General features: G+C 33.3%; 3 protein-coding genes and 1 long non-coding RNA gene across 5 annotated transcripts in view; 1 reads left to right on the forward strand and 3 right to left on the reverse strand.

Moving 5' to 3' along the window:
- LOC114329286 (protein CTLA-2-alpha-like) overlaps nt 1-197 on the forward strand; it is a 2410-nt gene extending 2213 nt beyond the window's left edge. The window contains exon 2 of the mRNA XM_028278331.2: nt 1-197. This exon is cut by the window's left edge and continues 43 nt beyond it. Coding sequence (XP_028134132.1) covers nt 1-155 — 155 coding nt within the window. The 3' untranslated portion in view covers nt 156-197.
- Nucleotides 198-20246: 20049 nt separating this feature from the next.
- On the reverse strand, nt 20247-27345 carry LOC114329287 (crustapain-like). The gene is made up of 2 exons (XM_028278332.2): nt 27191-27345; nt 20247-20509 (listed from the first exon to the last, which is right to left on the reverse strand). The coding sequence occupies exons 1-2, from the start codon at nt 27281-27283 to the stop codon at nt 20294-20296; spliced, it is 309 nt and encodes a 102-aa protein (XP_028134133.1). The 5' UTR covers nt 27284-27345; the 3' UTR covers nt 20247-20293.
- A 10440-nt stretch (nt 27346-37785) lies between these two features.
- On the reverse strand, nt 37786-43146 carry LOC126892082 (uncharacterized). The gene is made up of 2 exons (XR_007700670.1): nt 42977-43146; nt 37786-42823 (listed from the first exon to the last, which is right to left on the reverse strand). It is a non-coding gene; the product is annotated as an uncharacterized LOC126892082 (long non-coding RNA).
- Nucleotides 43147-48349: 5203 nt separating this feature from the next.
- Nucleotides 48350-191760, reverse strand: LOC114329289 (soluble guanylate cyclase 88E). 2 transcript variants are annotated; one of them, XM_050661510.1, is made up of 15 exons: nt 191529-191760; nt 137243-137298; nt 116103-116281; nt 97329-97610; nt 85619-85824; nt 79920-80043; nt 78717-78858; nt 75216-75342; nt 70869-71073; nt 69680-69826; nt 69001-69133; nt 62841-63068; nt 55033-55248; nt 52929-53119; nt 48350-48812 (listed from the first exon to the last, which is right to left on the reverse strand). In XM_050661510.1, the coding sequence occupies exons 3-15, from the start codon at nt 116268-116270 to the stop codon at nt 48399-48401; spliced, it is 2583 nt and encodes an 860-aa protein (XP_050517467.1). In that variant the 5' UTR covers nt 116271-116281; nt 137243-137298; nt 191529-191760; the 3' UTR covers nt 48350-48398. The 2 variants fall into 2 exon arrangements, with proteins under 2 accessions (XP_050517467.1, XP_050517466.1); XM_050661509.1 differs by lacking the exon at nt 137243-137298.
- Nucleotides 191761-261546: the final 69786 nt, after the last annotated feature.

Genomic DNA, 261546 nt, shown 5'->3' on the forward strand with positions numbered 1-261546 from the left:
GATTCAAGATCTTTACGGAGACTGTAGAAAAAATCAAGACTCACAACAAACTCTACCATTCAGGAAAATCTACTTACGAATTGGGACTGACCGACTTTAGTGACAAGACTCCTGAAGAATTATCAAAACACCATGGTCTCTATGTCAGAATTTAAATTATAGTTACTTATATACAAATATACTTATACAAAATCTTAGCATGTGTATTTTACTTTGAGTTAAGAGGAAGATGGCTAATATGTCATCTTCATCATCATCATCATCATCAACGTCAGCATCATCATCATCATCATCATCATCATCATCATCATCATCATCATCATCATCATCATTATCATCATCAACAACATCGTCATCATCATCATTATCATCATCATCGTTTCCTCTACTGGTTTTTATATTCGCGGAGGTTTTCTTCTCGGGTATAGGTTTGGGTATCATTACCAGTATGATGGGTAGATGCGGCTGTCGTATGATAGTTGGGAGTATTAATTATTACACAGGAACAGGTTAGGAGCAGAAACTCCAATGTATCGCCTTTTACGATAAACAGGAGAAGCTGTGGAGGTATTCTACTTGAGCGGCCCCCCTCCACACGGGGAAATTTCTTGAAGTGCCTAGTCCTCCAAAAACTTTGGTGACCAGTGTCATAATCTTGACTTTGTCCGCAGCGGACCCAGGGCGGCGTTTAGGTCAAATGACGCCCTAGGTAATTCTCTAGTAGCCGCCCTTCAAACATGTACCATTTTTGTAAAAAAAATGCAAGCAGAATTTTTTATTTAAATAAGAATGTTAGATTCTTCAAATAATGTTTGGAAATGTGTTAAAAATATTCTTTATATTACATCAGGCATAATATTACATATTACTATTATAAGTATGTTTGAGCGTTTTGACCTGTGCCCAATGCATGCGTTTTAACGCATGATACGTAGAAATTGCCTATCTGTAGGCGCGCCTACTCGTTCGATTTTAAATGAGAGTTGCATTGAAAAACATTAATCAAGCACTATGTGTTTATAGCTTTGTTTAACAATAAAAAAATTAATTTTTAGCAATGCAAATAATTAAAGCCGGTATAATTTGACATGAACTTTCAAATGCGGTAAGCAGAATTGCTATTTTATTTTTTAATCAAAAGTTATTCGGGTTCAAAAATTGCAATTTTTTGATATCTTGAAAGTTCAACCGCGTTTACCTCGAAAACTATGCATCCTACGAAAAAACTTTTAACACCATATTTTGCTTAGAATGACCCAAAAAATAGAAAAAAGGTTTGTTTTGCTAAGAATCGCTGTTATGTAATTCCTCAAGTTCTTTGTTTATAACAATCTTGTCGACATCCGGATCAACTGTTAACTAAAAAATTCGTGTTCTACGGGACAAAATACATAAAAAAACTTAAGTAAGTCCATCTGAATAAAGTAGGCCGTTGTAGGATGAAAACCTACATGTTTCCTGACTGGAGTTCGCGTCCGTTTTTTAATTATTAACAATTTAGTGCAATCAAAGCAGTAGCTACCCCTTCACTTACCATGTCAAGTCACCATTTGAACTACATTTTTAAAAATTCGAGTAAAATATCACCTTTTCGAATATGCAAAAAGATGTTTTCTACGGACAATATTTTTAAAGTTATCCTAATGTTTATAAACTAGGATTTTTTACTATATTAGATAATTTTTTATCTTTTATTAATACATTTTGATAGTATCACTTTTGTACTTTCATTTGGCATACGCAGAATTGTCCTATCTTCATTATTTCCTGTCATTTGTTATTGCAAATCAAAGATCTCTGGGATAAACAAATAGAATAAATTTTAAACTAATTAATGGAGCTGTCTCAAATTTTGAGGGTTTATTATGTACCCCAATATCCAACTTTGAGTGAAACACTACAGGTCTAAGTTAGTTTTATTAAACGTTATTAATAAATAACGATTTTCAGTTATTTTGCAATTTACGAAGCAACAAATTAACTTTTTGACTTTCAAAAATCGTAATTTGGAAGGTTTTTCAATGTTCTAAAAAAATAAATTTTGTAATTTTATGTCAACTATTTAGCCTTTTAATTGAGTGCAAAAAATGGAAAAAATCGCGTTGATTGCACTAAATTGTTAATAATTAAAAAACGGACGCGAACTCTAGGCAGGAAACATGTAGGTTTTCATCCTATAGGTCAACAGTAAACAATAACTAAAAAAGTATTCAGCTACCTCGATATTTCAGTATCCCGAACATGGTATTTCTTGCTTATTTCCCTCGGGTATATCTGTGCGACGACACGAACCTTATCTACTTGTAATAATACAGTTTGAAAATTCCAACTCTAACTCGATGTCCTACTGTAGACAAATCAAATCTTTAGTTTCTGCAAAATGTGCAATATTGAAGTGTTTAATGGCCCACCGCCTTTGCCCAGCTGCCGGCGGCCTAATAATCACTAAATTTATAACTTCCGTGCTTTTTGAATGAATAGTGTTAAGATTTCAGAATGCTATGTTTGTTTTATTTTTGTTATGAATGCAATTTGTTTTATTCTATTTAGAAATGAATGCCCACGTCTATTTCATTGATGGATGAACATACATACTTGTTATTCGATTTTAATTTTTATATACAAATGTTTTTTTGTACAGTATTTTTGATGCCCTTTCACAATTTGCCACCCTAGGCAACCGCCTATATTGCCTAATGGATAAATCAGCCCTGAGCGGATCTAAAGGTGTCGTGGTGCCGACTCCACACCACTTGTAGAAGTTCTCGAGCCAGGATGTTCTTCATCGTCCAGGACCACGTTCCAATTTTATTTTTCCCTGAATAATTAGATGTAGTAATTCATATTTAGGATCTCCCATCACGTGGCCAAAGTTCTCCAATTTTCTCCTTTTTTATGGTGTTCAGAATCTCTGTCTTTGTTAAGATGCTGCAAAACTGCTAAAATTTAAGAAAAGAATATACTTAGGCTCCTGTATAATTTTGATGACTGTCAGTTTGTATTTATCTTAGTAAATCTAGTAAAAATGTGGTGTTTTCAAACTTTCCAATGCAAATTAAATATCATGATCTCTGCCTTATCAACACTATTTGGTCTTGGCATTCAGCCTTAGTTTCGTGATTTTTTCTCAAATTTTTTATTTTTAAGGTTATTATATAATTTTCTATTTGTTTGATGTATCTCAGCTTCGGTTTTCCTCGTGTTCTTTTCCTTACTGGCACTTGTTTGCTTATTTTCTTTCCACATGTCCCATCCAACGCAGCCGTAATATTTTAATGAATGTTTAAAGTTGTATCTTCTTCACCAAATTTCGAAGCACTGTGAACGGCTCGTATTCTTAGAAATGAAAATGTCGTTGGTGCCAATATTCGAACTAGTTTGGCTTATGAATCCAGTATCTTGCCGCTAAGCTACGGTCGTTCACATTCAGTGATGATGGTCCAATAGGACTGAAAACGTCCTGAATTCATAAATCCATTTTGGATATTTAAAAAGAATTAATAAAATTTTATACCATTTTACATTAGAAGTGTTTATCATTGCAAGTTTTTATAACTATGGTAACTACTAGGATTCCCCTTCTAAATTTTTTGGAATAAAAGTAAGTACTCTCGCAATATAGGTTTGCGTCAGATTCTCGACAATATAACTATCTAATTCATGGAAATATTCTAATGATTTTTATAAAGTGAAAAAGTGAAAAACACTGACTTAACGTTAGATAAACAATTTTTGATGTTTATGTTCGCTGAAGCAAATATTCTTAGAAATTTAAACATAATAATTATTAAACAAGGCACATTACTAAAATAAATGCCACTGACAGCTAAGGCCATGCATTTTATTCGACGATTACTTCAATTGTTTCTGGTAGTTTTATTTTGTTAATTCTTTAACTAGAAATAGTTAATGTTTACACATTATGTAAATATGAATAGATATGAATATACCAGGGGTTGCAAGCTCATTGATAGTCCGAACCATTTTTCAAAATTTGAAATTTTTGAAAAAAGTGGAAAAAAAAGTATCGAAAATTTTTTTTTAAACTTAAAACTCATTTAATCATTCTTTAAAAGAGACCTCACTGAAGCAGATGTATGTAAGTAAGTATGTTAAGAAACCATGGCAGGATATGGTAAATTGCAAGCTGAATGTGCTCTGTAAAGTCTTCTTCCTCTGCTTCTTTAGAAGCAAATCCACTAATGGATGTTAGCGATCACATTTTCCATTAACTCTCTATTTCTTGCAATATGTTCCAGATATTGTATGTCGTTAATTTCTGTCCATTGTCTTGTGTTTCGGAGTCGAGACATTTTCTTGCTTTCCATTCCTCTGTTACCTTCAATTTTACCCTCGGTTATAAGTTGAATGAACTCGTATTTTTCAATTCACATGATGTGACCCATATACGCCGTTTTCCTTTTTTTGATGGTTTCGAAAAGTTGGCGTTCTTGGTTAATTTTTTTAAGGACATTCTACATTTGTGACTTTCACCGTCCATAGTATCTTTAGTAGGTATACGGCTATAAAGCCACATTTCGAAAGCTTCTAATCTGTTTATACTTATCCCTCGTTTTGAGTGTCCAGCGCTCTAGGATCTAGGCCATATGGCCCATATGGCAGCCCCGACCGTACGTAGCACTTAGTAAACCTTAGTCTCAGTTGAAGATCGAACTCTGAACAGGTCAGTATTGTACCCTCGGAGATCGGTGGAAAAAATTTACACCCAAAATAACAAAATTCAGTTTGGCAACATTGTGTGAATGTTGATAGTCTTCTTCTTTACGTGCCATCTCCGCGACGAAGGTTGGAAATCATCATTGCTGTTCTTACTTTTGACACTACAGCCCGAAAGAGTTCAGTTGAGCTGCATCCAAACCATTCTCTGAGATTTCTCAGCCAGGATATTTTTCTCCTACGTATGCTGCGCCTTCCTTGAATCTTTCCCTGCATAATTAATTTTAGGAGTTCATATCTGTCACCACGTGTTATATGACCCAAGTATTGAAGTTTTCTTATTTTGATGGAATCCAGTATCTCCCTGCTGTTCTGTATTCTCCTTAGTACTTCCTCATTGGTTATTCTGTCTGTCCAGGACATTCTCAGCATTCTTAGATACGTCCACATCTCAAATGCTTCAAATCTATTGAGGCATTGTTTATTGAGAGTCCATGTTTCCACACCATACAAAAGAACAGAAATTACATAACATTTTAGTACTCGCTTTCTAAGATTTAGGCTGAGGTCTCTACTACATAATATTTGTTTCATATTAGTGAATGCACTTCTAGCCTTTTCTATTCTAATTCGGATTTCTTTGGTATAATCGTTTGTTTCACTAATGTTGGTCCCTAAATAGTTATAATTCTGAACTCGTTCTATCGTCTTATTATTTACCTGTAGATTGATGTTTCTAATATTTTTCTTTGATATAACCATGAATTTCGTTTTCTTTATGTTTAGTGACAGACCAAATTCTTCACTCGTTGCAACAACCTTATCTAAAATTATTTGTGGATCTGTAATAGTTTCTGCTATTAGTATTGTGTCATCGACGTATCTAATTTCACATATGGGTAGGCCATTTATTTTTATGCCTGCTACTTCATCTTCTAATGCTTTTTTAAATATATCTTCTGAGTATGCATTAAACAGTGATGGCGACAAGACACGGCCCTGTCTAACGCCTCTTTTGATTTTTATTTTATTGGTGTTTAAATTATTTATTCTTATGAAAGCTTCTTGTTCATAATACAGATTATTTATATTATTCTTATATACCGTGTGTCGATGTTCTTTGTTCTTAGTAGTTTTATTAACGGATTATGTTTCACCGTATCGAATGCCTTGTTATAATCTAGGAAGCAGACATAGATGTCCTGGTTTACATCTAAACATCTCTCTATTAGCACATTTATTGCAAATAATGCTTCTCTGGTTCCTTGAGCATTTCTAAATCCGAATTGAGTTTATCCAATGTCTTGTTCTAACTTTTTGTATATTCTACGATGAATAATCAATCTTTAGAAATACTTTGAGTATGTGGCACATTAGACTGATGGTACGGTGTTCGCAACATTGTCTGGCGTTTCTCTTTTTCGGTATAGTCACGAATGTTGATAGAAGCCATTCTTTAGGTAATATACCTATTCTGTATATAATTCGACAATTAAGTACATGTATATTGCAGTCGGCTATAAGTTGCAATATTTCTGTCGGTATTTCGTCCGGTCCTACAGCTTTCCCAGTTTTCAGTTCTTTAATGGTGTGTTTTACTTCACTTTCTGTTATTTCTGGTCCAGTCTCTTCAACGAAATATTCGTTATCTATTGTGTCTCGGTTGTCGTTAAACAGCTGTTCTATATAGTTTGTCCATACCATCAATTTGTTTTCTGTATCCATTACTATATCCCCCTTCTTATCAACTAATATATTTTGTTTGTATTTTTGTTTTCTAGTTAATTCTTATATTTTCCTGTGTACATTAAAGCTGTCATGTTTATGTTGTAGCGTTTCTATTGCATCACATTTTTCTTTTAACCAAATGTTTATGTTGATAGTAACATATCCCTATTAAGATAAACAGAACTGTAATTTAGTCCAGACAATTAATATATTGTTGTGCCAACAAAAATGAAATTTTTCAAACCAAATATTGTTTCACATATGATGTGCAAAATAATTTTAAATTGGTTTCTGTTAACGAGCTTGCTTTTTTTGTCATTAAAGTAGAAAAAACTTTAAAATTTATTCTTTATAATCATTATCGTCCAGTTCTCGTCTTATTATTTTCACTGTATTTACTAATATCCGTCGACTAATTTACAATGAGTAATGCGATGATAAAACATTTTATCGTTAGCGGCTTCTGGAGTGTCTGAGACATATCTAATTTCATTGATAAAATGCACAGTCCCACCGATTTCCACTTAAACCATACCTTCCTGAATTTTACGGAAGCTTGTCGAGCTTGTTCAATGTGACATTTTACTTCCCTGTCCAATGCCCAGTGTTCAAAAATTCACTTTCCCAGGTATTTAAATTTGCTTAATCTTTCAATGGACTTAGTATTCAGTGTTATGGTGGGGTTTTCAAGTGCAATTAAGTTTCTGGAGATGATCATGAATTTGGTATTTTTGGTATTATTAATCTCGGTGTACAGTCACGAAGAAGCAAATATATTCTTCACATGAAATTAATTTGTTAAAAAACATTCCAAATTTGTCAAAAACACACCATTAAGATATCAAGGTTTCTCTTATATTTACTTTTCTTAGTTTAAAATATTTGCTTTTCATTAATTTTGGCCTTGGATTATTAAATGAAAATATTTCCAGTTCCTCCGTTGAAATGTTTTTAATTAGATATAGGTATTTGCTTGAGTAGAAAAATATCTACCTCATTTACATTATACATATTGTTAGAATTTTTAAAACATTATGGTAGGGGAGCCCAAGCGGGAAGGGACGGTAGAAACCTTATACCATGTAAATGTACCCCTACCATATATGGACTCTTAATACATGAGCATTCGTTGGGGGCAGTTCGTAAAAAAATCTATCCTTATACAGATTTAGAGAAGATAAGTTAAGCACATGAAGAACAGCGTATATTTAAAAAATCTGACGATTTGGGCGGGGCGCAAGGAAATGGGCGAGTTAACGCAAAAAAGCTAATATATCGCGAAATAAACATCAAATCGAAAACTGGAAAATACGTGTTCAATATTTTTCAAAAACCTAGCGAATGATACCATACATGATACCCTACTAAAAGGGATGGGGGGTAACTTTAAAATTTTAAATGGGAATCTCGCGATATTTCGCGAAAATGAACATCCGATCAAAAAACTGAAAAATACGTTTTCAATATTTTTCAAAAATCTATCGAATGCAACCAAACACGACCACCACGGAGGTGGGGTGGGGGGTTACTTTAAAATCTTAAATAGGAACCCCCATTTTTTCGAATTATGAATAGATGGCGCTATCATCGGAAAAACGATTTTTGGAAATGGAAAATTAAATTAAAAAATGAAAAATGGAAAATCGTCACTGAAATGGAAAACTTAACTTGACTTACTTGGTTTTAGGACCTAATCTTCACAAGCCAATAGGTCCCATGACGCTTTAATAATTGCACAGTTAGCATCCAAGGCTCACCTACTATATTATATATTATAGACTATAGACAATTAATATAACTATATTATACATAATTAATTACTGAATATGAAACAATGCAATATTAAAATTATAATAATTGTTTACTTCTTTAGCTATTAAAACAATTACTGCTTGCCAAAAGTAATTAATTTTATTAATATTTACATTTAAGATTTGCAATAAACATTGATTATTTTCAGATAAAGTGTAAATTAATGACTCAGTAAAAACTTTTTTATTTACAAGTTATAAGTACATTTTAATATAAATAAGCTTACCTAACCTAATAATGCAGTTTATATAACAGCATTACATGCTTTAGTTGCCATTGGCTTCGATTATCTTTGGTGGTTTCTTCCATTTATCCCCTTCTACGCTTGTTCTCTCCAATCCCCTTCTCTTCCCATTTTTTCTATGTCAATTCGAACGGCATCAAATTGCTTCTCTTCTTTTTTCTCTTGCTCTTCTGCTTGCAGATCTTTTGTGATGTTTTTTCATTTGGTATTCGTTAAATATGTCCCAACCATTAAACTCTCTCTGTAGAGTGAAATGGTTGATGGATGAAATCATAAAGAAAGTTAAAAAAGAAGAGGGTATAGAATGGAAGAAAAGGAAGTAAAGATATATGCTACGCCGACGACGCCATAATAACAGCCGAAAATGAAGATGACCTACAAAGATTACCTAATTAAAGAATTCGAATACAAGGCGCTCATATACAGTATGATCTCAACAGAGAAAAGTAAATCGATTAGTGATATCAGCGGAACCGAGACGATGTACACTAGTCGCAAATAACAAAATGCAAACAAGTGATGGAAACGGAATACTTGGGAATAAAACCGTCAAGCTACGGAAAAGTGGAAGAAGAAGTACAAAAACAAGTGAGCCTGGCGAACGCAGCAGTATGTCTCAACAACACATTCTGGAGAAACAAATACCTCACAACGGAAACGCAAGCGAGATATAAATTAACAACAAGACCGATATTGACGTACACAGCGGAAACAAGAGCAGATACGGCGAAAGCACAAAGACTGCTGGAAACAGCAAAAATGAAAGTCTTCCGAAAAATAAGAAATAATACTCTAAAAGACAGAGTAAGAAGTGAGGAAATAAGAACGCGATGTGGTATAGAAGAAATAAACATGTGGGGGACCGTTCAAGTATTACGTAACGCAGGTTGGGGGGGGGGGTCAATAATCTTCAAAAACTGCGTTACGTAATAGTTATACGCCCAGTACAGTGCGTTACGTAGGGGGGAGGGGGGTCAGAAATCTTCAAAAATCGAGTTATGTAATACTTGAACGCTTCCTGGATTAATAGAAGAAAAATAGAATGGAATAAACACGTAGAATGAATGACAGAAAACAGAATAGTACGAATATCAAGAGGCAAATCGCCAAATGGAAGAAGATCATTGGGACGACCAAGGAAAATATGGTCAGACAAGTTGAGGCTAAAAACCGAAGTAAAACGAACCCGTGTTGAGCTGCCCCCCCCCACTTGCAAAAATCAAAAAACAAATAGCAGTGATTTATGAGCTATTTATGAGCTCTCATATTCCGCAAACTAAAAATTTTGAGCTCGTTCCATTGAGCAGGAATTTGATACTTTAGTGGGGGGCTGAATCAGCCCCCCCACTACTTAAAAATAGGAATATTGAATCGGTTTTTGCGGCAGAATTACGAGCTATTTATGAGCTCTTGAAATTATATAGTTTCGATTTTTGAGCTCATACCCTTCACCCCCAAACAACCCTTTAATTGATTTTACTTAAGAGAAAAATGCTGAGAATACTATGCAATACTTTTTAAGTTATTAAAGATCAAAGATTTTAATTATTTGTGAAAAAAATGCATGTTATGAAGCAGTTTTTCGTATATCACTGAAAAACTGTAAGTTTTTACAAAAAAGTTAATAGTCGTTTAATTCGTATAGCTTATATTCTAAGAATAAACTCTTAAATCACGCGCCGTTCGATTATAGAGCTACAACCCCTTCGCAAGAAAACCATCCCATATTCCCGGCTTAAGAGAGAGTTGTACTTAAAATAATTTAAATTGATTATTTGGCGACTACATATCGTTTAATAATTTATGAGCTTGCAAAATATACGCATCTCAATTATTGAATTGCCATTTTCTTTCTATAGTGCAGTCACTGAAAGTAAAAATCAACTATGACCTTCGATTTCGTTAAATCTCCATTCATTTTCACGAATTAACAATAACAACTTGGGGTTTTAACCTGGGGTATATGTCACCCCTTCTCGGGGGGGGGGGAATTACTTTATTAAAAATAACCCCACAAATCGAGAGAGGGACAAATTGTAAGCAAAATTTGTTATATAATGTGATTAAAATAAATCAATACTTTTTGAGTTATTAAAGATCAAATATTTTAATTTTTGTTAAAGAAAATGCATGCTTTAAAGCAATTTTTCATAAATAACTCAAAAACTGTTAGTTTTTTACAAAAAAGTGTTTATCACTAAAATTGAAGCTAATAAAAAATTTAATAAATTGCTTACTTGAAAAACCCTTTAATGTTAATTTAAAATAAGTTATTGGTAATTAAATGTATATTTTTTTCTGCGACTGTTCAAATCTAAGGATTCAAGCTTAAATAACGGGAAAGAGATGCATTTTATAACTTAGGTACTAAATACTTGTCAAAGTACTTAGAAATACCTATCAAAAATGAGCTCCAGAAAAAGTTGATAGCATCAAAATCCGCTCACCAATTTTCGTGAAAATGAATTGAGATTTACCGAAATCGAAAATCATAGTTGATTTTTACCTTCAGTGACTGCACTATAGAAAGAAAATGGCAATTCAATAATTGAGATGCGTATATTTTGCGAGCTCATAAATTATTAAACGATCTCTAGTCGCCAAATAATTAATTTAAATTATTTTAAGTACAACTCTCTCTTAAGCCAGGAATATGGGATGGCTTTCTTGCGAAGGGGTTGTAGCTTAATAATCGAAAGGCGAGTGATTTAAGAGTTTATTCTTAGATAAGCTATACGAATAAAACTACTATTAACTTTTTTGTAAAAACTTACAGTTTTTCAGTGATTTACGAAAAACCGCTTCAAAACATGCTTTTTTTTCACGAATAATTAAAATTTTTGATCTTTAATAACTTAAAAAGTATTGACTTATTTTAATAACTTTTTATAAATTTTGCTTATAATTTGTTCTTTTATAGATTTGTGCAATTATTTTTTATAAAATAATTTTCACCCCTCAGGATAAAGGCGCAAGGTGGTACCATGTCACCTTTGTTTCTTGAGGTATCCTCTAACCACTGACCAATTTTCGTTAAAATCGATGAAGGTTCACCGAAATTGAAGGTAATCGTTGATATTTACTTTCAGTGACTGCACTATACAAAATAAATTGCAATTTACTGATTTAAATGCTCGTAATTTGGTAGCTTATAAATTATTAAATTATATGTAGTCGCCAAATAATTAATTTAATGCATTTTAAGTACAACTTTCTCTTAAGCAGGGAAGATAGGGTGGTTTTCTTGCGAAGGGGTTGTAGCTGAATAATCGAAATGCACGTGGTTTAATAGTTTATTCTTAGAGTATATACGCTATAGGAATTATATCCGCAATACGATATATTTTAAGTTTTCTCAGCATTTTTCTCTTAAGTTAAATCAATTAAAGGGTTGTTTGGGGGTGAAGGGGATGAGCTCAAAAATCGAAACTATATAATTTCAAGAGCTCATAAATAGCTCGTAATTCTGCCGCAAAAACCGATTCAATATTCCTATTTTTAAGTAGTGGGGGGGCTGACTCAGCCCCCCCACTAAAGTATTAAATTCCTGCTCAGTGGAACGAGCTCAAAATTTTTAGTTTGCGGAATATGAAAGCTCATAAATCAGGGCTATTTGTTTTTTAATTTTTGCAAGTGGGGGGGGGGCAGCTCAACACGGGTGTAAAACAAGCATTGAGCCTATTTATAAAGTAGGAAGAAGAAGAAGAATATTTTTATAGTAACTCTGGCTATCTTTTACTGCAGTATTCTCCTCATACTTTTATTATTTCTGCTGGCACTCCGCTTCCTCCACCGCTTTTATTACCTCTTTCTCTGTCGGTTCTGGTGTTTGTTATTGTTCTGTTTCTTGTGCTGGTTGTTGTATTTCGGTTCCTGTTATCGTTTAATAATTCGTCGAAATACTCTGCCCATCTGTTTAATTTTCAACGAAAACTTTTCGTTTATAAATTTGCAAAAGTCTGTGTGTTATTGCGTTGCCGCTCCTGCAATACTTAGAGCAGATGTATCGATGGATTCTTATGTAGTTTTTTCTTCTGAATCCAAATCTGAAAACGGCATTTCGATATCTCTAACCGTCTTCGAGATAATCGACCTCAAAATCTAAAATGTGACGTCACAATCCGGTTATTTCCTACCACGCACTAAACGTCAGCTCAAATGGTTGATTAGGAAGTAGGCTACTTTTTTATTCTGAATTTGTTAAGCAAAGCAAATGTTATTATTTACATTTGAGTTTGACACTTCGTGAATGTCAAACTAAATTTTAAATTATTTAGCTATTAATAAAATATAAATGACATTTTATTGTGAATTTAATTATTATATAAAATAATATGTGTAATAAATGTATAAAAATACAATTTGAGTATATTTTGAAAGCAATAATACATATTATACTATATTAATAATGAATCAGTAGAAACGATTATATTTAAATTTGGTAAATTATAGGTTTGTTCCAACATGAACTTTTGGACGGCCCAAAAACCGTCACGAAACTGCTTGTACCGTTTGTTGTGCGCATGTTCGTAATTGTATCGCCCAGTTATCGTCCCATGACGGTAATCATATATTTGTCATTTTTGTTGGTGACAGCTTGTGTGCTTTTAGTCGATCAAAGGCTCAAAAAATTTAAAGAATTAAATCCTAGTGCTCAAGTCAGTCCAACCAGCACATTATGCATTTGCCCGATTACTGAAATGATCATCACGAAACCGTCACCGAAAGATCACAATTCTTGTTGGAACAGTGGGAAGGACGATCCGATGACGATCATATTTTTGTTGGAACGGATTTTCTTTACTGCGCAGGATCGTTACCGTTTCCTGACGGTTCTCGGTCGTGATAACTCCACTCGACCAGAGCACGACCACACAACTCGAAAGACAAGTACGCAAATACGGTTGCGGGAAGGGTGGCGCAAAGCCGTGGAATTTACGAGACTCGCTTGGTCTGTAGATCCAAGTAAAGTTCATCAGTAAAAAGTATCTTTATCATGTATGTATTATTTATTTTACAATATTGGAAAATTGTTATTTAAAATGTGGTTTGGAATAAAAAAGTATGTTCTCATATATGAAATTACATCCTTCTAATGGAAAAAAATATTTGACGAATTTTCTCAAATTATAGATACCAACATCATTTTCATTTATAACTTATAACTCTTGTATTTTTAATTTGACGAAGAAAAGTTATTCTTCATAAAAATCTCTTCTTGGTATAAGATTTATTATGCAACCATCATTAATAATTAAGGTATGTAAAAAAATATGAATTTCGAGTAAAGTATTTTATAGTTCACAACATTTAAATTAGAATGATATACTTGCACATTAAAACATAATTTTTAATTCTAAACAGCTTTTCGTAATAGCAATTTTCTATATTATTAATTTAAATACGTATAAAAACAAAGTTTTCGTTATGATAATGCTCGCATTTTCAGCTTGTTTTATCTTGTCCCCTAATAACATGCTATTAGTTTGATTAAGAAAAGTCCTCAGGAAAATATTTGGAGGAAAGCTATGTACTGGAATGTGAATAAAGAGAACAAATATGGAATTAGAGAAGATGTATGGAAAAACGAATATCGTAGGGATCATAAAATCACAAAGACTAAGATGGTTGGAAGATATCCAAACGATGTTAAACACGAGATTACCTAAAACAAATTTTAACGGGAGGAAAAAAAGGAAAGAAGAAGAAAGTTAGGCCGAAAACAGGTGGAAGAAGGATGTTGGGAAAGACATAGAAGAACTTAAAATCCCCAGTTGAAAAAATAAAGCAGCAAACAAGAAAGAATGAAAAATAATACTAAGCTTAGCCATGGGTATTTTAGGCTTATATAGGCCTAAATATGAAATAAAAAATCACTTTTACCAAATAAAAAACAGCATTATTAAAAGAAAAAATATTTGACCAATATATAACTATTCTTAGAATACTGAGTTATTTAAAGAACATTTAAGGTGATAATTTTTTTGTTTACGTATTACTTCAACTTCACAAAATACGATAACCTACCACTTTCCAATCAGTTTTTATTGGTACAAATATCATATACTAAGAACTTAAATAAGTAAAATTTTTTCTATTTTAAAAATTTTTCAATATTATAAATTATCAGTATACAGGTTATTTTGTTAATAATATGTGTAAATATTTTTACTCCATAATTTGATGTTAAAATATGACGAAATAATCTAAATAAATTAGACAAAGTGTGACTCCTTATATAATATCAATTTTGATAAAGATTTTAATACCCACTGACATCTCTTTCTATATTTGCATTTTGTATCTTGGATCTTAGGATTTATTCGGTCATGACGGCTCAGTTGGATGAGGCGCAGTCGATCGACAAGTTTAGTGAATTTGCGATCGAGTTTCGAGCCTCAGCCAGGTCATATGAAATTAATAAAAGGCCAACGTCGTAGTATAAAATTCAATAGAATCTACTACTTGGTCTGGAATAAACTGCTGTCTGCTCGGCAAGGGATAAGGGCTTGCGGTTTGGTCATACTCCTTCATAGATCCTTACCGTAGGACGTTAACGCCTAATAACGGTGTATATATATATCTTAGGATTTAGAAAACTGATGAACCACGAAGTAAAAAACTTTTTGAAAAGACAATACATCGTCAAATTTATCAAGAGACATAGACTCAGACGGATAGAACATAATATCGCAAGAAGAAATCCAGAAGCAGTTAACAAGAAAATCACCAAATGGAGCAGTATCAGACAGACCACTAGGAGAACCAAAACCAGATGGGAGAACCAGAAGTTGACGACCTTAAGAAGATCGAGCACGGAACATGAAGAAGATTTGAGGTTCACTGTACAACAATCAGATTAAGAACTATGTAAGAAATATTAAAAAATGTTAATTACAAAGTGTAGGTACCTATCTCTTATTTATTTAAATTGTTACATTATTAAATTATTTAATAAAAAACTAGTGGTATTAACTTAAGGAAATTATTGAAAAAATTAACAGCGGATTAAATGAATGCAAAAATAAAACCTAATTCTGCAAAATCGACACATGATAAATTTAACTCAAGTTGTAGATATGAGTTCTCTTATTCAATGCATTAAGATGTTTAAATATATAACACATTTCCAAAAATTGACGTTTAGAATAGTTACCTTCGTTGCAAAGAACCTTAACTTCATAAAAGCCCACCTTATCTTTAGAACTAATTAAATGTTGAGCGAGGGCGCAAGAATCTTCTTCTTGTAGTGGCAATCTTTACTTTGCACACTGCTGCTCTAAAAATATTTGTAGTTGTTGTTTTGTGCAGAAAAAGATTAGTTGCACAAGAATACTTTGGCAAATTATGTCACTCTGGTGGGAGGTTAGTCTACCTTTAAATGAGCGCCCAATCTGACCTATATAACACGAGTTACATTTAGCACAAGGTATATGATATATACAACATTCACTTGTTCCAAAGGGTACAAGGGTGGTTTCTAGAGAACACATTTCTAACTGTTTTAGCATTTTTTTATAGCAATTTTAACAGGTATATATACAGATATATCATCATCATCATTTTCTTTGCCTTATCCCTATGCGGGGTCGGCTTCCCTAATTGCATTTCTCCACACAATTCTATCTTGGGTCATATCAATGTTAATCCCCTTTACCAACATGTCCTGCCTTATCGTCTCCCCCAGGTCTTCTTTGGTCTTCCTCTCCTACTCCTTCCAGGAATCTGCACTTCAGCTATTCTTCATATTGAGTGATTAACGTCTCGACGTTGAACATGACCAAACCATCTTAACCTATGCTCTCTCATTTTGACATCAATTGGTGCCGCACCTAGATTTCCCCTAATATACTCATTTCTAATTTTATCCTTCTTTGTCACTACACTCGTCCATCTAAGCATTCTCATTTCAGCTACATGCATTCGTTGTTCCTCTTTCTTTTTCACTGCCCAACATTCAGTTCCGTGAATCATAGCCGGTCTTATGGCTGTTTTATAGAATTTTCCCTTCAGCTTCATTGGAATTTTTCTGTTACACAACACACCACTCGCTTCTTTCCACTTCATCCATCCAGCCCTAATTCTACTGCATACATCTCTATCTATTTCTCCATTACTCCGTAATACCGATCCTAGGTACTTAAAACTATTGCTTTTCACAATCATTTCACCATCCAAAGATACCATTTTATTTGTAGTAACTCCATCTTTAAATGAACATTCCAAATACTCTGTTTTTGTCCTACTAAGTTTTAAACCTTTTTCCTCCAGAGCTTGTCTCCACTGTTCCAGTTTTTGTTCTAAGTCTCTTTCACTATTTTCTATTAACACTACATCATCAGCATACATTAGGCACCATGGAATACTACCCTGTAGTTTCGCTGTTATCTGGTTCAAAACTAATGAGAATAAATAAGGACTAAGTACCAGGCCTTGGTGCAATCCTACTTTCACCTGAAATTTATCAGTCTCTCCCACACCTGTCCTAACACTAGTCGTTACTCCTTCATACATATCTCTCACAATCTTTACATATTCGCCAGGGACTCCTTTCTTATTGAGAGCTCACCACAGAATCTCTCGAGGAACTCTATCATATGCTTTCTCAAGATCAATGAATACCATATGAGCGTTGATCTCTTTATTCCTGTATTTTTCCATCAGTTGCCTTACAATGAAAATTGCATCTGTTGTTGATCTGCCCTGCATAAAGCCAAATTGATTATCGGATATTTCGGTTTCTTCACGTATCCGTCTATCAATAACTCTCTCCCATATTTTCATGGTGTGGCTAAGTAGTTTTATAGCCCTGTAGTTTGTGCATTGTTGTATGTCTCCCTTGTTTTTGTAGACAGGTACTAATATACTGCTTCTCCATTCGTCTGGCATTTGTCCAACTTCCATAATTCTGTTAAATAGACCTGCTAGCCAACTTATTCCTGTCTCTCCCAATGCTCTCCATACTTCCCCAGGAATATCCCCAGGTATATATACAGTATATTTTAACAGGTTTATACAGTTTAATCACTTTTTCAGTAACTTGAGAAAAATATGGTAAAGAAGAATAATGGGTAGTTGGTGTCCCATGGGCAGTGGTTTGCAGAACTGTACTGTTGATTGTATTATTTGAAATGGGTCACGATTATTGTAGAAATATAACTGAAGCATAGCACTTTCCCAGGTAAACCGCCGCGATACCCGCCAGGTAAATCGCTACGTACCTTGTCAGGCACCTTGCCGTGCACATCGCCACAAATTGCATACTTGCCATGGTAGAACAAGTCGCATCGCATCGAGCATTGCGGTAATGTGCCTGGCAAGGTGCTTGGAGAGGTGTCTGGTGAGCATCGCGGCGATGTGCCTGGCGAGGTGCGAAGCTTTAGTATATTTCTACCCTTAGGTAGAAATATAGTAAAGGTGCCTACTCTTAGGTCCAAGTGACAGGATCAATTGAACATCTTCAAGCGGTATTGAACCGAATGGTGACGTTCTACGCGATATATGGACTCAAACTCAACGCATGGAAAACAAAGTTTATGGTTATTCGTAAACAGCCAGCCGTAAATAATAATATCTATAACGTAATAATTAGTAATGGCTCAATTGAACGCGTAAGTTATCTTGTATATCTGGGTACTCATATTAATGAAAGCTGGAACCCTAGTACAGAAATAAAAAGTAGAATTGCCAAAGAAAGAACAAGTTTTATGAAATTTAAGAAAATCCTGTGAAGTCATGATCTCAGTTTGAAACTTCGTATAAGAATGGTTCGATGTTATATACTCCTAGTACTACTTTACGAGGTTGAAGCATGGACCCTGACATAATCGCTTTTAAGAAACCTAGAAGCATTTGAGATGTGGGTCTACCGCCATATTCTGAAGATCAGTTGGGTAGAAAGAGTCACAAACGAAAGGGTTTTGCATCGTTTGGATAAAAGTTTTGAAGTAGTGAACACGGTTAAAAGGCGTAAATTGAAATACTTTGGTCATATAATGCGTCACCCAGAAAAATATGACATACTTTACCTTGTCATGCAAGGTAAAATAATGGGAAAAAGAAGTGTGGGGCCACCGTACAACTTCTTGGCTTAAAAACCTACGCCAATGGTTTGGGAAAACTAGCACTGAACTATGTCGTGCGACTGTAAATAAGACAATGATTACACACCCCAACAAAAAAAAATTTGTCTTGCTGCTGAAAAAAATCAACTGATTTTGGTTAATCTGTGCTGATTCCAAAAATACAAACCTTTTCTTTGTATCAGCTCTAGTTTTCGAGATATAACATACTTATCCAATTCTTAAATATTCTTACATAACTGTATATTCCACCACTATAATTGCAATATGTTTATAAACAAACTTAACAAATTCTAAGCCAAATGCATACTAATGACGTCTAATTAAAGTGTACTTAATTGAAGTGTATCAGAATATACACCAGATCAATGGCGTCTTTTTATTGACAGTTACAAACGAAGTTTAAAGTGTATCCTTCTACAAACTGCCAACAAATATGGAAGTATATCAATTAGGCATTCTACAAAAATGAAATAAGACTATAAAACAATACCGCTGGTGCTAAAATCATAAGTATTGCCAACATCAGTGGGTGATCTGTGTTGATTTTAAGATGGTGAACTTTCCCCTGGGACAACAAGGTGACTATAAAAAATCCTTGTTTCCTGTGTCTTTGGGATAGCAGGGCTAAGGACTAACACTGGAGTAGAAGAAAATGGTGTTCTAGAGATACTATAGTTCAAGTAGAAGCTAACGTAGTTAACAAAGCATTGGTCGACCAAGAGAAGATAATATTACCTCCGTTACATATTAAACTAGGGATGATGAAACAATTTGTAAAGGCTTTAGACCAGAATAGTCCTTGTTTTGAATACTTGTCCAGCAAATTCCCTGCACTTAGTAAAGAAAAATTAAAAGCCGGAATATTTGATGGGCCTCATATATCAGATACGACAACTTATGAATCGATGACTGAAATTGAATGTAATGCAAGTGCTCTTTTGGGAAAGTTGTGAAAATTTTTCTTGGAAACAATAAATCAGAAAATTACCGGGATAAAGTGGAAGAAATACTTAACAATATTAACAAACACAGTTGTCATATGGGTATTAAAATTCTTTACCTCCACAGCCACGTAGACCGTTTCCCAGAAAATCTTGGTGACCTTACTGAGGAACAAGGAGAACGCTTCCACCAAGATATCAAAACCATGGAAGAGAGGTATCAGGGGAGATGGGACACTCACATGATGGCAAATTACTGCTGGAGTCTTCAAAAGGACCGTACTTTTAAAGCCTTTACAAAAAAATCATATAAAAGGAAGTTTTTGGGTGATGCCAAATAACAGATTTGTGCTGCAATGCTGGTTGGTTAGATGAAAAGTTCAGTTTTTTTGGCAGATATATGTGATGATTTTTGTAAGTATATTGTTGTACAATAAATATCTTACTTTTTATTTGTGTTTCGTTTATTTGATGGGTAGCAGTACTACATTACTACATATATTATGTAGGTAGTGCTGTGTTAAATTACCTTATAGGTATGTTAGAAATGTGGTCTGTCGTATTTTCTGAAAACGATCTGATGGAGCAAATCTGGTGGAATTTATGGATTCAGCAGACCCAAATTACCTAGAAATAGTAAAAAAATTTCCGGCAGCAAACTGTGTGTTTGCCAGTGATTATTAATATGCTCGGCAAGCGGTCTCGGCACCTTAAGAAGAAGAAGACTCTTAGGTAAATCATTTAAATAAGAACCATAACTACGAGAGAAAAGTTATTTATTTAGAGAATTTCCATATTTTTACATTCTATTTAAATTTTATGATGGGTGGTGGTAACAAGCCGGTATGTCGTCTCTTTTCTTCATCGGTCATATCAGAAAACTGGTTAATACCCGCGTACCAAGTATCTTCCCCTTTTTCATATTTTTCGTTTTGTTCCTTGACTCTGTTTAAACTATTGATGAATATCTGTTTACGTAATTTTTCTTCAAGATCCGATGAATAATTTTTGTTGAATTTTATCTAAAAAGATTAAAAATTATGGATAAATATTTTAAACCTAGATGTATTACAAGGTGAAGGTGTTAAAATCATTGGTGAAATCATTAATAACCTCAGATACGCAGATGACACCGCCATAATGTCAGAGAGTCTGGAAGACATTCAAACCCTGTAAACAACGAATGTATTGCAAGGGGCTTAACAATAAACACAAAGAAAACAAAATGGATGGTGGTCGGAAAAATTCATACCGAAGACTCAGTACTAAAATTAGATAACAAAATCCTGGAAGGGTGGAACACTATATATCTGGGTAACTGGATTGACTGCAGGGTTGAAAGTGATGAGGAAATTTCGGCCAGAATAGAACTTGCACGAAAAAGCTTTATTAGCTAGCGCTCTGTATTGTGCAGTAGAAGTCTGACATTGACCACACGTCTAAGAGTATTGAAGTGCTACGTCTGGTCCCTTTTGTTCAATGGATGTGAAACTTGGACAACAAAAATGAAGAACCTTAACAAATTGGAAGCGTTCGCGTTATGGTGTTAATGTCGCATGCTCAGAATATCGTGGATAGCACACATATCCAACGAACGTGTGCTGGAGACCATGCACAAAGAGCGAGAATTTATCAACGCTCAGAATCAAGGGTCAATACTTCGGTCATATAATGAGAGGACCTAAATATCGCTTACTCCGGTTAATCATTCAGGGCAAAATCGAAAGAAGACGCTGGGTTGGAAGAACACAACTGTCCTGGCTGCGTAATATTTGACAATGGACAGGTCTAACGGTCGAGGAATTGTTTTATATAGCTGCCGACCGAGCAACATTTTATCAGCTTGTTAATATTACGATAGTCAGCGCTTGAAAACAAGCACAACACACAAAGATTACGAACGCTAAAGAGGTCTTAACACAAGTAAAAAATATAAAAGTTTTGAAATTACGAAGTACCTAAATTCAAGTTCAGACCTCCTTCTATGAGCTCCCTATATGAACTTTTGGCGTGTTTTATTCTGAAACTTTGTTTTTTATTTGTACTGAAATTAGTGAACGGTAGTGATGTTGAACAAGTAACTATTCGTTACAAAGTACTCGTTACTTACGAATACCGAAAGTAACGATTACTATAGAGAGAGGCAAATCATTACTTTGATTACTCTGATTACTTCGTTACTTCGTACCAATCGTATCAGAGCTAGTAATGACTATTGTACCTTCTTTGATTACTTTGATTAATCTGATTACTTCGTTACTTCGTACCAATCGTATCAAAGCGAGTAACGACTATTGTATCTACTTTGATTACTATGATTACTTCATACTTCGTGAAGGTCGTTATTATATCGGAATACCTATACAAAATACCTACCTACTAAGAAATACGATTCTCGATATGATTACTGGTACTCAAATGCAAAAGTAACAAAAGTAATCATAGTAATCAAATAATTTTTATCCCTTAAACAGATCGGCGAAGGTCGTTGTTCTATCGGAATACCTATACAAAATAGCTACCTACTGAGAAATACGATTCTTGATATGATTACCGGTACTCAAATACAAAAGTAACAAAAGTAATCATAGTAATCAAAGTAACGAATACTGTTAATGATTACTTTATACAAAATACCTACCTACTGAGAAATGCGATTCTCGATATGATTACCGGTACTCAAATATAAAAGTAATCATAGTAAACAAAGTAACGGATGCTGTAAATGATTACTTTATACAAAAGTAACGATTTGTAACGAATACTCGAAAGTAACTATAATCAACTAACATAACTAGTGGACGGGCGATAGGGCTGAATTAACAACTAATAAATAATAAAATATTGAATGGGTTGCATATGTGAGTCCATATTAAATGTAGTAATGAAACACAGACTTACTCACAATCATTTAATTATACTTTGACGACCGGTTTCGATCTCTACATTATACAGATCATCTTCAGGTCGGCGTTACAAGTAGTTAAATGCTACAATAAAGAAAACCAGAGTTAGAACATTATCTGGTTGCACAAGTGTTAACAGAAAGCCAAATTCGAAAAAAATTTTTTGCAATAAAGGTTTTCAACTGTTGACATTTCAGAATATTGATACCTACAAATGCACACCTATGAGTTAAAATGCTCATAAGCATATATGAGCAAATGGGTGCATATAGTTTGTGAGTATGTGTTGAAATTTAAATTATTAACAATTAAAAACAAATTAAACCATTAAGCAAACTTAAATATGCATCCAAACTCAAAATAGTAATAACAAATAGATAGTAATATTGTTCAAACCTACTTACATGCCGTTACAAGGGATACGTTGCCACTTAGTTGTTATCGTATTAATTCGTCCAACTTATGCTGATTGGTTTGCTGGTAGGGTTATACGGCAAACAGACATGTTACGCAGGTCAAAACAAAGTAAATTTTTGAATTCTTTTCTAAATTCAAAAATTTACTTTACTTTGTTTTGACCTGCGTAACATGTCTGTTTGCCGTATAAACCAGCAAACCAATCAGCATAAGTTGGACGAATTAATATGATAACAACTAAGTGGCAACGCATCCCTTGTAACGGCATGTAAGTAGGTTTGAACAATATTACTATCTATTTGTTATTACTATTTTGAGTTTGGATGCATATTTAAGTTTGCTTAATGGTTTAATTTGTTTTTAATTGTTAATAATTTAAATTTCAACACATACTCACAAACTACATGCACCCATTTGCTCATATATGCTTATGAGCATTTTAACTCATAGGTGTGCATTTGTAGGTATCAATATTCTGAAATGTCAACAGTTGAAAACCTTTATTGCAAAAATTTTTTTTCGAATTTGGCTTTCTGTTAACACTTGTGCAACCAGATAATGTTCTAACTCTGGTTTTCTTTATTGTAGCATTTAACTACTTGTAACGCCGACCTGAAGATGATCTGTATAATGTAGAGATCGAAACCGGTCGTCAAAGTATAATTAAATGATTGTGAGTAAGTCTGTGTTTCATTACTACATTTAATAAATAATAGTTCAAAATGAAATAAGCCCAAATTCCTTATCCGAATCTGATAAAATAGGCTTTGAAGTTGAATTTAAGTATGGTAGGGGAGCCCAAGCGGGGATTTTTGCAGTTACTCGAGCGCGTCAGATTAGCATATGGGAGAAACCTGGTACCCTGCAGATGTACCTCTACCATATATTGGCTCTTAACACAGGGGAGTTCGTTAAGGGGGGCCCGAAAAAAAAAATCTATCCTTAAAAAAACTCGAAATTGTCAGATTAAGATAAGGTAAGTTAAGTACATGCAAAAGAGTGTATATTTCAAAAATCTGACGATTTGAGCCGGGCGTAAGGAAATGGGTGAGTCCCAAAATTTCACAAGAAAAAAGCGAATATTTCGCGAAATGAATGACAGATCGAAAAACTAAAAAATATGTGCACAATATTTTTTAAAAATCTATCGAATGATACCAAACACGACTTCCCACGGAGAGGGGTGGGGGGTAAATTTAATATTTTAAATACAAATCCAGCTATATTTCGCGAAATGAACATCAGATCGAAAAACTGTAAAATACACTTATTCAATATTTTTGAAAAATATATCGAATGGTACCAAACACGACCCCCATGGATGTGGGGTGGGGGGTTACTTTAAAATCTTAAATAGGAGCCCTCATTTTTTATTGCAGATTTGGATTCCTTACGTAAAAATAAGTAACTTTTATTCGAAACATTTTTTCGAATTATGGATAGATGGCGTTATAATCGGAAAAAACGATTGTTGGAAATGGAAAATTAAATTAAAAAATGGCAAGCGCCCACTAAAATGGAAAACTTTACTTAACTTTTTTTGGTTTTAGGACCTACTCTTCACAACCCAATAGGTCCCCAAAGCGCTCGAATGACTGCACATTTAGCATACTTTGCTCCCCTACCAGTAGGTATGTACTTGATTATTTTAAAAATCATATTTTTTACTTGTGTTTTGAGCCTTGAAAATTGTAATTTTTCATTTTTTTTTCAGTTTTAAATTATTTATGACTCGAAAACGATCAACTCTAGATAAAAATGACAAACGACCTTTTTTGTTCCCAATAGTCCTTCTTCTTGTGGTGCTTTCTCCTTTAGTGGAGGTTAGCGACGACACTGACAAATCTGCCTCTGTCCAATGAGGCTCTAAACAAAGATGTTAAATCAAGGGCGGTCCAGTCTCTGACATTTCGAAGTCATGAAATCTTTTTTCAGAACATTTTTCTATAAAGCCAGAGTTCAAAGGCTTCTAACTTAAACAAACTGGAACATGAAGTAAAAACCACTTCTATGTAAAATGTATATTTACTAAAAATTTTTAGAATCCCAATGGATTCAATAAAATGAGTTCATCAGAACGTTTTCAAACCTATCGGTCCATCATCAGTGAATTTGAATACTTGCAAAATAGCCCCAGAACCAAACAATGGTTGTGATTATAAATAGATCTAGGGAGAGATAGAACCCAGGGAACTACCCCTTTTTAGCTTCTAACTTGTTCATCAGTGTTATGTTGAGTGTCAGCGCCTCCATTCCATAAAAAATATTGACCACAAATAGCAATGCAGAAAACGACATCTAAGGCTGATATTAATGCTACTGTTACAAAATAAGCTTTTCATTGTGATAAACCCTTGTAGGGCTACCTCTAGGGTTGAAAATGTAGGGACTAAATTAAGATAATGAAATTCGAACCAATATCGATGAAAATAAAAGCCATCGTTGTAAGAATAAACGTCATATCGATGCCCCTGGACGATTATTCTTCATTTAATCCTTATTTTGAATATTTAAAAATCATTATTTTGCTCTTCTTTATCTTATATGGTCGCCTAAGTGCACATTCAGAGGAGCTGCTTTAAGAATATCAAAGTGATCTTAGGCCTGGTCGATCAACAACAGACCAGATCTTTGTGCTAAGGGAAATACTGGAAAAAACCAATGAATTCAATATCGATACATATACATACCATCTTTTCGTAGATTTTAAATCGGCCTATGATAGTGTCCTAAGAAATAAATTGTATGAAGCCATGGATGAATTCCACACCCCTGATAAACTGATAAGATTGGTTAAGGCTACAATGCGTAAAGTCGTTTGCAAAGTCGAAATAGAGGGCGAAAAATCACAGGCGTTTGAAACAAATGCTGGGCTGCGACAGGGAGATGCGCTGGCGTGTCTCCTCTTCAACATAGCTCTGGAAAAGGCAGTCAGAGATGCACGAATAGACAACAGAGGAAATATTTTTAATAAATCATCCCAAATTTTGGCATATGCAGATGACGTGGACCTAGTTGCCCACACAACACGCAAACTAGAAGAAATGTATACCACCTTCTCAAATGCCTCAAAAATATGGGCCTGAAAGTAAACGAGGAGATATCTAAGATGTTGGCATCAACACCCAACAATAGAGCCAGAAACATCGGTCACCAATTCACTGTTGATAACTCTACCTTTGAAGTGGTTCACAAATTCACATACTTAGGCCTGATCACCAAGGAGAACGTCATGACGGAAGAAATCAAGCGAAGGATAATCCTAGCGAACAAATGCTATTTTGGACTGAGTAGACATATAAAAAGCAGAAACTTGCCAAAAAACAAAAATAATCATATACAAAACCCTTATATAACCAGTGTTGACATATGGATCGGAGACATGGACCATCACCAAAGCAGATATTTGAACCTTCTGCACCTTCAATCTTTAGCACCTTCTGCTTATATTTGAACGAAGGATCCTGAGAGGAATATTCGGTGGCATCTGTGAAAATGGTATTTGGAGGAGGAGGTACAACTATGAGGTATACCACAGATATAAACATATATTTGGTGGTAAAGACGTAGTATATCTTATAAGAATAGGAAGACTAAGATGGGCAGGACATCTAGCAAGATCACAGCATAACAACCCTCCTAGAAGAATCCTTCACAACCTGTGGGAAGTAGAAATATTGGTAGGCCAAAACTTAGATGGAAGGATGGTGTAGATGAGGATGGGAGAAAAATAGGCGCAGCAAACTGGCAACGGTTGGTAATGGATAGGACTGACTGGCGTAATAGACTTGGGAAGGTCGAGGCTCTTTCATAGGGCTGTAGCACCATTGATGATGATGATGATGATTTTGTTCTTCTGAAGAATTTTGCTTTTTACAGTTGCTTCATTTTTCTTCCGGACCGGTGATTTGTCCTCAAACAACTACTTGGGACTTTTCTATAATGCTTAGGGTTCTAAGTTTTGTAGTGGGGAGAAAGGTCAAAAATAGTTTAATAATAGCATAGGACTGTTAAGATCATAATAAATTGTATGAATAAAAAAATATATAGATAGAAAAGTAAGCCTAACGTTTTGTTTTTATTGTATACCTATGAGCGTTCTAGAATCTGGTCAAGTTTGGAGCGCTGTAAAACTTAGATAAATAAATAAAATTAAACAACTTTACATTGGAAATTGTTCGTTGAAGAACCCTCTACAAAATTATTGCTGTAATGTCATTTTATTGTAAAATGAACTGAAAAAAGTTATAACCTCTAAAAGGAAACTGGTTACAAAATTTTCACCTATTTTTGTTTATAACTTTTTTGTTGGTCACTTGATAATAAAAAGTAATAGAAATAATTTTAAATTAAAAATATTAATTAAAAATCTCAGCTCACCTTAAAATTCTCAAACTCTTCATCGTCTGACAAATATGTAAAATGAGCAATAGCAACAGCAACTAATCCCAAAAAGAATAAATTTTTAAACATATTATTTTTTGTTGAACTACGAATTGTTTCAACAGTAATACAAATTGATTTACAATGGACCACATATTTATACATAAAATCATTAAATTCAATTATAGTCCACAGTACATCGTCCTTTTTTGAAAGTGATTACAAAAGTCTTAAAAATGGTTTTAACTGCTTCGTTTGAGCAAGTCTACCACTTTCTGAAAAATTTTAGAGTGCAGGTTATACGCGTTTCCGCACACCCCAGACCTAAACCTGTAGCTTTAGCGCGGTTAAGTTGTGTTATTGCAAAACTATCATTTTTAATTTTAATGAAAAAATTATGCGTTAAAATAAAATACATTATTTTTGTCGGACAAAAAAGATGGTGCGATCATCGAGTCCGACACCCGCAAGATGTCAATCTAGTGCGGCACAGTTTTGTTATTACAAAACTTTGAATTTTCAATTGAAAGTACATAATTATAATTAAATATTGTCGATCACTTGTCCGACAAATTTACAGCCTCGCTTTTTCAGTCCGACAACGTAAATATGTTAATTATGGCAGGATATGTTTTGCGATTACAAAAGTCATGATTTTAATTTTTTTAAAGTTCAAATAATACATGTTTATTAAAAAAGTAATTGTCCGACAAAAAAATACGCAAACTTCGCAAACTACTTTGCAAACTACGCAAAAAGAAAAAACATTTTATGGAGAAGGGTAAGAAAAAATCCAACTGAAGAAAATATACGTACACATAAACAATTTTCCAATGGACTGACAAAGGAGTCGAGATTGTGGAGAAGTAATTATGAAAACAGAGTTAGCTTCAGAGGTCCCAAATCTTTTTACAAATATGTTAGATCAAAATTCTGTACAAAACTGGTATACCGTTATTATAGCCACTTTACACGATGCAAGTAATTGCGAAATTTATTGAACAAGTTCTTGCAGCAAGAACTTCTGCAATAAGTTGCAACTAGCTTTCTGCAATAGGGCTTTTCATTCACAGTCGTTTGTTTCGAGCTTATGTCATGTGTCACATAATATTAATATATCTACGTCATACGTTATTGATATAACCAATGATACACACCAAAGACGTATGACGTAGATATATTAATATTATGTGACACATGACAGAAGCTCGAAACAAATGACAATCGATGAAAAGCCCTATAAAGTGATTACACTGTGCAAGTAATTGCATAAACTGACATGAAATGGACACAAACTTTGACATACCATAAATTTTAGGTTATGTTGTTTTAAATGTAATTAAATTAAAAATGTAATTTTTTATTAGGTATGTATAACAAAATCAATTAATACCTAATGCAAGTATACCTATAATACATTATTCATTTACAAAAGGAAACAAGTTGTTAAATACAAAAGAAATAAAAATAGAATATAGTTTCGTTAATACCTATGTTGCATAATTAAAGTTATCCGCCAGAATAATGTTATCTGTGAAGCGTGAAATTGGTAAAAAGTTCCTCTAGTTTTGTCAAAAATTGTTTAGTTTGGAATTTAGGATGACAGAATGTCAAAACAAACAGTGTAGCCTTAAAAGTTACTAAAAGTATAACCAAATTGCAGAAAAAATTGCATGAAAAATAGGACATGTTCTATTTAGCTGCAACTTCTTGCAGCAAGAAATTGCTGCAAGAAGTTGCAGCTTTTCTGTACAATTCGCGTATGATACGATGCAATTTCTATTGCTGCAAGAAATTGTGCAATTAATTGCGCAATTAGTTGCATCGTGTAAAGTGGCTATTAGAAAAATCTAATGGCGAAATATGTTTAAAAAAAGAGGTTTGTGAATTATTTGCTGAAAAATTTTCCAGTGATTTTACAGTTGACACGGAGGCTGCGATTTGTTTGGTCAAATGGTTTGACTCAGCCATGTTGTCTTTTTAATTTATAAAAGAACTTAGATTTGATTTATTCATTTTAAGGGGTTGTTATACCCGATATCTGTGGCTTTTGCCCAGTATCCATGTATTTTATTGTGTCGTTTAGCAATTGCTCTTCTATGGAGGTTTTATAAAAGGACGAAGCTCTGATGATGGCACGTTATGTGTTGAAAGTACTTAGCTGATAATAAAACAGTCTTTTCCAATTGAAAATTAAGCGACTTATAATCAAAAAAATGTCGGTACCTGCTTTTCTCTCCAAAAAAAATCAGTGAAAACAACCCCCTAACTACCTTCCTAATACAAAATTGGTCTTCATCTTTCTGTAGTTCCTTTTATATTTATATTATCTATGCGTTTGACCTATTTAAAATGCCTAATTTTGAAAAAAAAAAAATTATATCTCACTGTGTACTGATTTTCAGCCTTAGTAAATGGATTTAATTACCTTCGTAGGAAAGCAACTTTGATACCCTCTCAGTAATGAGAGCCCTCAAAAACGATTTTGTAGAATTTTTAAAGAGCTATAAGACTGTGTAAGTTAAATTCCGTTAGATGCCTTAGTTTTTAATTGGGGCGGGTTTAAAGGCTCGAATAAGGGGGTGTTTGCTGGTAAATAGAGGTTTAAACAGCTATATCTGGCTAACTATTCACTGTAATAAAAATCTATGCACAGGGTAATTTTAGTCATTAAAATAGCTACAATTTAGTAATTTATAATTTTTTTCATATTTTCAGTATTTTCGGAGATATTTTGAAGTAAAAGGTGAAAAATACCAAATTGCAAAAAAACAATTTTTCTCTAAACTCCAATTTTTCCAAAATTAGGCATTTTAAATAGGTCAAAGTCCTTGAGTGTATTGATAATATAAATGTAATAGAACTACAGAAAGGTCAAGACCAATTTTGAATTAGGAAGGTAGTTAGGGGGTTGTTTTCTCTGATTTTTTCGTAGAGAAAAGCAGGTCCCGATATTTTTTTAATTAAGTCGCTTAATTTTCATGCTAGAAACTTTTTATTATTATTTTTTGAAAGGTCTTATTGTATACTTAAAATAAAATTATTTAAGTTTTCCTCGAAAAATGCAAATTTTTCCTATTATTTGGCTTTGAATATTTCAAATTATGCATTTGACGAAAAAAGCTAACCTTTAACATGCCGTATCTCGGTTTGTATTGGTCTTAAAGATATTACAGGAAAAGATTTTGGTTTGTGATACTAAAATGCTAAAAGATACAATTTCGATATCTACAGTATGATAGCGGCATGGTATATAAAATGATCCTTGGACTATTCCCTATCTTCTGTAAAAATTTCAAGTAAATCCATGCTGGACGAAAAAATTGCGAGCCAAAATGCTTTATTTTCTCAATCGATTATTGGGGCCGACCGACCGGCTGTGTCCCGTCAAACAGCTGACCGACTATAATAATTTTTATTTATATTTAATTTAGAATGTGTGTACTGATTTCAGCCTTAGTAAATGGAAATGTAGTATGTTTCTCTACACAATCACAGTAATCAACTGGGAAAAATCTAGCTTTAGTAAATTCAAAGAGATTTTTCAGCGCTGCCTCTTGGTCTATTTCAGCCACTCTGTGGATCCAGAGAGTAGCGCTGCAGAGTGGTCCGTCTGGTTTGGCCCTAATATTTTGATTAAAATTAAAAACGATAGTTTTGCAATAACAAAACCTAACCGCGCTAGAGCTACAGGTTTAGGCGCGGGGGTGCGGAAACTCATCCAACCTGCAATCTAAAAATTTTCAGAGAGTGACTCGCTCAAACGAAGCACTTTAAACCATTTTTAAGACTCTTGGCATTATTTTCAAAAATGGACGATGTACTGTGGACTATTACAATCAATTAAATTAATTGATGTCATAACGCCCACACCATCAATACAGTAACATAATTAAAACAAAAAAATTATTGGAACATAATTTTTATGTTTCGTATAAATTTTATTTTCATTCCATTATAAAGTTAACGATTCATTACCGATGATTAGTTAATCATCGATAACATTGTTCAATTGTTTCGAGTTTCCAACTATAATTTTACAGATTAGGCTGTAAATATTGATTATAAAATCATATTTTCAGCCTTCTCATATAATTCAACACCATTTGTCATTCAGTATACCTACAGTACCTACCTTCTTGAACTGCAAAGATCTCCTTAACAATCTGGCAAAAGACAATTTTCTTCTTTACATGCCATCTCCGCGACGAAGGTTGGCAATTATCATTGCTATTCTAACTTTTGACACTACAGCCCGAAATAGTTCAGTTGAGCTGCATACAAACCATTCACTTAAGTTTCTCCGCCAGGACACGTTCCTTCTACCCATGCTTTCCTATGCTATACCTTCCTTGAATCTTTCCCTGTGTTATTAATTTTTGGAATTAATATTTGTCACCACGTGTTATATGACCCAGATATTGTAGTTTTCTAATTTTGATGGAATCCAGTATCTCCCTGCTGTTTTCTATTCTTCATTGGTTATTCTGTAACCAGAAGAGATCCTAAAACTACTAAGAAGAAAACTGTTATCCTTCGTTGATGGCCAAGTTAAAGAAACTTTCCTGATTTTAGAAGAAGGAAAAGACATCACCTTATTTTTCTAGCATTCCCTCTACAAGAGCGTCATACTTTGCTGGCGTATAACCATCTTTTATCCATTTCTTTTACGAGTTCCAGTCTCCTGCCATTTGCTTTACCTTAAAATCCTCCAGAAGTATCACGAATGCATAGAAAATCACCCCAATGCATTGGCTCAACCCCTAATGAGACGTCTCGTCCAGTGAAGATTAAGAAGGTATCTTCCATGTGATCTGTCTGTCAGATTTTCGAACCTTTGTACTATTCTGTAGTGTAGTAGGCTAGAGGCAGGCACCCCCAAAATGACCAGGTACTGACCACGAAGAGGCGAATGGCCAATTTTAGACATACTGTATGTTTTTGACGGTGCTGAAGACGAAAATGAGATTTATTTTGAATTTCATGTGGGGGAACATTGTCAAAATCGCAATTTACAATAAAAATATAAAAAAATAAAATCACGGTTTTTTGCGTTTACCTCGCTACAACTCTGTTCCATTTTAATATTTTCTGAATTTTTTACAGTGTATAGTTCTAACATTTCTGAAGACAACGGTACCTGTTCCAAGCTTTAATTCTTATTCTGATAAAGGTTATGAATTTTTCAAAGGAAAAGGTGCGGATTTTTGCATTGCAAAATTTAATCGCAAAAGTTGAGTAACGAAGTTTAAAATTTAGCCTTTTAATCACGTTTATGTTAAAACAGAGAGTACAAAGAAGTTTTTTTGGAAAATTTTAGATCAAAATGTTTTATAAAAAAAAAATAGTGCAACTTTTATTATCGACATTAGAAATCCCCAATACATATAACGGTTATTTTTCGAGATACTGACCATGGGTGGTGAATGGCTAATTTTGGTCTTAGATTATGTTTTTGACGGTGCTGAAAACGAAAATGAAATTTATTTTAACTGTTAGGTGGGGGAATATTGTCAAAATCGCAATTTTACCCTAAAAATAAAAAAAGTAAAATCACGTTTTTTTGCGTTTAACTCAGTTCAACTCTGGTCCATTTTAACATTTTTTTCTAGAGTTTGTACACTATATGTTGCTCACTTTTTGAAGACAATGGTCACGGTTCTTTCTTAGACATTACTACGGTTGCCTAAATCGACTAACCAATGAACATTAAGGGTGAGATTACGTCACGAGAGTTTACTGTCATTTGAATCGTAATAGGATTTTTTTCGAATTCTGAGAAAACCAAGTATTTTAGAAAAATTTAAACGCAGAATGCAAGATTACATTATTACCGAGGGCGGAAAGCCCCTTAGAATAAACAAGCAGATTCTATTGAATGAAATATTTGAAATTAAATATCACACTTCTCTTTTATTTTCAGCCCTGTAACTTATTAAAATAAACATTATAGAAGTTTTCAGGGACTTTCAGCCCTCGGTAATAATGTAGTCTTTCATTCTGAGTTTAAATTTTTCAAAAATATTTATTAGTTTTCTCAGGATTCGAAAAAAATGAATACAATTAAAACACATTAAGAATTTTGACATGCGTCAAAACTTTGCATTAACTCAATGTAAAATTCTGAACTGTTGAATTCCAGCTTCCCTAATAATTATTGTACATCAAAAGACATTAGAAACTATTTGTAGAGGATTGAAATCTGTATTGGAAATAACTGTTAAAATTGGTCTACGTAATTAAACATATTTCAAAATTTTGTAAAAATGTAATATATTTTAGTTTTCAGCCCAAACTTAGGCCACACACAATGCAATAATGTTCACATTTTTGAACTGTCAATATTTTTATTTTATCATCTATTGTTTAAAAACAATACAGTTGATGAGATACCCTCAGTTGCGGAGAAAGCATTAATAATAAAGATTCTTTTATTCAGTCAATGGTGTGAGCACTGTCAGTTAAATAGTAGTAACGTGTGGCCTTACTTACACGCATACCTATTGTGGCAAATGTATCATATTTTTCAAAATTTTGGAATGCATTTAAATCGTAGAACAATTTTAACTTTTGGTTTTAATACAGATTTTAATTCTCTACAAGTATTCTCTCATGACTTTTGATGTAAAATAATTAGGGAAGCAGGAATTCAACAATTCAGAATTTTACATTGAATTTCCTATGGCCCTTTTTACGTTTCACCACCCGGTATAAGGTAAAATGTGTACTATTTGTCTAATTATTTCATAACACAAATAATACAAATATATACACAGTAACACACATTCAATGATCGAAAATCATTTAAAAATATGGGAATGTAAACTCTTGTGACGTAAAGTCAAAAATATAAGTCTCCCCACCACCGTCAGACAAGACAACCGTAATAAGGTCTAATAACCGTGGACAATGGTATCTGTTTTAAGCTTCTGACAATAGTATCTGTCAGTCAAATTGCGACTTTTGACAATGTTCTCCCACCCAAAAATTGAAAATAAACTTGATTTTAGTTTTCAGCACCATCAAAAACATAAAGTAAGATATATAAGCCATTCACCACCAATGATCAGTCTCTCGAAAAATTAGCGTTATTTTGGGGATTTATAACGTCGATATTAAAAGTTGCATCATTTGTTTTCTATAAAATATTTTGATCCAGAACTTTCCAAAAAACTTCTTTGTACTCATGTTTTAAAAAGAGTTCAATTTAAAATATATATTTTAAATTTTGTCAGTCAAATTTTGCGATTAAACTTTGCAATTCACGAATCTGCACCTTGCATTTTAAAAGATTCATAACTTCTACTAGAATAAGACTAAAAGCTTAACGTAGAAACCATTGTCTTCAAAAAAGTGAGCGATATATATTGTACAAACTTTAGAAAAAAAATAGTAAAACGGACCAGAGTTGTAGCGAGCTAAACGCAAAAAATGTGATTTCATTTTTTTTTTATTTTTAGGGTACAATTGTAATTTTGACAATATTCTCCCACATAAAATTTAAAACAAATTTCATTTTTGTTTTCATCACGGTCAAAAACATAATCTAAGACTAAAATTAGCCTTTCACCACCCTTGGTCAGTATCTCGAAAAATGAGCGTTATATTGGGGATTTCTAATATCGACATTAATAGTTGCACCATTTTTTTCCATAAAACATTTTGATCTAAAACTTACCAGAAAACTTCTTTGTACTCTCTATTTTAACATAAAGGTGATTAAGAAGCTAAATTTTAAACTTCGTCACACAACTTTTGCGATTAAACTTTGCAATGCACAAATCCGCACCTTTTCCTTTGAAAAATTCATAACCTTTATCAGAATAAGAATTAAAGCTTGAAACAGGTACTGTTGTCTTCAAAAATGTTTGAGCTATATACTGTAAAAATTTCAGAAACAAATATTAAAATCGAACAGAGTTGTAGCGAGGTAAACGCAAAAAACATGATTTTTTTTATTTTGGGGTAAAATTGCGATTTTGACAATGTTCCCCCACATGAAATTCAAAATAAACCTCATTTTCGTTTTCAGTACCATCAAAAACATACAGTGTGACTAAAATTGGCCATTCACCTCTCCGTGGTCAGTATCTCGAGAAAAAAGCGTTTTTTTGGGTGTGTTCCGCTCGTCTATACGCTGTGAGCTCGTACGTAGAGGGGATATTTACAAATTCGCGAGCGCCAGTAGTGACAAGTTTGTAAACCTTTACTGGAAATTTGATTTTTGACGTTCTGCATTAAGAGCTGCATATTATCACGGCATATTATAGCTTTTAAATGTCTCACGAAAGTTGTTGTAATAAAGAGTGTCGAAATACTGGTTACAATAGTAACTGTGTATTCTACAACTTTCCTGTCGCTAAGCATAAGGTGATTCAACGACAAAAATGGATTGATGTAATTAGAAAAAAGTAAGTAAACACAATTTTAATTTTAAAACGGTAGAAAAATTTGAGCTAAAGGATCAGTTAGCACACTCTCGAATTTTGACGGTTTCAATTTTACAATCCAATCCTGAAACAAAATTTGAATGCGTGAATATAACGACCAATGACAGCAAACGTAGGATGCCGTTAACTGTCATTCATAAGTTAATATTTAAGAAGTATTATACTATATTATATTAAATTATTATACTTTTTGGCAGAATAAATTTTTTCCAATATTAGTTGTCAACATAAACGTCAAAACGATAAGCAAAATCACAAAAAATAATCATAATGAATAATAAATTCTGTACTTACTGCTATTAATTATCGATTACAATCCAATTACTTCTTTACGTTGTAAATATTACACGATAAGATTTAAATAATAAGTTTGAAACAACTATTATATATTTGCTTTCCTACTGTCCTCTTTAAAATTCCGCCCGAAATAGGAACACTAGTCAACCGTTAGATGGCGATAGCAGCCATACCAGTGAAACTCACAGAGTATAGGCAACACTTTTTTCTTTCCAGAAAATTTCCGGTAAAAGTTATACTAGTAATCCTGTAGGTAGGTGGCGATACCAGCGAAGCTCGGAGCGGATAGAGGAGCGGCTAAAGATACAGTGCGGCTCCCTAATTTGCGCATGCGTGTCCTCAACTCCAACGTTGCCGTTTCAGAGATAGTTTGAAGGACAAATTTGTCAAATTACGTTGAGAACAAGAAACGCATCTAACTTCACTTGTATTTTGTATATTTGTCATTGTCACAGCGTCACAGCTTTGGATTTGGTTGTTTGTTGGATATTTTTTATATTTTGGATCTAAGTTGTATGTGTATGTCCTGTTTTATTCATTAAAAAGGACTCCTAAATAAAAGTTTATTCTCAGATACAGATGATTCATGATTTGACCCAAATAAATATGAAAAAAGGACATTTATTGAAGCTATATAATTTGAAACTGTTAATTACAAGAATCACATAGACATTCTTTATAATTAATTTAGACATTTTTGTGTGCAAATAAATGTTTTTAGTAGGTATAGATATATAATATGTAATTTCAATCAATCTGAATGCACAAATATCATGCTTGAGAAATTGTGGAAAAGTTTAGGATTTGTTAAAATTCTGGATTCGAAAGTACAGTTCAATTCAATAGATGTAACATAATATAGGTACCTATGGTATTAACAATATAAACAGGTTAATACAATAAAACAAAGGTTTTTGTAATTTTAATCCTTTATTATATTAGATATAGGGCCCGTACTTTATGTCCCGGTTAAACCGCCATTAGCTAACCGGGTTTAATCAGGACAGAAATATATGCATAGCATAGACATATACACAATTATACTTATTATTATGATTAGGAGTGCGAAAATGGAAAACGAAGGTGAGGGATAGGAAGCTGACTCTGGAACAGGTCACAAGACTTACCATGGGTTGTGGAGCCAATGATGATGATATTATGATTATACATGATATTACAATGCAAGAGGCCCAATGAGGTACTTTTCTTTCTCGATTAGCTAACCGAGGTTTAACCGGGACATGAAGTACCGGCCCATAATCTATAAAGTTTTCAACCAAAAGTATGTATTACACTTTCATTTTCGTGTCATCAGCATTTGTTTATTTAAACACACTGTCAAAAAAATTAATAAAAAAAACACCATAATGCTAATTTTTCTATTATTATTTTTGTCCTTTAAAATACAGTAGAGCGTTGATTATCTGAACGTCGATCAACCGAACGACTGGTTATCCGAACTCCCGACTCCTGTGCCCTGCACTCGAGTACTGAGCAAGCGTTAGTAATTAACGCTTAAAATATCTTCAATTTTGTATCCAAAAATATGTTGTTGCAAAGACTGCACTTTTTTGTTTAATTGCTATTCGTCATTATCAAGGTATAAACAAATATAATTATATAAATATGGTTTTCATTCACTTGTGGATAAATATGTATGACAATCTCAATATAGTTGGATTATCCGAACAAATCGGTTTTCCGAACGCCCATGTCCCCCAATTAGTTCGGATAATCGACGCTCTACTGTAACTTCTTTGTTCATACATTTGCTAGTTGTCCTTTTAACAGAATTAGATATAAAATAAATATTAAAGGATACCTACTCAAAATCAAACGCCAATATCATGTATCTATTTATAAATTTATTAATAAACTGCTAATAATAATAAAATACTTAAATCAGTCACCAATATAATATACCTATTTATTTATAAATTTATTAACAAACTGCAGTCCAATAAAAATAAAATTATCAACATTATACTACATTACAATGATCTTTCCATCATGTTCGAAGCATATTATACTACCAACATTCGTCGGAATATATTCTTTTTAGTATGTGTGTAGTAGAAGCATAGCATATACTATAAAAACATTCTAAATTTCATGTTTTTTGCATATACTTCAAAGAATATCCTCGGACCAAATACCCTAATAGCACAAGGACGTCCAATGGACGTCCTTCACGGACTTTAGGGACGTCCATTGGACGTCCGTTTTCGTCCGAGGAACGTCCTTTATACGTCCTATTTTGGTCCAAATGTCGCGCTACCGAACGTCCATTGGACGTCCATCTAAGGTCCGAGGGGACGTATATTGGACCTTAATCGGACGTAATTTGGACCTTGATCGGACGTCCTAGGGGACGTAAATTGGACCTTAATCGGACGTAAATTGGACCTTAATCGGACATAAATTGGACCTTAATCGGACGTAAATTGGACCTTAATCGGACATAAATTGGACCTTAATCGGACGTAAATTGGACCTTAATCGGACGTAAATTGGACCTTAATAGGACGTAAATTGGACCTTAATGGGACGTAAATGGGACCTTAATCGGACGTAAATTGGACCTTAACCGGACGTAAATTGGACTTTAATAGGACGTAAATTGGACCTTAATCGGACGTAAATGGGACCTTAATCGGACGTAAATTGGACCTTAATCGGACGTAAATTGGACCTTAATCGGACGTAAATTGGACCTTAATAGGACGTAAATTGGACCTTAATAGGACGTAAATTGGACCTTAATTGGACGTAAATGGGACCTTAATCGGACGTAAATTGGACCTTAATCGGAAGTAAATTGGACCTTAACCGGACGTTCTAGGGGACGTGAATTGGACTTTAACAGGACGTCCAATTTTGGTCCAAATGCCACGTTGCCAAACGCCCAATGGAGGTCCACTTAACATCCGAAGGGACGTTCGGTGGACGTCAATTGGGCCTTCATAGGACGTCCCAGTTTGGTCCAATGTCTTGCTGCCGAACATCCATCTAATGTCGTGGGAAATAAAAAATATATTTTTTAAGGAACTTATATTACATCTTATATTAAATTACAATTATTGGATATTACATTATTTACATTAAATTACAATACACTTCTCCAAGAAATTAACGCACCACCTTAAATATGGGGTATTTTTGATGTCTCGTATTTCCTAAACCTGTTGTTTCATCTAAGTGATTTTTTTATAATATTATAGCCTAGGCTATAGGTTACCTCCTTAAGCTTGTCATGCACAGGGAGCTATGCTGTAATATATGTACATTATATCATATCGCTCTCTATAGTAATGAGTGAGCCTGCAGACAGAAAACAAATGGTTCCATATGTGCAGGCTCACTCATTACTATAGAGTGCGATGTGATATAATATATATTACAGTATAGCTCCCCGTGCATGACAAGCATAAGGAGGTACTTAACCTATAGCCTAGGGCCTAGGCTAGAATATTATAAAAAAATCACTTAGATGCAACAACAGGTTTAGGAAATTCGAGACATCAAAAATGCCCAATTTTTAAGGTGGTGCGTAATCGGCTGTATATACAGGGTGTAACAAAAATACACGTCATAAATTAAATCACATATTCTGGGACCAAAAATAGTTTGAATGAACCTAACTTACCTTAGTACAAATATGCACATAAAAAAAGTTACAGCCCTTTGAAATTACAAAATGAAAATCGATTTTTTCGATTATATCAAAAACTATTAGCGATTTTTTATTGAAAATGGACATGTGGCAGTATTATGGCAGGAATATCTTAAAGAAAAATTATGGTGAAATTTGTGCACCCCATAAAAATTTTATGGGGGTTTTGATCCCTTAGATCCTCCCAAACTTTTGTGTATGTTCCAATTCAATTTTATTATTGTGGTACCATTAGTTAAATTCAATATTTTTGTTTCTTAGTATTTTTCAGATAAGGCAGTTTTTATCGAGTTGTGACTTCTTTTTTAACATGTCTACATAAAAATTTTATGGGGGTTTTGTTCCTTTAAACCCCCCAAATGTTTGTGTACGTTCCAATTAAACTATTACTGAGGTACCATTAGTTAAACAGAATGTTTTTAAAACTTTTTTGCCTCTTTGTATTTTTTCGATAAGGCACATTTTATCGAGATCTGGCTTCTTTTTTAATATGGTTCAAAATATCCCTAAAAATGTAAAGCATAAATAAGTCTGCATATTATTACCAAGTTTCCATAATCGTACTTAACCATATACAAATATGTGGTGGATTTGACAAATATTCAAAATATTTCGATAAAAATTGACTTTTTGAAAAAGCAATAAGAGGCAAAAAAGTTTTTAAAACGTTGTGTTTAAATGGTACTACAATAATAATTAAATTGAAACGTGCACAAAAGTTTGGGGGGGTTTAAAGGAACAAAACCCCCATAAAATTTTTATGGGGTGTCCAAATTTTACTATAGTTTTTTCGTAAGATACTGCTGCCATAATAATGCCACATGTCCATTTTCAATAAAAAATCTCTAATAGTTTTCGATATATTGGAAAAAATCACTTCATCTTGTAACTTCAAATGAGTGATAAAGGCACAGAGACTTAGATGGCGAGGTCACATTGAAAGGATGCCAAACACGAGGACTCCAAAAATGGTACTAAACTACACTACAGCTTCAAGAAAGAGAAGAGGAAGGCCGAAAAATAGATGGAAGCAAGAGGTCGAAAAAGATTTGGAAAGAATGGTGCTACAGGGTCAGAAAAGAAAAATGAATAACAGGAAGGAATGGAGAAAAATCACATATCAAGCCAGAGAAGATCTCAGTACATAAAGAAACGTGAAAATGAAGAAAAAAAACAAACTTTTCAAGCCATGGGCCTCTAAGACCCTTGGTGCTATTATATATATATATAACTTCAAAGGGCTGTAACTTTTCTTGTGTGCACATTTGTACTAAGGTAAGTTAGGTCCAATCAAACTATTTTTGGTCCCAGAATATGTGATTAAATTTATGACCTGTATTTTTGTTACACCCTGTATATATCTACATACTTCGTCTAATTTACTAACTGTTGCGCGTCATCCGCGTCGTAGCCTGTGAGGTCGCATGATACCAACACGAAATATTTAGGCGGTAGGTGTGTTCTTTTTTAGAATCACTTTGCCGAGTACACTGGAATTACAGCCACTAGACATATTTTATTATATACGCGTAGAAATAATATTTGAAGATTTCTATTAATGTTAACCTAAAGAAATACACAATAATATGTTTCATTTAATTTGTATAAATGGATTATAAAGCGTTTTTATGAAGCAGATTTGTTCGGATCACACTGTAACTGTAATCGAACGAAGGTGACATTTTAGAATAAATTGGTAACATTTATTTGACAGTTACGGTGATGACACTTCATATTTGTTTATATTCTTTACTATAAGTATCTGTTTTATTTATTATATTTACTGTTTTTATTATTTACTTTACTATAAAAAGATCCTCTACTATAAAAATATAAATTTCACCTAATTTTATAACGACTTGGAATAATCGAGGTATCTGACAACTTTTTTAGTTGTTATTGTAGACATACTTATACAAAGAAACCTACCGGCTTTTTGCCAAGAGTTCGGAGCCGTTTTTTAATTATTAACAATGCAGTGCAAAAACTCTTGCACTGCAAATCTTAAAAGATTATAACTTAATTCTTGTTCTCTATTTCTTAAGTTTTTACTTATTTACATTGAATATTAATTTGTTTTGTTGTATAATCCACGTTTACAATAATTATGTGACATATTTGATTTAAAATGGATTCAGGATCTTTTTATACTTTGGCAACTATGTCAACTTAGATCTCTGGCGTAGATAATGACGTGGAACAGTAAGTAAATTAGATGGACTGTAGGTTATATTTGGTTCTTGGGACATCAAAGTATATTTTTTAGACATTCTTAGTCACTGATGTGACATACCTCCGATTTGTTTTTTCATGAGTTTTGTAAGAGAGACTAAAAACTTTTTTTATAGTCACCTCCTGTTTTCATATATTTTTTGACATGTTTTGTAGTAAATTCTCTATTTTGTAGTAAACTACATATTTTGTAGTAAACTATCTATTTACTACAAAACATGTCAAAATTTACATGTGAAAGCAGATGATCCTAAAAATGGTTTTTCGTCTCCTACAAAATTCATGAAAAAGCAGATAGGAGAATTATTGTACATTACAATTCTCTGATGTTTGGGAAAAAGGGCTTAAGTCAGAATTGCACATCGATAATGTTTTGATGATTTCTACAGTACTGTAGTAGATTCTACTGTACATACAGTTTACATCTACAACAGTTTTTTTCTGGTCCAGAAATCATCAAAACATTATCAATGTGCAATTCTGACTTAAGTCCTTTTTGCCAAACATAAAAAAACAATCTGGTCATAACTGACCAATGAGCAATTTTAATTTAACCTAAATTACTACTGTTTCTTAAAATGAAGAGCTTACCCCATAGCGTCTCTTATCTAATCTAACAAGATCGTGCACTATTATTCTAACATACACAGGCACAGCACACAAGCACTATGCTCCGTTTTTCACTATCACCTATCACTCAAACTAGTTCAAAAGGATTTGTCCTCTTCAATCTTCTAGTTTGCCCAGTAGTATCGAGGAGCTGGATTTCCTCGATATTCTTGAACTTATGAAGTTGATGCTCGTGACCCTGCTATCTTCTTGATATTTGTTGATAAAGTAATAACTTATTATGCATGGACAATGTGGACTTTCTTCCAACTAGCCAATACACTTTTTATATCTCTCTTTTGCCTTTCATAGCCACAAGGCTATACATTTCCTTCTTGGTTTTTTTTTGTAGGCCACTTTCAGCTGATTCTAAAAAAAATTAAAATGAACGGTAATTTTTCTATTCTTTACAATTAAAAATCAAAAGAAATAGGTACCTATTTACAGGTAATAATATGCATGTATAAATGATTCGTTTCATAAAGAATAAAGAAAATTGAAAACGGATTTTATAATACTTACAAAATTGTTTAAACAAGAGATCTAGCCAGAGCCCAGAGCAAAAACTAGCAGAAGCAGACAGTACAGCAAAAAAGCCACTAATTTCCATTTCCCACACCCCCTTATCGATGCACTTTTTTCCAATCAAAATTTTTACTTTACTAAATTTTTAGGTTATCGGTTATGTTATGAAAATGCATAGATATATAATACTCTAGATTGCGCCTTACGATCTTAAAATGGGTGACGGTTGCGACAGAGATAAATGAGCCTATTTGGTCGGTAGTCTCTTTCTAATTCAAGGGGAGTATCGACGACGTCACTATCCTACTCTGTCGTCGAGTATTTTAGATGGTTTGACAGTTCGAGCGGATGGCGACGAGAACTGGTCGTTTGTCTTCGGACGTGGATAATCCTGGTTCGAATCCCATACCAATCTTTACTTTTTTATTTTTTATTTAATCAATATTGCGTTTATTAGATATTATTACATCTCTAAAGTAAATCTATGCAAAGAAATATATAACAAATAAGAAAAACTGTGTAGGTACCTATAGATTTTTAACAATATAGAAGCCAATGTTATTTTTTTAATAAGTTAATTGTAGAATAGTATAAAGTAATTGTTAAAAATATTCGTAAAAAATTACCAATAATTAATATCAACATAATGTACCATCGATTTATTAATTGAATCGGTCATTTCAAAAACAACATGAGTCACATATTCCTAATTTTACAGAAAAGCAAAGAAAACTAACTATATAGTCGAAAGATGGATGAAATGGATGACATCAAAATTCAGAGTTATATTGTAGTTTTGTTCCTAATGTTTTTATTGGACTGGTGTCGTTTTTGCACACAACGTTTATCTTAAAGGAGTCTATTCCTCTCAAAAAGTTAGTTTCTGAAAATTGTGGACTTTGCTGTTTTTGAAATGACCGATTCAATTATAAGTAATTAGACATTATTTTTATTTATGAAACTATTGTTACAATTTTTTAAAAAAGTAGAAGCAAAACAAACATTCACATCATTCGAATAAGGACGAATTTATATTAATAACGAATGACTTTTATTTTACTATGAAGTTCACAAATTATGTATTCCAATATTAACGTACTATACATACATTTATTATCTGCTAGATTTACTTAGGTCCATTTTTCAGATGTAAAAATATCTAATAAACGCAATATTGATTAAATAAAAATAAAAAAAAGTAGAGTTGGTATGGGATTCGAACCACGATTATCCACGTCCGAAGACCAAAGACCATTTCCCGTCACCACCCGCTCCAACTGTCAACATATATTACTCGATAAAGTGGGATATTCACGTCGTCGATATTCCCCTTAAATTAAAAAGAGACTACCGACCAAATAGGCTCATTTATCTCTGTCGCAACCGTCACCCATTTTAAGATCGCAGGGCGCAATCTAGAGTATTATATATCTATGTGAAAATGAAATGTGATGACCATAGATATATAATACTCTAGATTGCGCCTTACGATCTTAAAATGGGTGACGGTTGCGACAGAGATAAATGAGCCTATTTGGTCGGTAGTCTCTTTCTAATTCAAGGGGAGTATCGACGACGTCACTATCCTACTCTGTCGTCGAATATTTTAGATGGTTTGACAGTTCGAGCGGATGGCGACGAGAACTGGTCGTTTGTCTTCGGACGTGGATAATCCTGGTTCGAATCCCATACCAATCTTTACTTTTTTTATTTTTTATTTAATCAATATTGCGTTTATTAGATATTATTACATCTCTAAAGTAAATCTATGGAAAGAAATATATAACAAATAAGAAAAACTGTGTAGGTACCTATAGATTTTTAAAAATATAAAAGCCAATGTTATTTTTTTAATAAGTTAATTGTAGAATAGTATAAAGTAATTGTTAAAAATATTCGTAAAAAATTACCAATAATTAATATCAACATAATGTACCATCGATTTATTAATTGAATCGGTCATTTCAAAAACAACATGAGTCACATATATTCCTAATTTTACAGAAGAGCAAGATAGTCGAAAGATGGATGAAATGGATGACATCAAAATTCAAAGTTATATTGTAGTTTTGTTCCTAATGTTTTTACTGGACTAGTGTCGTTTTTGCACACAACGTTTATCTTAAAGGAGTCTATTCCTCTCAAAAAGTTAGTTTCTGAAAATTGTGGACTTTGCTGTTTTTGAAATGACCGATTCAATTATAAGTAATTAGACATTATTTTTATTTATGAAAACATTGTTACAATTTTTTAAAAAGTAGAAGCAAAACAAACATTCACATCATTCGAATAAGGACGAATTTATATCTATTAATAACGAATGACTTTTATTTTACTATGCAGTTCACAAATGATGTATTCCAATATTAACTTACTATACATGGATACATTTATTATCTGCTAGATTTACTTAGGTCCATTTTTCAGATGTAAAAATATCTAATAAACGCAATATTGATTAAATAAAAATAAAAAAAGTAAAGTTGGTATGGGATTCGAACCACGATTATCCACGTCCGAAGACCAAAGACCATTTACCGTCACCACCCGCTCCAACTGTCAACGCATATTACTCGATAAAGTGGGATATTCACGTCGTCGATATTCCCCTTAAATTAAAAAGAGACTACCGACCAAATAGGCTCATTTATCTCTGTCGCAACCGTCACCCATTTTAAGATCGCAGGGCGCAATCTAGAGTATTATATATCTATGGTGATGACCAATGACCACGAGACGCTACATAGATACTCGCGCGGCAAATTTGAAAATGAACGCAAATTGAACAGTACAATAAATGGCCTCTCTTAAAATCTTGTAATGGAAAATTTTACCCCTCCAGGAAGACATTGTATGAATACTATGTTCATAGAATATCTTGTGGTAACTTTCCACCCATAATTTAATCAGATAGATGTTCACGGAATAGAACGGTAGTACCTACATTCCTGGAATGTTTTGTGTTGTTAGGATTAAACTTTTATTTTATTTATTCTTGAATATTTCCTATTGTTAAACATTGTAACCAATAATTTACAAATAAGATTTTCATTACATTACATAAAATCAAAAACATTTTTTGGATATTAAACTATATAGTTTGTTTATAATTGTAATAATTGTATATACAATTTTGAATTAAGATTTAATCTTTTCGATTTAAACTACAGTAAAACCTGTGTTACCGGCCCCCTGCAAACACCGGCCACCTGTACTAACGGTCAGTTTAAAAATTCCCCAAACCAATTACAGTAAAACCTGTCAGTAACGGCCACTAAAAATGAAAAAGCTATTGGCCGATATAGAAAGGTGACCGGTATTGCCAGTTTTTGTAGTCTAGATATAATTGGTTTGGGGAATATTTAAACTGGCCGTTAGTACAGGTGGCCGATTTTATCAGGTGGCCAGTAACACAAGTTTTACTGTATATCTAGACTACAAAAACTGGCAATAACGGCCACCTTTCTATATCGGCCAATAGTTCTTTCATTTTAGTGGCCGTTACTGACAGGTTTGACTGTATTTCATTAACGTAAAGTTAACGCGTAAGTTAATATTTTATTGAATTATTTTGCTATTTGATCCCGTAATTGGTATAATGTGTCCAATATAATATATAAGCGTTCATAAAACGTCCGTATTTCGTCCAGTATGGACGTCCAAAGGACGTTCAACGTCGGACATCCAAAGGACGTCCATATTTATTCCGTCCGAAGGACGTCCAACGTCGGACGTCCAAAGGACGTCCATATTTATTCCTTCCGAAGGACGTCCAAAATGGGACGTCCAAAGGACGTCCGTTTATAGTCCATGGACGTAAGGACCAAAAATGGACCTATTTTGGACGTCCAAAGGACGTCGTGTGCTATTAGGGTATATTGAGCACATTCATGTACATAGTTACTTAGAATATTCGTAAAAGTTTATTCTTGGAATAAACTTATCGAATATTGAATATCGAATCTACCAAGAACATGAAATTGTTATGTGGGAACCATTTAGGCTTGAGTTAAATGGAGAATAATCTTTTAAAACAAACACACACAAAATTTAGTTGCACTAGATTTGCTCCTGGTTGAAAATGTAGGTACTGCCGCAGCTTGTTTGATTTTAACTAACAGCATCCTCCTTTTCCAGTATTTCAATGTTTTCTCTTTTAACAACTGCAATATTATGTAAAAGTATACAAGCCGATATTATTCTTCAAAAAAAAAAGGTAACTTGCATCTCATTTCACATATTAATATGGGGAATCTTTTCTTCATAAAATACCAAATAAATATTCTTTCAATAACAATTCTTGAGGCAATTTGTGATTGATTATACAGCACTTCAACTACTTTCTGAAGATTATGCAATGGTGTCATTTGTCCATAATTCTCAATTTTATATGCCCATCATAATATGCAAAAGTATTTAAAACTTTTAAACCTAAAATAGCACTTCCATATTGTATGTTGGTTATGTTGTTCTTTATCTGACAAAATAATTAAATTCAACGTTTTACTCTTTTCAATGATCTTACATATATTTTCTTAATACCCTACATGTACAGGTAAAACAAAATAGAATTTTATTTTTATAGGTTATTTTTATATTTACATTCTTAGACAAGGAAAAAAGAGAGGACCGGTAACACTCATTTAAAACACACGTTCCAAAAGTGAAGCCACTTTTAGGTTTGTTTGTCACCAGAAACATGGCGGTCACGTCAAAAATAACAATGGGTTGCCAGTGGTGGGTGTTCGTTGAAGGTTAAAATTTCATAAAAAATAAAGTAAATCATCATCTAAAATTCGTAATAAAAACATATGTATGTATTGAAACATATGTACGTAATATGAGCAACTTAATAAAACATTTACCGTACACAAATTCTTCATTTTAAATACATTTCATGTTTTTATTTTAAATACTCAATGCATAACAATACCCCAAAGATACGTCGATGATCAAAATCTCTGGTGTCGGTTTGGCTTCACTTTTGGTCATAGGATTACTCGCCCTCTCTCTTTCCTTGTCTAAGTTTACATTTACATTACAAAAATATTATTATGTCATTTGTCAAAATAAAAGCTTCCTTGCCATGAGCTAGCATTTTGAATTTCCCGGCGATGTCAATGTGTAAACAACATGACAACGTTGTAAATATTTTGACGCATGCGCAAATTAGGGAGCCGCACTGTATCTTTAGCCGCACCTAGCGGATAGTGTTTGGTAGTAATTAACCTTTCCAAACCCAACCTTGGATAAGTAAAATGAAACTGTCACTGGACAGTTTTCCTAAATGTTTTGTTACTGTCATTATGATTTGCCTATTGTAAAATTTAAAGATTTTAAATTAAATGGTGTGTTTAATAAAATAAAATGTAAAAAAGTAACTTATTTAATATCGATCAAAAACTGAATACATTAAAACCTAGCTAATGATACAAGCATTGCTTCGATATCGATGGTGTTTCGAAGAATCCCCAAAACCTGGACAACACTGATGGTGGTGGTGGTGATGGTTTTTATTTTTCCCGTGATGTGGTTCCTTCTTCTTACACAGACTAGCTTCACTCTTCGAGGTAGGGAATTCTTTCTCTTTAGTCATTTTCTTCGCATATACATGCATCACTTTCCCGTATTCGTATTTAGGTTCTTGAGGTTGTAGTGATTGGTGTAGGTTGAGGTGTACAGGTGGCTTTGGGCACATCTGCGAATACGATGGTTCACTTTGGTGTTGAGTCTTTGGTTCAGGTTTACAGAGACTTTTGGATTGATTATTTGAATCGTTTGATAAGAGACTGGGTGTTGGAATTGCGAGTTCTGTTGGAAGCACCATACTGACCTAAAACATATTCATATATATTACATTATACAATATAATGCAAAAGTATGAAATATAAAATATTATTTCAGAAACAAGCTACTTTAAAAAAACCTTAAAACACATTATGCTTTACTTGTTCGTCAATATTTAGATTAAAATTTTTCACTGCATTTGTTTGGGAGAAGAGGCAGCATGAAAAGACCACCTTGGTCACCAGATTTGTCTCTCTTGGATTTTTTAGGTGACACTTATCTATGTAATCATCATTTGTCGTAATAACGTATCATTATCTATATTGCACATCATCCGTGTCTTTAGAAGAATTACATCAACGAATTTTTAATGAATGTCTATGAATCATTTCACAAATGATTCGGATGATCTATGTGAATTGTATCGACGCCGTTAATAAAAGATTAACTTATTGCTGATAAATGCGACAATACCTTTTCTGATAATGCTTCTGTTTCGTTTTGATTCGACCACCATATGTATAATTATATCATTTATTCGAGAAAGATATATTTTAAGTTCTCTTAAGTTATCGTTCTTGAATAAATGATATAATTATACATAAGGTGTATAATTATTTAGACTTACAAAAAGCATATGACAGTGTGCCCCTCAGCAAACTATGGTCAACCCTACAGCAAACCAGCATTAAACATGGTCTTATTAAAGCAGTCCAAAATCTGTATAATGGAACGACTGCAAAAATTCAATCTTAATCAGGATGTCTGAGGGATGTAAGGTTACGAATAGACTGAAGCAGGGTTGCTGTTTTTCGCCTATCTTTTTCAAAACTTATCTGGAACAAGCACTCAAGCTGTAGAAAAGAAAACGTAATGGCATGGGAATCTCTCTCAATTACGAGACAACACTATAGATTTTATGTCTCGCTGATGACCAAATTCTGATTGAACAGGATCATGACGACTTGCGTTACATGATGCGGAAACTAATACAAGAATATAACAAGTGGGGCCTCGAACTCAACATTAAGAAAACAGAAGCCATGTGTATTGGAGGGACAAAACAGTCCATTACATCAGACGATGGGGTAGAAATTAAACACTGTGATGAATGCAAGCACGTGGACATGCAGATAACTCAAGATGGAACACTCGATGCTGCTATAAAAGACAGGGTAAAAAAGCCATATCCATGATGAACGGCAGGGTTGGCAAAACCAAGATTTTTTTCGAAAAAACCAAAAAAAGCAGGTTTTTTGGTTTAAACCAGGTTTGTTTGATACAAAGTATAATAAGTCTAAAAACTTTAAAAATGAATAAATTATTTTATAAAATTAATTAACAAACAATGAAAAAAAAAATGGTTAAGACAACTTTTATTTTTATTTACACACACACAAAATTATTATAACAAAAAAAACATCATCAAACGTTATAATATTCAAAATAACTAGGTAAGTTCAAAAGTAAAAAAATAGAAATTATTTATCTTTATTTTCTTCATTTGCGGCAGCTGTAGTAAAAACTTCAAATAAAAACACCAGTTTGGAGGCTCAGTAAAAAAAAATAAAAATACAAAACCAGATTTAAACTAACTGGTTTTTTTAAGAAAAAACTAATTGGTTTAAACCTTGGTTTAAACCAAGGTTTTAAGCATGTTGGTTCAAACCTGCCAACCCTGATGAACGGCACTCTGTGGGACAAACAATATCTAAAGCGAACAAACAGTTCATATACAATATCATACTTAAAAGTGTAATCACATATGGCAGTGAAGTTTGGCCAATGAAATAAAGAACAGAGAAGATGTAACTAGGAAAAAAATGGACTTCTGGAGAAGACAAACAGGCAAATCAAGAAGATCAAACCGGCAAACAAGTATATGTTCTCAAAAAAGTTGATAGTGTGTAAAAAATTTTTATTAATTAGCTAAGTACTTTCAGCACATCACGTGCCATCATCAGAGCTTCCTAAAAGAACATTTAAGTTAAGAGATTTTTTATAAAAATACGAGATTGAAAAAACTTACGTCCCATAGGTATAAATCCTTCATAAAAGAGTAATTGCCAAACAACATTACATTTTAACATGATGTGCTGAAAGTACTTAGCTAATTAATAAAAAAAATTTTACACACTATCAACTTTTTTGAGAACATACACCTGTTTGCCGGTATGACCTACTTAGAAGTGTGTACAATTCATACAGTCTTTTTCAATTTCATTAAAGCAAGAAGAGATCGGATACCAAATCAGAGAATACGAGTTACGCATACAATAATAATTGATGACTTAAAAGCAAAACAACTAATGGTACAGCTATGTACAGGGAATGCCAGATGACAGGAACAGTGCCGGATTAACCATTAGGCAAAGTAGGCAGTTGCCTAGGGGCATTGGCCCTAAGGGGGCCTCGCGGGGACCAAAACGAAAAAATGTTGAAAAATTCAAATATGGCTCAATACCATAAAAGTTATGGTGGACGTATTAAGTTACATTACAATGCATACTTTTGTTCACATAGAAAGTATATGCTGTGGGAATACATCGCTAATGAATGCCCTTTGGTAGAAGGACCAGTACTACAGATGGAAACAAGAAAACAAGATTCGAAAGTGAGCAAAAAACACAAGAAAAATCAAGAGAAAGAAAAATCCTTAATTAAAATTCAAAACAGAAACAAAACTTATTTAAACTCCCACGGAAATCCATAGCTAGTGAGCTGCAACCAATGAAAATACACGTGATGGAATAGAAATAACTGAGGGAAACATAGCTTCCCTAACTGAAGAAGATGAAAAAACATGTAAGGACAGTTCTCTTCCAGTTCAAGAAGGTAAAGAACCAGAAACCGAAACTAAGTTAAAAATTGAAGTTAAAGATAGATTGGGTCCTAAATTCGGAAAAAGGCATAGGATTACGGAATACAGTAACTAAAGAAATTAGGTAATTTTGGATTGGGAAAGGTCTTCAGAATGTAAAAACCTTGATGGAAGTGTTTTAGTGTCAAAAAGAAATTTTGAAGGCATTACAAGATTTTTATACAATCTATGGTTTTTCGAAAACAAACCAGTGGAACAAAAATTAAAAGAGATTGGCTGACGTATTTTCCCTCAAATGGAATATCGTATTTTGGGTTTGTTCAGTCTGTGTACAACTTTTTTTCATCCTTTACCGACCGTTGGAAAGTTATGATCAAATACTTAAATGAAACTCCACTAAACCATCTAATTCGCCACGATCTAGTCCTTATAAGAACAAGCAGCACATGTCATAAGACCTTTGCCTAAAGGTTAAAACGCTTTCAAATCTGCTCTTCATACTCTTGCTGAAGACACTAATCAGCAAGCTGAAACAGTTCATGAGGCTAAGGTATTTGTTGAAAGAAATGTCAAAAAAGAAACATTCATAATGAATGAGTTTTGGGTAACAATTTTATAACGCATCAACGCTGTCAGTAAATCATTGCAGAGAGAAGAGATTGAACTTCAAACTGCAGTTCAGCTTCTAAATTAACTTTTGAAGTTCTTAAAATTCCAAAAAGATAATATTGCTTATTACGAGCAGAGGGCCTGCAACCTACAATACTCTGAATATTCTCTACTATAGGTACTCTAATTACTGAGCTGAGTCGTCGGTTGACAGTGTACGCGTCAATGAACTCAGTATTTGGTCTTTGTGTTTTTCCAAAATTGAGTGATAGTCAAATAAAGGGGTGTGCTTCAAAACTACGTGAAAACTATCCTGATGATATTGAATCTGAACTTGAAAATTAACTAGATAGAACAGTTCAAATATTTTATAGTCCAGCTTCAACCTTGCAGGGAAAACAATTTATTCCTGCTTTTTCAGGCGAACGGACATTTTCAAAAATAAAAATTATTAAAAACGGAGAAACCTAGGTTTCTTAAGGGGACTCATAGCTTGGGTTGCCTAGGGGCCTCCGGCACTGGATAGGAACGCTAAACAGATTTAGACGTGGACACCACAAGGGAGCAGGAAAAGAGGAAGATTGAGAAGCTGGAGGGAGGGAATTGAAAAAGAACTAGAGGAAAAGGAAATCCCTCCAGGTCTATGGTTAAACAGAGAAGAATGGCGGTTAGGAGCCGGAATGCGTCAGAGAACGCTGTAAACCGATGGTAGTAATATATTTTAAGTCTTACCTCGTTCTTTTCCACTGAAAAGCCAATAGTAGATGGACCGGTGGTACTTCTGGATCTAAACGTACAAGGAAGCGTTACTTGAGAATTTTGAGACTTCTCATCTGATTCACCATCGTCTAGTACTAGTGAACCAAAAATGTCAGCAGGATCACAGCTACTACAAACAGCTCCAGCTGAATTTGATCGTTGTTCTGAAAGATATCGTATATTAACAGTGCAATTATAAAAACACTATAGTAAAATTTATTAAATTTAAGTTTGTGGTGCTAATACCTAAGAGAAGTAGACATTTTGATATTTGTAGATCTTTTCTCCGATCGTATATCCAAGCGCATTAATAAAACTGGGAGTGCGACAGGTCGACACAATTTCGCCAAAATTGTTTACAACATTATTAGAACATATATGTTTAAGAACGCAAATCTGAGTAAAAAAGGAATTAATGTCAACGGAGAAAAGTGTAATTTGAGGGTCGCTGACGATATTGTTCTTTTTGCTGACAGCATCGATGATGCAGTCTCGCAACTGGAGAAACTATACCTAGCCTTCCTACAAGTTGGATTAAAAACCAACCATACAAAAACACAAATATGACAAATCTTGTGTTAGGCGAAAAGATTTCAGTAAATGACATGCATATTGAAGAAACCACCTCCTATAAGTCCTTAGGGCTTGAGAAACGCATAGGAAGAGATAATCAAACGTGCGAACTAAGCCGCCGCATAGGACTCACTTGGGTGGCATTCGGCAAGCTGAGCTATGTCCTTAAGGCAGAGCTGCCTATGTGTCCCAATAGTCTTTGATCAGTGCGTGGTGACTTACATAGGGTGCAGCAACTTTAACAATAATCAAGAAAGTAAGAAATAACATTGGTGTTATCCAAAGAGCTATGGAACGCTCGATGTTAGGCATTTTTCGTGGGGATCGGATTACGAACAAGGAAGTAAGACGGACAACAGTAGTGACAGATGCCATAGAAAGAGTTATGACCCTCAAGTGGAACTAGACGGGGCACATAGCTAGAATTTTGGATATCAGATCTTCTTCTTCTGGTAGCACTACAACCTTGGGTAGGTCTTGGCTGACTGCACAACTTGCTTCCATCTCGAACGGGCGTCCATGATAGTTGGGTCAGTGGGTAGCCCCATTGTTGTTAGATCTGACCATATATATTATCTCTCCATCGGATTCGTGGGCGTCCTAAGGGCCTTCTTCCTGTGGGGGCTTCCTCCCAGATCAGCTTGGCAAGGCGGTTATTAGAGAGTCTATAAACATGGCCACCCCATCTGAGACGCTGAGATTTAATTTCTTGGACTACGTCGCTCGCCCGATATATCTGCTTGACCTCAGTATTTGTTCTCATTTGGTATTGGTTGCTATTAGGGTCGTGATAAAGTCCAAAGATTCTTCTGAAGATTTTTCTCTCAAAACATCTAAGTTTTCTTTCAATTGCTTTGGTCAGAGTCCACGTCTCACACCCATACTTGAGCACCAGTCTAATCACTGTTTTATATATTCTGATCTTTGATGCTCGTATTAGGCTCTTAGATTTAATAGTATTGTGGAGGCTATACATACATCTGTTTGCTGCCTGAATTCTCTCTTTAATTTGTTCCGTGATATCGTTATCTGGATAACAGATGGACACAGCGAATAATACACTGGAGACCAAGACAAGAAGCATATTAAAGTAGAGGTGGTCTGCCAACAAGATGGTCTGATGATATAAAACGGATCGGCAAAAATTTGATGCAAACAGCACATAAAAGAAATCATGGAAGACTTAGGGGGACCTATATCCAGCAGGGGATAGATCCGGGTTAAATGATGATGATGATATACAAGCGAGACGGGAGATAGCCCGAGCTTTACTTCGCTGTGAAGTATGCGAGTTTCAAATCCTGGCACGGTGAATGGAAAAATAAAAAGCCTTACGCAGCAGTTTAAAATTCTAATACATGAATCTGAGGGTTAGACTGAAATAAGCTGGTGTCTCATCGGCCTATATAGGTGTAGTACGTCAAGGGATAAGGGCTTGGGACTCAGTGATACTCCTCCATTAGATCAGGTTATATACTCAGTTTTTTCTATGTATATTACTTACCTTTCGCTTTAATAGGTGAGCTGGTTATACTTCTTCTAGCTACATCTTTAAATGTTATTGGAGAGTACAATGTCGCTCGAGCAATATCCATTGAGTTACTCTGATGTATTGGTTTAAGAACGTTTCTTATTTCTGGTTCAGATGTTTCCAACTTCGGAATCCCTGGAGTAGGCGACCAATACTCTTTTTCTTCTAACCAGTAGGTTTTCATTGTTCCTAAAAATTAAATACTGTACTTACTGCATGAAAAACTATATACTTACATTTAAAAAAACCCTATGTCCGAGTGTTTCAAAAATCCCTAGTTGTAATTAGTGGAAACGTATGGATAACTAAGCAGGTAACCAAGAACCAAGCGGTCTAAGCGTGTGCTCACTACGGAGACCAAAGGATGGTATCTTAGCCTAGAGCATAGTATCCTACTCTTCATATTCGTGAATTCTGGTATTCAAAGTAATGCATTTATTTTACATATCGATCGATAATATAGTTTCAATCGCCAGGTAAAATAAATACATTATTTTAAATGCGAGAATTCACGAATATGAAGAGTACGATATCATGCTCTAGGCTAGGATACCATCCTTTGGTCTCCGTAGTGAGCAAACCCTAAGGGTTTGTTTACTACGGAGACCAAAGGATGGTATCGCTAGTATCCTACTCTTAATTTTGGTGAACGCGCGCATTTAAAATAATGCATCTGGCGATCGTAAATATGGTACGAGCAGTACTTACGAGGGATATCAGGGAGCGAGGGTCGGCACGGCACCTCGTGATGAGCACAACTTAACTGTTTATACTTTTACATGCATCTGATCCACGACGGAACTGACGTCACATACTGTTTACAATTTCTGACGTGAAGTTGGCGTTGACAGGTGTTTATGTGTTTAATAAATAATAAATATTTTATTTGGTGAAATATTTTAATGTAAAACACATTGTAAAACAGGCAACATTTTGTATTAAGCAAGTATTAAGTCAATAATTTAATTCATTCCTGTTGGTAAATCAAGAACTCATTCCGGAAACCAAGAGTCGGTTATTGTTATGTCAAGTTAGCGGCTACTTTTTATCGGCTACTTTGGACCCTATAATTTTATTTATAGGTTCTATCCTGGATATTTTTATATCAATGCCAAGAACCATGTATCTATCAATGAATTGAGAGCACAAATCCAGCCATTAGAAAAACTGCTGAATGTTTCTACCTGGGAGAAATCGGAAAGACAGTTTAAATTCACTAGATGAACACCATAATATCATCAAAACAACGATTCTTAACAACGATCTACATAAGCAATAATTTCTTTTAATGAATTTTGCAGCGAATAACATTTATGTGTAGTAATAATAGGACTGGACCCAACACGCTCTCTTGTGGAACACCTGCTATAATTTCTTCGCACACCTCAGATTTGCTGACGAAATCGTGATTATATCGAGCACATTCGAGGAATTACAAACTATGGTGGAGGAACTCGCAGACATCTCTGATTACGTCGGTGTCAAAAATGAATACAAAAAAAAAACAAAAACAATGACAAACACAGACAACCCCATATGTCTAATATAAAGACTTGTGAGAACAAATCTACGAATATATCTATCTATCTATCTAATCAGCCCTAAACATCCATCCTTGGATATAGGCCTCCTCTTCCTTCTTCCATGCCTCTCTATCTTGGGCAATTTGCATCCATTTTGACCCAGTGTGTTTCTTCAGGCCATTTGACCATCGCATCTGTGGCCTTCCCCTTTATCGTTTGTGGTTCCACGGTCTCCAATGTATAATCGTCTTAGTCCATCTTTCATCCTTCTGCTTTAGAGTGTGTCCGGCCAACTTACATTTAAGCTTTGCTACTTGGGTTGAGACATCTTTCACTTTTGTTTTGTTACGGATCCATTCGTTTCTTTTCCTGTCTGATAGTTTAATGTTCAGCATTTGTCTTTCCATGGATCTTCCTGTCTTTGCTATTTTTTCCATATTCTCTTTTGTAAACGTCCATGTCTGAGAGCCATATATTAGAACAGGGAGTATACATGGATCGAAGACTCTTGTTTTTAGATATTGCGGGTATTTTACGAATATATCTACCTAGGCCAAATTCTGAAACTTGACAAAGAAAATCACTAGAAGAGCAAGTGAAGGGTTAAGGGAAAAACAAGGAATGTCACGTTATCTTTGTTTTGAGAAAATAGGAAATTTAATGTTTGTGACTACATATCTTTAAAAAATTGCACTGAAGAAATAGTATTTATGTTTATTTAGTAAACTTAAAGTACATTGTATTTAATACACAAACACATTTCAACCAAATTTTTAAAGAACAGAGATAAAAAAATTAAAAAGTAGCTAACTACAAATAAAATCTGAAAAAAACAAGGACTGTCCAAACATCACGTTATATTTTACGTTACAAACATTAGTTGCACCAGCTGATAGAAAGGCGAAAAACAAAATTATGACAATAATAATGACAATAAAAATGATAACAGAAGGAAATACATTTTTTTTTATAGTTTAATGCAATGGTCGCCTGATTTTTTTGACCTTTTGAGAGCAGCCCTTTTAAAATTATAGAATATCTGTGTCTCACGTTTGCGTAACTTATTTTGAATTATTAATTTGCGAATTTCTGCAGCAGCCTTATCATATTTTAATGATTTTAATTTCGCCTGGAATTCATCACATGCTGAACATGTGTCTGATCTTGGGTAACTAAAGGGCAAACGAAATTTGCTGATAATATGTAACGTAAGAAACTTTAATGGTCGGATGTTTTTCTTTGAACAAGTTGAACATTTTTGTAATGTTCAAACTCTCTGGTAAATATTTTTCTTAGAGTCGTGTAAACTGTAATAGGATATTCTAGTTTTTAAAGACTTTATGTGGTTATATAGGTACTGCTTCACGCGATTCTGGATGCAACTTTCTATGCTGGGAACCATGCTTACCAAGTTTGTCTTGTCCAGAAGTTCCTGTAGCTTTTAAATTTTTTTGTAATTGTTCAATTTTGCCCTTAGTTACATCATGTATTGATATGAGTGCTTTAAAACACACATTAATTTCTTGGGAAACTCCATTGGGCTTAATTCTAACTTTATAGGCCGTGCCATTTCAGTCTTTTGAGCTATGGCTTTACAGAAGGATCCTGAAGATACCATGCACAGACAAAGTCACCAATGAAGAAGTAACTACAGCTACGGAGGATGAACACAACCGCAGATTTAGTCAACATCGTGAAGGGCTATACTTAAGACTTGAAAAATCAAGGCAGATACGAGCTACTCCAATGCAGTTTACAAGGTAAAATTGAAGGAAACAGGGCCCAGAACGAAGAAGAATAGTCTTCCTTGCTAACATGAGAGTAGGGTGTAGAAAAATCTCAACACACCTATTCCGTATAGCAACCAACAAAGTCATCATAGCCAGAATTATCACCAACTTTCAGATGGACTGGCATCCTAAGAAGAAGAAGAACTTTCTAACAAACATAAACAAAGGAAACTAAACGATTAAACTCGCAATAAAAACGTAGTTAATTTTTGTTTTTGTTCAAGTGGACTCTCCTTGTTTTTATCTTTCACGCGAGGACATTTCCAGTTTTTTCCTTCGCAGTATTATTTTAAACAGTCATATTTATCGGACGGTTCAAGTTATTATCTACCACTCTACTGTAAATAGTAAATACATAAAATATCTGTTAGAAAGTATCAATATCTCAATTTCTCATAAAATGTGACATTCCCTGTTTTTTCCTTCACCCTTCAAGTATGAAATAGGCAGGATTTGGATAACTTAGTTGCATACTTAAGAACCACAAAATACCTCAATACTTGAGGAGCAAGTATCATGACATATGGATGTCAAACCTGGACCCTAACTAACTTAAATATGAACAAAATAGTCACAACAGAAAGGGAAATATGAGGTATACAACTGTCAGACAGAAAGAGTAAAGTAGATAAGATGAAAAACAAAATTTGAGGATATCACAGCAAAGATTGCCAGTCAAAAGGAGCTTCGCAGGCCACATTCTAGATGGACAGTCCACAATACAACATTATAGACTCTACAAAGATAGACAACCAAGAAGAAGATCACCCAGCAAACAGACCGAGGTGTTAATAACGTGAATTTTGGGTAAATTTGTCACCAATATACGTAAATTGCTTACGTGAATTTCACGTGAAAAATTGGTTGGAATGTCACATTGAAAATCTGTCTTTAAATTACGTGAATAACTCGTCTTCGATAGACGTGTTATTTACCTTAAATAGCAATAAAATGTTGCGGGAAATTCACGTTGCAAATACGTGTTGATTAACGTATCTTTTAGGGAACGTATATATTAGTTTTCACGTGAAAGATACGTCCTCGGTTCACGTAAATAATTCGACCTTAATTAACTTATGAATCACGTAATTATTATCCTCATATAATATGAATAAAACAAGCATATAAAGTATTAACAATGTATTTATTTAGTAGAATTTAGAGACTTTAAAACATTTGTCTTGTATAATTATTATTATACAAGATAATGCACCAAAAATGGTACCGACCTAAACACACATTAAAAACAGAGAACAAGGACCACATGTGGTCCTTGTTCTCTGTTAAAAATATGCCAACACAACACAGGTCACTTTTTATTTCGAACAGGACACTTTCTTGTTTTTTTCTAGTTCCACCATCGACACTTCAACCCTCGAGCAGTGAGGTAAACGTTAATACGAAATACATTATTATAAATAAACCCGCCTAAAATGATTCGAAGGATAGAAAGCTCTGCACGTTTCACTTTTTGTTGTGAGTGTGAGAAATGTAACAAGCTGATATTAGAGGTTATGATCATCGATTATAAAAATCGATTATTTTTAAATTACAGTTAAACTATTCTACTTACTTTAAATTAATATTATATATTTTCTTTTTGTTTTTAAACTTCTTCTACTATTAACTAATTGGTCTTACTAAAAATCCATTTCAATACCAGAATAATATATAAAAAAAAAATAATCCTATCGAAACGTATCTATTATTCGATAAATCGATTAATTTAGTTTTCGAACCAACTATGTTAGTCACTGTGGTCACGTACTGTGGTCACGTGATGGTATTTAAAGGAGGAGAAAGGCTTGGTAGTACGTCATCACCGCGCGCGATTTGAAAATTAGACTCAACATCATTTTAGCTCCTGTGATATTTAAAAAAAAATAGCAAAAATAGCTTCAAATCAAGGTTGGATTGAAATAGTTATACTAAATGATTTTAAAAGCGAAATCATAAACTTTTTGTTTAAATATTGGTATTATTTACATTACTTTTACGTGAAATATGTACATCTAATTTTTCGACGTCCATAAAATACAGTGAGTAAAATTCAAGCGATACGTATTTAACCAACAAAGTTGTAAAAATTTGTTTCCAAAATATTTCTCAAAATTTAACCAAAGGAAGTTATTTCTGTTTCGTGATTATTACGTGAAATAAACGTACCTTTGCGATGTAACCGACATTCACACCTATTATAAAAAACATGTAGTATATTCGTCATTATGATTTTATATTATTCTAATGTCAAACATTTATAAAGGAAGTACTAATAAATAGGTGAATGATTTGGCACTGAAATACGTTTTTTTTTTCGTCATAAATCACCGAGTTACGTATTCGTTGAAATTTGCCGTAAATTTAACGTAATCATCACGTAACTGGGCTCAAGTCTGTTTGCTGGGCACATATACACATATATGATATAGGTATATGACATAAAAAATAGTCGGAACAAATTTGGAAGTATGTTACTCGGCATAAAGATCGATGGAAGAAGTAGGGAAAAGCCTAAATATGTTCAAAAATGGACGATAAAAGACTAAGAAGAATACAAGCACAAACAAGCATTAGTTTATGCTGAGAACACTTGGCTGTTCCCAATATTTATCCGAAAGGAAAAGAATAAACAAAAACATAGTTTAGTTGATATTTTAAAATTGCTATAAACAATTCTCTTTCTTCATCTTTCTGTCTAAAATTAATTTTCAATCTTTATTGGATGCTTTTCACTTCATTTGCGCGATCGGCAGATACTTCTATTATTTGGTGATTTGTCCCTTACTATATAATCTCCTCCATCAACATCATCATCATCATCATCATCATAATCATCATCATCATCATCATCATCATCATCATCATCATCATCATCATCATTATCATCATCATAATTCTCTTTGAATTTATCTCTATGCGGGGTCGGCTTTCCTAATTAAAACTATCTGATCTCCATTCTACTAATATCTCTTAGAGATTTCTTGTAACTTTTTTCACTAATATTTGTCTATTGCCTTTTGCCATTGACTATGGACTATCAGTAACCAAGTCATCAAAAAGAATATCAAAACAATATAGTAACGACAAAAAAGGTCTCCTTTTTGACCTACATGACAGATATAATTATTATAAATTGATTATCACTGTTTGGAGGAATGAAATGCAAAAGACATTGAAAATTATATAAAATTTACAAAATTAATAAAAACTGTTTAATTTTAATTTTTTATAATCATAACTAGACTTAGGCAAATATGCAAATAAAGAAGTATGAAATCTGCGCATAAAGATGCAGTATTTTACCCAAAAATATGCATGTTAATCTAGAAAATATGCATGTAATAAAAACAGTATTTACAATTTTTTCTTTATTTACAAAATTGTTTAAAATATCTTCACATGTTTTATTAATTAACATGTACCTATATATTTTACAAACCAAGCTTATATAATTAAATATTAAAGTAATATTTAACTATTTTAACGAATAAATGATATAGTCGGTTCGCTAAACTCGGACACAACTGGCTAGTGATTTTATAAGTAATTTTACCAATTTAGTAAAATTGGTAAAAAAAGAATTACTAAATAGTTAGAATTTTGCCAATTTTGGCAAAATTGGCAAAAAAATTACCTACTAAAATCACTAGCCAGTTGTGTCTGAGTTTAGTGAACCGACTATATTAAATATTTCGAATTGTGGTAACAATAAATTATCAAATGCTGTTCAAAATTTTCAATTTTTTTTTTCAAATTTACGATAATAGGTGGGTGTAAATTAAGTGGTTCGGAAAATGTCCTAGCTAGTACTTGAACCTTTTCAGAAAAAACCTGGTAATCACTGTTTATTTCCATGGTTGCTTTAAATTTTTGGAAAACTTCTTTCCCAATATGTATTACTTTTAATGTTTTGACACAATGATTCAAATTATTTTATTCAAAATATACTGTCTAACAATAATAATTTGAAAGATTCTAACTGGGTAATAGTTTTCTGAACAAAACTATAGTTTGATTTTATGAATTGCCCTGAACTGTATATTTTCGGCATTTTCAAAGCACAATAATTATTCACAATTACAAAGACACTGCTTATTTTACAACAAAAGTGAAATGGACCGCCAAAATACAAATTTTTACCTAGAGATATAAACTGGCAGATTTTGAAACCCTTGTATCAAGGATCAAACGTGATAAAAATGTTTTCTTAGCACATTGCAATACCAAAAATTTGAATTCCTAGATATTATAAAACAAAATAAAATATTGAGATTTCCAAGCTATTTGTTACCTGAATATAAAGAGATATGTATAGTTACAACCAAAATTTCAAATTATATGCATTTTATGCACACTTATATAAAAATATGCAAAAGTGTAAAATTTTGCATTTTTTATGCATAATATGCAAAATATGCAATTTGCATATTTGCCTAAGTCTAATCATAACTGAGTATGATCTCACTACCTTTTCCTTTTATTTGTATTTCTCCTCTTTCGTTTACTTTATAGCTAGACGGTAAAAGTTCCCTCGTGTATTGAGATATGTGTACTTTCATAGCTTCACTTGTCGATTCCATTCTTGATGCTGTATTCACGCTGTCACCGAACAGACAGTATCTCGGCATTTTTAAACCCACTATTCCTGCAACTACTGCTCCTGAATGAACTCCAACACGAATACGGAGATGTTGACCTACAATAAAAAAATATAAACACTTATAAAACATAGTGTGTTTATCGTAGGGGAGCCCAAGCGGGGATTTCTGCAATTACTCGAGCGCATCAGATTGTCATATGGGGAAAAACCTGGTACCCTGCAGATGTACCTCTACCATATATTGGCTCTTAACACAGGGAGGTTCGTTAAAGGATGTCCGAAAAAAAAATCCTTAAAAATACTCGAAATTGTCAGATTAAGATAAGATAAGTTAAGTACAAGCAAAAGAGTGTATATTTCAAAAATCTGACGATTTGAGCGGGGCGTAAGGAAATGGGTGAGTCAAAATTTTCACAAAAAGCGAATATTTCGCGAAATGGACATTAGATCGAAAAACTGCAAAATACTCTTTCAAAATGTTTTCGAAAAATCTATTGAATGGACCAAATACAATCCCCCACGGAGGTGGGGTGGGGGTTACTTTAAAATCTTAAATGGGACTCCCAAATTTTTATTGCAGATTTGGATTCTTTACGTAAAAATAAGCAACTTTTATTCGAGGCATTTTTTGAATTATGGATAGATGGCGCTATAATCGGAAAAAACGATTGTTGAAAATGGAAAATTAAATTAAAAAATGGAAAGTCCCCACTAAAATGGAAAATTTTACTTAACTTTTTTTGGTTTTAGGACCTAATAATCACAACCCAATAGTTACCCTCGAGTGACTGCAAATTTAGCATACTTTGCTCACCTACCATTATGTATAAATATTTAAAATATTACTCCCATTACCGGTTTTGCCATCTATAATTTGCACAGCATCCTAATGTCCAAGTCTAGTTTACTGTAACCGGGACCTGAGGATGCTGTGCAAATTATAGACAGCGAAACCGGTCGTCGGAGTAATACAATAAATTATTTTGAGTACGTCTCTGTTATCCTATGTAACCAGGTCGTAGAAGAATGTCATGGTTGTGGAATTTGAGAGAGTGGTTTGGCTGCACCACTAATGAACTCTTCAGGTCAGCTGTAAACAAGGTCAGGATAACCTTGATGATTTCCAATCTCCGATAGGAGTAGCACAAGAAGAAGAAGACCCTACGTAAATAGCTTAACCAAGAATATAATTAAGCTGTTGAGTGGAATTTCTCAAATCAAAATAGCTAAATACAACAGCATATCCAATTGCAGTTTATTCTCGAGGCATCAGATTACACACCGCTTCTAAATCAGATTCATCTCATTTACCACCTTTATTGTCTCGAATGCATAGGCGTAACCAGGATGATCCTAAGGGGGGTTACAACTGCCTGAAAGGGGGGTGGTTACAACTACTGGAAGGTCTCTGAGGGCTATGGTGTTAAGCGTATAGAGCTCAAAGTACATCCCAATGAGGGGGGGGTGTTATAACCCCCAAAACCCCCCTGGTTACGCCTATGCTCGAATGTGATGGACAGTATGTAGGGCAAATATCGCAGTGGTTAAAACAAAGAATAACGCAGCACAAATGTGACTGCAAAACAGAGAAAAATTCTTGCGCAGTAGAGCGTTATTCCAACACAACAGTCCATACATTTAATTAATCATATGCTAAGATATTGCATAGAGCAAACAACTATAATAAAAAAAGACTATTCTACAGGATATATCACAGGAAATTCCTCCTTGTGGATAAAAAAGACTATTCTACAGGATATATCACAGGAAATTCCTCCTTGTGGATAAAAAAGACTATTTCTCGAAATGTACCACATAAATAAAAACAAAAAGTCAATGAATTCTAAGACAGATACTTGCAAGTTAAGTGATATGTATTGTAATATTTTAAAATTATGATAAATTGAAAACGTTTAACATTTGTTTTGATAATAAAACTAGTTGTCCTTAATATCATGTAAAAGAAAAACCGACATCAGTACCGCTTCGGAAGTTCGCAGCACAGCATGTGTTTGGTCGATACAATTAGTTTCTTAAAATAAAATACATTTCCTAAGTGAGAACGTTGTGAATGTGATGTTTGTATCTAATTGTAACTTAATTTGTAGTATGTTCCTGATGAAGTTGAAAAAATAAACAATCAACGAAATATCGAACTTTCGAAATAAATGTAGTTTAGATAAGCACCAAAGAGGTATACTTCTTAAAACTGGCTGTGGATGGTAAAGAGCGGATGCATAAACAGCCTCATCATTTTACTCATTATACTTGCATTTTTACTCGAATATAATAAGGCATTTATACAAGTATGTAATACAGGATTAGATCAGACGTGATATTTGTCAAAAGTACATAACTGCCGAAAGAAATATTAAATACTATAGTCTAGGCGCCAGTGGGGTCAACGTGTCCTTTTTAATTCTGATGGACAAACTCAACGATTTCTTATGGATTCTTGGCTGCTGATTACGAATTTCGAGGATGGATTTCGACGCGAGTGGTCAAAAAATTGTTATAAACAATTTAATTGTTTATAAGTCTCTGGCTCATAAACTAAAAGAGAAAAAAATATGTTTCAAATAAAAGTTGTTCCCTAATAAAAAACGAAGAAAAAACGTTTACTAAACTCAAACAATTAGAACTCAAGATATCGTAAAATTAGTGCACAATGCAAATTACAAAAAAAGTATTTTTCGAAGCTTTATCGATCGTATCTCGGCTTCTACGCATATACACGAGCCCTAGAAGGTCTCATTTATTTTAAAGCTTGATTAATAATCTTCCAAACAAAGTTTGTTAGATTACCTTATCTTCATTTGTTTTAAAGTTATGCCCGTTTCAAGTTATAATTTTCTTAAAAAAATTGTACATTAATTTGTTTATAAGGGTTTCAAGCAAATTTAAGCTATAAATATTTATACTTTAATTAACAATAATGATATAAGAACTCAAAAGGAACAATTTGAGCTTATGAAATTGTTCGTAGGTTTATTTTTGGCCAAGATATCGATATTTTAATGGCGCGCTATGAGGCGCAAGATCGGCTGACTGTCAAGTATTTTTCGACGCTTTATCGATCGTAACTCGGCTTCTACGCATGCAAATGAGCTTTTCAAGGTCTCATTTTAAACCTTAATTCATAGACTAAGCACTTAATTAATAGACACTTTCCTAACCTCAAAATATTCTTTTTGAGTTCTTCCATTATTAATGTTAATTAAAGTATAAATGTTTATTGCTCAAATTTACTAAAAACCCTTATAAACAAATTCATGTACAATTTTTTTTTATGAAAATTATAACTTCAAACGGGTATAACTTAAAAAAATGAAGATAAAGTAATTTAGCAAACTTTGTTTGGAACCCTGTTAATTAAACTTTAAAATGAGATCATCTAGGGCTCATTTGCTCGCGTAGAAGCTAAGTTATGATCGATAACGCTTCGAAAAATATAGTCGAGGAAATGAAGCTGAAAAAATGGCAAAACCTCGCAATTTTTTCGTCCAGCATCGATTTATACAAAAATTTGGGATTAGGCTCATTTCATCCTCTAGTTCATTTTCTATATTGAGCCGTTGTACGCTTTTGGTTTTTTAAGGGTGAAAACCACCCCTAATTGTAAAAAATTATAAAATAACATTTTAAACTTTAATATTGTCAACATTTGCTTCTTATTAGTTACATAATGATTGTTTTGTGCTTTAAGATATAATATCACAATATTTCAACCCTTAAAACCACCCTTGTTGGAGCTATATGAAAAGTTTACTTATCCTAAAAGAATAATTTCGGCTTGCATCAATTTACATAAAAATTTGGGATTAGGATCATTTTACCCTGTACTTCATATTCTATATCATGCTCAAGGGCGTTAATTATTTTTAGGGGTGTAAACTACCCTTATTGTCAAAAATTATATAAAAACATTGTAAACTTTAATATAGGTAAAATTTGGTTTTGACTGGTTAAATAATGATTGTTTTATGCTTTAGGATATAATATCATAATATTTCAACCCTTAAAAACCACCCTTACTAACACTGCAATTTTTATAAGTAGACAATTTAATAGATCTATACAGAAAAAAAACATTTATTTACACAAAAATACGAATTAACAAATATATTATATTATAAAAATACACATACAAATAGTTTTTTAGTCATCCAGTATACGAACCGGCTCTGTGGTATTATATAGGTACATTGAAAATGCTAAGGGAACTATTCGAATTTTTCGAAAAAAAAAGATTAGTTTTATAAACATAGCTCCTTCATTTTTGGCGATAAAAGTTTTTTTAATAATAGTTTTGTAGGATTTTTGAAGAGTAATAAGACTGTTTAAATTAAATTCCGTAAGATCGCTTAATTTTTAATTAAGTTGGGTTTAAAAGGCTAGAATAAGGGGATGTTTGCTCGTAAATAGATGTTTTAAACAGCTATATCTCGTTAACTGTTCACTGTAATAAAAATCTATGTATAAGAAAATTTTAGCTATTAAAAATGCTACAATTTAATAGTCTATCATTTTTTTCATATCTCCAGTATTTTCGGAGACATTTTGAAGAAAATAATAAAAAATGCCAAATTGCAAAAAATAAATTTTTCTTTAAACTCCAATTTTTCTAAAATTAGGCCTTTTAAATAGGTCAAACTTCTTGGGTGTATTGATAATATAAATATAAAAGGAATTACAGAAAGGCGAAGACCAATTTTTAGTTTCAAGGGTAGTTAGGGGGTTGTTTTGACTGTTTTTTCGTAGATAAAAACAGGTACCGACTTTTTTATATTAAGTTGCTCAATTTTTATGCTAGAAACTTTTTATTATTTTTTTTAAAAGATCTTATTGTATTCTTGGAAAACATCATGTAAGTTTTCCTGGAAAAATGCAAAGTTTTCCCGTTATTTGGCTTTGATTATTTCAAATTATGTATTTGACGAAAAAAGCTAACCTTTAACATGCCGTATCTCAGTTTGTATTGGTCGTAAAAATATTATAGAAAAACAGTTTCGTTTGTGTTACTAAAAGATACAATTTTGATATCTACAGTTTTTTTTATTAAATGCATACTTTTCGAGTTATTCTCAAAAAACCCTCTAAAAAAGTAGATTTTTCCGTCGAAAAACTGTTACTTTCAACCACAAATAACTCGAAAAATATTAGTTTTACGAAGAAAATGTAAAAAACATTTTTTTCTTAAAATTACTTTTTTCATCGACTTACATGGTTAAAATGTAATAAAAAATTCCCACCCCCCGAGATGGGGTGACAACTACTCCCAAGGTTCTATCGTACAGCAGCATGATATAGAAAATGATCCTTGGACTATTTTCTACCTTCTGTGAAAATTTCAAGTAAATCCATGCTGGACGAAAAAATTGCGAGCCAAAATGCTTCATTTCCTCAACTAATACTTATTTTACAATTTACAATTTGCATTGTGCACTAATTCTACAATATCTTGAGTTATAATTATTGGATTTAAGTTTAGTAAACGGGTTTTGTTCGTTTTTTATTAAGGAACAAATTTTGTTTGAAACATTTTTTTTAGTTTATGAGCCAGACCCTTATAAACAATTAAATTTTTTATAACAAATTTTTGACAACTCTGATCGAAATCCACCCTCAAAATTCGTAATTAGCATCCAAAAATCCATAAGACAACGTTGAGTTTGTCCATCAGAATTGAAAAGGACACGGTGACCTCTATTTGGCGCCTAGACTAGTAGAGATGTACTATCTTTCATTAAAATAGGTAGCCTTAGATGGGCTGGACATGTACCAAGAGCAAATGAAAATTACCCACCCAGACGAACCCTATTAGCAGTGTCAGTAGGAAATAGGGGTAGAGGTAGACCAAGACTGGTCTGGAGGGATGGTGTGAACGAGGACGCCAGGAAGATTGAAGAGGCACAGCAAATTGGTAATGGTGGACGATGAACAGAAACGACTTGCGAATTATACTGGGGAAGGTCGAGGCTAAAGTGGGGTAGCATAACTGATTATGATGATGATGATGATGATATACCTGTTGAAGGGTCCTTCAGATTAGTAATTGCTTCTACCATATCCAGCGCCATATCACAAACTCTTTCGGCATGATTACCTTCCTTTTCTGGCGCACCACTAACAACCATATATGCATCACCAATGGTCTCTACCTGTAAGTAGTAATATAATAATAATAAACATTAGGTACATTATTAAGATTATTTCTCTCTTGGGTTTAATATTATGAACAAGTTAGAACAGGAGCAAATTAACATGGGAAAGGATCACTACAGGAGCAGTGTGCTCGATTGCGGCAATAATGTTAGAAGACCCTGCATTCCAGAGCTACAAATAACACAGCCACACAAAGAAACTACAGCTACCTGAGGAACGGAACGCCAGAATGCTGTAAATATAAAAAGATGATAATTAATGCTATTTATCTATTTTTCTTCGTTTCACATTGCGAGTTTTGCCATATTTTCTTTATCTATGTTTATACTAGTAGTCATATTTTGCGTTCTTTTCCCGAGAGAGCTGTAGCTGTAGCTTCCCAGTGTGGCTGTGTTAGTTGTAGCTCTGGAAATCAGGGTCTTCTGATATTATTGCCGCAATTGAGCACATTGCTTCTGTAGTTAGTAGTTACCCTTTCCCAAGTTAATACACTTTGTTAATAATAATGTGTTATTGCAACGTTGAGAAGGATTATTGCTTACTTTATATACACTGTTTCTTTCAGTTAATTTGTCAAAAATAGAGTACATCCCGTTGAGCATGGATACTACTTCCATAGGAGTAATTCTGCTACATATTTCAGTAAATGTCACGACGTCCGAGAAAAGTATAGACACGCTATCGAACATCTGAAATAAACATATATGAGATTAGATAAGTACTAATAAGTAAGTACTAACAATTACCAATCTTATTTCTTATTATACTTAATTTACTTCGTTTATTTTATAGTTTGACAAAGTACCAAATGAGAAACTAATCGATATCCTAAAAACATCAGGACTCGATGGTAAGGATCTGATCTCAAACTTATATCTTCAACAAAAAGCAACACTGCGATTCAAAAATTAACTGTCCGTGATCTTCACAGTCGGAAAAGGAGTTAGACAGGGTTGCATACTCTCACCAGCGTTATTTAACACATATACTCTGAAAATATCGGTCATGACGGCTCAGTTGGTTGAGGCGCTGTCGATCAACAAGTTAAGTGGATTTGCGATAGAGGTTCGAACCTCAGCCAGGTCATTTGAAATTAATAAAAGGCAAATGTCGTACTATAAAATTCAATAGAATCTACGACTTGGTCTAGAATAAACTGGTGTCAGATCGGCATATGGGGGAGCAGTACGGCAAGGGATAAGGACTTGCGGCTTGGTGATACTCCTCCATAGATCCCTACCGAAGGGCGTTAACGCCTAATAACGGTGTATATATATATACTCTGAAAATATCTTCAGAGTAGCCTTGGACCAATCAGAAGATGGTATTGCAATAAATGGCCAACTTATAAACAATATTAGATATGCAGACGATACAGTATTGCCCACAGGTAGTGCGCAGGAGCTCCAAAGGACGATGGATAATATTGTAGAAACATGTAATAGGTAACAGAAAGTTGGTTTACTTTGGCCATATTACGCGTAAAAGTAAATACTGACTTCTACAGTTGATTCTACAAGGCAAGATTGAGCACAAGAGAGGCCCTGGATATAGACGTATATCCTGGCTGGTCAATCTTAGGAAGTGGACTTGTCTAACACCAACTGATGTATTTAGAGCTGCTGTGAATAGAATAAGATGGGGTCAATGGGGTCGCTAACATCCCTAGAAGGTAGGTACCTTTAGAAGAAGAAGATTTATAGTGTATACGAGCTTAAAGAAAATCCTTACCTCACATGTATCTATAGGATTTTCTCCTTTTCTTAACCGATCAGCCACTTGTTTGGGAATCATCTGATATAACAATTCGTCCGTCCTTGTCATTTCTTCGTCCAATTTCCTCATTGACTCCTCTAACTTTTTACTTTTTAATTGTTCTTGATCTAAAGCTAACTTAAGTTCTACTGACTGTTGAGTACCAGCTAACATCAGGTCCCTAAACAGAAAAATACATATGTAAATATCTTAACAGTAATATTTAGATTTATGTATGTTTCAGTACGTACAAAAGTGGACAAAGTAATAGTGAGACAGTAAGCCAACAACAAGTTACTTGTAGTGAACAAATTAATAAATATTTCATCATCATCATCATCATCATTTGGCTCTACAACTCTATGTGAGTCTTGGCCGCGTTTACTATTTCCCTCCATTGTTGTCGGTCCTGAGCAGTTATTTCCCATTGCTGGACTCCCATTTTGCGTAGATCACTGGCTACTGCGTCCTTCCATCTCTTTCTTGGGCGACCAAATAACCTTTTTCTATCGGGCCTTTCCCAGAATGTGGCGTTCAGAAGTCTTTCGTCACTTGATCTTAGCATGTGACCATCCCATCGTATTCTGTTTGCTTTAATATAGCGTACTATGTTTTCATCTCCATATATTGTCTGGAGTTCATCATTGTGTCTTCTTCTCTATTCTGCTGTTGTCTCTTCTCTGCAAGGCCCATAGATAGTCCGCAGTATCTTTCTTTCAAGTACCAGTAATTTTGTCCAGTAAATAATGACCAGTAAATAATAAATATTTACTTTTTGATAAATTCGGTCAGACTATTTAGATGGAGCGTGCCCGCTCTAAATCGAGGGTTAGATCTTAGTCATAGGATCGAAAATCACAAATTTTGAAGGGAAGAACGCGATTTCACGACGCGTTGATTTCCGTCTTTGGTTTTTATTTCTGCTATTACAGATTTTCTGTAAATGTAAACTGGTAAAGAGTGCCGCGCCACGGTCCATGGGATCTCAGCTTTAGGGAATTCAGATCTAATATTTTTTCTATGTACAGGCGTTCTTAAATACTTACATGATCATTTTCTAGTTATCTAGTGCGTTGACTCTGCTTAGAAGTTTATATTTAAAAGTATTATTGACCTAAATTCTCGTTCAGGGGATAAAAATAGGACCTAAGTAGTAAGTATTTGAAACATTATTGTCGACGGCATAAAATGGTTGACAAATATATTTAACAATATATATTTATGACACAGGCATATTCCCCAAAAATGACTAGAATCAACTTATAAATCTTCTAAAAAAACACAATGCGAGAAAGTGCGAAGACTATAGAATTGTAAGTCATAATATGATCCATTTACTTAAAACATTTCTAAAGGTCATTCACAAAAGAATATCGATGACTTTTTGACAAAACATCGTAACCGACAAAACGCAAATTTTACAGGAGGCGACTTTTTCTTCTAACTACTTTACGGTTAATATAATTAAAATTTTGAAACTGTGATAAATTAGTACATAAAAAAAGATAATAATTAAAGAAAAAAATTGTAATATAACATTCTTTAAATAAATTATGTAGCATACGATACTTTGTGAGACCTTGTCTGTGTAAATTTTAGTTGAAGCTTGTCGCTTAAGATAAACATCGATAGTTTTAAGGTATCAATTTATAAATGAATATTCATAAATAACGTAAGTATCTTAAGTGGAAAAATATTATTCATGACTCATGACAAAAATCGACAAAGAAAAACAAAATTTAATACATATATTAATATGTGACACTCTGATCTTCTTCATCAGTTTCTGCCAATATGTCAGGAATTTCACTTTTGTAACTTAACTCTTCATATTCTTGCACAAACTCCTGTGGTATGACATGTTTCGGACATAGGTTTATGTGTTTTTTAAAGCTTAAGATGTAATCTTTAAACTGCACTAAATTATTTTGCGTTAGACATGAAATAAACAACATCTTTTTGAGAAAATTAAGAAAGATAAAACAAATGTAGGTAATACAATAACCGAAAAATATCAGTTAAAAAAATGTTTGTACAAAGTCATCAACACATTTTTCTGTACCTACAACTTACCTAAATAATAACAAGCTTAAAAATGTATAAATGTAATTGTTTTTGAGCTCTTACACATTATGTCTGCATAACTTGCATGGAACCTATTGATTACTTTTTATTATTAGTTTAAAAAAACTACTTATCAGATAATAAATTTCATTAATTTCATACGAGGTATGTCAAAAAATGTGAATCTTGTTCAAGAGTAAAGTAGCTTTATATTTCACAATATCGAAAATTGTTAATAAAAAAAGTTGTTTGGAATTAAAAACTATGTTTCAATGTTCGTTCTATATTGACTCCCTTACATTTGTTTCAGGTTTCAGTGAACTAACTACGTTGATATAGTTACTACTAAGTTGATATATTTTTGTTGCAAATATAATATTTATGATATGTGCACAAGAACAACTAAAAACCATAGGTTACGTCATTACCAAATTAGTAAATTAGGCTTCAAATTCTATGAAAAAGACAATAATCCATAAAAACAAGTATGTATTAAAAACTTACCGCATCTATTGAATAAAAGGATTTATAAAAACTACCACTATTTTCGTTTTAAATTGTTGGAGCGAAATAAAATTTCCACTAAATTCTAACACATTTAAGATAACACTGAGTAATCCTAACGGTCATTTTGGTCATTGAATCTTATCGTAAGCGGCAAAATATCCAAACGTAAACGACAAGATTGATGGCGTTTACCATCAACTGTCGGTACTACCTTGGCGTTTACGATACCATAGGCACAAAATGAGTTTGAAATACGGTGGTTACGATAAACATTAAATTCAATTTTAGACAATTCGGATGTTATTAGGGCCTCCCTAACACGGGAGGCCCTTTTTGCTGTACAAGTGCTAGGTATTTCAGAGATGCAGGGATGTAAATTGTGAGATATACGTATGCTTTATAGATTACCAGAAAGCATTTGACAGAGTAAATCATGACAAATTAATAACTCTATTGCAAGAAATTGGAATTGACAACTAAGATCTGAGAATTATCAGAAACATTTATTACAATCAAACGGCCAAAATCAAAATAGAAGACCAGTTAACTGATCAAATTGCAATAGAACGAGGAGTACAACGGGGCTGTATTTTATCTCCACTACACACTACTATTCAATATTTATTCTGAATGGGTATTTAAGGAGCTTTAGACGGTTGTGCGAAAGAAATATCAATAAACGGTGAATGGTTGAATAACATTAGATATGCAGATGACACAATAGTTTTTTCCGATAAAAGATTGATTTACAGATATTAACAAATCGCACAACAGAAGTCAGCTCTTAATATAAAGAAGACCAAATTTATGACAATTAGTAAAAAAATAATCCTAAACGCTCAACTTACAATCAACCAACAGAATATCGAAAGAGTCGAACAATATACAATACATACCTGGGCACCTATTTAAATAGCCAATGGGACCACTCAACAGAAATTAAAGAGCGAATAATAAAAGCAAAAGCAGCGTTCGTTAGAATGAGACCCATTTTCAGCAGTCGAGACATATCATTAAAAAAATACATACCGTCTGTTGAAATGCTACATATTCAGTTCTGCTCTACCTCTACGGAATGTAAGCGTAGACACTAAGGCCAGTATTATATTAGGCAACTGGTGACGCCACCAAGTTGCTCCACCAGTGACTCATTACGTCACGGGGCATTTAAGTAAATGAGACTTATTAGACTACGGTAACTGGTTGCGCCACCAGTTACCCATATCGGCCACCAGTTGCCCATAATATTTTGTGTGCTTTAATTTGGTGGAGCCACTAGTTGCGCCACTAGTTGCGTCACCAGTTACCTAGTCTAATAATGGCCTAACTGTCGCATCTATGAATCGGCTCGAAGCTTTCGAAATGTGGTGTTATAGGCGCACCTTACGTATAATAATATTCTGGCTTAATCGAATTCCTAATGTGGAACTCCTGCGTAGAATGGGGAAAGAGTGTGAAATTCTCATGACCATCAAAACTAAACAATTAGAATATCTAGGACATGTAAGGAGAAATCAAGAACGTTATGGCTTTCTCCAACTGATTCTCGAAGGGAAGGTAAATGGTAAAAGCGGACCGGGAAGAAGACGCCTTTCCTGGTTTCAAAATTTTACTAAAGTGGTATAACACGACTACCATTGAACTGTTCCGCGCTGCGGTAAACAAAGTCAAGATAGCCATGATGATCGCCAACATCCGGAATGGATAGGCACTTTAAGAAGAAGATTTTTTTGTAACAGTTTGTCAACTAACCTGCTAAAATCGTGCATCGAGAGATCATTTATGTACAGTCCAGAATGTATTAAAGAGTTCAAATCTGGCATTACAGGCGTCCCCAAATACATCATCATTTTCCAATTGTCCATGTATATCATCTGTCCTAAAAAATTGATTTTATTTACTGATACTAGTCGATTAGACAATTTGTAAATATAAAATACATTAGAATTAGATTTATTTTGGTATAAAAATAAATATAATATTGTGCAGAATCAGCAGAATAAGGGAATCAGAAAGGGTTTTAGCACTAGCGACCATCTGCTAGTAACAGTAAAAATACTGATTGAAAAGTCGAAAAATAAATATCAAGTCCCATTTTACATGCCATTCATAGATTTCTGAAAGACGTTTCACAGCAAAGAAAATTGGGCCATTAAAGACTCACTACAGAACACGGCAGAATTGATTACAGGTACATAATAACATAATAACAAACTTATACAAAAACAAAAGTACCACAATAAAGCACCAATAAATTGGAAAGAGGAGTCAGCAGGAAAAGAGACACAATATCGCCCAAATTGTTCAACAGCCTATGGAAGACATATTTTAAAAATATGAAATGCCGAACTGACATATTAAATAAAAAAAGCTCTTGTTAGGATCTATGTGGTTGTCAAATTCAACAATTAAAAACATGACAGTGCAATTTTCGATTTCTACTATGCAATTATCAGTAGTAATTGCACAAGAACTCTAAAATTCTATATTAATTTTAGAGATCGAGTGCAATTTGTTGCGATTATTTCATGAATAAAACTGTTTAAAACTAAAATTTTATTGTAATTTATTTATGTAAGTACAAATTAGTACAATTAAACTCACAGTTGTTATAAATATTAATTTGACGGTTGAAAGTCATCACTTTTATAATTTTTAAAACATTAATTGTCATTAATGTCACTGAATGTATTTTTTCGTAGCAACGAAGGGCATCTGACGTAATATACTTGACGACGGGCAATTATCAAAAATTATCAATTTAATTTAGATTTCTGTAGCTTTCTATTGGTCAGAATCTCCTATGAATGAAATAATCAATAGTAATTGCACAAGAGCTCTAAAATCCTATATTAATTTTAGAGATCGAGTGCAATTTGTTGCGATTATTTCATGAATAAAACTGTTCAAAACCAAAATTTTATTGTAATTTATTTATGTAAGTACAAATTAGTACAATTAAATACGCAGTTGTTATAAGTATTTGACGGTTGAAAGTCATCATTTTTATAATTTTTAAAACACTAATTGTCATTAATGTCACTGAATGTATTTTTTCGTAGCAACGAAGAACATCTGACGTAATATACTTGACGACGGGAAATTATCAAAAATTATCGATTTAATTTAGATTTATGTAGCTTTCTATTGGTCAGAATCTATGAATGAAATAATCGGATATAATATCACAAGAGAGTGAGAATAAATTGAAAATAATGCGACAGATTTTAGAAAATTTGTTTTCTGGCAATAGACACGAGAGCCCGCAGGGCTCGAGTGGTTATTGCCTAATGACAACAAATTTGAGTAAAAATGAAGAATTATTTTCTTATTTATTCTTACTGTCGTGTGATATTCGTAAGATTATTTTTTAATACGTATATTATCGATATTTTCTTAAATGTGACAGTTGTCAAAACTAGGAAACTGGTTGCCACTAAACAGAAACTTATGAAAATGGTTATTCATTTTTGAGAAACAATCTACTTAAAAAAATTCTATTGGTAATTTTTTACAGTAGATAATTCTCAGTATAATTTTAATCTGATTGGACAGAATTAAACACGTGATCAAATATCTTACTATACGATTTGAAGTTAAAATCATTAAAAAATAATCGATTTAATTTATATTTATGTAGCTTTCTATTATAAACAAGCATTGCAAGGTAATAACAGTAACCTTGCTGATTCTGCAATGTATTCAAAGCGGTCACGAACCTGATATTGAATTAAAAATACTTAAGCAGGCCGAAGTAAATAGAAAGATTATTGTCGTAATAATTATTGTCATAATAATTATTCTATGCTTCTATTATTCATGCTGACGTATGTCCATTTGGGTGCCCTACGAGATGTACGTTATCTCCTGTATAGTATAGCGATAGTTTATAGAGATATGGGATTAAAGCAATAACTAAAGGTCGTTCGAAAGCGGCGAACTCAACCAGTTACAAGAAATGCTTTCAGACCTAGGAAATGCTTCCGAAAGAATAGGATTGAACATTTTTAATTTAACAACGGTCAAGATCCTTACTGTTGAGAAAGTGCTAGTCACTGCTGGGGAGGAAAAGATAGAAAGAACATTTCACTTAAAGTGAAAGTGTTAATATTGGCCCGAACAGATTGGTCATAAATTATACCACAGATTTTGGGGTCAAAAATAGGTTGATTGAACCTCACTTATCTATATACAATAGTGCACACAAATAAAGTTACAGCCCTTTGAAGTTACAAAATGAAAATCAATTTTTTTTCCATATATTGAAAACTCTTAGATATTTTTCATTGAAAATTGACATGTGGCATTCTTATGGCAGCAGCATTGGAAATAAAAATTAAAGTTAAATTTGTGTACCCCATAAAAATTTTATGGGGGTTTTATTCCCTTAAATCCCCCCTCCCCCCAAACTTTTGTGTACGTACCAATTTAATTATTAGTGTGGCACCATTAGTTAAACACACTGTTTTTAAAACATTTTGACCTCTTAGGAATTTTTTGATAAGCCAGTGTTTATCGGGATATTTTGAATATTTATCAAATCCACCACATTTTGTATATGATTAAGTACGATTATAGAGACCTGTTATAATCTGAAAATGTATTTATTATTTACATTTTTAGGTATATTTTGAAAAAGGAGCCACATCTCGATAAAAGGTGACTAATCAGAAAAAGACTAAGAGGCAAAATAGTTTTAAAAACACTGTGTTTAACTAACGGTACCACAATAATAGTTTAATTGGAACGTACACAAACATTTAGGGAGTTTAAAGGAACAAAACCCCCATAAAATTTTTATGTACATAAATATATTAAAAAAAAGCCGCATCTCGATAAAAACTCGATTTAATTAATGGTACCACAATAATTAATTAATTGGAACGTACACAAAAGTTTGGGGGGGGGGATTCAAGTGATCAAAACCCCCATAAAATTTTTATGGGGTGGATAAATCTCACTATAATTTTGTTTTAAGATGATCCTGCCATAAGAATGATACATGTCCATTTTCAATAAAAAATCTCTAATAGTTTTTGATATATTGAAAAAAAAAATCGATTTTCATTTTGTAACTGCGAAGGGTTGTAACTTCTTTTACAAGCACATTTGTACTAAGGTAAATTAGGTTCAATCGAACTATTTTGACTCAAGAATGTGTGGTATAATTTATGACCAATCTTTTTAGGACACCCTGTATAATTGTATTTTACATTATTACAAATCAAATAACACCAATCTACTCTATTTTACCTTTTAATCTTAGATTTTTGTCTTCGGATACTTCCATTTCATCACTAAGTAGCAACTCGTGGCCTCTTCGTCCTGATGGTTTGTCGTTCAAGATGGGCTCAACGGTCACCAGTTCAAAAATATTGTTTGTCCTATTGAGTATCTAAAATTATTGACTTTTCAGTGGTAATTTTAATCAAATGTCTTTTAATATTTGCACTTGTTTCAAAATAAGAATAAATATAACAAATTATGTACACCAAATTATAAACTAGATTCTATTGTATCTACGTTATTGACAATCCTTCCTGCTCTTCTTCTTATTTCTTCATTTGAGATTTGATCAAGTATGGATATTCGATCAGCTTTTCTTAGATCGTCCATTTCTACCACTTCCAGTTTTTTTCTTCTCTTTCATCGTCATTTACCAACATTCAGATCCGTACGTTAACTGTGACTATTTCTCGTCCTAACTATGACGGGCATTTTTGTATTTATAATATATTAGGAATGTAGTACCCAAAAAACCCATTTGCAACCTGGATGGTCAAATGCCCTGGCAAAAACCTTATTTCTCTGGACTATTACATGTTCGCTATATTGTTGATCATTTTGGCTTGCCTTCGTTAATATTTCAATCTTTGTAAGGGTACTGTATTATAGGCCTTGTCTAAGTCAATGAACTTTTATAAACATACATATTATCAACACAAGATTTGCCATACCGGAATCCACTCTGGTCTTCTATATCCTCTTATTGGTTTTCGACTTAGATTAACGAAATCGTTTCGTTAATCTAAGGTTTTCGATTCGTTACTTGTTATAACGGACCATACAACCTCCCCGATGAGCTAATAATGCTTATACCTATGTATTTTTACATTTATTTTTCTCTCCATTTTTGTGGATAGAATTTATACACGATACACGCCAAGCTCCAATCTTCTGGAATATTTTCTTGTTGATTCAGTTTTGATTAGACATTTTTCAAGATTAAGAGTAACAATTCTATTAGTATTGACGATCCGACTTTTATTAATTCAATAAGGATATTTCCAGGTCCTGTAGGCTTCCTGTTTTTAATCTCCTTTATGGATCATCTTATCTTATCTACACTCATTGGCTGAACTTCGTCTTTGTCTATTGTATTTGTTCTGAAGTCTGTAAGTTATTTTGCAATGTAAATTTAAAGATATGAAGTACTTAATTACATAACATACTTACCGAACCAAATTTAAAAGCAATCAAAGGCCTTACGAGATCAAACCAATTGGTTATCTTTTTTCCTACTAAATCTGGGATGATGACCATCAAAGAATTGCCTATACTTCTTACTATCATATCTGATCTAAAAAAAATAGTTAGATTAATACGTTCGTAGTAGGTGAGTGCATATAGATTTTCACTTCAGAAAAAATCAAACAAGATAGAACTTTTTGTAATTTTATTAAGAAATGTTTAATAAACAACATGTCAAAAAGTTCTACTCGAGAAGTGGGTGCTTCATTTTATATTAAACAAATGAACTACGAAATTATATGTTTTTTTAGTTAACTCCGAAAATATAAATTTTAGAAAAAAACTGACTTGACCATTGAAAAATTCAGAAAATTTTACAAAAAAACCTTATATAAAGAATTTTCTAAAATTAAATCTGTATCTTCTATAATTTTTTATTTATAACGCTAAAGTCACCCTTTTCACAAACAATGGCGCACTGTAAACTAACGTACGGCGCAGTGCACGGTTGAGTTATTTTAATGTAATTCTTTAACTAATGGATCAAATAAAATTTTACAAATTGAATATGAAAGAAAAATAATTAAGCTATCTTATGGTTATAATAGAAAGAAATAAAATATATGGGCATAAGTACGGTGTCGGCGTAAAGTGAGCCTTACACGAATTTTGTTTAAAAATGATTTAAAAATGTGTAACTAATATAACTTTTCTTGGAAATCTCTCAATCTTGCACAACTTACCTTTCAAGCATCTTACTAAATGATGTTTTATTCAAAAAAAAATCTCAAAAATTTAATTCAAATGATATGACGTCTCAAAAAATGTAATTTTTGAAATCTTCGTAGTTTTATAGAATTACCACCATTTTAAGACGGTATTACTTAAGTTTTAACAGATCTATTACAGTTTTATAAGTGCTTTTGTAAAGATTAGGATGTGATCTTTAAAACGCACTAAATTATTTTACTTTAGAAATGAAATAAACTATTTCTTTTTGAGAAAATTAAGAAAGATAACAAAAATGTAATACAAAAACCGAAAATTACCAGCTAAAAAAATGTTTATACAAAGTGATCAAAACTTTTTTCTGTAAAATTTACCTAAATACATTTAATAATAAGCTTCAACAATAATAAATGTTCAGCAAAAAATTTTTTTTTGGATCTTATACAGTATGTCTGCGTAACTTGGAACCTATTGATAACTTTTTTATTATCAGTTTTACGAAAAAAAGTTATTCTTTATAAAATACTCTGCGTCGTATATAATCTAAGATGCAATCATCAAACATCAAATTTAATTAATGTTATACGAGGTATGTCACAAAATATGAATTTCACTCAAGAGTAAAGTACCTTTACATTTCACAATATCGAAAATTGTTATTAAGAAAAGTTATTTGGAATTAAAAAATTTGTTTTAGTGTTTAATTACATCCTTCTAATCAAAATATTGTGAATCATAAAGGCACTTAACTCTTAAGAAAAATTCATATTTTTTACATACCTCGTATAAAATTAAAAAAGTTTGACATCTGATGGTTGTATCTTAGATTTTAGACCAGGTAGAGTATTTTATGAAGAATAACTTTTTTTCGTAAAAGCTTCAACAATAATAAATGTTCAGCAAAAAATTTTTTTTGGATCTTATACAGTATGTCTGCGTAACTTGGAACCTATTGATAACTTTTTTATTATCAGTTTTACGAAAAAAAGTTATTCTTTATAAAATACTCTGCGTCGTATATAATCTAAGATGCAATCATCAAACATCAAATTTAATTAATGTTATACGAGGTATGTCACAAAATATGAATTTCACTCAAGAGTAAAGTACCTTTACATTTCACAATATCGAAAATTGTTATTAAGAAAAGTTATTTGGAATTAAAAAATTTGTTTTAGTGTTTAATTACATCCTTCTAATCAAAATATTGTGAATCATAAAGGCACTTAACTCTTAAGAAAAATTCATATTTTTTACATACCTCGTATAAAATTAAAAAAGTTTGACATCTGATGGTTGTATCTTAGATTTTAGACCAGGTAGAGTATTTTATGAAGAATAACTTTTTTTCGTAAAAGTGATAATAAAATAGTTATTATAATTGTAATAAAAATGTATTTTCTATGGGAAATAAGCCACAATTTTACTAAAAAAATGAATTTATTAACGTTTCGAAGCCCAAATCGGGTGTCGTTGTCAAAATACAAAATATTATTAAAATAAACAAAAATGTTGTTACTAAGTAAAAAAATTCTTCTAATAATTTATTTAATCTGACTCATTTATATTGGCAATTCAGACGTATATTATACATTTTAAAGTAGAAGACTTTAACATGATATCGCCAATATTTATGAGTTGCGTTCCTGAGACGACTTTACTAAAAGATAGTTCATTCGATTACATGAAATCAATCCCAACTCAAGAATATCCGTCAAAACAAAAACATAGCATGTGATCTGTCTTTAAAAAGACAACCAAATGCAACGATGACAGTAAAATTCTCGCGTTAGAGATTCCATAGTAAATCACGAGGGAAAACCAGGAAGAAACCTCGTGGTACTATCCCGACATCGTAAGTATTTGGTCTTACATTTAATTTACCTTCAAAAAACTAATACCAAATTCTGACTTTAATATGTTTAAATTATAAATAATATTAATAATACACAGATATACAATAAGTAATACTAAAATATAAAATTTGTACTAACTCGATATGTTATTGACTTACTAATCGTGGTATTTTCTTTCTATTGACTTCCTCTTTCAGTATGGGTAACCACATCCTACTGCATTCTACCGAGGAATTTGCGACACAATTTTTTTCATTTAGCATAATTAGAGCCGCTTCTTTAATTTTTCTCTTTTTACTATCTGATTCTTTCAGGACTATACTTGAATCTCTCCACTGAACTCTATGTTCATTATCCCATACGTGTTGACATATTTGAGATCTATCAAATTCTCTATTTTTAATATAAGACTGATGTTCACTTATTCTAACGTTTAATGGTCTTGATGTTTCACCTAAATAAAATTTAAACATATTAAAGTCAGAATTTGGTATTAGTTTTTTGAAGGTAAATTAAATGTAAGACCAAATACTTACGATGTCGGGATAGTATCACGAGGTTTTTTCCTGGTTTTCCCTCGTGATTTACTATGGAATCTCTAACGCGAGAATTTTACTGTCATTTTTGCATTTGGTTGTCTTTTTAAAGACAGATCACATGCTATGATTTTTTTGTGACGGATATTCTTGAGTTGGGATTGAGTTCATGTAATCGAATGAACTATCTTTTAGTAAAGTCGTCCCAGGAACGCAACTCATAAATATTGGCGATATCATTTTAAAGTCTTCTACTTTAAAATGTATAATATACGTCTGAATTGCCAATATAAATGAGTCAGATTAAATAAATTATTAGAAGAATTTTTTTACTTAGCAACAACATTTTTGTTTATTTTAATAATATTTTGTATATTGATAACGACACCCGATTTGGGCTTCGAAACGTTAATAAATTCATTTTTTAGTAAAATTGTGGTTTATTTCCCATAGAAAATACTTAATTATAAAAATGCCACAAGGAAATAGCTTCAGAACAACATTGTAATAAAAAGATGATGAGTATCCGTAATTTGAGAAAAAATTGAATTTTTTTTTTCGATTAGAATGATGTAATTATTTATTTCGACATAGTTTCTAATTTCGAATAACTTTTCATAATAGAATTTTTTTATATTCTGGAATATAAAGGTACTTTACTCTTTAACAAAATTCATATTTTTGACATAACTCGTATAAAATTGATAAAATTTGATATCTGATGGTTGAGTTTTAGATTTTTGATTATCCAGAGCATTTTATTAAGAATAACTTTTTTCGTAAAATTGATAATAAAAAAGTTTTCCATGTGGTTCCTAGCTACGCAGACACACTGTATAAGAGCTTCTGTATAAGAATTTTCAAATTGCAATGCCATATTCGGATTCAGCATAATCAAAAACAAAATAGAAACATATTCGATCAAAGTAAAATGATGAATTTAACGGTATTTTTAAAATTATTTATACAAAACAATTGTTATTGTTTAAACAATTAATAAACAATTAGCGGCCAAATCTGCGAGTAGAAATTTTTACTTTAACATGTATATAAACTAACAAAAAAAGTTTTAGAAAAATATAAGCTTGTTTGAATTTTTACGAAACAATATATGTTTTCGTTCTAATTGCACTCCCTATTCGCGATGTGCAAGTACTTTGAGGGGACACGAGAAACAAAATATTGTAACTTTCTTAAATAATTCATTGTCAATTGAAATTGTCAAATTGACGTATATTTCATATCTACTGTCAATGAAGAAGAAAAATTATATATTGCTCCACAATATTGATGTGATATGCAATTATTATATAAAGGTAAATTTAATTAATTGTATTTTGCTTGCAGTACTGCATTTTAATAACTAATTTTATTTACTACATACATTTGTTTACGTTTTAATAACATGACCTGAATCTCATTTTTTTTAATTATTTTTTTGTAATATGGCCTTGACAATTGTCCAGTAACCAGGACTAATATAATTGTTCAATATAATAAAAGTGCGAATACTGTTGCTGTGCGTAGAAACCAGGTGTCGCTTTGCCGAACTTGCACGGTCCCAATAGTTGAGACTAGAAATTAAAAGTTTTTTGCAATAAAAGACTACAACGCTCTACGCTTTTTATGTAACGTTCTTAAGAGGTAACATCAGTGCGCGAAAAACGCATTCCAAGATTGCAGCTTTAATTTTGAATATTTTGTCGAGATATTCGGCACTTCTTCTTCTTCAAGTGCCGTCTCCTAATCGGAGGTTGGATATCATCATCACTATCTTTACTCTATCCACCGCTGCTCTAAATATTCGGCACACATATTCGTAATATAATAAAGAATGGCGCTACAGATCTTAATTTTGAAATGTTAGTATGTGGAAATTACTCTGTAATTATATAAAATAGTACAAAAAGGACCTTGTACCGCCATTTTTCTTCTTCTACATGTGCCTTGTCCATTGCGGACGTTGGCTATCATCATAGCAATTTTAATTTTGTTTGCGGCGTTTCTGAATAACTCGATCGATGTTAGTCCAAACCATTGCCGTAAGTTTTGAATCCATGAGTGTCTTCTTCTTCCGGGTCTGCATTTGCTTTCTATTTTACCTTCAGCTTCCTCATTAATGTTTCCGTTAGTGTCCATGCCTATGCGCCATACAGCAAGACTGAAAGTACATAGTATTTTAGCAGCCGTATTTTTAGACGGAGAGATATGTCGGAATGGGTGAATATATTTGTCATGTTCTCATGTTGCCATTAAGAAGAACAAAAAAATACACTTTTTCCAAATAAACTGTTTGATCCCATGCTTAGATTTTGTGCCACATTGGAATTACTAAAAATCGATTATCTATAACAAGAAATCGAACTTGACTGACTTGGCAACATTTAGCGCCCCTATGACTATAATAATAATTATTGTTATCACAATATTGTGCCTTCGTTTTTGATAGTATAGTGTCACTACCACTCTGGTACTGCCAACGCTCTGATCAAAAAAGCAAGAATATCAAAAGAATAAGTCCAAGAATTTTGACCATATAATTTTTTTATCAAAACCAACTTACCCAAAAACTATACAAAATGGAAAAATTTCAAATAATACTGAAGCACTAATTGGTAGGTGTTTTTCCTCTCTAGTCATTGCCAGCGATGCTAAAGTAAACGCCCTATTGTCAAATGTCAATTGAAATGTTACGTGCACCATATCAAATAACAGTTCTTCTCTTACTAACTCTATCTTCATTTCTTTATGGTAAAAGTGTCTAGCTACCTGAAAACAGATAATATTAAATTTAAAAAGAGGCAAATAGTAAAATTATCTAAAAGTGGTTTCAGTTAAATTTGCTGAAACTTTCCAGAGAGGTAGAGCTATCGTGATGCTGATCACCATTTCTTGTTAGCCAAGACTCAGAAATCCATTGTTTATAAGTTCTTCTTCTTACAAAGTTTACTACTTTTATACAGTTAAAATAATTGAAATAAAAATAATAAACATTATTTTAAATTAAAGACTTTTCGTTAAGAAACTGCTTTCTGGCTGCATCCTGTATCTCCGGCTTTTACAATATATAAGCACAAGAGACGATGAAAATAGAAGAAAGCAAATAAAGGTAAATACGTGGCCAAAGTGTCCTTTATTTGCTTTCTTCTATGTTCGTCGTCTCTTTTGCTTATATATTGTAAAAGCCGGAGATACAGGATGTAGCCAGAAAGCAGTTTCTTAACGAAAAGTCTTGGATTTAAAATATTATTTATTATTTTTATTTCTATTCTAGTCATAAAGAGATGGAAAAAGTACTTTGACAGCTTATTAAATGAAGAATTTGACAGACAGCCTGAGAGATTCTGTGGTGGGCACTCAATAAGAAAGGAGTCCCTGGTGAATATGTAAAGATTGTGAGGGATATGTATGAGGGAGTAACGACTAGTGTTAGGACAGGTGTGGGAGAGACTGATAAATTTCATGTAAAAGTAGGATTGCACCAAGGCTCTGTGCTTAGTCCGTATTTATTCTCATTAGTTTTGGACCAGATAACAGCGAAACTACAGGGTAACATTCCATGGTGCTTAATGTATGCTGATGATGTCGTGTTAGTAGGAAATAGTGAAAGAGACTTGGAACAAAAACTGGAACAGTGGAGACAAGCTCTGGAGGAAAAACGTTTAAAACTTAGTAGGACAAAAACAGAGTATGTATTTGGAATGTTCATTTAAAGATGGAGCTACTACAAATAAAATGGTATCTTTGGATGGTGAAATGATTGTGAAAAGCAATAGTTTTAAGTACCTAGGATCGGTATTATAGAGTAATGGAGAAATAGATGGAGATGCACGCAATATAATTAGGACTGGATGGATGAAGTGGAAAGAAGCGAGTGGTGTCTTGTGTGACAGAAAAATTCCAATGAAGCTGATGGGAAAATTCTATAAAACAGCCATAAGACCGGCTATGATGTACGGAACTGAATGTTGGGCAGTGAAAAAGAAAGAGGAACAACGAATGCATGTGGCGGAAATGAAAATGCTTAGATGGATGAGTGGAGTGACAAAGAAGGATAAAATTAGAAATGGGTATATTAGGGGAAGTGGCACCAATTGATGCCAAAATGAGAGAGCATAGGTTAAGATGATTTGGTCATGTTCAACGTCGAGACGTTAATCACCCAACACGAAGAATAGCTGAAGTGCAGATTCCTGGAAGGAGTAGGAGAGGAAGACCAAAGAAGACCTGGGGGAGACGATAAGGCAGGACATGTTGGTAAGGGGGATTAACATTGATATGACCCAAGATAGAATTGTATAGAGAAATGCAATTAGGGAAGCCGACCCCGCATAGGGATAAGGCAAAGAGAATGATGATGATGATTTATTATTTTTATTTCTATTATTCTTTGTATCTAGGGTTTTTCGTCTTCCTCGTATTACGAGAGATGTCGCTGTTTTGCGTCTCAAAAGGTGGAAACATTGCATCGCGATGTTTTCCCTTAAATAGGCAGGATTTGTTGATATTTGTTTCAGAGTTGTGACTGCATAGCTTCACTGAGGATGCATAGTTGCTGAAATAGCTATATGGAGATGGTGGTCCAACTCTGAATCAAATAAAAATAAAAACTGCCTTTATCTTTTTCTTCTTCTTCTTTGAGTACCGTGTCCTAATTTTAGGCGTCCATCACAATTTGCCGATATCGTTCTCGATGTTGCGCAGCATGTAACAATTCTTCTGCTAATAAGCCAGTCCATTGACGAAGGTTTTGAAGCCATAAATATTTCTTCCTTCCCATTCCTCTTTTTCCGTCGATTTTTCCGTTGAGCATTAACTGCAGTATCCAGTATCTGCTGCCTCTCATTATATTTCCCAGATATTCAAGTTTTCTCTTTTTTATCATCTTCATCAATTCACCTTCGCCTTGACCTATTCTGTGTAAGATTTCTATATTTGAAATGTGTTGAACCCATGATATTTTGAGGATTCTACGAGATGACCACATCTCGAAGGCTTCTAATTTGTTCATCATATTAACCTTCATGATCTAGGTTTCACATCCATATAATAATACAGGATACACATAACATTTTAGGAACTTGATCCTTAGTTGTAAGTTCAGCTGTTTATGAGTTACAAAGGTTCAAAATTGGTTTGTAGTCCATTTAAATAATACATATTTGTATAATATACAGTGTTAGTGAATATGAGATCTGAATGTCTTTAGAGGAAAACTCACGGAACGTGGCGCTACATTCTGGGTGAAATAGAAAAATGTAACAGAAAAAGATAAAAACTGAAGACGGGATTCAACCGAACGTGAAATAGATTAAACCCAACGTGAAATAGAGAAATTTCTGTCAAAATTTGGTATTTATGACCCTTAAGATAATACCAAATGCTAAAATTTATTGTCCTCTTGATCGTCTCGTATTTTGCCACAAAGTATCGGTAAAGTGACACGCATCAAAGAAAAAAGAGACACGCTTCAAGATCTGTCAACTGGCCAACCGAGGGTACGATCAGTTTCGTGGTAATTTTATGGACGTTTTGTTTTAATTTTTATCATTGTGAGAATTAACCAACCTACTAATATTTTTACCGCCACCACTGGGGGATGTAACCTTTTTGGTTGTCTTTATTCTTCGGGACATATTATGCTTTGACCCATTTTATCACAAAGTAAATATTACTAATTTTACCGTTTTGTAGAGTGGTATGTAACTGCGTTCTCTTTCTGTTTCACTATTATATAATATACTAGCTGACCCGGTGAACTTCGTTGCACCTTAGATAGTGTGTCATAATTAGATAATCTGTCATAATTTTGATTATAGATCAGTTGCTTGAACGTAATGGCTAAAAATCAATTACTCAAAATCAATTGCTCGAAAATGAATTTCTAGACATGAAAATTGATCGAAATGCAATTTCCTCGAATAAAAAAGAAAATTATATGTCCAAATATTTTATGCAAAATTTGTAAGTATGGTCGAATTAAATCCGATAGTTTTAAGGCATTCCAGAAGCCGCTACAGATAAAATGTTTTAACAACTTATTAATCATTCAGAATTAGTCGACACTTATTAAAAGTTAAAATAATTAAGACAATAACTGGACGATAACGATTTAATGAGTGGAAAACAATTAAAAATTATTTTGCACATCATATTTGAGACAGTATTTGGTTGAAAAATCTCATTTTTGCTGGCCAAAAATATATTAATTTGTCTGGACTAAATTACAGTTCTGTTTATCTTAAAAGATATGATACTATCAACATTCACACAGTGTTGCCAAACTGGATTTTGTTATTTTGAGTCTAAATTTTCCCAGCGATCTCCGAGGGTACAATACATAGGAAAGATACATAATATGACAAATTATATGATATTCCACGTATACAGTACGTAAATCGTTCAGCTGGACATAGGGAACATACAATATATAGATTTAGATACATAAATACATACATTGTATTATATTGAGATAACTGAGGCAACTCAGTTTTCTCGATGACAATATGGTTGTTAGCATTAAGGGGCATTAACCTCAAAATTTACAAATCATTTCGACTGACACAAATAAACGTCAAAATATGAGAATGTAGTAGGTAGCAAAATATTTTTGGCCTAAGAGAATGGAAAAACTGTTTAGGTTTTAAAGTAAAATAAATTTTATTATTTTAATTCATACCTTAAACTTTAACTACACGCGCTGGCGTATTTTTGTACGCCACATAATATAAGAATTCTACTACAAATGAATTTAAAAATTTAATTTTTGTCTTTGTTTATTTATCTAACCTATCACTGGAATGTGCTTTACACTGGATTTAGTTTCGTTATAATCGGCATTCTAGGAAGATCGTAATTTACAATTTATTATTTGTTGTTTCCGGTGGTGGATAACATACGCCACAATTATAGTAATACAATTAGTAATATAAGTACATATTTCAAATGTTTTTTAGTCATTATGGCACAAATATATTTTTCTTTATAAACAATACTTTTTCTCAGGTAAAAAATATCGTTTCAAAAAAATATTATTAGCAATTTTATTTATCATGGAATCAGATTCCAGTTATATATCCCAATTTGCTTACTGAGAAGGAACTCCAAGTATCCGCTGACGCCGAGTAAGGTTTATAACAAACAAATAAGTGTAATTTTTCAAAAAAAAAAACAAATCCGCTGTTTTTAAGTATATTTTCTTGTGGCGTATAAAGAACGCCACGCGTGTAGTTATGTTATATTTTGATGTGCGGGTAGTTAAAGGTTAAAATTCTAAATATTAATTAATTATCACAATAACAAAAAATATTATCAATCATTTAATACATGCAATAGTGTACATGATATTTTTCGTTAGTTCATCTACTAAACATAAATAAACTGGATGGTTTGCCCACGCGAAAGCAAGATTTTTTGAAAATTCGTAAAATTAAAAAATTCATATTTTATCCAATTTGAGTCCAAAAGTTAATCTGTTGCAGTTTTCTTTTATGAAATTTCCCATTCGTTCTTCTTCTGTGCTCAGAATTTTGCTACGGCTTACGGTTCGCTATTTCGGAAACGGACTGCGCTAGAGAAGAAAAAATAGCAGCGTTTTGTTCGGAATTCAGCAGGGAATCTACCTGCCAAATTTCATGAAAATCGGTCAATTCGTTTCGGAGGAGTATGGCAACAAACTAACAAAGTGTAACTAACATAACTCGACTTTCTTTTATATATATAGATGTAAAATATTTAAATGGCTATTAAAAAATAACGGTTGAAGATAAAAAAGTGAAAATTTAGGATTGTATGTATCTTTTGCTTCTACATCATACAAAATTAAGAAAAAACGGTTTGTCAAAAAATTTAAAAAATATATCAGGGGGGGCAAGCCCCTTTATGACGTACGGGCATGAATTCAGAGTTATGCCTATTCCCAGTCCGGTAGAATACACTTGTAAAATTTCATAACAATCTGATGAGCCGTTCTCGAGTTATTATCAGTGTAACTAACATAACTCGAGTTTCTTTTATATATATAGATGTAAAATATTTAAATGGCTATTTAAAAATAACGGTTGAAGATAAAAAAGTGAAAATTTAGGATTGTATGTATCTTTTGCTTCTACATCATACAAAATTAAGAAAAAACGGTTTGTCAAAAAATTTAAAAAATATATCAGGGGGGGCAAGCCCCTTTATGACGTACGGGCATGAATTCAGAGTTATGCCTATTCCCAGTCCGGTAGAATACACTTGTAAAATTTCATAACAATCTGATGAGCCGTTCTCGAGTTATTATCAGTGTAACTAACATAACTCGACTTTCTTTTATATATTTAGATTATATCTCTCTTTGCCGACGTCTAAATTTTTAAACACTTGAAGCTCACATCAACACGCGCTTCAATCTCGTAGTGACTTTTGGCTTTTTTTGGAAAAGGATATTTAATTTGAAATGTCTCAGTGGCGTATCATTTTTTTTCTTAAATAAATTAGGACCATTACCCGTATGCGCACTATGAATGAATATAAAATTCTTAGTTGTATGCAAGTTTCATTTGCATATATCTCAATCAGTTTCAGAGCAATAAATAAATCGTCAGATTATATGAAAAATTTTAACTCCTCGTATCTCGGAAAACGAAACATTTGCGTACATACGTTTATACAACAAACTGTCATTATTTTTTTATGCAGAATCACTACCTAAAGTTTTTTGCAGTTATTTAGTAACATCCTATATATTATACAAATATGTAATATTCAAATGGACTAAAACTGACACTTTAACCTTTTAACTGCCAACGTTCCCATTTTGGGAACACCTATTAAAACATTTTTTTTTGATTGTTTATGCAATTATTTTTGTAAATCGCACTACATAATGTACTTTTACACATTAATAACTTTTTGAAAAAAATTGTCGGAATTAGCCATGTCCCAAAATGGGAACGTTGGCATCATTGAGTACCTAATATACCCTAATAAATTATAATGTCGTTTCTGTTAGCTCGTAAATTTTCAAGGGCAATAACGATTAGTGCAATCGCCTTTCAAGTGATAATAGGAATTTAGGAATAACAAACAGTCGATAGAGCTATTCAAGAAGAACACATGTGTACGGGATGCTTTGGAAGATGTGGAAACCTCATTATCCTCTAACATTGATGTTGTAATACTTCCTCCCATTTCAGGAGACCAAGATATTGATAGTGACGAGGACACTCTTGAGGACCAGATTTTGGACGTGGTTGACATGCCTATAGAGGTTCCTGGAGAGGTAGAAATTCATTATGGTGATGCCGAATCAGATGACGAAGAAGAATCAGTTGGAAGTCAAGCATCACAAAAAAGGAGGAAATCTGAAAAAGTGGCAACCCAGCAAGAAGCCCAAGATCCACCTAAAGTAGGAGCCGAGCATATGGGTAAAACGGAGTTTGAAATATTCTCTTTGTTTTTTACTCCAGAAATTATTAGTTTTATACTAATCAAAGCGAAACTTACGCTCGAAGGGATCAAAATTTTCAAAATTTTACAGTTTCTGATGAAGATATTCGTCAGTTTATTGGCTTGCTCCTGATTAGCGGATATCATCATCTACTCGACGAAAATGACTACTGGTCAACGGCGGATGACATGCAGGCTCCAAACCTTGCAAAAACAATGAGCCGTGAAAAATTCAGAATAATAAAAAGATATCTTCACGTTTGTGATAACTCTAATTTAGCTCACTCAAAAGTAGCTAAAGTTTGACCACTTTTCGAAAAAATTAATATTCAGCAGTTTGGAGTTTTTCATAAACATGTAAGCATTGATGAATCAATGGTTCCATATCATGGCCATCACTCAGCTAAAATTATGTTAGAAATTCTGCAAAATAAGAACAGCCATGTTGTATATTTCGATAATTTTTTTACCAGCTTCTCCCTTCTGAAATCTTTATCAGAAAACGGTATACGGGCTTGTGGTACAGTTCGAGAAAATATGATCAACAAATGTCCTTTAGTTTCATCCTCAACCATCAAAAAACAAGATCGAGGGACCTATGATTACAAATCAGATAGCGATGTAAGTAAGCTTTCTAGTAACCCCTGTTCAAAATTCTACCAGAAGAGTGAAGTCTGAACATAAAAAGATGTAACTCAACCAAATTTGATAAGACAATATAACATTGGAATGGGTGGGGTTGACCTTTTTGAACGTTTAGCTGCTTCTTATCGTCCCCGACTTGGATCAAAAAAATGGTGGTGGAACTTGATTGCTCATGGATTGAATTTGGAGGTTGTGGCAGCTTTTCGCTTTTTTCAACATGAGAATGCAAATATAACACACCTTGAGTTTCGCAGAAACGTGGCTCTAGCTCTTGTAAAAGCAGGTTCAGGTCAAAGAAAAAGAAAAGGCGGTCCATCTGCCCCTGTTCTAAGTGACATAAAATTTGACGGGATGAATCATATTCCCGAAGGCACTAACCAAGGGCGTTGTGTTGTGTACTATAAAAATACTAGACTTTTTTCAAACAGTTAAGTATTTTATTTTTAGAAAATACATAATACCTTACATGCCAACGTTCCCAAAATAGGAACAACATGATAAAGACAAAATACAGCAGCAATATTTTTTTTTACTTCAAAATCTATTAAAATATGTCAAAATCAATAGACCTTTTACATATTATCTGTTTATTCCAAATATTTCGTATAGACGCCATTAAAAGGTTAAACCTCTTTAACTCGTAAATAATTGATTTCTGAGTTTAGGGCACTTAGAACTTTTGATGAGCATGACCTACCTCTCTGCAAACTTTCAGCCAATTTAATTGAAACCGCTTTTAGATAACCCCGGCACTTTTAGAAGAAAACTAAAACTAAATTACTTTCGATAATTCATTTTATAGAAGTCGGCGCACTATGCACCAGAAGGCATAAATGCCTGTCATTTCTCTACAAAAGATTAGTCTTCCCTGACATTATGACCTATTTTATAGACTTTAAGACAGCGTCAGAACAAAAGTGCAATGTTTTCCATATTTTTATTAAGAGGAAACAGTAGCGATCAACAGGTAGCGAAAACGCGTTCCAAGATTGCGGCTATAATTTTGAAATTTTTTTCGAGATATTTGGCACACGTATTCGTAATATAATAAAGAAAGGCGGTACAGAGCCCAATTTGAAAAATATATTAATATGTGGAAATTACTCTGTAATTAAATACAATATTAAAAAAACGAGCCTGTACCGCCGTTAAGAAGAACAAAAAATACACTTTCTTTAAATAAACTTTTTTATCCGATGCCTAGATTTTGTGTCATTTTGGAACTACTAATGAAATAAAACATTTTCACCTTTCACCAATCTTAATTTTCTTCCTCTTCTAGAAGTCGTTCTCTGAGTCCAAAATATTAATGGGGACTTAATGTGGTTCACTAATCTAAAACTGCCCATGGTACTGGATCAGGAGTCTTTGGACAAACATGCAACTATAATAACAACCCACACTAAATCAAAACTGGTGAGAAACTGCAAAGATCTTCAAAACTTGGCAAAAGACAATAAAATGTCCTCTATGGGTGCCGGGACATGAATCGGTGCATGGGAACGAACGAGCAGATATGTAACGAGCGAAACAAGGCTCGAGAGAAACTTTTGAAGGCCCAAAGACCAGGTTCAGAAATGGCTGATAAAGAATCATCAAAAGAAATGGAGAACCTTCTTCTTCTTTACGTGCCATCTCCGCGACGAAGGTTGGCAATCATCATTGCTATTCTCACTTTTGACACTACAGCCCGAAAGAGTTCAGTTGAGCTGCATCCAAACCATTCTCTGAGATTTCTCAGCCAGGACATTTTTCTCCTACCTATGCTGCGCCTTCCTTGAATCTTTCCCTGCATAATTAATTTTAGGAGCTCATATCTGTCACCACGTGTTATATGACCCAAGTATTAAAGTTTTCTTATTTTGATGGAATCCAGTATCTCCCTGCTGTTCTGTATTCTCCTTAGTACTTCCTCATTGGTTATTCTGTCTGTCCAGGAGATTCTCAGCATTCTTCGATACGTCCACATCTGGATCAATGGAGAACCACTCAAGAGCAAATCCACACTAAAAAAATAATCGAGAATATTGATAAAAAAACTCTCGAACAGTTTGATGAACCTCAATAAACGAGAGATCAAAACGGCCACTGAAATGATGACGGGACATTGCCGTTTAAGAAATCACCTGTACAAACTAGGTAAGGTGAATGAACCATGGTGCAGAAATGGAAGAAGAGACTGACATACACATTATGTCATTGCAGTGTGCTAGGTGATATAAGGCAGGACTTCACTGGTCAAATGAGGTTTGAACCAGAAGAGATCCTAAAACTACCAATAAGAAAACTGTTGGCCTTCGTTGAGGCCACAGGACTCATTAAAGTTTAAGGAGAAGAACAGGTTGTGGTACAAAAGTCTTATGAACAAGTGCCAGAGACTAACGAGTCTCGCCTGAGTTAAGAAGAAGGAGAAGAAGAAGGAGGAGAAAAATAAGAAGAAGAAGAGGAAGAAGTCAGTCTCTGTTATACATAAGTCGTATTGGCCAATTGGCTTATTTATACATCTTATGTACATTATCTATTATACTAATCCTTGAGACTTAGGTAGATCTACCATGTTGAGGATCAGTCACATCTAGAGCTCTTATATCTAAGCGACATCGAATCTTCTTACCAACAGTAAGACCTCCAATGACCTTTGATAATGATTAATACATTTTAATTTTTATTACATTTCGATATAAATAAATAAATTTGTTTATTGCAAAATACAAACACATACTCTCAGAAAAAACTTTCTTTGTTCTTATATTTTAACTTAGAGAATGAAAGTTTATTATTTTTAAACATATGCAATTGTTTAAACAATATTTCACAAACATAATAAAATTAATTTGATTTTTGTGGAATTAAAATATTAAAATAAAACAAAATATAGAGTAAGAAAATGATATATTAGATAAAGATCGGAAGAAATGTTGGATCAACATGTTCTACCGATACTATGCTAAAAAATTGGGGATTATTGAGTCCTTGAGATGATATCTGATTGGGGTTATTGAGACGTATTGGGGTAGATACAGGTTCCGCGACAGAAGAGACACTCACTGATGTATTCTGTTCTTGTTCGTTTGTTTTTTCTTTTGTCACTGCAGCTTAATAGTAATGTGCGGTAATCGGAAAAATGTATAAAGCATTTTAAAGTCTGAAGATCTTAATTTCATATTTGATGTTATATAATATCATTTTAGAAATGTTGTGCGAGCTGCTTCAATTTTGCATTTGATTTTACTTGGGTGTACTTGGTTTGTAGATATTTAAAGTGTGCAACTCTTTTAATGTTTTGTTGATATATCTGTAGAAAAGATGTAATAAATTTTGTCTCACGACATATTTCTCCTACTAATTCGTTATTCTGACTTATTCCTGTCATGTTTACGCAATTCAATAACTCAGCAGAGTCGTCAGTGTATCTAACATTCGCCAGTTAATCTCCCATCCATTCATATGACTGCTTTCTGCTTCCAATACAAGTTTCTTTTATAATACGTAGGTCTCTATAAACAATACCTTTGGTAATTAATGTTTAAAAGCGTTCTATGCTCTACGCTATCGAAAGCCTTATCATAGTCAATAAAGCCACATCCTTGGAGAAGTACATTTAAGTCAAAAAGTGTCTTACGGGTACCCAGCGCGTTCCTATATCTGTGGGGTTTGTCTTAGCCTCTTTCACAATGTCTTCATATTCTACCATGAATAATGTGAAGAAATTTTTTTTAATGAGACATCAGACTAATTAACCTATATTCGTCTGTTTGCTCGCTCCTACTTATGTATTGCTATAGAATCTTAAAATTTCAGGTCTTTCTTGATTTACATTATCTTTATGTTTTGTATGTCCTCTTAGAACAATTTAGTTATATAGTTAAGTAATTTTTTCTGCATTATCTACAAGAGAATTAGTGTTTTTTCTAATATATAGGCATAGGCTAGCCACTTTAGGAACTTTTGTGTGCATATTTAACATGTCACAACAGTTTGTTTTATAACTGTAAATTTGTCATTTTATACTTTTTACACATATTTGTAATGTTGAAATATCATATTATTATGCTAAATAAAAAACATAAATCTATTTAATCAAACTGGCATTTTACAAAAAATTCAAATACAAATTTATTTAATCCTGTTCAACACATACAGTCGTGCTACATGACTTTAATTAAAAGAAAATCCTACTTTATTGTTTTACTTACCTCCCTTATTTGTCCTATTGTGTAATACACAAATCCTCGTCTTTTGCTCCTGTAATGCAGCGTCAATCCCTGTTTCGTTTCATTTTCACAAATAAAACTTGGCGCTCTCATTCTAGGATACGAAAACTTTAGGTATTCGTGAAGGTTGTCGAGCCCATTCAGAAAATCTCTCATATGTCTACCCAAAACTGATAAAACTCGGTCGTATCCATATTGACTCACGAAACCAATAAAAAATACTCCCATCTGATCCATAAATTCTCTTTCGCTAACTTGCAATATCTAAAAAATTTGAGATATTAAAAAAAAGGAGAAGAAGAAGGTATTTTGCTGTTGAAGTAGGGTTTTAGGAGTGTTAGAAATAGTTTTATAATAAATGTAAAGGGATTAAGGGGATATGTACTTATTTTCGGCTGCAATGCTATTCAAATGAGGACTCATTTTTTCGAATCCTGAGAAAACTACTAAGTATATTTGAAAAATTTAAACGCAGAATGAAAGGTTACGTTATTAGCGAGGGCCGAAAGTCCCTGAGAACTTCTATAATGTTTATTTTAATAAGTTACAGGGGTGAAAAACTAAGAGAAAATTTAGTGTGATTTTTAATTTCAAATATCTCATTCAAAATAAACGTTTTATTTATTCTAAGGAACTTTCGGCCCTCGGTAATAATTTAGTCTTTCATTCTGCGTTTAAATTTTTCAAAAATATTTATTGGTTTTTTCAGGATTCGAAAAAAAAAATGAACACCACGTCCATGGATAGTTTTGGAAAATATTATTTTCCAAAACTATCTTTGTCTTACAACGCACTCAGTCGAATAAAATAGTCGTATAAGTCGTATTATAGAAGTAAAACTGTCAGTCAGACAGTGACAATCAGTGAAAATTTTAAATATTTGACACGGCATCGGGAATATTTTGAGTTGTTGATTAAATAATATTGATATATAGTGAATAGACGTGAACTTAATAAAAAGTTATTTATTGTATATTATTTGTGGAAGATCCAAGCAGAGAATAAATACATCAGGATAAATATTGTGTGATCCAAGTATTTTGTTGTTAAAGATGTTCAAAATTGTAAGCGTTCCATTGTAACAATATATTATTAAAAAATAATTTTAACACTTTTCCTCTTTTCTCTATTGAGTATTAGTTTTTGTTGTACATATAAATTATTACAATAACTGAATACATAGTTTGTGAAAAAATTATCAGTAGTAATTGCACAAGAGCTCTGAAATTATTGAATTTTTCCCGAGTGATACTTTGACAGTTTTAAGTGAAATTATGTCAAAGTGTCACGAGAGCAAAAATTCTATATTAATTTCAGAGGTCGAGTGCAATTTGTTGCGATTATTTCATGAATAAAACTGTTCAAAAACAAAATTTTATTGTAATTTATTTATGTAAGTACCATTAAACACACAGTTTTTATAAATATTTGACGATTGAAAGTCATCACTTTTATAATTTTTAAAACATTAATTGTCATTAATGTCACTGAATGTATTTTTTCGTAACAACTAAGGGCATCTGACGTAATATACTTAACGACGGGAGATTATCAAAAATTATCGATTTAATTCAGATTCTGTAGCTTTCTATTGGTCAGAATCTCCTATGAATGAAATAATCAGTAGTAATTGCACAAGAGCTCTGAAATTATTTAATTTTTCCCGAGTGACACTTTGACAGTTTTAATTTCACTAGCCGAAGGCGAGTTAAATTATGTCAAAGTGTCACGAGAGCAAAAATTCTATAATAATTTCAGAGGTCGAGTGCAATTTGTTGCGATTATTTCATGAATAAAACTAATTAATAAAGTAATTAGGGAATTAAAACTTGAGACTGACATTTTCAGGTTGGGCGTAGATTTACGCTCCTGCTATGTCTAGGACTCGGATGTTGTTTTTTGACTGGAATGTGTCTAAAGATATTCAACCTCTCATCTTTACCGACGAGCCCAGGGAGGTTGAAGAGGGCGAAACACATTTCTAAGAACTGGTGTTTGGGTCTTTGATTCTATTCAAAAAAATTTTCCCAGCCCGAAATGGTGGATGTGTGAATTATTCGTAAGGGGATTTTTCCGCATTCTCTATTTCATTTGTTTGATTTCATACGAGTGGTCGTTAAACCAGTACCTGTGGATCTTTTGATCACTGAGTGTGTTTCAAAGATCTACATCTTTTGTTTTTTTCATAAACATTATCTTACTTACTCAAAAGTAATTAGGGAATTAAAACTTGAGAATGAATAAAACTGTTCAAAACCAAAATTTTATTGTAATTTATTTATGTAAGTACCATTAAACACACAGATTTTATAAATATTTGACGATTGAAAGTCATCACTTTTATAATTTTTAAAACAGTAATTGTGATTAATATCACTGAATGTATTTTTTCGTAGCAACGAAGGGCATTTGACGTAATATACTTAACGACGGGAGATTATCAAAAATTATCGATTTAATTCAGATTTCTGTAGCTTTCTATTGGTCAGAATCTCTTATGAATGAAATAATCACATTTATTAACTGAATTAATAATTTGCAATTATACAAATAACAGTTATCCAAGACCATTCAAAAGCCATCTCTTTAAAGTTTTTTTTTTGTTTTATGGCATAGACTTGGGTGTCAATTAGCCAGTCACAACTTTTTTGTTTTCTATTCATACATAAAGAAGGCAATGAGGTCCTTAGAGTTCCATAGCAAACTCTTCCACAGCTCTCTACTCAATTCAAAAGCTGCAGCTGGCCGCTACGGGCTGTCCAAGTTGCTCAGCACATTTTTCCATTATACATCTTCTCCTTCTTCTTTTTCCATATGTACATAATATATCAAATTATCAGGATTAATAAATTTAGAGGTTAATTTTAGTTTCACAGATAAATTTCATTAAACAATCATATATATTTTTGCTGTTCAGAGACAATAGATAGGATATATTGAAAGGTGGAAAAACATTACATTTTATTAAATCTTCGATTAAATTATAGCTGTGTGGAATGTATTTTGTGCACTCAAAGAGAGTGTGATTCAAATCACCCACCTTCTGACATTCAGTACAAAGATTTGAATCAAAAACTTTAACTCTTGCTAGATGTGGAGGAAAGCATGCATGTCCAAACTTCATTCTGATTAATGTTGTTATATATTTTCGAGGTACTACATAATTTTTAAACCAATATATTTTCGGAACAGAAGGTTGAATCAGTGAGTACTGAGATTTGGATTGTTTACAAAGATCTCGCCATGATTGACTCCACTGATTTTTAACTCGATGCTTAATAGTGTTAACTAAATCAGATATGAAAAATTTACGATTATTTGAAGTACCATACTCAATAGCCTTTTTAGCCAAACTATCAACATATTCATTATGCGTTAGTGCCTTAACCCATAAAAACTTCACTCTTCTTTTATTTTTATGAATTTAAAAAAGGATTCTCTTAGTTAGTAATATATAAATATTTGAATTGTTATTGGGTAAATCTATAGTTTGAACAGCAAGAAGAACAGAGAGTGAATCGGAAATAATTGTTGCAGATATATCTTCTGATTCTTTAAAATATTGCAGGGCCTCATAAATTGCTATGGCTTCAACACTGAAGATAGAAAAATCATGGCCTAACTTAAATATTTTTTCTGTTTTAGTAGCAGGTATGAAAAAGGCACATCCAGTGCCAACTAACGTCTTAGATGCATCTGTATATTATTTACAGAGTCTGGCCAATTCTCTAAGAATGTTCTTAAGATGTTAGAGCTAATATCACTGTTTTCATGGTACTTTGGTCTTACTAATTTAACTGTAAGTAAAAAAGAATGAAAGTCTTCAAGTCCAAAGCTATCAATCACGTTATAATCACAGTCAAAATTTGACAGATTTTGAAAAGCCTCGCAAAGTGGCGGCGAGTTCTTCAGCTTCCAGTATTTATTAGTTAAATCCGCTACATTCAGCTTGTTAACATTTTGGTAAAGACCGATATTTAGGTAACTAATTTTTATTAAAAATTTCTGGCTGAGATATTTCCTTCTATAATTGAGTGGAATTTCTAAAGCTTCTACATGTAAAGCTTTATTTGGAGTTGATTTCATAGCTCCCAAACAGATACGGAGTCCTAAGTTCTGTACAACGTCTACTTTGTTTAAAATATGTTTAGAAGCTGAGCCATATAGAATACATCCATAATCAATTATAGACCTAATATACGATCGATAGAAAAGCAAGGATGTTTCAACATCAGCTCCCCACCAAGTCCTTGAAATTGCTTTAAGAAAATTAAAACCCTTATTACATCGATTTATCATAAAGTCAATATGTAATTTCCAAGTCAATTTACGATCCAAAATCGGTGTCGTTGCAGATGCGGTCGTAGCATTTGCGATCACGGCTGTTATCGTTACATTTGCGGTCATACAAAAATATGTTAATTTTATCGTTGCATGTGCGGTCATTGCCTAATAAACAAATAATATTTTTACCTTTTTCTACCACTATCACATGAATAATTCTATAACCAAATTTTTGTAAGATTTAAATATTATTTACCATAGACGTTGATAAGAGGAGAAAATGCTAACTAATAATTTTATTACGGCAAAAAGTATTTAGATATAAAAAAACTTGCTTCTTTTGAGAGTTTAGTGAGATTATGTGCACTAATTAAACAAAATGAAGATAGTTGATTTAATAAAGGGGTCGGTTTTCGTTACCTATTGTTAGAAATATAGATAAGCGGATTAAAATATTTCAATAGGGTCGACCGGACCTGCTAATAACTCGAGTGGTTACTAATTTACGTTACGACCTTCTTACATTTCTAGCTTTTAAGTAAAATGTCTGATCGCAAGTGCAACATTACCTGCCAAAATATTTTGGATTGACCGCTTTTGCAACGAAAATTACCTTGACCGCATATGCAACGACCGCATCTGGACCTATTTCCCAAAATCATTCCCAAATATTTAATGTTTAATCTCTTTAAAGTTAATAATGACATTTTCAAGTAGAATGACATTCTAGTAATGTTTACATATCCATACCAGTGTGAATTTTACTACACATAATTTGCCGTGTAAAGACAGAAAAAGTAGGGATAGCCGTAAAATATTTGCGAATTCTGTACCGATGGCCTTAAATAAAAAAAAAAACACATTAACAACCCTAATATTAGGCGAGGAAATAAAGCATTACACCTATTACTTTTTTTTAAGTAAGACAGATCGTTATGAAACCTTCTTGCATTCGATTCGGGAGAGCTTCAGGAAAATTGCATTGTGTTAGTAGTGTAGGCCCTGGAAATATTTGAGTATGCAAAACCTGAGGACCGGCAACTATGTTCGCATTCTTTTACCTGAAACCTTGAACAATGAAAAACTGAATGTTGCCGAAGGTGCGATGGTAGGGGAGATATGCCTGAGACGGCATACTTTTTTTTAAATGTTTTGTAATCGATAATCGATAGAGTTAGACATGTAATAAAAATCAAAGTCAGTGCTAGGAACATTTACATAAATATAACATTATTTTTTAACAAGGTACATATTATAGTTTTTTTCTGAGAAAATAAATTGTAAAGTATTACGTATGCCATCTCACCCACATACATGTGGGTAAGATGGCATACCTTTGAAATAAAGGCACTAATCTCGACTCATAAGACACAAATAATTTTTTTTGTAGTCTTGGGTACACCGGCACATTCGGAATATGACCACTTGCCACAAATTTGGCAAGGTTAGTCATTTGGCACATCTTAGTCAGGTTTTTCGAGAACGAGATAATGAAAAGAGGTCATTACCAAAAATGCAAGCAGATCTTCCTCGTCACTTGTCTCAACATCGACGGAACCGATTTTGTCGGTTCGAATTCCTCTTAAAACGACCCGTAACTGTAACGACAAACTTCAATCATATAACAAAATTAATGCAGTGTAAAAACGCATAAGGGTGAGATGGCATACATATGCCATCTAATCCACCTGCTTACTATGCCATCTCAGGCAACATTGCAATCATACCGTTTTTTTAACCTAATTTTTCTTAAGCACATTTTTAAGATATAAATCGATACAGGCGTGATAGGCATAAGGTAAAGGAACATCACAAAATTTAAAAACTTAACTCAGGTGTAAAGACTCGCGAATTATAATGTGATACAAAAAAAGTCAATAAATATTTTGTCCTACTTAATTAACATTCCAAAGGCTACTGCTGTCAAAATAAAACTAACATGCATAAGTTCAACAATGTTGACAAATTTTAACTTGAGGAACTGAAAACTGTCACACTGGGCACCAAATTTGGAATAGTTTACGAAAAACGCGTGATATGCCATCTCAGCCAGTATGCCGTCTCAGGCATACTTCCCCTACCTTGTTACCCCCTCCCTTCCTCTATGTTACGGGCAGATAAAAAGCGGTTTTTCGCAAAGAAACATGTATTATTTGGGCCATTTTAAGTAAAAAATGTTCTTACAAGTTTTTTCGTAAAATGAATAGTTTTCGAGATAAATGCGGGTAAACTTTAAAAAATCGAAAAATTGCAATGTTTGAACCCGAATCTTCTTCTTCTTCGGGTGCTATGTCCGTTTACCGAACGTTAGCGATCATATTGGCTATCATAACTTTATTCGCAGCAGATCTGAAGAGCGATTCCGAAGTGTGACCAAACTATTGCCTCAAATTTCTTAACCAAGATGTTCTTCTTCTTCATCGACTTCTTCTGCCTAATATTTTACCCTGCATAATTAGATGTAGAATGCTATATTTTTCCGGATGTCTTCAAACATGCCCAAAATACTCGAGTTTTCTAGACTTTATCATTTTTACCAGTTCTCTGCCTTTCTTCATCCTGCTCAGAGTAATATCATTACGCACCCTGTCCATCCAGCTTACTCTCAGCATTCTTCGATAGCACCATAATTCAAAGGATTCAACCATCTTAAGCATTCTTCCTGTTAAGGTCCATGACTCAACTCCGTAGAGAAGAACGGAAAACACGTAACACTTTAAAATTATTGTCCTAAGACTCAAATTTATGTCATGACCGCATAGAATTTTCTTGTAACGGAAAAATGCTGATTTGGCTTGAGCAATTCTGCAACGTATTTCGGTGGATGGATCCCGATTATCAGTGATTCTGCTTCCCAAGTATGTTATAGCTTCAACTCTCTTAAGTTGTACATCATTAACGTGAATTCCAGCATCGATGACATTATCCTTACTGACGACCATATATTTTGTTTTTGCCAGGTGCCAAGGTGGAGACCATAATTACTGCACTGTGCTACCACAGAATCCAATAGATATTGTAATTCGGTATCACTACTGGCAATCAGTACAGTGTCGTCTGCATATCGGAGATTATTTATCAGTTTCCCGTTTATCACAACTCCACCTTGTGTAGTAGGTACTGAGTGCCTCTTCAAACGTCTTTTCTGAATAAATGTTAAAAATTAATGGTGAAAGAATACATCCCTGTCTTACTCCACGTTGAATTTAAATCTCTTCTGTGTGATCACCGTCTACTCTAACTGTGGCTTTTTGATTCCAGTACAAGTTAGCAATGATTTTTAGATCTTTATCGTCAATATTAGGTGACCTTAGAACATCAAACATCTTAGTATGTGACACTTTGTCAAATGCTTTTTCGAAATCAAGAAAACATAGGTACACATCAGCATTTACATCTCTACTCCTTTGTACTAATACCTGCAACCCAAACAGAGCCTCTCGTGTACCTAGTCCATTTCTAAAGCCAAATTGAGTTTCGCCCAAATGTTCTTCGATTCTTTTAATTTGGTTCTAATTGGTAGTAATTGGTAATTCTAATGGTTCGATGATCATGACATTCTTTTGCCTTCGCTTTCTTGGGAATTGGTATAAAAGTAGATTTCAGCCAATCATGTGGTAAGTAACCATGATTATATATAGCATTAAACAAGTCAACCAATACTTTACTTCCGCAATCTCCTAGTAGTTTTAGAACCTCTGTGGGTATATCATCCCGAATAACTTTTGATAAAAAAATAAAATAGTAATTCTGCTTGCAGCATTTGAGAGTTCAAGTCAAATTATACCGGTTTTGATTTTTTGCATTGCTAAAAATTAATTTTTTTATTGTTAATCAAAGCTATAAACAAACAGTGTTTGAGCGTTTTGTCGCATGCCCGCACCGCGCCAAGGAAGTCCCACCTGGTCGGTTCCATGGTCGGTTCCGTTCGGTTTTAATCCTTGGCGCGGTGCGGAAATGCGACAAAACGCTCAAACACTGTGTGTTTGTAGCTGTGTTTACCAATAAAAAAAATAATTTTTAGAAATGCAAATAATTAAAATCGGTATAATTTGACTTGAATTTTCAAATGTTGCACTCAGAATTGCTATTTTATTTTTTAATCAAAAGTTATTCGGGTTCAAAAATTGCAATCTTTCGATTTTTTAAAGTTTAACCGCGTTTATCTCGAAAACTATGCATTTTACGAAACAACTTGTATTTGCTTGGAACAACATTGTTTGCTTAGAATGACCCAAAAAATTTTTTTTTCGAAAAATCGCTTATTTGCCTACGCCTGTGCCTTGGGTATCTTAAATCTACATCAATAAATGTAATGGAAATTGAAGCTGTTGAAGTTGAACCTCCATTGAATGCCTTGGCAAAAGAAGCATTATCAAGTGGAGAAAACATAGACATCAACATTCTACCAGTATCAGATATAGTTGCATGTAGTAAACATTGGCTCAAATTAAAATGGCAAGCCAATTATACGGAATCCGAAAGAGAGTCATCCTTTAAACATTGGCAACCCACACTTCTTCAAAAAAGGTGGTTTTCTTCAGAGTCCAACAGAAATTTTATTAAAACTATTAATAGGCTAAAGTCAAATCATGTAACACCTACAAGAATGTACAAAATGAATCTATCAGACACTCCAAACTGTACTTGTGGTAAATATGGAGATTTAATACACATCTTATTAGAATGTGAAAACCAACAGGGAAATATTGCATATTTTTATGAAGACTAACGAAAACTAAATGTCTGTTTCCCATTTCACTTAAATGAACTAATTTTCTCTGGAAACGTAGACATATTTAATTGTATTTAACGGTTAATAAGAAAATGTAAATATAAACTTTAAACAATATAATGTACTAACCATATAGGTCTGGATCCCGCGTATGAAAAAAAAGTTGATTAATAGCAAGCTGAAAATTTGTTATTAGCTTAAGGGTATCTAGTCAGACAAACATTAATATATGGGAACACTGGAACAGGGGAAGTTTTAACTGTGGAACAGGTTAAAAATTTGGAACGGTCAGACCACGAAAACGGCACATGTATTTTGTCCGACAGAACAGACTTAAACTCTCCGAACAGAGATTAAACTCTCATGCAAAAATCAGACTGCTATTTATCACCAAATTGGCGTTTTAATGAGTGGAACATGTAAAATATGTCAAATGACAGGAATTATGTCAGGTGATAAATACCAGTCTGATTTTGGCATGAGAGTTTAATCTCTGTTCGGAGAGTTTATGTCTGTTCTGTCGGACAAAATAAATGTGCCATTTTCGTGTGCTGACCGTTCCAAATTTTTAACCTGTTCCACAATTAAAACTGCCCCTGTTACAGTGTTCCCATATATACAAGTTTATCCGACTAGACACCCTTAAGCTATTAACAAATTTTCAGCTTGCTATTAATCAACTTTTTTTTCATACGCGGGATCCAGACCTAATAGAATTAAGATGAAACTTGTAAGCAATTTGCGAACACACCAATAATGTAATAAATCTTATAATATAAAAAAAAGAAAAAATAAAAAAACAAAAAAAAAATTAAAACAAAATTAACATCAAAAAGACAAAAATAAAATAAAAAACTTAAAATTTATATATACAATATATATACGAAATAACAAAAAAACAAAATAAAACAAAAAAAAAGACTAAAAATGGAAAATGAAAATGGAAAAAAAAGGAAAAAAAAAACAGTAACAGTCAAAACAAGTCAAATTTTTTAATTTACATTTACTACTAACTCGAACTCTGATTGTAGATCTGTGAATACAAATTCTAAAATAGTCTGGACAATTGGCTATGCCAAAAAGCCTTAAAAACCCGGAAATAACAAGTTTCAACAAATTTTATTAGGAATCTCCATAAAATTCTCGGATACGACGTAGATACAGGTCACCAGGTGCCTCGTACAGCATCTTCGTTGCAATATTCGTGTTCAGCGACCTCAAAAACCCTGAGATAACAAATTTCAACTACTTCATAAATAATTTTTATAAAACTTCAAGAGATACGTAGATACTGGGCACCAGGTACCTCATAAAGCATCGTCTAAGCAATATTCGTATTCAGCGACCTCAAAAACTTTGGGATAACAAGTTTCAACGATTTTCATGATTAATTTCCACAAAACTTCAGGAGACGACGTGCATACCGGGATGCCAGGCCCCAGGTACCTCTTACAGCTTCGCAGATCCTATATTCCTGTTTAGCGACCTTAGAGACTCCCCCAAGTATAAAAACTGAACTCATTTCCATGATTATTTTACGTGTTTTGAATTTTTCTTGCAGTACTTTGAGATGCACTTTGGAAAATGCATTTTCCGCCTACAACAATGCAATTTTCATATGTCCCTCATGACAAGTGATCAAGAATTTTCCTGAAGTTCTCCCGAATCGAATGCAAAATGTATCATAACGATCGGTCTTACTTTAAAAGAGTTATGAGGTTTGGGCGATTTTAGTGTTTTATTTCCTCGCCTATATACAAACAAAATGACACATACATAATATACACTTTTTAGGGTCGGTTTCTCATACCTGCGTTTATTTTTTGGCTGCTCTACCTAATCGGCGATTACAGACGATCAAGCGCGAGCACGATTGTGTAGAGGGCATACCAGAAGTTGCCAATGATCGTCTATGATCGCCCATGACTGTAGCCAGTGGTTCCCAACCTTTTATGTCTGAAGACCCACCTTCTGATGTTTTTTCATATTCGCGACCCATCCCACACCCATAATAATACACATATGTACGTTATTCAGACACTATAAGAGCCACGCCGCGACCCACCTGAAATCTGCCCGCGACCCACCGGTTGGGAAACGCTACTGTAGACGATCCGTGATTTTGCGGTTTTTTGGAGACGCTTCAAAGGGAATCATCGAGTAATAAATAATAAGTTAATGAGTAATAAGTAGGGAGCGGATTTTATGCTAAATGCATATTGCATGCATATTTCGCATATTTGAGCACTTTACTAAATTTTGCATATTTTTAAAGACACATGCATATTTTGTGCATATTATTTAAAAACATTTAAGTCAAAAAAAAATTAAATTTTTTAATTCGACACAAAATATTTCCCCGCACAGGCTGTCGTATCTATTAATTCGAGAACTACCTGAAGAGAGACGGTTCATTCACTGCCTTTTCATTTTTTCTTAGAAAATACCCGATCTTTACACAAAGTACTTTATAGTGCTTATAGAACGCCGTTATAAATTGATTGTAGGATGTTAAAATGATGAAGGATGGTTTACCGGGAAATCCGAATTTTATTTACTTTTATTATATTTAGTACAATTTGTATCCCAATATAGTAGGTACCTATAATTCTGGTGATTCTTTTTAATCCCCTATTGTTAAGAGAGTTTACACATTTAACCATAGATTTACGATTTTCTAACGGAAATTGAAATATTCATGCTTTAGATCAGATCCCGTCTTTAAACGGCTTTAAAAATTTGGAGGACATAATAATATATGCGAAATTATTAATGGAAATTTTGAAATTGATTTTGGTGCAGAATTTTCGTCTTTTAATGCGCCCCAATTACTTCTGTTGAAGGTGAAAGGAGTTTTTCAAGTTATAAAAATATTTTATCTGATCAAAGAAAATGTTTCCTCGTGAAAAATTTGGAAAAACACATTGTAGTGAATTATAATCGAAGATATATAGGGTGTCCCAAAAGTAGTGGAACGGTCGAATATTTCGCGAACTAAACATCGGATCGAAAAACTGAAAAATACGTGTTCAATCATTTTCAAAAATCTATCCAATGACATCAAACACCAACCCCCACTACACCCCCTGGAGGTGGGGTGGGGGGTAACTTTAAAATCTCAAATGGAAACCCCTAGTTTTTCTTTCAGATTTGGATTCATTACATAAAAGTAAGCAACTTTTATTCAAGACATTTTTTCGAACTGTGGATAGATGGCGCTATAATTGGGAAAAACGGTTTATCCTGATACCATAGGTAAATTATAGAAACGGTCTAATATCTTTAGAAATACACTTCCTAATGAGAAACCAAAAAACAGGTTTTTAATATTTTTCGAAAACCTATCGATAAATACTAAAAATAACCCTCCAACCCACCCCCTGGAGACGAGGTGAGGGTAAATTTAAAATCTTAAATAGCAACCCCCACTTTTTATTGCAAATTCGAATTCGTCATGAAAAATTAAGCAACATTTATTCGAAACATTTTTTAAAATTGCTGATAGATGGCGCTAATAAATCGTATTTTTCCAATTAAAGAGCCATCTATCAACAATTCTAAAAAATGTTTCGAATAAATATTGCTTAATTTTTCATGACGAATCGGAATCTGTAATAAAAAGTGGGGGTTGCTATTTAAGATTTTAAAGTTACCCCCAACCCCATCTCCAGGGGGTGGGTTGGAGGGTCATGTTTAGTGTTATTCGATAGGTTTTCGAAAAGTATTAAAATCGTTTTTTTTGGTTTCTCATTTGGAAGTGTATTTCTTGAGATATTAGACCGTTTCTATAATTTACCTATGGTATCAGGATAAATCGTTTTTCTCAATTATAGCGCCATCTATCCACAGTTCGAAAAAATGTCTTGAATAAAAGTTGCTTACTTTTACGTAACGAATCCAAATCTGCAAGAAAAACTAGGGGTTTCCATTTGAGATTTTAAAGTTACCCTTTACCACACCTCTAGGGGGTGTAGTGGGGGTTGGTGTTTAGTGTCATGGGATAGATTTTTGAAAATGATTGAAAACGTATTTTTCAGTTTTTCGATCCGATGTTTAGTTCGCGAAATATTCGACCGTTCCACTACTTTTGGGACACCCTGTATATAGTGATATTGTTGTTTTATTTTAAATAGGTAACTATTGGTATCAGTTTTTGTAAAAAATGTGAATAAATTGCATTGTATAAAAATAACGATTTTATTTGAAAGATAATAAATAAGATTGCCGCCCCCCTGTAAAAGAACCTCCTAGAATAGAATAGAACAGAAAATTTGTGGTTTCTCGAAATGCGCATTTTTTGAATTTTTGTGCATATCTTGCGCATATTTCGTAATTTTTTACTGCATATATATGCGCATATTTCATCAAAATTGATCGCATATAAATCCGCTCCCTAGTAATAAGTAATAGTTGCTGAATGCAAGAATGCAGGGAAGAAGACCTGTTGAAAGACCTAAAAAGAGATGGGAAGACGAAGTCGATGAGGATGCCAGGAACTTCCTGGGAACGCGTTCATGGAAAAGAACAGCGGTAAATCGAAATGATTGGAGAAGCTTGTTGAAGGAGGCCAAGGCTCGATTTGGGCTGTAGTGCCATTGGATGGATGGAAGTAATAGTTGCATTGACATGCCCACGCGATCGCCGATGATTCATTTCCAGTCGGAAAATATTGTGTGTTAAAAAAGGTGTAATTTTTATAAGTACTAAAAAGTTGATGCAAGCTTAACTATCCCCCGTACCGAAAAATGTCAATGCGATTGCAAGTCGTATTTTAACTGGTATGGACTTTGTGAAAGTAGTGTCTAGTTTGATGTATCTAAACTCATTTGATTTTATCTCGATAAAGCCTGTCTTAAAGGTAGTTATTAAAGACCACTCGTCTTTTCCTCCATTTTTTTTACAACTTTTCGTTGGGTCATATTGACATACTGGTTGTATACCGCTATTAAATAAATTGTAGCAGTAGCAACACACTGCACGTTCATCTTGATGGTTGTCGTTCAACATGCTACGGACGATTATGTGGACACTTGTACGATGATTGTGCCGATCATCACATGATCGGCCATAATCGGCGATAATGAAAAGCAGGCATATGGTTCAGTTGATCGAAGTTCACCGGTGAACTTCGGTTTTGTTTGGAATGCATATCTCGGAGTGCGGACTTTTCCCCAAATCGACTCTACCTTATCGGCAGAGTCTACGAGAAGTGTACGGTAAATTGAAGCTGTAATTACAAAGAAACAAATATGTATGTCTGTTTAATATATATAGCTGTGTAACAGCGTAGCAAGGGGCTGCGTGCTAGACATGACATGGCTAACTTCAAGCCAGTCAACATGGTTGTCACTTGTATGATTTATTATTTATTGTATGTAAGATGTTTAGTAAGTTTTATAAAAATATATAAGTTTACTCAATACTATGATTGTTTGACTTATAACCCATTAAATAAAGTAGTTTAAACATGGCGCAGTCAGTAGGATCAAAATGCTGCAAGCGAATGGAAGTTCTGGAAGACTAGTTTCGAAGATTATTTACTAGCAACGGGACAAGACCAGTCAGCAGATAAAATGAAAATGTCAATTTTAAGAAATATAATTGGGGCTGAGTCTGCCAAAATTATGTCCACATTCGAGATCCCAGAAGCCGAAAATAACAAGTATGACTTGATGATATCACTAATCGATAAGTATGTTAATCCAAGGATGAATGAATCATTTGAAAGATACAATTTTATCATGAGGGTCCAGAAAGAAGGAGAGTCGTTTGAGCAGTTTCTTACTAGTTGTAGACATTTGATTCGAACATGTAATTATAATGAAATTGATCCAGAACAAACAGCCGAAGATAAAGCTCTGAGAGACAAAATATTAATGGGCATCAGAGATCCAGTTACTAGAGAAGCTCTATTGAGAGTGGACAAACTTACCCTACAAAAAGACATTACAATTATGACATGCACTCCACATTACCACCAGAGTAATGGACTTGCAGAAAAAGCAGTCAATATAAGCAAACAAATTTTAAGAAAGAGTAATGAGGAAAATGTTGATTTTAGAGATTTGGTGATGGAATATAATAATACCTGCATAATAAATCTTGATGCATCTCCAGCTCAAATTTTACAGAGCAGGATCCTGAGAGGACAATTACCAACTACAGCTAATAAATTAGAACCTACAATCCAGAAACAAGTATATAAGAATTTATGCAAAGAAAAAGAGAAATTACAAGTACGTTATGATAAGACAGCACGAAGAAAACCAGTAGAGTTTAGAAAGGGAGATAGGGTAGTAATAAGAAGTTCAAAAGATAATTATTGGCGTAAAGCAATTGTGTTAGAAAAGGCCAATGAACCTAGATCATATTGGGTGAAAAAAGAAGATAACAATAAAATTATTAGACGGAATTCACACCAAATGAAACATTCATACACCACAACACTTGAAAAAGAACTCATTTTAGAACCCGAGTTGTACCCTGATATTCAGTCACAAAGTGTTCATAAAGATACCACTCACATTAACGTAAATGATAGTGTTAATAAAACCATTAGTTGCCCAAGCCCAAATGTAAAATCAGTACCTACATTGAGTCATAAAGTCAACCCAAATATTGAGACTTCTAACAGTTATAAGACGAGAGTTGGTCGTAATATAAAGACCCCTTATAGATATCGATCTTAGGGGGAAGGTGTTTAATATATATAGCTGTGTAACAGCGTAGCAAGGGGCTGCGTGCTAGACATGACATGGCTAACTTCAAGCCAGTCAACATGGTTGTCACTTGTATGATTTATTATTTATTGTATGTAAGATGTTTAGTAAGTTTTATAAAAATATATAAGTTTACTCAATACTATGATTGTTTGACTTATAACCCATTAAATAAAGTAGTTTAAACAATGTCTTTGTATTCACTTTATCACGCTTAAAGAATTACGGGATCTGGATTTCAGTGCATATTTTTTTATAATTCTCGTATCAAAGCTAGGCGTGAAGTTAGTCGTATTGATGACAGTTGGGGAAACGTCCGCGACCCGCATTTCTCATTGCACGTTCATGTCAGTACACGTTCTACAGCTTTCGAGAAATGCCAATAGATGGCAAACGTAAAAAACTATCGCCATTTTGTACGACCTTTTTTATGCTGTTTTTGAATGAATTTAAATTTAAGTATTTATAGTCAAATAGACATTTTATTAATTATAAATAAATGTTATAAAAACATAAATAATGTTATCGTTTATCGTTATAATAAAATAGGTTATATTTATATTATGACAGCGCGTTTCATGTTAACACAACTCATGCGTAATCCATGAAATCATCTGAACTGGGTTCTGAAATCTTTGAACGGCCGAATTCCAGCGTTCAAGCATCGTTCAAAGTTTAAACTGCCATCGGTTGAACGTGAATTGAGAACGACGGTTTTGACTTTAAACTGACGTTCACTAAAAGTTCAGGTTAAACTGGAGTTGAACTCGATATGAGAAATTGGCCGTTAGTGGGATGGATTTTTTTCCGAAATCCAAAAGAGGTGGAAATGTCGGTGAAGCGATTAGGAATAAGTAGCTGTCTGGATCTCAGAAATTTACAATTGTTTCATTTATGGTTTTCGTGTCAAACAGTGTAAATGTGTGTATTGAGGATAACAAAATCTATAATAAACAAAATATGCAAAAGATTAAATGACATTTTTGTAATGCAGCTGTTTGATTTTAAATACTAAAGGTGAAGACTAGTAAAGTAAGTATATGAAAAAGTGACACAATTTTACTGAACAAGCATAGACAAACTCCAGACTCTAAGTGAGGCTATGCTTAAATACTTGGAAGCCTTTGGGATATGGGTATACAGACGACTACTAAAAATAAGGAGATTTGAAACTGTTCATTAAAAGAATGATTATGATCTAGTAGGTGAAGTGCATATGTAAAAGTGTCTGTTTTTCTTTTGTTGAAAACCCTTTTGTGTTCTGCTATCCGTTTGTCAAAGGGTCTGCCAGTTTGACCGATGTAAGTTTTCGGACAGTCACCACAATTTAGTTTGTAAACACCACTCTGTAGTAAAAAAAGATGAAGTTTTCGATCCTAATAGCATTATTAATAATATTTAGAAAATATTAAATTATTACTAAAAGATTTTTAAATTGAAAACTTATTGGTCCATTTCCTTGGTAACACCGCCAAGGCTTCTAAAATTTGCAAGCCAAATGGATGCTGAAGCGAAGAAGACAAGAGGAATTCAAAAAACTTACAATTCACGACCCCGTCTGTTCAGCTGGTAAATTCCAACAGAAAATGGACCTAGTTATTCGAAGGAGTAAATACCAATATAAAAATAAAATAAAAATTTTATTTTTAGTTCAGTTGCAATGCGAAGGCAAAACAATCTTACTTTTCAATTAGAATACGGAGCGCAGTCCAGTCCTCTGAATCGCGATTTTCGGCTCTTATTGGAGCCTCATCGGAGAGAACGTAGGTTTGTTCTCCATACCCCAATTGATCAGCACTGAGAGGTTCTCCCACCCATTGCAACTGAAGTGAAAATATTAGGTGACTAGCGTCATATGGCAATTAAAAGATGAAACCACTCCGTAGTTGTTTTCTCTTTCGGCTCTTATTGTTCTTAATATATCTGCTTAATTTGTTGTTAGTTCTGAAAGCTGGTGTTATTCCTTTCTTTTTTATGTAACCAAAAATATTTAAACCAAAAACTCCATAAGAAAGCCCTGAAATTAGTATATCCACCACCACAGAAAGAACCCCGTACCTTCTGCTCTATCACATATACTGGCAAGATAACAACAAAAATAGCCAGATACATAAAAAAGAAAGGAATAACACCAGCTTTCAGAACTAACAACAACTTAAGCAGATATATTAAGAATAATAAGAGCCAAAAGAGAAAACAACTACAGAGTGGTGTTTACAAACTAACTTGTGGTGACTGTCCGAAAACTTACATCGGTCAAACTGACAGAACCTTTGACAAACGGATAGCAGAACACAAAAGGGCTTTCACTAATAGAAAAACAGACACTTCTACATACGCACTTCACCTTCTAGATTCTAGATCATAATCATTCTATTAATGAACAGTTTCAAATTCTGCATATTCAAAATAAAGGCCTTAAGCTATCTTTATTAGAATCTATGGAAATTAATAAATTGAAAAATACAGATATAATTCTGAATGACCAACTCGAGACAAACAGCTCCCCACTCCTCAACCTCTTCAGTTAAAGACTTTAAAAAGGCAAACCCATAGTAATCTAAATCACTTGAGAAAGGCACTCTGCCGAAACAGCTGTAGTCACATAGTTGTAATAAATTTTGTGGAAGTATAGAAAACAAACGTTTTCAGTGTTTTATTGTTAGATAAAATGAACTTCCATCAAGTAACGGTCGAATCCATCAATTACAACTGGTTATGATAATAAAGAGACGGAATCTGGAGTACTTCGGTCACATTATGCGATACCCTGAAAAATATGATCTTTTAGATCTGAACATTTAGGGAAAGATCCAAGGTAAACGTGGTCGTGGTAGAAGATGAACAACATAGCTGAAAAATCTAAGACAATGGTACGGAAAATCGACTACATCATTATTCAATGCTGCTGTCAATAAAGTCACGATACCGAATGCAGTAGCCAACATGATATCGTACGATCGATAACGGTGATGGAACTAGAAGAAGAAATAAAATTATAAAATAAAAGGTAAGTACCTGTACTGCCTTCTTGGATAATCTTGGTAGCAATCCTTCTGGATATACTTGATGTGTACTGAAACTTGGTTGGTCTACTGCCGCAGCTCGTCTTATTTCCTCCCATTTGTCTTCTCCGTATGTCTGTTTGATATACTCCGACATATTTTCTATTAAAAGCCCGTACATAGTGCATTTGTCTAAAAAGAAAAATAATCTGTAAAAGTGGTACCATCCAACATGGTGTCGCGAAAAAAGGTCGCCAACAATTGGTCGAGCGAAAAAATGTCGCGCACATTTGAGCGCGTATCAAAAGGTCGCCGGCGAAAAAACAGCGCCGACGAAATAAGGTCGCGTGCAATTGATCGCGCGAAAAAAGATCGCGTCATGTTTTACATTATTAAAACCATTCAATTGGTTTTCAAAAAGGTTCTAAAGAAATTCTATTTGCATACTTTAACTTTATGCATTATGAGCCGATTAGTCTTGGAATTCCATCTAATTACTTTTTAATGTATTTTGGATGTATAAGAAGATGGGAAAAATAACGTATATCTAAATACTTTTTAATGTATTTTGGATGTGTAGGAAGATGGGAAATATAGGAGAATGGGAAATTATTTCATATGGTATTTTCAGGTTATTCAAGTGAATATACTTGAAAATTGAACAATTTTTAACATGAAGAAAGTATTTTTTTTTGTTCTACGTGAATAATTTTAATATATGGATCTAAATTCAGAAAGGTACTTTCCTTCACACTTTTTACAGGCTTAGGACTGTCAGCAAAAAACTGGCGTGTTTAAAAGTGTTTGCTCTTCCTAATCGGATATCGTTAAAAATGTACAGTAATAATAGTTCTATTTACAGTATATATTACATACAAACGAATACCAGGTACCAGTTTACCTATTTTTGGTATTTTCAGAGACCGGTAATTAGCATAATTGGTTCTTAGTAGAAAGTCGTTATGCAGATTAGTGAAGAATAAGTAGTTTAGATAAGGGCACCTTATTGTGTAGGTATTTATTAGGAATTCCATGAAGTCATTACGATAAGACATTATTGGAAATGCTAAAATAAATATTGTACAAAAGTTCTTTGTCTAATTGTGCGTTATTCACTAATGTGGTAATTATTATTCCATATTCGTGAAACGTACTTTTTTTACTTTTTAATGTATTTTGGATGTATAAGAAGATGGGAAAAATATCGTATATCTCATTATTCATTAGCTTGTCGATTTGTCAAGATGGTCTTAACTTACGTAAAGAGTCAAAAAGGTGCCAATATGTTGGTGTATAATGGATATATCCATAGAAAGGAAAAAACGATTGATCAAAAGACAATTTGGAAGTGCGCTCAGTACAATAAGCATAAATGTACCGGGAGAGTTCACACAGTGGGAGATGAAGTAGTGAAAAGTACAAGTCACAACCACGTTGCCGATGCGTCAATATTAGAAGCAAAAAAGGCTTGTAACAGAATGAAAGAACTGGCTCATCAAGTTGAACTAACAACACAAGGAATCATAGCTACCGTTTCACAAGAAGTGTCTGTGGGTGCAACTGGGCAGCTACCTTCTATTTCATCCCTAAAGCGAACTATTCAGAACACACGCCAAAGAGTGGAAGCTATTCCGGCAAATCCAAGAAGCTTAACAGAGCTTATTATTCCGGAAGAATACACCAGAAACAATAACGGCGAACCGTTTCTTTTATTTGACAGTGGTCCAAACGAACAGAGAATTTTAATATTTTCCACTGAAAGAAATTTAACTTTGATGGCGAGCTGTGAACACTGGTATGCCGATGGAACATTCACATGTACTCCTCTATTGTTTGGTCAGCTGTATACAATACATGGCGTACAGTATAGCAACGTTATTCCAACTGTTTTTGCTCTACTTCCTAATAAAACTCAGGCAACATACACTCGACTCTTCCATGAATTAAAAACGTTACGACCAGGTTTACGTCCTACAACAATAATGGTGGATTATGAAAAAGCAGCAATTAATGCTTTACAACAAGAGTTTCCTGAAGTCAGAATCCGTGGATGTTTCTTTCATTTCACACAATGTTTGTGGAGAAACATGCAAGGTACAGGACTGCAACAAGTTTATACAGAAGACGCGAATTTTGCTCTACATCTGCGACAATTGGCAGCCCTAGCCTTCGTACCTGAAGTAGATGTTGTTGCAACATTCGGAGAGCTACTGGACAGCGAGTTTTACACTCAAAATGAAAATTTACTAACACCTTTAATAAACTACTTTGAGGATGTATGGATAGGCAGATTGGATCGACGACAACAAAGAAGACCGCCAATGTTTCCAAGGAATCTTTGGAATTGCTTCGAATTTATAGAGGAAGATCTACCGCGTACTAATAATGCTGTCGAAGGTTGGCACAACAGCTTCTCCTCGATATTAAATGCAGCACACCCAAATCTATGGAAGTTTATTACGGGGCTAAAGAAAGAAGAGAGTTTAAATCGATTAAAAGTGGAGCAATACATAGCTGGAAACCAACAACCTCAAAAAAAAAATTTATAAAGATACAGCGCGGCGAATAAAAACGATTTGTTTGCAATACGGGAACCGGCCAAATCTAGAATATTTAAGAGGAATTGCCCAAAATTTTCAACTGCAAGTATAAAAAACTAAAAAACAATTAAAAAAAAATTAAAAAAAAACAAAAAAAAAATAAAAATTAAAAAAACACAAAAAAATAAAAATAAAAAAAAAAATAAAAATTAGAAAAAAATAAAAAAATTAAAATTAAAAAAACTTTTAAACACGCCAGTTACTAACTGCCAGTCCTAAGCCTGGATAAAGTGTGAAGGAAAGTTAAAGTATGCAAATCTGTTATTAATATAAATGTATTCTTTAACTATGATATCTTCAATAAGTACTCACCAGTGACAATGTATTAATGAAATTGTGCCTGTTATATAATTTTTAACCACAATATCATTATTTTATTTGGGAAATTTTATTTTAATAAAGATGGTAGCCCTTAACCTACCCTATCTATATGTAGTATATACCCTGTAAAATATATTAAGCTTATATTAAAACTTACTCTTAAATAACCAAGGGTAAATTTTGCGACACTGCCAAGTCGTGAAATAATACCTCTAGGTACTTTCCCTACAACATTTACAGTTAAAATTACCTTAATTCGACCATTAAATTGGTCGAACATTTTACATGATCAATTTCAAATAGGATTATTTACTTCCAATTATTTTCCTATTATTTAAAGTGGAAAATAAAACTAAAGTCATTTAGAAGTCAATATTGGGTTGACGAAATATTTTTTACCAATAGGTTAAAATGACTAATAAGAAAATATTTAACTGTTTGGGTCATTATTTAACAGCAATCCTTTAGTTCTATTGCATCATCTAAATCTGACCTAAGCCTGGATTAAGTGTGAAGGAAAGTTAAAGTATGCAAATGAAAACATATTTTCTGACGCGATCTTTTTTCGCGCGATCAATTGCACGCGACCTTATTTCGTCGGCGCTGTTTTTTCGCCGGCGACCTTTTGATACGCGCTCAAATGTGCGCGACATTTTTTCGCTCGACCAATTGTTGGCGACCTTTTTTCGTAGATCCATGTTAGATAAAGATTGGAAGAAATTTTGGTGGAAATCAACTTGTGTGAATCGAACACCGCTGTCCTGCGCGTAGCACCAAAAATTATTGTTTATTTCAAAAAATTCCTGATGCCGTGATAATTAATCGATTTTGATTTTGAAAATTGCAAATGAAAGATACAGAACACTTCTATAAGCAAAAAAAATTTCAACTTGCTACCTGATTTATTTTCAGTCCTGTAACATTTTGAAAAAATGATTTTTTTTTGCGAAAGCTGGATTGCAAAATTTATTTTGCAAAATCTATCAAACCGATCTTAATGAAATTTACAGTATTGTTTTCCTGTATCATAAAGTTTTTTCTGCGTGAAATATGAAGGTCCTAGGTGTAGCAAAATGGTTGAAAAACGTAAAATGCGAATACTTGTTTTTGTATGGTTTTTTCGCAATTATTGCTATTTTGCAACTAGGGTGACTATTTTTTAAATTTTCAACCAATTCTGTATTGTAGAAAATTTAATTACGCAACTTTTATGTCAGTAGAACTTTTCTTGTAAATGAATACTTCTAAAGTTATAATCAAAAAACCAAGAAAAAAATCGAATTTTTCCTTAAATTTTTGACATTTTGATTATTTAAACAATGTTCCGGACCTTTTTGAGAGGGAGGATAACTCAAATATTATTATTTGATTTATTTTCAAGCAATTTCTGCAAAAAAATTTGAGTCACCTCTCAACGTCCATCTCAAAACAGATGCGCCCTGGACTATAAATAGATATTTTTCTTGCTTTGTCGATTCTTAAATCGTTTTTTGCAATGGTTGCTTCTTTTGAATCTTTTTCCTTAAATATCCCAAAAATGTTCTAATGGATTAATATCAGGACTACAAGTGGGTCAATCCAAAATGGGAATATCCGACAGTAATTAGGTAGTCCATGACGATTCGCGAAATACATGAATGCGTATTATCCTGCATAAGAAATTATCCCCAAAGAAAGAGGCTTAGAAAACAGCATTGTTCTCCAAATACTGTGTATCTGTCTGCTGTTAGAGTTCCATTTATGAAAAGTAATTCAGTGCGTCTGTTGAAAGATAGACCATACCATAACACCTTCGCCCCCAAACTTCTAGGTGAATTATAGCAAGGTGCAAATCGTTCTCCAGGTATCCTCTATGCAGTTCGCGTCAGTCTGGATATAATAAGAAAAAAAACTTGACTCGTCAGAAAACAATAAAACACTCCATTGCTGTTAGCTCGATAAGCTGGTGTTAATTTAGAGCATGCTACTGGCTTATGAGAACATTAACCATTTCCATTCAAGATCCTTACAGTTTGTGCTGAAATATGAGTTCCTCGAGCTTCTAACAAACGACTAGTGAGAAAATTTGACGTTAAAGAGCTGTTTTGTAATGTGGAAATCTTTAATCTCTCATCACGCTGAGAAGAAATTGGGAGCAAAAACCAAATACTGATGTTATCTGTAAGAAAATGGGAGTAAATAAAGAGTAAACAAAATGAACTGGGGAGGAAAGAGAATATTAGGTCAGTTACAGTCCTTGTATCGATTTCTCATTAATTCATTAGAGGAACTTAACTAAGTGCCTCTAAAATAAACAATTGAATTGGATCAGTCGCCAAATTGAAGTTTATTTTCTGTTTGGGGTGTTTGCATTAAAATTATGATATTCCTTTTCGAAATATAATCGTTAGGCTGAAAAATTCGTAGGTTAACATTGAAAAATATTTTTATCGCCAACCGTCACTAAAGTCATTCATTATTGTACTCATTTGCCGCCATTTGCGGCAGTAAAGTAACACTTTATTGTACTGAAAGAAGAATGTTACTTTACCTGCCGCGATTAATCAAAGTAACCAAGATTGAATGTAAGTGGTCGATGGCAGTGGTCGATAGTAATAACTATTGTAAAAATTAGTGTATATCTGGGTTCTTTGGTGATTATATGTGACAAAAATTTCAAAGGGATCCATTTAATTGTTTAAATTTTATTCAAATTGTTTATCCCTGAGAGCTTTTTTTTTGCAATAACATAAGTCAGAAAAAAATTATGTTAGAACCATTTTACAGGTGTCAAATGAAAGAGCATGAGCTAAATTTTCGAATTAGTTTAAAAAAAGTAAATAAAAATGCATTTATTAGTAATAAATAATTATGCAAAAGTATCGTCAATTTTTCCTTATAAACATTTTATTTTTTTATCTAATAAATAAGTAGTAGCTTGCACTACACATATTGGTAGTTTTGCATCTAAAACACGGTAAAAAATAGTTTTTTTGAAAAAAGTTATTCAAAAAGTTTATAAGGAAAAATTGACGATACTTTTGGATAATTATTTCTTACTAATAAATGCATATTTTATTCACTTTTTTAAACCAATTTGAAACTTTAGCCCATGCTCTTTCATCTGACATCTGTAGAATGGTTCTAAAATCATTTCTTTTTCTGACTTGCGTCATTGCAAAAAAAAGCTCTCTGGGATAAACAATTTGAATAAAATTTAAGCAATTGAATGAATCGCTTTGAAATATTTGTCACATATTAAGCACCAAAGAACACCCATTTGACAAAAATTTCAAAGCTGTACACTAATTTCTACAATTAGTCCAGGGCGCATCTGTTTTGAGATGGACGTTGAGAGGTGACTCAAATTTTTTTGCAGAAATTGGTTGAAGATAACTCAAATAATAATATTTGAGTTATTCTCCCACTCAAAATGATCCGGAACATTGTTTAACTAATCAAAATGTCAAAATATGAAGGAAAAATTCGATGTTTTTATTTGTTTTTCGATTATAACTTTAAAACTATTCATTTCTGAGAAAAGTTGTGCTGACACAAAAGTTGCGTAATTAAATTTCCTACAACATAGAGTTAGTAAAAATTTAAAAAATAGTCACCCTTGTTGCAAAATAGCAATAATTGCCAAAAAACCATACAAAAACAAGTATTCGCATTTTACGTTTTTCAATCCTTTATGATATACTTAGGACCTTCATATTTTACCCGGAAAAACTTTATAATATAGTAAAACAACACTGTAAATTTCATTAAGATCGGCTTAACAGATTTTGCAAACTAAATTTTGCAATCCAGCTTTTGCAAAAAAAATTTATTTTTTTTTAAATGTTGCAGGACTGAAAATAAAGCAGATAGCAAGTTGATTTTTTTTGCTTATAGAAGTGTACTGTACCTTTCGCTTGCAATCTGCAAAATTAAAATCGATTAATTACCACGGCGTCAGGAAATTTTTTAAATAAACATTAATTTTTGGTGCTACGCGCAGGACAGCGGTGTTCGATTCACACAAGTTGATTTCCACCAAAGTTTCTTCCAACCTTTATCTAATATATTATTTTCTTACTCTATATTTTGTTGTATTTTAATATTTTAATTCCACAAAAATCAAACTAATTTTATTATTGTTCGTGAAACATTGTTTAAACAATCGCATATTATGTTTAAAAATAATAAACTTTTATTCTCTAATAAATTAAATATTAAAATAATAAATCTTTTTTTTCAAAAGCTGGATTTCAAAATTTATTTTGCAAAATCTATTGAACCGATCTTAATGAAATTTACAGTATTGTCTTACTATATCATAAAGTTTTTCTGGGTGAAATATGAAGGTCCTAAGTGTAGCATAAATGGTTGAAAAACGTAAAATGCGAATACTTGTTTTTGCAATTATTGCTATTTTGCAACAAGGGTGACTACTTTTTAAATTTTTAACCAACTCTATATTGTGGGAAATTTAATTACGCAACTTTTATGTCAGTACAACTTTTCTCGAAAATGAATACTTTTAAAGTTATAATCAAAAAACGAAGAAATAAATCGAATTTTTCCTTTATTTTTTGACATTTTGATTATTTAAACAATGTTCCGGACCTTTTTGAGAGGGAGGATAACTCAAATATTATTATTTAAGTTATTTTCAAGCAATTTCTGCAAAAAAAATTTGAGTCACCTCTCAACGTCCAAACTAATATTTTTACAGATGCGCCCAGAGCCCAGAGCACGCCAAATATAATTCTATTTTGCTGACGTCACAAAATAGAATTTCATAATGGGAGAATCGACGGTTGCTAGGCAACGTGACGTCACTAAAATAGAATTTTATTTGGCGTGCTCCCGCACCTGGGCCCGGATTACGTACACTCGATACGCATCGTATCCGCCATGTTTTACCGTAGCGCCTTATGGGAAAACATGGCGGATACGATTCGTATCGAGTGTTCGTAATCCGGGCCCGGGTCTAAATATGCATGTCTAACATACCAGTGCCAACTTACCGTGAACCACATTATTACCGAATGTCATCAGTTCAGTGTAGTAAGACAACAGCTCAAACTCAAACCGCAGCTACGTGACATTCTAGGTGATACCGTTGATTGATGTATTGGATATCATATCAATATCCAATATCCAATATCCCATATCAATATTTCAATCAACGGTGATACCAACCAGTTAGCCAGAGTTTTTCAGTTTTTAAAAAAATATATCATTGTATCATAAACTTTAAATTTTTTTTTATGACATAACTTGTTAATGCTCTTTAATTATACAGTATAATTTAATTATATTGTTTGTAATCGTCCCGTGCGAGTGGCCATAGTTGCCGAGCACGTTAATGTAAACCAAAAAAAAAATTCTACAATATTTATTTCAAAATTAATTTTTTCTACGAGCGTGCAAAAATGTCTACTTTCGCGCACGCATTTTAGTTTAGAAAGTTTCACTTTTCCGCACGCGTGTTACTTTTCCGCACGCGGTTTTTACTTTTCCGCACGCGTGTTAATTTAGATATGTTAATATGGCCTTAAAGTAATTATAATACATGCAATAAACTAATATTTAGATATTATTTACTAATTTATTTCAAACATACCTTATTCTGTTCCTGTTTTAATGAAATTAACGCGATTATTTCATTCATAGGAGATTCTGACCAATAGAAAGCTCCAGAAATCTGAATTAAATCGATAATTTTTGATAATTGCCCGTCGTTAAGTATATTACGTCAGATGCCCTTCGTTGCTACGAAAAAGTACATTCAGTGACATTAATGACAATTAATGTTTTAAAAATTATAAAAGTGATGACTTTTAATCGTCAAATATTTATAAAAACTGTGTGTTTAATGGTACTTACATAAATAATTTACAATAAAATTTTGGTTTTGAACAGTTTTATTCATGAAATAATCGCAACAAATTGCACTCGACCTCTGAAATTAATATAGAATTTTTGCTCTCGTGACACTTTGACATAATTTCACTCGCCTTCGGCTCGTGAAATTGAAACTGTCAAAGTGTCACTCGGAAAAAATCCAATAATTTCAGAGCTCTTGTGCAATTACTACTGATTACTTAATTCATAGGAGATTCTGACCAATGGAAAGCTACAGAAATCTGAATTAAATCGATATATATATAAATCCCGTTCACAGCGTAATACGCCTTTGGGTTCCCGTTCGCCAAGCCTGTCTATTCTGCCAGTCTTCTTCAGATAGATTTCTTGCTGACATTGCTTTTGAGATTCCTTGGATCCATGTTGTTGGTGGTCGTCCTCGTTTTCTTTTCTCTGGTGGTACCCATTCTAATATCTTTTTGGGTAGTCTTTCTTCCCCCATACGTCTAACATGTCCGTACCATATTAGTTGTTGTTTTTCGATGTCTTCTATAATTGATCTTTGTACTTTCATTTGTCTCCTGATGTCCTCATTTTTCACATGTTCTAATCTAGACTTTCCCGCTGCTCTCCTCCAAAAATCCATTTCAACTGCCAATAGGTTACCTTTAAGTTTTTGTGATAACTGCCACACTTCTGAGCCATAGACGATTACTGGTTTTAATATGGTATTATATATTCGTTTTTTCGTTTCCGGTCTTATATTTTTTTGCCATAATACTGAATTCAACGCACCTATAACTTGTTTTCCTTTGGTTATTCTGTCTTTTATGGCTTCATCACTTCGTCCTGTCTTTGTCAGTTTTACCCCCAAATATGTACATTGGTCACATTTCTTAATAGTTTCATCTTCTAAGTCGAGGTCATCTGGATTATTTTCTCCTCCTACGCAAAGATATTGTGTTTTTTGGACATTTACTTCGAGGCCCCATTTTTTGTACTCTTCCATTAGTTTTCTAGCCATATACTCCAGGTCTTCTTTGTCTTGGGCAATAACTACCTGATCATCTGCATAGTGCAACGTATATAACGTTTCATCCCCAATAGATAGCCCCATCCCTTAAATTAAATCGATAATTTTTGATAATTGCCCGTCGATAAGTATATTACGTCAGATGCCCTTCGTTGCTACGAAAAAATACATTCAGTGACATTAATGACAATTAATGTTTTAAAAATTATAAAAGTGATGACTTTCAATCGTCAAATATTTATAAAAACTTTGTGTTTAATTGTACTAATTTGTACTTACATAAATAAATTATAATAAAATTTTGGTTTTGGACAGTTTTATTCATGAAATAATCGCAACAAATTGCACTCGAACTCTAAAATTAATATAGAATTTTTGATCTCGTGACACTTTGAGATAATTTCACTCGCCTTTGGCTCGTGAAATTAAAACTGTCAAAGTGTCACTCGGGAAAAATTCAATAATTTTAGAGCTCTTGTGCAATTACTACTGACAATTCGATGAAATAAAATTATTTTGACATAATATTCGAAAGTCAAATCGGTAGACAATAACAGTCGTTTTGAATCATCGTCATGGAAACCAAGATCGTCGTCATGCTAACTAATTATATTGAAAGTTTGGTTTTGACAACCTTGTTAAAAAGAATTAATTTGTGTATGTATTTTCATATTAATTAAATTAATTGATTAAGATTTGGTATTTTTTTAAAGACTCTTAGAAAAAACTAACTAGTTGTTCCTAACTCTTGCAGAAAGTCTCTTTTCCGCACTCGACTGCTTGCCGAACTCCCGCTTCGCGTCGTTCGGCAAACTGCAGTCGCGTGCGGAAAAGAATGACTTTCTGTACTTGTTAGGAAAATAACTATTTTTGCAATTTCGACCATTTTTTGCAATTATATTAACAATAAATGAGTGTATCAAACTTTTTAATACTCCATTTTAAAGCTTTTCCATGCTCTCGAAGATGTTTGTACTAAAAAACCATAAGTTTCACTGTTTTCGATTGATTAAAAAAAATGAATAAAGGCCGTTTTTTGACTTGTTTATAAATAAAAATGGCCGCTAGATCCTACGCAGGAAATAGTTATAATTTGTTCTTATAGGTATTACCTATCGAAAAAACGCTTCAATACCCTGGCTGTTGAAATGTCACGAACAGGGTATATTTTAAGCATTATTCATCATCATCATCCAGCCTTCTGCATCCAAAGTTGAACATAGGCCTCCCCTAATTTCTTCCAGTTTTGTCGATCTTGGGCTTTCTGCAACCAATTCCTAGCAACCCTTTTGACGTTGTCTGTCCATCGTGTAGGTGGTATACCTCTACTTCTTCTGTCCTCTTGGTCTCCACACTGTAATTTTTTGGGTCCACCTCCCGTTCTTCGTTCTGGCTACATGGCTAGCCCAATTACACTTCAGCCATGCTACTCGCTCTATGACATCTGCGACGCCTGTCCTTCTTCTGATTTCTTCGTTTTTGACCCTGTCTCTCAGACTCAGTCCAAGTAGTATCCGTTCCATTCTTCTTTCGGCCACTCTAAGTTTCGTTGCTGTGGCCTGGGTTAACGATAATGTTTTGGCGCCGTAAGTCATGACTGGAAGCACACATTGGTTGAACGTCTTCCTTTTCAAATAATTTGGCAAGTTGCTCTTGAAGATGTCTGATAAAGCTGCATATGCGGCCCATACTAAGGTGATCCTTCTCTGTAATTCGGCAGTTTGATTGTCCCTGGCAATTTTAATTTCATGGCCTAATTATTTATATTTATGGACCAATCCTATTTTTTGACGTCGACTTTTGGATTTTCGCTTGGTACCACATTTGTCATGTATTACCTTGTTTGCCTTATTACCCTGGCCTAATAGTAAATACGTATTTCGTATTTCTGACTATTTGGTCTTCATAAGTATGGTGGAAACCTGGAAAATGTCCAGTGAATTCACATCCTACAGGCCTATACCAACCAAAGTAAAAACAATGAAAGCTTACTTAGCGCTTATATAACTTTTGAAGAGAGGGGTAAGACAAGCCTAATTCCAAATTTTTAGCCAAATTAAAAATTTAGAGGTATTGATTAGTTTTCCTTCACAGTGACTAGACTGCTACCGCCTTTTTTAACTTAATACAAATTTTGGCGTATAAAAATTACTCAACACTGTAAATAAAGTCATAACAACGCTTAGAAATATCCTTAAGAACCTTTATTTAAATATTAGTATAGTACATTCTTTGACGGTTTTGACTGTAAATTTTAAAGAACCGCTTAGACTGACATTAAATTTGGCACACGCATAGCTAACATGTCAAAGAAAAAAGTGATATTGTGCCTATGTGTACTTTTGGCCTGGGGGTGAATTTCACCCCTTCTCGGGGATGAAAAATATACGTCCAAGATAAGTCCGGAAGTCAATAAACTTACTAATTCTAAGCAACTTTTGTTCTGTAAAGTTTTGTCGCCAAGGCAACAATTTTCGAGTTATTTGCGAGGGAAAATGTTCATTTTTCAACAAAACTGAAATAACCAAAAAATTAAGCACTTGATGGAGAAAACTCATTACAACTTTTTAAAATAGTTTAAAAATCTTTATTTCTTCTTTTATAAAAAAGGATTCTAGCGTGAAATGTAAACAAGTTACGCTCAAGATACTGTTGGTCCCTTTTATTTTGGCAAAAAAGAAATCGGGAAAATCACCCTCTAAATAGCAACTTAAATGAAATTAATCGTTGTCGCTTTAAAAGGTGCTTTTTTATGATTTGTTTATATGATCTGTAAGTTTTACCGACTCAACGTGCTTATTTTTGAAAAAAATTGGTTTTAAAATAAAATTTTCAAAAAATTTAATTTTGAAAAAAATGCTTTTTTTTTCAAAATAATTTAAACATTATTAGAGGTACCAAAAATCTTGAAGAATAGAAAAGTTGGCTTTGCTTTTCTGAATAACTAGTATTTTTTGTTTTTCTGACAAAGATTGGTTAAGATTTGGTGTTTCTAAATTTGCATACACTCGTGATTAGTGACTCGTTGAGGCCCTTTCAACTACAGCCCTTTCAAAAATAAGAAGTTTGAACCGATAAAACTTACTGATCGTATAAACAATACGTACATCAGAAAAGTAACTTGTGAAATGGTAACAAATAAGTTCATTTGAGATGCTAATTAGGTGGTGATTTCACCGATTTTTTTACCAACAAAAAGGGACCAATTTTATTTTGAGCGTAACTTGTTTACTTGTGACGCTAGAATTTTTTTATAAAACAAGAGTAAAGCTTTTTTAAATACTTTAAAAAAGTTATAATGAGTTTTTCTTAAAAAGTGCTTCATTTTTTGGTTATTTCAACTTAAAATATTCGATTTGGAATGTGACGAATATGAACCTATTTTTCATTAGCTATAAGTCCTCTTCTACTAGGTCTAAATACCTAATACATAAACCATTTATTTCACTTTTTTACAGGCTATATTTTTACAAGCTAAGAATATTTTTTCGACAAAATACTTGCTTTTTGAGTTATTGGTGAAAAACCGTCTAAAAACGTGGTTATTTTGTTGAAAAATGAACATGTTCACTCGCAAATAACTCGAAAAATATTGACTTGGTGAAAAAACTCCATGGAACACAAGTTGCTTAGAACAGTCTATCGAATTCCGGACTTATTTTGGACGTATATTTTTTCACCCGCGAGAAGGGATGGAACTCACCCCCAAGTTAAAAGCACACAACGGAACTAGAGGTTTTGCAATATTTTACCGTTAAAGAACGTACTATATTATAACAAATAACTATGCTTAGATGGATCTACGAAAAAAGGTCGCCAACAATTGGTCGAGCGAAAAAATGTCGCGCACATTTGAGCGCGTATCAAAAGGTCGCCGGCGAAAAAACAGCGCCGACGAAATAAGGTCGCGTGCAATTGATCGCGCGAAAAAAGATCGCGTCAGAAAATATGTTTTCATTTGCATACTTTAACTTTCCTTCACACTTAATCCAGGCTTAGGTCAGATTTAGATGATGCAATAGAACTAAAGGATTGCTGTTAAATAATGACCCAAACAGTTAAATATTTTCTTATTAGTCATTTTAACCTATTGGTAAAAAATATTTCGTCAACCCAATATTGACTTCTAAATGACTTTAGTTTTATTTTCCACTTTAAATAATAGGAAAATAATTGGAAGTAAATAATCCTATTTGAAATTGATCATGTAAAATGTTCGACCAATTTAATGGTCGAATTAAGGTAATTTTAACTGTAAATGTTGTAGGGAAAGTACCTAGAGGTATTATTTCACGACTTGGCAGTGTCGCAAAATTTACCCTTGGTTATTTAAGAGTAAGTTTTAATATAAGCTTAATATATTTTACAGGGTATATACTACATATAGATAGGGTAGGTTAAGGGCTACCATCTTTATTAAAATAAAATTTCCCAAATAAAATAATGATATTGTGGTTAAAAATTATATAACAGGCACAATTTCATTAATACATTGTCACTGGTGAGTACTTATTGAAGATATCATAGTTAAAGAATACATTTATATTAATAACAGATTTGCATACTTTAACTTTCCTTCACACTTTATCCAGGCTTAGGACTGGCAGTTAGTAACTGGCGTGTTTAAAAGTTTTTTAATTTTAATTTTTTTATTTTTTTCTAATTTTTATTTTTTTTTTCATCATCATTCTCTTTGCCTTATCCCTATGCGGGGTCGGCTTCCCTAATTGCATTTCTCCACACAATTCTGTCTTGGGTCATATCAATGTTAATCCCCTTTACCAACATGTCCTGCCTTATCGCCTCCCACCAGGTCTTCTTTGGTCTTCCTCTCCTACTCCTTCCAGGAATCTGCACTTCAGCTATTCTTCGTATTGGGTGATTAACGTCTCGACGTTGAACATGACCAAACCAAAATTTTTTTTTTATTTTTATTTTTTTGTGTTTTTTTAATTTTTATTTTTTTTTTGTTTTTTTTTTAAATTTTTTTTTAATTGTTTTTTAGTTTTTTATACTTGCCGTTGAAAATTTTGGGCAATTCCTCTTAAATATTCTAGATTTGGCCGGTTCCCGTATTGCAAACAAATCGTTTTTATTCGCCGCGCTGTATCTTTATAAATTTTTTTTTGAGGTTGTTGGTTTCCAGCTATGTATTGCTCCACTTTTAATCGATTTAAACTCTCTTCTTTCTTTAGCCCCGTAATAAACTTCCATAGATTTGGGTGTGCTGCATTTAATATCGAGGAGAAGCTGTTGTGCCAACCTTCGACAGCATTATTAGTACGCGGTAGATCTTCCTCTATAAATTCGAAGCAATTCCAAAGATTCCTTGGAAACATTGGCGGTCTTCTTTGTTGTCGTCGATCCAATCTGCCTATCCATACATCCTCAAAGTAGTTTATTAAAGGTGTTAGTAAATTTTCATTTTGAGTGTAAAACTCGCTGTCCAGTAGCTCTCCGAATGTTGCAACAACATCTACTTCAGGTACGAAGGCTAGGGCTGCCAATTGTCGCAGATGTAGAGCAAAATTCGCGTCTTCTGTATAAACTTGTTGCAGTCCTGTACCTTGCATGTTTCTCCACAAACATTGTGTGAAATGAAAGAAACATCCACGGATTCTGACTTCAGGAAACTCTTGTTGTAAAGCATTAATTGCTGCTTTTTCATAATCCACCATTATTGTTGTAGGACGTAAACCTGGTCGTAACGTTTTTAATTCATGGAAGAGTCGAGTGTATGTTGCCTGAGTTTTATTAGGAAGTAGAGCAAAAACAGTTGGAATAACGTTGCTATACTGTACGCCATGTATTGTATACAGCTGACCAAACAAAAGAGGAGTACATGTGAATGTTCCATCGGCATACCAGTGTTCACAGCTCGCCATCAAAGTTAAATTTCTTTCAGTGGAAAATATTAAAATTCTCTGTTCGTTTGGACCACTGTCAAATAAAAGAAACGGTTCGCCGTTATTGTTTCTGGTGTATTCTTCCGGAATAATAAGCTCTGTTAAGCTTCTTGGATTTGCCGGAATAGCTTCCACTCTTTGGCGTGTGTTCTGAATAGTTCGCTTTAGGGATGAAATAGAAGGTAGCTGCCCAGTTGCACCCACAGACACTTCTTGTGAAACGGTAGCTATGATTCCTTGTGTTGTTAGTTCAACTTGATGAGCCAGTTTTTTCATTCTGTTACAAGCCTTTTTTGCTTCTAATATTGACGCATCGGCAACGTGGTTGTGACTTGTACTTTTCACTACTTCATCTCCCACTGTGTGAACTCTCCCGGTACATTTATGCTTATTGTACTGAGCGCACTTCCAAATTGTCTTTTGATCAATCGTTTTTTCCTTTCTATGGATATATCCATTATACACCAACATATTGGCACCTTTTTGACTCTTTACGTAAGTTAAGACCATCTTGACAAATCGACACGCTAATGAATAATGAGATATACGATATTTTTCCCATCTTCTTATACATCCAAAATACATTAAAAAGTAATAAAAGTACGTTTCACGAATATGGAATAATAATTACCACATTAGTGAATAACGCACAATTAGACAAAGAACTTTTGTACAATATTTATTTTAGCATTTCCAATAATGTCTTATCGTAATGACTTCATGGAATTCCTAATAAATACCTACACAATAAGGTGCCCTTATCTAAACTACTTATTCTTCACTAATCTGCATAACGACTTTCTACTAAGAACCAATTATGCTAATTACCGGTCTCTGAAAATACCAAAAATAGGTAAACTGGTACCTGGTATTCGTTTGTATGTAATATATACTGTAAATAGAACTATTATTACTGTACATTTTTAACGATATCCGATTAGGAAGAGCAAACACTTTTAAACACGCCAGTTTTTTGCTGACAGTCCTAAGCCTGTAAAAAGTGTGAAGGAAAGTACCTTTCTGAATTTAGATCCATATATTAAAATTATTCACGTAGAACAAAAAAAAATACTTTCTTCATGTTAAAAATTGTTCAATTTTCAAGTATATTCACTTGAATAACCTGAAAATACCATATGAAATAATTTCCCATTCTCCTATATTTCCCATCTTCCTACACATCCAAAATACATTAAAAAGTATTTAGATATACGTTATTTTTCCCATCTTCTTATACATCCAAAATACATTAAAAAGTAATTAGATGGAATTCCAAGACTAATCGGCTCATAATGCATAAAGTTAAAGTATGCAAATAGAATTTCTTTAGAACCTTTTTGAAAACCAATTGAATGGTTTTAATAATGTAAAACATGACGCGATCTTTTTTCGCGCGATCAATTGCACGCGACCTTATTTCGTCGGCGCTGTTTTTTCGCCGGCGACCTTTTGATACGCGCTCAAATGTGCGCGACATTTTTTCGCTCGACCAATTGTTGGCGACCTTTTTTCGCGACACCATCTAACATATTATTTTCTTACTCTATATTTTGTTGTATTTTAATATTTTAATTCCACAAAAATCAAACTAATTTTATTATTGTTTGTGAAATATTGTTTAAACAATTGCAAATGTTTAAAAATAATAAACTTTTATTATTTAAGTTAAAATATATGAACAAAGAAAGTTTTTGCTAATAAAAGTGTTATTTCAAAGGATAGAGCATGTGTCTTTATTTTGCAATAAAAAAATTTATTTATTTATATCGAAATATAATCAAAATTAAAATGTATCAATCATTATCAAAGGTCATTGGAATGCCCAATCAGAGCAAAGTATCCGCTGTCCTGCGCGTAGCACCAATAATTAATGTTTATTTAAAAAAATTTCTGACGCCGTGGTGTTAATCGATTTTAAATTTGCAAAATTGCAAATGAAAGGTACAGTACACTTCTATAAGCAAAAAAATTTTCAACTTGCTATCTGCTTTATTTTCAGTCCTGTAACATTTTGAAAAAATGAATTTTTTTTACGAAAGCTGGATTGCAAAATTTATTTTGCAAAATCTGTTGAATTGATCTTAATGAAATTTACAGTATTATTTTACTGTATCATAAAGTTTTTCAGGGTGAAATATAAAGGTCCTAAGTGTAGCATAAATGGTTGAAAAACGTAAAATTCGAATACTTGTTTTTGTATATTTTTTTCACAATTTTTGCCATTTTGCAACAAGGGTAACTATTTTTTAAATTTTTAACCAATATTATATTGTAGCAAATTTAATTACGCAACTTTTATGTCAGTACAACTTTTCGCGGAAATGAATACTTATAAAGTTATAATCAAAAAACCAAGAAACATATCGAAATTTTCCTTAATTTTTTGACATTTTGATTATTTAAACAATGTTCCGGACCTTTTTGAGAGGGAGGATAACTCAAATATTATTATTTGATTTATTTTCAAGTAATTTCTGCAAAAAAATTTGAGTCACCTCTCAACGTCCAAATGTACTAATATTTTTACAGATGCGCCCTGGTCTATTAATGTAATGTAATATAAAGTAATAAAGATGTGACGTTTAAAACGTTACAGTGTATATTTAGAAAAGAAATATTCTCGTTTTAATGCAAACACCCCAAACAAAAAGTAGATTTCAATTTAGCGACTGATCCAATTCAATTGTTTATTTTAGAGGCACTTAGTTAAGTTCCTCTAATGAATTAATGAGAAATCGATACAAGGACTGTAACTGACCTAATACTCTCTTTCCTCCCCAGTTCATTGTGTTTACTCTTTATTTACTCCCATTTTCTTACAAATAACACCAGTATTTGGTTTTCGCTCCCAATTTCCTTTCGAATTGTCTGCTGTGGAAGCCATTAATTAGACACCAAACCAATTAAACACATGCCAAAGAAAATACTCGTAGAATGTTAATTAAGGTATACGTAACGCGGTTTGACGTTGTCATAAATTTATAAATTTAGTCAGGGGGTCCGAACTTAATATTCAAATGAAACTCATTTTTGTTCACTTTAAAATTACCTATCATCGAGAAGGCAATCAATTCCGGATGAAATATTTGCTACTCTTACTTAGAGCTCTCTGATTCGTTTATTGTGGTGAATAACTCCGCAGTTGTCAAAATTTGTTGTATGAATTGGCTTTCGTTACAATTTTCTTCCATTCATTTGGATATATGCATAGTTCCCTCCAGTTTCTCACTTTCAGAATTTTCTCCTATCTCTCTCTGAGTCTTCCCCTTGGTCTTTCAGTTTATGGTTTTCATCTGGTGATCTTCTTAATCAGTAGGTCGTTTTTCCTTCTCTCTATGTGTCCCAGCCATCTCAGCCTCTGTGCTTTAATAAATCTAACCATATTTTCTCCCTTCATTATGTCTCTTAGTTCATGGTTCATTCTTCTTCTCATTTCTCCGTTGTCCATTCTTATCGAGCCTATAATCCGTCTGAGGTTCATTTAGAATATTCTCAATTTTTCGTCATATTTTTCGGTCTCGTTGTCTCAGCTGCTTACGTAACTACTGGTCGGATAGCAGCTCTGTATATTTTCAGTTTTGTATTTCTGGATAAGTTCCTGTCTTTCATTACATCATTACCCTATGATATCTCCAGTATGTTTTGTAGCCTGCTAGTATTTGCTCCGTTACTTCTTCACTTCTCGTATTTTGGATTACCGCAACAATTATAGGGGTATAAATCTACTGAACACCCCACTTAAGCTAACCACAAAAGTCCTAACCAACAAAATCAATAAACTAACAACTTTATCAGATGAACAACAAGGATTCAGATCCGGAAGATCCTCCATAGACGCCGTATTTGTGCTGAGACAAATCAGAGAAAAGGCCATTAAGTACAATAAACCAGCATATATATGTTTTATAGACCTGACAAAGGCTTTCAATCGCATCCAAGTCGAAGACGTCCTACATTTACTCTATAGAAGAAACATACCAATCAATATTATACAAACCATCGAAAACATCTACTTTCATAATCGAATACAGGCAAAAATAAGTGGAAAACTAACGCAGTTTATACCAGTACAAAGCGGAGTCAGACAAGGTGACTCGTTAAGCCCCCTGCTTTTTAATATAATAATGGACGAAATAATAGAAGCAGTACGTAAAGGCCATGCTTACAGAATGGGGAATAAATAAATCCAAATATTATATTTTGCAGACGACGCCGCATTAATCGACGAGACAGAAGACGATCTCCAAAGATTAACACACATCTTCAATACAACAGTCAAGAAATACAATATGATAATATCAGCAGACAAAACCAAATGTATGACAACATCTAAATACCCACTACGATGTTAAATCGAAATTGATGAGAAAATAATAAAGCAGAAAGCAAGGTTTAGATATCTGGGAATAGATATAACCAATTACGGAGATGTTGAAGAGGAGGTACGACAAGAAAGCTTAAAAGCAATAAAGCGGAGGGATCTCTTAATGACACAATCTGGAAGAACAAACACCTAACACAATTCACAAAATCAAGAATCTATAAAACAGCAATTAGACCTATATTTTGTTGTTCTGAAGCTAGTTTCTTGTGGCATTTTTATAATGAAGTATTTTCATAATATCCCATTTGAATATACTTCATTATAAAAAAGACCTATATTGACATACACGGCGGAGACAAGACCTGACACATCTAAAACGAGAAGACTACTAGAAACAACAGAGATGAAAATACTACGACGAATATCAGGGAAAAGTCTGTAGGATAGGGAGAGAAGCGAAAACATAAGATCATGCAATGTAGAAGACATAAATGGATGGGTGACAAAACGGAAACAGGAGTGAAACGAACACATTAGTAGAATGGCAGAGGATAGGATAGTACGAATAGCACGAGATAAGTCACCAAATGGACGAAGAAGTATTGGCAGACCAAGAAAAAAATGGTGCGATGACTTAAAAAATTTAGGAGACTAATATTGAAAAAGAAACAGGCTTTAAAGCCTACATACAAGAAGGAAGAAGAAGAAGAACTATTTCTCCCAAATATGTACATTCTTAAACCCTTTCATAAGTGTAGTTTTCTAGACCTCTTTTCCGTGTTTCCTTTGCCAGGATTGTTACTGCTCCTTTTAATCTTTTCTCGTCTCTTCCCATAACTATATCATCTGCCTATGCAACTATTTTTGTCAAATTGTGATTGTGTTGTTACCAAAATATAATAAAAATTTTCCACCCACGAGATGGGGTGGCATTTACCCCCATGGTAAAAGCACCTTTCGGCCTTATATAGATTTTGACCCTTGGACTATCCACTGCTTATTCTCAACTTTTCAAGCAAATCGACCTATTCTGTAAAAATTGCGAGTTGAATACCTTAGATTTCTGGACTATTAAGCATGCTTATTTAAAAACAACAAAACCATTTTTAAAAGTTTTCTTTATTATATACTTACAGAAGCAACAGATTATTTATTCCCTCTGGTGTAGAACACGAAAAATCAAACAACCTCTGCAACAAATATTCCTAATAAGAGACAACTCTAAACTCTTCATTCACTAAATATTTAGGAATTATTCTGCGTAAATTATCTTCGAAAATACATGTTGAGTTTATGATAAATCGAAACAATAAGGGTTTAAATTTTAATAAAAATGTGTACCATTTTTATTATTTTATTTTCGTATTACTCAGTAGAGTAACTATGGTGCATCTTTCAGTTCCTAGCCGGCTGCAGACGGGGGATTTGAATTGCAAGGTTTAGAATTCCTTCCCTATCGTCTTTACTGCAGCATCCATATGACTTGCAAATTGTAGAAGTCTTGGAGGCGTATACATGGGGATGTACCAGTAAGTTTTCAATTTAAAAATCTTTTAGTGATTTTTGATATTTTTCAATATTAATTTAAGTTTTTATATTTAATTTAATTTTAATAAGTTTTCAATTTAAAAATCTTTTAGTGATTTTTGATATTTCTCAATAATAATTATTTGCTATTAGGATTGAAAACTTGCTTCGTATAGGTTTAATTTTTCTTAAAGCACTTTGAAAGTCGTGATGGGGAGCTGATGACGAGAGAGAGAGAGAGAGTAAATATAGATGGTTTTGAAAAGTTAAAAAATGTAATAGGATTACTTATATAGAATCTTCACAAAAGGAAACAACTAACTCTGGAATTCATTTTATGTCGACTTAATATGTAAATCATCTATCCAAAAATGCTTTCTGAGAAAGCCAAAGCTCTTAATATGGAGCCCCAACATCGGTTTAATTGAAATATTTTTAAAACGGCTGTCTTTTTAGTCCGGTCGCCAGGGGGGTACAACGGCCTTCTTTATTCAGATGGACTTACCCAAGTTTTTCTTATGTATTTTGACCCGTAGAACACGAATTTTTTGGGTAACAGTTGATCCGGATGTCGATAAGATTGTTATTAACAAAGAACTTGAGGAATTACATAACAGCGATTTTTCGCAAAACAAAACATTTTTTTGTATTTTTTTGTTCATTCTAAATAAAAAATGTTCTTACAAATTTTTTCGTAGGATGCATAGTTTTTGAGAAAAACGCGGTTAAATTTTAAAAAAATCGAAAAATTGCAATTGTTGAACCCGAATAACTTTTGACTAAAAAATAAAATAGCCATTCGGCTTACCGCCTTTGAAAGTTCAAGTCAAATTATACCGGTTTTGATTATTTGCATTCCTAAAAATTAATTCTTTTATTGTTAAACAAAGCTATAAACACATAATGCTTGAGTGATGTTTTCAGTGCATCTCCCATATAAAATCGAACGAGTAGGCGCTACTACAAACAGGCCATTTGTACGTAGCATGCATTAAAACGCATTAAAACACTATTTGTTTATAGCTTTGTTTGACAATAAAAAAATTAATTTTTAGCAATGCAAGTAACCAAAACCGATATAATTTGGCTTGAACTTTCAAATGCGGTAAGCAGAATTGCTATTTTATATTTTCATCAAAAGTTATTCGGGTTCATAAATTGCAATTTTTCGATTTTTTGAAAGTTCAACCGCGTTTATCTCGAAAATTATGCATGCTATGAAAAAACTTGTTAGAACATTTTTTGCTTAGATTGGCCCAAAAAATAAAAAATAATGCAAGAAGAAGTTTTGCGAAAAATCGCTGTTATGTATTTCGTCAAGTTCTTTGTTTATAATAAACTTATCGATATCCGGATCAACTGTTATCCAAAAAATTCGTGTTCTACGTGTCAAAAACTTGGATACATCCATCTAAATAAAGGAGGCCGTTGTACCCCCCTGGCGACAGCACTATTTGATAAATATTTTTTTTTCTGCCATTTTCTTGCCAAAGTCAATAGGCCATTCCTTAAACAATATTGTTGTCATCCAAGCATTTTTATTGAAACTGTATTTTACGGGCAATGATTTTACAAATTTAAAACTCCTTGGACTCTTTGATTTTCCAATAATAAAAATGGGCAATTTATGGCTTCCATCGGAATTAGGACAACAATTTCAATCGGGCCTTTGGAATTTTTCCTCTTGTGGAAATTTCGGGGAACGGTCGAATTGCTGCTCATAACAAAGTAATAAAGTATTTATTATCTAACAGACCCTAATAAACCAGACATAATTTAAATTTTTAGGAAATTTGACATAAAAAGTTATTCGTTTATTAAGCGGGTTGAACTCTATATATAGGCCTGGATCCCGCGTATGAAAAAAAAGTTGATTAATAGCAAGCTGAAAATTTGTTAATAGCTTAAGAGTGTCTAGTCCGACAAACTTTGATATGTGGGAACACTGGAACAGGGGAAGTTTTAATTGTGGAAAAGGTTAAAAATTTGGAACGGTCAGACCATGAAAACGTCACATGTATTTTGTCCGACAGAACTTCCAATTGATTTGTTACCCTTTCATTAAACTCTCATGAAATCAGACTGCTATTTATCACCTGTCATAATTCCTGTCATTTGATATGTTCTACGTGTTCCACTCATTAGAATGCCCATTTGGTGATAAATAGCAGACTGACCTGATTGTAGGTCTTTCTGTAGGATTGTAGTCTTAGTTTTAGTTTTCTAATAAATTGTGTCAGTTACATAAATAATATCCGCTACGCGTCGGGCAGTAAACTTCATTCTCGGGAGGAAAAGTAGCACTTTCCTCCCTTTTTATACAAATAGCTATTTCAATGTAAGTTTAAAAGCACCTTCAATATAATATGTAGCAAATAGATTTTTTTATTTCAGAATATAAAATATATTGTTTGATCGTGGCTGGCTGAAAGTGCGTCAACACAATCACGTACGCCAAATAAAAATGATTTAACAACCATCATAGCTAGATGTAACATCAATTATGTCTATATCGAGTTAAAGTACTGATACCTTTATTTGTTTTAATCGCTCTCCATTTTCGAAGCTACAAGTCCTCGCTTTTAGATAAACGATTACAAACATATCATTAATTATTTGGTGGAGGTTTATGTAACAGGAAATAGTGATTGGATTTAGCTGCGCTCTGTGCAGCTTAGAATTAATCAAAATGAGGAAGTTTATTTATTAGTTTTAAAGCACACTTCGCACACATAGACTAGCATAATATACAAATAATATAATGTTTGTATATTATACAAGAATAAAATACCGCTAAACGCCGTAAAAATGAGTGGCGCATACAATATTCTAGCTACAAAAGAGCTGATATGAATATTACGTGGCGCGCAAATGTATTTTCATTTTGATGCAAAACAAAATTCCAGTTTTATTTTAAAAGATTTTTCCATAATATTTGCTAAATTTGAAGTAAAACGCGCCACAAAAGAGCAACTTTGATACAGTTTGAATTTTGAAACTGTTTTGTGGCGCGTTTACTTCAAATTTAGCAAATATTATGGAAAAATCTTTTAAAATAAAACTAGAATTTTGTTTTGCATCAAAATGAAAATACATTTTCGCGCCACGTAATATTCATTTCAGAACTTTTGTAGCTGGAATTTTGTATGCGCCACTCATTTTTACGGCGTTTAGCGGTTTTTTATTCTTGTGTCAGGAGTTTTTTAAAGTTATTTATAAATTAAATGTATGAAGTTGAACGAAATGTTTCTCGATTACTCGTTAAGCTTTATAAATGGTCGCCTTTGTCGCATTATCTCCCAAATGATCTAGTGCCCATCGAATGTACAGTAGATTTTTCTCTATTCCAAATAGATTGAAAAAAAAATATTGGGATGGCCGGTAAATGAACTCGGATTGCCCGTTGCTCGATCTTTAGCGTCGTATCGTAACAACTACAATTACATAAACCATTTCGGGGATAATGGTTAATTGGATTATACATTTGTAGCTTAATAACTTCTAAACGGCTTAACCGATTTTGATCACTAAACATGGGTTTGAAACGTATTAACAAGTAGTATCTGATGCATCTAAGGTCAAGTATGATAACTGAAGGTATTACAGGAATTATTTAGTTAGAAAAACTGTTTTTTCCCATGGGAAATAGATTTGATCATACTTATAAAGCCAATAACTTAAAAATTCGAATTTTCCCGGATATGAGGTATACACCATTAGATGCTCCTATAGCCCTTCTACAAACACTCAGTTATATGCGCAATTCGTAGGTTGAAATTTTGAGTAATTGTCGAAAAACCAAAATTTTCAGTTTAGTTTTTCAGTTTTTCGGCTATAATGAGCGGTATGTATGTCTAATCCTGACGACTTAGACACCATTTGAAAGCTTAACTCAACAATATTGATTAGGTGTATTTGCGGTTTTCCTGTCTCTTCTTGAACCGAAGATATATACCTTCAAAAAATGTGCCGTTTTGTACCTACCAAGTCCTATAGCTGGCTTATGGGCGATCAAAAGTCACAAACAACACCGGTTCTGAATTGGCCCTGAACCCCTCTTCAAACACAGAAAAAAATTCAGATCGATTTAACTGTTCCACATACATACATACATACATACATACATACATACATACATACATACATACATACATACATACATACATACATAAATACATAAATACATATCCACAAACATTTTCCCTTTTTTAAATAGAAATTGAGACATATTTCTGAGCTCGGTAACTTTTGAATAGTATGACCGACAAAATCTGAAAAATGCGAAAATGCGCATTTTAGAGACTTAAAAACTAATATTTAAATTAGTATTTTTGAGGTTGCAAGATACCTGAATTTGAGTTTAAACATTCAGCTTCAAGATTCTGAAGAGTGGTTGCGTCTAACCTTAATTTAAACCGTTGTTTTTTAATGGTTAAATTTTCATGTCCATCCGATTTTTTGCCGGTGCGGAGCTCTCTATTTCAAAAATCTCCTTTCCTCCGAAAAATTTTTTTCTAGATTCTTTGGGACATTCTAAATAAAATAAGTTTCTTGACATTTTTATCAAAAGTTAACAGTTTTAAAGTTATAAACGATTTAAAATCCAAAAATGCGTTTTTTGGCATTTTTCAGATTTTAAATCGCTTATAACTTTAAAACTATTAACTTTTGAAGAAAATGTCAAGAAACTTATTTTATTTAGAATGTCCCAAAGAATCTAGAAAACATATTTTTCCGAGGAAATAGGAGATTTTTGAAATAGAGCGCGCCGCACCGGCAAAAAATCGGATAAAGACGCATATTTAACAATTAAAAAACAACGGTATAAACTAAGGTTAGACGCGATCACTCTTCAGAATCTTGAATCTGAATGTTTAATCTTCAATTTAAGTATCATGCAACCTGAAAAATACTAATTTAAATATGAGTTTTTAAGTCTCGAAAATGCGTATTTTCGCATTTTTCAGATTTTAAATCGCCTATAACTCGAAAACTATCAATTTTTAAGAAAAATTACAAGATACCTTTCCTGTTTATAATGACCGAAAAAACCTAAAAATATATGTTCCAGAGCAAAAAAACGTGATCTTTTGTATTTGTTAAAAAAATTGTTTAAACAATTTCTGCCCATAAATTCCGCCCGGCACCCTTCAGATTTGTTTAAAGGGGACATTTTTGAATAGGAATCCACAAAGAAACCGAATCAGAAATTTTTTCAGACGGGAGCGGTCTCACCACATGGACTACTTGGATGACAAAAGTCCTGTCTTATTAACTTCGACAAAAAAATGACAGAAAACATCGAAAAGTTCTGTTATTTGTTGATATCTGTTCTGTCCATGTACCTGACATGACGTGAGCTTAAATAATTTCCTCCAGCCAATACAAATTCACTTATTCAACCAATGGATCAAGGAATAATTTCTAACTTTAAGAAAAATTATAGAAAATAAGTTGTACGAACAATTGTAGCAAATAAAGTGGATTTTTATGACATGAAAGATAATATTATACAGTGGGTGATCATATTATTGGAGCCACCTAGTAAAATTCAATGTTTTAGAGGAAGGGTATATAATTGAGCTGTATCATATAATAATGCATTTGTTTCCATTTGGCTGTATTGTTACACTTTATGAAAGTGCAATAAATATTCTGACAATAGTAGCGACACGCATGTGTGACAATGCGTGACTCAGATGTCATTGTTCGTCAGTGCTGCCCAGCCTAAACTTGCAACTCGTGTGCCTATGATTTTGTATTCCTGGTGTTTAGAGTTATAATAAACTTCGTGAAACTTAATTATCGACAGACAAATTCAACCAATAAAACCCGCTAGTTAATAAAATTAAGTTAACTTAATGCATATAAGTTATTAATTATGTCTTTTATGTACTTAGTTTGGTTGGTGTTTCATTGAAAGTTTCAAAAATTGTATAAAATATAATTCTCTTTATTTTTGTTTATGTACAATTATGTCGTAAAGTTAATAATAAATGAGACAATTCAATAATTATGCTTCCTCCGCTTCCACTATTTTCCTCCTTAACTCGGAGAATATTGATCGCATAAAAAAATTGTGAAAAAGAAATTGTAGGAAATTGCGTTTCCAACAATTTTAGTTCCTACCGTTTTTTGTCGAAAAGTTGAAAATGGCGGAGATATTAAGCAACAACCGTTCTCCTTTAAAATCAATATGGCGGCTAATGCAACCGCGGAATTCAGTCGAGATTTTAAATTTACACTACTATTGATCTCCTCTAAAGGATAGAGTTATAACATTTGGGGCAGCTCGGAAAAAAGATTCAATTCAGTAATTATGCTCCCCCCACCACTTTTTATTATGTTCCCACTTAACTCGCAAAATATCAACCGCATGAAAAAAATTCTTAAAAAGAAATTGCAGGAAGTCATATTTGGAACAATTTAAGTTGAAAATGGCGTAGATATTGAACAAAAACAATTGCTACAAAATCAATCAGGTCTTACGCTCTCGCCATTATCGCATACATACTACCTTAAATATTAACTTTAGCAAAAAAATGAAAATAATCAAAATTGTGTAGAACTCAATTCTCTCAATTTTTGTATAGAAATATTTTTGTCGTAAAACTAACAATAAACGAGATAATTCAATAATTATGCTCTATTTATATATAACTGTTACTATTTTCCGCTATAACTCGGAAAATATCGATGGCACGAAAAAATTGTAAAAATAGAAATGAGAGAAAATTACATTTTCAACAATTTTGGTTGTTATACTTTTTGTCGATAAGTTGAAAATGGCGGAGGTATTGAGCAAAAACGGTTCTCGTTTAAAATCAAGATGGCGGCTAACGCAATGGCGGAATTCAGTCGAGATTTTAAATTTAAACTACAGTAGAACCCCGTAAATCCGAACCCCGCGAATCCGAACTTTCGGCAAATCCGAACCAACGGAAAGTGAAAAAAATTTAAAAATTCAAGACAAAAACTTAAAAACATGTTTATTATACAGAGTAAAGCTAGAAAATTGGACAATGTAGGATTACTATAGGACTTTGACATTTAAATTTTCTTAAAAATAAATATTATACTTTAATATATAGGTTTATAAAGTGTTTATAAAGGTTAAACACAAACTTACTTTGGTTCTCTCGTAGTCAACTTGAGTCCAAAAATATTATCCAGACTCTTGCGAGAACGTTTGGCTACTCAAAATCACAATGAAAGCTTTGAACTACTAGTTAAGGCTAACTTTCGGATAATCCGAACTTTTCGGAATCCGAACAGGCTGTCCCCCCAATTAGTTCGGATTTGCGGGGTTCTACTGTACTATTGACCTCCCCTAAAGATTAAAAAAATAAAATTTGGGGCAGATTTTAATGCAATGTTAGGCCTGTTATTCGTCTAACCCGACTGGACTACAAAGTCACATGCAAACCAAAAACTGAAGAGGTACAAACCAATTATGTATATTGCACTAATATTTTTATCTTGCTTTATTTCATTTATGTAGATGTAAAATTCATAACTTTTTTTTGATGTTATACTTCTTTAGGCGCGATTGAGAAAATGTTTAGAGTTAATTTTTATAAAAGCGACAGTATGAAGTACCTACGCGCATACCGACAGGATAGTGTGAAGTTAGTCGCTAAATCTTTCAAGTTACGTATTTGTCAATGCAAATAAAGTGTGAAAAATATATACTGGTGTTTTTACTAAATATATTTATTATAATTTTTGTGTCTTTGGATTTATCTTCGTTGGGAATAGCATGCTTAGCATTGAAATATGATGAAAAGAAAATTAAAAATTTATGTACAAAATCTGACGTTTTTTAAATTTACTACAATTCATCAAGGGAAAAGTAATTGCGGGGAGACTACAGTTCATAAAAAATGACGTATTAACCTTATTTTTAACTTTTGGTATTATTATTTTAAGTATTAAAATTGGTTTAATATTTAAATAAAAATAAAATTAAACTGTTTAAAATATACTTATTTCGTTGAAATCATAATAATACAAGTATAACTTTTTACGTGCGTACAAAATACACAAACTCTTCTTTTTTTTTCAATTGCGAAACAGTAGGGGAAAGAGAAGTTTACTTATTGTAATTAAATTATTAATTGTAAATAAATTTCAAGTCGAAAAAAACTTTTTTATACTTCAGAATAAATTTATAAAGTTTTATTTCGCAATCTTTACTCACATTTTCAGTTTAAATTGAGTTTCCCGAGCCAAAGAAAACCCCAAAGGGATGTACACTTTTTGCTTTAAAATCGAAAAACGGCTACTAATAAGAAATTTATTAATCTTAAAAAACTGTTTGTATATCTAAGAGCCACCCTTTGATGTTTTCTTAGTTGTCTTTATTATTAGCGGGGCACTTTTTGCTTGCGCACTATCACACAAAGCGCTGCTTTTCAGTTTATCACGCACTGCACCAAAACGTTGCTTGCACACTAGTCGCGCAATGCTCTCCGCTATTAGCTTTGTCGCACTACACCAACTCGTGAGGCTTGGTCCTCTTCAGTCTTCTTTTCTGGTTTGAGTTGTCCAGAAGCTGGATGGCCTCAATATTTTCGTGGAGAAGAATTCTTTTTTCATGACTTTCTGCGTGTTTTCTGATTTCTTTGTCGACGGGCTCCATTCGTAGATCCTTGTGGAGGTCGTCATTACGGATGTACCAGAGTGCATGACCTATGCCCCTTAATACTTTGTTTTGAAAAGTCTGTATTATTTTCAAGTTTGCCTTTTTTGTACATCCCCATAGTTGGATACCATACGTTCATACTGGTTTTATAACTTGTTTGTAGATTAGCATCTTGTTATACGTTGACAACCCTGAGTATCTTCCCAGTAGCCAGTACAATTTTTTATATTTGATATTTAATTCTTCTTTCTTTTTCTTTACATGTGCTTTCCAGCGAAGCTTCGTGTCTAGGGTTAAGCTCAGGTATATGGCTGTGTTGGCATAAGGAATGTCTTGTCCATTAATTTTTATTGGTGCGTAGATAATTTTTTTATTGGTGAAATCAACATGTACTGATTTGCTTTCATTCAATGTAATTTTCCACGTCTTAGTCCATTTTTGGAATTTGCTCATCGCATTTTGCAGTTTATTGGCTGTTTCTACCTACTGCTAATATTGCGGTGTCGTCGGCAAAGCTAGCTAAACAGTAGTTATCGAATTCTGGTAGATCACATGTATAAAGGAGATATAGGACCGAGCCCAATACGCTGTATCTTTACCTACTGCTAATATTGCGGTGTCGTCGGCAAAGCTAGCTAAACAGTAGTTATCGAATTCTGGTAGATCACATGTATAAAGGAGATATAGGACCGAGCCCAATACGCTACCCTGGGGACTCCGGCTTTTATTTCTTTAAGTTCAGAATAAGTATCATCTTGCTTGATTCCGAAATATCTATCAGTTAAGTACGATTTAATTATGTCTGTGTATGATTTGGAAGAGTAGCCTCTAATTTATGAAATAGTCCTTCATGCCAAACTCTGTCAAATGCCTGGGCAACATCTAAGAATAAAGCTGAACAGACTTTTCTTTCCACTAGTGCATTTTCTATAATATCGGTGACTCTGTGGAATTGGTCTATAGTTGAGTGTTTCTGCCTAAAACCAAACTGGTGATTTGGAATTAATTTTTTGTTTACTATAATTGGTTGCAATCTTCTGAGGAGAAGCTTTTCAAATAATTTAGATATTGTGGGTAGCAGTGATATTGGTCTATAGGAGGTTATATGTGGTGGTTTGCCTGGTTTTGGTATCATTACTATTTCCGCCACTTTCCACAATGAAGGAACATATTATTTTAATCTGATTGCAGCATTAATTAAATAGGTCAACTTGACAATTGCTTTTCTTGGGAGCTGTTTTAATATTTGTCCTGTTATTAAATCAAAGCCAGGAGCTTTTCTCGGGTTTAAATTATACTTGATTTCTTTTATTACTTCTTCTACAGTTACTGGCATTATGTTTTCTTCCTCTTGCAAATGGTTGCTCTGTAATGCTTCTTCTTCTTGTTGTTGCTGATCCGGTTGAAATATTTTCTCTAGATGTGTAGCAAAGCATTCTGCTTTTTGTTCGCTGCTTCTAGCCCAAGTGCCGTCTTCTTTTTTTATGGGTGGTATTTGCATTATTGGTCTTTTTAATCCTTTGGTTGCCTTCCATAGTGAGTATTCTGTGGATCTATCATTCGTTAGGTTGTTTAGGTATGTCCTAGTGGATTCTTCTTTAAATTCTTTTATCTCTCTTTTTAGTTGTTGGGTGAGATTATTTACAATTGTTTTATCTTGAGGAGCTCTACTTTGGAACCATTTTCGTCGTGCTTTCCGTTTTTCGTATACCAGCGTTCTAATTTCTGCAGGGTAGTTGCATTCTTTTAGGCGTCTGGAGTACATTCCCAAGATATTCTTTGGATGTCTTTATTGAAACTTCTTTTTCAATGTCATTTACGGTTCTAAGAGATACGATTAAATTAATTGTTTCTTCTAGCAATTGTCTAAAGCTTATCCAGTCGGTGTACTTATTAGTTAGCGAAGGGTTATTTTCTTTGTATATTATGTTTTCGCTTAGTGTTAGTGTTATTGCTGAATGGTCAGAACATAATTTATGGTATTCATCTATTTGCAGGTAGTTTTGCGATATACTTTTGGTTATGAAAAAGTCAATAATTAGGTCTGGTATCTTGTTGGGGTCTGTCTGCCAATAAGTTGGCTTCCCTGTTGATAAGGTAGTGCCTCCGTATTCGTTCACAGCTTTTAAAAGTTCTCTGCCTTTTGTTGTGGTTAACCTTGAGCCCCAGTGGGTATTTTTAGCATTATAATCGCCTCCTACTATAAATCTATTTCCCAGCTCGTTAAAGAGGTCAATATATTCCTCCATATTTATTGCATGTTTCGGAGGACTATAGATTGCTGCTACTATCAGTGGGTATCTATTAGTTCTAAGTGTTACTGCAGTTAACTGCACTTTTTCTGTTACGTAGTTTGCTTCTTCGTAATGTTGTAAATTTTCTTTAATTATCACTGCACTTCCTCCTTTTACATTATTATCAGGATGAATCGCATGATATACTCTATAACCGTGAAATTTGATAAATGAGTGTTTAGTAAAATGAGTCTCTGAGATGAGGCATACATCTATATTTTGGTCTGTAGAACTAAAACTATTTGTGCCGGAATGGGACGTTTCATCGCCGCCGTTTCGATGCCGCCAGTTCGATGCCGCCGGTTCATCGCCAGTCCATTTCATCGCCGTCATATCTCGTATTTCCTAGAATTCCTAATTAATACTAAAAATAAATAATAATTGTAACTGTCGAAAATTCGGAAATATATCAGATAGCGATTAATTGACTGGCGATGAATCGGCCGGCATCGGCATCGAACTGGCGGCATCGAAACGGCGGCGATGAAACGTCCTAGAACTGTTTGTGCATACCGTTGTAGAAAGAGAAGTCTTATAAAAGAAAATATTGATATACACAGTTGGTGAAATAAACCAGGATACTGAAACTACTGAAATAGCTCAGAAAATAAGCTTTTTTTGATGACTCTAAGCCTAATAGGTATTTATTAATGAGTTTTATCTACGAGTAGTATATTATATTATTTTCACAAAGCTGTTGTTTTATATTGTCCAAAGTAGCTTACATATTTGTAAATACTTGTTCAAACATTATCCTAGTCTTATACTTGGCTAATTCTTCCTTACATTACGTTACGTTAGACCTGTTCTCTTAGACGGAATAGAAGCATGGACGTTAAAAGCGAGCTTAATGACAAACTTGAAGTCTTTGAAATGTGGTGACTGTGCTGAATGCTTAGAATATCATGGACGGAGAGAGTTAGAAATAAGAGCGGGCTTCCAGGATAGGGAACTTTTTCTTCTTCTTCTCCTTCTTCTTCTTCTTATTCTTCTTCTTCTCTTTCTTTTATACATGCAGTACTGCTTGTTTTTCTTCAACGGTGCCGTTCATCCTGTCCCTAAATTGTCATTCCATCTTTTCCTTGGGCGTCCTATACTTCTTCTGCTTAACAGTGACTTGTCTCTGGCTATTCTTACGATCCTTGATTCAGACATCCTGCTTATGTGTTGATTCCACTCTTCTTTTCTGTTCTTTATCGAGGTATTTATATTGTATATCCCACATATGCGTCTGATTTCCTCACTTCTTAACCTGTCCTGTAGTCCTTTTCTAGAAATCCTTTTTAAGATCTTCATTTCGTTGGTCTCTTTGCAGATGTCTTTTTGTTTTGCTTGTGTCTGGTCTTGTTTCGGCCGTGTAAGTCATACCTGCCCTAATAACTGACTTATATATTCTTTGACTTGTATATTCGTGCCTTTTTTTCCAAATTGTGTCGTTTAGGCATCTGGCCGTTCTACAGGCTTTAATTATTTGGTCTTTCGGCTGATAGATTAATTCCCAGCTATTTGAAAGTCATTAGGTACTTGTATAATTTGATTGTCTAACTCCAATTTGCTCTTATTGGTTCCTTGGCTATTACAAAGCTTTTGTCTTTTGGGCTGATATTGTCATATTCATTTCTTTTGCGTTAATGTTGAATTCGTCCAGTAATCTTTGTAGGTCGTTTTCTCACTCTGTAACAGAGTATTTTTATCTCTCTATCGGCCATTTTGTATACGCTCTTTTGTTCTTCACATGTTTTATTATTGGATCCAACTTTATTTTAAACAGTAAAGGGCTTAGTGAATCTCCTTGCCTGAGTCCTGTGTTTGCTTCTCTGGGTCCTGGTATTATTCCATTGATTTTCATTTCTATTTCGTTTTTTACATATATGTTTTCTACCAGTTTTATAATATCCAGTGGTAAATTTTTGTTATATAAGGTAGGTTCGCCAAATAAAGCCCGGTTCCTAATAAAGCCCACTCGCCCTTATTCCTCAGGATGGACAAATAATGACAGTATGCTGCAATGTACAGACGCAGTAGAGCCATCTAGGTTCAAATTGATACACTAAGTTGAGCAGCGACGCGAACTGTCGCTTTTATATGATCATTCGTTTACAGTGGTCAATGGGTAAATATCCAATCTAATATTGAGGTTAGTATGCTTTTGTAATTTAATACGATTATGAATGCGATTTTTTTTATTCTGCATGACATTTGTGTACTTATTAGTTGTACTTTCATAGTACCTGAATTACCTTATGTTTATTAAAACGTAAATAATGGTAATTTATAAAAAACATTGATCACCTACAGTATTCCTAATAAGACCCGGGTGGGCCTTATTAAGACTACGGGTGGGCCTTGTTAAGACCACTACAATAATACGTTTTATAAGTTTTTAACTTTGTTTCAGAAAGAATACTAAAAAGCTTAAGATGCCTAGAGCTTTATGGACTGAAGAACAAATGGCTTTGGCCTTGCAAGCAGTTAAAAATGGGATGCCAGTAAGAACAGCCGCCAAAGAATTTAATATTGCCCGTCGAACACTTAGGAATCATTTGCTTAGTGGAAAAGCGGAAAAGAAACTTAAGCGCCCTTCATGTTTAACCCCCCAACAAGAATCTGAGTTGTGTGGAAGAATTTTTAGGCTAGCTGACGTTGGAATGTCTCTGACATCAACAGTGATAAGACGTTCTGTCCATGAATATTGCCAAAGAAATGGCATATCTGCACCTTTTATCGATAAAAACTTAGCTGGTCGAAAATGGCTCAAACTTTTTTTAAATCGACATCCCGAAGTAGTTAAAAGAAAATCTCAAATCATGAATCCAGCTAGAGCCGCCAAATTAAACAGATTCATAGTCAATGACTATTTTGAAAAGCTACGCGAAGTTATGTTGAAGCTTGATATCCTGCAAAGCCCTCAACGCATTTTTAATATTGATGAGAAAGGTTGCCGCCTAAACCTTCATAAATCACAACAGGTATATGCTCGTAAAGGTGTCAAACGAGTTCATTTGATTTCGCAAGAGCACGCTGAGAATGTGTCAATCGTCGGTTGTGGAAATGCTATAGGACAAATAATTCCACCTATGATCTTGTTCAAAGGAAAAAGAAAGAAGAATGAATTGTATGACAATCTTCCTGCTGGAACAGTTATTGAAATGACCGAGAAAGGAAGTATGACTACGCCAGTTTTCATTAAGTGGGTACAACATTTTGCTAAGTACAAGCCAATAGGAAGAGTACTGCTTATTTTTGATGGAGCATCGTCCCATTTGGATGCAGGTATTGTTGATGAAGCCGAGTCGCATGAAATTACGCTTTTTTGCCTGCCAAGTAATTGCACACATGAACTGCAACCTATGGACAAGGCGGTATTTAAAGCCTTCGAATCTTACTGGGACGACGAAGTTATCACCTACTGGACAAATAAACTAGATCGAACGATCAATAAATTTTCGTTTGGCACAATTTTCTCAAAAGTATGGCCAAAAGCAACTGCAGCATCAAATGTTATTTCAGGTTTTCGTGCTACGGGAATATACCCGTATGATCCGAATGTCATTCCTGACATAGCTTTTTGCCCATCAGAAATAACAGAAAATAAATTAGACTCAGAAGATTCTGCTATTCCATCAGCTTCGACTTCCGCAACGAATAATCCTATTGGCAGCTCCACTCCAGACAGAAAAAAGAAAATAAAAGCTCTAAAGGAGAAAAATACCCAAGATAGCTTTGAGAGTTCTGACGGTTCTGACAATGAATTTTCAGTACATGACAGCTAAAACGAAATGTCAGTAAGTTTCAACGCAGTGTTAATAACACCAGAATTGGAAACTGGAAAACGCAAAGGCGCTAGAAAGAAATCCCTGAACTATCGAGCACAAGAAATCACAAAATCATTGTTTGATGAAGCTGGTTTAAATGACCCTAAAAACCAATCAAGAAAAGGAAAAAACTTGGCAAACGGAAAAATAGTCAAAAAACAACTAAAAAAGGAGAAGAGAAAAATAAACACTGCTCACTTGAAACCTCAAAAAACAAAGAAGAACGAAAAGATAGTTGGTATTGTTTCGTCTGCAATGAGGATGTCGTTAAGGATATGAGACTTTGTGACAGCTGCAAACGATATATTCATGAAGAGTGTGTAGGACTTTCAGCAGATGATAAAGACTTACACTGTTACTAATAAAACACTCGTATTCTAAGGTTATTCCGTATTTATATCTAGAAAAGTTATCCTAAGTATAAGGTAGATATAGAACGAAAATAATTTGTTACTAATAAAGTCGGTATAAGTTAGATATAAGTATTCCCACTTTATTCCGAAATAATAGTTTGGTAACGTCGCAATCTTCTGCACAAATATATAGAACAACGATATATTGTGTCAAATATGTCAATTTTGATTTTTCTCTGTAACTGACAAACCAAATTAACCTAGGCTAAAAGTTTTTTTTTGAAAATTCGTTTATATAAAAATACCAGCTTTTCAAATCCCAAAGTAGATTTAAGTCTGCAGTCAATATTAACAGAGTTATTTAAATTGTTTATAAGCCAAAATTGACTCTACTTTTGTAAAATGTTTTCGGAATGATAAAAATGAGTTTTTATTGCAGTATTATTTTTTCATAATGGTTTCCACAGAATTGCTGTATCATTATTATTTTCCGAACTCTTGGCAGAAACAAATTGAATAAAATTTAAACTAATTGACGAATCATCTTGAAATTTTCTGGGCATTATATGGACTATTTGACTTAACTTTTCATGCAATATCAAAGTCTTAAATTCATTTTTGCAAAAGTTATAGCAAATTTTTAATTTTCGAAATTTTCGAAGCAACAAATAATCTGACCAAAATTAAAAAACTCTCTTTTTAAACCTTTGCTCATCTGCTAAAAGATGAATACCCCAAATAAGATATTTAAATACCCCATTTTTTCCTGTAGCGATTTAAACGAAAAAACTGCCATTTTTGACCCTTATTTGTTAATAACTAACATTCTCGTCCCAATTGTGACTGGCATTGTATATTGTATTAGGTAATATATAGTAAACAAAAAACCCATCTGCAACGTGACTGCTCAAGTTTCCCGATAAAAACCTTATTTCTCTGGATTTAAAAACCTTACACCCTCTTTAGAAAAACGATATTTAATTCTGAATTCCTTATCGGTGTATTGTGAAATGGGATTTATTCTATGAAAAGTTTCCTTTTTCGTGTATTTTCTATCATGTTAATTAAATTATAACTTCTTCGACAGCCGCAATACCTTTTAACACATTTTTTTACTATATAATTACTCACAAAACAAATCAAATGATAATATATTTTTGCCTTTGATGATACTGACAGTCAGAAAATAGGTTATACCAGACTTAAACAAGGGTGTGGGTCTGTATAAATTTGGACTAAATTCTTATACCAAGTATAACGTATATCTAAGTTATTCCATGTTTATTGGTAGTGATTTTACCTATACCTGATTTATCCTCAGTATAACTTTTATACTTGGTTTATTAGTAACAGTGTAAGTTTTCATATGTCCAGACTGTTTGCAATAATTATTTTAAGTACCTATTATTTTTTACAAAATAAATGTCCTACATGTTACCTTTGTTTAATTTGATTAATGTATAGTTGCACCAATAGACCTTAAGCTTAAGACGTGGAACGTCAATGCGACATAAGCTGAACTGGGCTAAACTGGAGCTGAAGATCTGTTGGTGCAACCAGGCATAATTGTCACATTTAAAAAGTGGGCCTTAGTAAGAACATGGTGTTCCTAATTAGGCCCAGAAGCAACCATTTTTTAAAGACTAAAAAGTAAGAACTCATAAAACATTTGACAAAATTTAACAATCTCATATTAAATTTAAATATGTGATTTATCTTCTCTGTGGTTTTCAGATTTATATCGTGACTTTATTTATCAAAAAACAACTAACAAACATTAAGCGGGCATTATTTGGTCAACTTACCTTAGTAGGTGCATCACCGGGAACTTTTTGATTGTGTAAAAAGTAAGAAAACTGCATACTTAGGGTACATCTGTCAACTAATAATTTCTCTGTAATTATTCTTCATTTTCAAATTCTGTCCACTACATTAAACATTTTTAAATCATTGGCGGTAAATGGTGAATTTGCAATTATTTTAAAAGTATCATCTACAAAGGGAATAGACCTGGATCCCGCGTACCAAAAAAAGTTGACTAAAAGCAAGCTGAAAATTTTTTAATAGCTTAACGGTGTCTACTCGGACAAACTTTGATTTATGGGAACACTGGAACAGGGGAAGTTTTAATTGTGGGAACGTGCCATCCTGACAAGTTTATGATTGTGAAAACTAGCAGGATGTTTTTAAGTTTATTTAATAGCAAACTAATATATGAAAAAATGTTTGTCGGACAAATATGTTGGGCATTTTAATAAGTCCGATACGTAGAACATGTCCATTGACAGGAATTTTATTGGTTGTAAATAGCAGTCTGATTTTTGCATGAGAGTTTAACAAAAGGGTAACAAATCAATTCGAAGTTCTGTCCGACAAAATACATGGAACGTTTTAGTAGTCTGATGTTCGTAACCTGTAACCTGTTCCACAATTAAAACTTTCCCTGTTCCAGTGTTCCCATACATCAAAGTTTGTTGAACTAGACACCGTTAAGCTATTAACAAATTTTCAGCTTGCTATTAATAAACATTTTTTTTGGTACGCGGGATCCAGGTCTAGAGTGAACAAGATAGATCCCTATGTGACTCCTTAGGGACGTCCGAATATACCATTATGGAAGTTGATATAAAACCTGCATATTTAATCTATTGTAAACTATATTCCAGGTAACTGTTGATCCAACTAAATGCAGCCCTATGAAATATATACGAGCTAAGTTTTAGAAGTAACGTAAACTTTAATAAATAGCCAACTTATTTTATTATTAAATTAAATAAAATTAAATATTTAATGTCCGAGTGGTCTATTATTTGACAAATAATGACATTATTTCGAAGTCTATTAAGTACGATATAACGCCCAAGGGTGTGTTATTGAAAAATAACGCCCTAGTGCCTATTAAATTTAAATACCCAGTTAAATACTGTCAAGTTGACAAATAAAACTCTAAGTAAAACTATGGTTACTACAATTACGTTACGATTATTTCTGGTAAATATACTTATTTGAAAACTAATGAATTCAAAATTCATTCAAATTTTTTGCATATAAAGAATAATTTAGTCGGATATTAAACGTTGAAGGCACCACGGGTATTATAATAATAACGCTTTCGGTCAACGTATATAACTCGGGCCAAAGGCCCTCGGTCTATACACCATTGACCTTAAGGTTATTATCCTTATAATAGGCGTTATTATCCTTATAATACCCTTGGTACCTAAATAACTATAATGATAATGGGTTATTCCATTTCAAATCACTCAATTTTGGAGCAAAAAAAATTTTGGACCTCCGATTTTTCTGAAAATTGGTATATAGCTTCTGCGGGACGTAAAAATAAGATATTTAAGGTCAAAAAATCTTCTTCTTCTTTTTTTCTTAAAATGTTATTTTATGCGTTTTTACAGTGATTTGGTGTTTATTTATACAAATTTGCATTTTCTATCGTAAAGTATCAATGGAAAACATAATATTTTATTAGAAGGGACTAAAAAATGTCATTATATGGCATTATAACAAGTTACTTTGATTCAAAACAAGCTTTTGATTAAATTTTATAGTGTAGAAAACGTTAAAATACCGTTTTTTACATTTTTCTCCATTCCCAAAATACATCATAATCGATTTGGCTGAAAATTTGCCCACAGATAGAAAAAACATAGGACTTTAAGTGGTGAGAAGGATTTGAATTATATTACAATACCAAAAAAGTTACATGCAATATTATAGTCAAAAATAAGGGCGTCTACTGTAAGTACAATTAACTCGAAAATATCGACCTCACGACAAAAATTGTTAACAAGAAATTGTAATAATTGTAAATACGATTTATTTGGAACAATTTCAGTTCCTACCATTTTTGTCTAAAAGTTAAAAATGGCGGAGATATTGAGCAAAACAGGTTCTCCTTTAAAATCAAGATGGCGGCTAACGTAACGGAGGAATTCATTCGTGATTTTAAATTTAGGCTACTATTGACTCCCCTAAAGATTAGAAAAATAAAATTTTGGGCAGCTCGGCATACAAGGTCAAATGCTATCCCGACTGGACTAATATATACTTTTGAGTCTGATATTACTGCATGTAACATTTTTGGTATTGTAATATAATTCAACTCCTTCTAACCACTTAAAGTCCTATCTTTTGCCTATCTGTGGGCAAATTTTCAGCCAAATCGATGATGATGTATTTTGGGAATGGAGGAAAATGTAAAAAACAGTATTTTAACGTTTTTTACACTATAAAATTGGATCACAAACTTGTTTTGATTCAAAATAACTTATTATAATGCCATATAATGATATTTTTGAGTCCTTTCTATTAAAATATTATGTTTTTCATTGATACTTTACGACAGAAAATGCAAATTTGTTTAAATAAAAACCAAATCACTGTAAAATCGCATAAAATAACATTTTGAGAAAAAAAGAAGAAGAAGATTTTTTGACCTTAAATATCTTATTTTTACGTCCCGCAGAAGCTATATACCAATTTTCAGACAAATCGGAGATCCAAAATTTTTTGCCTGAGTGATTTGACATGGAATGTACCTAATACCGATTTCTTATTTTCTACACAATTAGCTTGTCCCCATGGCAGAGGTTTAAATCTGTTTAAATCATGGAAGGTCAGTAACCGTCAAAACTTAACTATTTATAATTAGTATAATATTATTAGGTAGCATTGTTGATATGTTGATACTATATATTATAATTGTTAGACAGATACACGAAGGTTAACGGAAGGCGTCTAAAAACAATAACAATAACACTAAACCATATTAGACCCAGTGATTAATAATAATTTTTACCTATTTCATTTTGTTGATTTATGTTTATGTTTTATTTGAAAAGGTTTGAATAATAACTTCTTCAAGTCGGAAATCATCATAGCTATTCGGACTTTAGAGACTCTTGCTAATCGTTATAGCCGTGTTTAAATAGTACATATAGTCCAGAAAGCCACTGCGCATCCGCTAGGAAAAATATTCTAATTCGGATTTTTTGCACAATCTTACTCAAAAAGGACTCCTTTTATCAAATTCGCATGTTGCCAGGACCAAAAGGTGGTCAAAAATTTTTGAAACGTTTTTTTTTTCCTAAAATTATTTTTTTTGCATGGAAAAAAGTTTTTTTAGGTTTCTTGGATCATTCCAAACAGAAAAGGTCTTTAGTGACTTTTCTCTAAAAATGATAGTTTTTGACATATAAGCGATTAAAAAATTGAAAAATTGCGAAATCGGCCATTTTTAACCCTCAAAAACTATGTGAAAAACTGAAAATTTCAATGTTGCCAAGGTAGGTAGATATTCTTTAAACATCGATTGATGAAATCCTGAAGAGTTTTTTGCAATACATTATTCAAAACTCCTTTGTTTTTTAATTGCTAATCAAGCGTGCGCGACACTATTTTCCACCGACAGTATGGTGCAAATGAACGGAATAAATTCGTTATTTCATAAACCGGCGACTTTAAGGAAAAATCCCGAAACAGATCGATTTTTATTTTTAAGTTATGATATTGTGGCATATATGGTATACTAGTGACGTCATCCATCTGGGCGTGATGACGTAATCAATAATTTTTTTAAATGAGAATAGGGGTCGTGTGCTAGCTCATTTGAAAGGTTCTTCAATTATCTATTCAGTAATATAAACATTTACATAATTATTTATACAGGGTGTCCAAAAAATTTTTAATAAATTAAATTATTTGACAAAAAAAGAAGTAGAAGGACACCCTGTAAAAATAATTATGTAAATGTTTACATTACTGAATAAAGAATTGAAGAACCTTTCAAATGAGTTACCACACGACCCCTATTCTCATTTAAAAAAATCATCGATTACGTCATCACGCCAAGACGGATGACGTCACTAGTATACCATATATGCCACAATATCATAACTTAAAAATAAAAATCGACCTGTTTCGGGATTTTTCCTTAAAGTCGCCCGTTTACGAAATAACGAATTTATTCCTTTCATTTCCACCATACTGTCGGTGGAAAATAGTGTCGCGTACGCTTGATTAGCAATTAAAAAACAAAGAAGTTTTGAATATTGTATTGCAAAAAACTCTTCGGGATTTCATCAATCGATGTTTAAAGAATATCTACCTACCTTGGCAACATTAAAATTTTCAGTTTTTCACATAGTTTTTGAGGGTTAAAAATGGCCGATTTCGCAATTTTTCAATTTTTAATCGCTGATATGTCAAAAACTATCATTTTTAGAGAAAAGTTACTAAAGACCTTTTCTGTTTGGAATGATCCAAAAAACCTAAAAAAACTTTTTTTCATGCAAAAAAAATAATTTTAGGAAAAAAAAAAAAAAAAAAACGTTTAAAAAATTTTTGACCACCTTTTGGTCCTGGCAACATGCAAATTTGTTAAAAGGAGTCCTTTTTGAGTAAGATTGTGCAAAAAATCCGAATTAGAATATTTTTCCTAGCGGATGCGCAGTGGCTTTCTGGACTAATACTAAGAAATAATTCTCTTTATTGCACATTATTAACCTATACAGGGTGATTTATTAGTGGGGTAAAGCTCAATAGATCGGCTATAGTAATAGATAGCAATAAAAGTTAATAACAAAAATTTTAGCCACCTTTGAGCTTCACATTACAAAATTAGTTAGAATGTTACAGGTTGTTCGATAACACAGTGGCAGACCAAACTTATGTTTTTTTTTTAATAGAACACCCTATATTTTATTTTATATTCAAAATCCTGTTAACTTCTTCATCACAAAAATATAAAGGTTTGTTATGTTATACAGGGTATTTACGAAGTTATAACCAATTTTGTATGAAAATCGTAACAAGTTCAACTCCCTGTATAAATAAAAATAAGCACAGCAGCAATGGTTTATAAAAGCCATATTTTTTTATTTATTGTCAAAATTTTCAAGAATTATTGACATTGCTAATTTTCTTTATATTAAATACAGGGTGAGTCAAAAGGCAAGTATATTATTTTCTCAGTAATGTTAAATGGAACACCCTGTATTTTATGTCATTACTGAAAAGTAACATTACCGTACTTTAATATTTACATAACATTCCCTATGTCTAAATTTATTACTTTTCGAGATATTTTCATTTTTCAGAGCAAATTATTTTTGGTGTATAAATTTATCTAAATTTTAAGTAAGCCATGACTGAATTGACAATTGACGATTACTGATTATCAATCCGGTAATTAATGTAAAAATGTAGCACATAAAGAAATAAAAATAATTTATTAGTAGGGGAGAGTTGAATAAAACGGCATAGTCGGATAAAACGGGATACCTAGCCTAGAGACCCAACTAGTGCTGCTATAAATCGGACAACGACGAAAACTTGTTCTCAGTCGTCATTTTAACATTCTCAGTTCGTTTTACCTCGATGCCATTATTTGATGAAAAGTTGTTGTGTTTAGAATTCTTTGACTTCATTTTTTTGGTACTTTGTACTTTTAACTGCGTTGTTTTCTACATTATATTGCCTAAATATCTAAATATATAATTCCGGTGACTATTACATTTAATTAAGCACTCATTAACGAATATTCTCATGTGTAGTCTATCTCCTTTTACTTTCACGTTTAGGCAGGAGTCATTTTTGTTTTGAAAAATGTCTGAGTTGGACAAAACGGGACACTTATAAGTTGGATAAAATGGGATACAGTTTTTTATGTCCCGTTTTATCCACCTATTTATTTGTTGGCCTATTAACTTTTTAAATAGCGATAGAGCGTGTTCTCATACTACATCAGAAAAGAACAACATATTTTTATGTGACTTTTGTTCTGATATACGTACCTACCTAGTCCTAAATAAAAGGTCTTATTTCCAATTTTGCAATAAAACATAAAAAAGGCCTATTTTTAAGTTTTTGATTACTGAAGATATTGTTTTTCAAAGATAAATTTTGCTTTGCAGTCTTATATCTACTTAATATACTTTTTAGATAAGTTTATGCAAAAAATTAAATATTGTGAACCTATCCCGTTTTATCCAACAATGGTATGCTAAAACGGGATGTGCAGGACTTTAATAAATTTTTTTTTACTAATTCCCAGTCATTAAAAATAGCTAAAAATATGTTTTTTGTGTGCTTCAATAAATGTTATATCTATAAAAAATAATAATATGATAATTTCTTTAACATTTTTTCCGTAATAAAAATAAACAAGATTGGTATCCCGTTTTGTCCAACTCTCCCCTAATACATTTCACAAAAAAGCACAACCACAACATGCAACATTTTTGAAACAATTAAAAACTACTTTTTTATGTAAATGTAACAAATAAAGAAAGAAAATTAGTAATAAATTTTACGAAAAAACACACAAACACAAAATACAACATTTTGTGAAGGCAATTATAAACACTACTTTTGTATGTAAATGTAACAATGTAACAAATAAAGAACGAAAAATAATTTTTTGCACGATTGATCATTTTTGACTGTTTACCGTGACAGATTTTACGTCAGTAGGTGACATTTACTAGCAACTCGACGGCGACGGTAAGTAATCCAACTCGACGGTAGGTACTCCAACTCGACGGTAAGTAATTCACTTACCGTCGAGTTAAAAAATCTCTTAATTTTAATTTATTTTTTGAAAGAATAAAGAAAACTAACGAATTATTTATTAATATTGAAACTTATGGTACAATTTGTTAAATTTTTTATCGTCTGGTTTATTATCGACTGTAAAAGTACGCTGGATGTTCGTTTTTGTATTGGGTACTTCTACAATCATTAAACCATCGGTTTGTTGGACGTCATTCATAGTAATATTATATAATTCTTCTCTTCTACAGGCACCAGATATTCCCAATATCATTGCGACATACAAATTATGAAAAAATCTTTATTAGAGTATTTATTTTACCTAAACTAGCTTATATTACCTTGTGAACTAGAAATTCTTCATCCGGTGCTTCCATCAGAAATTTTTCAAATTGCTCCCGTGTAAAAATGCTCGCTTTCTTAGGCCTATAGCCAACATTTTTTCTCTTCAAATACGCGATCAAAGTTGAAAACTTGGAAATATCAATGCCATCATAAAGAAAAACGGTGGATTTAATCATTGAATATTCTGCCCAGAAACTTCCAGGAGCTAACTGTATATGTGTTTGAACGAAATATGCCAATAGAGTCTTTTCTTCGATTCTTAAATTCTTGCCTTCGCACCATTTTTTAAAACTTTGGTAGGTATTTTGATAACGGATTTTGGATTTTTCGGGAATAATTGCGGAACACCCTTCTTCCCAAGCCCGTTCAATTTCTTCAAATTCACTTTCGCTCATATTTTAATTTATAATAATCAAAATTGTACTTAAAATTATTGACAACTAAATAAAAACTCAATTCTCCATTGTTGTTATGCACCCTAGTTACTACCTAACAACCAAAGTATCTATCTTGATAAAATGAATGAAACTAGTCAATATGACGAAAATGTTTAATTTTATAATTTATAATGGTATCAATCGTGCAAAAAACGTTATAAGCATGTCGAACGTTAAGGGTAACCGATCTCAGACAATAATTGGAGTCGTCGCTCCGCTCCTCTTCCAAACAATTGTCTTCGATCGGTATAAAACCCTTACCGTTCTCCATACTTAATATACTATATCAGTAGTACATTTTGCAAATAAACATGTTTGAAAAAATTAAAAGCTACTTTTAATAAAATATTTTTAATATTTAATTACATAAGGTGTTCAAAATGACCTCCTAACACATTTATGCACGCCTAAAAACGATCATTGAATGAGCTACTTATTCTACGAATCATTTTGTAAATTAACACATCGAAATACACTTTGTATTCTCGAAAATATCTCGAAAATATCGAAAACTAATAAATTTAGACATAGGGAATGTTATTTAAAAATTAAAGTACGGTAATGGTACTTTTCAATCGTGATATAAAATACAGGGCGTTCCATTTAAAATTACTGAGAAAATAATGTATGTACTTGCATTTTGGCTCACCCTGTATTTGATATAAAGAAAATTAGCAATATCAATTATTCTTGAAAATTTTGACAATACGTAAAAAATATGGCATTAGTAAACCATTGCTGTTTTGCTTATTTTTATTTATACAGGGAGTTGAACTTATGAAGATTTTTATATAAAATTGGTTATAACTTTGTAAACACCCTGTATAACATAACAAACCTTTATATTTTTGTGATGAAGAAGTTAACCGGATTTCAAATTTAAAATAAAATATAGGGTGTTCCATTTAAAAAAATATAAGTTTGGTTTGCCACTGTGTTATCGAACACCTTGTAACGTTCTAACTATCGAACACCTTGTAACATTCTAACTAATTTTGTAATGTGAAGGTCAATTTTGGCTACAATTTTTGTTATTAACTTTTATTGCTATCTATTACTATATCGGGTCTATTGAGCTTTACCCCACTAATCAATAAATAACACTGTATAGCAAAAATACCTATAATAAGGCAGATTTTTTTAGATAAGTCAGAAGAAGGATTCGCTGGGGATCACTCCGTCCATTCTTGGTTTTCTTGTTCTTTGTTGCTTTCCTTCACAGGTTGTGTGATTTCGTCCGATTGGTGGTTAAACTCCATTCCTATCTATTTTATCTATTTTCTATTTTTGTTCTCCTTGTAGGTTTTCACTTTATTTTCTTTATTAATGGATCTGCTTCTCGACTTAGTACCAGCCCGAACCATTAGAATAAACACAAAGTTTCTTTTAAATGAAATACAGTAGAACCCCGCAAATCCGAACTAATTGGGGGGACAGCCTGTTCGGATTTCTAAAAGTTCGGATTATCCGAAAGTTACCCTTAACTAGTAGTTCAAAGCTTTCATTGTGATTTTGAGTAGCCAAACGTTCTCGCAAGAGTGTGGACAATATTTTTGGACTCAAGTTGACTACGAGAGAACCAAAGTAAGTTTGTGTTTAACCTTTATAAACACTTTATAAACCTATATATTAAAGTATAATATTTATTTTTAAGACATTTTAAATGTCAAAGTCCTAGTAATCCTACATTGTCCAATTTTCTGGCTTTACTCTGTATAATAAAACATGTTTTTAAGTTTTTGTCTTTAATTTTTAAATTTTTTTCACTTTCCGTTGGTTCGGATTTGCCGAAAGTTCGGATTCGCGGGGTTCGGATTTACGGGGTTCTACTGTATTTAAAATTAAAAATCACACTAATTTTTTTTTATTTTCACCCCTCAACTTATTAAAATAAACATTATAGAAATTTTCAGGGACTTTCGGCCCTCTGTAATAATGTAATCTTTCATTCTGCGTTTAAACTTTTCAAAAATACTTATTCGTTTAATTTAGTTTAGTTTTACTCTAGTTCTCTATTAGAATTCGAAGAAAATGTATGCATTTAAATAGCATTGAATGCCATTGAGGATAGTAAAATTGTGAAAACTGAAGGTTTTCCTATGAAATTTGAGTGAAAATTGAATTGTTTTTTGTAAATAAAATCGCATATGCTGCTACGATTTTCTCCCTTATACCATTTTACGGACCGATAGAGGAGTATTGATTCTATTAAAAAAATAGCATAGGGTCTACTAAGGATTGTCATAAGGGTGTTAATCATGATCTAAATATGTGACGTTAATAGGTGAATGTTCATGATTTTTCCTTCATGCCACTTAAAAGTTTTTTTAGTTTTCACGGTATAATAAGGAACCTGCAAAAAATACGTCTTAACGGCAGGTCGTAAAAACGAAAAATTTTACCTTAGCAAAGTTACGGGAAATAACAAAAATTCGATTTTTAGAGAAACTAACCCGGTTCAACTCTACACTGTCTTTCCTTCTTGCTTTTTCGACATGATATTTTCATTACACAAAAAGGCCAAAGGGATAAAATCGTGGTGGAACTTCTTATTAAAATCCGACGGTCTATTATATTCGGCGTCTTCATTTATTTTGTCACCGATATTTTAAGTAATTTTCGAATCAAAATCATTACCGTATTCCCAGTGCTCTCGTTTTTACTACCCACGGTAAATTTGTAACATAAAACCCTAACAAATTTAAGTTTTAACCAGAAAAATCAATCATAAGAGGATTTGTTATACTCCATTAAAATGTTACATTCTTTAAGCCCCACTTTGAATTTGTTAGGGGAGTCAATTTTATTTTTTTAATGGGTAGGGGGGATCAGTAGCTTAAGTTCAAGTTTTTGGGGTCGCAACCCTTGTCCCCCGGCCGCCATCTTGGAAATGGGGTGCAAAGGGGTTTCGCGCTATATCTGGTAAACTACCAACCCTACGGAAAATCTAATTAAACATAAAATGTAGCAAATTAAATTTTCTACAATTTAGTTTGTATTACTTTTTATCGTCAAATGACTAACAAAAAGATATAAACAAAAATATGTAAAAAATTTTTAACAAGTTTCCTTTTGGAGGTTATAACTTTTTTCAGTTCCTTTTAAGATAAAATAACGTTATAGCAATTTTGTAGAGGGTTTTTCAGCGAACAATTTCCACTACAAAGTTGTTTATTCTATTTATTTATACAGAGAGAGTCTGTAAAGTGGAATAAATTCAATATCTCAAATACTAATTGTTTTTTTGGAAAATGCTCAGACCCGTCGATTAGTATTTCAAATTGTCCTTTTTGACATTCAATAATAATGTATACAGGGTGTCCCAATTTAGAGATATGACGTCATCGTCGATTTTCTTAAATGGCAACACTGTCATTTTGATAGCTAATTTGATAGGGTTTGTAAAGTTATACATAACTGCAAAATATCAAATTTTTATTCTCTACCATTTACAAGATAATAGAAAATAACAAAGTTATATCTGTAATTTGGAATATATTCAATAATTAAAATACTAACTGTTTTTTTGAAAAATGGTCAGACCCGTCGATTAGTATATCAAATTGTCCTTTTTGACATATAATAATAATGTATACAGGGTATCCCAATTTAGAGATATGACGTCATCGTTGATTTTCTTAAATGGCAACACTATCATTTTGATAGCTATTTTGATAGGGTGTGTAAAGTTATACACAACTGCAAAATTTCAAATTTGTATTCTCTACCATTTAGATGATAATAAAAAATAACAAAGTTATGAAAAAGAAGTAATCAACTAATAATTGAATTTAATTATTTCAATAAATTAAGCAAAAACTCATAATGTTGCCCTCAATTATTGTCAAATTGTCAATGGGCAACGTTATGAGCATTTGCTTAATTGAAATAAATAAATTCAATTATTATTTGATTACTTCTTGTTCTTCATAACTTTGTTATTTTTTATTATCTTGTAAATGGTAGGGAATAAAATTTTGAAATTTTTCAGATGTGTATAACTTTACACACGCTATCAAAATAGCTATCAAAATGATAGTGTTGCCATTTAAGAAAATCAACGATGACGTCATATCTCTAAATTGGGACACCCTGTATACATTATTATTATATGTCAAAAATGACAATTTGATATACTAATCGACGGGTCTGAGCATTTTTCAAAAAAACAGTTAGTATTTTAATTATTGAATATATTCCAAATTACAGATATAACTTTGTTATTTTCTATTATCTTGTAAATGGTAGAGAATAAAAATTTGATATTTTGCAGTTATGTATAACTTTACAAACCCTATCAAATTAGCTATCAAAATGACAGTGTTGCCATTTAAGAAAATCGACGATGACGTCATATCTCTAAATTGGGACACCCTGTATACATTTTTATTGAATGTCAAAAAGGACAATTTGAAATACTAATCGACGGGTCTGAGCATTTTCCAAAAAAACAATTAGTATTTGAGATATTGAATTTATTCCACTTTACAGACTCTCTCTGTATATCGTGGGCGTTCTGGGAAAATCCACTAACTCCATTTCAAAAGCTTGGAACAGTAAGGGCGAACTTACCATGACAGTATCATAGTAAGTTCGCCCTTACTCTTCCAAGCTTTTGAAATGGAGTTAGTGGATTTTCCCAGAACGCCCACGAATGTTTTACAGCGCTCCAAACTTGACCAGATTCTCGAATGCTCATAGGGATACAATAAAAACCAAAGTTAGGCTTACTTTTCTATCTATACTTATATATTTTTTATTCATACAATTTATTATGATTTTAACATTCCTGTGCTATTATTAATTTGTTTTTGACCTTTCTCCCCACTATAAAACTTATAACCCTAAGCATATATAGAAAAGGCCCAAGAAGTTGTTTGAGGACAAATTAGCCGGTTCAGAAGAAGAATGACGCAACCGCAAAATGCAAAATCCTTAAGAAGAGCAAAAAACAAATTTTTGATACCAAAATCATAAAGTATGATCAAAATTAGCCATTCACCACACCGTGGTCAGGATCTCGAAATATAAGCGTTTTTTGGAGTGTGCCGCTTGTCTATGAAGTAACATAACTTTTTTCCTATGTATATTTTGACATAAAATTTTTCAAAAAACTTCTTCATGAAATATATTTTATTGTTGTGTTCGTTAAAAGTATAAACTAAAAAGTTTGTCACTCAACTTTTTTAAGTAAACATGAAACTAACGAAATATGAAGACAAAATGTTTAAAAACTAACAACTCTTTTTTTAATGTGTTTAAACATTTTTGACAAATTTCATTGTTATCTACATACTTCAAAGACGACACAGTAAAATTTTCAAAATGAAGTATTTACAGCGACCAATCATACAGCGAGGTAAATTTGAAAAATCATCAAAATTGATTTTCGGCATTTTTGTATAAAATTTTATTTTTGAACATGTTCCACCAAATCTAGATAAAAATAGACTTTATATTCGGATTCAGCGACCTCGAAAACGTAAAAATAGACCAAAATTAGTCATTCACCTTAAATTTGAGTTTCATGGTCGGCATAACGATTGCTGCCGCTCGACTAATATTATAGATAGAAAAGTATTTTTTTTATTGTATTCCTATGATAATTCGAGAATCTGGTCAAGATTGGAGCGCTGTAAAACCTAGATAATAAATAAAATTAAACAACTTTATAGTGAAAATTTTTCATTGAAAAATCCTCTACAAAATCGTTATGATGGTATTTTATTGTGAAATGAACGGAAAAAAAGTTATAACCTCCAAAAAAAAATTTCTTACAAAATTTTCTCATATTTTTGTTTATAACTTTTTTGTTGGTCACTTGACGATAAAAAGTAATAAATATAAAATTGTAGAAAATTTAATTTGCTACATTTTATGTGTAATTAAATTTTCTGTAGGATTGCTAGTTTAGGAGATACAGCGCGAGAGCCCTTTGCACCACTTTTTCCAATATGGCGGCCGGGGGACAAGGGTTGCGCCCCCTAAACTTAAATTTAAGCTTCTACTGAACCCAGTATACATTAAAAAATAAAATTGACTCCTCTAAGAAATGCAACCCTAAATGTAACATTTCAATGGACTATTAAATCTGTTGTCATTTTAATCATTTCTAATTAAAAATTTCTAATTATTTCTAAAATACGTAGTGTTGCACATTCCGAAGCATTTGGGGAATGATTCTTAGGCATTTATTGACGTAAATCATCTAAAATCTAAAGATACAGGTGATGTTATATAAATTTTACCTTTTAGGTATCCTTGTAAAAAGCATGCAGCAGAGACTAATCTGGTGACACAGGAGGACATTGAATGCCGTTTCTTCTCCCAATTGAATGCTGTGGAAGGTTTTGGTCTAAATATTGACGAAGAAGTAAAGCATAATGCGGAGGAATACCTTCCTGATGAAAAATCTAATGATATTCATCATATTGTGGATCATTTTCATTAATAGCAGTCAAAGCAGTATTAATTATCTACGCCTTCCAATAATATACATTTCGCCATAATTGCCAGGTGAAAAAATGGCCCTACCAATCGATCATCATAAATAGGTCAAAATCTCGCAATTTTTACAGAATGGATCGATTTGCTTGAAAATTTGAGAATAAGTAGTGGATAGTCCAAGGATCAAAATTTATATCATGCCGAAAGGCGCTTTTACCATGGGGGTGGATGCCACCCCATCTCGGGGCGTGGAAATTTTTTATTATGTTTTAATCGCAAAAGTTGGTAACAACGTTCATTCTAAGCACAAACCGTTCTATACATTTTTTTGCTATAATTGATAGTTTTCGATTTATTCGCTATCGAATGTGTTAGTTTTATATCGAAAAAATCAATGTTTTCAATAAGTTTTCTGCTAATAACTCCAAACGTTTCGTTTTATCAAAACAACTTTACTTAACAAAAATGTACCTTTTGAAAAATAAACAAAACCGTTTTTAAACGCTTTTATTTAGTTCAATAGATTGCGTCAAATTTTTAGACGATAATTTGACTCTGTTCTGCAATGCAAATGAATGAAAATTTGCAGACGTATGCATTCGCGGGAACAATACACGAATAGTCAATAAAAAATTTTTTTTCATGTTTATTAATTGTTTAAATAAAAAAAACGAAATTAATTAAAAACGCTTAAATTCTCTTGTTTTTTACAATGTAAAAACTTAAAACTTTTACGGATTGTATAGCTAATGATATAAACAATACAAAATTTCACTTTTTACGTTAATTGTTTACGTTATGCTTCATTAATAAACAATAAAATTTCAAATTTTTTGCCGATTCCGACTACTTTTCATGTTAGTACATCATATGTTTTATACATATTTTAATAAACATGACGATTTGAATGTTTGAAAAGTGTAAGACTAAAAAGTAAAAAATAAAACAATATAAAAAAAAATTTAAGAAACGCTTTTATTTAGTTACGAGTGACTCAAATTAAAAATATTATAAAAAAATCAACTAAAAAGCAAAAAATAAAAAAGAAATTGAAAAAATCTAACACATTCGTTAAAGAAAAGCGTGGGGCGAAAACCGTTTATTCGATGAACACGCGCCACGCTTTTCTTTGACCAATGTGAGATTTTTTCAATTTTTTTTTATTTTTTGCTTTTTAGTTGATTTTTTTATAATATTTTTAATTTGAGTCACTCGTAACTAAATAAAAGCGTTTCTTAAAAAATTTTTTTTATATTTTTTTATTTAAAATTTTCTTTAAGACCAATTGTAGCTTCAAAGTCAAAAGACGGGAAAACTATGCATTTTTCGAGGACAACTTGTTGAAACTAATTTAAAGCACTTAAAAATATCTATCTCCAGAAATTAAAAAGAAGTCTCTAGCTCAAAAATTAAGTGACTTATAATAAAAAGAATGTCAGTCCCCATTTTTTTCAGCGAAAAAGTGATCGCAAGCAACCCCCTAATCACCACCCTAATTAAAATTAGTCATTAACCTTATTTGGTCTTTTTAATTTATGTATGTATTATTAATAGGTTCTAGAAGTGTCACCGGCTTAGAATGATTAGTTTTGAAAAAAATGGAGTTAAAAGCGAATAACGAATTTTTGTAGCTTGGTAAAAAATGCAATTTTCTTCAGAATAGAAAGATTAGCATCAATGTTCATTGACAATTGTAGTCCTGACATCAGACAGATTCGCTTTTGAAGTCTCATCTATTAGTTGCCTGCCACCTCTTATAACAGAATGACCTAGTTACCTTTTGACCCACTTACAACGTGTGGGAGTCATATGTTGACCTAGGGCCGTATCCTTAGGAATTTTATCCATCCTTTGGATTTTTCGATGTTTTCATTTATATAAGACTTTTGTCTGTTTTTTGAAAGGCTTTGACCTCTGTATTTTTTGGTTGGCTCACCATGTTCTTGTAACAATGATGATGCTCTTGTTACAGAGCGAAAAGGGTTTGTAGCCCTTTAGGGCTTTTTAAATTAATATACCGTTTACCAAGAAGAAAATTTTTTATTAAATTTCACTAGTTACAAATATCTTCCTTAGGATATTTATTTCAAAGACTTCCAGCGCTGTTTTTTGTATTTTCTGTCATCACCTATATCTTTCATCCCTAACTGATCTGATAACTGATCGCCTATAACTCTCATCCCTTTCTACTGTTCTGCTAATAGTTTTGTAGATTTTCGATCTTCAGTGTGTGTTTTTAAAGCGAAATATATGGGTGACTAAAACATTAGCTTTGTTTCCCTTTACTGTTATGTTATTCTTTGAATTTCTGGTTCTATTTCATCCGTTTAATGAGTATTAAACGGATGATATGTGGGTGGTGTGTATGTGTGTGTAATAAATTATATTGCTGATAATATAGAAAGATTTAAGACTCTGCAATAATATGGAAATATTTAAGACACTCTCATTGCCGGAATTGCTTTGAAATAATTAATTAGGGTCCAATTTCAATTTAACAGAATTTCCCAAACATGTTTATATAAGCCTTAAGAGCCATTTATCTTTTACTCGCAATTTAACCATTTTCAAGATGGTCTTATAAGACCCAAAGCAACGGATGTAATCTTCTTAAAACTACTAAATAACTGTAAGTGGCTTTAACTGTTCTATAAAAGCAAATATATTTCTATAATTTGTATTAGTACAGGATGTACCTATACTGTTTTAAACCATCACAGAATTTTCTTATGTCAAATCTTATCATCACAGAACATAAAAGATGAACCCATACATGCATTTCCTATTCTAGAAAACAATCAATGAAACGTATTGAAGATAAATCCATTAAAAAAGGAAGTTATATTTTGAATTCGCAATCAATTTGTCTAAATTTCATAGCTACTGAGTAATATAGGTAGCAAAGAAAAGGAAAAAAATTAAATTATTATTATTCTAATTTGTTTCATAAATTATTTAATAAAAAACTTAGCCCACCTTTTGAAGTGTCCTCAGAGTGAAATTATCAATTCTTATAATATTTTGAGGCAATTTAAGCAAAAAATGCAAAAACAAAGAAAAATATTGTTCTGAAGAGAACAATAAGTTCTATAAAATATTTTTTAAGAACAATCTGTTCTTAAAAAAATTCTTATATTAAAAATAGAGAATTTGATAGATCTCAAATAGGTCAACACGCATGGGATAATGAACATAGAGTTCAGTGGAGAGATTCAAGTATAGTCCTGAAAGAAGCAGATAGTAAAAAGAGAAAAATCAAAGAAGCGGCTTTAATTATGCTAAATGAAACCAATTGTGTCGCAAATTCCTCGGTAGAATGCAGTAGGATGTGGTTACCCATACTAAAAGAGGAAGTCAATAGAAAGAAAATACCAGGATTAGTAAGTCAATAACATATCGAGTTAGTACATATTTTATATTTTAGTGTTGTTTATATATCTATGTATTATTAATATTATTTATAATTTAAAATAACATAATGTATATATTAAGGTCAGAATTTGGTAAGTATTAGTTTTGCGAGTAAACTAAAGTAAGACCTAATACTTACGATGTCGGGATAGTATCACGTTCCTATCCTTTAACAGGGTTTTTCCTGGTTTTCCTTCGTGATTTACTATGGAATCTCTAGCGCCAGAATTTTACTGTCACCATTGCATGTGGTTGTCTTTTTAAAGACAGGTCACATATTATGATTTTTTGTGACGCATATTCTTGAGTTGGGGTTGATTTCATGTAATCGAATAAACTATCTTTCAGTAAAGTCGTCCCAGGAACGCAACTCATAAATATTGGCAATATCATTTTAAAGTCTTCTACTTTAAAATGTATAATATATCTGAATATATTGCCGATATAAATGAGTCAGATTAAATAAATTATTAGAAGAATTTTTTTACGAAGCAACAAAATTTTTGTTTAATTCATTAATCTTTTTTGTATTTTGACAACGACACCCGATTTGGGCGTCGAAACGTTAATAAAATAATTTTTTTAGTAAAATTGTGGCTTATTTTCCATCAAAACTAGTTAATTGCAAAGAAAAATAACATTAAAGTTACAACTGAAAATATCAAACAAAATTATGTAACAATAAATAATGTGGTCATAAAATAATGCAATCTATAAAAATTAAAATTATTCCAGATATTAAATATTCTGTTTGACAAGAAGTTCAATGGCAACTGTTCTTCATTTCATGTTTTTTCGAGTAAATATTTCAATTTTCTACATATTTGAAAATTTTATATGTTATTTGGTCGTTTCCTGGACTTTTGATATTTGTTAGGCTCTCTATATTTTTAACTTCTTCCCTAGCGGGAGGCATCTCGTCGATATGATTTGGCTCTGACTGTGTACTTGGACATTGTTCTTCTTCTTCTTGCAGTACCGTCTCCTATCGGAGGTTGGCTACCATCACAGCAATCTTAACTTTGTTGCCTGCAGCTCTGAACAACTGTATTGAACTGCACCCATACCACTCCCTTAAATTTCGCAACCAGGAAATCCTCCTACGTCCCACATTTCTTTTTCCTGAGATTTTTCCTTGGATTATGAGTCTTAGCAGAAAGTACTTTTCTCCTCTCATTGTGTGGCCTATTTACTCCAGTTTTTTCGTTTGTATGGTTTTTATGACTTCGTATTCCTTCCCCATCTTCAGCAAAACATCTTGATTTGTTACTCTTTCTGTCCATGGTATTTTCCACATTCTCCTGTAACACCACATCTCGAATGCCTCAATGTTTTTGATTTTTATCTTTTTCAGTGTCCAAGCTTCCATGCCGTACAGCAGAACGGAGAAAACATAGCACCTTAACATTCTCGTTCTTAAGTTTATATTTATGTCCCGGCTGCATAGGAACTTTTTCATTTTGACAAACGATTGTCTCGCTATCTCAATTCGCCTCTTGATTTCTCTTGTCTGGTCATTAGTATCAGTGAAGCAAACCCCTAAATATTTGTAGGACGTAACTCTTTCAACTGGCGGATTATTTATGGTTAAATTCACATTGGTGTATAGCTCCTTTGTTACAATCATGAATTTAGCCTTTTTGATGTTCAGTTTAAGACCATATTTATTGGTATGAGTGTTTATGTTTTCCATCAAATATTGTAAATTTGCTAGGTTATCTGTTACTATTAGGGTGTCATCAGCGTATCGTATATTGTTAATTAACTCTCCGTTAATGTTCATACCAATGTTTTGCTCTAGAAGCGCGTCTTGACATATTGTTTCGCTATATATATTGAATAGTAGTGGAGAAAGCACACAACCCTGACGAACACCTCGACGAATCTCAATTTCTTCGGTTAACTCATTATCAACCTTGATTTTTGCTGTTTGTCCCCAGTACAACCTGGATATGATGTTAATGCCGCGACTGTCGATGTTTTTGCTTCTTAGGATCTCATACAGCTTTTGGTGTCTGACTTTATAGAAGGCCTTCTCAAAACCTACGTAAAGGTCTTGGTTTACATCCAAACATCTTTGCATTAACACACTCAGACCAAACAAAGCTTCCCGTGTTCCCAGTCCACTTCTGAATCCAAACTGTGTGGCGCTTATGTCCTCTTCTAATTTATTAAATATTCTTTTGTGAATTATTTTTAAAAATACTTTTAGTGTGTGGCTCATCAATGCTATAGTTCTGTGGTCTGAACACTCTCTGGCGTTATTCGTCTTCGGGATTGTGACAAAAGTAGAGGAGAGCCATTTCTTCTGTATGATGCCTGTTCTATAAATTGTGTTAAAGAGGTTCACCATTATTTCAAGTGTGTCGTCGTCTATAAGTTTCAACAATTCTACAGGAATTTCATCTGGTCCTGCAGCTTTACCCCCTTTTGGACATTGTTATTATTATCTATTCATTAAATGTTCGAAATATTCCTTCCACCTAGATTAAAGGAACATCTTATTAGTCTAGAAATAATATCAAGAATAGTGCAGGCCAGAAAATTTTCAAAAAAAAACTGCTTTGTGATTCTCGCATAAAACTCGAAATTCGACTAGGTTTATCAAAATGCTACGTTCAGTCGACTCTTCTCTATGCAGTTGAGACATGGATCCAAATATCAACAAATATCAACAACTGTAAATAAATTGGACTCCATTGAAATGTGGATCGCCATCTAGATGGATGTTCGACGCCAAGATAGGATTTCGAAGCGATTCAAGCAAAAAAAATAGGATTATATACGATTTACCAAAACCAAAAACAGATATCGCCTGGTCTAAATCGAAAACAATAATTGAAAGTTGAACGTATACAGTTTTATTTTGCGAAATTTTGTGGCCAGCATCATTTCGGGAATCCGGGATATTGAATTTTAAAGCCAGTTGACGGTTTGATAGTTAAAACCTTAATAAAAATGTTATTCTCCCGATTTATGCGGTGATATTTCGAAAGCAGTTCCTGACGTGTAGCCCAGGTTTTAAGGCCTTTCCCGTAGGAACTATTTTCTGACTCGTTCTTTTTGCGGATTCCTGTTCAAAAAATATCTCCTTTTAACAAATCTAAAGGGTGCCGGGCGAAATTCTTGGGCGGAAATTGTTTAAATGATTTTTTTGAACAAAATCTAAAACTCACCTCTTTTGCCGCAGAAAATAAAAATTTTAAGTCTGAAAATATGAAAATTGGTAATTTATTATTAGCATTTTTTAAATAACTAAAATATTAGATAATTATTTTGTACCGATCACATTTAAAAAAGAGGAATAGCAATCGCTTATTATTATATTGTGATGATTGCCCTATTTAATTAACACATTGGCAACAAGTAATTTCTTAAACAAATGAATTAAAAAAAACTATGTTAATAATAAATTAAAAAAAATAATTGTTTTATGTATTGGTTAGTAATTTTTTGCCTAAGTACGTATAATGTGTATAACAGAGATAATATCGTCGACAGAGACGCACCATGTTATAGACGCGTATAATTACCAATTAAAGGGGAATAAAGGGGTAGAATGCGAAAACATGGAGTTGATTCCAGTTTACTCCAATTAGCCTCTTCTACTCAATTTCGACACTCACCTTTACGCTGGTGTTCCCTGTTAACCGAGAAACCCAATCTGTAGATCCGGTATCCAACCCCGGGTGGAAAGTTGGGTCGGGAACTGACGAGAGCGAGTGAAATGGCCCCCTAAAAGGGGGTTAGGCGTTGGGTTAACTACCCAACCCCGTAAAAACCCACAGTTACGGAATCTAAAGTAAATAATGCTGGACGGAAATCTCGACGACGACCTATGCAACGAAATAAGGACAATGATCTTAAAATATTTACCTGGAACGTTCGCACACTCAACGAACCTGGAAACATCCGCAAACTGTGCGACATATTAGCACAATATAGCTCCGATATTACTGCGATACAAGAAGTACGATGGACAGGCCATGGCATAATTCAAAAAACAAACTACAATATATATTATAGTTGCTATAAAACTAGACATGAATTTGTGACAGCCTTTATAGTCAATAATAAAGTCAAGCACTTGGTTATAGATTTTAAGCCGATTAATTCACGAATGAGCTGCCTAACGATCAGGGGCAAGTTTTCTTAATATTAGTCTTATTAATGTACATACCCCAACAGAGGACAAGGAAGACGAAGAAAAAGACGAATTCTATGATGAATTAGAAAGAACATATGACAGTTGTCCCAGAAATGACATTAAAATAGTAATCGATGATCTGAACGCAAAAATCGGAAGGGAAGAAATATATCTACCGCATATCGGTAAATATAGTCTCCATAATAATACCAATTCGAATGGACACCGAGCAGTTACCTTCGCAGCCGCAAAGAACATGATTGTAGGAAGCACATGTTTTCTACACAAAAAAATACTATGGGGACTTGGACCTCGCCCGATGGATTAACAACAACCAAATTGATCATGTGGTCATAGATTCAGAGGATTCAGAGAAGTGTACATTCAGAGGAGCTTCTTGGAGAATATCAAAGTGGTTTTAGGCCTGGTCGATCAACAATAGACCAGATCTTTGTGCTAAGGCAAATACTGGAAAAAACTAATGAATTCAATATCGACACATACCATCTTTTCGTAGATTTTAAATCGGCCTATGATAGTGTTCTAAGAAATATAAACTAATAAGATTGGTTAAGGCTACAATGTGTAAAGTTGTTTGCAAAGTCGAAATACAGGGCGAACAATCACAGGCGTTTGAAATGCATGTTGGGCTGCGACATGGAGATGCGCTGGCGTGTCTCCTCTTCAACATAGCTCTGGAAAAGGCAGTCAGAGATGCCCGAATAGACAACACAGGAAATATTTTTAATAAATCATCCCAAATTTTGGCATATGCAGATGACGTGGACCTAGTTGCCGGCACAACACGCAAGCTAGAAGAAATGTATACCACCTTCTCAAATGCCTCAAAAAATATGGGCCTGCAAGTAAACGAGAAGAAAACTAAGATAATGGCATCAACACCCAACAATACAGCCAGAAAAATCGGTCACCAATTCATGGTTGATGACTCTACCTTTGAAGTGGTGGACAAATTCACATACTTAGGCTCCCTGATCACCAAGGAGAACGTCATGACGGAAGAAATCAAGCGAAGGATAATTCTAGCAAACAAATGCTATTTCGGACTGAGTAGATTATATGAGAAGTAGAAACTTAAGCCAAAAAACAAAAATAACCATATACAAAACCCTTATACAACCAGTGTTGACATATGGATCAGAGACATGGACCATCTCCAAGGCAGATGAAAACCTTCTGCTTATATTTGAACGAAGGATCCTGAGACGAATATTCGGTGGTATCTGTGAAAATTGTGTTTGGAGGAGGAGGTACAACTACGAGGTATACCACAGATATAAACAAAAATTTGATGGTAAAGACGTAGTATCTCTTATAAGAATAGGAAGACTAAGATGGGCAGGACATCTAGCAAGATCACAGCAGAACAACCCTCCTAGAAGAAGCCTTATGTCACAACCTGTGGGAAGTAGAAATAGGGGTAGGCCAAAACTCAGATGGAAGGATGGTGTAGATGAGGATGGGAGAAAAATAGGCGCAGAAAACTGGCAACGGTTGGCAATGGATAGGACTGACTGGCGTAATAGACTTAGGAAGGTCGAGGCTCTTTCCTAGCTCTGTAGTACCATTGATGATAATAAGTACCAATTAAACCAACGGTCTAAATCGAAATAAGCCCCGATTACTCTTCAGAATCTTAAAAATGAATGGTTAAACTTAACCACTTAGGCACTTGGCAACCTCAAAAATTTTATATTATGGGTTTTTAAGTCTCGAAAATGCGTATTTTTGCATTTTTTAGATTTTAAATTACTTATATCTCGAAAACTACCATTTTAGCGAAAAATGACAAGCCTTAATCAAAAACCTTAAAAATTGTTTTCCGGTGCAAAAAAAGGGAATTTTGAAATTTGCATACAAAAAAATTGTTAAACAATCTCTGTCCAAAAATTTCGCTACCCTTCTGATTTGTTTAAGGGACGAGGAACGCATTTTGGAACAGGAATCCGCAAAGAAACTGAATCAGAAACATTTTTCCTACAGGAGCAGCCTCTGAGCCTCACATCCTGGACTAACAGCAGATTGTAACGTTGACGAAATCAATTACTTATTTTATTCCTTTTGCACCCTGATCTGCTAACAGGATTAACTTTTCGGGCTGTGATTGCGGCAGTCAAAAAATTATTACGTTAACTCTTAACGCCTTTTCGGCAGCATTGGTTTCTACTTCTCTTACTTGATAAGGACGTTTCTAAGGACTTACGCCTCAGCTTATTCCGTATCCAGGCAGTGTTTACGGTCAAACGGCTTCCCTTTTAATGCTCCAAAATTTCCTTTAGTAAAGCTGTTTGTGTCACGTAATATTTTTTGTGGTATATAAACTGTACAGTGCTAGTCAAAAGTCCGTACCCCCCCTCGTATCTTTTGAACGGTTATACCTATAATAGTGAAATTTGGAGGGAGAAAATAAACGGACGTAAGCTTCTTAACTAGTTATGACAGGTGACGTCATAGTGACAGATGACGTTACAGAGCCACTGTGACCGATAATTTTAAATGGGACCTTATGGCAAGTGATACCTCGTATGAAAAGTATTTAAAATACCTATTCAGTCATACTAATTTTGTTTGGGTTTAAGCAAATTTTGATGAATAAATGAAATAAATATAAAATTGTAGTTTCGCATTTAATTAATAAAAATTCAAAATTCCGCCTATGATTACTTGTCAAACAGGTTGACGTTGACGTAAAAACTACTAGAGAATTAAAAAACGTCAACTTTTTTGACAAAAAATCCATAGGCGGACATTTGAATTTTTATTAATTAAATTCGAAACTACAATATTATATTTATTTAATTTATTCACCAAAATCAAAATCAACTTAAACCCAAAAAAATTAGTATGACTGAATAGGTATTTTAAATACCTTTCAAACGAGGTATCACTTGCTATAAGGTCCCATTTAAAATTATCGGTCACAGTGGCTCTGTAACGTCATCTGTCACTATTACGTCACCTGTCATAACTAGTTAAGAAGCTTACGTCCGTTTATTTCCTCACTCCAAATTTCACTATTATAGGTATAACCGTTCAAAAGATACGAGGGGGGGTACGGACTTTTGACTAGCACTGTATAATATCAGGTCACTTGGACCAAAATATACGTTAAGCTTCACATTTAAATTTTTTTTCTGCATGGCTTTGTATTATTTGATATATTCAGTCGAGATACTGTTCGCTACAATATTAAATACACTCGTCAACAAAAAATTTTTGTGCTGTATGTGAAGAGAAATTTTTTGTGCTGCAATCTTTAACTCTCCCAGTGTCATAGTAAAATAGGATTCTTTTCCGAATTCGATGTTTTAAAGTGTCGTATAAATGCTCGATCGGATTCTGATATCTGGGCTATATAGGAGGCAATATAACCTTTTAAATTAAATCTCATCAAGACAAGTATTCATTATTCTAGCGACATGAGAACATGCGTTATCGTGCATTATAGTCCAGGTACCGAAGCTTTTCAGCTCGCAATTTTTACAGAATGGATCGATTTACTTGAAAATTTGAAAATAAGTAGTGGCTAGTCCAAGGATCAAAATCTATATGATTCCGAAAGGCGCTTTTACCATGGGGGTGGTTGCCACCCCACCTTGGGGGTGGAAATTTTTTATTATATTTAGATCGCAAAAGTTGATAAAAACATTCATTCTAAGCAAAAAATGTTTTATACATTTTTTTGATAAAATTAATATTTTTCGATTTATTCGCTATCGAAAGTGTTAGTTTTATATCGAAAAAATCAATGTTTTTCGATATTATACTCATTTACGATTCACTCAATTTTTGCCGTGGAAAAATTTTTTTCAAACCATGTTCTTGGGATTTAAATAACCTACAAATTTATATTTAAACATTTTTTGGTATCTCAGATGCTAATCTTTCTATTCTGAAGAAAATGGCATTTTTTACTAGGGATGGGAAAACCTACCGGTTATAACATAAAACCGGTTTCTATCTTCTGGCATAATCGGTTTTTCTGGTTGTTTTTTGTCCCGGTTGTAACCGGTTTTTTCTTTTTAAAGTAATAACCGGTGAAAAATCCGAGAAACGGAAAAATACTGAATTCACAGAAAAAAATGGGAACATTTTTCACCCCTCTCGCGTAAATGAGAAATGTTAAGCTGACTGCAACCGATTTCACAACACTGATGACTGATTTCTATACTGATATGGACTGATTTTGATTCGAATGGAGTATCGCAAACTAAAGCGCAATGTAAATGTAACCTATTGGGTATTGGTTATGACTAAAAAAACCGAACACCGGTTTTTGGAGTAACCGGTTTTTTGACCGGTTTTAACCGCCAGGTTAAACCGTAGGTAAAAAAACCGGTATAACCGAAAACCGGTGTTTGGTCAACAACCGCCATCCCTAATTTAAATTAGGGATGGGAAAACCTACCGGTTATAACATAAAACCGGTTTTTTGTCCCGGTTATAACCGGTTTTTTCTTTTTAAAGTAATAACCGGTGAAAAATCGGAGAAGTGGAAAAATACTGAATTCGCAGAAAAAAATGGGAACATTTTTCACCCCTCTGGCGTAAATGAGAAATGTTAATCTGACCGAAACAGATTTCACAACACTGATGACTGATTTCTATACTGATATGGACTGATTTTGGGTAACCTATTGTGTATTGGTTATGATTAAAAAAAACCAAACACCGGTTTTTTGAGTAACCGTTTTTTTTGACCGGTTTTAACCGCCAGGTTAAACCGTAGGTAAAAAAACCGGTATAACCGAAAACCGGTGTTTGGTCAACAATCGCCATCCCTAATCTAAATTAGGGATGGGAAAAACCTACCGGTTATAACATAAAACCGGTTTTTTCTTTTGACATAATCGGTTTTTCCGGTTGTTTTTTTGTCCCGCTTATAACCGGTTTTTTCTTTTTAAAGTAATAACCGGTGAAAAATCGGAGAAGTGGATAAATACTGAATTCGCAGAAAAAATGGAAACATTTTTCACCCCTCTCGCGTAAATGAGAAATGTTAAGCTGACTGAAACCGATTTCACAACACTGATGACTGATTTCTATACTGATATGGACTGATTTTGATTCAAATGGAGTATCTCAAACTAAAGCGCAATGTAAATGTAACCTATTGGGTATTGGTTATGATTAAAAAACCGAACACCGGTTTTTGGACTAACCGGTTTTTTTGACCGGTTTTAACCGCCAGGTTAAACCGTAGGTAAAAAACCGGTATAACCGAAAACCGGTGTTCGGTTTTTTAATCATAACCAATACCCAATAGGTTACATTTACATTGCGCTTTAGTTTGCGATACTCCATTCGAATCAAAATCAGTCCATATCAGTATAGAAATCAGTCATCAGTGTTGTGAAAACGGTTTCAGTCAGCTTAACATTTCTCATTTACGCGAGAGGGGTGAAAAATGTTTCCATTTTTTTCTGCGAATTCAGTATTTCTCCACTTCTCCGATTTTTCACCGGTTATTACTTTAAAAAGAAAAAACCGGTAATAAGCGGGACAAAAAACAACCGGAAAAACCGGTTCAGAATAGAAAATTTTTTCTATTCTGAAGAAAAGGGCATTTTTTACCAAACTACAAAAATTCGTTATTCGCTTTTAACTCCAGTTTTTTTTTAAACTAATCATTCTAAGCCATTCAATCTGGAATCTATTACTAATACATAAATAAAGAAGTATGAATAAGTCCAATGACTAAAAACACCGCTAACTTGCATTATTAAGCTTCCAATTGGATTTCTCTCAAAAAAAATATAGATTGATTTTTACCAGTAACTTTTTATTTTTTATCCTAGAAAGTTTGGTAAAAAAGAATTTTGTATGTCTCTACAAGATTTATATGATTATTAATATTGAATCCTTTTAAAACCCTAAGTCGCAAAAAGAGGTTACTGTAAAAGAGTTGGTAAAGGTGGTTTTTGCATATTATTACAAGTTTTAATTGTCAATAGCTCACTCAGCTTTTGCCACAGAAAAAATTTTTGCTAACCCCGTTCTTGGGAATTAAATAAGCTACAATTTTAGATTTACATATTTTTTTGTATCTCTAATGCTAATCTTTCTATTCTGAAGAAAATGGCATTTTTTACCAAGCTACAAAAAATCGTTATTCGTTTTTAACTCCATATTTTTAAAAACTAATAATTCTAAGCCACTCAAACTTCTAGAACTTATTTAATACATAAATAAAGAAAACCAAATAAGGTCAATGACTAATTTTAATTAGGGTGGTAAGTAAGGGGAAGTTTCCGATCACTTTTTCGCTAAAAAAATAGGGACTACTCTTTTCATAATAAGTCACTTAATTTTTGAGCTAGAAACTTTTTTTATTTATGTAGATAGATATTTTTAAATATTTTAAATTAGTTTGAACAAGTTATCCTCGAAAAAATGCAGTTTTCCCGTCTTTGAGTTTGAAACTACAATATTTAGCATTTGAGGAAGAAGAACTAACACATAATAAAGTATAGCTCGATTACTATTGGTCTTAAAGAAAACTGTTTTGTTTATATTTTCAAAATGTAAATTTTTGTTAAGCAAAGTTGTTTTGATAAAACCAAAACTTTTTGAGTTATTAGCAGAAAACTAACTAAAATCATTGATTTTTTCGATATAAAGCTAACACTTTCCATAGCGAATAAATCGAAAACTATTAACTTTATCAAAAAATGTATAGAACGTTTTTTTGCTTAGAATGAATGTTTTTACCAACTTTTGCCGTCAAAATAAAATAAAAAATTTCCACCCCCGAGACGGGGTGGCAACCACCCCCATGGTAAAAGCGCCTTTCGGCCTCATATAGATTTTGATCCTTGGACTATCCACTACTTATTCTCAAATTTTCAAGCAAATCGATCCATTCTGTAAAAATTGTGAGGTTTTGTCCTATTTTAAGCTTCATTACTTGGACTATTAGCACGGAGCTGCCATATTCAATATGGTTGCAAATGACAAAACATGATCTTCTAAAATGTTTTCAATGTACGTCACGTCCTAGCTGCAAGGCACTAGGCCGCCACCATCAAAATTAACGGTCTGTATACTGGCATAACGTTTCCCATAGGGAAGCGATATTGACGAAATTTCGTCTACAGAAGAGTTGGCCAAGAGTATGATAGTTGTAACCTCATACAGAACGTTAGTATTGGTGATGGCAGCATAGTAATATTTTTGCGGTATTGCTTGGAAGGGACATACCGAACTTATGGAGGTAATTGGGCGAATGACAGCAGACATATAAGTTGGAAACATTTTATATTATATTTTGCCATTTGCCAGCCATATTATATACGACAGATTCATGTTACTGAGCGATAATGCACGTTATTATGTCGCTAGAATAGTGAATACTTACCTTGATGAAATTTAATGTAATTTATGTTGTATGTAATTTAAAAGATTATATCGGCTGCCATATAGCCCATATCAGATTTAAATCCGATGGAGCATTTATATGACACTTTAAGACATCGCATTTGGAAAAGAAATACTAGGAGAGCTCTAAGAATGACAGCACAAAAAATTTCACTTCATAATATGATACTTTCAAAATATTCGATATTTTTGTCCATGAGTCTATACTATATTATAGATATTATGTACATATGCCCACAAATACACACTTATGCACACATGTACGTACACACGTACATAATAATAAATAAAAAACAAGAAAAAATATTGTGTGTATTTTGTACGCACGTAAGAAGTTATATTTCTATTATTATGATTTCAACGAAATTAATATACAGTATTTCTCATGATCATCTTTCAGTGCGTCACAGTTTTTCGATTTCTTTCTAACGCATTAAATTGTATGTGACAGAAAAAAAGGCACGTCGGTGATTACATTTCGTCGGTGACATTTTTATAACATTTATTCTAGTTATTCTAGTTGTCGATAGATGCGCCATAATAAAAAAATATTTTTTTTTTAATTAAATAATAATGTTACAAATATAATCTGTATAATTTATAAGACTATACAAATCAAAGAAAATACCATTTTATAAATGCAAGAAACACTTTTGATTTGTTTTTATTGCAAATTGAAAATAAAATGTGACATTTGTCAGATTTAACTAAAATGTCATGTTAGAATAAATGTCATAAATGTGTATTATCACGGACTTACCCTTTTCCCTATCATTTGTTACGCACTGAAAAATTATCATGAGAAATACTGTACTTAACAGGTTATTTGTATTTTATTTAAATATTAAACTAACTTTCTTTACCTACCACTTTTAAAAATATTTATTAAAACGATACCAAAAATATAAAAAAAAAATGAATCGTCCGGGATTTGAACCCGAGATCTCTTGATCTCCGGTCACACGCTCTACCACTGAGCTATATCCCTTTTGCTTTGACAGGTTACAAGATTTCTCATACATACTGACAAATTTAATACAAAAATACTTTAAATGTACTTACTATTATTATAAAATATCTCATTCCCGAGGAAGACAAATCCAAAGACACAAAAATTATAATAAATAATACATTTACTAAAAACACTAATATATTCTTTTCACACCTTTTCTTGCACTGATATATTTATATATAACTTGAAAGATTCAGCAACTAAACGCCATACTGTCTGTGTGCGCATGCGCGCAGTATTGTGAAATTTTACTCTCAATCGCGCCTAAAGAAGTATAACTTCAAAAATACAAAATGGAAGTGGAAACATTAAATTATAGGTATGCTCTTCATATAGGGCCCAACTTAAATTGGTTGACATTAAATACGGAATTAGACAAATAATACTTAATGCTATTACTAAATACTAATATTAAATACTAATAAATATTAAAAGATAAATTTTTTTCACTGCACTAAGACATAAACCCGATTTTGACGATTTCGAACGTGCCTTTGACAGCCTGTCTCATGCTGCTATATGGAAAATTTTAGAGCTAAGAAACATTCCTCATAAAATAATTTCCATTATAAAGTCACTGTACACTGAGGCGACGTGCAGCGTGACACACAATGGGGTCAACAGTGACGAATTTGACGTACTTACTGGAGTCAGACAGGGATGTGTGCTTTCTCCGTTTCTGTTTAACATAGCTCTGGACTATGTTCTCTTCAAACTAGACTTCGACACAAAAGGGATACAATGGACGTTAACCACACGCCTAAGTGATCTGGAATACGCCGACGATATCTGCCTGTTAGGACAAAGGTTCCAGGATGTGGCCGACCAATTGGAAACACTATCCACTGAGGCCAATAAAATAGGTTTAAAAATCAATATTGGTAAAACCAAGTCGATGAGAATAAATGCAAGGAACAACACGCTATTTAATATCGACAACAAGCAGATTGAAAATGTGGAGAACTTCACGTACCTTAGAAGTGTCATAACAGAAAGCGGAGGTACAGAAGACGATATTCGTATGAGGATACGAAAAGCTCAACAAGCTTTCAGCATGCTTAACCCTGTTTGGAGGTCTGGAGAATATACTACAAGGACAAAGATCCGAATATTCCAGTCAAATGCTATGTCTGTTCTACTCTATGGATGTGAAACCTGGAAAGTGATAAAATACCTTACAGACAAATTGCAGGTCTTTGTTAACAAATGTCTACGAAGAATTGTTCGTATTTTCTGGCCAAACACCATCAGAAACGAAGATCTGTTACACCTGACCCAAAAAAAGAGGGTAGAAAATTAAATAAAATACAGAAAGTGGAGGTGGATAGGTCACACACTCCGAAAAGATAGTTCCAGTATTGCAAAAAATGCCCTAGAGTGGAATCCCCAAGGAAAGAGAAAAAGAGGTCGCCCAGCACAAACTTGGAGAAGATCCATCATGGACGAGATAAGAAGTCAAGGAAAGTCTTGGAATGAGGTGAAGGCCCTAGCGCAAAATAGAACCCGATGGCGCGTTTTCACTGAAGCTCTATGCTCCACTTAGGAGTTCAAGAACATTATATATATATAAGACATAAACCCGGTTCAACGCCTCGGAGGTTTGGGCCCTCTTTGTGTGGGTGTGTGTTTTCGTTTTTATTAGGTTTTTTCTTTTTTTATTGGTTATTCTTTTTTGTTGGCTCCGCATAATTTTAAAAATTAATAGCGTTTTTTTTTCAAAAATTTAAGATTGCAAAATTATTTTGTGAAAATGAATTGATCAATTAATTGTGCTAAATTTTGTGTAGTGATTTTATTTTCTATATTACAAATATTTTGTTGGTAAATTTCTAAGGTTCTACGTGGCTTTTAAATACCTGAAAAAGATATTGGAAAAGACTATAAGACTTGTACACACTTCTAAATAGGTCAAAACGGCAAAAAGGTGTATGTTTTCAAAAAACTTTTGATAGTGTGTAAAAAATATATTTTATATCAGCTAAGTACTTTCAACACATAACGTGCCATCATCAGAGCTTCCTAAAAGGACATATTTAAGATAAGATTTTTTTTCATATAAAAAAATGAGTGAAAAACTTACGTCCTCTTAAAATACCTTCATAGAAGAGCAATTGCTTAACAACACAACAAAAAACATGAATACTGGGCAAAAGCCACAGATATAGGGTTATTATACCATCATGTATTTTGTTGATATCATGTTTTTTGTTGTGTTGTTAAGCAATTGCTCTTCTATGAAGGTATTTTAAGAGGACGTAAGTTTTTCACTCATTTTTTTATATGAAAAAAATCTTATCTTAAATATGTCCTTTTAGGAAGCTCTGATGATGGCACGTTATGTGTTGAAAGTACTTAGCTGATATAAAATATATTTTTTACACACTATCAAAAGTTTTTTGAAAACATACACCTGTTTGCCGTTTTGACCTGAAAAAGATATGTTTAAATATTATATTACCTATATAGATTAATAGTCCAGGGTAATAAAGTTTTTTCCATGACACTTGAACAGCCAGGGTACTGAAGCGTTTTTTCGACAGGTAATACCTATAAGATCAAATTGTAACTATTTCCTGCATAGGATCTGGCGGCCATTTTTATTTATAAACAATTAAGTGTCAAAAAATGGCATTTTTCACTTTTTTTCAAATCAATGGAAAACAGGGAAACTTATGGTTTTTTTAGTAAAAATATCTTCTAGATTATGGAAAAAGTTTTAAAATGACGTATTACAAAGTTTGATATACTCATTTATTGTTAATATAATTACGAAAAAAGGTCGGAATTGCAAAAAAAATTATTTTCGCAAAAACTGTTATAAAAATTAGTGTACAGTTTTGAAATTTTAAAGCGATTCATTCAATTGTTTAAATTTTATTCAAATTGTTTATCCCAGAGAGCATTTTTTTTGCAATAACATAAGTCAGAAGAAAATAACGTTAGAACCATTCCACAGATGTCAAATGAAAGAGCATGAGTTATGTTTTCAACTTGTTTAAAAAAAGTGAATAAAAAATGCATTTATCAGTAATAAATAATTATGCAAAAGTATCGTAAATCTTTCCTTATAAACAGATTTGACAGTTCTTTATAATGATCCAGATTATATTAAAAAAATTGTACAAGAATTGTATCAATATTTAACGTTTTCAGAACTTGATAATGCATTTCAGGAACCCTTTAAATTGACAAACCTATTTTTAATAATTCGGGCTACAAAAGTGCATCCGTTGAAGCAAGTTTTTCAGCAATGAAACGGATTAGAACATTCCAAAGAAATGCCCATAAAGATCGAATGTCGTCATTTTCTTTAATTTTCATTGAGTAACGCTTTTTAAATGGATTAATGACAGAACCCTCTTTCTACGATTCTTTCATTAACATTTTTCCAGATAAAATGAACAAAAACTTATATTTGCGAGGTTCTTCTAAACAAGATTTTTTACATCTGGGTTTGGTAACACCTTAGAAAAAGTCACGCGTCGCCACTGGTGAAACAGGGTAAGGAGCAGAATCTATAAGGGGTCTCAGATGTACTCTTCCTTAAATTGAACTTTATTCATAGCTTGTATGAAAATATTATGGGCCGCCCAAAAACAATTGTGTTGACGACAATTCGGTAAGGCTCACTCCTTGAGACGTTGTATTTACATAGTTATACTATTAGTATTGCTACTACATTTAAGGAATAAGTTATACAACTATCTACAAGAGCTTTCGTTTCCCTTTATCTTGCTTTGTCTGATGATTTTTCAGGGATAGGAGCAGTTGATGCAGTATTAATAACTCCTCGCAGAAAATATAATGTATTTAGTGGCATTTCTGTGAAGATTAGTATATCTAATGGATTTACGGAAGGTAAATATTCTCCTTCTACTTCATGTGCTTCTAGATCCAGATAAATATCTTTTTGCTTAAATTATATTTAAATGTCCTATAGTTCTCCACAAGGATTTTTGATTGTTTAGTTATTTTTAAATCTTTCCAATTTATTGCTCAATTTTTCAATCTACTGTTCTTTCAATTTGCTCCATATTAAATCAGACATAATTTCTTACAGTAAAATTTTGAAAATCATGTTTATTCTTAATAAATTGTTAATTGTTTTATGCTGATTTCTAGGAATAATGAAAAATTGTACTATATCAAATAGAAATTAAAATGATAAAACATTTTAATATTTATTACCGAAAAAAAAAATGTTAATATGGTGTGTTTTATTTACATTTATGTCAATATTTTTTAATATGCTATATCTATTTTTTTCACATTGTTTATTAGTCCGTTCTTTAACGGTAAAATATTGCAAAACCTCTAAATTTTAAGGAACCGCTTGGATTGACATGAAATTTGGCATACACATAGCTAACAAGTCAAAGAAAAAAATTGATATTGTGCCGATATGTGCTTTTGCCCTGGGGATGGTTTTCAGCCCCTCTTGGGGGTGAAAAAATATTCGTCCAAAGAAAGTCAGGAAATGGGTAAACTGGCTAATTTTAAGTAACTCTTGATCTATAGAGTTTTTTCACTAAGTTAATACTTTTCGAGTTATTTGGCAGTGAATATGTTCATTTTTTCAACAAAATAACCACGCTTTTAGACGGTTTTTCGCAAATAACTTAAATAGTAAGTATTTTCTCGAAAAAACATTCTTAGAAAAAATATAGCCTGTAAAAAATTAAAAAAAAATGGTGTATACATCACGTCTCTACACCTAGTAGAAGCAGAGTTATAGCTAATGAAAAATAGGTTCATATTCGTCAAATTCCAAATGGAATACTTTAACGTGAAATAACCAATAATGAAGCACATTTCGGGGAAACCTCATTACAACTTATTTAAAGTGTTTAAAAAAAGCTTCATTTTTGTTTTATAAAAAAAAGAATGTGTGTGTACTATGTACGCACGTAAGAAGATATTCTTCTATTATATAATAGGTAATTTAAACGAAGTAAATATACTTAAAAGGTTATTTGTTTTTTATTTAAAAATCAAACTAACTTTCTTATCTACCACTTTCAAAAATTTTTTATTAAAACAACCAAAACTAAAAAAAAATATGAATCGGCCGGGAATTGAACCCGCAACCTTCCAATCTCAGTGCTAACGCATTTCTAACTACTCCATCGAGGCACTAGAAACAGACATGTAAGTTTCGGATATAATTACACAACACGGCACACGACATATAGTGTAAAAATGTTATGCTTACATAATATTTTATTAATCCAAAAACACAAGAATTATAATAAATAATACATTTCCTAAAACCACTAATATATTCTTTTAATGACTTATTTGCACGGTTACAGATACATACATACCTATCTTGAAAGATTAGCAATGAGCAATGAATGTCAAAACTACATACTGTCAGTGTGCGCAGGCGCGCGGTAAACGTACAATTTTACCCTCAATCGATTCGCCGCTAAAGAAGAATATCTTCAAAAAAATTTCCAGCATCAAAATTAAACAAGTTACGCTCAAAATAAAGTTATTCCCTTTTGGTTTTGGTAAAAAAATCGAGAAAACCACCCGCTAATTAGTATCTTAAATGAACTTAATCGTTACGATTTCACAAGTTTCTTGACTCGTGTATATATTATTTATATGATCTGTAAATTTCATCGGTTCAAAGTCCTTACTATTGAAATGGCTGTAGTTAAAAGGGGTTGAACGAGTCACTGATCACGAATGTATGCAAATTTAGAAACACCAAATCTTAATCAATTTTTATCTAACAGAAAAACAAAAAAATACATGATATTCAGAAAAGCAAATCTGACTTTTTTGTTTTTAGAGATTTTTGGTATCTCTAACAATTTTTAAGTTATTGTGAAAAAAAGCATATTTTTCAAAATTTAAATTTTTAAAAATTTTACTTTGAAACCAAATTTTTTCAAAAATAAGTAATTTGAATCGATGAAACTTACAGATCATATAAACACAACATAAATAAAATAATTTGTGGAGCGGTAACGATTAATTTCGTTTAAGTTGCTAATTAGGGGTTGGTCTTCCTGATTTTTTTTTTGCAAAAACAAAAGGGACCAACTTTATTTTGAGCGTAACTTACTTAAATTTAATGCTAGAAACTTTTTGTAAAAACAGAAATAAATCTTTTTTTAAACACTTTAAAAAAAGTTATAATGGATTTTCCCCAAAAAGTGCTTAATTTTTTCGATATTTTACGTCGAAATATTCTATTTGAAATTTGGTGAATATGAATCTATTTTTCATTGGCTATAACTCTAGTTCTACGAGATCCAGAGACCTAAAGCGTACACCATTTTTTAAACTTTTTTATAGGCTATATTTTTGCTAAGAACGTTTTTTCGACAAAATACTTACTTTGTGAGTTATTTGCGAAAAACCGTCTAAAAATGTGGTTATTTTGTTGAAAAATGAACATATTCACTCGCAAATAACTCGAAAAGTGTTGACTTGGCGAAAAAGCTCTATAGAACAAAAGTTACTTAAAATTAGTTAGTTTACCCATTTCCGGACTTATTTTGGATATATATTTTTTCACCCTCAAGAGGGGGTGAAAGTCACCCCCAGGACAAAAGCACACATCGGCACAATATCACTTTTTTTCTTTGACATGTAAGCTATACGCATGCCAAATTTCATGTCAATCCAAGCGGTTCTTTAAAATTTAGAGCAAAAACCGTGAAAGAATGGACTATATTTACAAAATATTATACTTATTTTTTAAAAGTTTTGTTTACTTTGATCTTGCTGTCATGCTTGTACGTTCCGTTGTTGCGAACAGCATAATATTTCGCGCATCAACACGTTTTTTCAAATATTTTCAAACGAAAATAAAAACATTTTAGATTTTATAACCTTAAAATAAATCGTAATTCGGAAAAAATATATTTTTACTACCGACATTTTCAACCAAAAGTTGCCAAATTAGCGAAATATATCAAGATTATCTCGTGTCATGTCCTAAGTAAACAAAAACTCTTTTTCAAATAAAATAACACCTCGTAATAAACGAGTAGGAAAACAAAACATACCTTATCCTTCCCTCTCGACTTAAACAGAACAATTTTCACAGTTTTTCTTCGTAAAAATTGATCGCGGAAAATGAAAATCTCGAAAGCTATTTAAAACAACGGCACAGTGAACTTTTAGGAGTTTTTCCGTTCATTTTTCATTCAATACACGCGAAAAACGTGCGTATTCTAAACAGAAACACCGAATGACACTTTTCATCCAGATGCTACGCGAGCCTGCTATGAAATCCAAGTTTCGTTGCCATCTGGGATCAGTTTTCCTGCGTTGGCCGGCGCGCAAGCGTGTCGTGGCAAAGGACACGCTGATGATAAATTGAGGCTGGGTATTAAAAGGATACATGTTTTTCTTAAAGTATCGTTTAGAATATATTTTTCGCCCGATATGATGGAAAAAACTTCAGTTCGCATGGGTGGTGTAATAAAACCCAGCACTTTATGTAGGTTAAAGACATATTTCTTGATGATGTAAACCAATGCTTCTTTTCCTTGATATCACTAGTCTGCAAAAAAGAAAATTTTTTTCTCCTTATTGTTTTCGTGAGTGACAACGTTATTTTCGGTGCTTCAAAGGCTGAATTTACCACGGGAATAAATACAATACAGTACATAGAATTTTCATAAAATGCACTGGTTAAATACTTTTCTCCTCAACGATTATTGAGGTATTTTTCGGTTCTTAAGTACAGTGCCGGATTTAGGGTACTTGCGGCCCTAGGCCAAATTACCCCGAGCGGCCCCCGATAACTTCACGATTATGTAATTAAACCACAAAAACTTAATAATAATAGTAATAATTAGAAATTTTATTTTAATTTTACTTTTTAAATTTCGTAATACAAAGTACACCATAAATGAATAGAAATGCCTCTAATGTTCTATTTGAATACGGACAGAAATATTGTGTTAAAATGAATTCACTAATTAATCTTGGTTTGCAAATTTGGCTAAAACCCCAAAACAGCTCTAACAACAATTTCTATATTTATAGAAATTTCGAAAAAGAAAATTTGTAGAAATAATTCTATATTTATAGAATCCTTTGAGATGTTGGTTTTTCGAAGGATGCTGAAGATCTCTTGGACATATCACGTGACCAACAACGAGGTGCTGAGAAGAATGGAGACTGAGAGAGAACTCCTAAATATTGTAAAAAATCGAAAAACGAGTTATCTAGACATAATTCGCAGAGGAGAAAGATACAGAATAGAATAGAATAGAAATATGCTTTATTGCCATGAAAAATTTTACAATTTTATCGACAAAGCTAATAAATAGTAAAAAAAAACAAAACAGTAACAATCCAATTTACTAAAATTACATAAATCGTCAATAAGTTAAATAAAATAAATAAATAAATCGAAGTTAAAACAGAAATAATCAATTGCAAAAATTTAAATAAATTGCAAATCCATAGTCTACCTAATAATTAATAAAAACGGTTTAAAAGTTAAAAAGTTAAACTGCTGCATATGACACCCAAATATAGATAAAAAAATAATAAAAATACTACTTGTGCAAAGGGTACTGTAATTTCTTAGTTATTGACTAAAATAATCTTCTACTGAATAATATGGTCTTTCGGACAGGTAGGCTTTTGTCAGTTTACGGAATTTGGGAAAAGATGGTGCAGATTTTAGTTGTAGGGGGAGATGGTTGTACATTTTTTTTGCGGAATATAATATCGATTTCTTTACTAACTCCGAGGACGGGGTCGGCAAATAGACGTCAAACGTAGAATTTCTCGTGAAGTAGTGATGATTAGGTCTTGGTGGAAAGACATGTAGATGTTTACGAATTAAGCAAACAGTTTCTAAAATATACAAAGATGGAAGGGTTAAAATTCCGTGATCTTTGAAGTAACTTCTGCAGTGTGTTGTTCTTCTGAGGCCAAACAGATATCTTATAGCTCTTTTTTGTAATTTGAAAATAACATCGAATTGAGCAGCTGTACCAGAACCCCAAAAAGGAAGACCATAACGAAGATGTGACTCGAACAAAGAAAAATATGTTATTTTGGAAGATGCTAAATTGAGTTCATTCGAAACAGATCTTATAGCATAGCAGGCTGAAGAGAGTTTCTTCCGTAACAAATCGATATGGAGGGACCATTTAAGGTTGCTGTCTAAAAAAATGCCAAGAAATTTTACAGAATCAACGGTACTGATCTGGCTGTTATTAAGAGGTAAGGGTTGAAGAGCTCCTTTATAAGACAATGCTACTGTTTTATCTACGTTAAACGAGAGTAAATTTGAGTCAGACCAGGTTTTTATTGTAAGTAGATCAGAAGTTATAGTAGCATGAAGAGTTGCAATATTTGAGTTGCTCCAAGTGATACTGGTATCATCAGCAAAAAGAAAGATGTTTCCATCGATTTTTAAATTAGTGATGTCATTAATAAAGATAAGGAAAAGTAGAGGACCCAATACTGACCCTTGAGGTACCCCACATACAATGTTTTTGAGACTAGAGTCTTTATCATTTGCTCTAACCAGTTGTTTCCTATCTTCCAAGTAAGATTGGAACCAATCTAAAGAAATGCCTCTAATTCCGTAGAAATTTAGTTTTTTTATCAAAATGTTGTGATTTACACAATCAAAAGCTTTGGCACAGTCACAAAAAACGGTGGCAGTGCAAAGATTATTGTTCAGTGCTTGATATACCTCATGTAGTACAGAAAACATGGCATCAGTGGTGCATTTATTATTTAAAAAGCCGAACTGATTTTGTGATAAAATGTTGTTTTCAACTAGAAAGGACATAAGTCGGGCTTTTATGAGTCTCTCAATAATTTTGGAGAGTACCGGTAGTAGTGCAATAGGTCTATAATTGCAGGTATTAGATATTTCACCACCCTTATGAAGAGGAATAATGATGGCTGTCTTCAGGCACTCTGGAAATTTACCTTTCTCAAAAGAATCATTAATTAGTGAGATGAGGACTTCTAACACATTTTCTGGAAGATTAGAAAAAATTTTGATCGATAGACCATCAGTACTACAGGAAGATTTGCTTTTGATACTATTAATTGTTCGGATTAGTTCAGATTTAACGACTGGTTTTATAAAGAATGAATTCGAGACCTTTCTTGAATTAGGGAGATATGAAATGGGGTCTTGTTGTGGCAAAATAGTTGATGTAATATTTTTACTCACATTAACAAAGTATTCATTTAGATTTTCAGGGTCTGGAAGGGAAAATGTTTGAGCAGTGTGGGTTTTATTTCGAAGATCGTTTATTATGGACCAAGTTTCTTTTGCAACACTTTTGGAGCTTCCCAGGCGGTTCTGGTAGTAGACTTTTTTAGCTGATTTTATAAGTTTAAGATAGGTTGCCCTGTACTTGATGATATATTCAGTGATAGAGACGTTGGTAGTAAATTTGTTGATATAGAGAAGAGAACGCATATTTTTGGAAGATATTCGGATACCTTTAGTAGTCCAGGGTTTGTGATGTTTTGGCTTAATTGCAATTAAAGGAAATGCTTTATTGAAGATACAAATAAGTTTATCTAAGAATTCACTGAAATTATTATTCACGTCCACAACTTTTTACTACTCATAATGGAAGGGAAAGTGGAAGGAAGAAGAGGTTCAGGAAGAAGAAAATGCTCCTGGCTGAAGAACGTGAGAGACTAGACAGGTATGGACACACATTCGGTACATGGAGAAGGCACCTTAAGAAGAAGATAGAAAATATAAATATATAATTCAAAATGTTAGCAAACAGCAGTTATTTGTAAAATTATTAATATTGCTAACAATATTATTTTATTAATTAGTATTGTAGTTAATTGTTAAAATTAAATACCATTTGTTTCATTCCGAGGGAAAAATACAGATGACAACAAAAAACTAAAAAAGCCGAGTTGAAAAGACATTATAAGTAAAAGAACAAGCAAAATAATATGAACTCTACTAGTAATAGGCTACGGTACGGAAAAATAAAAATATTAATGCCTGGTTGCACTAACAAATCTTAAGATCCAGCTTAACCCAGCTCAGCTTATAGATAAGGCCGATTTAAGTGTCACATACGTTGCACCATAATTTTCAATTCTTATCAATGCAATCCACATGACAATCCATTGTAGCAAGCTGAAAATTGATCTAAGCCTCAATGGTGCAACGCATAGGTTTCTTTAATGCACGCCTTAAGCTTAAGATTTGTTGATGTAACCAGGCATAAGAATACAACAAATAAACCTCTAGATCGTTCAATTCATTATTCTCTTATACTGAAAAACGTCAATGTCATGTTCTTAAATTCTTAATTTGTATAAAGTTAAATTAGTGATTAACATTGACACTCACTCCACTCCATACTCATAATAAATATCATATTATTATCTAAACTCTAAACACTCACTTTTCTCGCTTTTTTGGCTGCAAAATCTTTAATCAAATTTTTAAAGTCTAAGGCTTGAAAAAGCTCAGCATTTGAAACAAAACTAGCTAAACTAGACAATCTAGAATCTTCGTCAGAAGTCGAGTTCCTCAAGTAGTTTTTGATTCTTTTCAACACGCTGAATGATCTTTCACCAGATGCATTACATGTCATCACGCACAGTAGAATGCGCAAAGCTGTGTCCATATTCGGAAATGTTGTTAACTGTTTTTCATGAATGAGTTTCAGATACTCCAAAAGTGTATGTATTCCTCGGAGGCTTGGTAATCTTATTGTCATGAGGCTCTCTTTCTTCATCAAATATACCTTCAACAAAGCCTTTGAACTGTACACACTCTTTTCCAAAGTCACCATCTATGTCGATTCGATACTTTTTAGTCAAAATAGAAACTTTTACCCTGATTTCTTCATTGGAAATTGACGATAAGTTGTTTAAAAATCCAAATTTTTCATTAAGACTGAAATAAACTTCGCACCTTTCATTCAATTCTGAATAAAGCGTGTCAATTACAACATTGAATGTACCTATTAATCTTTAAGTCTTCTTTGCCATTAAAGTGGGGTTCAGTGGATTCATCTTCTTTGTCTTAGCCAAGGAGAGCTTTTCTTTTCGGTCGTCTTTTTATTTCAGGAATATAGGTTTCATTTTTAGACAACTCTTTTCCTCTTTTTTCATAGGAATCAAAGTTGTCTCTCAGACTCAATGCGTACTCCTTTAGATATTTGTATGTTGCAAGTCACATTCAAGTCTGTAGTAGTTTTCTGCAATGTTTTGCTACTCTTGTCAAAACATTGTAAAATATTGTACCACGTGTTTAGTAGAATAGCCATTCTCCTATTTGAAACATTGTTTACTGATTTCAATTCAATTAGTAAACATTTTTTTACCAAAATTTTTTTTTTACACAACGCTGCGGCCCCCTTTTGCTTGCGGCCCTAGGCCGCAGCCTAGTCGGCCTAGTGGTAAATCCGGCACTGCTTAAGTATCCAACTATGTTTTCTAAATCCAGCCTATGCTCTGTTGATATCCCAACTAACTGTCAATACGGATGGAATAGGCATGAAGAAAGTTAATGACGCCAACATACAAGAGAGAGGTCCTGAGAGAGTAGAGAGAGACAGAAAAGGATCAGGTAAAATTTGACAGGACGTGTAATTTTCGGCAAAATGAACATCATATTATTTTATTAAATTAACTTAATTTTTAAATACTGTCTATCAGCCCTGATACCAAGTTAAAAAAATATAAGGTCCATTTCCCCGATTTAAGTTGATATTGGCAATTGAAATTACAGGGCCTGTCAAATTTTACCTGATCCTTTTCTGTCTCTCTCACCACCTCTCTCTTGTATGTTGGCGTCAATCTCGCTTCACTATTTGAATGGGACGGGGCCATTCCATCCGTATAGGGCTTTTCATCGATTGTCATTTGTTTCGAGCTGCTGTCATATGTTGTATAACCTGTGTATAATATTAACATACACGGATTATACGACATATGACAGAAGCTCGAAACAAATGACTGTGAATGAAAAGCCCTATTGACAGTTCATTGTGATATCCGCACTTTGTTTCTCTTTGTCAAGTTTCAGAATTTGACCTACGTAGATTATAAATATTGCAACTATCACACTGTCATTTTACTCTGGGCTAATTAGCAAAATACAAGGAATAGTTATTTACCAGCAATTTTATTGCTGGAATCGAGTCTTATGATTCTATAATATATTAATAATATAGGTATGCAAAGTCCGCAGATAGTGTGCTACTTTTTTTATAAACAAAATGGCGCCCGAAAATCGTATTTTTTTCAATTTTTGCTCTATAACTCCAAATATTTTAACTTTACACCAAAAACACCCAAATAAAAATTCACCGTAATTAAATTCTGCATAGAGACGTGTTTTTTCCGATTTACTTCGACAAAAATTTTCCCCAGAAAATGCAGGTTTTTCAACAAAATCTTTAATTTTCAATTAAAATTTTAGATAAGTAATTGTTTATCAATAATTAAATAACCTCTCTTTTTAAAGCTCTTTTCTTATAGATTATAATTCCAGAAACCGATGGAAATACAGTTTAGCAACAATTAAATTGTTAACTAAAAATTTACGGTCGCTATAATAACCACAATAATTATGATACTCGTACATAAGAATAACTATGATTTTTGTATAAACAGACAATGTACCCATCAAATGTACTTTACAGAATTGAAATTGGTCTATTAAAGCGACATCAGGAATATTTTAAAATTATAAACAATTTTTTGGCTTATAAACAAATAGAATATCTCCGGAAATGTTAAATTAAATTAAATCATGAAAACGGTAATAGAAACAAAAAAAAGAATGTGTGTACTTTGTACGCACGTAAGAAGTTATACTTCTATTATATGATTTCAACGAAATCAATATACTTTAAACAGTTTCTCTACTACTTTCCAAAAATTTTTATTAAAACAATACCAAAAATTAAAAAAATAAAAGAATAAAACACACACAAACACATTGAAAAATGCCACAAATAATTTCTGAACAATAATTGTTGCCAAAAATTTTAATTAAATACGTATTTTCTGAAAAAATTATATAATAATATACTTACAATCATAAAATCTATAAAAAAAATAAAAAAAATGATATAACTTGCATTGGGCTTGAACCTACTTCCCGTGTATCCCGCCGTACGAGAGTCGAAGCGATTTCAAACTGTACCACCTTCGCGTATACGTCATGTGGAATATACACACACTGAACAACTTTTTGACATTTTGTTTATATGAATTTTTATTAGTTTGATTTTTGTCAAATTAAAATACAACAATATATAGAGTAAGAAAACGATACATTAGATGAAAATTTGTAGAAAGTTTGTTCGTAATCAGATTATGTAAATTAAAGCATTGCCTACTAGGGGTATAGCATAGCAAGTACTAGGTAAGTACATTATTTTTTTTACATTTTCCAAATAGGTATGAAGATAATTTTTATTGGAATACAACTGAAACATTTAGAATTACGTACCTGTGGCTTTTAAAAACTATTTAAAAAGTCACTATAATTATAAATTTGATTTTATTTCTGTCCTCACAACAATAAAAACTAATATATCATACAATAGTTTTGTTTACCGATAACCTCCATATTGAACAATTATTGACAGATCATTTCAACACCCAATCAGAGCCCGTATAAAGACTAATACCAAACTGTCGGTGTGCGCATGCGCGCAGATCAATATAAATGCACCCTCAATCTCAATCGCGCCTAAAGAAGTATAACTTTAAAAAGGGGCAGGATTCTTCTTTTAAAAGAAAAAACTTTTAATTGTGATAAGTGGTTCCTGAGATAAAACCGGTCAAAGTTGACCAGCATTAACGGCAAAGATATAAACAATAGGATCATAATTTTCTAACCATCATCTTTTTATTTCGGTCCTCTTTCTCCACACCAATTTTCATATCTTCAAAATATTTACAACATACATTATTATAATAAAAACTATCGATATTATGAGTGAAAATTGCCAAAAATAGCAAAATTCCAATCAACAATTAGGTTGGAGAAAATGTAATCTCAAAGTTCAAAATCGGTACCTATACTCGAGTAGAGAGGTATACAAGTAACTCGAGTAGAGACATCTAACGAACGCATGATTAAATGTCAAACTTGCTTTTGTTTTGTTATAATAGATCAATTTATTTATAAGAAAAGAAAACTACATATTGTTCCAAATGTAGATTTTTTTTTAGATAACTTACTACAGGTGTACCTTTTAACATTAAAAACACAAATAATTCTCATTTGAAAGCTGTAAAGTTATTTAAACAATCTTTATTTAAACAAATTAAAAAATTTTGTTATAATAAATAAATAAATTTATTATAACAAAACAAAAGCAACTTTGAAATTTAATAATGCGTTAGTTAGATGGCTCTACTCGAGTTACTTGGGAACAAAAAAAGAATGAAGAAAATTTGATTTAATTTAACATTTCCCGAGATATTCTATTTATTCATAAACCAAAAAATTGTTTACAATTTTAAAATATAGTCCGCCTAAATAGTCCAATTTCAATTCTGTAAAGTACATTTGATAGGTACATTGTCTTTTTATTCAAAAATCATAGTTATTCTTATGTATCATAATAACTATGGCTATTATAGCGACCGTAAATTGTAAATAACAATTTAATTGTTGCTAAACTATTCGCTCAATTTTCATCGGCTTCTGGAAATATAATGTATACCAAAAGGGTTTTATGTAATCAAGTTATTTAATTATCGATAAAGAATTACTTACCTAAAATTGTAGTTGAAAATTAAAGTTTTTGTTGGACAAACCCGCATTTTCCGAAGAAAATTTTCATTCAAGTAAATCGGGAAGAACATGTCTCTATACAGAATTTAATTACTGTGCATTTTTATTTGGATGTTTTTGGTGTAAAGTTAAAATTTGTGGAGTTATAGAGCAATAATTGAAAAAAACAGGATTTGGGGGCGCCATTTTGTTTATAAAAAAGTAGCACACTATCTGCGGACTTTGTCCTTTATTATTAATATATAAAATCAGATAAAAAAGATTCGATTCCAGCAATAAAATTGCTGGTAAATAACTTTTCCTTGTATTTTGCTAATTTGCCCAGAGTATAACTCTGAGAGTTTTTGATGCAGTCATGTTCAAGTGTATTTGATTGAGATTTTCTCAAAACTCTAAATTTTGTTTTTCTTCGCGGAACTGAGGTATCGATATTCTCTTTCTGTGCCAAACTGGCTCTGTGGTTTAGCGGAGTAAGCCCATATCTTTTATACTGTTGCAGATGTATTTTCACAGATCGTATTTATGTGTAAATTTCTATCATATCCGCGAAAAATCGGCTGAAAGAAAATTTTCAGAAATGTTCTTTGTGTCAAGATGCGATTTCGTCTCAAGTGAAATGGAAATGAGATTATGGGTGTTGTTTAAAGAAAAATATTTCGAGTAGAATTCAAACGCGTTTCGTTTGTCAGCATATTATATAAAATCACATAAAGATTTAATCAAATAATGTTAACAGATAAGTCAATAAAAAATATTGGTCTTAGTTTGCATTTGTATTAAATAAAATTATAACAAGCAATAATTGGACTTCGTAATCCTAGGTTTTCACCCAATATGACCGGAAGTAAAAGCAGAAGTCGATATTTGAACTCTTCATGTAACTTTGCGTCGATCAGTATATGGTTTTACTAATTTTGTGTCATTACCGCCGACCGTACTCGTTTGAGGACGCCTATAAAAATCAAATTTCTGTTGAATTTAAAAATGTTTTGGTCTATTTGTCACGTTTTCTCTTATCAAGATAAATAGTGTAGTCAGTAACTGACTTCAGTTCGCTTTAAATACAACCAGTTGTGATTCCCAAGTAGCAATTTTACGACCTGCAACCAATTTTGTCCTAATGGGACGTTAAATTTAAGGACAAAATTGGTTCACAATAAGCCTTAACCAAGGACAACGTCGTTTTTCCTATGGACCAACGTTGCTGCTAATAAGTAATATAATCTGATGACCAACCGACATCGGGAATAACGACGTCAATTATTAGGATAAGGTTTGACGTTAAGCTGACGTCGGTCTTAACCTATCTGTAGTATAAGTGCAATTAACTGGCATACATCAACGACTACTAGTCCAGAAAGCCACTGCGCATCCGCTAGGAAAAATATTCTAATTCGAATTTTTTGCACAATCTTACTCAAAAAGGACTCCTTTTAACAAATTTCCATGTTGCCAGGACCAAAAGGTGGTCAAAAATTTTTTAAACGTTTTTTTTTTGTTTTTTTCGTAAAATTATTTTTATTGCATGGAAAAAAGTTTTTTAGGTTTTTTGGATCATTCCAAACAGAAAAGGTCTTTAGTGACTTTTTTCTAAAAATGATAGTTTTTGACATATAAGCCATTAAAAATTGAAAAATTGCGAAATCGGCCATTTTTAACCCTCAAAGACTATGTGAAAAACTGAAAATTTGAATGTTGCCAAGGTAGGTAGATATTCTTTAAATATTGGTTGATGAAATCCCGAAGAGTTTTTTGCAATACAATATTCAAAACTCCTTTGTTTTTTAATTGCGAATCAAGCGTGCGCGACACTATTTTCCACCGACAGTATGGTGCAAATGAAAGGAATAAATTCGTTATTTCGAAAACCGGCAACTTTAAGGAAAAATCCCGAAACAGGTCGATTTTTATTTTTAAGTTATGATATTGTGGCATATATGGTATACTAGTGACGTCATCCGTCTGGGCGTGATGACGTAATCGATGATTTTTTTAAATGAGAATAGGGGTCGTGTGGTAGCTTGTTTGAAAGGTTCTTCAATTCTCCATCAAGTAATGTAAACATTTACATAATTTTTTATTCAGGGTGTCCTTTTACTTCTTTTTTTGTCAAATAATTTAATTTAATAAAAATTTTTTGGACACCCTGTATAAATAATTATGTAAATGTTTAAATTACTGAATAGAGAATTGAAGAACCTTCCAAATGAGCTGGCACACGACCCCTATTCTCATTTAAAAAAATCATCGATTACGTCATCACGTCCAGATGGATGACGTCACTAGTATACCATATATGCCACAATATCATAACCTAAAAATAAAAATCGACCTGTTTCGGGATTTTTCCTTAAAGTCGCCGGTTTACGAAATAAAGAATTTATTCCTTTCATTTGCACCATACTGTCGGTGGAAAATAGTGTCGTGCACGCTTGATTAGCAATTAAAAAACAAATGAGTTTTAAATATTGTATTGCAAAAAACTCTTCGGGATTTCATCAATCGATGTTTAAAGAATATCCACCTACCTTGGAAACATTCAAATTTTCAGCTTTTCACATAGTTTTTGAGGGTTAAAAATGGCCGATTTCGCAATTTTTCAATTTTTAATCGCTTATATGTCAAAAACTATCATTTTTAGAGAAAAGTCACTAAAGACCTTTTCTCTTTGGAATGATCCAAAAAACCTAAAAAAACTTTTTTCCGTGCAAAAAAAATAATTTTAGGAAAAAAACAAAAAAAACGTTTAAAAAATTTTTGACCACTTTTTGGTCCTGGCAACATGCAAATTTGTTAAAAGGAGTCCTTTTTGAGTAAGATTGTGCAAATAATCCGAATTAGAATATTTTTCCTAGCGGATGCGCAGTGGCTTTCTGGACTATACTCAACGTCGGGAATTACAACGTATTTTTTAGGATAGATGCCAACCTTCAAAGGACGTTGGTGTTTTATCGAGTATGGTAGACGTATTTTTCGGGAAGACGACAACGACAATCCAACGTTGAGAATACCAACGTTAATTATTAGGTTAAGGTTTAACGTTAAGCTGACGTCGGGTATAATCTCTATACTACAATGTAATTTACTGGAAGACATTTAACGACTGTTCAACGTCGGGATTACAGAGTATTTATTAGTATCGAACTCAACGTTCAGGAGACGTCGGGTGTTTTCTCAGTAGGTATGTGGTAGATTGCTGCGTGTACTTGCGGGAAGTTGAGAACGACAATACAACGTAGGTAATAACAACGTAGTACTTAAGTAAAGTTGTATACGTTAACCTGACGTCAAAGTTTTTTTTATAAGATACCTGTAATTTACTAAAAAACGTCGACGACTATCCAACGTCGTAAAGTAAATTTTAGTCTGGATGGAGTCTAAGAAAATGGCAAGAGATACATATGATTATAGATTCGACAAAACTAATGAAATTTTGTCAGTGGCGTAACAAACTACGTCGGGGCCTCCCCGCAGAATAAGAAATAGGGCCCCCTTTAAAAAATTACTAAATGCGACTTGTGTAACAAAATCGTATATGTGTTAGTGTATTTATGCACTGTTTATAAAAACTTATATTTTTGATCTTTATGGATATAGAATAAAAGAGAACAAAAATTGAAAGCGTAGGCGCAAAATTTCGTGTTAATACTTTTTAAATTCATTTTTTTCGAATCCTGAGAAAACTAGTAAGTATTTTTGGAAAATTTAAACGCAGAATTAAAGATTACATATGAACCCTGAAAACTTCTATAATGTTTAATTTAATAAGTTACAGGGGTGAAAAAAAAAAAGAGAATGTTTAGTAGGATTTTTAATTTTAAATATCCCATTCAAAAGAAACTTTTTGTTTATTCTAAGTAACTTTCAGCCCTCGATAACACTGTATTATTTCATTCTTCGTTTAAATTTTTCAAAAATACTTATTATTTTTCTCAGGATTAAAAAAATTAATAAAAAAAGCATTAGTCCGAAATTTTGCGCTTACACTCTTTAAATTATTACATTATTAACATAGTATTATTCTATGAGATGAACAAATTTCTTTGTGCACTACTATCAGCGAATATATCTACAATTATTTTATTAATATCTATCTGATGGGCAACTTCGTTTTCAATACTTATAAGCGCTAGAGAAGATAATCGTGCTTCTGACATTGTACTACGAAGATATGGTTTTATTAATTTAAGTTTAGAAATATATCTTTCTGAACTAGCGGTCATAACAAGTAAAGTTGAAAACAAGGTGTACGCATGACACACTTCTGGTAGGTACGCAAGATGCAAGCACTAGTGCAATGAAAATCTATAATAATAATTTTGGCTGCATCATAAATTGAGTTAGCTGATTGCAACTGTGTCCTTAATGATTTTCTAACAAATTGCAGTTGCTCCAAAAACTCATTAAGTACTTAAATCTGACGGGTACGCAGCAACTAATTTATTGGCTCCTGCAAAAACTTCTGAATTCGATTTGAAAAGATATCCACTTCTAAGATGTAAGACTTTAAAATCGTTGTTCACTTTGTACATACTTATAAATCCAGATTGAATTTGTTCAATGACTACATCGAGATTTCCGAAAAACACGCCTACTCTATATTATATTTCTTCAAGGTTTGAGATGCGTTGATTATGTACCTAATAATTCATCAAAATATTTCTTTAACTCTACCAAACCTTTTAATTTTAAAAGTACAGGGAATGCCACAATTAGTAGCAAAATCTTTGGATTCTTGCAAAATGATGTATCGTTTTGCCTAAAGATTTGACAAAAATTATTTAGAGCTATGTAAAAGTACTACTATTTTGTAAAATAGATGCGAAGACAAATTCAAACTGTTCCATTTTACTTTTTTAATTATTAGTTGTAGCGATGTGAAATTACGTGTAATTTCAGAAATTGTAAGTTACACGTGTAAAATTACCCAAAAATTACAAACCAGATGTAATTTATGTAACTTATGTAATTTATGTTCATTGTATTAAAAAATCAATTGTTTGCATTCATATTGAATATAATAAACACAAAGTAACTACATACTTATGAAATAAAGAAAAGTGGATAAGAAATACATACAAATAATAAAGAAATGAAAACATAGGTTCTTTAGTTTTGTTTTAAGCGGCTTTTATAAATCACAACTTCCTTTTTCGCAGACAACTGGAGACCTTCTTGTTATAAAACGTCGAAGTTTCAATTGTTTGCTCTTCCAATGAGCCTTGTGTAATTTTTTTTATCTCCGGCAAATCCAGAACTGCATCCTGAAATTAAATAGGAAAGTGTAAACATAGAGAGTAAAAATAATGGGTTTATAATATAATATATACAGATCTAACTACCTTGTTTTCGGCATCTGAAGTATCCTTCTCGACTTCCGTTTTTTTTTGGGGTTGTTCTGTGCCTTTACCCTGAAATTGATAATTTTGGAATATAAACAATAAATATGTATGTGTTTACACTAATTTACCGATTTCATTAAGACGTTTTCTAAAATGTTCACTTTGCTTTGTCTCAAAATGCGTGCTGGTCTCTGTTCCCTAGTTTCCATTCTTTGATCAATTTCATCATCGGTCATTGCAAAGTCAGCAAAATTAAAATCATCGTCGGAATTTCCATTTCCTGTTGTATTTGAATGCCATGATGATATTGTCTGAAAACATAAGATTTATAATTTTTTATTCGAAAACGGTGGAATGCATTGGAAAATCGGAAAAGAAGCAAACTGCATATATCACATGCACATATCACATATCTAAAAAATGCCTAAATTTAAAATTACCTCGTCTAATTCTTCCTCTTCGGAAATATGGTTTTCAATTACTTCTATCTCCTTCTGTAAGTTTCTACCTTCTATCGAAACGTTGTTCTGTACAGTCTCTTCTATAGGATATTGACTTTGTATGTGATGTTGTCGTGAACGTTTCAGCAATTTTGAATTATATTGTATATAATTTAAATTTGCTGCCCTTTGAGTTGTTAGGCGATTTCTTCTCTTCGTATGAATGCTGCTCTGGGAGCTAAAGCTTCTCTCTGTTGCCGCAGAAGTGCACGGCATTGTCAATATCCTGACTGCAACTTTGGAGAGGCATGAATGTCCACAAAATCCTTTCCACCATGTAACCAAAGAGACATTATCGAGTATGTTCCATAAAAATGTTTCGCCAAAAAAGTCTGTTTTAGCTAAATAGTTTCCTAAATCCTCAGTAATCTTTGACACTCCTTCATCACCAATCTCTATCGTGGTCGTGGTTGACATAGTAGTAATGTATTTCATCGCTTCAATCCTTTCGGCTGATGATAAATTTGCACCAACAGACCGAGGGTTTAGTAAGTCTGCGGCAAAATGGATCGGTTGAAGGGCGTATTCCTTCCTTGATATAAATTTATCCATCGCTTCTGTTTTTTCGCAATCCGTTAGTTTCACGCATTCTAAATGAGTAGATATGTTACTACCGATTTTCGCGAAAGTTTCACAAACCAAATGAATTGACGAAGAATCTCCTTCAAGACGTGTTATTGCTTCAGTAATTGGCTTAAGCAATTCAACAAGAGCGCTAGAATTTATCCAGAATCCTTCATCAAGTAAATTTGCTTTTGCGCTGCGTATTCTATCTTGAATTGTTTTATCTGGAGATATTGCTAGACGTTGTAGGACGGACTTGCATTTAGTCAGATCTTGAAGACATTTTACATGTGAACCCCATCTTGTTTTTACAGGTAGGCTAAGAGACACTCCACACTTCATCTCATTTCTTATTTCTGTGAATTGAGCTCTCAGTACTTGACACTGGTTAATAGTTTTAACGATATGTATAATATGTGACAAATGTGTCTCTATTGAAGATAATTTCAAAATATCGCTGCACAATAAATGTAATGTGTGCGCTAAACAGCCGTATGATACAAGATGGGGATACATCTCTTCACATTGTCTCACAGCCTTCCTCATATTCTTTGCGTTATCAGTCACAATAGCGAAAAATTTTTTAGGTCCATACTCCTCCAGAACTTCAACCATTAATTTTGTTATATATTCTGCGGTATGCTTCTCTGCTTTTGTTAGTACTGATTTGACAAATAACGGTTCGGGTGTTGTAACAATGAAATTAATTACACTTTCATTTCGCAAGTTGGACCAACCATCGCATTGCAATGATAAATTGTCAGCTTGCTTAATTTTATCATTAACTTGAACTTCAACTCGCTCGTACTCTTCGGTCAGGAGACGATTTGATAACATATATCTCGATGGTAAGGTGTATGAAGGTCTAATTTTTTTAAAAAACAATTTCCAATCTTCATTCTCGGTAATTGAATGTGGTGCTGAACTGGTGTAAATAGCTCTAGCAAGCAAAATATTCAATTCGTTATTTTGTTCGTGTGTCATTCGATCACAAAATGATTGTATTCTGTTGATTTTTGTGCAAACAGGTGTTTCCACATGAATGTTATCAGAAGCAGATGTTGATGCTGTGGAAACCGTTGATGATGTACAAGCAGCATCAGTGTTATCGTTATCCAATTTTGCCGATGTGATCTTTTTCATGGATGTTTCAAATGGAAATTTAGAGTGATTCCCCTTTGACTTTGGAGTTAAAATATTGAATTTAAGTTTTATCATATGCGGCACATAAGTGCATTGTTGAAGATGAGATTTCATTCTTGTAGCATTTTTTGCATGTACACTCTTGCAAAATTTACACCTCACATTTATGGTCTTTTGATTAGAAGAACCCGCAGGTAACACTTCAAAATAAAGCCAGATATCTGTCTTACGTTTCACCATGTTTTATGACCTAAAAAAAATATTCAGGTAGACTTAAACATTAAGAAGGGAAAAAACATTATTTTTCAAAGTATTTGATGGGCACGAGGGCATAAAAAATTGTTAGGCATCCTTAAATAGAAGAAAGATTAAAATTGAATCTGTGTAACAATTTAATGAAATTCGAATAAGCAGAATACTGGATCGGACAACTACATTATTTTGCCCTCAACGTTATCAAAATTTTTTATTTAGTAAGTTATGTCAGTGTAATTCAATTACACATGCTACATGCACAAGTACCCCGTTGCTCCTATCATTCTTATAGTTATTGTACAGTAAACTAATCTAAAAAATCGAATAAAACTTGGTAAACCGAATTCAGAATTAAGTACTGTAGCCACATATAAAATGACGCGCGTTAGATTTAACGTACAGTCGATATGCGATAGGCCCGCCCCTGTGTTTCCCAATCTAAGGTTGCTATGGACATCACCGGCACGTGTTTTGCTGTTTGTAGAAATAATATATTTCTTACCTTATAGTTTCTGTGCTTCCTTATAAATAAATGTAAAGTAACCAACGCTGCGTGAATGAATAGAGAAAGAACAGTCGAAAACTAACTTATACATACACATTACACATACAATAACAGAAATGTAAACATAACCTGCCTGACTCAGACTAAGGAACGACTAACGAGCGACGAGCGTAATAGCACCCACTGGTTCGCGCGCGCCGGCACCGGCGCACCGCACTTACGACAATTGCGCGCGCATAAGTTGCCATAATATATGTAATTTTACCAGTAATTACATAAATTACGGTAATTTATGTAAATTTATCATAAGTTACGTTAAATTTCATAAATTACGTAAATTCCAAAAATTACATAAATTACATTAAGTTACGGGTATCATGTAATATTACCGTAAGTTACGTGTAATTTATGTAACGTAAGTTATGTAATTTTACAACTCACATCACTAATTAGTTGTCATTCTCTACTCACGATCTGTGGTAGTTAATATTATTTTAGACAGTGTTATTAAAATTTTCATGTAGTCCTGCTTTACACCAAGCATATTTTGAAATCTGGATGCCACCTAGTCACCGATAACGTTTTTAGAGTAAGCAAATTTTCTTGGACTTTTTCTGCATTCTTTGGTAAATCGAATTGAGGAAAGTTTTTGAAGATTTCCAGGCACTGCTTAAAAACGTTGCGAATGCATGCGTAAAATAATATATTAATAACACATTTTTACATAAATACAGGGTGTAACAAAAATACAGGTCATAAATTTAATCGCGTATTCTGGGACCTAAAGTAGTTCGATTGAACATAATTTACGTTAGTACAAATGTGCACGGAAAAAAGTTACAGCCCTTTGAAGTTACAAAATGAAAATCGATTTTTTCCAATATATCGAAAACTATTAGAGATTTTTTATTAAGAATGGACATGTGGTATTGTTACGGCGGTAGTATTTTAAGAAAAAATTATAATGAAATTTGGACACCCCATAAAAATTTTATGGGGGTTTGGTTCTTTAAACCCCCCCAAACTTTTGTGTACGTTTCAATTTAATTATTATTGTAGCGCCATTAGTTAAACACAAGTTTTTAAAAACTTTTTTTGTCTCTTAGTACTTTTTCCAAAAGTCAGTTTTTGTCGAGATATTTGAATATTTGTCAAATCCACCACATATTTGTATATGGTAAAGTACGATTATGGAGACTTGGTAATAATATGAAAATTGATTTATGATTTACATTTTTAGGTATATTTTGAACCATATTAAAAAAGAAGCCACATATCGATAAAAGATGCTTTATCAAAAAAATACAAAGAGGCAAAAAAGTTTTAAAAACACTGTGTTTAACTAATGGTACTGCAGTAATAGTTTAATTGGAACGTACACAAACATTTGGGGGGTTTAAAGGAACAAAACCGTCATAAAATTTTTATGTAAACATATTAAAAAGGAAGCCGCAACTCGATAAAAACTGCCTTATCGAAAAAATACTAAGAGGCAAAAAAGTTTTAAAAATATTTAATTTACCTAATGGCACCAGAATAATAATTTATTTGAAACGGACACAAAAGTTTGGGGGGGGGGGGTTTAAGGGAACAAAACCCCCATAAATTTTTTATGGGGTGCACAAATTTCACTATAATTTTTCTTTAAGATATTCTTGCCATAAGAATGCCACATGTCCATTTTCAACAAAAAATCACTCATAGTTTTCGATATATTCGAAAAAATCGATTTTCATTTTGTAACTTCAAAGGGCTATAACTTTTTTTGTGTGCATATTTGTACTAAGGTAAGTTAGGTTCATTCGAACTATTTTTGGTCCCAGAATATGTGGTTTAATTTATGACCTGTATTTTTGTTACACCCTGTATATTAGACGACAAGATGGGGCCCCTGATATATTGGGCCCCCCCCTTCATGCTGCGGGGGCCTCTGTTACGCCCCTGAATTTTGTGTGCAAAATGGTATAACAATATTGTTTGTTCTATGTTATCCAATTACTATTGAACCAGTAGGTTATGTAAAATGGTGGTCCAGAGCATCAAAATCAAAAGAAAATATAGTACAGCCAAAATCGTTTGCTTCCTACAATTTTTGAAAGGGTGGAGCAGATGCGCATGATCAGTGCATATCATTATATCGTATAAGAATAAAAGGTAAAAAGTGGTGGTGGGTTTTATTTACGTATTTTCTTGACATGACCATGACTAACGCCTTGAAACTTCATCAAATTTCTTCTGAAAATGTGATAGATCAGTTAGAATTCCGTCATCATCTAAATAGTACTTAAGGCTGTATGACACTATACATTTTCTTGTATCATTTCTAATATCGTTTCTGATATGTCAAAAAAATGCATAGTGTCATACACAGATACAAGAAACGATATCAGAAACGATACAAGAATTTGAGTCAGACACAGATTCTTGTACAAGAACTGCGCCAATTTCTGCGCAAAGAGCAGAAACGTAAAACCTGCTGGTAAAACATCTAAAATGTCATAATTACTTACTCATAATGGCGGCTGAAATGAAAATGGGATCATGTATTGATGAATTTATTTGTGTTTTTGTAGGTATTATTTATAAATCTTTTATTGATACCAGGGCCGGACTGGCTCCTAAAAAAGGCGCCAACCCAAATTCTAAAAAAGGCGCCAACCCAATCTCTAAACAAAGGCGCCAGACCCCTTCTAAGCTTTTGCATCAAACTTTTTTGAAATCCTAGTGCATTAGGCCTGGATCCCGCGTACCAAAAAAAGTTGTATAATAGCAAGCTGAAAATTTGTTAATAGGTTAACGATGTCTAGTCGGATAAACTTGGATGTATGGGAACACTGGAATATGTGAAGTTTTAATTGTGGTAACAGGTTAAAAATTTGAAACGTCAGACTACGAAAACTGTCACATGTATTTTGTCGGACAGAACTTCCAATTTATTTTTTACTCACTCATTAAACTCTCATGGAAAAATCAGACTGGTACCAACTGGGCATTTTAATAAGTCAGACACGTAGAACATGTTAAATGATAGAAATTATGTTGGTGATAAATAGCAGTCTGATTTTTGCATAAGAGTTGAATGAAAGGGAAACAAATTAATTGAAAGTTCTATCCGACAAAATACATGGGAGGTTTTCGTAGTCTGACGTTCCAAATTTTTAACCTGTTGTACAATTAAAACTTCCCCTGTTCCAGTGTTTCCAAACACAAGTACATCAAAGTTTGTCCGATTAGACACTGTTAACTTATTAACAAATTTTCAGCTTGCTATTATACAACTTTTTTTGGTACGCAAGATCCAGGCCTACATGTAAAGTAAATTATTATTACTTGTGAATTTTTTTAAGTTTAATATTAATTTAAAACAATAAAGTAATTTACCATTTTTCAACTGCTTCTACAGAAGAATCTACTGGTTCAAAAACATTGATCAACAATCATGATCATTGGTGTTCAACAGAAGGTATTTTTAAACTTATTTCGAATTCTTAGAGCGCTCTAAAATGAGCAGTGAATGGCCTAATGTCAGTCGCTCGCAAACGGAGCCCTCGGAGAACTGGCGAAAGTCCTTTGTAATTCAAGCCTTAGCGTGGGCAAGGGCTCACTGCCTCGCCGGGCAGTATAATTCTCTCCTAATCGCGGGAACTATATGGATAAGTATTTAATCACTTAGGAAAATATAAAAGAAAACGAAGTCAGAATGGAGCGTGTCACCGGTGGTGGTGCAGCTTTAACACGGTATGAATGAGATGATAAGGTGTTCATTCTAGTAAAGAGAACAAAGGAAAAATTCTAAGCGAAGAGGGAAAGAGGAAGAAAGAGACTATGATCTTCGGAAGAATGGGATCTGTTCGAAGATCTCCGGTCAGTGGTAGGGACCTGACCAAGACGGATCTCCCAGGGGAGACAACCTTGCAAAGGAGCTCCTCACTTGGGGAGAAAAGACCTAGAGAGAAGGAGGAGAGCTCCGACATAACAGTCATGGTAAGAACAATGGATAAACTTACCAGAGTTTCAAATAATTTAGTGAAACTAATGTCCGACCATACAAACACGAAGGTCGAGATCAAGAATAAGGTAAAAAACTTAAAGATAGTCACCAAAGACATGAAGAGCAATCTCAGACAAGTCGCCCTCGGCAGCATTGAGAATCGAAATAGAATAGTAGAGCAAACCGGTGAGGAAGGAACGACTAAGGAAACGGCAGGAGTGTCCACACAGGTCGGCTTCGAAGAGTTCTTTCCCGAAAAACTTAGTGAAGAAGAGATAGAAATGATCGCAACGGTTCTGAACTCAGGAGAAAGAGGCTTTAAAAAATAAAGGACATCATAAAGATGGGAAGAAGCTCACTATAGGGTCGCCAAACCGGGAAGATAGGATAAACCTACATGCGACTTAGTAGTGGTCATGGATTCAGTGAGGGGGAAAGGTTCCACGACCTGACAAGGAAAAACAGGAGCTGGGAGTATGTGCAGGAGGTACATACAGACCAGGAAAGGTGGAGTACTTCCAACTTAGTACTATGAGCACGATGACAAGGACGGGTCAGAAGGAAGAGAACCGGGAAAACCGTCAGAATATTTTCATGGTCCCTGTAGAGAAAGGGGTGACGGAAATCGACGGGGACAAGAGACTACTGGCAATTATTTCTAAATTGAGGAAAGACATGGAGATACTGGGGACCAGAGAGGCGTTCCTAAGAGTAGTGGGGGCTACAAAGGTAGGAACTTCAGGAAGCTCCTGGAAGTTACATTTATGGGTATGGACTTTCACCTCGCGCAGGTGGAGTATGAATGCGGGGAAAGTAGGATGTAGACGCAGAAGGTGATCATGAAGGAAGGTAGAAAATCCCATGCCGAATTACTCAAGCAAATCAAGGGTAGCCTAGACACAAAGAAGGAGGCGATTAGCATCACAAGCGCTAAGAATACTACGGACGAGGACTTCACCCTCAAAGTGGCAGGGAAAGAATAGGTCAAGCGCCTGAAGAAGAATATCGTGGCCCGCACGGAGGAAGGGAAAATAGAGAAGGGAACACAAACGTCATGGTCGGAACGACACGCATCACTGCCAAGAAGCCCCTGGAAAGAAAACATATACCAATTAACTGGAACTCGTGCAAGACTCGAGAGAGACTGCATGCCCAGCGCTGCTTTAGATGCCTGCAGTTCGGGCATAGTAAAACCGACTGCAAGGGAGAAAACATGACGGACTCCTACTACAGATGTGGCAAAGGGGGCACCAGGCACGATAGTGTAGTAGTAAGGCGACTTTTTGCTTCACTTGTAAAGAATCCGGTCACAGAGCCGACAGCTTACAGTGCCCGCAGTATAAAAATCTCATCCTCGAAAAGCGGGGGCTTAAGAGACACCTGGCCACAAGGGATGAGGAAAGGGTGGATGAAAGCACCTAGGACCAGAACTCAGACAGCCTATAGGTATGTTAGGGAGATAAGAACCATCTAATTCGAAGTTCTTTTAAATAAATATGGGAAGGGCGAGGGCCGCTCACGACGTTGCAGAGGTACTCAAACGAAGGGAATGTTATCACATTTAGTCTCTTAACAAAGAATCATTAAAGATAAGAGATCTAACGTGACCATATACGTGATGAACCAAGGAGTTGGCATCACCAGACACTTTGTTAAGAATCGGTATGTTGAAGTACAAGTTTGATACCTGATGGTGTGCAATTGCTATGTTTCACCAAATGTCCCGCTTTGAGTATATGAAGAGTATATTGACTCGATTATCCAAGAGGCTGGGACGGAGAGTGTACCGGTCTCCGGTTACCGATGGTAAAACCCATCGTCTATTTGTTGACTTCAAAGCCGCGTACGACAATGCTAAGAGAACAGTACTATACCAATCAATACATGAGTTTGTTACACCAGAATAACTAGAATGACCAACTCCGACCAACTAGAATGACAATGTCTGACTTAAAAGAGTGCGTAAGTATAGAGAAATATAATTCTAGAACTTTTGAAATAAAGGATGGATAAGGGGATGCGCCGGTAACTTGAATGTGAACGATCGTCCATGGAACCAAAGAGTTCAAGATGGGAGAGGGAAATACCTATGATAATGGATCCATGCACCTACGTTCGTAGGTAATAGTAAATACTTTCCGGACATCTCGCTGGTTTCAACGTTACTTCTAAACAGGGTCGTAAGCTGGACTGTTTTAAAAGAAGAATCACTCAGCTTACATATAAATATGTGAGTTTTGAACTAGCGAGCAAAAGGAAGAAACGGAAAGATGAAGATATCGATCTAAAGAGATTTTTAAATGAGTAAGTCTTTGTGGGTGCTTTTAGCTTGATTGGTCTGAGATGCGAGGATGTGAGTGAGTTGATCGAGGATCTGAGTGGGGCACCGGAGTTAACTTGTGTTAGGTCAAATGGGTGGTATGAAAGAAAATAACCGTACTGGTAGAATGAGGGTCTTGAATATCAGAGAATGAATTGTATGAGAGTAAGAATGGAGTGGAAGAGGTTATTAAAATTTCAAGCAGGAAAAAGAGAATCAATGAATTAAAGCGAATGCAGAACCATTACAGAAATGAGATTACATGATTGAAGAGAGAAAAGTGGAGTAACCTGCTTCAGGATCTCAAAAGAGGTATCTGGGGACAGTGTTTCAAGATGGTGTGTATCTAACAGAAGGGGAAAAGACACACTATCCTCTGCCCGAGGAGAAGAGACTGTTTAATACGGGAGCGCTTTCCTCAAGTGGAGAAGAGACGTTTAAGTGTTACTTGTTTCATAGAGGCGGTACCCTTTACTGAGTTGGAACTCGGCGAAGCCGTTGGATGGAAAAAGATCCGAAAGGTACCTGGCATAGACGGAGTCATACCGGAGAAGCTAAGGCTCGCCGCACAACTGAACCAAAAGAGGTCAGAAAACCTGGGTGCCATTTTCGAGCTATGTGTGTTGGCCTTTGATTACCTGATACGAGTTGAATTTTGTTGTACCCACTGGCTTCATTATGATGTATGATTCTAGGGTGCAAAAATCCTGTATGTATGATTTAGTTATGGCGCGCATAAAACTGCACTCATTAGGCCAATTGTGGGATGTAACACTATTGTAATATAATATAAACAGATGACATTGATACCTACGAAAGGCTCCTGAATCGTAAAATAGCCGCGCGACTCATCTAAGCTATTTATTATAACAGAAACCGTGGATACGAAAGGCGCCCGAATCTTAAAAATGGTCTTCGAGGGCGCTGCGCGTCCTCGGAGCAGATATCCTCGTTGCATCTAAGCTTTTTATTATAATAGAAACAGCGGAAATTGATCACCACGTGCGTTGCATACAAGCAATTTATTATAATAGAAACAGTGGATGTTGATACCTACGAAAGGCGCCCGAATCGTAAAAATTGTCTTCGAGGGCGCGCGCGTCCTCGGACAGATATTGATACACACAAAGGCGTTCGAATCGTAAAAATGGTCTTCGAGGGCGCCGTTCGTCGCATCTAAGCAATTTATTATAACAGAAAGAGCGGACATTAATACCTACAAAAGGCGCCCGAATCGTAAAAATGGTCTTCGAGGGCGCTGCGCGTTCTCGGAGCGGATATTGATATCCACGAAAGGCGCCCGAATAGCCTACGTTATTTGATTATCTGATATCTGGTATTTTGTTGTACCCACTGGCTTCATTATGTAGGTTTCTGGTGCCAAACGGCGAAATCACAAGCAAGTAGAAACATTTTTTAGGGGAATGGCAGTTGCATCATATTTGTGTAACAGTTAAAAAAAAAATTTTTTTTCAGCGTTTAATTTTTTTAATGGATAGATAGTAACCAAGGCAAAAGGCGCACCGGCCCGATGGCCGGTGGGCCGGCGGGCCAGTCCGGGCCTGATTGATACTTAATATACCGTTTGGTATGGACTACTGTTCTACTAATAACCATATATTTAGCTCCTAGTAAAGTTCATACTATAAATTTAGGTTTCATGATGCATAATTTTTTAATAGACGAAGACGAAAATACAATAGTTCCTAATTTGGATCAAACTGAAGATAATTCTAATGCAAATATTTTAGCACAAATATCAAAACAAAATAACACAAATAATCAACCTCAAACAGTCAACGTAAAATTCTGGTTAACATTAAAATGTTAATTAAAAGTTTATAAATTTTATAAAATCTTTAAAATCAGCTGTAGCTGTAGATGCAGTACTACCATAACGTGACACAGGGTGACAAACAAAATTTCGACCAATCACGTGCCGAATTTCATACAATTTTCGATACAAGAACTTGCATAGTGTCATACAGGGCACAAATGTACGTACAAGAAATGATACAAGAAAATGTATACAAGAAACGATATCAGAAACGATATTAGAATATGATGAATGATACAAGAAAATGCATAGTGTCATACAGCCTTTAGTTCCAAGAACACAAAGAAAAAGAAAAGCTGGTTCCAGCATTGAAGTCACCGAAAGCTTTCATTTTCCGGGAAAACTGGAAAAACAGAAAGTGTTCTGTGTGCCATATGAAGGCAAGGTGGACATGCAAAAAGTGTGAAAAAACAATGTGTATTGAAAAATGATATTTTGAAAAATACTATACACATACCTAACGTCCCCATTTGAGCACGCCTTTGTATTTCAAAATGATTTTGAAATTTTTTTTTTAATATTATACAGGGTGTCCAGAAACTCTACCGACTAACGAAGACAGGAGATTCCTCAGATAATTTTAAGACAATTTAACCCAATTCACCTTGTCCGAAAATGCTTCTTAAGGGAGCTAGAGCTCTTTGAAGATGGTCTCATGAAATTAGTTTTTCTTAAATACCTCCAGAACCCTTCTATTTAGAAAAACTAAAATTGGTATGCTTATTTACTTTTCAGAGATGAATCGATTACATCCATTGCAAATTTCTAGTACCGATCATAGGCGTGCGTTTTGGGTAGATCAAAGGGTAATTTATCGCATAACTTTTTTTTCCTTAGCTTTTATGCATTTTTGACACCGGATTATTAAATTGTGAGATATTCTAGTACTAAAAGGTACTCTTGATTTAAGTCGGTAGGACACACCGTTTTCTTAAAAAATCGATTTGAAAGTTTTTCGTTTTTGGATTTTGAAAAAAAATTGAAAGAACTTTTCAACAAAAAACGAAATATTTTACCAACATAAAGTAAGAGTAACTTTTAGTACTCGAATACCTCATAATTTAATAATCTACTGTCAAAAATGCTCAAAAATTCAAGACAAAACAGTTATGCTATAAAATAACTGTTGACCTACCCACAACGGACGCCTATGACCAGTACTAGAAATTCGCAATTAATGAAATCGATTTATCTTTGGAATATAAATAAATGTACCAGTTTTCGCCTTTCTAAACAGTTTTTTTTTGAAATTTTTTTTAATTCAAAAGGCGAAAAGTTTTCAAATCGATTTTTCTAGAAAACGGTGTGTCCTACCGATTTAAAACAAGAGTACCTTTTAGTACTAGAATATCTCACAATTTAAGAATCCAGTGTCAAAAATGCATAAAAGTTAAGCACAAAAAAGTTATGCGATAAAATACCCGTTGCTCTACCCAAAACGGACGCCTATGATCGGTACTAGAAATTTGCAATGGATGGATTAGATTTATATCTTGTAGATAAATACGCGTACCAATTTTTGTTTTTCTAAATAGAAGCGTTCTGGAGGTATTTAAGAAAAACTAATTACAAGACGCCATCTTCAAAGAGCTCTAGCTCCCTTAGGAATCATTTTCGGACTAAGTAAATTGGGTTAAATTATCTTAAAATTATCTGAAGAATCTCCTGTCTTCGTTTGTCGGTAGAGTTTCTGGACACTCTGTATAAAAGTGTAACCCAAACATCACAATTATGTATCCTATACCATTTTTCCAATCTAGTTTCTTTTTAGGCGTTATTGGGTTAACCGGAAATTATATCATAACCAGAACTAAATATTCGAGCTCGACTTTTCAATACGCAATTATTGATACATCACGTGTACTATTTCTGTGACTACAATGTGACACTTTCGGTTATACCTTTTTAACCGGAACTATATATTTTATTTCCTTCTTGCTAAGGCGCGTCGAGCAATATATCGCTTGTACTATTTTGGCGTCTTTAAAACAGTACTTCCAGTTGCAACTCTGCGACCGGAGGTCCGAGGTTAAATTTGTCACCCTTATTAACATCCTTGAGTTATAATCACTCACTCGACGCCTCATTTGTCAGTCTATTCTAATAAAGTATAGTCTAAGAGCTGGGAGCGGACTTTGTGCGTGATAAGTAATATGGAAAAACTATACGGGGATATATTGAATTAGTTGTGTACATGACTTTCACCAACGGCCGGAAACCAGAGTTGGGGCCGAGGGTAGTTATAAGGGGTCAAAGTCGCGGATTTTATTATTTTTTTTATGACGCTTATGATGGAGATAATGCTCCAAAATTTGGGAATAAGTAGGTCATGACGTACCTAAGTAAAATCTCAAGGGGCTCAACGCTGCGTGGCCGACAAAGGGGTGGGGGTAGGGGTGAATATAAAAAATATAACGGGTTTTTTGCGACGTTCGTGATTGAGATAGTGCACCAAAATTTGGGTATAAGTAGACCATGACGTAAATAATTAAAATTCCCAGAGCCGAAAACCAGAGTGGGTAAGGAAGGTAGTTATAAGGGGTCAAAGTTCCGTTTTTTATTATTTTTTTTGTGACGCTCATGATCGAGATAGCGCACCAAAATTTGGGAATAAGTAGGTCATAACGTAACTAAGTAAAATCTCCAGGGGTGGAACTCTGCGTGGTCGACAAAGGGGTGGGGCAGGGGTGAATATAAAAAAATGTAAGGGGTTTTTTGCTACGTTCGTGATTGAGATAGTGCACCAAAATTTGGAAATAAGTAGACCATGACATAACTAAGTAATATCCAGAGAGGCGGAAACCAGAGTGGCGGACGAGGGTAGTTATAAGGGGTAAAAGTCGCGGTTTTGATTATTTTTTTTTGTGGCGCTCATGATGGAGATAGTGCACCAAAATTTGGGAATAAGTAGATCATGACATTACTAAGTAAAGTCTCCAGGGGCGGAACACTGCGTGGGGGACAAATGTTGTGCCGGGTCACAAAAAAAAATAATACACACTGCGACTTTGACCCCTTAAAACTACCCTCATCCCCAACTCTGATTTCCGGCTCTGGGGATTTTACTTAGCTAAGTCATGGTCTACTTATTCCCAAATCTCAATCTAGCATGTCGCAAAAAACCCTTATATTTTTTATATTCACACCTACCCCACCCCTTTATCGGCCACGCAGCGTTCCATCCCTGGAGATTGTACTTAGTTACCTCATGACCTACTTATTCCCAAATTTTGGTGCACTATCTCGATCATGAGCGTCACAAAAAAAATAATAGAAACGGCGATTTTGACCCCATATAACTACCCTCATGCCCAACTCTGGTTTCTGGCTCTGAGGATTTTACTTAGTTATGTCATGGTCTACTTATTCCCAAATTTTGGTGCACTCTGTCAATCACGAACGTCGCAAAACAACCCCTTATATTTTTTGTATTCACTCTTGCCCCACCCCTTTGTCGGCCACGCAGAGTGCCACCCCTGGAGATTTTACTTAATTATGTCATGACCTACTTATTCCCAAATTTTGGTGCACTCTCTCGATCATGAGCGTCACAAAAAAAATAATAAAAACGGCGACTTTGACCCCTTATAACTACCCTCATCCCCAACTCTGGTTTCCGGCTCTGAGCATTTTGCTTAGTAATATCATGATCTACTTATTCCCAAATTTGGTCCACTATCTCAATCAAGAACGTCGCAAAAAACCCTTTATATTTTTTATATTCACCCCTACCCCCACCCCTTTGTCGGCCACGCAGCGTTCCTCCCCTACAGATTTTACTTAGTTACGTCATGACCTACTTATTCCCAAATTTTGATGCACTATCTCGATCGTGATCGTCATAAAAAAAATAATAAAATCCGCGACTTTGACCCCTTATAACTACCCTCGGCCCCAACTCTGGTTTCCGGCCGTTGGTGAAAGTCATGTACACAACTAATTCAACATATCCCCGTATAGTTTTTCCATATTACTTATCACGCACAAAATCCGCTTCTATCTCTCCGACTAGTAGGAGTTATATTCGGGGACAGATAGACAGACGGGCAGACAGGCATGAAACCGAAATTGGTTTCGTCTTGATAAGACGCTTCGAATAATATACAGGGTGTCCCGAAAAGATTGGTCATAAATTATACCACAGATTGTTGGGTAAAAAATAAGTTGATTGAACCTCACCTACCTATATACAATAGTGCACACAAAAAAAGTTACAGCCCTTTGAAGTTACAAAATGAAAATCGATTTTTTTTCATATATCGAAAACTCTCAGAGATTTTTTACTAAAAATGGACATGTGGCATTTTTATGGCAGCAACATTTAAAAAAAAAAATTAAGTGAAATTTGTGCACCTCATAAAAATTTTATGGGGGTTTTGTTCCCTTAAACCCCCCCAAACTTTTCTGTACGTTCCAATTAATTTATTATTGTGGCACCATTAGTTAAACACAATGTTTTTAAAACTTTTTTGCCTCTTATTACTTTTTCGATAAGCCACTGTTTATCGAGATATTTTAAATATTTGTCGAATCCACCACATATTTGTATATGGTTAAGTACGATTATAGAGACCTGTTAATAATCTAAAAATTTATTTATAATTTACATTTTTAGGAATATTTTGAAAAAAAAGCTACCTCTCGATAAAATATGACTTATGGAAAAAAGACTAAGAGGCAAAAGTTTTAAAAACACTGTGTTTAACTAATGGTACCACAATAATAGTTTAATTGGAACGTAGACAAACATTTGGGGGGTTTAAAGGATCAAAACCCCCATAAAATTTTTACGTAATTATAGTGAAAAAGAAGCCGCATCTCGATAAAAACTGACTTATCGAAAAAATACTAAGAGGCAAAAAAGTTTTAAAAACGTTGTGTTTAACTAATGGTACCACAATAATGAATTAATTGGAACGTACACAAAAGTTTGGGGGGGTTTAAGGGAACAAAATCCCCATTAATTTTTTATGGGGTGGACATATTTCACTATAATTTTGTTTTAAGATGTTCCTGCCATGAGAATGATACACGTCCATTTTCAATAAAAAATCTCTAATAGTTTTCGATATATTGAAAAAAATCGATTTTCATTTTGTAACTTCAAAGGGCTGTAACTTTTTTTATGGGCATATTTGTACTAAGGTAAGTTAGGTTCAATCGAACTATTTTTGACCCCAGAATGTGTGGTATAATTTATGACCAATCTTTTCGGGACACCCTGTATAATCGCTTTATGGCAACTCAACGGTAGTTCCGGTTGAAACTCTAAAACCGGAAGTAATAGGTTAAATTTCTCACCTTAAATGCTTATTGTTAATTTGTTGTTAAAAAAATTAGAAAAAATGAGTTTATTTGTGTATTGACATTATTAAAGTTTTATTAATTCTTTATTAACGGGATGAGTACGTATATGGGCACGGCTGCAATGCTATTCAAATGGGGATTCATTTTTTTTGGAATCCTGAGAAAACTAATAAGTATCTTTGAAAAATTTAAACGCAGAATGAAAGATTACGTTCTTACCGAGGGCCAAAAGTCCCTGAAAACTTCTATAATGTTTATTTTAATAAATTACAAGGGTGAAAAACTAAGAAAAAATGTAGCGTGATTTTTAATTTCAAATATCCCATTCAAAAGAAACTATTTATTTATTCTAAGGGACTTTCGGCCCTCGATAATAATTTAGTCTTTCATTCTGCGTTAAAATTTTTTAAAAATATTAATTAGTCTTTTCAGGATTCGAAAAAAATGGACACCATGTCCGTGGTGATATTTTCCAAATCGAACATTCGCTATCTTTGTCATACAACGCACTGAATCAAATAGAATATGATGACAAGACAGTGACAGTTTTAGATATTTGACATGGCATCGGAAATATTTTTAGTTGTTAATTAAATAGTATTGATAGTGTATTTGATAAATAATTGATTTAAGACGTGAACTTAATAAAAAGTTATTTATTGTTTATTATTTATGGAAGATCCAAGCAGAGAATACATCAGGATATATTCTGTGATCCAAGTATTTTTCTGTTAAAGATGTTCAAAATTGTAAGTGTTCCATAGTAACAATATATTATTAAAAAATCACTCTAACACTCTTCCTCTTTTGTCGATTGAGTATTAGGTTTTGTTGTACATATAAATTATTACAATCACTGAATACACAGTAAGTGAAAAAATTATCAAATTTATTAACTGAATTATTAATTTGCAATTATACAAATAACAGTTATCCAAGAACATTCAAAAGCCATACTTTTAAAGTTAATGATGACATTGTCAAGTAGAATGACATTCTAGTAATGTTTACATATCCATACCAGTGTGAATTTTACTACACGTAATTTGCCGTGTAAAGACAGAAAAAGTAGGGATAGCCTTAAAATATTTGCGAATTATGTACCGATGGCCTTAAAGCTCTAAATCACTGAGCCATTAGTTTGATGTCTTACACACTAGACATGTTCCTAAAGATCTTTAAATTTTCAAACTCATATACCAAATATTCAACTAAACCGCTGAACTGCTAGGAAGAATCACTTTAGCATGGGCCGCATATTGAGCTCTATCAGACATCTTCAAGAGCACAATTCCAAACATTTGAAAATGAAGACGTTCCACCAATGTGTGCTTCCAATCATGACTTACTGCGCCGAAACTCTTTCCTTAACCCAGACCTCAGAAACGGCAGATCCTGATTAGCAATGTGTTTTGTGAAAGACCAGACGGTAGAAGATCGGCAGGACGGACTAGAAAAAGATGGAAAGATGCAGTCAGAGAAGATCTGGAGAAGATGGAAGTACTTACTTACTTTCCGTGTCCAGAACACCAACAACTTTAAATTCTGTATTTCCAATGGTTGGCCACATGGATGGCCCTGTTATTTGCTATAATTAAGTCTTCATCTGTGCAGGTCTCTCTCATCTCTGTGCATGATAGTAAATGCCGGCTGGTCTGAACCGCGCCACAGTCGCAGGTATCGTCCTCCTGGTATCTCCATTTTTTTAGGTTACTAGCACAACGTGAAACGCCGGTTCTTAGTCTGTTTAGCGCTTTCCAAGTCGGTTACGGTAAATTGTGTCCAGCAGCCATTTCCTCTGAGGGAGGAAAATGTGTCGCGGTAGCTGACGCTTTCCATAGGTGTATTCGGCGCGTGTCTGGCGCTTCGGGGATGGATCTTGATGTTTTCAGGAAGTTTTTCCGAGATCTTAGTCTGCTTGGCTGAGTTTGGTGGTCATATAAGGGGTGTCTTCGGTCCGTCTCCTGCTTTTTACGTTCTACCTCTGACGTGACCTTCCTCCTGATAGGTGGTGTAGCAATCCCAGCTATGGGGTATACCTCTTCGATAGGTGTCGGTTTCAGGCAACCCGATATTATACGAACCGTTTCATTTAGAGCCACGTCGACGTTATTTGCGTGAATAGAGTTTGCCCATACTGGTGCTCCAAATTCCGCGGCCGAAAAACATAATGCCAAGGCAGAAGTGCGGAGAGTGTGTGGTTGTGCTCCCCACTTTGTATTAGTTAGCTTGCGGATGATATTATTTCTGGCACTTACTTTCTTCTTGCCATCTTGAAAGTGATATCGGTAAGACAGAGTTATATCCAGATGGACGCCAAGGTATTTTGGCGTCTCGTTGTGTTCCAGCATCTGACCATGCCATTCCACCTCCAGCGGCCTTCGGGCATGCTTGTTTCTCAGGTGAAAAGCACATACCTGGGTTTTTGTGGGATTGGGTTTCAGTTTCACTTCGACTTCATTGAAGGTTCTTCCCTGAGCTGCCACAGCTGTATCATCAGCGTAAATAAATTGCCTTGTTTGTTGGTGTATTGGTTGGTCGTTGGTGTATATGTTGTATAGAATCGGCGCGAGGACACTCCCCTATGGTAGCCCATTTTTTTGGTCCCTCAACCGACTGTTTTTGGACTGGAGCGTTACGTAGAAGCGTCTATTCTGGAGGAGACATTTCACTACCTTGTTAGTCGGAAATCCTTTGTAGCTTCGTAGAGTTTTGCGAGTAGCCGTTGATACTGTGCCATAGGCGGCAGTTAGGTCTATGAACGCTACTCCTGTTATTTCCTTCCGTTCAAAACCATCTTCAATATGTTGGGTGAGATTAAGAATTTGACTACAGCAGCACTTTCCTGGTCTGAATCGTGCTTGTTCTGGAACAATTTTAGTCTCCACATATTCTGCGATCCGGTTTAGTATCATTCTTTTAAAGGCCTTAAAAAGGTGGCACAAGAGAGAGAGAGACAGGTCTAAAACTATTTGTATCCGCCGGATCCTTCCCTGGTTTTAAGAGAGCTACCACTCTAGCTTTCCTCCAGATTTTAGGAATTTGTAATGTACGGATGCAGCAATTCATCATTATTATGAGCCACTCTATGGTTTTTAGTCCAAAGTTCTTTATTTGTTCTGTTCGTATGGAGCACCAACAACACATATGCAATCAGAATCAAAACGGTCTTTATCAAGGCCATTTTATATGACGACCTCAATATATATTGAAGGACTATCAGCAGATAAAGAAGACCTATTTTCTAATATGTGCAGAGAACTTGGTGTCGACGTTCTACTGGTTCAAGATGGAAGTGAAACCATGGGAAATAGTAGCATAGGACCGGAATCAATGAAAGACAATAGTAAACGTGACAAAGACTCACGAAGAGTTATAAAAGCCAAAGATGAGACTGCAGCAACCAAACTCAAAGTGGCCCAAAGAAGAATGAAATGGTCTTTACTTGGTCGGTATTGAAAGACATTAGGGAAATCCTATATATAAATTTGGACACAGAAGACTGACTGAAGATGATCCAAAAAATACTCAGTTGTATACCAAAAGATACAACAGAATTAGGAAGACCACGAAAAAGATTTGTCATAATACTCTTGTAAAAAAGAAATAGGCAAAGCCTAATCTCTATATAGTGATGTTGAAAATGTAACTATTCGTTACAAAGTTCTCGTTACTTACGAATACCGAAAGTAACGATTACCATAGAGACAGGCAAATCGTTACTTTAATTACTCTGATTACTTTGTTATTTCGTAACAATCGTATCAGAGCTAGTAACGACTATTGTATCTACTTTGATTACTTTGATTACTCTGATTACTTCGTCACTTCATACCAATCGTATTAGAGCCAGTAACGACTATTATATCTACTTTGATTACTTTGATTACTCTGATTACTTCGTACCAATCGTAATAGTACGAGTAACGACTATTGTATCTACTTTGATTACTTTGATTACTCTGATTACTTCGTACTTCGTGAAGGTCGTTATCATATCGGAATACCTATACAAAATACCTACCTACTGAGAAATACGATTCTAGATATTATTACCGGTACTCAAATGCAAAAGTAACAAAAGTAATCATAGTAATCAAATCATTTTTACCCCTTAAACAGAATGGTGAAGGTCGTTGTTATATTGGAATACCTATACAAACCTACCTACTGAGAAATACGATTCTCGATATGATTACCGGTACTCAAATACAAAAGTAATCATAGGGATCAAATCATCTTTATCCCTTAAACAGATCGGTGAAAGTCGTTGTTATATCGGAATACCTATACAAAATAGAGAATACTGAGAATTCTGAGAAATACGATTCAAAATATGATTACCGGTACTCAAATACAAAAGTATCAAAAGTAATCATAGTAATCAAAGTAACCAATACTGTAAATGATTACTTTATACCAAATAACTATCTACTGAGAAATACAATTCTCGATATGATTACCGGTACTCAAATACAAAAGTAAAAAAAGTAATCATAATATTCAAAGTAACGAATACTGTAAATGATTCCTTTATACAAAAGTAACGATTTGTAACTAATACTCAAAAGTAACTATAATCGACATCACTATCTCTATAGTGGAGAAGAAAAAGGTACTTTTAATACTGACAGTAATATTTTGGTGAGATCTTAACTGTATATGATTACTGTATATGATTACTTTATACAAAATACCTACCTACTGAGAAATACGATTCTCGATATGATTACCGGTACTCAAATACAAAAGTAATAATAGTAATCAAGGTAACGAATACTGTAAATGATTACTTTATACAAAATTCCTATCTACTGAGAAATACAATTCTCGATATGATTACCGGTACTCAAATACAAAAGTAAAAAAAGTAATCATAGTAATCAAAGTAAGGAATACTGTAAATGATTACTTTATACAAAAGTAACGATTTGTAACGAATACTCGAAAGTAACTATAATCAACATCACTCTCTCTATAGTGGAGAAGAAAAAGATACTTTTAATACTGACAGTAATATTTTGGTGAGATCTTAACACAGCGGAACACTATCTTTATATTAAATTTTTTTATGTCTCAGTTGGAAGTTGCCGAATTTGAAAGCTTTTATTTTAGTCCCTTTCCTTATATTTAATCTCAATTTTCAACCCTAAATTAATGAATTAAAGATCCATTTGTTTTGGTTTGAAGGGAATACTTTTATAATAAGAATTATTCATTTAATTATCTGAGAAAAGTACTCTTCAGTCGTTTAATTGTAAATGTCAAACGCGATTAAGAGGAATATTATTTCAAATTTTAATTGAATTAAGACTAATTAATTGATACTTCTGTTTGCAGAAATTTGCAAGAAATTATGAAAAGTGAGGTATTTCTAAAGAAAATGTATTCGGGTAAAATCTAATCTTTTAAAAGCCTAATGTGACAAGTCACGCAATCTGTCTTGGACATTTGTCGATATTTAAACATTAAATGACGTTTAATAAACGTCATTTTATTTTTTTGTATCTTTTTTGTAACTGCTTCAAAAAAACTGAACCAATTTAGCTCATTTCAATTCTGAAATATTTGTAGAAATACAAGGAAGGTTTAACAGGTAAGAAAATGTGATGAAATTGTAAAAAAAAATACTAAAAACAACAATGTTTTTTTTTTATTTAGCTAATGCCTCGACAACTAATGGCCATTGGCATGGTAGGTACGGTGAATTTTTGCAGTTAGGTACCTAGTGTCATGTGTAGTGTGTGTGTTGAGTTAGTGTCTTGTTACTTTGCAAAGTCGACGTCATTGTCTTTGAAAAGAGACGCTAATTGTATCCGAACGTCTGCGGTCCCTCCGGTGAGTACCGATCCCACAAGGACAGAAACTATTTTCATTTATTAATTTATAATAAACGAAAAATTTCTGACCCTGGCGAGATTCGAACTCACGACCATTCGGACCTTTCGATCCAAAGGTAGGCGCTCTTACAAAAACAACAATGTTATTTTCATATACATTTATAATAAACTCCTTTAGATTGACGTCACTAAAAACTCAAAATTTATGATTTATTTTGCAATTTTCTAAGCAACAAAGAAGGGTAGACATATTCAGCGAACACCATTTTGAAGTTTTTTATACGATTTATGAGTTTCTTATTCCCAAATTTGTTTAAAATACTTAACTTTTTGTTAGTAAACGAAAAAAGCGAAAATTTACCGTTTTTTGATCTTCATTTGTTTATAACTATGCATATCATCAAAATCGGCTGCAAGAAACGTATAGGTTATTATTATAGATGTCCATACTACTAGACGGAGACCTAGAGCCGAAAAATCATCGTCATAAGTAATATGGAGTTTTTATGTGACAGGTGTCCATTGTATATTGACAATTATGACCCCTTTCAGGCTGACATCTCAGTGGATACAGGAAGTAGCAATAAGGGATGAAAGGGGAAAGTTAGTGCAGTCATTAAAGGTTTTCACCTCCTATTTTGTTAAACCTTCATAGATTTGCATGAAAATTGGGACTAGTTTAGTTAGAGCATACATCAAGATCTAAAACTGATTTGGTGCCAACTTGCACTTTTACCCTGGTGGTGAATACCACCCCTTCCTGCGGGTGAAAACAATTTTATTAAAAATAACCCCACAAATCGATAGAGGGACAAATTTTAAGTAAAATTTGTTTTATCATGTTATTAAAATAAACCAATACTTTTTCAGTTATTAATAAAGACCGGATTATATATTTTTTGCATATCGATAACCATCAAAGATACAATCAAACGCTTCAGGATGTGGACGAATTATGATAATTAAAGGCGTTTGACACTAATTTAATTTTACATATTTAGAATATTTTCGTTTTTTTAACATATTTGGATGGTTTGAATATATTTTCGACTGTTTGACATATTTTGGCACATTTTTAACATATTTTGGCATATTTTGATATATTTTTGACTGTAAACAGCTTGACACAGTTAACCATGTAACAATGGTTACGTTTATAAATGATGCATTCATAAACTTTTTCCTTCCCGACATTGTTCCTGCTAACAAAATCTTGCTTATGGTTTCCGATGCTGCGTCATACATGGTCAAATCTGGCCAACAACTAAAAGTTTTATATCCCAATTTAATTCATGTGACGTGTTTGGCGCATGGTTTAGACAGAGTGGCGGAAGAAATTCGAAATTCATTTCCTACATTAATGGTTTAATTAGCAACGTGAAGAAAATATTTTTAAAATCGCCTTTAAGGATTCAGATATATAAAGAAAAATTACCAAATACTCCTTTGCCACCGGAGCCTATAATCACAAGTTGGGGAACATATTTAAAAGCGGCCTGTTTTTATGCGGAACATTTTCTTCCTATAAAAGAACTAACTTTATGTTTTGAAGAAACAAATATTGGCGCGATTTCAAAATGCAAATCAATTTTAGAAAACAGATCACTGCACAATGAGCTTTGTTTTATTAAATCGAATTATGAATTTGTTTATAAAACCATCCTCAATTTTGAAACTGAATCGTTTCCACTACAAGAGTCCCTTAATTTAATTCAGAAATTTAAGGGAAACGCTGAAGAAGTTTCTGGAAAAATTGGATAATCAATAAATAAAAAATGGATTGAAACTTTACAGAAAAATAGTGATTTAAAATTATTATTACAGGAAGCAAACCAAATTATTTGTGGCAATTTTGATGTTAATACCAATTTAAATGCGGAGATTGTTAATGTTATAAAATTTACACCAATCACATCAGAGTTGATGTTGAACAAAGATTTTTAACATACAAATTACTACTAAAGGATAGGCGACATAATTTTACTATTGAAAATATTTAAAAACATTTGATTGTGAATTGTTTTTATAAGAAGGAATAAAATGTAGAAACGTAAGTAATAGTAATAGGTACTAGATAGGTATACATTCGTATATATAGGTTAATTTTGTCAATATATGTACTTACCGTTATTTAATAAAACTTTTATACATTTTGAATGCACATTTTCTTGTTACTTTAAAATGTTTTTCACATATTCCACTTATTTGGAACATATTTTAAACTTTTAGGGAATATTTTCAACATATTTTACTCATATTTCAGACATATATATGCACATACAGTCGGAAAAATGAAAGAATACCCATGAACCAACATATAAAACACGCCGTATTTTCCTGTCACCGTGTCACAAAGAAAATTGCCCAGCGCAAGTACATGTAATAATAATTATTACATGTACATACTTGCGCTGGCCAATTTTTTGTATGACACGGTGACAGGAAAATACAGCGTGTTTTATATGTTGGTTCATGGGTATTCTTTCATTTTTCCTACTGTATTTCAGTCAAAACAGGAACATATAATCCGGTCTTTAGTTATTAAAGATCAAAGATTTGTCTATTTAAGAGCATATGCGTGAAGTTAGGGATGATAAAAAGAACATATTAACTAATTGTATGTTAGTAAAATATTATTTTTATATTACATATTATCTCGATATTTAATTGAATTTTGTCTATCAATATAAACTGAATATGTCCAGAAACTGGGGGTGTCCAATAATGGGTACATTTGACATATTCGAATACACTTTTGCTGAATTTATAATATCGAAATATCTAATATAAAAATAATATTTTAGTAACATACAATTAATTGATATGTTCTTTTTATCATCCGTAACTTCACGCATGTGCTCTTAAACAGACAAATTTTTTATCTTTAATAACTCAAAAGTATTGATTTATTTTAATAACATTATATAACAAATTTTACTTATAATTTGGCCCTCTATCGATTTGTGGGGTTATTTTTAATAAAATAGTTTTCACCCCCGAGAAGGGGTGGCATCCACCCCAGGGTAGAAGTGCTAGTTGGCACCAAATCATTTTTATTTCTTGGGGTATGCTATAACTAGTCACCAATTTTCATACAAATCGATGAAGGTTTAACAAAATAGGAGGTGAAAACTTAAAGACTACACTAACTTTCCCCGTTCATCCCTTATTGCTAGTTCCTGTATCCACTGAGGTGTCAGCCTGAAAGGGGTCATAATTATCAATATACAATAGACACATTTCACAAGCCAAACTCCATATTACTTATGACGATGATTTTTCGGCTCTAGCTCTTAGACTATACTCAAAAAATTTGGTTTCGGCCTGGAGGGGGTTGTGTCACCAACAAGATTTTTTTCCTTATTTTTTCTGAACTACTAGTGATGTATAAAATTTAATCATGTAGGTAACTATGTTAATCGCATCCACTGTAATCGTTATGCCCCTAATACCCTTCGCGACTTCGCGAGGATGTTTCTTTGATAAAATTAAACAAAAAATGTTACACTACGACAAATCTAAATATCTAAAGCTACAATTAATTATATCGTTTATAATTATTTAGTCTTAAATACTATTTGATAGCAAGATTACTCTATAATACATACATAAGAAGTTATAGCGCTAAGTTCTATTACTTCTTGGTATTATGATTCTCACGAGAAGCGTACCTAAATCCATTAAGGATAACAAATGAAATACACAATAATTTGTATAGCAATTGAAAACCCATTCCCTATGAACAAAGAACAACTTCAAGTCGAATATCATTTTCGAAATAACGTCTGGGATATCTAGACAGACAATTAAAGACGTTTCAATTTGAATTTGCGTGTTCGTAGATTGTAATTCAAAAAGTGTACGTCACGAAACCCTACGTTAAATGGGTTAACATTTAATGTCCGGTTATGTCCGGTTTTGTCATTTCGTTTATAACCGCCGCCGATATCATGCAAATTTTCCTTTTCTGATGGATCCTTACAAGGTTTTCCAAGAACAGACCCAAATCAATTACGGTGAATTAGGGTTACCTCGACTGAGGATGAGTTGATAAAGGAAGCTCTATTTGTTGCGATCAAAAGAAACTGGCAAAATTCGCTCGTTTGAATAATTCAGTATTTAAACGCAGTCTATAGTAGATTTATAGTCCATTGAAATGTTACATTTTTTAGGCCATAGCTTGCATTTGTTAGAGGAGTCAATTTTATTTTTTAATGTGTAGGGGGGATCAGTAGAAGCTTAAGTTCAAGTTTTTGGGGTCGCCAACCTTGTCCTCCGGCCGCCATCTTGGAAAAGGGGTGCAAAGGGGTTTCGCACTATATCTCGTAAAGTGCCAACCTTACATAAACTCTAATAAAATATAAAATGAAAAAAATTAAATTTTCTACAATTTTGTTTCTATTACTTTTTATCGTCAAGTGACCAACAAAAAAGATATAAACAAAAATGTGTAAAAATTTTTTAACAAGTTTTTTTGAGGTTATAACTCTTTTTCAGTTCATTTTACAATAAAATAACGTTATAGCAATTTTGTAGAGGGTTTTTCATCGAACAATTTCCACTATAAAGTTGTTTAATTCTATTTATTTATTTAGGTTTTACAGCTCTCCAAACTTGACCAGATTCTCGAATGCTCATAGGGATACAATAAAAACAAAACGTTAGGCTTACTTTTCTATCTATGGGTCATTCCATTTCAAATCACTCAATTTTGGAGCAAAAAAAATTTTGGACATCCGATTTGTCTGAAAATTGGTGTATAGCTTCTGCGGGACGTAAAAATAAGATATTTAAGGTCAAAAAATCTTATTCTGCTTTTTTTCTCAAAATGTTATTTTATGCGATTTTACAGTGATTTGGTGTTTATTTATACAAATTTGCATTTTCTATCGTAAAGTATCAATGGAAAACATAATATTTTAATAGAAGGGACTCAAAAATGTCATTATATGGCATTATAACAAGTTACTTTGATTCAAAATAAGCTTTTGATCAAATTTTATAGTGTAGAAAACGTTAAAATACACATTTACATTTTTCTCCAGTCCCAAAATATATCATAATCGATTTGGCTGAAAATTTGCCCACAGATAGACAAAACATAGGACTTTAAGTGGTGAGAAGGATTTGAATTATATTACAATACCAAAAAAGTTACATGCAATATTATAGTCAAAAATATAGGCGTCTACTGTAAGTACAATTAACTCGAAAATATCGACCTCACGACAAAAATTGTTAAAAAGAAATTGTAATAATTGTAAATACGATTTATTTGGAACAATTTCAGTTCCTACCATTTTTGTCGAAAAGTTAAAAATGGCGGAGATATTGAGCAAAACAGGTTCTCCTTTAAAATCAAGATGGCGGCTAACGTAACGGAGGAATTCATTCGTGATTTTAAACTTAGGCTACTATTGACTCCCCTAAAGATCAGAAAAATAAAATTTTGGGCAGCTCGGCATTCAAGGTCAAATTCTATCCCGACTGGACTAATATATACTTTTGAGTCTGATATTACTGCAGGTAACTTTTTTGGTATTGTAATATAATTCAAATCCTTCTAACCACTTAAAGTCCTATCTTTTGGCTATCTGTGGGCAAATTTTCAGCCAAGTCGATGATGATGTATTTTGGGAATGGAGGAAAATGTAAAAAACGGTATTTTAACGTTTTTTACACTATAAAATTTGATCAAAAACTTGTTTTGATTCAAAATAACTTGTTATAATGCCATATAATGACATTTTTGAGTCCTTTCTATTAAAATATTATGTTTTTCATTGATACTTTACGGCAGAAAATGCAAATTTGTTTAAATAAACACCAAATCACTGTAAAATCGCATAAAATAACATTTTGAGAAAAAAAGAAGAAGAAGATTTTTTGACCTTAAATATCTTCCGCAGAAGCTATATACCAATTTTTAGACAAATCGGAGATCCAAAATTTTTTGCCTGAGTGATTTGACATGGAATGTAGCCTATATATCTTTATTTCATACAATTTATTATGATCATTCCTATGCTATTATTAATCTATTTTTGACCTTTCTCCCACTATAAAACTTAGCGCCCTAAGTTTAACTTTAAGAACTCTATATTATAGAGAAGGTCCAAGAAGTTGTTTGAGGACAAATTCGCCGGTCCAGAAGAAGAATGACGCAAACGCAAATGCAAAATTCTTCAGAAGAGCAAAAAAACATTTTTAAATATTTAAAATAGGGATTAAGTGAAGAGCAATCGTCCAGGAGTGTCGGTATGGTGTTTGTTTTTTGACAACGATGGCTTTTATTTTCATCGATGTTGGTTCGAATTTCGTTATCTTAATTTAATCGCCCCATTTTCAACCCTATCTGCAGTTGCGTCATTATGCATCTGAAACAAGGTCTAACGCGTATTTCAGTAACGACGCAACTACCCTATGGTTGCTCAGCACTTTTTTACAGTTCGGTCGTTTTTGTACATAGTATTTTAGAAGTTAATTACGCAATAAAGAGGAATTGACAACATTTGCAGTTACGTCATTCTTCTTCCCTACCGAACTGAATATCTGCCTGCTATTACTTTTAATATAATAATTTATCCTAGATGGCATAGCAGTCGGTTCCCCTCTACTTAACTTATTCTTACAGTTGTGCTACCTATTTGGCTACGTGCAGCGGTATTAAAAATCGTGAAAAGTATTTTGAGTTTTATAGATAATATCGATAGATCAGTATCAGAGTGTACCAACTTAAAAAACATAGTTCTTCACAAATCAACTTTAACTTATTTTTTCTGGGAGCAAATATTTTTAATCTGTTGTAAATGGTCCATTTGTTTTTCAAATAGAACAAAATTTTGGAATTAGATGTTTATTTTATGGTTCTTTTATATGATAATTTTTGATTAAATTTTTTTTAAAGGATTCAGATTTTTTTTGAGTTGGTGCACTATGAAACTGTCGACACATGATTTTTTAACAGTTAGTGCCTTTTGTATAGGGTATTTGTATGGAAATCAAATAAAATTACTTAAGTATTTTTTTTTCTTATAAAATCATTATTGTTTCCTTGTTATGAAAAAATATAATAAAATCAAAATAATTCTGATTTGTCACTTTCTTCAGCAGCGGCAGCTGTGGAAGAAGTTGGTAAGATCTGGAAAAACTCAAAGTGAAATCTGGGTATTGCACCCGAGAAGCAGAGCGACAACGAATAACATTTTTTAAGTAGTGGCACTCCAGGAGGTTTATTGGAGAAGATGAGAGATGGTTCTGTTCTTCATCAGCCACGCTCGTTCTGTTTTATCGAATATTTATGAAATTATAATTTTGAGTATGTCCAACTACTAAGCATTTGTGGGTTATGCTTTTTATTGCTAAGTTTTGACAGCAATATAAAATCAAGCAAGCAATGGACTTGTTTTTGTTTTGGTCCAGGCAATTATCGGAGTAAAATATGTGCTCATATTGAGGTCCCCATGGTTCTTTAGATACTGTCAAAGACACGTACTTATTTCATTAACAACTCTGCTTGCGATACGTTCGTGCCACAAAAAACTATAGCTATGTTTGTGAGAAATATCAAATATAGTGACGTTGTAACATGATAGGCGTTCTCATGTAAAAAGAAAATCACTCCGATCTCCATTTGGTAGTGATAATACAACTTGGAGATGAGAGCAACAAACTACAGTACTGTCATCTTCCTTTGAATCCTTGATATCCAACTCCTTCTCTAACCGAATCTGATTTTTTTTCTCTGATATGTGCATCCTACTTAAGTTGTTGTAATACTTTTTACAACACTATAGTCTTTTTTGGCTGAAAAAAGGCAATATTAAATTCCCTGTTGAAAATCTTGGTGGAATAATGTAGTTTTACGGGAATTTTCAGTTCTCCTCTACATTTTTCTTGGTACAGTCTGTACACGGTGGCTAACTTTAGAGATTTGTTTTTTCTTGCTCCGCAATAATGAGAGTCAATTACTGGAAAAGATTTGATGTGGGACCTCACGAATTCTTTTTCATCATCTAGCACCCTTGGTCGCCCACCTTTTTTTTTTCTTCGCGATTGTCATTCTGTACAAACCCTAGCTCTGTTTTTTTTTAATTGCTGTGCATGCTTTTTCATTATTATCCTATTAGAAATGTTTAAAGTGTTCATAAAGAAAACTTTACATACTCTAATTTTTTCATTTCTCATCTCAAAGTAATAAGCTATATTTTCGGTTCTATGACTCCCTTCTTTCTTATATTGATATTTTGGCTTAACCGGCATTACTTTGTTAACTATAAAATCTCGCTGCCTATTTAAATCACCAAGACCCCAGTAGTTACTTAACAGTTCTTCTCTGTCTGTATCACTGAATTGTTTCGAACATTTAATTTAGCAACGGTCAGTGCAAGCAGCTTTCACAGACCATTTTGAGTTAGTAGCTGACAACAGTTCTACCGATCAAGTTTCATTATGCACTAACTCAAAGTGATGCGGTATGAAACTACGACGTTGTAAAAAAAATATTCGATTCTGCATGTTGACAAGTCAAAATTTTTACAATGGAGTTGGAATTTTGAGGTGGTGTAATTTGAAACTGATAAATAAACATATTTTAACCATTTCCTCATACTTATCTCAATATTGAAAAATTTTGAGTTGGTGCAGTCTGATACTGATGTATCGATATTATTGAGAGTCTTGTGGGTAAAATTTATATCTTTGTGATTAGATAAGCATTTTTTTGTAAGCGCGCATCATGAGTGGTGGTTATTTTATTTGTAAGAAACCTCTGGGGAAAACTATTTGTCAGTGTGAAAGTCTAGCCAGCTTTACTCACTATTGTCAGCGAACGTTTTTCGTCTCTTTAAATTGCGCAAATAAAGACGATTCTCTGGAAACCCTGAGATACAAACGATTCGCTAAAACAGTGACAAAAAATGCATTTAATCTCTTCTCACTTCCTCCAACACAAGATGCAGCCCGTTTCCACAGACTCCGAGTGTATCACCAGATTCAGTTATGGCTCGGTAAACATTGTTATCCAAAAGATTGGGGCTGGAAAAAGCATGGAAAATTTTGGATACCAATTCAAACTTCCAAGCCTCTAGTACCCCCGAGCTTATTAAATTCATCTTTTGCAGATGCAATGTAAACTGGAAGTGCATGTGGTTGCCGAAAAGCAGACCTCAAATGTTCAGCAGTGTGCCTCTATTATGGTGGTGAAAGTTGCATATAAAAAAGGACATGAAAAAAGAACATGGACAAGAACATGGACATGAAAAACAGAACATATGAAAAAAGAACATAGATCAAAATATTTTCATTAAATAGTCCACTCTTCAAAAGCCCTTAATTACAATTTTCATGATTCAGTTACTTTTAGCTCTCGAGATATTTCTAATTAAACCTTTATCTGCCTCACCCTGTATACATGATTATGGCTACTTATCTTTCTCCAGCAAAGTAGCAAAGCTTAAATGGATTCGCCGAACACACCCTACGGCAGAAGGATGAAAGATGGACTAAGATGATTATACATTGGAGACCGTGTAACCACAAATGAAAAAGAGAAAGGCCACAGATGCGATGGTCAGATGACCTGAAGAAACACACTGGGTCAAAATGGATTCAAATTGCCCAAGATAGAGAGGCATGGAAGGAGGAAGAGGAGGCCTATATCCAAGGATGGATGTTTAGGGCGATTAGATGGGCGCATATGAAATGGCTCCCGAAGAAGGGTTTCTTACCTGTCGCTAAAATGGTCACATACGAATTGCCTCAAAAGCTCTAAATAAACTACATGCTTTTACTCCTTATGTGAAGATGAGATGTTGCCACACCTTCGTCCCTTTGTAGATTTTCGGCAAAATTGTTATTTTGTTATTTAATTTATTTTATTTTCAACCTTTATGTATTAAACATTATTGACACTATTATAAATTTTAACTAACTTTACATATATATTTAGCTTTATAACCATTATGTACCGGGTGTCCCAATAAGAATGGCTCTTGGGCATATCTCAGGAACCTTTTATAGTACAACTTTGGGAAAAAAATTGATACCAAAAGTTGCCTCGAGAAAAGCCTGGAAATTATTTTCATAATTGTAAGTCCACCGCTAGAGGGCGTAATTGAATATCAAAAATTAAAAAATCGAAATTTTACAAAATTTGCTTAATGAAAGGGTACTGGAAATCCGATCATCGTATTCTTCATAAAATTCTGCGCATATTTCATTTCACAAGTTTAAGTCTACCTATGTAAATAAGAGGTAGGGGTGAGTGGAAACCTTGTTATGAAAAAATCGCTGTAAGTCCGGTTCTGCTTAATCGATTTTTGCAAACTTAGTGTTGTTGAAAACAGCTCCTTTTCGTTAATATAATAGTTATAATTTGGATTTATTTATTTATTTAGCGTATGGCTTAAGTATATCACAGAATATATTTAGATTTATGCATTATACAATGCATCACAAACAGATGTCCAATTTTTTTATATATTCGATTGACCCTTCGGTTGCCATTACAAAGTCTATAGGGTCGCCTGTGTATGCTCTGCGTGGGCAGTCTTGAACAATGTGACTGATCGTCTGTCTTGCAGCGCCGCAGTCACAAGAAGGCGAGGGGAGTTTACCCCATCTGTGGAGGGAGTCGGCGCATCTTCCACAGTTTGTTCGAATTCGATTAAGGGCTGCCCAAATCTTACGGGGACGTTCAAATTCGCCAGGTTTCCCTATGATGTCCGGTAGACTATGGTAATGCGGATCTGTCCTACTTTCCCAATCTTCTCTCCATCGGGTATTTAAGTTAAAGTTGGATTGCTGCAGCGCTTGAGCAGATTGTAGAGGGGGTAACCTGGATCGCAGACGGTTTCCAAGAATATCGGGGATATCGTTGTGGACTAGAAGCTGGCGACTGTCCATTATTTTGTTATATTCTTTAACCAATGCATGTTCGCGGCGTAGGTTGAGTGGTGCTATATTACTAAGGGTAGGTAGCCACATTGTAGGGGTGGGCTTAATTGTGCCTGTTATCATACGCATAGTACGGTTTAGTTGGGTGTCGACCAGGTGGGTATGCCTGCTATTTAGCCACACTGGAGCACAGTATTCTGCTACCGGATATATCAGGCCAAGAGCAGAGGATCTTAATGTTGATGCTGTGGACCCCCACGTAGTGCCGCAGAGTTTCTGTATTATATTGTTGCGTGTTTTCAATTTTGCTGCTGTTTTCGTCAGGTGTTCTCTGAATGTGAGCGTTCTGTCTAGAGTAACCCCAAGGTATTTCGGGTATTTATTGTGTTTTAACAGCTTGTTATTAAAATACACTCGCAATTCTCTGTTTGCCAACTTGTTGTTTAGATGAAAAGCTGATACTTCAGTTTTTGTAGTACTTGGCTGTAGTCTCCATTTCTTAAGGTATTCGCTGAGGATGGATAAGTCATTCGTGAGAGTGATTTCTGTAGTTTCTAAAAATTGGTGGCTTGTTGCAAGGGTCCAGTCGTCAGCATATCCAAACTTCCGAGATTCGGTTTCAGGCATGTCAGCAATATAGAGGCTGAAAAGTAAAGGGGCAAGGACAGAACCCTGTGGAAGACCATTGTTAAGTTTCATCTGTCTACTCGTCTCCTTTCCCATTATAACCTGGAAGGCTCTGTTGGTCAGCACGTTGTCAATGAGGTTAATTATCTTTCTGCAGGGGATAATGCGGGCCAGTTTATATATTAATCCCTGTCTCCAAACAGTATCATATGCTGCTGTTAGATCTATAAATACTGTTGCTGTCTTTTGTTTCTTTTGAAAACTAGCTTCTATAAAAGTTGTTAATGACAGCACTTGGTCCGTACAGCTTCGATGAGGGCGGAAGCCAGCTTGTTCAATGGGGACATTTTCTAGTATCCTGTGACTAATTCTGTTGAGGAGAAGCTTTTCTAATAGTTTATATACCATGCTGAGTAGAGCTATGGGGCGGTAGTTTTCTGGCTTATCGTTTGATTTGCCCGGTTTCGGAATTGCAATTATCTTTGTTCGCTTAAGTGAGAAAGGAATGTTACCTGACTGAAGGATATCATTAAAGAACATTGCAAGCCACTGTTTCGTGTATGCACCACTGTGTATCAAGAACTCTGGATGGATACCATCAAAGCCAGGTGCTTTACCTGATTTCATTTCTTTCAGCGCATGTGTGATTTCAGAAATAAGTATTCTTGCTGAATATTCGGAGTTCGTTCTGTCCATTTGTTTTAATGCCCTTAAGTATCTTTTCACGTTGGTAGTATGTGTTCGATCTCGTGGAGCTCTGGATAGAGATACTATATGGGAGGCAACCTTGTTAGGAGACATTTTAGACTCTCTGGATTCCAGCTGGTTAGCTCCTCCAATTTTCCGCAACAAGGACCATGCCTGCCGGCTTGATTTTTTGAAGTCAAGGTTTTCGACAGTCTTTATCCATTTTTGGCGTCTAGCTGTATCGATGTTGTGTAAAAGCTCATCGGCTATTTCTCGGTCACCACTTTCGAGAAACTTCGTGTATAAGTCTTCACATGTTTCAGTCCATCCAGGCACATATTCTTTGCGATACCCCCTAGGGATGGTTTTCTTGGCAGTGCTTATTACTGCGCCCACAAACCTCTCATAATGTTTGCTGGTTGGAGGGATCCAGCTCAAGGTCCGGTCTAGTTGTTCAGAGAACTTCTTCCAGTTTGCTTTTCTAAGATTCCACCTGGGTCGAGGATATGATCTAATTATTGGAATTGATATTCCGATGGTGATAAGCACCGGACGATGTTGAGTATGTGGGAAGTCTGCAAGGACACTTCTCGCAGTTGTTAGTGATCTGTCATTGGTATCTTTTGAGACAAAACATAGGTCTGGGTTATATTCTTTTCTCCAGGCAGCTGATTTAAATGTTCCTCTGTCTTTGGCATCAAAAACTAGATATGTGTTTTGCTCTTCGGACCATTCTACTAGTGCCTCCCCATTTTCATCATTCGTGGTGTACTTCCACATTTCGTGGTGGCTATTGAAGTCGCCGATGTATATAGTAGGATATGGATGAGTCTTTAGCACTTCTGGGTTCCACGTAGTGGCTGGAGGTTTGTATATGTTAACTACGGTAATATCTCCAATCTTGGTGACTACTTCATGTATATTATTTTCATTGGAAGCAGAAAGTAGGAAACCATTTTCTATATTGCAGCGAATGTAGGTTGCGACGCCGTAATGTTTATCATAGGTGGCTCCCAGTAAATCGTAGCCAGGTATCTTTCCCCTTAAATCAAGCTGGACTTTGTCTTCAGTATGGGTCTCTTGTATGGCAACCAGGTCAATGTCGTTATCGTATAGGATTTTTTGCAACACTTGGCATTTTGCCTGGCTTATGCCCTCGATGTTAAGGTGACAGACTCGGATACACGGTCCGAGATCTCTAGTCAGTTGGTTCTGAGAAGAACCTTTATTTGTTCCCATCGTATGTTTACGTATAGATAAGATTTCTGTTTGTGATCTGTGATGTTGGCAGGATATTGTTGTTTTTCGTTCGTCTGCTGCCAAATTTTTTTTTTGCTAGTTCATTTAGCGTTACCCAGGGTGCACCACATGGAGGCGAACTAGCATTACACCCCTATAATTTGGAAACAGCCTATTATGTAATATGCCGACTAGGAGGCGCTATTTATTTTTTTTTTATAAATCTAGTTTTCCTTGGAAAATATTACATACAAGTATATATTTTTTTCCTGTATTACAAAATAAGACCAAATTAGCAACAGAATACCGAAAACCGCATGTCGATACCTTTTTTATATCTCGAGATATCTTAAGATACGTGTAAATTTTAAACATAACGGTTGCTGTCATAATATAAGTGGAAATATATAGAAGCAAGTAGTGTGCTATGGAAAAAAACAAAGAAACATTTACCAAATGTCACCGCATATAATAAATCAAAACAAAATAAGACAAATAACACTATAAAATATAACAAAAAAAAAGTGTGTGTACTTTATACAAAAAAAAATTATACATCAATTATTATGATTTTAACGAAAAAATATATTTTAAACTGTTTACTTGTATTTTTATTTAAATATTAAACTAATTTTAATACTTAAAATAATACCAAAAATTAAAAATAACGTTAATACGTAGAATCGTAGAAAATGTTAAATGTTAATATGTTAAAAAAATTATGTTTTACTAATTTGACACATAATTTGACACATGATGACTTTTTGAAGGTAATACTTCTAATCGTTCTATTTTTTCCCATAGCACACTACTTGTTTCCATTTCGACTTCCTTAACTTAGTTTACCGGTGACAATAACAGTTATGTATTTATGTTAGTTGAGAATAAGATAATTAGTATTAAAATATAATGAAATAAAAATTAAAAATTTGTGTAAAAATCTGACTGTTTTACATTTTCTATGATTCATCGAGAGAAAAGCAAATGCGCGGAGGCAACAATTCATACAAATTTACATATTAACGCTATTTTTAAGTATTGGTATTATTTTAAGTATTAAAATTAGTGCAATATTCAAATAAAAATAAAATTAAACTGTTTAAAGTATATTTATTCCGTTAAAATCATAATAATAGAAGTATAACTTCTTACGCGCGTACAAAGTACACACACTCTTTTTTTGTTATATTTTATAGTGTTATTTGTCTTATTGTTGTTTTGATTCATTATATACGGTGACATCTGGACAATGTTTCTTTGTTTTTTTCCATACCACGAAAACGTCACATGTATTTTGTCCGACATACCTTCCAATTGATTTGTTACCCTTTCATTAAACTCTAATGCAAAAATCAGACTGCTATTTATCACCAAATCGGCATTTTAATGAGTGGAACACGTAGAACATGTCAAATGACAGGAATTATGACAGGTGATAAATAGCAGTCTGATTTTTGCATGAGAGTTTAATGAAAGGGTAACAAATCAATTGGAAGTTCTGTCGGACAAGACACAATTTTTGGTGGACAAACGTCCACCATTTTATGTGATTTTAGAAAACTACGGAACGTATCCCTACTTTTTCAATGCAAGTAAAGTCTTTTTTTATGCGATTTTTTTATGCGCTTTTCTGTAGAACGTATCCACCGCATAAAACGAGACCTTAATGTATATGGAAGTGTGTCAAAAACAGTGCGAAAAAGTAAATCCCATTTAAAATACATTGTTACTTCACGTAGACTATAAATCCTTCACGCACTGCTATCTATAATGACAGTTTTCACAAACTAAAAACTTATACATAATATGACATAGAGTAGATAAAATTAATAATGTTAGGATGAGAGCAGTATAAAGAAGAATAATTATACTTGGAATGAAAACTTTCGCATGGGTTTGGGTTCTTTGTAAGGATGAAGAATGCTCAGCCCAACGATGTGGAGGAAATGTCGAATTTTCAGGTATGTAATTATGCATTAACTGCATTAAGAATTTAAAAAAAATCAAAATAGATAGTACCTATTTCAATTATGATTTGGCAACATTGTGTCATTATACAAAGATTAAATAGACAAAATATCAGCCTTAATGATTAAAGAAACAGAGGCATTACGATTGTACCTGGGAGACAACATTTACCTGAAAAAGTGGGAGGCATTTCGATAACCTCGGATTAGATAGATAGATATCTTTCTCCATCTTTTCCTAGGAATATTTCATTAGATACAGAATCTCATAATAGGAGATTAATTTTATATCTAAATATGTTTTTTTTTTGTATTTTTGAGTATGAATGTTTGTATATGCTAATGAATAATCTGGTATAGGGTTCTTCGTTTAACTTATTTAAATTTTTTATTAGTATGTTATTTTTTCAGACTTTTTTCCAGTATATATTTATGAGTCAATATGTTCCTTCTAACATTTAATATAGTTACTGAGCATTCATCTTGTAATATTAAACTGGGTGTAGAACGTAGACAACCTGGTATCATTCAACGCCACATATATTTTTTACTTGTACCAGCTTCATATTCAAAAGTTACACTGTAGATGGAACCCCAGATACTTTATTTCATTTTTCCACGAAATTTACATGTTTTGGAAGTTTTGGAACATAAGATGGGGGAAGCTACAAGCCTGAGTGCCCTTCCTAAATATTATTGCTTTTGATTTATGTGCTGTTTTAAAGATATATGTTTCAAACCACACCTACAAAAGTTTTTACCAAGAATAATGAGTTGTAAATTGTTCCAAGTATGTTTCTATTCCACTTTTTACTTTAGATATATTATGTATGTCTTTCTTTTCCTAATATTTCACTTCAGTTTTGTATAATATAACTACTATTTTTTAGTTAACGCTTTACATTTATTTTAATCCCAGTAATATTTGTCTCCCCCAATTTACGTCATCTCACATTTCACACGTCATCAAAATTTTACGAATATCGTAAAGCGTAAACATTGAAAACCTTATTTGTCTACGACTCGCCATCCCAAAATGAATTTTTGAGCGTCTTTCAATAATATTTTTATTTACTTTAGATCTAAATATGAACTAAGTTTTCAGAATAAACAGTCTGGACTATCAAGTTGGACAGAGATGATTGAAAAATTGAATCCGACGCTTTTGATGTTAATATTTTCGTTTTAATTTTGTGTCAATACGAATTTTATTTTTGTCGCATATAAAAAACTATACAGGGCGTTTGCATATTTGTTAGCGATATGTTTTAATTTGTAGCTATAACAGGAAAGAGAAAATTTTGTTTTTATTTTATTTTAAGCAAGTATAGTTGACATTATATTATATGTATAGTACAAGGTCGTTATTTCAATGTGAAATTTTGCTCTATAGTTATTCACTAAGTATTTACATTTTTGCAAAAATCCGTTAAATTTATCGCTTTTTGTTCACCATGGAATATGGATGTCAAAATTGTTGGGATTTGGTTCTTAGAAAGAGCAAAGATTGCCGAGATCTTTGCTATGCTAAAACCTGAGAAATGTCCTCAGTTTTATTTTAACATAACATTCCAGCAAACCCTACTCCTACGTCCAAATTCTAGTGATGTTGATTATAGTTACTTTCGAGTATTCGTTACAAATCGTAACTTTTGTATAAAGTAATCATTTACAGTCAGGGCCGGTTTTAGGGTTTTAAGCGCCCCGGGCAAAACAAAATTTGGCGCCCCTTTATACAAGAATATACAGAAAAAAAGGCAAAAAATCCAAATTACACAATAAAGAACTGTGTAAAAATGTATTTATTTAAAAAATAATACAAAAGTTATTTACGTGCAAGTAATGTAACATAATATGGAACAGCATAACGACCACATTTCGTCGGCGTACTGTGAAAAATCCGTAAGTCCAAAATATTCAATTTTGGCATCTGTTAGCATTATCCAAAAGCTATGTACAGCTCTGTTTTCTTCTAATATACTTTGCTAGATTTTGCTAAAATTGTGAAAATGAAATCTGCATAAGTCTGTTAATGTTGACAACCATATGAAATCTGCACAAGTTCGCTTATGTTAGTGAGTAAATTGTTCAAAATTGCTGCTTTTTTGCTGTTTATAAAATATTTTTTTTTTGCAAACGGGTGAGTACCTACATACAGGTTAGATTGTCACAATATATTGTTTGATGATTAAATAAATGGATTATGTACTAAAAACGTCAATTTAAATTATTTTTTCTACAACCGTGTTAAAAAAGCAATTTTTAGCACTCCATACGAGCGTTAAAAATGCTTCTTTAAGGCACTAGTGCTTTAAAATTTTTAAGGCACTGCAGTTCGTATTGACCGTATATAGACAATTTTGATGCAATGTCAAAAAAATATAAAAATGGAATGTCAGTCAAGTTCAAGTAACAGTTTTTGTAGATATTGTCCTGTAATTACGTTTGTAGAAAGAATATTGTATGATATGCGTGTTAAAAAGTAGATTTTTAAGGCACTCATGTGAATTGCAGAACTCGCTTCGCTCATTCTGCAAACTTTCACATGCGTGCCTTAAACGTGTACTTTTAACACTTATATCATAAATAACTATTAAGGGAGTTGTACAATTTTCATATTATATTTTTATGCATACACGTGGAGTTATAGTTATGAACAGTTGGTTCTTTGTCTTTTTTGTAAAATCAGGTATTTTGGACTTGCATTTTTCATAGTAAGCCGACGATGTAAAGTTCGATCAACGAATGAGCCAGATGCGTTTTGTTTAAAGATCGATTCAGTATCTAGGTACATACTATTTAATTGAGCTAGCTCTCTGGCGACTGCCAAGCTTTTTCAAAACCATTGAAACGATAAGTTTCAAGATATTTGGAAAAAGATTGTAATAAACTATCAGCATCATTTAAATTCATTAAGTAGACCTGTAAGCCTTTATGCTGGGCATGTAAATTAACGTCATATTTACTAACAAGTTTAACCCACCACAATAAACTTACATTATTTTTAGTGAAAAATTTATCGGATTAACCACGAATTTAGTTCAAATAACTCTTCTTGTTGTTTTTTTTACGATTTTGATATCCTGATAATTTTTTTTGAAAACTATAATAGCTCTTTTAGTAAATTTTTGCTTTTGTCCGTTAACATTTTTTGAGGTATTGTGAATTCGGACTGTCTAAAAAAATAATAAATGAAAATAATATTTTATTTCCATATCGGCGCCCCCCAAAATTTGGCGCCCCGGGCGGTCGCCCGGCTTGCCCGCACCTTTATCCGGCGCTGTGTATTCGTTACTTTGATTACTATGATTACTTTTATATTTGAGAACCGGTGATCATAATATGAGGTAATCATGATATTATCGAAAATCGTATTTCTCAGTAGGTGGGTATTTTGTATAGGTATTCCGATATAACAAGTAATTATTTACAGTATTCGTTACTTTGATTACTATGATTACTTTTGTATCTGAGTACCAGTAATCATATCGAAAATCGTATTTCTCAGTAGGTAGGTATAATTTGTATAAGTATTCCGATATAACAAATAATTATTTGCAGTATTCGTTATATTGATTACTATTATTACTTTTGTTACTTTTGTATTTGAGTACCAGTAATCATATCAAAAATCGTATTTCTCAGTAGGTAGGTATTTTGTATGCCTCCCCCCCCCCCCTAAATGCCCTGGTCTAATTGTAATAAAACCAATGCAATACATACAAACTTAAAGTTGTTGATCATACTGTAGAAACATTATCACTTCCACATTTTTCCGGTCAGTCTAGAAAGTAATAAAGTGTACTGGTTGTAGATACAATAGTCGTTACTCGCTCTGATAAGATTGGTACGAAGTAATCAGAGTAATCAAAGTAGTCAAAGTAGATACAATATTCGTTACTCGCTGTGATATGATTGGTACGAAGTAATCAGACTAATCAAAGTAGATACAATAGTCATTACTGGCTCTGATACGATTGGTACGAAGTAACGAAGTAATCAGAGTAATCAAAATAATCAAAGTAACGATTTGCCTCTCTGTATAGTAATAGTTACTTTCGGTATTCGTAAGTAATGAGTACTTTGTAACGAATAGTTACTTTTTCAACATCACTACCACATTCGTGATTAGCTAACATTATTATTAACAATGCGACATTAGCTAACTACAGGGGGTAATGGCAAGTTTCTTCTTCTTCTCGTAGCAGTACAACCTGGGGTGAGTCTTGGCTGACTGCACAACTCGCTTACATCTCGAACGGTTGTCCATGAAAGTTAGGTCAGTGGGTAGCCCCATTAAATTTGACCGTAATATTATTGTCTCTCTATCGCATTGGTGGGCGTCATAAGGGCCTTCTTCCTGTGAGGAATTTCTTCCAGATTAACTTGGCATGACGGTTATTAGGTTTGATGAGGCTATGTACTTGGCCAGCTCATCTTAGACGTTGAGATTTAATTTTTTGGACTACGTTGCTCGCTTTTTACATCTACTTGACCTCAGCATTTATTCTCATTCGGTATTGGTTGCTATTAGGGTCGTGATAAAGTCCAAAGATCTTCGGAGGAGTTTTTTCTCAAAACATCTCAGTTTTCTTTCAACTGCTTTAGCCAGAGTCCACATCTCACACCTCTTTACATAAGCACCGGTCCAATCACTGTTTTATATATATTCTGGTCTTTGATGTTCGTCTTAGATTTAATACCTTTGTGGATTGTGGAGGCTATAGATACATCTGTTTGCTGCCTGAATTCTCCCTTGAATCTCTTCCGTGATATAATTATCTGAAGTGATTGTTGTTCCGAGATATTTAAAACGCCCCACTCTTTCAAAGTTATATGGGTCTATTGTAATATTGTTCCCTATTCCATCTCGTTACTTTTGTTTGTTGGTGCACATTTATTTGGTGTTCCCTATATACCTTGTAGCAGCATTGAAGATGGAGGAATTTTCATTCCGAAAACCTCCTGGGATGTAGTCCAAAATGGTTCTGTTAACCTTTGTCGAGCGGTATAATTTTACACCGGTAACAGACGGCATAGGTACAATTGTACCTGTTATATATTTTCTTAAAAAATCCTTAATCTAAAGGGAAATATTTGTTAGTTTTAAGATAATATTATTTAATACTAGCATAACCGATTAAAAATGTTTTACTATTGCAATAAATAAATAATAATATTCGGTAATTTGTTCTTGTACGGATTTACAAATTAGAAGCCACTTTTAAGTGACCCTTCTTATCTATCGTAAATTATTGAAATTACTATAACAATAAATCGGGAAATAGGGGTCGTAAACAAATTCTAGGAAGAGTAGCATTGTATTGTATTTCAATTGGAAGATTTCATTATTTCATTCACATTAAGTTCTTTGGTGCTTGCCAATACGTGCACACCTGAAAATGATCATGAATTATAATGATTCTATATTTAGTTTACTGACATGCCGACAAAAGAGGTATACATAGAATCAACTAAGAAAACTTGTATGAGATGTGGAATACGGAGGCTCTGCCACTAATAGGTGCAGCAATATCTCGTGATCGTTTCAAGACCATGCTAAAATTTATAAGATTTGACAACGAAAATATCCGCCAATAACGCAAAACAGCCGATAAGGCTGCACTTATACGAGATATCTGGACAATGCTGAATAAAACTGTGCAACAAGTTTACAAACCATCCCAATGCATAACCTTAGATGAACAATAATTGTTTCTATTTAGAGGCCGCACAAAATTTACTAGTCCAGAAAGCCACTGCGCATCCGCTAGGAAAAATATTCTAATTCGGATTTTTTGCACAATCTTACTCAAAAAGGACTCCTTCTTACAAATTTGCATGTTGCCAGGACCAAAAGGTGGTCAAAAATTTTTTAAACGTTTTTTTTTTTGTTTTTTCCTAAAATTATTTTTTTTGCATGGAAAAAAGTTTTTTTAGGTTTTCTGGATCATTCCAACAGAAAAGGTCTTTAGTGACTTTTCTCTAAAAATGCTAGTTTTTGTCTCTGCTAGTCTAAAAATTTAAAAATTGCGAAATCGGCCATTTTTAACCCTCAAAAACTATGTGAAAAACTGAAAATTTTAATATTGCCAAGGTAGGTAGATATTTTTTAAACATCAATTAATGAAATCCCGAAGAGTTTTTTGCAATACAATATTCAAAACTCCTTTGTTTTTTAATTGCTAATCAAGCGTGCGCGATTCGTTATTTCGTAAACCGGCGACTTTAAGGAAAAATCCCGAAACAGGTCAATTTTTATTTTTAAGTTATGATATTGTGGCATATATGGTATACTAGTGACGTCATCCATCTGGGCGTGATAACGTAATCGATTATTTTTTAAACGAGAATAGGGGTCGTGTGCTAGCTCATTTGAAAGGTTATTCAATTCTCTATTCAGTAATATAAACATTTACATAATTATTTATACAGGGTGTCCAAAAAAAATTTTAATAAATTAAATTATTTGACAAAAAAAGAAGTAGAAGGACACCCTGTATAAATAAGTATGTAAATGTTTACATTAATGAATAGAGAATTGAAGAACCTTTCAAATGGGCTACCACACGACCCCTATTCTCGTTTAAAAAAATCATCGATTACGTCATCACGCCCAGACGGATGACGTCACTAGCATACCATATACGCTACAATATCATAACTTAAAAATAAAAATCGACCTGTTTCGGGATTTTTCCTTAAAGTCGCCGGTTTACGAAATAACGAATTTATTCCTTTCATTTGCACCATACTGTCGGTGGAAAATAGTGTCGCGCACGCTTGATTAGCAATTAAAAAACAAAGGAGTTTTGAATATTCTATTGCAAAAAACTCTTCGGGATTTCATCAATCGATGTTTAAAGAATATCTATCTACCTTGGCAACATTAAAATTTTCAGTTTTCCACATAGTTTTTAAGGGTTAAAAATGGCCGATTTCGCAATTTTTCAATTTTTAATCGCTTTATATGTCAAAAGCTATCGTTTTTAGAGAAAAGTCACTAAAGACCTTTTCTGGAATGATCCAAAAAACCTAAAAAAACTTTTTTCCATGCAAAAAATAATAATTTTAGGAAAAAAAAAACAAAAAAAAAAAACGTTTAAAAAATTTTTGACCACCTTTTGGTCCTGGCAACATGCAAATTTATTAAAAGGAGTCCTTTTTGAGTAAGATTGTGCAAAAAATCCGAATTAGAATATTTTTCCTAGTGGATGCGCAGTGGCTTTCTGGACTATACACAAATTTAATCTTCCAAACCCACTAAACATGGTATTTTGGGTTTGTAATGCATTAAATACTTTATCCCATATAAATTCACCTTTATATTTGAAAAACAGCATATTTATGGTTCCCTGCAAGTTAACGTTAGCGAACGAACAGTTTTGAATCTGGTCACGTCTTATAAAGATTCTGTGCGAAATGTTACCACAGATAACTTTTTGCCAGTTTTGAACTTGCTAAAATCTAGAATTCATGTCGTATGACGTTAGCTGCTCTTTTAGAAAAAATAAGAGATTTCTACTCACCAATATGAAAGTAAGTTAGAAAAGAGCTACATATTTTTTCCACAAATCTTGCATACAATCATGATTATTGATCATAAGATCATTGTATGATCTTATTTTCTAAAGAAAAACAAAGCAGTACTGTTACTCTCGTCCATGCATATAACACGACAAGTAGCCGGAAATGATTGGGTATTAGAGTAAAATTAAAGGGGGGTTGATACCATGGATAAAATGCTGGTTGAGTATAAAATCACACGTCTAACATTGCTTTGGTTCTTGGCCTTTTTTGAAGTTATACTTCTTTAGCCGCGATTGAGAGTAAAATTTCATAATGTATGAAATATATCAGTGCAAGAAGGGGTGTGAAAAGAATATATTAGTGTTTTTAGTAAATACAGTGAAACCTCGATATAACGGACCTCGATTTAACGGACTTCGGATATAACGGACCAAAAATAAGGTCAAATGTAAAAAAATTAAAAACGTTCTGTTTATATTATACATACTTAACCCTGCCTTTACTAACATACATGGCATAACAACGGGGTCCCCGTGGATCCCAAACGTTGTATTTTACAAAGAATTTCAATAAACTTTTTATCATAGCAAAATGAGTACTTATTTTTATATAACGGACTTTCGGCTTTAACGGACACCCCGTCCCCCCAATTAGTCCGTTGTATCGAGGTTTTACTGTATATTTATTATAATTTTTGTGTTTTTGGATTTGTCTTCCTCAGGAGTAAGATGAGTATTATTAAAACATTTTATTGTATACTTATTTATTATAATGTTATCCGTCTTATTCAGTAAGAAATTCGATTACATTCAGAAATACACAAGCTCGAACTAACCGTATGTTGAATTCTCCTCTATTCGTCATATGCAGCTATTATAATGCCTTAAGTATTTACTGCGATATATTTAACTGCAGTTTAAAGCAACTTACTTCTATGGCCAAGATCTACCTAGGGTAAGCTTTAGGTGGCTGTGACCTAGGTGATTAATCATTTATTTCTTTACGTTCAATAGTATGTTGTTCCTTGCTCATCATCATCATTCTCTTTGCCTTATCCCTATGCGGGGTCGGCTTCCCTAATTGCATTTCTCCACACAATTCTGTCTTGGGTGATATCAATGTTAATCCCCTTTACCAACATGTCCTGCCTTATCGCCTCCCCCCAGGTCTTCTTTGGTCTTCCTCTCCTACTCCTTCCAGGAATCTGCACTTCAGCTATTCTTCGTATTGGGTGATTAACGTCTCGACGTTGAACATGACCGAACCATCTTAACCTATGCTCTCTCATTTTGGCATCAATTGGTGCCACACCTAGACTTCCCCTAATATACTCATTTCTAATTTTATCCTTCTTTGTCACTCCACTCATCCATCTAAGCATTCTCATTTCCGCCACACGCATTCGTTGTTCCTCTTTCTTTTTCACTGCCCAACATTCAGTTCCGTACATCATAGCCGGTCTTATGGCTGTTTTATAGAATTTTCCCTTCAGCTTCATTGGAATTTTTCTGTCACACAACACACCACTCGCTTCTTTCCACTTCATCCATCCAGCCCTAATTCTACTGCATGCATCTCCATCTATTTCTCCATTACTCTGTAATACCGATCCTAGGTACTTAAAACTATTGCTTTTCACAATCATTTCACCATCCAAAGATACCATTTTATTTGTAGTAGCTCCATCTTTAAATGAACATTCCAAATACTCTGTTTTTGTCCTACTAAGTTTTAAACCTTTTTCCTCCAGAGCTTGTCTCCACTGTTCCAGTTTTTGTTCTAAGTCTCTTTCACTATTTCCTACTAACACGACATCATCAGCATACATTAAGCACCATGGAATGTTACCCTGTAGTTTCGCTGTTATCTGGTCCAAAACTAATGAGAATAAATACGGACTAAGCACAGAGCCTTGGTGCAATCCTACTTTCACATGAAATTTATCAGTCTCTCCCACACCTGTCCTAACACTAGTCGTTACTCCCTCATACATATCCCTCACAATCTTTACATATTCACCAGGGACTCCTTTCTTATTGAGTGCCCACCACAGAATCTCTCGAGGGACTCTATCATATGCTTTCTCAAGATCAATGAATACCATATGAGCGTTTGTTTCTTTACTCCTGTATTTTTCCATCAACTGCCTTATAATGAAAATTGCATCTGTTGTTGATCTACCCTGCATAAAGCCAAATTGATTCTCGGATATTTCGGTCTCTTCACGTATCCGTCTGTCAATTACTCTTTCCCATATTTTCATGGTGTGGCTAAGCAGTTTTATAGCCCTGTAGTTTGTACATTGTTGTATATCTCCCTTGTTTTTGTAAACAGGTACCAGTATACTGCTTCTCCATTCGTCTGGCATTTGTCCGACTTCCATAATTCTATTAAATCTATGTTGTTCCTTGCTAATCTTTGAAATTATGTATCAGCGCAAATAAGCCATTAAAATAATATATTAGTGTTTTTTAAATGTATTATTTATTATAATTTTTGTGTCTTTGGATTTGTCTTCCTTGGGTGTAAAATAATAAAATATCTATTTTTATATTTCACTTGTCACCGTGATGGGTAATTGTGTATATGCGAAACGTCAATAACATGCGGCTTGATTGGTTGGACAAAGCCTGGTTGGTTGGGCATTGGACCAGAGATCGAGAGATCGCGGTTCAAATCCGGACAATTCATATTTTTTTTTTAATTTTTGGCATTGTTAAGTTTTGGTTAATTTTTTGTATTGTAACTCTTAAGTATATTTATTTCGTTGAAATTATATAATAGAAGTATAACTTCTTACGTGCGTACAAAGTACACACACATTCTTTTTTTTATAATATGATTGACGTCACTGGTTTAGAACCCTACATTATATCGAGAGCACAATCCATTACAAAAAAAAAGGACCAACGCAAGCAGTTTTTGAAGGATCTTTCTAAAGATCTTTGTCTTGCTGTAGATACTCCTCATCAGGTATTTCACAGCATTCGCGGATCTACTCCAGTAATCGGAAGTTGCCATGTTTGTCAAAACGAAAGGAAGAAACAACCTAAAACTAGAAAGAGTTGTGTAGTATGTTTTCTGCCTTTGTGTGACGAAAATTCTTTTTCCGACATCTATGTATTGCGAAAATCCACACTACCATTCATTTCTGTATTTTGATTGAAATAAACTATCACATACATACAACATGTATTGATTTTTTATAACATTTATTAAAAAAATATATAAGGTACAAATGTACCTATGCCGTCGTTTATGGGGGTAGGAACAATGTAAGCCACCTGCTGCGAACTGAATTAATATTTCTTTGTTATATTTGGCTTACATAATCTACTTGATAAATTTAGAGATTTCACAAAAGTTCAATTATCTATCTCGTTAACAAAAAAAGTTATCATAATTTGAAAACTCAAAAGTTACAATAATTGTACCTATGCCGCCCGAAGTAGGTTAAACAAATATAACTTTTATAAAGGATTTTTTAATATTTTTTTTTATTTATATCAACATAAAATGAAGCTTTGCTCTAAACAATTCAGAGCGTTTACTTTAGTAATAAAAAATCCAACGAATTTATGTTTGCCTGTTTTTTTCTTGAAATACACATGCCTCTCCGTCATCCATTAAATAGAATGACGTAGTAGCTTTGAAACTTTATAGAAGGGTTGGCTAATTGAATTTGTGTCACACCACGATTTAATTACAAAATAAAAAACCCAACCTTATTACGGGCAATTTCCCTACATTAACCTATATTGAAAGTATTTCTTTTTCTAATATCTTAAGTTGTCCCAAATTTAATAATATTTAAGAATAATTCATTTTTTTAATATATTTTTAAAGATATTTATTTGTACGTTACTTTATTTATTTGGTATTTTATGTTATATAGAAATAGTTAAATTACATGACGCAACTACATCCTTAAGAAAGAGAAAAGATAGAAGAGCAGGACTTTATGTTATCTACTATGTTTTATCTTCTTTTTTCTATTCTTCTAAGTGGGATTGGATAGTTTAAGACAAAAAAAGTACACGGTACATACATAGAGCAAATAAGAAAAACTAGTGCAGCATCACGAAACTAAAAGAAGGAATTTAAAAAAAAAGACAACTATAAATAGAAATTTACATTTATACAAATCGGACCTAATTATTACAAAGATAAAGAAGAAAAAATGATATATGATGACCAAAAAATATTAGACAATAGAAACAACATTTTGATGAATTGTTAAAAGGAGAATATACAGATAATGACAATGAAGCAAGCACACAGAGTTAACAATGAATACGTGCAACCATGAAACGTGCAAATAACTACTGTACGGAAGATCTAGTGCCATCCCTAAATGAAGTTGAAATTATTATGAAGACCATAAAAACAAACAACAAATATTCTGGAAGTGATTCCATAACAGCGGAAATGTTAAAATATGCAGGAACGCAGCTGAGAGTTAAAATACAGAAACTACTAAAAAACATATATGGGAAGAGGAAGAACTACCACTGAAATAGAATGTCTTCTATGTATATAGAAGCTATGTCCTCTTAAAAAAAAAGAATGTGTGTACTTTGTGCGCAGGCGCGGATACAGAGAGGGGTTAACGGGGCTTTAGACCCCCTATTGTTCTTAGTCTCTAAATATGATTTTTTTACAGTTTTACAATTGTCCCGACGTAAGCAAATGAACATTACTGCTATAAATTATAAATTATCATTTTGTGTAACTGTTTTACGCAGAATGTTTGAGTTGAATTATTAATTTATGCAACAATATGTTTTCCACATTTTAAACAATGAACAGTGTGTCCGGATGCATTCACACAACGGTCGAGCCTATATGGCGACATTGGAACATTCAATACAGTTTATTAACTGTTATAATTCGGTTTGGGTGTAGCAAAACTAGCGGTGTATTTAAAGACAATCAGATCCAAAACGACAATTTCTGATATGGATGTCAATCCCAAGAAACCATCCAATATCTTACCGGGGGATGCCGGGCGTTTGCTGCAACTGAATAAGGAACGACATGACTCAGTGGGAAATATCCTTCATTAAGTGATCAGGTATATCAAATCAGATATATCAGGTATATCAGATAAGGTATCAAAGTGGGACTTCTCCAAACCAACCATCTCCCATAGTATAATGTTGTTCTGAAGCTATTTTCTTGTGGCATTTTTGCAATTAACTAGTTTTGATGGGAAATAAGCCACAATTTTACTAAAAAAAATAATTTTATTAACGATTCGACGCCCAAATCGGGTGTCGTCAAAATACAGAAAGTATTAATAAAGCTACTTTCTTGTGACATTTTTATAATTAACTAGTTTTGATGGGAAATAAGCCACAATTTTACTAAAAAAATGATTTTATTAACGTTTCGACGCCCAAATCGGGTGTCATTGTCAAAATACAAAAAACGTTAATCTTTTCCAGTACCGAAACAATACCTACCTATTATTCTCTCTACTACTGGAGTCATTCCGAAGAACCTTCTAGAAAACGTAAAATAGTTGGGTCTGAATGAAAATCTGTATAGACCATGCTGAAAGCTGTACCACTTTCATCGACCAGATATACACGAAAATTTTATTTTTGGGAGATACTCCAGCATACTAAGTCACCTAGGGCTCAGTAGCACGGAAAGAGATAGGATAGACCAGAGCTCAATTAATTGAGTGCAGTAGATAGAACAACATTACCGCGGTATCTAGGAGGAAGAGGACTTATGTGCATAGGCAAGCAAATAGAAAAGCTGGTTGCTAATTTAAGAACGTATTTTCAGACGCAAGCCGAGATATCCACTTTAAATCGCGAAATTTGGGCATTAGATAAAACAGCGCGGAAACTGATGGAAAAAGCAATGAGCGTAAACCACTTTTCTAAGCAAGAAAATGCAAACCTGGATGAGTCGAACTACTGGTTGATATCAGGAAGGATATTTGCCGAAGCAGAGGAAAGATTATTAACCAGGAATTTACCAATAAACTGGGACTTCTCCAAACCGACCATCTCCATTGTTATCAATACATCCCTGACTAAAGGCTTCAAAACGAAAACTACAAGCTACACTGGGACCGTAACTCAGAGCCTTAGGGGGAGCGCGAGCCGTATGGCTAAATCTGGATAATAAAAATAATAATAATAACATTTTCGGGAAGTCCAGCCCCCCTATTATGAATTTCTAGATCCGCGCCTGTTTGTGCGCACGTAAGAAGTTATACTTCTATTATATGATTTCATCGAAATAAATATACTTTAAGAAGTTTATTTTTATTTTATTTAAATATTAAACTAATTTTAATAAGTACTTACCACTTTCCAAAAATTTTTATTAAAACAATACCAAAAATTAAGAATAAAAAAAAATAGCAATTGTCCGCATTTGAACCCGGGACCTCTCGATCTGTAGACGAACGCCCTAAAAAGGACCCACAATCCCACTGTCTAGGTACATGGATTCTCGGACATAATGACAAATCACGGTGAAATCAATAGACGAAGTGAAGTATAAAATATAAAAATGTTTTAATAATATAATATTTATTATCTTACTGCCGATGAAGACAAATACAAAGACGCAAAAGTTATAATAAAATATATTTACTTAAAACACTAATATATTCTTTCCACACCTTTTTTGCACTGAATACTACACTTAAAAGATTTAGCAACGAATTCCATACTGTCTGTGTGCGCATGCGCATAAGGATGATGAAATTATTACAAAAGCAAAAAGTAAAGTAAAGGTAAATAATAAACTAAAAAAAAGGTGTTAGAATGAATACGACATGGAGATACGTTGTTATCATTTAATGTAGTGTTGGAAATGGTAATAAAAGAGGTTAATGATGATGTAAGAAAAAACCACAAAAAAGGAGGTAATAATAAAAAATTATTCATGAGAAAGGTTAATCAGAGAGTTAAGGATATAATATGCTAATCTCAGTAAGTAGTGTATAACAAACCTCTCCAACACAATATAACATAAAAGCCAAGAAATTACATTAGTCATCCTGTCGGATCAAGTTGTGGAACAGCGAATGATATGGCTTTTATATACCCAAGTTTAGACTCAGCTCATCATATTCTCAAAGCCAGAAATATATGCCACCCTCAGGATACGTCCTAAATCAATCAAATATATACAGACTCTAAAATGTAGTGCTCTATAATATTAATATATTATTACACAACTGTAAGTATTTCAGAATAATGTTATGCATATAACGTAAAACAATTTTACCATAATATATATATTTCAGGTGAAAATTTCAGAAAAAAAATCATTCATGTATCTATAATATAATACTAGTAATATTTTTATATCTACTTTATATCTAGCATTCAAATACGTATTGACAGCGTTACCTCACGAAATGTCGAAAGAAAAAAATATATGAAAAATATCAGGTGGGTTGGTCAAGTAGTTTTTGCGTTACAATGTCCACCGCCTTTGAAAAAGCGAAGTGTGATGCGAACTTCGTCTTGGTCTGTCAAATCGTAAAGTGATGCCCACTGGAATATGCTTTTGAATCGCGAAGTAATCAATAAAAGAGAAGAGGAACAATTGTTGAACGTTTCCCACTACGCTCAAGCGTGTTGGCACGAAACCACGGCATAGCGGTTCGAAGGTAGGAGTATGGTAATTTTACTCCGATCCAGCTGAAATTTTCAGAGAGTATTCTTAAAGTTATGGAGTTTCATTTAAAATAATAAAAAAAATTGAAAATTTCAATCCAAACCCCCCTTAAATAATCCATCTTTATTGTCATAAGTTTGAAATGAATGGAAGCACTATGAAAAGCAACAGGATACATTTCGCATGCACAAGAAATTAAGAGACTGTTTTCGGTAACAAACGAAGACAACTATCCCAAAGTTTAGAAAACAAAATAGACATAGAATATTAGATAGCTGAATGAGATATTTAGATATCTGAATTAGATATCTAAATATTTCTAATTATTTTGAAGATGAAAGAGTAGAATATTGTACAACTACTATAATTAACAGGTCCATCTATGACAGAAACTGAGCTCACATGTGCAATGCAAACAGCTATGTTTTAATAAGTCAACTCCAACAATTACCCCCTCTGTGGTTCAGTCACATTGGTAAGAGCGTCTACCTTTGGATCGAAAGGTCCAAATGGTCGTGAGTTCGAATCTCACCAGCGTCAAGAATTTATCGTTTATTATAAAATTAATAAATGAAGATAGTTTCTGTCCTTGTGGGATCGGTACTCACCGGAGGGACCGCAGACGTTCGGATACAATTAGCGTCTTTTTGCAAAGACAATGACGTCGACTTTGCAAAGTAACAAGACACTTACTCAACACACACACTACACATGACACTAAGTACCTCATGTTGTGACTGGCTGAATGACATAAAGTCCATACCATTATAAAAAAACTCCGACAATTTTTGTATTGCAATTTAAAACTTTTTACTATTGAATACAATAGATTATAGAGAAAGTGTGAAAACTTGAACGCAGTCCATCTTCTTGTTTTTTTTTATTACAAACGCCATCTGTTTATTTCAAACCATAAACACTAAGCATTTCTGTTGAGCAGAATTTTTACATTAAGAGTGATCGCCCAGTGGCTATAACTCTATTGGTTGAGTATTTTTCTAACTTGATATACATTGGTATGACTTATATCTATTTACTTCACTACTTAATCTAAACTTATTCTAAACTTTTATTTGTTGTCTATTGTATATAGGGTAAATCCAGTGGACTACGAATATTTAGTCTGTTGTTTTGTACACTGTTATCAAGGAGACCGATTACAAGATTGTTGGAGTGCACTTCAAGACGCTTTAGATATTTATCACTACACTGCGCGATCACTTGTTTCACTGTAGGGATTTTTAAATCACTGTAAATGACCTGATTTGAGATAAACCAAGGGGCAGTCGCTATAGTTCTTAATGTCTTTGACTGGAATCGTTCTAGGATCGCTATGTTGCTGTCAGATGCTGTACCCCAGAGTTGTACGCCGTATGTCCAAATAGGCTTTATGATGGAACTGTAGACCAGGAGTTTATTTTTTAATGATAGTGGTGAGTTACTTCCAAGTAGCCAGTAGTGTTTTTTGCATATTTATCACTACACTGCGCGATCACTTGTTTCACTGTAGGGATTTTTAAATCACTGTAAATGACCTGATTTGAGATAAACCAAGGGGCAGTCGCTATAGTTCTTAATGTCTTTGACTGGAATCGTTCTAGGATCGCTATGTTGCTGTCAGATGCTGTACCCCAGAGTTGTACGCCGTATGTCCAAATAGGCTTTATGATGGAACTGTAGACCAGGAGTTTATTTTTTAATGATAGTGGTGAGTTACTTCCAAGTAGCCAGTAGTGTTTTTTAAGTACAATTACTAGTTGTTTACGTTTATTCCAGATATGTGTTTTCCAAGTTAGCCTTCTGTCTAGATGCAATCCCAAGTACTTGGCACTATCTTTTTTTTGGTATTAGGTGGTTGTTGTAATATATTGATGGTGTATCACCTTGGCATTTTGTGAAAGTTACATTGGCTGATTTTTCGTCGTTTATTTTTATTCTCCATCTACAAAAGCCCACTTATGTGTTTTGTTTAATCTTGTTTGTAATGTGTGAGTCGCAATTTCGGGATTTTTGTCTTTCACCATAATTGCAGTGTCATCTGCAAAAGTAGCTGTTAGGTGATGGTCATCGGTTGGAAAGTCAGCTGTAAACAAAGTATAAAGTATGGGACCAAGTATACTTCCTTGGGGTACACCCGCTTTTATAGGATGAATGTCTATTATAAAGTCATCATATCTTATTTGAAAGTGCCTTTCTTCAAGATAAGATTTGAGCAAGATGGAGAGTGGATGAGATAGGTTTTTTTTTAGTTTATAAAGCAATCCAGGGTGCCAAACCTTGTCGAAAGCTTGACTTATATCCAGGAATACAGCATTGCAGTAGCTCTTTTCCTGAAATGTAGTCTGTCTGTATCATATCAACGACTCTGTGAACTTGTTCAATGGTCGAGTGTTTAAGGCGAAATCCAAATTGTTGCGATGGGACTAGTTTATGTTTATCTATTTTTATTATTAATCGTTCTTTTATAATTTTCTCTGCAATTTTAGACATAACAGGTAACAAGCTTATTGGTCTGTATGATTTTATATCTTTAGCAGGTTTTCCTGGTTTTTGTATTAGTATAATGTCTGCTAACTTCCATTGTGCTGGAAAATATCCTAGTCTTATAGTCGCATTTATTAGTTGTGTTACCATTGTAATCCCTTTTTTTGGTAGTTGTTTGATTATCTCACCAGTAAGGAGATCGTGTCCAGGTGCTTTTTTTGTCCGAATTTCGTATTTAATAATTTGTGCTACTTCTTTAGGTGTTGTTAGTTTGGGAAGTGGAGACATTTGATATATACTATCTAAAAATTCATGTATTCTTTCATCGATATTATTCTCATCGGCAGGTAAAGGCTGAAATACTTCTTCGAAATAGTTTGCAAATGCTTTTGCCTTTTTCTGGTTTTGTTCGTAACCATTTGTTATCATGCCTCATAGGCGGGATTTGTTGTTTTTTATTTTTCAAATTTTTTGTGACCTTCCATAGAGAATAGTCGGAATATGCAATTGGTGTTAAATTCTGCATATAACTTTGAAAATATTCATTTTTAAGATTTTTTATTAATTCTTTTAGTTGCCTACATTGTCGATTGTAGTTGGTTTTG

Source organism: Diabrotica virgifera, chromosome 9 (assembly GCF_917563875.1).
Source record: "Diabrotica virgifera virgifera chromosome 9, PGI_DIABVI_V3a".
NCBI lineage: Eukaryota > Metazoa > Arthropoda > Insecta > Coleoptera > Chrysomelidae > Diabrotica > Diabrotica virgifera.

What these genes read in the sequence shown, in the direction of transcription:
- LOC114329287 (XM_028278332.2), bottom strand. Translation starts at nt 27,283, where the DNA reads ATGTTTAAAAATTTATTCTTTTTGGGATTAGTTGCTGTTGCTATTGCT. An exon ending in AAGAGTTTGAGAATTTTAAG is followed by an intron (nt 20,510 to 27,190) that starts GTGAGCTGAGAT and finishes TAATCTTTTTAG; the next exon opens with ATAAAATTCAACAAAAATTA.
- LOC114329289 (XM_050661509.1), bottom strand. Translation starts at nt 116,270, where the DNA reads ATGTACGGGCTTTTAATAGAAAATATGTCGGAGTATATCAAACAGACA. An exon ending in TCGATGCACGATTTTAGCAG is followed by an intron (nt 71,074 to 75,215) that starts GTTAGTTGACAA and finishes TTTTCTGTTTAG; the next exon opens with GGACCTGATGTTAGCTGGTA. An exon ending in CTCACCTATTAAAGCGAAAG is followed by an intron (nt 53,120 to 55,032) that starts GTAAGTAATATA and finishes GATATCTTTCAG; the next exon opens with AACAACGATCAAATTCAGCT.